Below are 288,358 nucleotides of genomic sequence, written 5' to 3' on the forward strand. Positions count from 1 at the left end.
TGGCTTTCATAACGATGGTCGAGGCAAGATGGCAGCCGCTGAGGTGGCCGCGTGAGGTGCTGAGTGCAGCGCTAATCCGGATAGTTCTGATAATGCACCTAAAACCAAACGGAACACAACGAAAAGCGTTATGAAAGCCAGCTTGGAACCATTTTCATGGCCTACTACTCGTGCAATTTGCTGTGCCAGGCCCATCACTACTTATGGTGTTTGCTCTGCTGAGCCCATCACTACTTGTGGAGTATTCTGTGCTGGGCCCATGAATAAATACTTAAAAATGAGTTAACTTCTTGGATTTGTTCCACAAATTTGAGGTGTTACACAGTGAGTGCCAGTCATTTTGGCAGGGTGGGGCAGGTGGACGACACAAACATACACTCACTCACTCACACCCATGGATTCACCTTTATTTATACATACATGCACGCACCAAACATTCATAAGATGAAATGTATTTGCCCAGCAGCTCCCGGAGAGGAAAATTTCAGAGGTCCGAGGAGGGTTGGCACTTCTGCCTTCTCTCATTGGCTGACATATGGTCAGTCAATAAGGGAGGGCAGCAGTTCCTCACTCCTCACAGAATGGAGGGGTTCAGTGAGACTTGCTGACCCTACCCACTCTGTTAAGAGATGTCATTGATTGATACTCTGCTTAAAACTGAATGCCCAAGCCTAAGTCAATCAGTGAACCTCTCCCTCATCGTGAGGGCAAGGGCCTTGAGGCATTTTTGACTGATGAGGTCTCATCCTCAGGGGTGTGAAATCCTCAGCTTGGCAAAGTTCAGCTTAGGCATTTAGGGCCAGATGTAGGTAATACAAATTTTACCACCCCTTAAATACCGTTTCACACAGACTCTGTATTACCGAGTAGGAAAATGAGATGTAGGTAAAAATGCCGGTAACAAATACCGACTCGGTATCTGTCGGTAATCGGAATCGGTATTTTCCGACTCGGAATATACCTACACGGTAAAATCCGAGACGGAAAACCCCAAACTGATCCACCGGTGCCTTGGCCCATAGGAATGAATGGCAACTCCCGACCCGGAAAATACAGAGTCGGTAAAAACCGACCCGGTATTTACCGTGTCGGTAATATCCGTCGAAGATTTTGAAACTGAAAAACATGTGTGCCTGTGAACCAATCAGGTACTCCAACCACACCCAAATCCAAAGCCACTGGGGAACTAACCAATCAGATCCAAGCACCACACCCCAGTACCTGGGACAGGCCACGCCCATGCAGGTGCAGAAACCAACAGTCAGGAGAGCAGGAGGACAGAGTGTGGAGCAGCCTTTCCTGAGACAAACAACACTGCAAGATGGAGAGCCAGGAGGCACAGAGAGATGCTGCAGAGCGCAAAAGGAAGCAGAAATTCAGCCAGGAGGACCTGCAGGTGCTAATTTCCGAGATTGTTAGACATTATGGCAAAATATTCGGAAAGCAAACTCTGCATGTTGCAGAATCAATCAAACGCAGCACCTGGTTGGACATACAAGGCAAGGTAAATGCCATTGGTGTCACCCACCGTGACCTTGAAGACCTAAAAAAACGGTGGTATGACATCCGCATTATCACCAAGAAAAAACTTGCTGCCCACCGCAAGGAAAGTGCTGCAACAGGGGGAGGAAGAAACAGAGCCCCCAGACTCACCTACATCGAGGAGATGGTGGCATCCACCCTTGAGAAGGAATGCATTCACGGCATCGGAGACGCTGACAGCTCAGCAAGAGGAGCAAAGAAACCAGGTAAGAAGCAAGAACATTATCATTTACCCATTTACCTATTCCCCTCACAGGACAAATCAGACTCCACAACAGGTTTAACTAATGTCCTGCAATGCATCCTGGGAAATGTAGTCATGTGTAGATACCTCAGAGCAGTCAGCGTGCATTGCAGCAAGGGGAGCAACAGACAACTAGCATAGGCAAATGAGAGACAGGCAGAAGTGCAATAGAAGTGTATTTAATCTCATGACACAGGTGAACAACATCACTGACACAATGTCCATGTCTGTCCACAGGAGAGTCAATGCGCAGCACAGCAGAGGTTAGAGAGAAGAGGAGGGAAGGAGCCGGACCGAGCACATCTCACGGAGGTAAGGACCAAGAGCAGGCAGCCCGATACCTGAGGAGGCAACTGCAGAAAATCCACAATCCCCTCTCCTATTTGGTAGTCAGGACACAGGAGCGGCTGAACAATCACCCACCCCCACATCACCATCCCCAGTGCTGGGAAGAGTCAGGAGCCATGATGTGCCCCCTCGCAGAATACTGCAAACATCATCGGAGGAGGAGGTGGAGGGTGACACACAGGACAGAGGCAACACCGAGCAGCAGCCCAGTCCCAGAGTCACGCGGGCCAGTGTCCGAGGGCGACGGCCACGGGAGGTAGAGGATGTGTGTCAAGTTCAGGGTGTCTTCTGCGGACTGGAGGCCACCATGGTGAAGGTGCAGCGCCTGCAGGCAAAAGCAATGATGGGGGTTCAGAGGCAGGCACGCACAACAAATACAAAACTGGAAGCAGTAGGCAAGGGCATAGGGGAAATGGCAGAAAGCATGCAATCTATGGCGTCAGGAATATCTGATATTACACAGTGCATGACTGTCCTGTGTGACAAATTGGACAGGGACCATTTAGAGAGACGCAAGGCCCGTGTGGATGTGCGACAGCAAACCAAGGCCCTGAACTGGTTTGCCACTGCTACCACTGTGCTGTGCAGACGGTCAGTGACGATGCAGGATGCTATAGTGCAGTGCTGCAACAATTTAACTGAAGGTATGGCCAGGATGACCTCTGCTATGGAGCTCGTGCTCGTGCATCAGACTGGCACTGGAGGTGACACTTGTGCTGCCGAAAGCGAGGGGTCCACCAGCAGGAGTGGTGCAAGCACTCCTGTGCATGACTTACGGAGGAGTGGCAGGCGTCGGGGAAGTGTGACAGGCCAGAGTGAGAACATTGATTCACAGCCACAGCAGCCCCGCCCTGTGGCCCGTGGCCACAAACAATGACTTTGCCCTCCACCCAAGGCTGTAGTCACGGTGGTGTTAACCGTGACAACACACTCATGGAGTGTTTGATATAGTGAGCCGAATGTGAGCTAGCAATGCTGTGGCGTAGTGAATATTAAACTACTTACACAAAGTTACATTCATGCCTGTGTCTCTTTACTCACTCAGAAATATTGTTGTGTAACCTCTTCCCGTCTCAGTCTCCCATCTGTAGCTGCTGCTGCCACTGTAGCTTGGGGCTCTGCCTCCTCTGGGTCGTCATCAATGTCCTCATGATATGTGAGCTCCACCTCAGTGCCTTGCTTGGTGGCGAGATTATGTAACATTGCACAGGTCGCTATTATTTTGCAGCAGATGATTGGGGTGTACTGCCGTGCACCTCCACTCTTGTGGAGGCAGCAAAACCTGCTCTTAAGGAGTCCAAATGTGCGCTCAACAACATTTCGTGTGGATCTGTGAGCCACGTTGTATCGCCTTTCACTCCTGGTGGATGGGTTGAGGTAGGGAGTGAGCACAAAGGACCGCAGGGCATATGCACTGTCGCCTAGGGGGAGAAAGATAGACATTAATTGCAAGTACATGAAAAGTAGATCTGATGTGAATGTCAGGGTGTGTCATTGTGATTTACCTAGCAGGTATCCATTTCCAAATTCTCCGGCAAGTAGGCGTGTGTATATTCCACTATTCTGGAATATGTAAGAATCATGGGTACTTCCGGGGAACTTGGCTACGATGTCAGTGATGAGGTTCCCTGCATTACATATGACCTGGACGTTGATGGAGTGCGTCGATTTGCGATTCCTGTATATGTGCTCTGTGGCTGCAGGTGGACAGAGTGGGACGTGGGTGCCATCGATGCAGCCTATCACGTGAGGGAAGTGTGCCAGTTGATAAAAGTCTGTCTTGGTTTTAGCTAATTCTGCCGGTGTAACAGGGAATGAAATATAATGCCCCATCCTCTGCATCATGGCGTCAAGAAACCTCCTGAAGAAGCGGGACAGGCAGCCCTGGGACACGCCACCCACTACAGCTATCACACTCTGGTAGCTCCCTGAGGCCAGCAGGTGTAAGCTACATAGCACCTGGACATGAGGTGGGATGGCATGGGCCCTGGGTGTTGGGTGGTCCAGGAGTGGGTGTAGGTCCCTGATCAATTGCTTGATGGTGTCTGGGTGTAGCCTGTACCTCTGCAGTATTTCAGGCTCTGTCAGTTGGAACAGTGTTATCCTCTGCCTGTACACTTGTTCCTCCCTTAGCCATTCTCTCTGTCCTGCTGCCTGTAGTCTCTGCCGTCTTGCTATGATGTAAAAAGCCGCCATCATGGGTCCTGAGGTGCATTTTGGGACTTTTGTTATAGCCCTCCCTTGGTTACCACCTGCTTTCAATCCATGGTAAATACCGACTAAAAAATACAGTTTTTCAGCAGATTCGGTATTTTTGGGCTTACCTACATCTCCAAGGGCAAATATTACCGTTTCTTATTTTCCGAGTCGGAAAATACGAACTCGGTATTTATGTATACGGTAGATTCCGACACGGTATTTTTACCGGGTCATTATTACCGAGTCGGTATGTTTCCGACTCGGGTTTTCAATAATCGGTAATTAATGGCCTCCTACATCTCATTTCCTGGATTCCGGTCGGTAACGGCCGATTTTACCGGTTTTCGGCCGTTACCGGAGGGTAAACGCCTACCTACATCTGGCCCTGTGTGTTTGTCTAGCTCCTGGCTGCCTGCCCTGAACAAGAAGAGTGTCTGTAGGCAGACATTTGCTCAGATTGACAGACACTCTTCCTCTCTGGAATGATTTGAGAGGGTGTTGCCCCTTTGCTCGGAGGAACAAGCCGCAGCTGGAGCTATATAAATTACAGTTGACTGCAGCATCTCTCTCTCTCCTGTTGCCCAACGGCTCATCCAGAACCTCAAGTTGTGTGGAATGGGAATGTTAAACACCGACAGACCATATTTCACCCATTAAAACCACACTGCACACCCTCTTTCCTACAATAAAGAAAACAAAGATTTCTTACCAAGAATTAAAAGAGACAGTGAAGAAAAAATAACACATTAAAAGTGATTATATTCATCAACCATATAAATGTGGAGTACATACATAAAAAAGAAAAAAGTGGATATATAAATTCACAAATTTATCTTCAGCAACAATGCGTGAGCATTGGGGCACTATTATATTTTATAAAAATAAGAGTATACCTTTTTAAGCAGCAGGAAACCACTATTTCATTTCATCCTCTTCATATGCATAATCCTCCAATCACTTAGGAGGTTTCCCACATCTTCTGTTTGAATTCTCACCCCCCTCAGAGTTCTGGTTTTTCACCTCTTCTCACCTACAAAGCTCATCCTGATCCACAACTCTTACACTGCTCTCCGGTGATCTATTCAGTGACTTCTCCGAGTGAGCGTCCAATGACACAGCATTCTCATTTCCACAAGTTCATGAACATTTTATTCTTCATCATCAATATTCATATTCTACTTCATGACAATACATCTTCGAACACATATCATATTCCAATGCGATTGAGGTTCGATACCTTCCCAGCACTCACTCACAGCATTCTGTAAGGCCTCAACAACTTCCTTGGCCTCATAAATTGACTTTTCCCCTTGTAAACTTTACTGTGTTTTTTCACACAAACACACTGTCCCAGTTGTATAGTCAGTGGTTTGACATTATTTCTGGAATCAAACTAAAGTGTATATGTATCAAATGCATCTTTTTATTTTGCTTCTCACCACCTTCATAGACCATCTCGACCCCAGATTCAAACACCTAGAATTTCTCATCCTTCTAGGATTGCGTCCTCTCATGAGCACAAAAGGAGAAAAGATGTTGGCTTTCTTTAACAACTGGATTAGTTTTTTCCATCAGCCCAGCATTTCCACTAGCAGTGAGGGCCTAGTTCCATGTTTCAAATCAGACCTTTTTGAAAATAGTTATCACTCAAAAAAGGGGCTGGAATAACTTGATTGGTACAAATGTGATCTACAAATTCTAAAATGGAGTGAGTATCAGCTCGGCCAACAACCTTTACTATCAGCCTCCAGTAAAACTATGATAATGTCTATAGGCATACACTCCCAAGATTCCGTCCCTGAAATAAAGGGGATATGAGAGTTTTTAAGGTGTGGTCTGCCGTGGGACATGCTGGATATTTGTTTGGTCCTCTCTTAACACTAAAGTCTATACCAGGCCCCAAAACAACATTTTAAACCTCATTTAGTTCCTGAAACAAAGGGGGTTTAAGAGTTGTTAAGGTTTCGTCTGCCGTGAGACACTGGATACTCTCTATTTCCTCTCTCTATGCTCAAGTTTATGCAAGGCCACCAGAACAACATTTTAGCACCTCATTTAGTTATCAGGATACCAAAATGCTCAAGCTAGTACCCTCCTTCCACAGGATTTCAGGAAAAACAACACCCTACTCTCTCGTTATCACTATATTATCCATTAACAACTGAAAAAATGAAATGAAATGAAAAAAGAACTTAGTTAAGCGCACTGTGGCCAAACGGCTTCCTGGCGCTGGGGGGTAAGGGGGAGGGGAGGGGGGGGAAAGGGAAGGGAAGGGAAAAAAAACGGGTTCGGCACTGCAGACAATGGGACTAACCAGGGAAGGCCTGAAGAAAAAGAAAGGTTTTTAGTGCTTTTCGGAAAGCCGGGTAGGTGGGAATTGATCGGATAGAGAATGGAAGGCTATTCCAATACTGAGGGGCCAGCACCGAGAAACGGGTGCCGCCAATGCGAGCTTTACGGTAGCGGGGGACTTGAAGAAGAAGTTGAGAGGACGAGCGAAGAGTGCGAGAGGGGGTGTAGGGAGTGATCAAAGAAACAATAAACAGAGGGGCAGAGTGGGTGAAGGCTAAAAAGGCTAGGCAAGCTAATTTGAAAGAAGAACAAAAGCGTACAGGAAGCCAGTGAAGGGACTTGAGGACAGGCGTGATGTGGGAAAATTTGGGAAGATGAAAGATGAGCCGGGCGGCCTGGTTCGGATGGCCTGAAGCCGGCGCATTTCGTAGCCGGGGATGCCGGAATAGAGGGCATTCCCGTAGTCTAGACGGGAGGTAATGACGGCTGAAATGATGAATTTGAGGGCGTCAGTGGAAAAGAAGCGGGATATCTTACGAATGAGGCGGAGGGATAGGAAACAGGATGAGATTACAGCACTAACTTGGGAATGAATGGAAAGGTCACTGCTGACCTTGAGGCCTAAAGTACGGACAGTGGGAACTGGAGTAGGGGGAGTGCCAAGAGAGAGGGGCCAGTAAGAAGGGGACCAGGGATTAGAGGGACCACCAGTGAGGACAAGCTCCGTCTTGTCGGGGTTTAATTTGAGGTGGTTCGTGATCATCCAGTCCGAAATAAAAGTTAAAGTGGAACTGAAAAAGGAACAAGAGTAAGCATGGGCGTAAAATCCGCTCCGCTCGCGGATTTTTCGGATTTTCGGCAAATTCGCAATCCGCGAACTCTCGCGAATTTGTCGAAAATCCGTGAATCCGCTCGCGGCGGATTTTTTGCTTGGTTGCGGCGCGCGGCGTGGTGCACGGCGTTCACTTTCCGTCATTTTAGCGTTTGCCGAGTTGTTTTTCTTTGCGAGTGACGCGCCATTTTAGATCTTGCTGCGTGTTCCCGCAGGAGTTTGTCGCCCGCGAATACGTACTCGCGGCTTGCCACCTTGCACAGCACACCTCGCGAACACGTAGTTGCGGCGGAAAGGAACAATCTCGCACTTGCGAAATAGAGATTTTGCAATTTCGCACAAGAAAATCACCAGCAAACAGGATAAACCTTCAGAAAATTATGATTTTTATCAGAATCACTCCTCAGGTTGACATTTGCATGGCCTTTTTTTTTGCAAGGAGTCCATTTTGGGGGGGGGGGAGGAAGGAAGTGCCCCACAGTCTCCAACTTCCTGTTCCTGTCCAGCAGGCTCCTCCCAGTGCTTTGTCCATCTCCTGGTCACTTTCATTTGGATCTGGAGCTGGAAGGATTACTTTTTGTGGGTGCTGCTGGATATTTGGATTTGAGGCCTTTTTGACTGTCTTTGGATCACTTTTGGATTAGAAATCAACTTTCACAAGTAAGTTTGTTTGGGGCATTACAGTTGCTGCAAGTACAATTTTTGAACTTTTTCAGAAAATTAAATAAATTATATTGTGGGTAGCCACAGTATCCAGTAGGACCAGGGTTGGTTATGGGTGCATGATACAACTGTTTTGTTGAATTTAAACACCATTGAGGCCATGGATGGGCTGGGATTGTGCAGATTTTATTGTTTTTTGTCGTTTTTTTGGGCCTGCTGGTGTGGCCCTTTGCCCAGGGGTGGTGAGTGAGTGTTGCATGGGCCTAGTCTTTCTGTGGGGTGTCTTCTTGAATTTAAACATAATTGAGGCCATGGATGGGCTGGGATTGTGCAGATTTTATTGTTTTTTGTCGTTTTTGGGGGGCTGCTGGTGTGGCCTTTTGCTTGCCCAGGGGTGGTGGTGGTGCATGGACTGAGTGTGCCTGTGGTGTGGTCTCACTCTCTTTGATGTAAACATCATGGATGGCATTGGATTGTGGTCATTTCTGGCTGTTTTTCAGTTTTTTGGGGGTGTACTGTTGATGTGGACTGGCCATGTGGGTGGTGGTGGTGGCCATCTTGAGTGCTGGCTGGTACAGGCAACATGTGCTTGGGGTGTAAGGGGGCCATTTTGAGGAGAGGCAGTGTCTGAGGCCTGCACTTATTTTGCCTACTTTTCATCCCTTATGCCCAGGGGTAGTGAGTGTTGCATGGGCCTAGTGTTTCTGAGGGGTGTCTTCTTGAATTTAAACACCATTGAGGCCATGGATGGGCTGGGATTGTGCAGATTTTATTGCTTTTTGTCGTTTTTTTGGGCCTGCTGGTGTGGCCCTTTGCCCAGGGGTGGTGAGTGTTGCATGGGCCTAGTCTTTCTGTGGGGTGTCTTCTTGAATTTAAACATAATTGAGGCCATGGATGGGCTGGGATTGTGCTTATTTTATTGTTTTTTGTCGTTTTTGGGGGGCTGCTGGTGTGGCCTTTTGCTTGCCCAGGGGTGGTGGTGGTGCATGGACTGAGTGTGCCTGTGGTGTGGTCTCACTCTCTTTGATGTAAACATCATGGATGGCATTGGATTGTGGTGATTTCTGGCTGTTTTTCTGTTTTTTGGGGGTGTACTGTTGATGTGGACTGGCCATGTGGGTGGTGGTGGTGGCCATCTTGAGTGCTGGCTGGTACAGGCAACATGTGCTTGGGGTGTAAGGGGGCCATTTTGAGGAGAGGCAGTGTCTGAGGCCTGCACTTATTTTGCCTACTTTTCATCCCTTATGCCCAGGGGTAGTGAGTGTTGCATGGGCCTAGTGTTTCTGAGGGGTGTCTTCTTGAATTTAAACACCATTGAGGCCATGGATGGGCTGGGATTGTGCAGATTTTATTGTTTTTTGTCGTTTTTTTGGGCCTGCTGGTGTGGCCCTTTGCCCAGGGGTGGTGAGTGTTGCATGGGCCTAGTCTTTCTGTGGGGTGTCTTCTTGAATTTAAACATAATTGAGGCCATGGATGGGTTGGGATTGTGCTTATTTTATTGTTTTTTGTCGTTTTTGGGGGGCTGCTGGTGTGGCCTTTTGCTTGCCCAGGGGTGGTGGTGGTGCATGGACTGAGTGTGCCTGTGGTGTGGTCTCACTCTCTTTGATGTAAACATCATGGATGGCATTGGATTGTGGTGATTTCTGGCTGTTTTTCTGTTTTTTGGGGGTGTACTGTTTATGTGGACTGGCCATGTGGGTGGTGGTGGTGGCCATCTTGAGTGCTGGCTGGTACAGGCAACATGTGCTTGGGGTGTAAGGGGGCCATTTTGAGGAGAGGCAGTGTCTGAGGCCTGCACTTATTTTGCCTACTTTTCATCCCTTATGCCCAGGGGTAGTGAGTGTTGCATGGGCCTAGTGTTTCTGAGGGGTGTCTTCTTGAATTTAAACACCATTGAGGCCATGGATGGGCTGGGATTGTGCAGATTTTATTGTTTTTTGTCGTTTTTTTGGGCCTGCTGGTGTGGCCCTTTGCCCAGGGGTGGTGAGTGTTGCATGGGCCTAGTCTTTCTGTGGGGTGTCTTCTTGAATTTAAACACCATTGAGGCCATGGATGGGCTGGGATTGTGAAGATTTTATTGTTTTTTGTCGTTTTTTTGGGCCTGCTGGTGTGGCCCTTTGCCCAGGGGTGGTGAGTGTTGCATGGGCCTAGTCTTTCTGTGGGGTGTCTTCTTGAATTTAAACATAATTGAGGCCATGGATGGGCTGGGATTGTGCTTATTTTATTGTTTTTTGTCGTTTTTGGGGGGCTGCTGGTGTGGCCTTTTGCTTGCCCAGGGGTGGTGGTGGTGCATGGACTGAGTGTGCCTGTGGTGTGGTCTCACTCTCTTTGATGTAAACATCATGGATGGCATTGGATTGTGGTGATTTCTGGCTGTTTTTCTGTTTTTTGGGGGTGTACTGTTGATGTGGACTGGCCATGTGGGTGGTGGTGGTGGCCATCTTGAGTGCTGGCTGGTACAGGCAACATGTGCTTGGGGTGTAAGGGGGCCATTTTGAGGAGAGGCAGTGTCTGAGGCCTGCACTTATTTTGCCTACTTTTCATCCCTTATGCCCAGGGGTAGTGAGTGTTGCATGGGCCTAGTGTTTCTGAGGGGTGTCTTCTTGAATTTAAACACCATTGAGGCCATGGATGGGCTGGGATTGTGCAGATTTTATTGTTTTTTGTCGTTTTTTTGGGCCTGCTGGTGTGGCCCTTTGCCCAGGGGTGGTGAGTGTTGCATGGGCCTAGTCTTTCTGTGGGGTGTCTTCTTGAATTTAAACACCATTGAGGCCATGGATGGGCTGGGATTGTGCAGATTTTATTGTTTTTTGTCGTTTTTTTGGGCCTGCTGGTGTGGCCCTTTGCCCAGGGGTGGTGAGTGTTGCATGGGCCTAGTCTTTCTGTGGGGTGTCTTCTTGAATTTAAACACCATTGAGGCCATGGATGGGCTGGGATTGTGCAGGTTTTATTGTTTTTTGTCGTTTTTTTGGGCCTGCTGGTGTGGCCCTTTGCCCAGGGGTGGTGAGTGTTGCATGGGCCTAGTCTTTCTGTGGGGTGTCTTCTTGAATTTAAACATAATTGAGGCCATGGATGGGCTGGGATTGTGCTTATTTTATTGTTTTTTGTCGTTTTGGGGGGGCTGCTGGTGTGGCCTTTTGCTTGCCCAGGGGTGGTGGTGGTGCATGGACTGAGTGTGCCTGTGGTGTGGTCTCACTCTCTTTGATGTAAACATCATGGATGGCATTGGATTGTGGTGATTTCTGGCTGTTTTTCTGTTTTTTGGGGGTGTACTGTTGATGTGGACTGGCCATGTGGGTGGTGGTGGTGGCCATCTTGAGTGCTGGCTGGTACAGGCAACATGTGCTTGGGGTGTAAGGGGGCCATTTTGAGGAGAGGCAGTGTCTGAGGCCTGCACTTATTTTGCCTACTTTTCATCCCTTATGCCCAGGGGTAGTGAGTGTTGCATACTTGCATGTCCCTAGTCTTTCTGTGGGGTGTCTTCAATGTAAACATCATGGATGGCATGGGATTGTGCTCATTTTTCTGTGTTTTGTCGATTTTTTGGGGTGTATAACTGAACTGATGTTCCTCTGTCTTCCATTGCTTTTAGGTGCACAAGAAGACTCAATAGAACCACCAGTGCCAGGAAGAAGTCCTGCAGCGGTGTGTGCAGCATAACGTCACGCGACGTCACGTCTGGACACAGAACCCTCTGCAACTCGTGCAACTGCTGCCTGCTGACCTGCTCTGAAGAAGATGGCCCCAAAAAAAGTAACCCGTAGCTCCTCTAGCAAGAAAGGTGCCAGTAAGGAGCAGAAGAAGCAAGTTACCAAGGACACTGGTGTGCCGCCCGCCCCTTTTTTTGGGAGTAAAAAAAAAAGTATGCCTGCAGCAGCTGCAGCGGGATCTGCTGGGGACCAACCTGGCAGCAGCACCCCCGCTCCATTGGGCTCAGTGCCACCACCACCACCACGCCAACTTAAGTCCAAGCCCTTGAGTGCTGCAGAGGCAGCCAGTATACTTCTTTAATCACCATCGACCAGTGATGTTGGCTCATCGCAAGAAAGCAGCAGCAATGTCCCTCAATCAACACAGGTTGTTGTAGCTCATCTGACGAGTGTTGAACAATCACAGCCGCAACAACAATCACATGTGCAAGTACAAGCCCAAGTACATGTGGAAGGAGAGGCAGCGCAAGGAGATGCGCAAGCAGAGGTGCATGGAGGGTCACAACAAGTGCCCACAATAGTTGTTCCTCCCGAAGTAGGGGCACATCAGGAAATCGACAATCAAGGCGAGGTATCATTTGAGGAAGCCACTCCTCCTGATGATCCTTCATTGTCTTCCACACCCCTAGCAAGGAAGAGATCAAGGGTGGTGTCTACATCCTCTTCAAGCACACCTCCTTCTGATGATACGGATCAAACTTGGGAACAAACAAAGGTAGTTAAGCGTAAAAGGAAGCTCGTCCAAAGTCTCAGAGTTATGGAGTGTGATGAGTCTCAACAAGAAGTGGCGGATACTGCTGCTGATGAAGACTCTGCCAACGACGACCCAGTCATCATAAAGGTCACTGCAGCCCCAGCGGGCATGCAGCAAACAGACATTTTGACCCTAGCCCGAAGAGCTGCTGAGCGTGATGATGATGTTGTCGATGAGGAGGCAGTGGAAACACCACAATCATTGGAGTTAAGTAGTACACCAACTCGTCCCGCTTCCATATTTCTTTCTGGCAAGAAGAGACCTCCGTCAACCTCGACCTTAATTAGTGGCGGTGAAAGTGCAAAACGTACAAAAGTTGGGCAATCCACATCCTCCACTTCATCTGGCATTAGCTTCATGACCACCACCACCAGTATCGCCGCCTCCTCCATGTCCCACAGACACTTCAAGTCCCCAGTTTGGGACTTCTTTACTGTTTGTCCAAAAAATCCAAAGTTTGCCATTTGTACCCTTTGTAAGCTTGCAGTTAGTCGTGGTAAGTCAGGTACCAACTATGGTACCGGCGGCCAGAGAGGTCATCTTGAGAGAAAGCACACTGTCAGATGGTTTGCGCACCTAGATGCGATCAAGAAAGGCCAAATTCAAGGAAACGTTGATGTTTCATCTGATGATGACGAGCAGGAAGAAGACGTGTCAAACACTTCCCTTACACCCAGTACCCCTGTCAGCAGCACACCCAATGTGAGGCACACTAAGAGTGTTGGAGCGAGTGAGACACCAACGCACAAAAGTTCACCAGCGAGCAAAATTGGGTCAACGAAGTCATTATCAGCCCGTAAATGCTTGGTCCAGGGCAACATTAGAACAATGCTTACTTCAGACGTGCCATATGAACGCAACCACCCACTGACGCGTCTGTATAACACTAAGCTGGCTAAAATGCTAGCTGTGGACCTTCTACCTTTTTCTTTTGTAGAAGCGGTAGGTTTTCTTGAATTAGTGGCAACGCTCTGCCCTAAATGGAAGGTTCCGAGCCGGTTCTATTTTGCCAGAGTTGCGGTTCCAGCACTACATGAAGATGTGCTGCAGGCGATTGGGGCAGCTTTGCAGAAGAGTGCTGTTCACACAATACATCTGACAACAGACATGTGGACCAGTGGCCCAGGCGATGATTACATGTGCATCACTGCACACTGGGTCTCTTTTTCAGGTGTTAAAGCAAAGCTAAACGCAGGTGTTGACCCGGACCAAGTTTTCAAAGCTGCTCGGAAACATGCAACACTAGCCATGTTTGGCTTGGAGAAAAGTCACACAGCAGAAAACCTTTTGGAAGAGTTTAACAAAAAGGTCTTGACAATGCTATACCCCCTAAAACGCAAGATTGGTTATGTTTCCACGGATAATGGCGCCAATGTAGTTAAGGCCATGTTCATTGGTGACCATGTTAGAGTGCCGTGTTTGGCGCACTGTATCAACCTGGTAGTTCAAAAATTCTTGAGTGATAAAGAGAGTCCAGCGTTCGAGGTAATGGCCACCTGCCGCAAAATGTGCAACCATTTCAGCCATTCTTTTAAGGCCCGGAAGCATCTGCGGAGACTGCTACTTCAACGTAGAATGCCAGTGAAAGCACTCATCCAGGAGGTGGCAACACGTTGGAACTCAACCTTCTACATGCTTGAGCGTCTGTATGAGCAGTATACGGTACTCGATCACTATTTCTTGACAGAGGCTACATCTCAGAAGGAGGACCTGCGGATGAGTAAGGCGCAATGGGACATAGTTAAAAGCCTGACAGACATGCTTCGTCCTTTTGAGTTCTTCACGCGTGCAGTCAGCCAGGAGGACTGTAATTTGGGAAAAGCTATCCCATTGTTGTGCATACTGGAGCACCAACTGATGGCGGTTTCTTCTGAGTTTGAAAAAGATGAAAAAAAAAAAAACATTTCATTTTGTCTGAGAAATTATTACATCGCCTACGTGGTGATGAACGTCTTCAAAACATCAACTCAGATCAGCATTACATTTGTGCTACTATTCTGGATCCACGCTACAAAAAGGCGCTGGCAGACAACGCATTCTTTCCTTTCGCTGATGCAGATGTTCAAAAGTACAAACATTGGTTAACCTGGTCAGCCAAGAGGTTTGAAAAAGAACGGCAGGTTATTGAAGGAGAAGCCAGTACATCAGCATCAGCATCAGCAGGCCATCCGCAGTCACAAGAATCCACTTCTGCACCTGTGGCTGGGGCACAAGTGACCTCTCAGCCGTTAAAGACACCGGCAACTGGATCATCTGCACCACACACAATGACAACACTAACAGTGGCTGGGGAGGAGGATTGGCTAAGTTTGATGGGGTATGGTTCTCGAAAAAATGTCACAGGCACAGCAAAAAGTAAGCAAAGTGGAGGAACAGTTGATGACCTTGAGTCGATGGTGCAGGACTATCTGAATGACTCAACAGAGGTCTTCCTTAATGATGAGCCATTGCAGTATTGGCATGGCAAAAAACAATTGTGGCCACAGCTCTTCAACCTGGCTATAAACTATTTGTCTTGCCCACTCGCAAGTGTGTCTTCTGAACGTGTTTTCAGTGCTGCTGGTGGCATTGTAACTCCCAAACGGAGCCGCCTCTCGCCCAAAAATGTGGAGCGGCTGACAATGATCAAGATGAATCAGCACCTCATACCACCAGATTACAAAGTACGAGAAAGCACGCCGCATGAAGACGAGGAGGACAGCAACGTAGATGAGGGGATTTTTTCTCTGTTCGGTGCCACTGACCTCATCCAGCCTGAATTCGCAGAGTATGATGACGAAATCTTGTTCTTATTCCCTGACACCGAGCCCTGAAAATGAGACAATCAATCAAGAACTTTCTTTTTCGTCCTTATTCACTTTTATTCCTGTGTGCTTTGTGTCTCTCTTTCTTTGTTTTGCACAGTTAATTTAATTCAAACTTTAATCACCTAATCCCAAAAACAAGACCATCATCAGAACTGTCTTCACTTGTTTGCTTATTGATTTGAAGGTGCCGCAGTCTACATTCCTCAGGTTCACAAGTTCTGAAGAACATGCTCCTCTATCCTCCTCCTCCAGACTGCGATTTCCCTCAAAGCAGAGTGCTGGATTACGCCCAATGAAGAAAGACTCAGCACTTGTGGGGGTGTTGTACTTCTTTGCGGGTGAGTTGACGGATTTGGGCCCATTGCTGTGAAGCTCTAATAATGGACAAAAGTGTTTTGGACCAAATATGAGGTGGAAATTTCTTGCCGTTTTTGCTGACTTGCTTGCCTTTGAGGTGCTCTTTGGCGGGGTTCCGGGTATTTGTGTGTAATTTTTGGTGTCTGTCGAAGCACTGCTGCGACAGTCTAATCTTGATTGCATTTGCTTTTCAGGAAATCCGTGGTGGAAAACAGGAGTTATGATGATTGATGATGATGACCTAGCTGAACAGCGCCGCATTTGGAACGAAGGCCGAGAGATATTGTAAGTATGAGATTTAGCTTTTTCGCTGTTTGGGGGTGTTGTCGGGTGGTTTTTTGCGGGTGGGTTGGCGGGTCTTGCCTGGGGCATTCCTGGGAAGGTCTAATACCGGATAGAAGTGTTTTGGACAAAATCCATAAGGAACAGCCTTTTTTTTGCCATTTCTTCAGACATCTTGCTCAATGTAGCGTTTTGGGGGGCTTCCTGCTGTTCGTGGGTGGGTTGCGGCCGGGGTCTCTGTCGAAGCACTGCTGCGACAGTCTAATCTTGATTGCATTTGCTTTTCAGGAAATCCGTGGTGGAAAACAGGAGTTATGATGATTGATGATGATGACCTAGCTGAACAGCGCCGCATTTGGAACGAAGGCCGAGGGATATTGTAAGTATGAGATTTAGCTTTTTCGCTGTTTGGGGGTGTTGTCGGGTGGTTTTTTGCGGGTGGGTTGGCGGGTCTTGCCTGGGGCATTCCTGGGAAGGTCTAATACCGGCTAGAAGTGTTTTGGACAAAATCCATAAGGAACAGCCTTTTTTTTGCCATTTCTTCAGACATCTTGCTCAATGTAGCGTTTTGGGGGGCTTCCTGCTGTTCGTGGGTGGGTTGCGGCCGGGGTCTCTGTCGAAGCACTGCTGCGACAGTCTAATCTTGATTGCATTTGCTTTTCAGGAAATCCTTGGTGGAAAACAGGAGTTATGATGATTGATGATGATGACGACCTAGCTGCACAGCGCCGCGTTTGGACCGAAGGCCGAGAGACATTGTAAGTATGAGATTTAGCTTTTTCGCTGTTTGGGGGTGTTGTGTCGGGTGTTTTTTTGCGGGTGGGTTGGCGGGTCTTGCCTGGGGCATTCCTGGGAAGGTCTAATACCGGCTAGAAGTTTGTTGGACAAAATCCATAAGGAAACACCAGTTTTGGCACTTTTTGTAAGTTAGGGTTCGTTAGGGTTAGCCCTAGCAGCAGGATTGCATGTGTTTCGGGGGGTTCTATTGCAACGCGGTTCTGTTGTTGTAGAGCACTGTTGGAGCGATGCTGGCTATGGATACTTTTGCTTGCTTGCAAGTGGTTTGAATACAATCCACGGTCTGTATTTGGGCCTACTGTTACTTTCAAAGTACGTTTTGTAACCATTTTTCTGCTAGGCATCGTTTTTGGAGATATGATTGGGGTTCTTCTACATTTTTGCGACTGGCTTTAGTAAGGGTCTTGGTGGGAACATTGCTGGGAAGGTCAAATTTTGTTCTAAAACACAGTAGTACACCTACCTTGAGGGGAAAGATCCGCTATAATATTTTGGCCATACTTATTGATCCTTAAAAAGGTGACTCAGACAGAGCACGCAATTTCAAAAATATTGTACTGTCTATTAGGGAAATCAAAGTGTCACTTTTTGAACCACACAGCGTACATACCTTTTATTTATTTATCAGTGGTATTGTAATAGCACTTCCTGTTTTCCGTTCAATAATTACAGGCCGGGTTTCAGTCAACATCCGCCAGGCAGGCAGTGGACAGGGTGTCTTCTGTCAGTGGTCACCACATTGATGGACGAAGCGTCAGCTGGAATGGAGGAGTGCCGCCAATAAGAGGAATTGTTTGCTGCATGCAACTTACTTACCAAATTCAACAGGACAACTCCAACAACATACGCAATACAGATACAGTATCCATTGTTGTCTTTTATTCTATGAGTGTGACTGCATGTGCTTACCTTTAGTTTGTAACCAAAGATTGTCTGTATCTTCAATTATTGTTTGTCCATGCTCTGCTTTTTTTTTCTTCTCTCAACAAAACCTACCCAAAAAGAAACCCCCATTCCCATCCATTTTACAAACCCTAACCCTCTTTCCCCGGGCTGTGTTGTTTTGCTTGATGTCTGACTAAAATGACATCAATAATTCCACACACTTGCTGGGGAGGATAAGGTCATAGCAGCAACAGGCTGGTGAAGGAATACGAGGATATCTTCTAGACTTACTCAGCTTCAGTACTATATCTTCTAGTAGTAGTAGCCAATGTCAAATAAATTCAACGCAAGTACTAGTTATACTTGCAAGCAAATACTTTACCATTTGTTAGGCTACATTATGGCACTGTTCTAGTGTACTGTCACCTGCTATTTTCTCGATCGTACCGTAACCGTTGTAATGCTACAGTAAGGAGGACAAACAAGGTTTCGATTTCTTTTTTTCCATAGGCATGCAACTGCCACTGTGTCACACCACTAGTACCACCGCAATGAGGAAATGTCACCCGCCCAGGATTGACAACGTTAATCCCCATTTCACCTGGAGCCAGCCCTGGGCCTAGCCCTAATTTCTAACACAAATTACAGGTAAGATAAGCGTTTGGTGGGAGGTAGTATAATGGAGTATTATTTCGGAGTAGACAAGAGATTGACGGTTGTACTACTAAAGTCCTACGACTGTTCAGGAAAACAAAGTTACTGTTACACCCCCGCCCCCCACCCACCAGACTGAAAAGCAGTAAAAAACAGGTATGGTCAGATAAAGTTGAAAAATATATTTATTTAGCCCTAACAAAATAATCTCCCTCACCCACCCTAACCCCAACGATTGTCTCTGAAACGTCCCAAAACGATCCCAACTCCCAAATCCCACCCCCCAAAAGTCTATAAAAAAAGGGCAAGGGACACTCCACTACTGGAGGGTGCTGGTGCTGGTGCATGATGCGGCATGGGCATCATACTCCTTGCGGAGGGTGGCAAGCTCGGAGCGGAGGCCCTTAACCAAGTTCTTATACCTCAGGACCTCCTGCTCCAGGTTGGACATGCGGACTTGTAGGCGGCGTTGGCGTTCCTTGCAGCTCCTGTGGGGGGCAGCTGGTATTTCGGTTGCTTGGCGGTGGCGGTCGTCTTTCTTAGCCCGGCTCGGTCCCGCTGGCTTAGTCACGGAGGAGGATGCAGTGGTCACAGTCGAGGATGTTGCCCCGCTCGACTGCGTGTCCTCCTCCTCCTCCAGGGCCACCAGCCGCCGATATTCGGCGACTGTGGCCTCCAACCTCCGTTGCCGGGCCAATCTAGCCTGCTCCCTCCTTGTTGTTGATTTGGAAGGAGCAACTATATGAAGAAAGAAAGACATAGTCTGTAACCAATGCTCCTTATTAATAACACAAAGTGATTGAGCCGAAAGTTGGGTCACAGAGTACAAGTAGCAAATTGAAAGCACAGTACATAACTATTGAGGACAGTATCTATGTAACCTCCCACTTCTGCATCCTTGCTCTAACAGTAGTGGTAGTTTAATGAACTAATTCTACGACCACTATGGACTTCCATTACAGTCGACTATGACAGTACACCAGTCTTATTCTTCTTCTTCTCTCTTGTTTAGGGAAATGGGTACGTTATCTTATGCAAGCCGGCAGAATGACATGGACACAGCACAGTGAACTTGCACCCGAGAAAAAAAGTTGCACACCATGATGAGTGAGACAGACTTGCGTTACTGTACCGGTCCAGTACATGCAGGTGGTGAAGCTATTACTTTTCTATTACGGGTGGCACTGAGAATACTCTGTTACAAGGGCTACTGCTTAATTAATTTACCTTTCACCCTACAGTGCAAATGAGTACTAGAAAAGGAAACTGAAGAAGCTAACTAATTTGATTATCTATCACTTCACATGGGACGTATTTAATGACAGATGAGATGACTTTAGGTGCTTTGCTTAATATTGAGTGAACAGTGATACACCCACACATGAATGACGTACTACAAGTAAACTAAAGTTATTAAGAGAGGTACGGAGTGTCCACCGTAATAACCAGATATATGCTGTGAATGCAAACGCAATACAAAGTACTGCTACTATTCATGGTAGTATTGGACACATTTACAATTTCTTTTCCTTGCCTTCCCTGCACTGGAACGGACGTGCGGGTGCGGTGGTACATGCTCTTCAAGGTAACACTTACTTCACCTGGCGACCATCTACTCTCTCTAGATACACATGTGCTATCTAAGAGTCAGAGAATACCATGCTCCAGGCATCCATTCAGTCAAAGTATACGCACACATACAGTTTCTGTTTCACCCACCCAGGCTGCTGTCCTTCCACCCATCCTTGCTTCATCATTGACCCAGCCATGCACCATACCATATTCTTTCCTTCCCAGCCACCTCGGGGGCCAAGCAAACACATATCGTTCTTCTTTGCCAGCCATCATACAAGTTCGCGTCCCACTTACTTACACCCTTCTTTCGCTTTTCGTTCATCCCATCCATCACGTTCGTCTAAGAACTTATTGGGATTCTTCTCACCAAAAACTTCACAGCTAAGTCGAAGTACATTTCGAGGAGGCTACTACCTGGTTGATTTGTAATTGTAATACACCCGTGCAGAAAGCACACTATGCAGTCTTCAATCTCAATAAGTAAGGAATATATAGCTTACCTGTTTCCGCCACCACCGTTTGATCCCCCACAGGAACGTCCGCCAGCTCTTCTACCGCCGCCTCCTCCCCAGAGGCCTCCGAGTCCTGGTCCAACACAGCCACCTCCGCGCTGGCCCCGTCACCAGATGTTACACCTACAAAGTACATTTAAGAATGTTAGAATACACCACTCACTACTATATAATATTTGGTCTAGGAGAAATGTTAAAAAAACAGAATACAATGTAATAATTTGTGACTGTCTACTCCATAGTAAAAATGTCCCATTTTCCAGGGAAGGCTGTTGTCTTGCTGCACTTTTATGCACAACTGATGAATGCTTGCTTTTGATTTTTAACACGCACCACTTTTTCTCCTAACAGACAGAAGCTTGACTCCTGAGTCCTAAGAACACGACCAGGATCAAGTTCAAACTAGGTGAGAGTTCGGCTCGACCACAAGAAATGTGTCCAATTAATCGTCAGCACTAACCACTTTTCCGTTTACAGTTAAATAGTTTTATGACAAAGTAGATTTTAATAAATGTGTTTACTTTTAATAAAGCTTTTAAACTTAAATAGACTCTGTGGTTTTTGTTCCTCTAGACTAGAGTGGATGAGCTAAAGGTTTTGGAATTTTTGCAAGCATGAGTGCCTCTGACACTTCTTGACTGTGCTGTGACTCCGTACTACTCTCTTGTCCTGCGTACGATAATCTAGAGATCATTGGGGATCTATAATCGGTGACTTCGGGAGCTGAATGACTCTGCCACACTATCTAGTCAGTAAGGAGACAGTGCATAGAGGTATTGCTGAATATAATGGGAGTCCAATGGAATTGCCAAATGTTCAATCTTAGTTAGCTACACAGACAGACTAATAAGAATAGTCTAGTAATACCACAGGGAGTCATATTCGAGGCAGGATAAGAATTTATATCCAGTCTACAAGAAGATCAAAGACGATTTAGAAAAAATCGAATGAGGAACGCTAGGAAAAAATAGGTACTGTTTATTAAAATGTAAACTTACTGGGGCCAGCAAAGGAGCCCTCGCCTGCCCAATCCTGGCCTGCATCCTCAGCACCCTCCTCCTGTGTCCTCTTGCCCTTGGGGGGAGCTGATGTACAACATGAAAGAAAGAAAAACCAGAAAACATGGATGAGATTTTTCAACCAAATCAAACATTTCAAAAGAACAATAACAACATATTTTGCAAAAATAGCAAATAGATAGACAACTATTCCACGGGATCTATCTCATGTGGTATACTACGTTATTCGTATTGCCTGATTTGCGGAACGTTGACTTAGAAAGTTCCTATGTAACTCAATAAACAGACTACTAAAGAGGTTTGCCTAGGCCTGGCACTGCAGGCAGCAGTGCGCCACACGTGACAGACAAAGTCCATCCTGCTTGCAGATCAGTGAATACTCAAACTATCAATCCACCCGCCACCACCGCCACTATTTCTTCTTATAGCCATGTGACTGTCTAAAGGAAGGACTGGACTTCAGTCTGTTGGGGCTGATTTAGAAGTCCCTTGCGGAAGTTGCGGCTGATTTTCCTCCATTGTTGCGTGCCTTTTCTGACGCAGCGGCAGAACAAAAGACTCGCCATGGTGTTGGTGCGGCGTATATATTAAAAAAAAACACATATGGGCATATGGGCGATGCATCACGTTGTAAAGCCCTGCGCCATCAGGGGGCGTTCCGGCGCAAGGGAGGGCGTACCTGCGCAGGAACGAATCCTAAAAGTGGCTGAGGGAAATCTACAAGATGTCAATCAGTCACTTTTAGGACAATGATGCATGACTCAAACCCTGCGCGCTTGAAGCCGACGTACGGCTTGATGCAGCATTGGGGAGATAGGGTACCCCAGAGCATTGCTGGAGCTGCGCCATCGTTGGCACGCAACTCCAGCAATGCGCTGCCTTTACGGCACAGATGCATAAGGCTTCTGTGACGTTTTGGGCCAATGGGTGGTGGTGGCATGGCACACAATTACTGCCGCATCCCTGCTACTTTGCAGGGATGCGCCGGTAATTGAAAATATGACCCTTACTGTCTAGCATTACGCAGTTCTTTTCTTTACAGTACACTCATACATAATTTCTCAGGCCAATGAAATGCTTCTGAACACAACATACAAAACAAAGAAGCATAGTAGCAAGCAAGGCTACTGAGAAGGAGAGCAGTGCACCTGAAATGCATAGAAGATTTTGAAATATAATTTACCTCAATGTAATCGGCAGCATTATTGCTCTTGGTAAAGAACAAAGATTTGCAAATAACAGAGCAGGATAAAACAGAGTAGTAAATGTACTACTACTACTACTCACCAAGCCCGGGGACCTCTACGCCGAGCGCGTCCAGCAAGTCCCGCTCCCGGTCCATGACATCGGTCCAACGGTGGGTGGCCTGGTTATATGTGCGCCGGACCCCAGAGATCTTGTACATGGCCCGGCACACCTTCTCCCACCGCTTGCGACGCTCCCGGATGCCATAGCCGGTCGCGATCTTGCCGCCTCCCAGGATCGTCTTGGGGAGGCGGCGCTGGACGTGGAAGATCAGTGCCGCCACTTCCTCCGCGCTGAAGATCTCCCTCGGGACCACGGGGTGCGGGACCCTTCCCCTTCTCAGGGTGCTTCCCGGCTCCCTTTACCATGGTCTGGGCAGAAATAAACTTAAATGATAAAGAAGAAATAGAATAGTGAAGAAGAAAAGAAAAGAGTTTAAAAAAGTAGTTTAAAAGTAACTAAAAGCTGCAGAAAACACAAAAATATAGAGGTAGAAAAATAGAGGGATAGATAATAAGTAAAATTAGATCAAAAAAACTTCAAACAAGCAAAGGATGGCAGAGATTGAGAGAGGATAGAGAAAGCATGCCCAGAACCATAGCAATGAATGAGAAACAAGATGGCCGCGCCCGTTCACGACCGCGTGGGTAAGTTCGCGCGAGATTTTCCTTGCGAGTACGCGCGAAATTGTACTAGCGAGCAGCACACTTTGCGAGATTACACATAGCGGGCGGAAACAGAATTACGTCACGCCAACAAGATGGCCGCGCCCGTGTACGACCGATAGGGTAACTTGGCAAACGTATAGCTAGAAGCGCCTCGCGAACACGCGCAAGATCACGCGAACATACACGTCGCAACAAAAACAATTTTGTATTCGCACGTATTCGCGGCTTCCGAAATCGATCTCGCACGGATTCGCGCCCCAAAAAACGTGCGAAATTGCAGAAAAAACGATTTTAGCTAAACTGAAAGCAATGAGCAGGTGCAAAAGTTCAAACTTAACATTAGTAACATTCAAGGTAGTGCTTCCTGATGGGCCCCTCCAGAGTTTGCAACTATTCTATGACCCTGCTATGACCCAAACAGCAGGCTCATAGAATAGCACCATAAAGGTCCTGTGAAAAAAAAATTTCACTGCAACAAAAAGCAAATTACAGATAAGGAAGGAAGCAGGTGCCAGCCAGACTGGAACTTTCAAAATTACTGACACATTAATGAAACACAAATTAATTGATGGCAGTTGAAGAAGGGCAGGTGTGCTTGCTTTTTTCAACCACCATAATCTACAGTGATAAATAAACCTAATAGGTGCCAGTGAGGATGTACCAGAGGGTGGCATGGGTGTCCCAGAGGGTGGCAGTGGTGAAACAGAGGGTGCTGTGAACCTGTGATGATAAACCAGACGTAGAAACAACATAGTCGCGGCCGTTGCGAGCCGAAAAGTAAGTTCGCAATTGCGAACTTGTCCCAAAATCGGCGCGAACACGCGCCAACACAAAAAACGGAAAAATCCGCAAATCCGCTAGAGTTCGTGGATCTTCGCGGATTGCGAATCCGTAAATCCGCAAGTTCGCGTACGCGAGATCCGCTAGATCCGCCCATGCTTAAACAAGAGTCGGGAGTGGAGAGATCGAAGATGAGCTGGAGGTCATCAGCGTAGTTATACACGGAGACCCCCAGCTCACGGAGAGAAAAAACAAGAGGAAAGATGTAGAGATTGAAAAGAAGAGGGGAAAGGGAGGAACCTTGGGGGACCCCACACACCAGAGGGCGGGGAGGGGCGGAAAAGCCAGCAAGCTGGACTGCCTGGGACCTACCCTGAAGGAAGGACTTCAGCCAGGATAGTGCTAACCCCCTAATGCCGGCTGCGCTGACACGGTCGAGAAGGATGGCATGATCAACCGTGTCAAACGCAGCCGACAAGTCGAGGAGCACCAGCGCCTGGGGGAAGTTGGAATCAGCCCTTCCCTTAAGTTCGTCCAGGACAGCAGTGACGACCGTCTCGGTAGAATGACCCGGGCGGAAGCCCGCCTGGTGAGAGGCCAGGAGGCCATGCCTCTCGATGTATGAGGAGAGGCAGGAGGTGACGTGGCTTTCCACAATCTTCCCCAGGTAGGGGGGGAGAGAAATAGGCCTAAAATTAGAGGGTGAAGAAGGGTCTAGACCAGGTTTTTTTATTATGGGAAAAACAGAAGCTATTTTGAAAGAGGAAGGAGCAGATCCTAGGGCCAGGGATGAATTAAGGAGTGTGAGAGGGGGTCCAGGGGAGTGAGAAAAAAGGGTTTGAAGGATCCGGGCCGGCGCAACGTCAGCTGGCGATCCCGATTTGACCTTGGCCAGCAAAGCAAAGAATTGTGCAGTAGTAATGGGGGGAAAGAGATCTAACGAAGAAGGTGAGGGGGGGAGAGGCGGGATGACCAGAGTTTGAGAGACTGCAGGAATGTTGGCTTTAATTGCAGAGATTTTGTCAATAAAGTGATTATTGAGGGAGAGACAGAATGAGAGGGAAGGGGCGACATTAGCGTTGGTACGGTCGGACGTGGCCAGTTGTTTCACGAGTGAAAAAATCTCTCGAGATTTGTTGGAAGAGCGAGCGACTTTTTCAGAGAAGTATTCCTTTTTTGTCAAGATGATAGCTTTTTTGTAGTCGTTAAGTAGTGACTTATACTTAGTGCGAAGAAGAGGACAATAGTGATGCCTCCATTGGCGTTCTGATCGCCTGAGATTGAGTTTTAACTCTTTGAGTTCACTAGTGAACCACCGGTGGGCCTCATGGGGCCGACCAGATTTGATGTTTTTAAGAGGGGCGACAAGATCACAGGAGGAGGATAACCAAGCACCAACCGCATCAGCTTGATCTTCCAGGGAAAGGTCGGTCAAGTCAGGTGTGGTGGAGGTCAGAGAAGAAGAGAGGAGGGAGAGATCTGTCTTGTTCCAGCAACGTGCTGTCAAGTTTTTGGGGTAAGGGACTTTGGGATGAGAGGAGAAAGGAATGTTAAAAGAGATTAAGAAATGATCTGACCAGAGACAGGGAAGAATGGAAAGAACAGAGAGGGGGCAACGCAGGGACCAGATTTGGTCCAAGGTATGACCCTTAGCGTGAGTGGGTGAGAAAACGTGAGGTGAGAAGTTTAAAGAGCAAAGCGTTGCAGAAAAATCTTTAGAAGTTGGGCTTTCTCGAGGATCGTCCGGCCAGTAGTTGAAGTCGCCTAATAGGACGACTGCCGAGTTGTTAACTGATAAAGTGGCTAAAATATCTTGAAAAAGGGGAACAAATTGGGGCATTGGCAAAGGGGGCCGGTAGACAAGGACAAAGGTAAGGGGGTCAGTGAGATTGGTGGACCGAGCGACCAGGAAATCCACGTTGGGAATGGGAGAGAGGTCAAGAAGCTGAAACTTCAGCGTAGACCGAATGATCATAGCCACTCCACCGCCGGTTTTGCTGGCCGGTCGGTCCACACGGAGGACGTAATATGTGTCAGGGAGGATAGTAAGAAGGTCGGGGAGATAATCAGGAGAAAACCATGTCTCCGTGAGGAAGAGGTAATCAGGGGAATCAGTGGAGAGAAGATTAAAGAGTTCAATCTGATGCTTAATAGCTGACCGGGTGTTTAACAGAAGTGCCGAGGCTACAGGGGATGACAGTGGAAAGGAAGGGGATGCTTGATAAATCGTTGGAGGGGGAGTGGAGGGTAAAAGGGAAGGGGATAAAGTTGGACAGGAAGGTGCAGAAATGCCAAGTGAAGCAATGCGCGCAGCTAACGGAAGAGGGACAGTGGAGGGAGTCGTGATTGCAGATAGTTGGGCGGAGGTGTATGACACGAATTGGGCAGGACCTGTGGCCCCTGGTCCCGGCCGGTCGCGGACGGGCGCAGACGGGCTTGCCTTAGGCGCGCCCGCTGCGCCCGTCCGCTGCGCGAACGGTGGAAGCACATGGTAAATAGGGCTGCAGAGGGGCGTGTCCAGTAAGAGTGGGCGTGGCCGGGGGAGCGGCCGCTGAAGGCGGCGAACGGGGAGTCCTGGGTCCGCTGCAGCGTCAAGCTCGGCTGCGCGGGAAGGCTGTGGCAGGGAGGGGTCCCTGGAAGCAGGTAAGGATAATTAAAAACGAAGCGCTAAGCGAGCGCTGTGCTGGCTGAATATAATTAAAAAGAGTCAGGGCGTTAGCTAGTACTCCCGCGGAAGGCAGGGGAGGAATCCGTCTGACAACTCAGCTTGCCTTCTTGGAATGGTCTTACAAGCTCATCCAAATGATAGTTTTTAAGACCAACCATCCTCCACATAGCTCAAAATGTTTTGTAAAATTGCCTCTTCCTCATGGCTGTAATTCCACTCTTCTGTACTGATGACTGGTAAACCAGTGCCATGCACAAAACCAGCCTGATATTCATTTCACTCAGTGATATGTTCACCAACTGGTTCATGTTTTCCCTGCTTCCTCTGGATAAATTCCTACCTAGTATTATCTATATAAACTTTAGGTGCGAAATAATTGTCTAACTCAATGAATGCAGACTTACAAACAGTTATGTCACCAACAACAGCTGACTTGGTCAGTTGATTGTACATTTGCAAACCCTGGGGGCCATTCAAATATAATAGAATTGTTTTCTTTTGCTCTGCAGACATCACATTCAGTTTTGCAATAAAAACAAAATGAGCAAGTCATCATCAAGGAATCTTTATTTCGGCTTTTGCTATGAAAGAATACAGGATAAAAACAGGTAGAGAGCGGTAGCACGGTTACAAAGGTGGTGGCACAATTCATTGGGATAATAACCTTAGAAATAAAATCGTTCATACTAGAGTGACATGTGATTACAGTAAAACAATCTTGCCGTGTACAAAAACTTTAACATTCAATAGCAATCAAACGCCTCCGTTTAGACCACATGGCCAGCAAGAACTGTGAAACTGCAAATATTATATGCCTGGACGTATCTATTGTTTAAATTCGAAAAGCATATTTACACCGTGCAAAACCCACATTTTTATAGAGAGGTACTTGCCAATACTTCCTGGGTTTACTGTATTCCGGACAAAAGAACAATACATGAAGTTCATCTTCTATGTCACAGCTACACCCTGGACAAGTCTTAATGGAAGTAATTGACCATTTACTTGTAAAAGCTCTTAAGGGTAGAGTACCGTATCTCCATTGTAGATAAAGTTTCCTCGATGCAATAGGATATATAACATCCCAAAAATCCTCAAAGGAGTAAAAAGGGTGCCAACATTGGGGGCGGACAGGACAGCAGTAAGTTTCTCATCCACAAAGATCTTAGTAAGCAACTTTCGCGGGACCTCCTGGCAGCTCCTTTCTGGGTCATACCACATATCAGGCAATCCCAGTCTTAAAAATTCCTGTTTTAGGAACCTAAGCCAGGGTATTTTAACTGCACTATCACTGAGTAGTATTTCCTCCAGTTCTAGCCTGTAGGTCAACAATTCTGGCGTTATCCAGAGCCTACGCCAGAACCTAAGGGGTTTAAGTGCTAGTTCAACTTCAATAGGTCTCAGACCCAAATCCAACCTTAAAGGTAGTAGCGGGGTACTTTGTGGGAGTGCCAGTAACAGTCTAATAAATAAATTTTCAGTTTTGACAATTTCAGGCCTGCATGAATGCCCCCACAACTCCCCACCATACAAAATTGCGGCCCTCGCCTGGGTCTTATAGATCTCCAACGGTGTTTTAATAGGTTTACATGTAGACGTATTGGAGAGTTTGAGAATACCCCCTGCAAGCTGGGCCAGTTTCATTTGTGATTTTACTTGTTGGGGGCCCCATGACAAATTTTCCTTAATGGTTACCCCCAAATACTCAAAGGTTGTTACCCTTTCTAATCTCACTGTGCCCAATCTAGGATTCGGACGAGTAGATGCCGGAGGGTTGAAGATCATGAATTTCGCTTTATCAGCATTTATCTCCAAACCACGGCATCTACAGAAATCCTCAAAGCCGCCCAACAAACGCTGAATCCTCATTGGAGACTTAGAAAGCAACAGGGTGTCGTCTGCGAACATAATCGCCGGCACCCTGCTCCCTGCCAACCTAGGCGCATCGTTATTGGGGACACTGTCCAGATGTGAAATTACACCGTTAACGTAGAGGCAGAACAGGGTAGGTGCCAATATGCACCCCTGCCCTACCCCCCTGCCAACAGGGAACCTTGATGACAGCGCCCAATTCCTCCCGCATCTGACCTGCGCGAAGTTCCCCTCATGCAACCTCATCAGGACTTTCAGGAGTTGTTGATGTACACCCAAATTTTGAAGCAGGGTCCACAGTTTCCCACTAAGTCGAAAGCAGAACGAAGGTCCACAAACACCAAGTAGAGGCTGCCACCCTCTATCTTCGCAGTTTTCCAGAATAGTAATATTAGGCGGGAGATTTGATGCATGGTGGAAGTGTTCCTTCTGAACCCCGCTTGGTACGGACTGAGGACAGCGTGCTCCTCCATCCAGTCCTGTATGCGATCTAGGATGATCGGCGGAAACATTTTTTGCGGGACATCGATGAGGCTGGTAGGCCTGTCATGGCCGGGAGCAGAGGAGAGCCCTTCTTAAAAATAGGCTCTATCTCTGCTCTCAGCCAAGTACAGGGAAGCTCCATGCCCCGCAGGACTGCATTGAAAACAATGCGAAGGTACGGGCCCCGATCACAAGTTGATGTCTGAACAGGTCTCCCGGCAATTTGTCAAGACCCGGTGCTTTTCCCACTGTGAGTTTGGCAATTGCATGACATACTTCCTCCAAGGTAAACTCTCGGTCGTCATGCTGGTCGTTTAGAGCCATAGGTATCGGCATCATTTCCATACCTGGCTCTGCTGAGTATAGGGCCTTGAAGTGGTCTTCCCAGACATTTGCCTCGATGTTTGGTTCAATGGCAGATTTTGGTTTTCCACAGCCTGTGCTGACTATTGACCAAAATCTGCGAGCATCCCTTTGGTCTAGGGCACAAGATAAGTTAATCCACTTATCAAGATCCCACTCTTGCTTGGCGTATTTCATTGCTTCTTTGTTTTTTTGTTTTAATTTTTTATTGGTTATTTACCCCCATTTTTCCCCCACCCCCTCTTTTGGTACAGAGCATGACACATCTTTTACATATTTGCAGACATAACAAAAAACAAAAAATAAAAAAATAAAAATATTACATAGATATCACAACTCTTTAACAATACTACTAAGATTGCAAACAATTAGGCAAAGAAATTAAAAGTACAAAGAGCACAGGGGAAAAAAAACTACTAAATAATCGGTGGATTTCATGGGTTTTGCCCAGATTCTTCTTCCCTCCATTTGGTTACGGGACCCCATATTTGCAACCCTAAGATCTTCCCCCTTCTCCCTCTCCTAGCATATATCGCTATTTCTAAATTATCTGCCGATAAAAGTCTATCTAACCAATCATGGTAAGTTGGGGGGATTTTATCAAGCCATGCAGCTGCGATTGTTAAACGTAATATTGCCATGGCGACAAAGAGAAAGTAGACATATTCCGGCTGCATGTCTGTATCCACTAATCCAGAGATAATTATTGGCGGTGTTAATTCAATTTCTATTCCTAAAGATCTTTTCAAGAATACCTCTATGCCTTCCCGCGTTGCTTGTAAATGAGTGCATGATGCAAACATATGTACTAGGTCCGCCTGATCTGAACTGCATCTGGGACAGGTGATACCCGTGCTTCCACCCCACTGCGCTATCCTTGCCGGGGTATAGTATAAAGAATATAGTGTTTTACAATGTTGCGCCTGGAGTGAAGCTGTACATAACATTTTCTGCCACAACTCTAGTGACAAATGAAAAATGTCTTTACCTATACCCAACTTAAGCATCCATTTCTGCTCAAGCTTCTCTAAGTCATCTGGTTTCCACCTCAGCAGTTCTGCGTAAAGTCTTTTAATTGTACACCCTACTCCTCCCTGAATCACCTCCAGAACTGGATTTGTGTTAAACCCCATCGGGCCCCCTTTCTTTGCCGCCATGAAGCTTCTAATTTTTAAAAATTTAAAAAAGTGCCTTTGGTCTAAATCATATTTTACCCGAATTTCAGAAAATTGTAGCATACCCTGTGTCCCCATTATATCTCCCAGTTTAATTATTCCATGTCTGCCCCATTCTGAAAAGACCACATCTGAAAATATATCACGAGGAAGTGTATCATTATAAAAGCACCCTAGTATACCTATTATATTTCCCTAATCCAAACTTTTTGGTAAAAGCCTTCCAGACATTATACGCTGCCAGCACAGTCTTAAATTTAGTTCTTATGAAATAAGTAGAATCGGTGCTTTTTAGAAAGACATTCTCTGCCTCGGTGCCCAAGACCAATGCATAAATAGCCACAGTTCCCAGAGGATCTTGACCTTCAATTTCTGCGCCTCCCATTAAACCAGACATATAAATAACGTGATAACCTTCCTTGTATGATGAGTGGTGCCTCTCCCAGGTATACAACCGTGCTGGTTAATACTTACTAAGCTCTCAATCTTTTTAGCAAACCTAAGGGCCCGCATTTTAGAAAAGATCTTTGTGTCCGCATTTATCAGAGTTATTGGCCTGTATGAACCTGGTTCATCAGCTGGTTTAGCTTTCTTTAAAATAACCACAATGTCTGCCCCGGCCCACGATGCTGGTATAGATGCCCCCGTCTGAGCCTGCTGCATTGTAATAAGTAAATCCAGCCTAAGTATACCCCAGAAAGTCTTAAAGAACTCTGCTGGAAGTTGGTCGGGTCCCGCAGCCTTGCCTGATGGGAGACTGCTATCTCAATCTCTTCCAAATCAAAGGGCAGGTCTAGGTTCTCTCTATCGTTGCTTCTTTGTAATGCAATTTCTTAGCACGAATAAGAGGTTTGTTACTGCCAAGCTTTAGGGCCTGCACCAGCTCTGACTTTGTCGTTCGACATGCAGCATTGAACCATGAAGATGCGGGGCCCTTTTTCTCCGTTTGGACACCTGTGTATTAAAAACAGCGACTAAAGTGGAGACTAGGATCGTATGCAAGACCTGCATTTTCCAAATCGGGAGGCGGTTGTTGTGAATTTAAAAGATCAACCTCCACGAACAGGGGAAGAATTGAATTATATAATTTGGATAGTTCATCTGGGGACGCCACTATCTTTTCCCACTTAACCCTACATCTATCATTTGACAATATTGCTCTATCTGTTAAATCTTCCTGGTCTGTCGATACATTGGCTCTTCGGCTGGGAAAAACCATCTCCAGGCTCAGAGCGTTATGGTCGCTATCGACCTTAGTAATAACCTCAAAATCAATAACCTTGGACCACAGCCGCGTCTCGACCATAATATAGTCCAGGCGTGACTCTTGCCCCTTTTTATTGAACGTACACCTTGATGGAGTATCAGAGTGAGTGCGACTGTTACAGGCCCTAATAGAGTGGTTTAAAGTTAGGGCCTTCATTTGGATCGCTAAAGGGGACCATGTCCTGGGAAATGGGGATTGACTTGGGAGTATGGCCCAATAGTCATCCTCCGCCATGAGAGCACCTTCATTCAACCCCGGTAGGGGCTCATAGTGGCAATTCAAATCGCCTGCTATCAGGAGATAGGTATCGCTAGCAAAAGAATACAAAAAATTCGACAGCTCTTCAATGGTGGTTGACTCGCTGGCTACGCTTAGTGGTCGCGAATAAACATTCATGATAGCAAGCTTAAAGGAATTGGGCCACTTTAGGACTACACACTGGACATCGCCCGAGTGGGTGGTCACAGTCTCGGCCATACAACCCAGGTGAAGCCCGACCCAGGTGGTAAGGCCCCCTGACAGTTGCCCTCCCACCCTCCAATGAGCGGTTAAGTGGAATGCAGCAAATCCCACTCTTATTTGTTCTTTCGCAGGTCTCTTGAAAGAGGCAGATGTCAGTTTTATCTACAAAAGAACCCCACTCAGGGCAAGACAACTTATTGGGTAGGCCTGTCACGTTCCAGGACAATATTGTCAAAGATTTTGATTTACTAGCAACCGCGCTGATGACACCGCTCCCCATTGGGGCACCTTCGTTAACGAATGCCTGATGGAGCTCCAATGAGCGGGCTAGCGAAGTACTCCCGAGTTGATCATCACCATTTCCTATGGTAATCCCCTGAATAGAGGGGAGAGGATCTGGATTACCACTAGCCGAATTACTACTGGTTAGCTCAACCACACCCCCCACACTTACTCCTTGTTTAGGTGGTGACATGAGTTTCCACCCGTGTGTGCTGAAGTCAAACGACCATTTCCGGGCTACTGTATCTATTTTGGGTAGATATTTGGCTTGATGCGAGTGGTTGCGCGTGCAAACCCCTCTCAGTCCTACCCCTACGTAGATGCTCTACTAAGGTCCATTCACCTTTTAACCTTCAGAATCTTGCAAGTAGTTTGGGGGATAGAAATATGACAATGGAAGTGGTTGAATAATAGCCCCTGGACCTATGGTATCTCCAATTGCAAATATGCTCCACAGTCGGTGGGTCCTTGAAGTTTACCAACACGCAATCACCATTTATGGTTTTTGGCCTGTGCCCCACCTATAACAGCCTGCACACCATTAGTATTTCGCTGGTAATATGGGGGGGAAGTGGTCTGTTTTTATTGAGCCAGTCAGATACTATATTTTTTAGGGACATGAACGATTCCAAAGTCGGATTAGATATTTCGGGGACCCCTGTCAGGACTACCAAATAGGGGCTTGATTCAGAGGGCAAATCGATTCTACATTCCCTAGAGGAGTCCCTAGCGGGAAAAGCCTGACCACCCTCTTTAGACTGTGCTGAAGTACCCTCCCTCAGAGCATTAGTAAGTGTGACCACCGGTGCGGACTGTTTTACAGTAGGTACTTTAGGAGTAGGGGTTATTGCTAGGGGGGTGGATTTGTCTAAAACATTCGCCCCCTGTACAGTATTCGATTGTGCAATACACAAATTTGACATATTTTCCTTCAATCTGTCCACAGTTTCCAGCGACACTTGTTCAATCTTGCAGAGCTGCTGCTCAAACGCATAAATCTCGCTTCTAGTGGTTTGAGGAAAGACCTTAATAGGACACCCGATTTTGCGAGAAGGTGATCCTCCACTGCCACTATTTCACCACTGGAAATGGCCGGGCCTTGTGAAGAAGCTCTGAAACAAGCTGCAGACACAGAAGGTGGAGCAAGTATGTCTGTAGAGTTGAGGCTTCTGACCCCTTGCGTTTGGATTTTAGGTTATTATTGCTGTTTCCTTTTGCAAGTTTAGGCTTTCTACCTCCAGCACCAGTGGCGGCACCCCGCTTCCTCTTGGGCATTGCCCCCTCACATCTTTCTCGTACCTGTCGAGTATTGGGTCTCTCAGGAGAGCTAGCCGTAGTTGACGCAATGGTAGTCTCTGTTACTTCTGATAACTGAGGCTGCTCAGATAAAGATATATGGCCCTGGTCCTGAGAGATCGGTGGACTATGAACAACCAGAGGAACATCATCAACGTTTGCTCGCCTGACAGGTTCTGGTGTACGAGCATTTGCGAAATGGCCCATGGAAGATCTTTTGGCAATGGCTAGGTCTTGAGAAACTCGGCGCTCCATTAAAGTTATCCCCTGGTCAATAACAGAGTTAGCTCTGGTTATAAAATGATCAAGTGTTCCTGTTAGTCTCCCACTCGAAATGACAGTTCTGCTCCTGCTTTCGCGCGCGGCCATGTTAGTATTGCAGCCCCTCAGCAAAATTAGTACTTACAAGTCTTCTGGACGGTTGTAGTGAGGATTACACCGGATGAAAGAGGGATGCTACGGTCTGTCTCCTCCGGGCTACAACGGGCTTAAACGGGCCCACCCATGGCCCGGGCTTCGCCCGGCGCGCGCCCGTGTGCGTACGAAGTGGGTTGCGTAGTCAAAGATATACGGCGTGTGGGAGGGGCGGGAAGAGGCACACAGCATCAGGCGGCAAAGGCTGCTGGTCCTCGCAGTCGTGCCAGGTATGCAACACTGCCTCAGAAGCTCTCATCCTCAGTAACACCACAAGCGGCGCCCGTGGAGCGGGGGCCGTGAGCAGCTATTTAAAGTCCGGCGTGAGAGGGCGGGAAGAGGCACACAGCATCAGGCGGCAAAGGCTGCTGGTCCTCGCAGTCCGTACAGGTATGCAACACTGCCCCAGAAGCTCGCGTCCTCAGTAACACCACGAGCGGCTCCCGCGGAGCGGGGGCCGCGAGCCGCTATTTAAAGTCCGGCGTGGGAGGGCGGGAAGAGGCACACAGCGTCAGGTGGCAAAGGCTGCTGCTGGCCCTCGCAGTCCCGCCAGGTATGCAACACTGCCCCAGAAGCTCTCATCCTCCGTAACACCACGAGCGGCACCTGGACTAGTACACTGATCATTCTTCATAACAAACGTGGTTATAAAAATAAAATAATTGCTGAATTAAACTTTGAATTCCCCAAATGTACACCCATATTATTGAAGGAGAGGAACTAATATTTGAAAAGTTAATCCAATTGTGTAAAAAAATAAGAGAGACAAGCACAGAATTGTTCACATCCAACACTTAAAATCATGCTGTGCAAAGCGTAACCTGTAACTCACCTCAGGTTACTCAGAGCATCTGATGAAATTCAACTCAATATAGCAAAGCAAAGCGATTTCCATCAATGCTTTGCAAATAAAATGCTGTGCATAAAAGTTGAAAGACACCGCAAGTTACTCCATGAATATTCATGAAGATGTGTTCATTTGAATTGTCATATGTCGCAGCTAGTACATTAGCCTTCTTGTATTGACCTTTCAAACCTAGCCCTAACACAGGATCATATTGAGTGACCTTGTGTAAGCCGACACTCAGAAGAGTGATGATACTTCCTGCTAGTTGCATTCCTTGCTCGTCTCTACTGACACGTGATTGTTGGTGCTCCCCTGGCTTCTTGGAGACACTGCACAGATGGCGGAGGTCCACAAAAATTAGGTAAAATCATTACCAGAATGTTTCATAGGATGGTCGATTAAATTAGATTTTAATTTATATAATTCAGTCTTCTTCCACCATCAGATGACAACAGAGGAAAAGATGTATCTCCTCTACACCCGTGGTTGTTCCTCAGGTGAAAGTCACCCATTGCCATGTTAATGTTCTGGTTCCATCAATGAGTACTGGAAGCTGAGTTGGCTTCTTAGATTCATTCTCCAAACCTGAGGAGCTACAAATGTTACAGCTGAGAGTGGCATGCGTATCTGTCTCTCTTGTTTCCCAAGGGATGCGATGGAATCTCACGATGTATGGGACTAGAATGTGCATTACCCACATTTCACATTCCACACCCCCAAGCCACTCTACCTAGCAATTAACCTTCATGCTCAGAAAGTTCCAGTTTTAATGTTTTTGGATTGTTCTTATACACAAAGAAGTGGAAGTGCTGCCTGGGACTGTAGTATTCATAGCTCTGCGGATGATGTCACTGGAGTCATTATGAGGTCATGGTCAGCAGAAGCATTTTGGGCCTCATTTATGAAAAGTGACGCATCGCTGTGAGAAAACAGTGATACGTCACTTTTCATTGCGCCCTCTTTGCGATATCAGTGATGCATCATATTTACAGTATGACACATCATGCCGCAAGGAGTTACAGCTACGTCAGCATTCTGAGGTATATGTAGGCGTAAAAATGACGCATTGCTGGAGTGTGTCACAAAAGTGACGCAACTCCAGCAAAGGGTCATTACAAATGGGCAAGTCCCATGTGAAATGTGCCTGCGTCAGTCTTACGCCTGCTATGAGGCAGGTGGAAGATATTGACGCATTTGCATCCTAGAAGTGGTGGCTTACTTGCGTTAAAATGCCCACCCTGCATACATTATACCTAGCGCCGGTATAATGTGGCGCAAAGGTTTACAAAGTGACGCATCTACCTAAATACATCATTTTGTAAATATGAAGCACCATAGCGCATTATTTACCCTGCTGCTGCGTCACAAAAAGTGATGCACCGGCGGCGCAAAAGTGACGCAATGGCTCATAAATAAGCTCCTTCATGTCTCTGTTCATGTTTTTTGTTGGACTGTTAAGAAGCCATTTTGGAAGGTGCTGTTGTGTACGTTATATTCTTTGTTATTACAGATTTCAGTAAGGAAGTCATACTTTTTGCTTCTGTGTCATTAATAGAATCTAAGGGCCAGATGTAGGAGCCAAAATACCGGTCGGTAACGGCCGATTTTGGCCGTTACCAACCGGTATTTAGGATTTGGCATGTAGGGGACATGTCATTTACAGAATCGGTAAATTTACCGATTCGGTAAATATACAGAATCGGTAAATTTACCGATTTGGTAAATATACATAATCGGTAAAATACCGAATCTGTAAATTTACCGATTCTGTAAATGAGATGTAGGTGGCACTTCAGAAAGTGCTACAGGCCCTTAAGAGTCGGTATTTTACCACCCAATCCTATTGGGTGGTAAAATACCGAATCCAGGTGTGCATGCACATCTGTGCATGCACACCTGTGCAATTTGACACACAGACATGCCCTTAGGGCATGTATGTGTGCCACATGTTAGACGTGCCTGTATTTGGGGTGCTAGAGGGTGTCAAAGTGACACCCCCTGCACCCTTGCAAAAATCGGTATTTACCGAATTGGTAAATACCGATTCGGTATTGCTCATTGATTCCTATGGGCTTCAAGGCAGAGTGCGGGGACTTCGCCACGAGTACGGAGACCCTTTGTGAACCAGGCCCTTTCTGTTTTTGTCTGTGAGTCTTACAGAGTGGGCTGCAGTGGGGCATGCTGGGAAGGGTTGTTCAGGAGAGCTTAAACAGCCACTTATCCTAACAAGTCGCATACTGGCTATGAGTAGTTCTGATATTAATCCTCACGCCGCTAGAGATGGATAACATTTATTTATGTCTCTCTGCTAAAGTTTGGATCATTTCTTTAATCAATAGGGCTCTGTATGGCTTTGATGCTCACTTGAACATACTACTGTGCTGAAGAATTTACAAAAAGGCAAAATTGCAAGTGTTGTAAAGATCTTTCATCAGCATCAAGATAAACCTTCTGATGGCGATCACACAGGAACCTTCTAGCGCAGGGGTACTCACAAAATTTCTCTTGGAGGCCGAATTGTCAGTGTGGTTTGTGGGTGAGGGCCGCACTGCTGGGGGCGGGGTCAGTGGAGGGAGGGGGAGGAGCTAGGGGAAAAAAACTGTGACCATGAGGTTGAACACAGGCCCCTGCAGCGGATGCCTTCGTCCACTGAGCCAACATATCTCTCTCTCCCTCTCTGTCTCACTCCCTCTGTCTGTCTCCCTCTCTGTCGCCCTCTCTCTGTCTCCCTCTCTCTCTGTCTTCCTCTCTCTGTCTCCCTCTATCTCCCTCCCACCTTCTAACTCCCTCTCTCTCCCTCTCTCTCTCTCTGTCTCTCTCTGTCTCTATCTGTCTCAGACTCTATATGTCTCAATCTGTCTCTATCTCTATCTCTATCTGGCTCCCACTCCCTGCTGCCCTCCCACCTCACCCGGCTCTCACTCCCTGCTGCCCTCCCACCTCACCCGGCTCTCACTCCCTGCTGCCCTCCCACCTCACCTGTCTCTCACTCCCTGCTGCCCTCCCACCTTACCGGGCTCTCACTTCCTGCTGCCCTGTGTCACCTCACCCGTCTCTCACTCCCTGCTGCCCTGTGTCACCTCACCCGGCTCTCACTCCCTGCTGCCCTCCCACCTCACCGGGCTCTCAGTCCCTGCTGTCCTCTGTCACCTCACCCGGCTCTCACTCCCTGCTACCCTCCCTCTGTCACCTCACCCGGCTCTCACTCCCTGCTACCCTCCCTCTGTCACCTCACCGGGCTCACAGTCCCTGATGTCCTCTGTCACCACCCCGTGTGTGTGTGTGTCAGCCCGGGCTGACACTGCTTCCCGGACACATACACAGCCGCACCCCAGTGCTTCACAAGTCTTTAAAAGACCATTTACATGGTAATGAGGCTTTTTTCACCTCTTCTTAGAACCCCTGCAGCTCCACTCCGACTGTAGCTGGAATCACCCGGCCCCCACAGAGCAGTACCGGCAGTGTTTACTGACACTTAAAAAAAAAGAAAAAAGAACACAGGTACGATGTCTTTAAGGTCCGCGGGCCGCCAAGGAAGGCTTACCGGGCCCCTGACGGCCCACGGGCCGTACTTTGAGTACTCTTTTTCTAGCGGCATCAGCATATATTTCACCAAGTACAATCTCAGAATCTCTGTTTGTGGTCTTGGCTTGGAAGGAGCAGAAAATCAGACAAGAATATCATATCCACGCAGGCGAGTCACACCACCTTAGGAGGGCCAAGAACTAACTGTATTTACAAGCTCAATATTAGCCAATGGGGCCCTATGTGATATAACATAACTCGTTTTGTACAAATCATTTGTTATTCTGCATTATTATAAGTTATGCAAAAACATGCATGTTGACTGGAAAGAACCTCGATAGGCCCATCTGCTAAGTCTGCTTCTGGCAAAATGAGCTAGTGAGGCAAAGAAGTCTCCTGCCTTGGGACCTCCTTGCCAGCTTCCACGTCTGCCATCAGGGTAGATAAGTCTGCACATAAAAAGATAGGACAAGCTTCTCTTTGTATGTGTATAGTTCTCTGCCTTGACTGCCTAAACTTCGCAGTTGTAAACATAGGGGTTCATGTACGGGCCCTTGCTTCACTTTTGTGCCGCCAGTGCGTTACTTTCTGTGACGCACCAGCTGCATAAAAAATGCGCCATATTTACAAAGTGCCACATCTAGGTAGATGCATCCCTTTTTTAAACTCCTGCACCACATTATACCTGCTCCAGGTATAATGTATGCAGGGGGGGCGTTCTGACACAAGAATGGGTCTCCAATAGCCTGCACTAACCCCTCCGATTAAACGCAACCGATTAAGGTGTTGTGGTCGGAGACGCCCGAATAATTTGTGTGGCGGCCATATTGGGGGAACTACAAGTCCCAGCGCTCTAGCGCTGCAGACGGGACAATAAAGGAAGATGGTTACTCCTCCGCGCAGCGGACGCGTGCAGCGGGCGCGCCGCTGTCGCGCCGAAGTCAAGCCAAAGTCCAGCCCGTCTGTGCCCGTCTGCGCCCGTCTGCGCCCTGTCCGCGCCAAGGTCGGGCCGGGGGCCAGACATACTGCCCAGGGAGTTACTAAAGATCAGCTGTCTAAATCCCTTATATTATCATTGAATAATCAACATAAATACTGTCACCAGGCCCTCAATGTAGATAAGTGGGAAGGCCCTATAAGCTGTCCTGGATGTAAACAGGTGATAGAACCTTACCAAAGACCGACTGAGAAGGGGACACGTAGGACTCTAACTGGGGGCCTCATAAATGCGCGCTCCATGTGCAAGAATGCACTTCATATACATGCTCTCATCTTAGAAAAGGACCTGGACTGTCTATTGGTTACAGAAACATGGCTCAGAGATTGGTTCAATCCTGATATAGTACAGGCTTTGCCTCCAGGCTTTCTAATCCAGAGGTTAGATAGACCCTCACAGCGAGGGGGGGGGGGGTTGGCAATTATCTATCGAGACACCCTTAAATGCACCACTACAGAACTATCAGACATTAAAGGAGCAGAATGTCTCGGTTTTAGTTTTCAGGTCCATGATTCATTCACCTTTGCGGAGGTACTGATATACCGACCCCCTGAACAACCGACTCAATTTCTAGAAAGTGTGGATGAAGTCCTGACTTAACTCTTAGATTTGCCAATTTTACTCTATTGGGAGATTTAAATCTGCACCTGGACAATACCAGTGATCCCAACGTGTTGTGTTTTAAAGAGATGCTGCATGTTTTGGGATTGATGATACAAACAGTGGAACCCACACATAAGGTAGGGCATATTTTAGATTGCATCAGCTCAAACCTGGACACGATGAAGGTAGAATCCCCTCTGACTCACACTTGGTCGGATCACAAATTCATTGCTTTCAGCATTAAGGTGAATGACAATAAGCCTATGAAGACGGCTATACCAGGGAATAGGACACCTATCCCACGCTGGGGGAAAATTATAGAGGATGTATGACGTTACAACGCATACTTTTACCACGCATACCATTACAACGCGGTTTTTACCACGCATACCATTACAACGCATAGCGCTTTGGGGTGCTGGATAGTGAATAGTTTAATTTACTATTCCAACTCCAGTCCCCGTGGACACTAGGGAAGGTTATTGGATAGTAAATTAACCTATTCCCTATCCTAGAGCGCCCCCCAGTGCAATGCGTTGTAATGGTTTGCGTTGTAATGACCGCGTTGTAATGGTAGTGAGTGGTAAAAATTTGGTTGTAAAGGTTGTATACCATTATAGAGCATCCAGATCTTAACAGATGGGTGAAGGAGAGCAAACCATCATTGCTGGGGAACGCGATTATTGACAACCAGAGTTATGAGGGGTGGATGAGGAATATCGGAGAAAATATGAAACCCCGAGGGACAAAGACTAGATCTAGACAAGGGAAAAATCTGCTCCCTGGTTTACAAGCTCTTTAAAAGAAATACTAGGAGAAGTGAGAGTATTGGAGCGAAGGTGGTGTCGACACTACAATAGAGATGATCAGGAAATCTACAAGACTGCTAGGAGGGACTATCATGCATCAATTAAACGTGCTGCAGATACTGCCCACACTCGTCAGCTGCACAGGAAAGTCTCCCCACTCCACAGGGGCTGTCCCAGATTTAAAGCGCCTCCTAGCGCGATGTGGACATGCCGGGAATTATGGGGTTTGTAGTCCCACGCGCCTCACAGCGACCGCACCGAGGATTTTGAAGGTGCGGCGGCGGGTGGCGGGAAAGCAGCGGGCGTTCAGTCCCCCCGGGCTGCAGATACTGCCCACACTCGTCAGCTGCACAGGAAAGTCATTTATCATGGTTATGGTGGATGTACATTCCTGGTGGTTGTTTGGCAGATTATTGAATGGAATCACCATGTGTCAACCGTATAGGCATTATGCAAGGATTTCAGGGAGGCAGGGTACCCGATAGAACTCATCACCGACAATGGTACACAGCTGGTTTCTGGCAAGTTAAAATACTTGTTGTTGTCATGTGTGGGGAGGCATTTATATACTGCTTTGTTCTCCCTGTGCCAATGTAATTGTGAAAAAGCTGAACCGCATGATAGAAAGACAGACAGACAGACAGACAGACACATAGATAGATAGATAGATAGATAGATAGATAGAAAGATAGATAGACAGATAGATAGATAGACAGATAGATAGATAGATAGATAGATAGATAGATAGATAGATAGATAGATAGATAGATAGATAGATAGATAGATAGATAGATAGATAGATAGATAGATAGATAGATAGATAGATAGATAGATAGACAGATAGACAGATAGACAGATAGACAGACAGACAGACAGACAGACAGACAGACAGACAGATAGACAGATAGACAGATAGACAGATAGACAGATAGACAGATAGATAGATAGATAGATAGATAGATAGATAGATAGATAGATAGATAGATAGATAGATAGATAGATAGATAGATAGATAGATAGATAGATAGATAGATAGATAGATAGATAGATAGATAGATAGATAGATAGATAGATAGATAGATAGATAGATAGATAGATAGATAGATAGATAGATAGATAGACGGATGGACGGATGGACGGACAGACAGACAGACATTTGTCTGTCTGTCTGGCAGGCAGGCAGGCAGGCAGGCAGACAGACAGACTCTATCAGAGTCTGTCTGTCTGTCTACCTGCCTGCCAGACAGACAGACAGACAGACAGACAGACGACAGACAGACAGAATGTGGAAATGATGGTTTCTGAATTGGTTTGGACTTATTGTACAACTGAGAATTCTGCTACTGGTAAGGTTCCTTTTGCATGATGAGGGGGAGGAAGCCTGTTTCCAAACATTGTCTTTCATGGATGAAAGATTTGATAGAAGGGAAAGGTGGCAGGCCAAGTGGTACCTGTTAGACCTGGCACCTTGGCGTGGGTCTCCCTTCCACTTTTTTGTTGCTGTGCCTCATCTGTTTTTGCTTGTGTTAGCTGCTCAGGGCACTGTGCCTCTGCCAACCAGTGCCACAGTGCAAGTGCTCCCTGTGTAAATTGCTATATTGATTGGATTCCATGATTGGCTTATTTGGTTCACTGTCAGACCCCAGTAGAGTGCACCCGGAGTGCCCAGGGCTTGTAAATCCAGATGCTGCTGGTGGGCTTGCAGCACTGGTTGTGCCACCCGCATAAGCAGCCTTGTAAAATGTGTATAAGGTCTGCCATGGCAGAGCCTGCATGCAGCCTCGTGCTGTCATGCTGACTGGGCAAGAGCACCCACTTGCCATTCCCTAAACCTGCCCTTTGTTTCATATGTGTCACCCCTATGGTAGGCCCAAGGGCAGGGTGCATGGTAAGTGCAAGGTAGGAAAAGCCCTGATGTGTGTGGCATGTCTAAAAAGTGAATTACAGCCATTTTCGTTTTTCACTATTGCAAGGCTACCTGTTCTCATAGGCCAGAATGGGCTGTAGAATTGTTACATTCTATAATCCTAAAAGACTCAGGGAACACAGTAGAAATTCGTGTTTAGTATGCCTGAATAATAAAATACATCTTTTAGTAAAGTTTATTTTAAGATTCTGTGTTTGCAAATACCACTTTTAGAAAGTAGGTATTTGCTTGCCTAACCATTTCAGCTTGCCTCTGCTAGGATGTGTATCTGCTGTCTGGTTTCTGTGAGTGACAGGGCTGGGGAATTCCAGAGGGCAGAGCCAGGTAGCCTGGTGGTGAATAGAGAGATATACATCCAGATGGGTGGGAAGAGTGCACCTGGACTCTGAATAGGACTGTGCCTTTCCACCACAATGCTGGCTCCACCTCATGTGGAGTGTCTGATGTCTCTAGCCTGCTCCCTGAATGAAAAGTCAGAGTCATGTCAACAAAGTGCTCAAGAACTGGTTTTGGCTGGGCACAGGCCCCTCAACCCTAGAGGAACAAATGATTTAGGAGTATAAGTATTGTGACCCTGCTCCCAAGAAATTAGATCCAGATTTGACAAGAAGGAACCTCTGCCTGAAGAGAAGGAACTGGGAAAGCTGAAGGAGGAATACTGTCCCTGACCTGGGGGATTGGCCTCCATTGGTTGCCTTGCTGCTGAAGGAGAGGAGAAAGACTGAAAGACTTTATTTTCAATTTGTGCCAAAAAATCTCCAAGGGCTTGGAAGCGAGCTTGCCCCCTTGAACGAAGTCCCAGGACTAGTGGACTTCATCCGCCTCGAAGAGAGCTTTGGGAAACGCTGTTTTCCATAGTTGCCGAGGCCGGGAGCTGTGTACGCCTCGTACGATCGACTCACATCCTGCCGAGCACCGTATCAAGCACCTTTCACCTCAATCAACGCGGCTTTTTGCTCGATAACTCGTACAAACGACGTTCACAAGCCGTAGCTCGCACCGTGACTGGCCGACCATACAACGTACAATGCTTTGCCGTATCGAATCATCCTGGTCGGAACGACACGTACACTGCTGCTGAGTACGAGTCTACCGATCGCACCCAGAGAGGGATTTGCTTCGCACGTCCGCGTCGCACCGCCTTGCACCGCATCCAAGACTGAACATCGCAGCTCCCGTAGTACGGCTCGTACGCTGCAACGTGAGCTGAACGCTCCGCATCAAGCACCGCCCGCCTCAATCAACGCGGCTCTCCGCTCAACGACTCGTACAGACGACATTAATGACCCGGAGCTCGCACCGTGACTGGAGGACAATGCATCGTGCATCGCCTTCTTTTTGCAACGCATCGTCCGTGCCGGACGCATCATGTAAAGGTACTGTGTTTGACTCGCACAACATCCTGAACGCATCGGACAGAAGCATCCACTGTACTTGTTAGACTCTTTGTGTTATTGTCATTGCAGTGAGTACCGGACAAAGAGTACGAATCGCACAGAACTCTAAAACCAAGCATTTTAACAAGAACTCTTTGTTGCTAATAGTATTGTGGATTATTTTTGTTGTTATTTGGTCTTGTGCCAAGTCTTATATAACAGCAAACTATTTTTGATATAATACCTGTGTGGTGCCTATTTGTTGTGCTGTCACTTGATTACTGTATGTGTTCACAAATGCTTTGCACACTGCCTCTGAGATAGGCCTAACTGCTTGAGCCAAGTTACCAAGGGGGTGAGCGGGGGTTATCTTGGGAGTGTACCCCCTTACCCTGACTGGAGGAGAGGGTCCCTACTCTTCACAAGTACCTACCGGTGCCAACTAGAGACCCCCAATACTAACAGTACCCAACAGGATAGCACTGGTAGTCAGAGGATCTTTTCTGGTGATTGGGTCAAAATCAAGCCTGGCAGAGGATTCAGTTGTTTCTGTCGTCCTTTTGAAGAGAAGGAGGTGAATAGGTGGCATCTGGTGCTATCTAATTATGAAAGTTGGAACTCAAGAAGAGTAGCCATTCAAAGTGGTCATAAAGATTCTAGACATAGTGAGGGTGAGGAAGGATAAAGGTTGCAGTGGCTTTATGCTCATGAATGATAAAGAAGTGTTGGATGCAAATGGAGGTGGTATGGAGCGGGGTCTTGGATCTGTGAGTGGTGACAGTGCCCAACTGGGTATTGAGGCTTGTGTTCTATAATTTTCTAAGTATTGTTGAAGGTAAAGAAGGAATCAGAAGCAGAGCTGCAATCGTGTTCTCTCTGGAGAGCACCAATCCCCGATTCACTGAGGGTTCACATCAGTGCCTGGTATTTATTATCCAGAACAAAAGGTGTTTTGTGCTGGAAAGGTGCGCCTTTTCCACAGCAAAAAACACATTGCTCTTCTTTGCTTTGTGTCAGGGGGTGTTACTGAAGCACAAACACCCACTGGTTTTTATGCAAAGCCCACTCTACTGAAATAGCTGCATTAGGAATTTTATCAACTCCCTCCTACTGAATAAGGTGTAAACAAATGGAAATGTGCTAATTTCCCCAAAAAACAATTCATTGCATGTGTTGCATCCTTCTGAGTATGACTTGGTATTTGAATTTGCAGTTCTGAAGTATGCTTCTAGTATAGAAGGCAGCACACACACACCTTTGCACAGTGTTTTGAGGCTGTGCACTATGCAAAGTATGCTTCTAGTATAAATCCGATGCTAGGCAGCACACACATACCTTTGCACTGTGTTTTGAGGCTATGCACTATGCAAATCAGCCATCTTGTGCAGCATGATGAACCAGTAGCACACCAGTCTTAGGGAATACGGTTCTGCACTCTTCTCCACAATCCAGCGCAGCACATTTTGGGCATTTATATGCAGCAGCGTACAAATGCACAACACCGCGCTTTGTTTACAGAGTGATGCATCTAAGGAGATGTGTCACTTTGTAAACATGTGCTCTACATTATACCTGCAACAGTTATAATGTACGCAGGGGGGCGTTCCAGCACGTACAAAGGCTTGTAGAAGTGTCGCTGTGAAATCTATGAGATTTAATTGTGACACTTCTAGGGTGCCACGGCGTCAAATCTTTAAGCCTGCCTCTCAGTCGGTGTATGGGGTGACGCAGGCCTTTTCACATGGGGCTTGCACAAGGACCCAGGGTCTGATACTCATGTAAAGCGCTCTGATACCTCCGGGTCTAGTCACGCTATATGAAACCTTTAAAATAAAATAAAAATAAAGCCTACAGATACATCAAGAATACTGACGTGTCTGCAAATCGATGCAACATGGACCACTGTACAGTATATATGGAGCATCCATGGTGTCGCAAGGAGGGCACACTGAAAAGTGTTGCATCGCTGTTTTCGCACAGCGACGCAACACTTTTCATAAATGAGGGCCTTGATTTCGGTGCTGAATGACAAATTAATAATTGTTGGCCTAAGCAAAACTCTGGAAGGGCTTGTGACACCACTGTCTGCTGCTCTATTCTTTGCAAACTCTGATCACATTCAGACACTCAGAGACTGCACTCGGTGAAGTATTTGCTGTGCCACTGGGAGGTTCCTCTGAGATTGTCATCAGGAGGTTTGTGGTTTTCATTTCCTTGTACACTGATGGAATGTCTTTGTGTCACTCTGTGGTTTTCATTGCATGTGAACATAATGTTCTCAACATTAGGACTAATGCAGATAAGTCTGAAACACACACAGTCTACTCCACACTGAGGGGGTGACTGAATATTTGAGTGAGTGTATAGTGTTGATTAAAGTGTGTAGTCAATAAACCATTACGCTGACATTCTTTCGTTGAGTATCGAGAACACTACCAATGTCTTTGCGTTCACTCTAAAACATTGTCCTAGACTGATTTATCAAATTATTTTCATGCAAAAGAGAATACATACAAAATCTTTAAAAAGTCATATGAAAACAAATGTTAAAAACATTATTACCTATAACCATTAAACCACTGATTTACTTTTTTTTTTAATTATCCCCCACGTAGGTCAGCCTTCAGTGCTTGTTATTTAAATTAATTGTTCTTTACATCTCTTGACTGGAGAGATACCAGTTTTTCCTTCATGCCTAATATAGTCCCAGGATTTAAAGTGCTGGAGCCTTCTGCAAATGTATTGGTGATACTTTCAATGCTTGTTGTTTATATAAACTATTCTTTAAATTTCTTATCTGGAATGTTAACATGTTTTCCTTTATTCGTAATGTGGCCCCAGGGTTTAAAGTGCAAGAACCTTGTGCAAATTAGCCAATGTTACTTTGTTCTAACATATTCTACAATTATCGTCCCCACTATTATTTCTTTATTAAAAGTGCCTCACGACAGTTGTTCCATTGCTTTAATATTTGCTTTTACAAAATGTACTCCCCGGCAATAAGGGGTACAGAGGAGCCACTAAGCCACGTGATTACCATTTGCCTACAGGATTGAGTGTTCAGATCTCAAAAAGTTCCTTTCAGCATTAGTTTCCTTTCTTTCTAGATCTTCGGGCAAACACAGAACATAAGTACCAAGGTTTCTTCCTTATATTTACACAGTATGCATTCCTACGGGCTCATTATAATGGCGGGGCGGACATCAGTCCACCCGCCATCATAGCGGTGCTGGGACCGCCTACCAAACGTGCGGCGGTCCCACCCGTTCAATAAGGATGCGCCTGCCAGTATGGCACAATGTGTATTTCCATGCACAATGTGGTAGGCACCCCGCAGTGCCTGCCATCTTGTGCATTGGAATTTAGGGGTACCCCCCAGTGTACCTACACCCTCCCCCACACTGAGGGGGCCCAACACCCGCCAGCCTTTCCATGGCAAATGCAAAAACAATAGTTGATGGACAGAATGCAGAACAATGTCAAACATCCACCCCAGTACAGAGATCTGGGCCTAAATCCATATTTTTGTTGCTCACCATGCCATTCCAGTTTGAACCGAGCCATATGCAAATCAGTCGTGACCCTCTGCCCCATGGGAACAGTCCAGCCGGCACTGCCACGCCAGGTCCTCCCTGGACTGGAAACAAGCATCTTAGGGCCAGTTTCTGGCTTTCAGCCCTCATCAGCCAGGATAGCTTGACTCCAGTGGTGTGGAGAGCACGGAACTCAAGTCTGAGCATACCCGTCCCACTCGGGGTGACAAATGCAAAATCAACAGTTAATGGACAGAATGCAGAACAATGTCATACATCCACCCCAGTACAGAGATCTGGGCCTAAATCCATTGTTGTTTTGCTCACCATGCCATTCCAGTTTGAACCCAGCCATATGCAAATCAGTCTTGACCCTGTGCCTCATTGGAACAGTCCAGCCCGAACTGCAAAGCCATGTCTTCCCTAGACCGGAAACAAGCATCTTAGGGCCAGTTTCTGGCTATCAGCCATCATCAGCCAGGATAGCTTGACTCCAGTGACGTGGAGAGAACGGGACTCATTTCTGAGCATACCCGTCCCACTCGGGGTGACAAATGCAAAAACAACAGTTGATGGACAGAATGCAGAACAATGTCATACATTCACCTCAGTACAGAGAACTGGGCCTAAATCCAACGTTTTTTTGCTCACCACACCACCCCAATTTGGACATGGCCAAATTCTAATCAGCCTTGACCCTGTGCCTCATGGGAACAGTCCAGCCCTAACTGCCGAGGCATGTCTTCCCTGGACCGGAATCAAGCACCCTAGGACCGGTTTCTGGCTATCAGCCGTCATCAGCCAGGATAGCTTGACTCCAGTGGCCTAGTGAGCACAGGACCCACGTCTGGGCATACCCTTCCCACATAGGGTGAACAGAAATACATACAATATGATGGACGGAATGTTGCACAATGGCAATACATTCACCCCCAGTCACAGATCTGGGTTTAATCCATCGTTATTTTACTCACCAAGTCACACAGTTCAGACATGGCCGTATGCCAATCAGTCTTGACCCTGTGCCTCATGGCAACAGTCCAGCCCAAACTTCCAAGCCATGTCTTCCCTGGACCGGAATCAAGCATCCTAGGACCGGTTTCTGGCTATCAGCTGTCATCAGCCAGGATAGCTTGACTCCAGTGGCATGGTGAGCACAGGACCCACGTCTGGGCATATCCTTCCCACATAGGGTGAACAGCAAAATACAAAAGATAATGGACGGAATGTTGCTCAATGGCAAAACATTCACCCCCAGTCACAGATCTGGGTTTAATCCATCGTTATTTTGCTCACCAAGCCACCCCAGTTCGGGCTGGACTGTTCCCATGGGGCACCAGGTCAAGACTGATCTGCATATGGCTGGGTTCAAACTGGAATGGCATGCTGAGCAAAAAAACTGATGGATTTAGGCCTGTCTGGAAAGGTGTCATATACATGTGCCTGTGTGGTGTGCGCTAACAGAGAAGCGTGGCACAGGGCCTGTCGCGGCTTCAAAGTACAGAGTCGTTGCAAGGCTGCCATAGCGTCTACGCATCGTCATCGCATCGCCGCATCAAGGGCGCCATCTTCTCGCATCGCCACCGGATCATTGCATCGCATCGAGGCGCCATCTTGCGCACCGCAACGGGCCCGCAGGCTGAGAATCTACGCATCACTTCCGCACTGGTAAGGATTACGACGTATCCCCTACTCTGCGCAAGCATTGAGGCAGGACGCATCATCTCCCCCGGATCACTGAACCGACGCATCTCCCCTTTTGCTTTGGACACTGTGCCACTCATATTCAGTGCCACAGTGCAAGTGCTTCCTATGTTAAATTGATGTACTAATTGGTGATTCCATGATTGGGTTATTTGATTTACCTGTCAGCCCCTAGTATAGTGCACTTGTGTGCCCAGGGCTTGTAAATCAAATGCTGCTGGTGGGCTTGCAGCACTGGTTATGCCACCCACAGAAGTAGCTTGTAAAGTGTGTCTCAGGCCTGCAATTGCAAGGCCTGTGTGCAGTCTAGTGCTGCCATGTCGACTTGGCAAGTGCACCCACTTGCCAGTCCCTAAACCTTCCCTTTGCTTCATATTAGACACCCCAATGGTAGGCCCAAGGGCATGGTGCATTGTAAGTATAAGGTAGGACATGTTCTGATGTGTGTGGCATGTCCTAATAGTGAATTACAGCCATTTTCGTTTTTCACCATTGAAGGCTAACTGTTCTCCATAGGCTAGAATGGGCATTAGAATATTACATTCTTATAATCCTAACTGACTCAGGGAACAAGTTAGAAATTCGAATTTAGTATGCCTGAATTTAGAATAATAAAATACATATTTTAGTAAAGTTGGTTTTAATATTCTGTGTTTGAAAATACCACTTTTAGAAAGTAGGTATTTTCTTGCCTAACTGTCCAGGCCTGCCTCTGCTAGGTGCCAGGACTGGTCTAGGATCCTTGGTATTAGACCCCCAACTGATGTCTGCCGCAATACAGAGTCACCAGGGTCGTTACATTAAACCCTCCGTTTGCCCCTCTAAACGATGGGTTTAAATTTTGCACCGAAGGGCTAAGTTCGCTGTTGTTGCGAACTTCTAATATGGCTGCCTAAAAGTTGCTGGTAGGTTGCCGGTCTAGTGTTTTTGACCGGCAGCTAACACAGCTGAGTTTGCGGTTCCGCATCAGCGGAACTGCGCACTTCAACTGAATTCCTGAAGGGAAACGGATGTCTTTCTCTGGCGTCGTTTCTGAGTCGTGTGGTTCGTGAGTATTCCTTGAACTCGCGCGCAGTGTTTACTCTACAACTGCGGTGAGTTACTTTTCTATACAGTGTTTGCTGAAGTAAACAAGAAAATAGAGAGATAAAGCGAGTGACAGAGGAGTTCACAGAGAGACTTACTTCAACTAAGCATGGGCGGATTTTGCGAATTGGCAATCCGCGAACTTGCGTATTTACGGATTCGCAATCCGCAAAATCTGTGAACTCTCGCGAATTTGCGGATTTTCCTTTTTTTTGTGTTCAAGGATTTCTGCTAGTTCGCGAGGGTTCTGTGCCAGTTCGCAATCGCGAACTTACTTGTCGGCTCGCAACGACCGCGACTATGTTGTTTCTACATCTGGTTCATCATCACAGGTTCACAGCACCCTCTGTTTCACCACTGCCACCCTCTGGTACACCCATGCCACCCTCTGGTACATCACTGCCACCCTCTGGTTGGTTTATCACTGTAGATTATGGGGGTGAAAAAAAGCAAGCACACCTGCCCTGCTTCAACTGACATGAATTAATTTGGGGTTGATTAATGTGTCACTGAATTTAAACTTCCAGTCTGGCATGCACCTGCTTACTTATCTGTAATTTGCTTTCTGTTGCAGTGCAATTTTTTTTCACAGGACCTTTGTGGCCTATAGTTGCAAGTAGGCAACTGAACTCTGAAGGGGCCCCTCAGGAAGCACTACAGGGAATGGTTACTAATGATAAGATTGAACTTTTGCACCTGCTGAGTGCTATCAGTTTTGTCTGTAATTGCTTTCTGTTGCAGTGTAATTTTTTTAACAGGACCTTTGTTGTATACTTGTAGCTATTCTCTGAGCCTGCTGTGAGGGTCAGAGCAGGGTAATAGAATTGTTGCAAGTAGGCAAATGAACTCTGAAGGGGCCCCTCAGGAAGCACTACAGGGAATGTTACTAATGATAAGATTGAACTTTTGCACCTGCTGAGTGCTTTCAGTGTTGCAAAAATCCAAATATCCAGCAGCATCCACAAAAAGTAATCCTTCCAGGTCAAGATCCAAATCAAAGTGACCAGCACATGAAGAAAGCACTGGGAGGAGCCTGGTGGACAGGAACAGGAAGTTGGAGACTGTGGGGCACTTCCTTCCTCCCACCCCCACCCCCAAAATGGACTCCCTGCAAAGAAAAAGTGCAGGCAAATGTCAACCTGAGGAGTTATTCTGATAAAAATCATAATTTTCAAGGTTTATGCTGCCTGCTGGTGGATTTCTTGTGCGAAATTGCAAATTTTGCAATCTCGCAATTGCGAGATTGTCGCTGCCCGCCGCATCCACGTGTTCACAAGTGTTTACTCCCGGAAAATTGTATAGTATTCTAGTTGGCAAGTGCGACCAAGCAAAAAATCTGCTTCGCACGGATTTTACGAATTTTCGGCAAGTTCGCGAGAGTTCGCGGATTGGGAATTTACCGAAAATCCGCGAGCGGAACAGATTTTACGCCCATGCTGTTAAAGGTTGGGAATTTTCCGGATAACACTGGTTATGCTTTTCTTTTGGACTCTAAATGAGAGAAGCATATGATTGACTTTGGAAGACAATATGAGGATAATATCGTACTTCCATTAAGATTATCAATATAGCCATTAAGGAGAAGTTATAGCAAGAGCTTAATACTATAAATAAAGACTTAGCAGAGACTGTTCAAATTAGTATATAAAGTATTTGGCAAGGCATTCAACCAGAGGTTCTTCAAGTAGGTGTACATTATATATATATATAAGGATACTTACCACCTTTAGAGAAGTCATTCTTCATGTCATCCTGCTGAATACCTCCAGGCTTCGTTTTCTCATGACAAGTTTCTACTATTGAGACGGACAAGAACATGTTTCACCTGGTTCATAAAGGTACAAGTTTCTGAGTTACTGAGTAAAGTAGATATATAGTGAGTAGGAGAAATATATATTTACTGTATGGTTTTCATAGTTTGTTTCACAGAAGAAGACGTGAGACTGGGACCTGTGAACAATTACAAGAGAACAGTTAGCCACCCTGTTAGAGAAGGTAAAGAAATATAGAGTTACCGTTAGAGTATAGAAGTAGAATCTAAATACAGTAGCTGCATTAATGCTCTTTTGCAGGAAGAAGATTCCAAAGTAGAAGCAATCCAAATCGACAGGAAGAAGACGTGGCGTGTTTCTCTTTATTCCAATTCCCCTTTCCCCCCTCTTGGCTGTCTAGATCTATATGACCTGGGCATCTGGGAGCGGGATTTGAGGACTAGCATCTGCTCCTGCGGAAGGTCAAGGTTCTGGACAGTCAGGTACTCGACACTAGGTTGTGTATTCCTTGTCTGGGTTTGTGAGTGACAGGGCTGGGGGATTCCAGGAGACAGGCTGGGGCAGCACAGTGGTGAATAGAGAGATCTGCATTCACCTGCAGGGAGGAGTTGTACCTGGGACCTGAATAGGGCTGGGCCTTCCCTCTACAATACTGGCTCCACCTTCTGCGGCTTTTCTGATGTCTCTGCCCTGCACTGTGAAAGGAGAGAAGGAATCTTGTCAACTAAGTGCTCAAGAGCTGTACCTCCCCTCCCCTGTGCTGGCTCCAACTCCTGTGGGGAGGCTGATGTCTCTGTCCTGCACAAGTGAAAGGAAGGAAAGACTCATGTAAACGAAGTGCTCAGGAACTGGTTTGGACTAGGCAGAGGCCTCTCTGCCTTCAGAGAACAAATGATTTGCGGGTATAAATATTGGGACCCAGTCCTAAGAACTTTAGATCACTTCTGGAACAAGAAAACTTTTGTCAAAGAGAAGAACCAAGGAAGCTGCAGGAGTTTGACTGCCTGACTGCCCCTCTGCCATAGTGCTGTTTGCCAGGTTGGCCTGCAGTGGTTGCTTCATTGCCAAGGAAAGGAGAAGGAACTTTTTAAGGACTTTCATCATCCTCAGACTATTCGCTACGGGCTTGAACTGTGCTTGCCTCCTGCTGAAGTCTCAGGGACAAAATACTTCATCTCCAGCTCCCCTCTGAATTTCCTTGATGGGAATTCTCAACTCCAGACATTTGCGTGTCGCTGGAAGATGGTAGCGCGACACATCGAGAGGAAGCATGTTGCCGCCACAGCTGAAATCGTTGCATCGCCGGAGAAGTGATCCTTTGACGCATCTCCCTGGAAGCATGTGTTCATCGAAGCTGCCTGCTGTCGCATCACCGTAGAAGTGTGACATCATCGAGAGAGTCATCATCGCAGCACCAGAGAAGCGGGTCGCGGCTACAAAGTACAGAGTCATCGCAAGGCTGCCAGGGTGTCTACGCATCATCATTGCATCGCCGCATCAAGGGCGCCATCTTCTCGCATCACAACCGGATCATGGCATCGAGGCGCCATCTCGCGCACAGCAACGAGCCCACAGGCCAAGAACCTAAGCATCACCTCCGCACCGGTAAGAATCACAACTCATCCCCTACTCTGTGCAAGCATTGAGGCAGGAAGCATCATCTCCCACAGATCACGGACCCGTCACATCTCCCCTTTTGCAAGCCTTTTGTTTACTTTGGGTTACGCATCAAGGTACTTTGTTGAGAACTTTGTCGCATTTATCATCAACTTGAACTAAGTAACTTTGATCATCTTTAAAGCAATCTTAAGTGTAGTATTGTGGATTTTTGTTGTTTGTGGTCTCGTGTTTAAGTCTATATAAAGAATACTAATTTTTGAAACAACCTGCGTTGTGTCCATCTGTAGGGTTTCCTCTGTATTACTGTATATTCACAAACGCTGAACACGCTGCCTCTGAGATAAGCCTGTCTGCTCGTGCCAAGCAACCAAGGGGGTGAGCAGGGGTTATTAAGGAGTGTAATCCCCTTATCCTGACTAAGAAGTAAGGGTCCCTATTTGGACAAAGGTGAATACCATTGCCAACTAGAGACCCCCAGATCTAACATTGGTGGTCAGCGGTGAGGATTTCGACTTTGCATTTGTGTTTCATATACAGTAATTGGTGTACACTACTAGTGAGTGCAGACCACACGTGACCACATACTTTTTTTTAGAATCTTTTTTCTTGGACTGTTAGTTTTTCCTGAAAACTCCCAATTTTTACTACCATGAGTAAACCAGCATTTGTTCCATCTATGGATCTTGAATTTGAGGACGAGAGGTTGGATACCTACACTGTGAAACAGCTCAAACATCTGTGCAGGAAATTGAAGGTTGCTACACCAAGTATGTCTAAAAAGGATGACAACCAGAAGATGCTGAGGGCCTGGGTAGAAGCAAGAAATGCCCCCTATCTTGTGGTGGAGCCAGTTGTGGTGCAGATGGGTCCATTGAGAGGCCAGTGTTTTTAGACAGGGGAGGGGGACTCTCTCCACCTGGCAGCAGTATCTCGTCCAAAGACCTGTCCCCCAGAGAGTTGGAAGACAGGGAGAAAAATAGGACACTCAAGTTGGAGTTGGCTAAGCTTAAGATGGACAGTCAAAGAGAAACAGAGAATAACAGGTTGTCTTTGGAAAGAGAGAGAATGAGAATGGAACATGAGAGGATGTTGAGGGAATTAGAGATCAAGGCAAAAGGCTTAGAAATCAATCCCTCTGGTGGCAGCGTACCATCTGTGCCTTCAGAAGGCAGGGTACATATTCCCAAGGATGTCATCAAAGATTCCCACAAAAGTGAAGATATTGGGCAGTGGTTTGCAGCCTATGAGATAGCAATGTTGGCCAACCGGGTCCCTGAGAAGGATTGGGGAGCGGGGTTGTGGGGCTGCTTTTTAACTGAAGGTAGGGATACTTTTTTAGACTTGCCCAGTGATCATAGGATGTCTTATGCCCACATGAAAGAAACACTGATGACAAGGTATGGTTTAACTCCAGAACTCTATAGACAGAGGTTCAGGAATTGTAAGAAGTTGGAGGGAACCACTTGGGTAGAATATGTGTCTTTCTTTTGCAGTGCTATGAATGGTTGGGTCAGGGGTAGTAATGTTGATAATTTTCAAGCGTTCTGTGATTTGAATGCTAGGGAGCACTTGTCTGCTAGTTGTTTTCCAGAGCTACTCCAGCAGCTTATTGATAGCAAGTTGACTTACCCTAGAAAACTTGCTGAAGAGGCGGACCTCTGGGTCAGTACCAGGGTCCACAAGAGTCTTGTGGGAGACTCAGCCAAAGGTGGGCAAGGTCCCCAGTAGAAGAGTGGGGGGACAAGGGTAAACAGAGGGAGTTCCAGAAAGGGCCCCAAAGTTATTCCCAAGGGAACGAAGGTAAGCGTTCCCAGCCTCCCCCTGAAAAGAAGTCAGGACCCCCGACAGATAAACCTTTTCATAAGGGGCCTGTTACCTGCTTTCAGTGTAAGCAGGTGGGACACCGTTGGTATGATCCCCAGTGTCCCCAAAAGGGTCAGTATGTGCCATCCCATGCACCACCCGTCAGATGGCCAGTGTAGCCCTGGGTGGGGAGGAGATGGGTGCCCAAGGTGGGTGGGGTCCCGCAGATATGTCCCTTGTCTCATTAGGAGATTTTGAGATGGTCCCTAGAACTCAGCTGCCTGGTCACACTAAGAAATACAGGCAGTGGGTGACCATCAATGGTCATAGAGTGGAAGCTCTCAGAGACACAGGAGCAAGTGTGACAGCTGTCAAGTGTCACTTGGTGTCTGAAGAGCAGGTGGTCCCCAATGCATTCCTCCCAGTTGTTGCCGCTGACAACACAGAGAGCCGTTGCAAAGTGGCTCAAGTTTCCTTTGAGTGGTGGGGTCTCTGGTACTCTTCAAGTAGCTGTGAGGCACGTCATGCCTGTTGTTTGTCTGTTTGGCAATGATCTGGAAAGCTTCCCTTGGGTTAAGGTGGAGAAGAAGGTGCATTCAGAGATGTTGGGTCTGCCTGAGTGGGTGTATGTGACCCCTCGATCTATGGCAGTTAAGGGTGTTCAAGAGACCCTGGAGCCTAAAAGTATGACCCAGGAACCTGCCTAAAAGAGAAGAGGTCGGGGCGCGGGAAACTAGCCCCCATTGTACCCACGGTCCAGGAGGAGGCAGACCTTGAGGGGGATGCCCTGTAATCTACAGGAGAGCAAGTTTCTGAACTGGAGTACCTACATGAGCTGACCCATTGCAGCAAGAAGGGGGTCCCTCCATGGAGGAATTTTGTGAAGAGCAGCAGAAGTGCCCTTCTCTTGTGAGTTTGAGGCAACAGGCCACAAACAAGGCAGCAGGCAGCAGCAGTCTGGATCACATTGGATCTACTGGGAGGATGTTCTCTTGTATAGTGAGCCTAAGGTTGCTGAGCCTAGGTCAGCCCTTGTGCTGGTGGTACCTCAGCGCTTCAGAGCCTTCCTACTGGGTTTGGCTCATGATGTTTATTTAGCTGGTTATCTGGGGCAGAACAAGACCTTTGAAAGGCTTGTCTCCCACTTTTATTGGCCCCATATGCGGGAGAATTCAGATACTCATTGTAGGACCTATCAAACTTGCCAGGCAAGTGGAAAAAGTGGAAGGAGGCACAAGGCCCCTCTCCAACCTTTCCCTGTAGTCAGTACCCCCTTTGAACAGGTGGGCATTGACATTCTGGGGCCACTGGACCCCAAGACAGCCATGGGCAACAGGTTAATCCTGTTCTTGGTAGACCATGCTACCCAGTGATGGCCCCCATAGTCGGATGTGCACTGATGGGGATATTCTCCTGTTTGGGGTTCCACAGAGAGGTGGTGTCTGACTGAGGTACAAACTTCATTTCTAATTATATGAAGTGTTTGTGGAAGGAGTGTGGTGTTACCTACAAGTTCACCACTCCTTACCACCCATAAGGTAATGGGCTGGTTGAAAGATTCAACCGGACCGTCGAAGGCATGATCATGGGTTTTGAAGAACCAATGAGGCATAAGTGGGACGTCCTCTTACCATGCCTTCTGTTTGCCTACCGTGAGGTGCCACAAAAGTCCCTAGGGTTCAGCCCCTTTGAACTTTTGTATGGTCGGCCAGTAGGAGGACCTTTGAGTGTGGTCAAGTAAGGCTGGGAGCAATCGCCCAGGAAACCTCCCCAGTATGTATATAGTTACATGCTGGCCTTCAAGAACCAGACTCTGAATTTCAGGGATCTCGCTTAGGCAAATCTGGAAGCCAGCCAGGAAGAAATGAAGGGTGGTAGGATCAAAATGCCACTCTGATTGAGCTTCAACCTGGACAGAAAGATTGGGTCATGGCCCCTGTAGAGCCTTGTGCCCTCTAGGACAGGTGGACCGGTCCATATGAAGTGGTGGATCGCAAGAGTGATGTCACCTATCTGGTGTACTTGCGGTCTCCCAGGAACCCCTTGCGAGTCCTGCATGTTAACCGCCTGAAGCCCCACTTAGAAAGGTCCAAAGTGGGCATGCTCCTAGCGACAGATGATGGAATGAAGGAGGAGACTGAGCCTCTTCCTGACCTCTTGTCTGCAACAGAGCAAGATGGGTCAGTGGATGGTGTTAGCCTCTCTGCCACAGATCGGCAACAAGATTGTTACCAACTGTTGGGGCAATTCTCTGATATATTTTCCTTGGTTCCTGGTGTCACTGAGTGGTGCGTCCATGATGTGGAAACTGGAGACAGTCCTCCTGTGAAGCACAAGGCTTACAGAGTGACTAACACGGTTATGGCTTACAATAAGGACAGGTAATCTCCAAAATGTTTGCTTTAGGGGTAATTGAGTCCTCAAAGAGTCCTTGGGCCAGCCCAGTGCTCTTGGTCCCAAAGACTGCCATGCAGGGTGCCACACCTGAACTCCGGTTCTGTGTGGACTACAGAGGGCTCAATTCAGTCTCCAGGACTGAGGCACACCTCATCCGCAGAGCTGTTGAGCTCATTGATCGGTTAGGGGCTGCACGGTACCTCAGTATGTTTGCTTTGATGTCTGGGTACTGGCAGATTGCCTTGACTGATGGGGCTAAGGAGAGGTCAGTATTCTCCACACCAGATGGGCACTACCAATTGCGGGTTATGCTCTTTGGGATCAAGGATGCCCCTGCCACTTTTCAGAGGTTGGTCAACCAGGTGTTGGCTGGACTGGAGGATTTCAGTACCGCCTACCTGGATGACATTGCAGTGTTCAGCGCCAGTTGGGAAGAACATCTGTACCACCTCTGGGAAGTGTTGATGGCACTGTGCAAGGCAGGCCTCATGATCAAGGCGAGTAAGTGCCAGATTGGCCAGGGCTCCGTGGTGTACTTGGGTCACCAGGTAGGAACCGGCCAGGTGGCGCTCCTACAACCAAAGATTGATACCATCCTGGCATGGGAACTCATAAAGACTCAGACACAGGTGAGAGCCTTTTTAGGACTCACGGGGTACTATAGGAGGTTTGTCAAGGGGTATGGCAACATTGTTTACCCTTGACCTAGTTTACTTTCAGGAAGCAGCCCAAGAAAGTGAACTGGACTGACACCTGTCAGAAGGCTTTTGAAGCCCTGAAGACTGCCATTTTAACAGCACCTATGCTTCAGGCGCCCAACTGCAATGGGATAAAGTCCTTTACAGCGTTTGCGGGTAGATGGTCAGTAAGGTGATTGGAGGGCTTCAGGGTACTGAGAATCTTGAACTATAGTTTCTTCCGTGTAAGTATCGAAGGACGATCATTTAGCCTTGTTTTTTAGATCAGGGGGTGTTTTGCTGAGGGGGATAGAGTGTAGGCTTAGATCAGTGAGGAGATCTTTCCTGATGTTATCTGTCTTTAGATTAAAGAAAGTAGAGAATTCTTCACAGGTCGGTAGTGTGCTAATTGTGTTATGTAGTCATTGAGGTTCTTCCTTGGAATGAGTTTTGATTAACTCAAACAGTTTTTTTGGAAGGTTTCTTGCTTGGTCTAGCTGGTGGCTAAAGAAATCTGCTTTTGAACGTTTGATTTTTCTAAAGTAAGCATTTCTTTTTTCTTTAGTGTTTTAAGTTGCATAGCCGAAGGGACTGATCTCCAATTGCGTTCTGCCAGTCTCATAGCTCTTCTATTTTCGTTAAGCAGCCCGTCGTGCCATGGTTTTGAGTTTTTAGAGGAAACTCTCTTGAACTGAAGGGGGCAACCTCATTGATTATCTAGGTCATCGACTTGAGGTAGTGGTCGGTGAGAACCTGAACGTCGGAGGTGCCGGTAGGGAGTAGGAGAAGATTGTAACTTTGAGAAAGTAATGAGTTAGAATTGAGTTTCTTCAGGTCTCTTTTCCAGACCTTAAGTTTGGTGGATTGCGCCGGGTTGAGTTTCACGTTTTCGTTGATGAAGAATGTGATAATGTGGTGGTCAGACCAGTCACAGGGTTGGATTGAGTCGAGTTGGATGGAGTCGCCTTTGGAGATGATTAGATCCAGGATAGAGCCTTTATCGTGAGTAGGGCTGTTGCAAATTTGAGTGAGTCTAGAGCGCTGAGGAAGTTTTTGAGACTATTGACCACAGAGTCGTTGTGATCGTTCCAGTGGAGGTTGAAACCACCAAGGAATATTTGTCTGTTTTGTCGACCAGAGTTGATTGTGATCATGTCCATGAGGTGTTCAGTGAAGGTGAGGTTGTCCCCTGGTGGGTGGTAGATAATATGCAGAGAGCATACTGGATTACCCTCGCTGTTGATGTCGAGGCAGATGTGTTCACAGGAGGAGAATATAGGGGAAATGGCTCTAATTACTAAGAGGTTGCTCTGGTGAATACATGCGATTGCACCCCCTGTCTTGCCAGTCCTATCCAATCTGATGATGTGATAATTAGGGGGTACTAGAATGTCAATGAGTGGCAAAGAAGATTCTGTTAACCAGGTTTCAGTTGAGTATGGTCAGGTCAAGTGCGATAATGTGGTCGGCTAAGTCAGATGCGTGTCTAGGGGCAGATCTACAGTTTAGGAGTATGCATTTAAGCCGGGGAGTGACAAGGGAGGAGGAGGGGTCCAGAGTGAGGGTGACTTTTTTAAGATTATTGGAAACAATACCTCTATTGTTTTGTGTGGGGGACCTGTGCGGGTTGGGGTGGATAGTAGGGATGGGAAGGTGTGTGGTGGCTATGTGGGTTGTGAGAGTGGGATTATGGAGAGGTGTGGCTCACTGGTTAGATGCGGCAGACCCGGAAGCAGAGAACGGCCCGGGACCAGGGTTCAATTCCCGACGCGGCAGGGTCGTGGACCAGGGTCAGTGGACTCGACAATTCTCGCCTCGGTGCCTACTCTAACCAGGTATCACACTCGGCAACTCTGGGCATTAAGCTTGCCTCATCTCTACAACGGCCCCCCACAGATGCCGGGGATGCCTGGTTTCTCCTTGGAGATACCCAGAAGGGACCATCTCACAGGGAAAGCCAGGACGGGTTCCCAAGCGGTCTTCAGCGCCGGGACGCTCACGGACAGCTGTGCGCTTTACCAGTCCAACACATTTACATTTACATTTACATAAGAGTGTAGGAGGGAGTGTATGTCGTACCCCGAAAGTGGATTGATGCTTCTCAGAGGGCGGGTGGCAGAATTACGGGAGGGAATTGAGGTCCAGTAAGGAGGATTATGTTTGTGTGAGAGTGGAGGATGGGTCGGGGGCTTGCTAGATGAAAGGGTACTGCGGGGGTGTGGGGTGCCAGGGTTTATTCGAAATCAACTCTTTGAAAGTATGAAGTTCCTCTTTAATTTGGAGAAAGGTGGACATAATCTTGTCCAAAGTGGTGTTTGGAACGGTAGTGGTGGGGGTGGTAGACCCTGGTATGAGTTGAGGTGATTTGGCTCGGTTCGGTGTGAAATCTGATGAAGGCGTTGTAAGAGTAAGGGTAGGTGATGAGTAGATGGTTGGGCACGTCTGTGGCATGGATGTTTGGGTAGTTGGAGTGGTTGGTGGTGGATGAAGAGGTGTGGTAGGTGTGTCCAGGGGGGTAGTATGCTCTGGTGTAAGATTTGGTGGAAACATAGGAGAGAGTGTAGCGTGTGTGAGTAGGGGAGTTGCAGCTGAAGCTAACTGGTTAGTGGGAGCGTTTGATAGGAGAGGGGTGTGGGAGGAGTAATAGGAGGTGGGGTATGTTCTAAGGGTGGGTTGGGGGGGTGGGATGTTCATAGAGTGGCCGTGGTGGGGAGACCCTATATACACCACCTGGTGAACACAGGGGTGTTGGCTGGATTGGGGGTGGTTCAGAGTTTGAGGTGACCAAGTGGAATACGGAAGGTGCAGGGGAAGGGAGAGTTAGGGTGGGAGAGCTGTTAGAAAGGGAGTGACCTCTGACTGGAACCGGTGGAGGAGCGACTTCTATAGTGGGTGCGTGAGTGAATACAATACTGGGGTGAGGAGAAAGGAAGTCTCGTTATGAGGCAGGGCGGAGGTAGGGGGAAGGATGGTGATGGACGAGGGGGGACTAGGGGTGGGAGGGGCTATGGTCGTTCGATTGGATGAAGAGAGGAGACATGTGTTGTAGGGTGGGGTTGAAAGATTGAGGGAGGCGTAAGGCTCTGAGCACCTAGAAGGCAAGGGGGTAGAGGGTGGGAGGGTGGCATAAGGGGTTGGCGTTGTGATGTCTTGGGTGCTAGAAGTGGGGGTCAATTGGGCAGAAGTAGGTGGATTGGAGACATGCTCTTTAATAATGGGGAATATGTTATCGAATAAGTTTAGACTACGGTCTGTGAACTGCGTAAGAATAGTCCAGTTGTTGTAAATGGTGATTGTTGCTGTCGCTTGGAAGAGTTGTGATGGTGCAATGGAAATCACTAGACCATGTGCGGACTTCTTCGTGGAGGAAATCGCGAGTAAGGTTAGGAAGGCTTTCCTCTATTGCGCTCTACGTTTAGTATAGAAAATGATATCGGTGGTCGTGATCCCTTTGTGTAGTGAAAAATAAGGGTCAGCAAAGGGGGTTTCTGGGTGAGACTTCAAAAAGTTGTGTTTGAAGCGTTTGGCAGATTTTTTAGTGAGTTTGGGGGGTAAATGATTTTGTAGGTGTGATTGCCAGTGTGTTCCATGTTGTGAACTGTGGTGTAGCTGAGGGGAGTGTGTTGTAGTGTAGGCTAGAGCGTCATAGCTGACTGGGGACAGTGTTGAGTCAGGGCTCATGTATTTGGGATGTGGATTGGTTGAGTCAGTCTAAAATACGGGCATTCTTAAATATAGGCAGGGATAGGTCAAGCTAAAATAGGGGGGATGCACTGAGGTGCTGATCTGATGTGTGCAGGAGGGGAAGTCAGTATCCGAAGAAACTATGATTTGGGCCACTGAGGGGGGACTAGTCTAAAATGGCCGACTCCTTAGGAGAGATAAAGAATGGCTATGTAGTCCTCTGTCTGTTTCCATGAATTGTGAGATGGGGTGTTGTCCTGTTTCGCTTTCTATCTTGGGGCTGAGGAGATAAGTCCTGTTTCCATTTAGATGATTAGGTCATGAGGATGAGGAGTCAAGTCCTATTTCGGTTTTGATGATCCCAGAACAAAGACAATGCTGTTACCCGGACTTAGTAACGGTCAGTGGATGGGGAGGCGATTTGCCAGTGATTGTTGTTTGTGAGTGTGTTGAGATGATTAATGTGGGGGCAGGCAGTGAGACTGGGTGTTTATTGTTTACCTATAACTATTAAGCTTGATTGTGTCTGTGACAAGGAAGAAGTAAAGTTCAGTCAGCAGGCTGATCGGAGTGTCATTGGGAATAATGCCAACATTGGCAGGTCTTATTGAAGACCAAGGTGAGTGTGGCAGAGTCATTCATAGGACAGTAGACGATGGTGTTCCAAGGCATGATGGTAAGCACTGATACAAGTAGAAACTATCAATTTGGCCCAAATGAATACTGCCACTGACTTCTTTGCAGAAATGTGGATTCATCCACATCTTCCTCCTCTGATTTGCCATGTGCCTCTCGTCTGCGTGATGGTGTATTGGCTGAAGCACTGTGAGGCAGGGACACATCATAGGGAAGTAGCAGCAGCATTAATCTGTTCCACATGATGAGGCATCACTGCGGTGATGATGAGCTGCAGGGCTTGCAAGACTCCAGAAACGTCTCTGTGGTATGCAGCCATGGCTGCTAAGTGTGAGGCCTGGATCTGCTCCATGTTCTCCATGATCTTTCTCATTTCCTGCATCTCCTTGGTGACATCCCTGGAGCCACTTTGACTGGACAGTTGTTCTTGTCTCTGAGTCAGTAGTCCAGCGATGTCAGCCATGGAATGCTGGAGAGCATGGAGCAGACTGTGGGTGCCTGTGATGGACTCTAGGTGCCCCTAATGGGACTGTGACACCCAAAACCCCATCTAGTTTAGCTGCCAGGCTGTCAAACCCCACCCACCCCTGACCAGCCATCCCCTGCTGGACCTCTACTGCACGACGTTGAAATGTTAGGAGTGGGTCCTCAAGGTCCTGGGAGACAGCTGTGGGGGTAGGTGCTTGCTGCTGTGTGTTTTGGGTGAGGGTGGGGCTTCCACGATGCTGCTGGTTGTCCCCGCTTCCGGAGATGGACTTGCAATGGAGTTGAGCACCTCTTAGAGGGTGTCCTGGGTGATGGTTGCGATGTCTTTATCGTTATCATTGAAGAGGGGGACAGGCTGCGGCTCAGGAGATGATGTTTCTCCCTCTGCAATAAGAAGGGGAGATGCTGTTATATGTGTGTCTCAAGTATGGTAATACACAATGCAGTACACATGGATACATCAAGGGCGCTGGGAACATTAGATTTCATATATATTTGCAAGTTAGGGATCATGTTTTTCCTTGCACACATTTCTTACTAGCCTCCTATTATCTTCACCCTTGTGAGTATAGGACAGAGTGTTTTATATGGGTGCTGCAGTGTGGACTAAACCTTCTCTTTTCTTCATATCAGTCACCCCTATGGTAGGCCCAAGGGCAGGGTGCATTGTAAGAATAAGGGAGGACAGGCCCTGATGTGTGTGGCATGTCCTAATAGTGAATTAAAACCATTTTCATTTTTCAATTTTGCAAGGCTACCTGTTCTCATAGGCCAGAATGGGCTTTTAGAATTGTTACATTCTATGATCCTAACAGACTCAGGGAACACGGTAGAAATTTGAGTATAGTATGCCTGAACTGAGAATAATAAAATACTTCTTTTAGTAAAGTTTATTTTAGGATTCTGTGTTTGCAAATATCACTTTTAAAAAGTAGGTATTTGCTTGCAACCATTTTAGCCCGCCTCTGCTAGGATGTGTATCTGCTGTCTGGGTTCTGTGAGTGACAGGGCTGGTGAATTCCAGAGGGCAGGGCTAGTTAACCTGGTGGTGAATAGAGAGATTTACATCCAGATGAGTGGGAGGAGTGCACCTGGACTCTGAATAGGACTGTGCCTCTTCACCACAATGCTGGCTCCACCTCCTGTGGAGTGTCTGATGTCTCGAGCCTGCTCCCTGAATGAAAAGTCAGAGTCATGTCAGCAAAGTGCCCAAGAACTGGTTTTGGCTGGGCACAGGCCCCTCTAACCCAGAGGAACAAAGGATTTAGGGGTAAAAGTATTGGGACCCTGCTCCCAAGAAAGTAGATCCAGATTTGACAAGAAGAAACCTCTGCCCAAAGAGAAGGAACTGGGAAAGCTGAAGGAGGAATACTGTCCCTGACCTGGGGGGTTGGCCTGCAGTGGTTGCCTTGCTGCTAAAGGAGAGGAGAAAGATTACAAAGACTTTATTTTCAAACTTGTGCAAAGATCTCCAAGGGCTTGGGAGTGAGCTTTCCCCCTGAATGAAGTCCCAGGACCAGTGGACTTCATCTGCCTTGCAAATCGCTGCTGGAAACGCTGTTTTCAGTATCTGCCGAGGCCGGGAGCTGTGTACGCCTCGTACGATCGACCTGCATCCCGCCAAGCACCGTACTACGCACCATCTGCCTCAATCAACGCGGATCTCCGCTCAACGCCTCGTCCTGACGAACTTCAATGAGCCGGAGCTCGCACTGTGACTGGCCAACAATGCATCGTACAATGCTTCGCCGCATCGAGTCATCCTGGTCGGAACGACAAGTCGCTGCCGCTGAGTTCGAGTCTACAGATCGAACCTGGAGAGGGGTTCGCTTCGCACGTTCTCGTCATACCGCCTCGCACCGCATCAAACACCGAACATCGCTGCTCCCACAGTACGACTCGTACGCCGCAACGTAAGCTGAATGCACCGCATCAAGCACAGTTCGCCTCGATCAACGTGGCTCTACGCTCAACGCCTCGTAGCGACGACTTCAACGAGTCGGATTTCACACGTGACTGGCCAACAACCGATCATGAAACGCTTTCGTTTTGCAACGCATCGTCCGTGCCAGACGCATCCAAGTAAAGGTACTGTATGACTCGAACAAACGTCCCGTACGCATCGGACTGGGGAGTCCGCTGCGCTTGTTAGACTCTTTGTGATATTTTCATTGCCGTGAGAACCAGACAAAGAGTACGAACCGTAGAGAACTCTAAAACCAAGCATTTTAACAAGAACTGTTTATTGCTAATAGTATTGTGGGTTATTTTTGTCGTTATTTGGTCTTGTGCTAAGTCTATATAAAAGCTAACTATTTTTTATATAAAACCTGTGTGGTGTCCATTTGTAGTGTTGTCACTTGATTACTGTGTGTGGTCACAACTGCTTAACTTACATCGCCTCTGAGATAATCCTTGACTGCTCGCGCCACGCAACCTACAGGGTGAGCAGGGGTTATTTTGAGAGGGTAATTCCTTTGCCCTTACTAGACGAGTGAGTCCCTGTAGAAATGGTGGATATCTGACTATGGTTACCCCCAACTTTTTGCCAAGTATTTAGCTGGTTTTTGACTTGGTTGGCCTGCGATCCTGCTATTCAGGTCCCAAGGCTATCTGATCTCCCTGTAAAATGGACTCCATGAACTTTAGGTACATACCTGATTGAGTATTGGGTCACCTCTGTGAGCCCCTGTATAGTGTACCATAGGTACCCAGGGCATAGGTGCATCCAAGGCCTACCAGGGGCTGCAGCATGTATTATGCCACCCCTGACTGGCCATCCAAACTGACACCACAGGCTGATCACTCAGCTTGGGAAAGTCAAGCCCATCTGCGCCCGTCCGCGATCGTATGCGGTCCAGGGCCAGACCCTATGTTTCTCTGGTGGGACATATACGGTGGAGCAGGCAGGAGCTGATGGCGATCCGCGGTACCATTGCCAACACATGTTTGCATAAACTGCGAGTGGAGGATAATATGGTCTGTGAACACTGCCACTTCTCCTATGATCCAGGCAGAGAGGTGGCCTCGGGAGACCGTAACCTGGCCTGTGGCCTGCTCAACGTACGTTCCCTGCGGAAGCACAAACTAGATCTCTATGACCTACTCACTGAAAAACAGTGGGATCTTGTGTTTCTCACTGAGACATGGCTGGATGAAGGCTCTACCCCTGATGCCTTAGAAGCACTACCAGAGGGCTATACTATGCTTAGGCAGGATAGACCCACAGGTAGAGGAGGGGGTATCGCTATTGTAGCCAGGCAAAGCCTACGATGTGAACTGGATTACTCCCCCATTTTGGATAGTGAGGCGGGGAACTTTACCATCAAAGTAAAAGAAGGCTATACGCTGAACGGCCTTCTGATCTATAGACCCCCAGGCCCTTTGGCCCGGTTTGGGGAGAGTCTGGTAGAAGGCATTATGGAGGCTGCGCTGCGCAGAGATAAATTCCTGGTACTGGGGGATCTTAATTTACATCTGAATAACCCCACAGACAATGTTACCAGGGACCTCTGCCAGGCGCTAAGAGCCCTCCAATTGAATCAGATTGTAGGTGGTCCCACTCACCAGCTGGGACACCTGCTAGACCCCATATTCTGCAACTGGGGGGAAATAGAAGCCATGACTCCCATTCCTATCCCCTGGTCGATCACCATCTAGTACCATTCTCCGTACGCATTCCTGGGGCAAGATTATTGGTGCCAGCACCATTGTACCATTCTAAGCGGAGATGGGCCACCTTCTCCCAGGCAAAATTTTGTGCGGCACTTATCAGAGGAGGGAGCCCTGGGGGGGATGATGCGGACACTGCTAATACCAACCTTTGCAAACGTATCATGGAGGCGCTTGACTGCACGGCCCGACTCTCCCGCGCTAAATCGGGCGGCCGCACTCAAAAAACAGCCCTGTGGTGCAGTGAGGAGCTACGGGTTGCGAAAGCAGCACTGAAGGGAGCTGAAAGGCAGTGGCGAGAGGCCTTTTCTAAGGAAACTAGGGAGATCTATCTAACCGAGAGGCGAATCTATCATGGACTAATTAGGAAGTCCAAAGCTGCACACTATGCCACCAGAATCATTGAAGCCGGCAACTCCATGAAGGAGATTTTTGTGCTTTACAAAACTCTCTCGGGTGGGAAACCAGCTATTGCCCCAGATGACTGTTCTGTGGAATCTTGTGATAGGGTCGCGAACTTTTTTGCCGAGAAGGTAGCTAAAATTTACTCTGCATTTCCCAGCCACCCCATGGCAGGAACTGAGTTCGTGGAAAGCCCGAGGGAATGGGGGGATAGACACATATTGACCAACCTTGTCACGTCGCCCCCAGAAGACCTTCTAAAGATCTGTAGATCTATCAAGTCTGGTTCCCCTCGGGACCCCACCACGCCGAAACGGTAGCTTGCCAGTATTGGAACCATTCATCAGGCACCTACTGGACATGTCATTTAGGACTAAGACAGTGCCTAGAGACTGGAAGCAGGCGGTGGTTCTACCTCTTAGGAAGAAATCTAACATCAGCTTCGAAAAGTTGGAGAACCTCCGACCTATCTCCCTTCTGCCCTATCTGGCCAAAGTGGCAGAAAAAACAGTCAACGCACAACTGATGGATTTCGTGGAGAAGGCTGCCCTCCTGCACGACACCCAGTTTGGTTTCCGTCCCCATCACTCAACTGAATCAGCGCTTTTGATGGCTGTGGAGACCCTACGTCAGGGGGTGAATGAAGGGCAGACCATGGCCCTCATCTTACTGGACCTAAGTGCAGCATTCAACACTGTAGCTCATACCACCTTGCTACAGTGTCTGAATAAAGGAGGAATATCGGGTGCTGCACTTGAATGGTTCCAGTCCTTCCTGACGGGGAGAGGCTTTCAGGTGCGCCAGGGCGAATGTTATTCTAGGGAAATTTGTCTGGGCCAGGGTGTGCCCCAGGGCTCATCCCTGAGCCCCACCCTATTTAATTTATATGTCTCCCCAGTGGCCTCAATTGTGGAGGGTCATGGTTTGCATATAGTATCCTACGCCGACGATAGACAGTTGGTTATCTCCCTTTCGCGTGCGCCCGGTGTTGCGGTGGACAGATTCAGAACCTGCATGCAGGAGTTGGCAACCTGGATGTCCACCAACTGCCTCAAATTAAATGGCAGTAAGACCGAGGTGCTCGTGGTGGGGGGAGCCCATCTGTGTGGTCGTCGGCGTGGTGGCCCTCTTGCCTAGGCGAGGCTCCTACTCCCTGTCGGGAAGTTAGGAACCTTGGAGTTTGGCTTGATGCTGATCTGTCCTTTGGACCGCAGATAGGCCGTGTGGTGGGTGTTTGCTTCAGCGTCCTAAAAAATCTGCAGAAGGTTTTAGATCTCCTTCCTACGTCTGCCCGTATGACGCTGGTGCATGCCCTCATCACATCGCGCCTGGACTACGGCAACTTGCTGTACCTGGGAGCAACCAGTAAGGTAATAAATCGCCTTCAGGTGTTGCAGAATGCGGCAGCCCGCCTCATTCTGAAGTTTCCCAAAAGATCGGCCTCTAAAGCAGCCCTTCAAACCCTTCACTGGCATCCAGTGAAGAGTAGGGTCGACTTTAAGGCCCTTTGCACCTGCCATCGAATCCTTAATGGGAAGGCACCAGCACCACTCCAGAGACTGGTTACCAGGTATGAGCCTTTGCGCGCACTGCGCTCCTCCCATGGTGGCCTATTAAAGGTCCCTAGGACAAGAAAGGCCCGTATGGGAGGGAGAGCTTTTCGCTACTTGGTGGCGAAAAGCTGGAATGCCCTACCTCTGGACCTTCGCCTAGAGCCATCTGAATCCGGTTTCAGGAAAAAGCTAAAAACACACCTCCACACACGGTAAACCGAGCTGACTCTGCGGCTTGCTTGCATGAGTTTTTCTGTCTTAGCGCGGGGACACGATTCTGAGCGTAACCAGGCGCTTTACAAAACTCCCTTATTACGGTGGTGTAATCACCCCTTACTTAGATATAGTATTCCTATATCTAACCTTATATATAGACACATATGCACCTATAAGTCATTCCTATGGCAGGCCTCGACAATCCTGGAGGCAGAGTGCTTGGTTTTATGTGAGAGGGTGCTCTAGCATGAGCTGAGCCCTTCTGCAGCTTTCGGAACCATGTCCTTATAGCTGTTCCAATAATATAGCCATACCATATACTCTTAAGTGCATTATAATACTGGGTGAGGTAACTCGAATCCTCCGGTGCTCCCATGGATGTTGATTATCCAAGTGTCCTATCGTAAAGGGGTTTTATTGTAGTCCACTCAGAAGTGCCCTTAATCTTTAACTTTGTGACTTCTTCGTTCTCCATTGTAAGTCAATGGGAACCCGCGCCTGTGTTTAGACACGGAAGGCGCCGCCCGTGGGTCTCCTACTTCCTAACTTTTGGTACTGTAGTGTAGCCCCAGCGATTCCCTAGGCCCTAGACCTATTCACTGTTTGAGCAGTGGTTCTTATACCACTTACTTAGTATATGGTTCGTGAGGCCCCTAGGGCAAAATTGTATTTGTGCAACTTAAAGTATGCTAATTGAGTAACTTGTAATGTACTTCGATCTCTGACCTCATAAAGAGTGCAGAGGGGTTGAGTTAGAAATAAATACATATATATTTGATATATACCTTGTGTGGTGTCCTTTCATTTGGTATTCAAGGGATTATATATGGTAAAACAACTGGCTTCACATGCTCTCTGAAGTTTTAGCCTAAGGCTGCTGGTCCATGCTACCACTAGGATAGCTGATCTATAAGGTTGACTTTACAACCACCATCATAAGGGTCGTTTAGACTAGTGTAAGGTGCCCACTAGAATAGTGGACGTCATATGCCAGGCTAACTTCTCACAGTCCCTGCTTGTCACAAGTACCTACCTGTGCCAACCAGAGATCCCCGATTCTAACAGTTTGTAATTGATGGTGCGCCAATATCACCACCCCAACATCACAGCAAGTTACCTTGGCATGGGGAAGGATGCTTCGAAATATGCACAGCTGATGGACACATGGATGATACATGCAAATCTGCTCAGGCTGATAGGATATATTTGTTTGTCCAAGGACGTTTGCACACATGACTGCCTATGCATTTGTTCACTGCTACTGTTGACTTTCCCAAGGACTGGTTTCCATGCATGTCAATGTCTAATGGCCATCTAACACCAGGACTGTGATTTCTGTACAATACTCTTTACTACATGACACTTGTAGATAGTGTGATGTGGATGACTGCATTGTGATGTATCATGTGAAGGTGACATATAGCAAGTTGACATGCATATGTGCAACATTGTGAATCGTGCTCTGTGTCATACTTCACTTGACATGCACCTTGAGAGGGACTGTACGGGTCAGTCGGCGTGGCACACACACAAACCTGATGTGTACAGTCTTTACACTGTACGTTGGATTGTATTTCTCTTATGCTCATAGTTGTACATCGCATCGGCCATCCAGTTTGTTGAATTTGGACAATATGGTATATGCACCTTTGAGCCACAAGGCTGCATATTTGCAATGCATGGGGGACGCATGTGGTTAAGCTACAGAGACTCAAAACATGATTTGTTCCTTTGGTAACAAAGGGCTGAATCTCATGAAGAAGCAAAGGGGCATGTTGCCTCGATAGTTTGCAGAGTGTGGAATTAGCCTCCTAGCCACAACACCACGCTCAGCCAAATTGTCAACACAGGGCTGCATATCAGTGACAACAATGAGATGCAGCCCTGTGTTGACAGTTTGGCTGAGCGTGGTGTTGTGGCTTGGAGGCCAATGCCACACTCTGCAAACTCTCCTGGCAATTCATCCCTTTGCGTGTTCATGTGGCCTTATGTCTTAGACTAAAGTAAATGATGTTGTTTCTATATTTTAAAAGGCAGATTTCCGGGTCAGTGACACCACCATTATGTGTTTTTATATGTATTCAACAACTATGGTGACACGCCTCTATCCCCCCAGGGACCAATGTGTGTGGACATCGATCTGCAGACAGTCTTGGTGCACACCGAGGGATATTTAGTTGGACATAACTGACATTAGTGACCACCCCCCACCCCCCAGTGCCTGGTTGTTACTCACCCTGTCCCTGATGTAGCTGGTCATGTGCAGCACTATCCTGTCCCTGGACTCCAACCACCGACTCCTCACAGATGGCCACGGACACCTGTTCCTCAAAAACATCCAGCTACTCCTGTGGAGCTGAACTCCCACCTCCAGTCTGCAGTGCTCCCTGGCCAGTTTCTGCTTGGTCTTGTGCTTAGCCTCATGCCACGGCTTCTTGCCATCGGTCACTGTCCTCTTGACGCCTGCTACAGCATTTACCTTGGCTACAATGGACTGCCATATTGCATTTTCCGTCCCCAATGACACCATGGAGCTGACAAACACCTGGCGTTGTTTGTCTGTCACCTCTGCAATCAGGATCTCATTTTCCTGCTTGCTGAACCTGATTTTCCTCTTCCTCGTTCCCTGGGTCTCTGGCCGGTCCTCCTGGCTCTTCGAGGGGTTCGGGGGTTTGTTCTCTCCTGCATTACTGGGTCTAGTTTCCTCCATGATTCTTCTCCTTTTTGTTTTTTTTTGGGTTTTGAGAACTTTGCGGGCGTTTTAGAGTTAATTTTGCAGCAAAACGTGAAAAAGAGGCATCACGCTAATTAGAATGCATTTTCTGATCGCTGACTGGCCGGCCGGCACTTTTTTCACATTGGCGTCAAGATTTTTATTGCCATGACGCACGTGGACTATTCCCGCCGCAATGAGAAACTATCGCCAGGGAGCAAAGTATTGCACATATGTCGGTACCGTGCCAAAAGTTATTGGCGGGATGCGGTGATAAGAAAATTGCTGCCAACTAATGTTAGCATTAGTTAGCGGCAGTTCTTGGGCAGATCCCCCTAAGTGTGCGTGGATTGCGTGCTTGAGGGAAAATGCCTGTGTGCTTTTTGTGCCTCTAAGAGAAAGTGCTGTACATCATCTCTGAGTGTCTAAACATGTGTTCTGTGAGAGAAAGTGCGTACTGCCTGCTTGCACTTGCTATTTCTGTGCAGACGTGGTTTGTTTGGGGTACGTGCTAGGCTTTCGTGTGTGTGCGGTTGTCTGAGCAGTGTGGATGCTGAGTGCAGAGGTATTGGGTTCGGGGTCAGCATGTCCCTTGTGCACCCGAAAAAGTCCAAAAGGAAGCGGTACATTCCTGGGAACTGGGACATGCAATCATGGCAAGGTCAGTGAGAAAAAAAAAACATAAACACTGCACTGGGCAAACAGCCAAATCCAAATAGCAAGCTCTACTCAAACATACATATATCGTGATTAACTTTTTCATTATTTCCAGCCTGTATAGTCTATCTTACCCTCACTTACTGTGTTACAAAATTAAGCAAGGACTATAAGTACAAAGTGTGTGTTTAAACATCGCTTGCAGGTTTTCAAAACACACAAATAAAAAGCAATATCATGTACAATGCTAATAGCTCAAACTCTCTCAAAGGTGAGACCTATTGCATTACAAATGAATGTTAAACCCCAAAACCTATCCTAGGATGTTTGTTTCCAGTCCAGGGAGGACCTGGCTTGGCAGTTTGGGCTGGACTGTTCCCATGAGGCGCAGGGTCAAGACTGATTTGCAGATGGCCAGGTCTAAACTGGGGTGGCATGGTGAGCAACAGAATGATGGATTTAACCCAGCCCTCTTGACTGGGGTGAATGTTAAGATTTCTTCTGCCTTCGTTCCATTAACTGTGTGTCTTTTGTTTCTCTTTTCCCAGCACCTTCCCATGCACGAATATCTCTTTTTTCTTTCTCTCTCTCTCTCTCTCTCTCTCTCTCTCTCTCTCTCTCTCTCTCTCTCTCTCTCTCTCTCTCTCTCTCTCTCTCTCTCTCTCTCTCTTTCTCTCTCTCTGCCTTTCTTTGTCTCTCCCTCCTACATCCCTCTTATGCATCACTGAAGACAGGTGTTGGTGATGCTGGCCTGTTATCTTGACTCTCAGCAGCTCTCCATCTCACACAAACTGCAGCAGTAACAACATTGTATCTGATCATTAGCACCTCCCTCCCTCCTCCACTGTGTGCAGCAAGTAGAGCTGCATCAGCACTGTCTTGGCCATTTCCTGTGTCTGTATGAGATAAAAACACATTTCTTCAAACTCTTCTCTTTACAGAGTCCTGTCGATTTGTTGAGGATCAAATGGCGTCAACCAGTGCTCCGAGGAGGGATCAGCCTTCACCCACAGGTAATTCCGATCAGGATTGTCAAGGCCATCCTTCTAGGAGGTATTGTGATACAGTATGATGGGGTCAGCTATCAGCTAGAGGTGGTTATCAATCCCGTCTGGCAGGGAATACTTCCTAGAGTGGTAATCATTACAAAGCTTGACACAGTCACACTGCACCTAGAGAATCATACTTTCTACAGCGGTAATACTTGTACAGTATGACACAGTAACTCTGCACCTAGAGGGTCACACTTCCAACTGCGGTAATCCGTACAGAGTATGACACAGTCATGCTGCACTTAGAGGATATTACCATACCATAATTTGGTTGCTTAGCACTTTTCACCCAAAGTGCGCTGGGTATGCCCAGACAGTGTCCCTTGCTCACAGTGCCACTGGATTCAAGCTAGCCGGGCTTACGAAGGGTAATACCCAGAAACCGGTCTCAGGATGCTTGTTTCTGGTCAAGGGAGGGCCTGGCTTGGCAGTTTGGTCTGGACTGTTCCCATGAGGCACAGGGTCAAGACAGATTTGCATATGGCTGGGTCTAAACTGGGGTGGCATGGTGAGCAAAAGAATTATGGATTTAACCCAGATCTCTTGACTGGGGGTGAATGTTTTGATTTGTTCTGCATTCCATCCATCAACTGTGTGTCATTTTTTTTCTCACCCTAAGTGCGCTGAGTATGCCCAGAAGTGGGTCCCTGGCTCACTGTGTCACTGGATTCAAGCTATCCTGCCTGATGAGGAATCAAAAGCAGGATAGATGGGACCCCCTCGAGATTAATGTCGGTCAGGGAAAAGAGGGGAATGTGGAACCGCAATAATACAGAATTTCCCCTCAATGACCACAATACTTCATCGTTGATATTATTCCAATTCTTTCAATATCAATTTCTAAAGTACAAAAGTGACAACAAAGAACGTCTCTTTATACCTTTTATTTTCTCAAAACATTTCTTTTTTTGTTTTTTTTTGTTTTTTATCTTATTTCATTCTTCATATATTTCGGAAAAATACATATCATCTTTTTATCACATTATTTCATAACATTTATATATACATATCTGATAGAAGAATCACAGTCAAGAATACATTATTGTCCAAACTAAATTCATACAAAATCAAACAAAAAAAGGATTGAAATCAAGTATATACAACAAGAACCTCCTTGGATGCAAAAGAATCTAACACCAATCATTCCATGACAACCATACTCACACTAACTGCACTCACACAGAATCTGTACACGGTAGATTTTATATATGACATAGGAATAACCTCTGCCAAAGATCAAATCTCAATACAGGGCATGAGATTCCGCACTAGGTCGACGCGCGTTTTGGTGGTATTGAAGCTGTATCCACCACCTTCTTCAGGTCTTCAGGACCATTCCAGATATAACCTCTCACTTCCCAGGGGAGGGACATGTTGTCAAAGGGTGATGTTCCTTTAACTAATTTCCTTATCTTAGGGAGACATCAGAATATCATTGAGAATGAAATCCGATTTCCAAAGAAAACTTTAGCAAATCACCAGGTATATGCCGGAAATATACTCTTCACTCATGTGGGTAGATTTCTAAAGTATTATAGGCTGACCGATATCCCAAGCATAAACTTTTTAAATGATGAGATTGTCTTCATATGGTTTGTGAATGTCTGTCTCTCTCAGAATTTGTCGCAATGGAACTCCTGGTGGCTAATTCAGAGCCTTATCGGTACTTCTCGAAACTGTTGTGTCGGCCGCCCATCAGACACTTAAAAGGAATTATCAAACCCCAAAGCCGGTCCTGGGATGCTTGTTTCCGGTCTAGGAAGGACCTGGCTTGGCAGTTTGGGTTGGACTGTTCCCATGAGACACAGGATCAATACTGACTTGCATGGCCAGGTATAAACTGGGGTGGCATGGTGAGCAAATGAATGAGGATTTAACCCAGATCTCTTGACTGGGGTGAATGTTAAGATTTCTTCTGCATTCGGTCCATGACTTTTGTTTCTCTTTTCCCAGCACCTTCTCATGCACGAATATCTATTTTCCCTCTCTCTCTCTCTCTCTCTCTCTCTCTCTCTCTCTGCCTTTCTTTGTCTCTCCCTCCTACCTCCCTCTTATGCATCACTGAAGATAGGTGTTGGTGACGCTGCCGGTTATCTTGACTCTCAGCAGCTCTCCATCTCACGCAAACTACAGTAGTAACAAAATTGTATCTGATAATTAGCACCTCCCTCCATCCTCCACTGTGTGCAGCATGTAGAACAGCATCAGCACTTTCTAGACCAATTCCTGTGTCTGTATTAGATAAAAACAGATTTCTTCACACTCTTCTCTTTACAGAGTCCAGTGGATTTGTTGAGGATGAAATGGCGTCCACCAGTGCTCCAAGGAGCCATCAACCTGCACCCACAGGTAATTCTGATCCAGTCTGTCAAGGCCGTCCTTCGAGAAGGTATTGTGATACAGTAAGATGGGGACAGCTTTCAGCTAGAGGTGGTTATCATACCGCTGGCAGGGAATACTTCCTAGAGTGGTAATCATTACAAGCCACGCTGCACCTAGAGGATCACACTTCCAACAGCGGTAATCCGTACAGAGTATGACACAGTCATGCTGCACCTAGAGGATATTACCATACCATCATTTGTTTGCGTAGCACTTTTCACCCAAAGTGCGCTGGGTATGCCCAGACATGGGTCCCTTGCTCACAGTGCCACTGGATTCAAGCTAGCCTGGCTGATGAAGGGTAATATCCAGAAACCGGTCCCAGGAAGCTTGTTTCCAGTCCAGGGAGGACCTGGCTTGGCAGGTTGGTCTGGACTGTTCCCATGAGGCACAGGCTCAAGACTGATTTGCATATGGCTGGGTCTAAACTGGGGTGGCAGGGTAAGTAAAAGAACAATGGATTTAACCCAGATCTCTAGACTGGGGGTGAATGTATGATTTATTCAGCATTCCATCCATAATTTGTTTGTGTAGCACCCAGAGGGTTACACTTCCAACAGCCGTAATCCGTACAGATTATGACACAGTCATACTGCACCTACAGGGTCACACTTGCCACAGCAGTAATCGTTACACAGTACGACACAGCCACATTGCACATAGAGGGCCACACTTCCAAGAGAGGTAATCCTTGCACAGTATGGCACAGCCAGGCTACACCTAGGGGGTCACACTTCCTACAGCGTAATTCTTGCATAGTATGGCACAGTCAGGCTGCACCTAGAGGGTCACATTTGCCACAGCGGTAATCCTTGCATAGTATGGAACAGCCACATGCACCTAGGGGGTCGCACTTCCAAAAATTGTAATCCTTACACAGTATGACACAGACACATGCACCTAGAGGGCCACTCTTCCTATGGCATCAATCCTTACAGATTATATGAGAGTCATGCTCCACCTCGGGGTAGTTATCATGATGTCTGGCTGGGCCACACCTCCAATGGTGGTAACCCTTACAGGGTATGAGAGAGTCGTGTTCCACCTCGGGGTAGTTATCATGATGTCTGGCTGGGCCACACCTCCAATGGTGGTAACCCTTACAGGGTATGAGAGAGTCGTGTTGCACCTAGGGGTAGTTATCATGATGTCTGGCTGGGCCACACCTCCAATGGTGGTAACCCTTACAGGGTATGAGAGAGTCGTGTTGCACCTAGGGGTAGTTATCATGATGTCTGGCTGGGCCACACCTCCAATGGGGGAAACCCTTACAGGGTATGAGAGAGTCGTGTTGCACCTCAGGGTAGTTATCATAATGTCTGGCTGGGTCCTTCTTTTTACATTGAAAATCCTCAAACAGGATGGGAGAATCACCCTGCACCAAGTGCTAATTATCATATCACCTGGCAGGATCACATTTGCCATGGTGGTAATCCTTACAGGGTATAAGGCCATCCCGCAGACCCTATGGGCAATTACCATACTGTCCAGCAAGGCCACAGTGGTACTCCTTGCACAGTAGGGGACAATCACACTGCACCTAGTGTTAAATATCACACCATATGGAAGGGTCATACTTCCAATGGTGGTAATCCTTATAGTGTGTGAGAGTCATGCTGCATGGAGTGGTAATTATCATACAGACTGGCACAGCCAACCTTCCTGCCAAGGTAATCCTCACACAGAACAAGAGAATTATTCTGCATCTAATGGTATTATCCCACTGCCTGGCGTGGTCACATTTGCTGTGCCGGTCATATTTCTAGAGTATGAGCGAGAGTCAGGTTGCGCCTAGGAGTAGTTATCATACAGCAATGTAGGATACGTGGTAATTCTCATGCAGTACGAGAGACACACACGCTGCACCTAGGGTTAATTATCATTTGGGGCCAGATGTAGGAGCCCATTTACCGGTCGGTAACGGCCGATTTCAGCCGTTACCGACCGGTAATTAGGAATTGGCATGTAGGGGCCCTATTTTACCGATTCGGTAAATTTACCGAATCGGTAAATGTACTGAATCGGTAAAATACCGAATCGGTATATTTACCGATTCGGTAACTTGCAGATGTAGGTGGGACTCTTCTGAGTCCCAAAGGCCTTTCAGATTCGGTATTTTTACCGATTCGGTATTTTTACCGATTCGGTAACTTCTAGATGTAGGTGGGACTCTTCTGAGTCCCAAAGGCCTTTCAGATTCGGTATTTTACCACCCAATCCAATTGGGTGGTAAAATACCGAATCCAGGTGTGCTTGCACATGTGTGCATGCACACCTATGCCATGTGACAGACAGACATGCCCTTAGGGCATGTCTGTGTGCCACATGGCACACATGCCTGAATTCGGGGTGCTAGAGGGTGTCAAAGTGACACCCCCTGCACCCTTGCAGGATTCGTTATTTACCGAATCGGTAAATACCGATTCGGTATTGCCCATTGATTCCTATGGACTTCAAGGCCCATAGGAATCAATGGGCATTACCGAATTGGTATTTACCGATTCGGTAAATACCGATTTTTCGGATTCGGTAATTCAATTACCGATTTACCTAAATCTCCCTGCTTCTATTTTACCGATTCATAAATACCGAATCAGTAAAATTCGGTATTTATGAGTTGGTAAAATAGAATTACCTACATCTAGCCCTTGGTCTGGTGGGGGCACACTTACACCGGCGGTCATCCTTACGCAGTATGAGAGAGTCACGCTGCACTTAGGGGTATTGAGCTTACTGTCTGGCAGGGTCGCAATTCTTATGGGAGCAATCCTTACACAGAATGAGAGAGTCAGGCAGCTCCAGGGGGAAATATTGGTACCAGGCGTGGCTGGTGCAGGTAAGATCAGCGGGGGGGGGGGCGAGGTGTCACTGACAATGGAATAAGGAAAATCAAATTAAATAATAAATCAAACGACTTACCTTGCGCTCGCCACATCGCCGTAGCAACGCAGGCGCCGTTGCAGGGATGATTGTTTTTGTGCAGGAAGGGACATCTTCCTGCACAAAAACAATCATGAGGGGCTTTTCCCACTTTGTATGTGTGCTGTAGAATGCAGCAACAATAGAAAAGGGAAAAACAAGCGGAAAAAAAGGTATTCTTATGGCAACTCCCTTACAGCTCCCCTGGAGAGGCCGAGGCTTTTGACGCATTTCCAGGTTCATAAAATCTCATAAATCTGGGAGTGTGTCAAATACCAAGGGTGCCACACAGGGGGGTTTTATGTGGTCTTGTAGATATGGCCCTGCAGTCTGCGCCGCCGGACCGTCACTAAACGTGATGTCCCAGCAGCACAGGGGCCTTGTAAAGAAGCCGAGAGTCTCTGCCCGTGCCCTGGGAAGCCAAAAACTTTATATAGCACATATTGAGAGTCCCTGACCAGTCTGAAAACAAACCAAGAGCCCCTGGCAGAACATGATTTATTGTATGGTTAATAAAACCATCGAAAAAATATAACAAGCATTGGTAAAGACAATAGGCCAAGCCTATTGTCCTTGCCAATGCGTATTATATTGGCAAAGACAATAGGACTGGCCTATATTGGCAAAGACAATAGGGCAGGGGGGGGGAAGATGGCAGCCGCTGCTTAGTCGTCCGACTGTCGAGATAGTGGCAGTGGCGTCCTGACTCATCACTGTACATCACTGTATGTGACCCCCGTTTGTGAGAGCCATGTAAGAGCCGTGTTGTGTTGCCGTGTTGCCATGTCATGCCGTGTTAGAGCTGGGGCGTCTGGAGCATAGCCGCATATCTGCACATCAGGAGTGCAAACAACGGCACGAAAGAACATGCTCTGTTCTATGGGTTGCAGACATGTACACGGTTACGGCAAACTCTGAGGACAAGATGAGACGAGATCCGAAAAGCCTAAAGACCTGTGCTCTCGTTGGGCCCGCGATTGTTTCGCGCTGTGTGATCTTATCCCGAAGAAAGAGGCAGAGACGCAAGCTGCCGTTTTGGCAGTCTTCGCAATACCTTTGCAGCGCCTACTAACTGCCACCCCGGTGCCCCCGAAGAAACTTCCGAACTATTCCCGAAAAATTGCTGTATAATTGTACCCTACGTTGTATCCTGTCTCCCTGCGCCCACTCTGCAGCTCTCGTCATCTTCTTTCACCTCAGCGTGCTGGAGGGAATCCGAGCAGCTTCTAAAACTGCTTCCCGAAAAAAAAACTGCTTTGCATTACCATATGCAGCGCCTCGGATTAACCATCCGTTCATCTGCTCTCCGTAGCTCCATCGCTCTGTTTCCCGCTCTGTCTCCTGCATCAGCAACTTGGCCACCAAGCTACCGGGAGAAAACCACTACTCAGTCATTTTTTCATCAGTGTGTCTTCATTCGTCGCTGCTCCCTTGCCTCTTTTGCTCTGCGCTCCGCTTCTGATGTTTCTGATGCTCGCAGGACTAAGGCAGGCACATCGTCAGAGGCAGAGGCAGAGACTGTGGAAAGCCTGCATCACTGCTGTTGTGACCCGGACACTACGTGACATAGTTCAGAAATCTTTTCAAAAGCTCTTTTCTCTATCAGTGGGATTGACCGCTGTTCCGACTAGTTGCAGTAGTAGTGTCAATCTTAGTACCAGCGGGGAAGCCCTGAAGGCCAAGATGCCACAAAAGCACTTTCAGCGGCTGCGGCAAGGGCTGCTGCGGTGGCAACGGCCCGTAAGGCCCGCGTGGAGGATGCTGCAGAAGCAGCAGAGGCAGCGGAGATGGCAGCAGGGGGGGGCGACATTTGGGACCCTGCCCCCCCCACCAAGATCACCGGGCTCGAAGAAGCTGTTCTCCCCGGATCAAGTTCTTCTGACACCAATACCTCCAAGGAAAGTGATAGCCGCGCCCCCTCTCAAGGAAAGTACAGCTGGCCCATCTGTAGTGGAACTCCTGCAGAGGGCGAGGGTACCCACTGAGACTGTTACATATACTGATTCAGGTCACGATACCGGCGCACAAAGCAAGAAAAGCGCAGACAGCAAGGAGGGCAACCCTAGCTGTTCTTGCTCCCTCTACTGCCCTCACCACTGCCACCACTACCCCCATTATCCCCACTCCAATATCTCAAGCATCTCCAGTACCTCCAGTACCTCCAACAACGCCTGGGTCAGAGTGTAGGTCTGTCGCTGTGAAAGCCGTGTATGAGGAATCTGAAAGAGCCACAGAACGGGGTACTGTGCCTCTCCTAAGAATGGGACAGTTCGGAGGTCGGTGAGGGACAGGAGAGGGGTAGTGGTAAGCTATCTCAAAGCCTCGCACTTGTTGGATCTGTGGATCAACTCCAATGCTTGGATGAGCCTGGTAAGACTAAAACTGATACGCCCCTGCAGTCCAACCCGCAGCCGGAAATACTAGATGCAGCAGTAAGCTTATCATCTAAATCATCCGTAACATCTAAATCAGGCTATCAAAAAAATAAACAAAAGAAGAAGAAGGAATGGGGGAATCAGAGCAAGAGGAGCAGGATGGGGAAAGTGGAGAAGGACCCTAGCGACTGTTTCTACTCGCTATCTGAAGGAGCGGAGTGGTCTGATCAAAGAAATAGCACTTCGCCAGGGGAGAGCAGTGCAGAATCAAATGGTCAAGACTCAGAAGATGAAAATGACGCCGAAACCCCGCAAACAGCCGTTAAATCCATACTGAGAGGGGCACAGAACAGGGGTGGACGGTCTAGTGGAAGAAGAGTGCCAGCCCAGGATAACTGCTCCATTACCCCTCTATTGAAATTGAAAGAGGTAACCCCAGCTGCAGAAAGTGGACCATCAACGCTAGATGTTATACATCAGGCCATCCTGGCTCATAGGGAAGAGACTAGACAAGATAGTCGGAAGACCCAAGCAGGGATGAGGAAAATGCAGGGCCTTGTAAGTAAGCTGTCAAAAGCCTTTTCAAATTTGGGTGGAGGAAAGGATTGTTGGAACTGAGGCAGATGCATCTAAGGCCACGTCCATGGCAGAGGAACATACTGCGCAGATCAGGGACATTCAATGGAAACTTGAGGAATCGGAAAACAGGCAGAGGCGCAACAACCTTTGTGTATTGGGAATACAAGATGGTCTTGAAGGGTCCGACCCCAGACAATATATAATCGACCTCTTCAAAGGGGCGTTTCCTGAACTATCAGAGTGGAACTGGCCAGCCAAAATTCAAAGAGCACACCGCATCCCGTTGAAACCGCGGACACCGGCCAAGGTCGGGGAAAGACCACGGGCCCTACTCGTCTTTTTTGGCAACTTCCTTTTACGAAAAGGGGAGGCCAGATGCCAAAAGATCAGTTGGGGGGGTCTCCTTCTTTGTCCGCCCTGACTTTTGCCATGTGATAGTTGAAAGACGCCGGCGGCTAAGACAGCTTATCAAACCGTTTCAGGACAAAAAAGTGCAGATGTTCTTGATCAACCCAGCGCAACTAAAAGTAATCAATAATGGCACTGTCATATATTTTTCATCACAGATAAAGGTCAAAGAATATCTGGATACAATGGGCAAATAGGAGGCGGCCCTTTTGTCGGGCAAGTGGTACAATGATTATGGAAGGCGGTTTATATCAGATAAGCACTAGAGAAGGATGGGGGCAATGGGGGCACATGGGGTTTGGAAATCGGAAATAAGGTCTAGGTCTATGTCTGTAATCCTAGTAATATGGATAGTTAGGCACCGGGGTAGGGGGCATAGCGAGTGGAAATCGCTAATTAGAAGAATCTGAGTAGTGCTAACCCCCCTCCGGGTTTGAGGCAAGACCTGTGAATCTCTGCTATTTATCTATAAGTAAGGGTCACTGTGAAAATATTGGTCCACCATAAGCTAGCCACTGCCCACTCGCGCAGTTTACATCACATGCTCAGACCTTTGTCTGAGTGCCCCAGTGGGGTGGAAGGGTATGCTAGGGCGGGGAGGGTGGGGGGGAAGGATGGTGGGGATGGGGGGAGGGCACGAGGAAGGGAGGAGGGGTCAATAAAGGGGGGAAAAAGTTAAAAAAGATTCACTATACCTGGTATAAAGTTTCGGTTAGAGGGATTCATGGAAAGTGTTTGAAAAAGAGGGAAAAGATATCAGAGCTTAAACTGCTCTTTTAATGTCGGAGGTCTGAATGACTGGGGTAAAAGACAGAGGATGGGTCAGTTGATCAAATCTAGCCAAATTGACGTACTTTGTCTTCAAGAGACCCCTCTACCGTGGGTCAAGAAACATCTGCTGAATAAAACAGGATACATGCTGTTGGATAGCTCTTTTCAAACCTCCAATATTAGAGGAGCTGCTATACTGGCTAAACCAGGTGTGGGGGGGATCAGACAATACTTGACAGATGCCTATGGTCGCTGGGTGGTGGTTGAAATGGAGGTGGGATTTACATTGTGTACCATATATGGATCGAACCAGGATGATCCCGAAAGTTTTGATGGTCTCGAATCTGAATTGTTGAATTGGCCTACCCCCCTTGTTGTATGTGGGGACTTCAATATCTCTGCGGATTTTACAGAATCAGGGATAAATAGCCCATTTCATGGATGGAAGCCCAGGGTATTCCGCGCTATAACTGCATTAATCAAAACCCATGGGCTGCTGGATGTCTGGGGCGAGAAGGTGCCCAATAATCCTGGATAAACATATTTCTCCTGTCCTGCTAAAAAGGTTTCTAATCTCGAATATTTTTTTTGTTTCTGTTGTGGAGGTTAATAGGGTAGAAATTAGGAAGGTGCCAAAAGTAATATCAGACCACAACCCATTGATCCTTCAATACAATTTTGATACCCTCATTAGACCAGCATTAAGGTGGACTTTCGAAAGAAAGTTACTAGCTAACAGTAAATTTGTTGACCACCTAAAGAATTGGGCCCAGAACTTCTTTGATACCAATCGCTATATTACATCTCGTAACATGGTTTGGGATTCATTTAAAGCGACTTTAAGAGAGGAGGTAATTAGTTTTTCTGCCAGACTCAGGAAGGAAGACAAGGCCCATAATGAGACTCTTTTGACTCAATTAGCAGACGCAGAAGAACTATTGGTTAGAGCTATAGCCAGGGAACGGGAGTGACAGAAGTACAACAGAAAGTTATGGTTATTAAAGCAGAGAGAAATCAGTTGATAGCCCAAAGAGCGGCAGATCAATATCAAACAGATAGGGGCTTACTTTATGAAACAGGCGGGTAAATTATTGGCTCTCAGAATTAAACAGAAGAGTAGCCAAAATATCATCAAAAATATTCGTGAGGGGACCCAGAATTACTCCAAGCCAGAAGAGATCCGAGAAATCTTTAAAATGTTTTATCAGGCACTGTATGAAGAGGAGACCAGGGCAGATTTCTCTAATATAGTATGGCACGATTTCGGGCCAAAACTGAACGAACTGGATAGACTTGGGTTGGAGGAAGAGATATCAAGGGAGGAAGCAATAGAGGCTATGAGGTACCAAGCAATAGGAAAAGCCATAGGTGCAGACGGCATTCCGCTGGAAGTATATAAGTCTCAACAAGATATTATAGCTCCTCTATTAGTGGATTTCTTTAATGGGATAGTTTATACTATGGATAGCCCTAATTCATGGAAGGAAACAAACATCGTGGTCTTCCATAAAAAGGCTAAACCTAAGGATGAACCCGGAGCCTATCGACCAATATCCCTCATGGATTCTGATACAAGGATCTATGCCAAGGTCCTAGCGAATAGAATGGGGGGGATCATCGCCGGTCTGGTGTCCCCTTGGTAGCATGGGTTTATCCCAGGTCGGGGAACAACGGACCATGTGAGCCGGGTAATCACTCTATTTGACGTGCATGCTGCTGAGGCAGATCGGATGGCGATGATCCTCCTCGATGCCGAGAACGCATTTGATCGCGTTACCTGGCAGTTTTTATGGGGGATATTGGTACGAAGGGGTTTTGGTCCTAAAATAATCAGGGCAATTAAAAAGAGATGTATCACAAACCCAGGGCCCGGATCCAGCAGATGGGGGGTAGCTCGGAAGAGATCTCAATATCCTGTGGAACTCGACAGGGGTGCCCATGCTCCCCAATACTCTTCGCCCTTTATATAGACCCCATGATTCGTAGAATTTTATGTTGTGAAGCAATTAATCCAGTGGTATGTAGGGGCTATAAGACGAAAATATTAGCATATGCCGATGATTTGGCTGTAATAACCACAAATCCAGAAACGGCAATAAAAGCCCTCACTGACATGACTAGGGATTTTGGCAATTACTCCGGTTACCGCCTCAATGAAAATAAGCCCTAAATAGTGTGCACTAGTTTTATGGCAAGGCAGGATGGGAGGTGGGTTGACTCAGCAGTTTATCTTGGGATCAAGATAACCCCAGCAGTTAATATAATTATAGAAGAGAATTATACTCCACTGGTGGCCTCCAATAAACAGGAGTTAAAAAGAATGGACGATATTCATCTATCTTTAATTGGGCGAGTAAATGTGTTGAAGATGACTATGCTACCAAAAATTCTCTATTTGTTTCGTTCAATCCTGCTTCTGTTTGATGAGGGGTGGATAAAAAGCATAGAAGCAGTATTCCCCAATTTTTTATGGTCTACGGTAAAATTAGAAGGTCCCTAAGATATCTATCACTCCCGCAAGAGTGGGATGGCCTGGTAGCCCCTAATATCAGATTCTACCAGTGGGCATGCTTAATGAGTCAGATGGCTATTTTATTTAAAACCTCTTCCGACCCCACTCACTCCTCAGATCTCCCATCTATCTTTGAACTACTAGTGGGTAGAGATGCTCAGGGGTTGCTGCTATGTCGGACAGAAAGGGGTTACTATAATAGAACTAGATATAAAATTATGGATGGAATTTTGAAAACTTGGAAAGATATCCAAAGGCATTACAAATCCCTAAAATAAACTACTACACACCGTTGTGGGATTCTAATATCTTTTCACAATTGAGTAGTGATAGGTTGGGGCAATATGGGAACAACGAGGAGCTAGAACAATGGGGGACATCTTTGAAAAAGGCACGGGGAAATGACTTACTTTCAGTGATATTCAAGTCAAATTTGGTATTCCTTCTACCCACGCGTTTAAGTACCTCCAGATTCATCAAACAATGTATGGGATGAGACCACGTATCAATCCAGGTGGTAAAATTAAAATAATTGAGTATTTGCTAGGAGGTGGAGACCGAATTAAAACAATTTATAAAGCCCTTATTGACTCGATACAAGACGACATGGATAAAGTCGAATCATCCCAGTGAGGCAACTGGGGCTGCGAGCTGCGCTAAATCTCTGCAATTTGTGGACAATTTATGTAAACTTGAAAACTGTGAAATAGCTCTGATCGTTTTTAACCCAATTGTTTTTTATTGTTCCTAGACTTGGGGGGCTTGGCCAAAAAGTTAAGGGGAAATATTTTATTAGGCACACTGACACCGCTGACACTTTGAAAAGATCACAGTTCGTGCCGCTTTTGCTGATTACCGGTGACGGTGGGCGCCATCTTGAGGGAGGCAGGGAGAGCGCTCTAGTCGCGCCATACTCCCGCCCCCCTGGAATATTTAAATCGCGTTTTCCTCGCGCTCGGTGCCCTACAGTAGCTCTCCCCAGTGAGGCAACTGGGGCTGCGAGCTGCGCTAAATCTCTGCAATTTGTGGACAATTTATGTAAACTTGAAAACTGTGAAATAGCTCTGATCGTTTTTAACCCAATTGTTTTTTATTGTTCCTAGACTTGGGGGGCTTGGCCAAAAAGTTAAGGGGAAATATTTTATTAGGCACACTGACACCGCTGACACTTTGAAAAGATCACAGTTCGTGCCGCTTTTGCTGATTACCGGTGACGGTGGGCGCCATCTTGAGGGAGGCAGGGAGAGCGCTCTAGTCGCGCCATACTCCCGCCCCCTTTTCTCCCTACATTATGTGTAAACCGGCCAGACGGCGCAGCGGGCTGGCGCAGCGGGCGCGCCGGATGCGCGCCGAAGCCGCGCCTAAGCCAAGCCCGTCTGCGCCCGTCCGCGACCGGACTGCGCTGGGCGCAGGGCATGCTGTCGGGCTAAAACCTGCCATCAGGTATGATAACAACTATTTACTGTCCCTACGCCCCCCACCTGCTCCCCACTGTTGCGACTGCCCCCATATCGACCCCCTCTCCAGCCCCCTGGTATGTCCTTGTTGTGAATGGACTCCCCTTCTGCTTATAAATGACGTCGCCGACACGCACATTCCTCAAAAAATCCCCCCCACCCTCTTTAAGGGAGGTCTGGTGAATGCCAGGTCCCTAGCCTGCCATTGCCAAGACGTGCACGATTTAATATTAATCCAAGATCTCGATGCCCTGTTCATCACCGAAAGTTGGCTCAATGACTCCTCCAACCCCGACCTTGCTATTGCCCTCCCCCCTGGTTTTACCATATTTAGGAGGGATAGACCTTCAGGTCGAGGTGGTGGGATAGCATTAATCATCAAGGAAACTTTTCCCTGTCATACTTTTGATTTATGCCACCTTAAGGACGTCGAGAGCTTGGGTTTCTCAATTAAAATCACTGCCTCATTTTCTCTCTCGGTTGGGCTTCTTTATCGTCCCCCGGGAAGCCCTACTTCATTTCTTAACTCTTTAGATGAGGCCCTTGGAGCACTCATGCTACAATACCCTAACTTCACGCTCCTTGGCGATATGAACCTACATATGGAATCACTCATTAACCCTCACTCCATCTCCTTCCTACAGTCCTTGAACATCTTTGGACTCTCCCAACGCATTAACACGGCCACTCACACTGCTGGGCACACCATTGATGGCATTTGCTCCAATCTCTCCACTCTCTCCACTTTCCCGCCGCTACCTCAAATTTGGACTGACCACTACTTCATCCCTTTTGACATTATGACTTCTATTCCCATCTTACCCAGCCCTAGTCGCACACAAGCCACCTTTACAGTCAACTGGAAGAAAGTGGCCGAACGAATAAAGCTGGAGTCAAAACCACTACCCTCACCCCCCACCGTAACTGGAGATGTTGATATAGACTCCCGCAATTTCCATATCTGGATGAACCAAATAGTCGCGATTAATACTGAACCCAAAAACAATCAAGGAAAGGGCCCTAAGAAGAAAAAACCAAATGCCCCCTGGTACACCCAGACCCTTGCAGACAGTCATCTTTTATGTCGGAGGCTGGAAAGACACTGGAGACAAGCATATGACACGGTCTCCAAAACACGCTATGTCCAACAGAGGAAATTATATCTCTCTGACATAAAATCAGCAAAAAAGGAATATTTCACCAATCTTATAATGGAAGCTCATCAAAATCAAAAAACTATCTTCACCATAGTTAAGTCTTTCACTCATCCAAAAGCTCTCACCATCGATATACCTCCTTCAGAGAGTTTGTGTAATCAAATTGCTGATTACTTCATTGACAAAATTGTTAACATTCAAAAAGACTTTCCCCCACCCTCGATAATTCCCTTAGAGGTAACAGTTAACTACCCTCCTCTCTCCAGTTTTAAATCAGTCTCCTTGCAACAGACTAGCAAGGCAATCTGGGCCTGTAAATCAGGAGCACCCACTGATTCCTGTCCCCCCATCATTCTTCATCATCTGATTGACACAGTCAATCCCTACATTCATGGTATTATTAATAAATCCCTTGAATCCGGAATTGTACCTGCCGAATGGAAGAAGGCCACTGTAAAACCTCTGTTGAAAAAACAGAACAAATCATCTACAGACTTGACTAACATGCGCCCCATCTCCTTACTTCCCATTCTGGGCAAAGTCACGGAGCATCTAGTGCATGAGGAGCTTAAAACTTTTACAGAAGCCCACAACATCCTGCACCCTCAGCAATCGGGTTTCCGCTCCGGTCACTCCACCGAAACAGCTTTGATCGAACTTGCTGACTCCATCAAATTCCTGCAGGATGAGGGCAAGCAAGCTGTCCTCATCCTGCTGGATCTCACAGCAGCATTCGACACTATCTCGCATGTCATCCTAATTAATCGAATGCGAGAGATCGGCGTGACAGACACTGCTCTGGCCTGGATTTCATCATTTCTATCAAATAGGTCTCAGACTGTGTCATTAGGACCTCACCTATCCAGCGAAAAACTCATTACATCCGGAGTGCCACAGGGGTCCATATTGAGCCCTTTATTTTTTAACATCTATATGGCACCCCTTTTAGCTGTGATAGAATCACATGGGATCTTGGTCACGTCTTACGCTGACGACACTCAATTGGTCGTCACCCTTGATAAACAACAGACTGACGCAGATCTCCGGTTCAAAAACTGCCTCTTAGACGTTTTTGAGTGGTTAAATACTAATCATCTTAGATGTAACAGTGCAAAGACGGAGATTATTCCATTAGGTAAGACTCTCTCTTTCTGCACGAAAGATTGGTGGCCCACAGGATCAGAGGCCCGTCCTAGTGCAGTTACATCAGCCAGAAATCTGGGCGTACAATTCGATTCTTCCCTCTCTTTTGATGACCACGTTAAGATCACCGCAGGTCGCTGTTTCGGATTAATAAAATCTCTGAAGAAATTTTTTGATTTCCTCCCAATTGCAGCCAGAAAGTCAGTCGCGGTAGCCCTTATACTCTCCCGACTCGACTACTGCAATGGCCTTATGGCCGGAGTGAAAAAATCTACTCTCAGAAAGCTGCAGAGCATCCAACATGCGGCAGCTAGACTGGTCTTACAACTTCCCAGAAGGTCATCCGGGTCTTCAGCCTTGAATTCGCTCCACTGGATGCCACTGCATAAACGAATCCTTTTCAAACTGCTCCTCACAGTCTTCAAAACCATGCAAAACACAGGACCCCGCTATTTTGTTAACCGATTTACGCGCTATAACCCCTCGCGTTGCCTGAGATCCTCTGGGACAAATTTGGTTCAAATTCCCAGATTTAAATATATGACCAAGGGCGGAAAATCCTTTAATGTTCTGGCGGCTAAAGCCTGGAACACCCTACCCGCCAATCTCAGAGCCATAGACAATGAGAACAACTTTAGAAAACTCCTCAAGACATGGGTCTACAAATTACCAGACTCCTCTGTCCTGGCGGCTATTTAGTTCTCTTTTACATTTACTCCACTCTCTCGGGTATTTCTCTGCAGCTCGCCCAGCGCCATGATGCTCCCCTGGGAGCGAACGTCAGCGCTTTACAAATGCTCATAAATATCAAATATCAAATATCATGGACGACGAAATTAGTGGATCCTGACTTTGATTTAGATAGAGCTCTCCAGCTAGCGAATAAAGTATATCGCTCTACCAATTTAAGGGCACAACAATATAAAGTCTTCTTTAATTTGTATTTTACTCCGGTCAAACTTTTTCAATGGGGCAAAAAGGAGGACGATAGGTGTCCAAGATGCTGGGAGGGACCCGCCAAATTAATCCATGTGTTCTCTCAATGTGAAAAAATGAGAGGAATCTGTGTAGAGTTGAGAAGTTTGTAGAGCTGCTAGGTATTCTTGGTAATCTATCCCCTACACGTATGATATCTGGTTTTGGTAATAATCCTGATCTTGAATGGGATAAGGAGGCCTTTGTGTTCATATGTCTAGCAGTCCTTCGGATCCTGGTGGCAGCAGGACGGAAGGATAATACTGCAGTGCACCAACTTTTCAAATGTTGCTAGTTAGGCTGCTAGACATTCATAATATTGAAGCTGCTCTCTATAAAAGAAGGGGAAGAAAGATGAGGGAATGGGGCCTTTGTGTTTGGGCTCCCCTCGCGGCATGGAGAGAAATCCCATGAAAGGGTATTAACTGTGGTGTTGTATATATATGAATATGTCCTCTAAGACCTATCTTATCTCATATCCTCATATTATGCAATCATATAATGTACTTTTTATGATCCCTCGATCTCAAATCAGTTTTACAATTGATTTTTGCAGTTGAAATGCTCTTCTATGAATTAATGTATTTAATGTACTGTACCAGGTATGAGAAAAAAAAGAAGAAAAGAAAGACAATTGGCCAGGCTTGCATTTAGAACCCCTACTTAAACATTCAAGAAAAGCCTACAATTATGGGGAAAAAACAAAAAAGCCTAATGCTGTATACAATAATCTGAGAGAGAATTTAGTGGCTCATTATGATGGTGGGTGGATATCAGTCTGCCCACCACCATAACGGTGATGGGACCGACTGCCAGACATGTGGCTGTCCCACTGGTCCAATTAGGATGCGCCCGCTATACTGGTGAGCGCATCCTGCCCTTTTACCATTGCCGACGGTGCTGCAGACATCAGCACCGTCTGCAATGGTAAAAGGACATGCACAGGATTTCCCTGCACCATATTAGTTCCCCAAATCCCCCCGGCCGGCAATTGTAATAATTGCCATCCTGCGGAAAAGCGGCGGACGGACTGTGCGTCTGCCGCAATACCCACCTCCATCGTAATATGGTGGGGTTGTTTCACGTTACGATGGCGTAACGGTCACCACCACTGGCTCAGCAGTGGCGATTGTTACACCATCTTAATAAGCCCCATAATGTGTGACAATTCAGTGCTCTATGGGATGTAAAATAGTCCCTCATGCAGGGTGCCGGAACCCTATTCCGAGGGCCACGGGGAAAGCAGGAGTTACTACGCCGCACCATGCTGGGTGTGCCCTTTTACTCCTGATGTCCCGGACCCGGAGTACTATGGGCTCCAAGTAACTGAGGTAAGTACCACTTCAACAATTGACTTTCAGCCAGGGTTGGCTCTAGAGTGGTGCGACTCGTGCCGCTGCACCGGGTTTTGACTTCAGGGGGAGCAGTGTTTGCAGGTATATTATAGTTTTAAAAGCACCTGCTGCAGCGTTCCTTGCATCCAGCAGTTTACAGACAACAATAAAAACGTCAAGATAACTCCAGTGATTAATGTTCTTCGTGGAGTCAGATTGGAGGTTTGTCTAATGGAAGTTTTGACTCATCATAATGTAGCGCAGAGGGTTAATGTGCCTGCTGCAAAGAACGTGTATCATACAGACCACAAAGTATATATAATGTAACTAGGTCAGTGCTCTTGTCAGATAGACCCTTTTGTTACTTGCAGTATATATGTTAAAATCCTAATATAGAAAAGTGAGCTAATAACTGTCATCAAAGAGCTGCATGCAGACTGCAAGGTAGAGATTTTAGCGTTATGATTTTTCCCCCAGTGTTTCATTGTTATAATGGTGCAAAAAGGGTAAATTTTGGCCCCCCAAAAAATCAATTCTTAATATTAAGTATAAACCCCAACCGTGGTGGTATGTTTTAAATTCTGAGGTGGTGCTTCTCCAGACCAAGTACTTTTAAACTATAAAATCTATCAGTATGGATGACGTGTCACTTCTACACCTTGTAGTCCTCTGGCTTATGTAACATTCCTATACACTGATTGACACACATATGATTGACTGTCTCTGTGTAATGTGTATTTGATGTAAAGTGCTCTGACACCCTACACTGGTATGAGTGGCGCTATAAACCTTGTTAAATGTATCTGAGCAGGAGAGTGGTTATGGAGACTTCAGAGGCAATGTTAAGGGTGATAGTCGGGGAATCCGTGGCATATATGGTCATTCAGGGGTGCAACAAACAGGATTGCACAAGGCGCCACCGGCCCTGCTCTCAGGGGTAGAGTGGGCCGAGCAGTCCAAGGCTTCTTGGGGGGGAGGTAAGTGGACTCAAAATTCATCAAGTAACCAGAATAAATGACTTTCTAGTCAAATACACGCTTTTATGTAAAAGGATGATTTATCAATAAACACAACGTACAATGCAACACAATTATAAATAATATACACAAGTTTCTTAAGGTAGGTGTGCTGCAGTTACCTGGGTCAGTTTCAAATTCAACTTCCCCTTCTAAGGATGGTGGTTATTCCCCATTCCTGTGTGGCCATCTCCACGCGCGGCCTCGATAGAAGTATTAAAAGTTCTACAATGGCTTCAGCAGAAATTAACATGTCCACGTGCTGGAATACGTCCTTCAGAGGGTCCAGTGGTCAGTCTTGCCCACTATAGCTGGGATGGCAGTTCAGAGTCCCCCGGTGCCCCTGTCCCGCCCAGCACGGACCCGCAGTCTGGAAGCTGCTGTTGAAGCAAGAGCAATCCACAGTGCACCTTCACTCCTGCAGTAAGTCTTTTTCTCCATATGGAGGCAGGTCTTGGGTGCTCCCAGACTCGGGCGTTCCCAGACTCGGGCGCTCCCAGACTCAGGCGCTCCCAGACTCAGGTACTCCCAGACTCGGGCTCTCCCAGACTCGGGCACTCCCAGACTCAGGTGCTCCTAGACTCGGGCGCTCCCAGACTCAGGCCCTCCCAGACTAACCTGCTCCCAGACTCAGGCGCTCCCAGACTCACCTGCTCCCAGACTCAGGCGCATACAATGCTCTTCGAACTCAGCTGTAACTGTGCAGTTACAGCTGCAGGTTGTCCTAGAGGAATGACCCTCTTCCTGGACCACACAGCACACAAGGCACACAACCGGCTCAGCACGCTGATCTTGACAGAGCAGAATGTCATGTCTCACACTCCGTTCCTGGGATCATCTGGGTAGGGCCCTCACTGGACCTGGCTTCCACCAGGCAGCCTCCTTCTCCTCACAAGCCCCACTGGTCTTAGATAGGGCAGAACCTGGTGCTCCAGACATGTGTTATTCTTTCTCAAGGTTGATGTTTCCTCCCCCATCATAGGAGACTAGAAGACTCTTAGTCCACAGTCCTGGTCGCAATAGTCAGAACTTGTGCTGATCTCCTCCAAGCTGGTGTAAAGCTTAAGGGCCAGATGTACGACCATGTTTCCATGCGCAAAAAGTTTGCAAACCCAAAAAATAGGTTTTTGCGACTCATAATTAGGAAGGGACGTTGTCTTCCTAATAGCGAGCGCAACTCTATGTAAGAATGTTTTGTGTCCACAATTGCGGGCGCAAAACACACGCAAATAACCACCCTCTTCAAGAGGGTGTTAATGCACTCTAAAAAGGGAAGGGGCTCCCAGGGGACCCCTTCTCCTTTGCAAATACAGGGAAAAGTATTTTTTAAGGGCAGGCATTTATAATACATTTCCAGGCATCAATGTGGTGTAATGGCATATTTACTAATCTTTCATGCAGTGCGGGCCAGCAAGCCTCTGTATCTACATCAACAAATAATCCACATTTGTAAAGCGCTAACAATCACCTGTAAGGGTCTCTAGGCGCTGGGGGTCATCAGGAAGATTAAGCAAGTTATTGCCCAGAGTCAAATGGTGCTGGGCTAATCTGCCGCCGGGAATCGAACCGTGATACCCAGATTCCAGCATCAATCACCCTGGCCGCTGCGCCACACCTCTCTAACAAAGATATAGAGCATTTCCTCTCTCTCCTTGCGCTGCACCCTTTGTGCTGCCTTGCGCCAATAGGGGCACCCATGCTGTTGTGCCCTTACACAGGTTGACAAAGGTAGCCAGGTGGAGTTTAGTAGACTTCTTTATTGGTTCCATAGAGATATGTACATCTGTATATATTCCAGTTGCTAGCCTTCCCTCCAGCCCCTTCAGCTCTTACACCAGCCCCACCAACTGTCACTCATCCACACAGGCACCCAGGCATTCCAGGCATCACAGCTGCTGCCCTTGCGTTGTGTTACTTTTTAGAAAATCTGAGCTAGGTGGTCTATTTTTAGACTTTGGTGGATATTACACCACAAATGGGGTGGATATTGCATCCACTCTATTACACATGGGATAAAGTATCCATTGCTGTGTATCATAAGGATATTGCAAGTCAACGAAAGATTAAATGACCATATGGAGATATGAGGCTGCATGCCAAGCCCCTTTATAAGGTTATTGAACTCTGCTGGGGCTTACCATATCCTTAACATGTACGACTGGGGGTATTTTATACCTTATAATGCATGGTCACATGTTCACCTTTCCCCCAAACCACTTAAATCCTTGGTGCTTAGCTCTTTCATATGAGAGCGAGAGCATTTTTGCAAACATTAAGGATATTATAATCAGTTCAATACGTGTTATTTTAAAAAAAACGGAGCAGTAGGTGTCTCTGAAACAATATTGTAGCAAATAATATTGTTTACAAAAATATTGTGTCAAAAATATTGTTTGTCACCATATTGCGCTCCTACACATATATTAGAAAATACATTTTACATTCTTGTATATTTTAGATGATTTTAGATGATTGTTTATGTGCAGGAAGGGGGACCCTCCTGCACACAAATAATCATAGGCAATTTAATGTTTCTATGTGTGCTGCACAAGGCAATACTCATCAAAACAGCAAAAACAAGAAGAAATACAGCATTTCTCCTTATTTTGCCGGTTTAAGGCCAGGCTTTCCCTGGTCTTAGTTTTGGCGCCGCCTCCTATTTTCGCCTCCCTTGTGATTAGGGGGCAGCATCAACATCAATGGGTATTGCACAAACACCCATTGCTCGCCCCTTTCAGGCTTTTACTACATGCCTTATTTCCTTTCAGTAGCTGAATGCTGCCTTGCAAATAACGTGAGGCCCCTATAGCCACCAGAACATCCTAAAAGTGAAGTTGTGGTGGCAATAGGGACTTGTAAATGTGCCTCCTAGTTTCCATAGATGAAGCATTTTGTGCTTTGCTAATAACTTTGACACCGTTTGACAAATCTTCACGAAATTTTCAAAACTAGTTTGCCATTCACTTCAACTGTTTTGAAAGTTTTGGGGGTGACCAGTGAAGCTTGGGGGACGGGGAGGCCTAAAGGTCTCAAAACACATTATCCCATGCAGTTTTCCATATGAAGTTTAGACATGACTACAGTCAGAACCGTTAAACGGAATAACCCCAAAATTTGGCAGAAAGCTTGATCCAGAAAGATCTCTTTTTGTAATTTGGTGTAAATCCGTTCAGTAGTGTTGGAGTTATTAAAGAAAAAATAAATATAGATATTTGAGCAAAGCCTAACACAGATCCTATGGTGAGATCTGATAGGAAGTGATTACAGCCAACTTGGGACTCAGGTCTCAGCCTGAGTCCCAAAAATTACATTAAAAAAACACAAGGGAGCATGGTGGGACTACTCTGACCGGGTTGCAGAGCTTGATGGCGGGGAAGATAGTGGCTTTCAGTTGAAGCTCCAGGAGGGAGAAAAGGCTGCGTCCCTTTTTCTTACCTCCCCATGTACTTCTCTGAAGCATGATGCTGGATTCCTCTATCAGAAGTGCTGGAGAACCTGTGACAAACAGTTCTTTCACCCAGAGACGCGCCCGTCATTGTGAACTCCGGCACCTTCCTTGCAGCCTGCTTGTGACCAGACGCACAGAGCTCCCAAAGGCCCCTGCTCAGACGCAATCCCATGTACAGATTCAAACGCCAATTATAACCAATCACTAAATGACTTAGATCATAATTCTTGTTGTGCTTTGGTTAACTAGAGTGAAGACAAGTGTATTTTACCTTCATTCAACGCTTATTAGGTCTCACTCTCACCTAAAGCCTCGCCCAATCTGAAGCAATAAAAACTGTACATTTGAAAAGTATCTCTCTTCTATCCAATCCTGGTATTTTCTCACCCCTCACACTGGTCTGAGCAATGGTTGTCTTTTTTTATCTAAGAGACATTGATCTTTTCTTTTGTTAGCTTTGTGGCATGCTTTATTATTTCATCAACCTCAAAAGGTGTGTTTAACGGTACCTCTGAATAAAGTTCTAAATAATGAAAGTAAATATATATATATATATATATATATCTTCTGGAACATTCAGGAGTTTACAGCTTGTTACTACATGCTACATCTGGGATAAATACTTTCCTAGTTTGGGTACTACTGGATATTCATACTTAAGACTCAACCTCACATTAATTGTATTTTTTTTTTTAATATCATTGAACTGTGTCTTGCACAAAACAGAGGAACATTCAACTTACTTGACCACTCATGCTTTCATATCCAAACACAAACACATCATTCATTTATCATGCAGTGAGACTTTAACGTCAACTTCAGTCGACATAGATTCCTCAACCACTATGACAGACTCCCTGAATCTTCCACCATCAGCAATGGATACTCTATTTAAGGAATTGTTAGACATTAAAAATCCAATTCTTTGGTAAATAATGGAGTTTCTGCAACTACCCTGCAGGTACAATCTTTAAGGGGAGAAGTTAACCAATTTCAATTGCACATGCAAATAATTGATGAGTGCCTCATTGAAGTTGAAAAACCTCTTGATAAAACTCTCAATCACGGTCAAGACATCTGGTATCTTCAACAAAAATAATTGATCTAGAAAACCACAGTAGAAGGGACAATGTCAGTAGTATTGGTCTTCCTGAACATTTGGAAAAAGAAGACATCATGCAATTCTTAATTTCCTTCCTTCCCACATTGACAAACATTACCTTCTCTCCTCAACTTGAATTATAACGTGCTCACCAAGTATGGTCAAGAAACTCTACTTGTACAACTCAGTTCGAAAGCTTTATTCGATTTGTAAACAAACCATACAAGCAGAACACATACGTATATAAAATACATTGCTAAAAAGGCATCAAGGGCATGACAGTTAAAAAACGGTCAAAAGAGAACCATTATATACATAGTAAGAGGGGATTCAAAGAACATGATGTCACCAGAGTTAGATTTGTACTGTTCAATAGCTGTTTGGCCAAGAAGACTAAATTCATTTATAATACATAATGCATACACTATACATATGATATATTGCCCATGAATAAATAAATAGATAAACTAATATACAGACAGGAAACCAAGGTAAAAACGGAGCACAATCCGAAATATCATGAAACTATGGTTTTCCTGGCAGCTGTACATTTAATAAAATGTACAGACAGGAGGCCATGGTAAAGACAGGACACAGTCCGAGATATCATAAGACTATGGCTTTCCTGGCAGCTGTACATTTTAATATATATGTCGCTACGAAGAAGCAAATATCCATATCCTCTAGGGAAGTAAGTAGCTGTAAAGCATTCCTCGTAGAACGAACATTATGTTTTAAAAAGACGGGTTTTAGATATGCTACCCTAAAAAAATGATAGAATTTGCAAAACAATAGGAAATGGCAGCAACTCTGGCGGGAAACATTGTCACAAGGACATGCAATATCCGATCTAAAATTCATTATGGGAAATGCAACAAGATGATGAACAATTCCTAATCGTAAGCGTGTTAGGACAAACCGGTGAGAGTTACGAGTGACACCAGAGAGATAGGGTTGGAAACCAGTAGGTAGGTTGTAGTCCCGGTAGGTCATCACGGATTGCAGTTTTCCAGACACCTTTGCGCGACCTTCTTTCTTATGACTCAAAAACCTTTGTTTAATGTCTTTTTTTGGGATTGAAACCACAGATTTAGGATCAAGAAAAATGTCAAACTGGAAGAGGAGATAAAACCAGTGATGAATGTACTTAAGCCAGAGGATACGTGAGGAGTAATCCATCCTGAGGCAATCAAGGATTATCTCCTGGGTGAATTGGTTTTCAGTCTTGGCCCAGATTGAGCACCAAAGCAGCAGGGGGCGCAGTGCTGCTAGATCCGAAATATATTCAATTCCTACTTCTTCGTGGATCAGTTCCACTGATGCTGAGGGTGGTACACATAACAGTTTTCTGAGGAACTTATTTTCGTCTCTCTGCACATTTGGGCCAACACAATGACCCCAGACCCCCGCACCATACAATGCTGAGGACACACATTTTACGTTATAAATATTCATCATATCTTTGATGCTCCTCACCCCAAGTTTAAATGAAAATCTAAAGATGCTATTAGTGGATCTCTTCGTTTTTAGGCTGATGTTTTCAAACTCGGGTTGCCATGACCCATTATTAGCAAAAGTGATTCCTAAATAACAAAAAGTTTTTACTAGTAGCATCTTGTCCTTATCAATAAAAAAGCTGGAATGGGTTTTCTTAGCTTTCATCCCACAGGACATTACAAAGGTTTTAGATTTATTTACTAGTAGCTTCCTACTTTCTATAAACATCATAAATCTGTCAATGAGGCGCTGTAAACCAATCTGTGTACGGACAATAGCACAGCGTCATCCGCATAATATAAAATTGGCACCGGTTTACCTCCAATCGATGGTGCATCGGCAGGGGTCTGGCACAGTATAGAATCGATTTGGTTAATAAAAAGGGAAAATAAAAGAGGGGCCAGAACACAACCCTGGCGGATGCCTCTTGAAACTTTGAAGAAAGAGGTACATTCGCCTAGGGATCCGTAGCGCACCTTACATGACAGTCTCTCGTATAGCCTGGCCAAAAAATGTACAATCTCCTTTGGTGCTCCTGCCTCTATCAGGACCTGCCATAATATACGGTGGTCAACCAAGTCAAACGCACTGCTCAGGTCCGCAAAACATAAAAACAGGTTCCCCTCTTTAACTTCAGTGTATTTGTTGATTAAAAGATCTAAATTTACACACTGTTCTAGTGTCCCCATACCTTTTCTAAAACCGTATTGAACCTTAGTTAAGATATCCTTTTCATTTGCCCAGATTTCCAGCCTCTGCAGCATAATTCGACTCATCACCTTTACTGAGGCATCCAATAAGGAGATGGGGCGATAATTACCCGCCTCCGATTTGCTGCCTTTCTTAAATATGGGAATGATGACCGACTGGTCCCAAAATGGTGGTGGGCATCCCTCAGCTGCAGCATTGAAGACCCTCACTAAGATGGGTGCCCACAGATTCATTTCGGCTTTGAGAAGGTCTATAGGTACTCCATCGGGGCCAGGGGCCTTTCCTCCTTTACTATCAGACAGGTCTTCATAAACCTCCTCCAAATTAATTCCCAGTGGTAAGGGCAACCAGGCTGAAACCTCTCGGGCCGGAATTTCTAGGGGCTTCCCTTCCGGGTTAAAAATATTAGAGAAATGTTCAATCCATGCGTTACATGCTACATAAGATGTTAATTCTGGAATTCCCTCGGTATTTAAAAAAGGGCTATTAATGGTCTCCCAATAAAGTTTACTATTTTGGGTTTCCGCTGCTTGATTAAGATTATCCCAGGCTTCTTCTTGCAGGACCTTTTTCCTGTTAGAGAGGGCCTCCTTGTATTTGACACGCAAAATTTTAATATTATTGTGATTGCGTGGTTTAAGACATAATGCCTTTTTAAGTTCACGTAGGGACAGGGTGCAGGGTTTATCAAACCATCCCAGTCTAACTACTCTGGTTTTATGTTGCTTCTTTGTAAATACATCTTCTATAGCTATGTTTATCCTGGTGTAACTTGACAGCAGGGTTGCCGAGTTGGTGACTTCTCCAAGACAATAGAAAATCTCATTCCCACATTTTTCCACGACCTCCTTAAGCTTTTTCGCAGGGTCAGTTCCGGCCCATTTGATCCTTGGGCCATTCGGTCTCGTGGGGACTATATCGGTAGAACAGAATTCATTATTGGATGACTTAAATCCCCAACCCAATAGGGTTAAAAAGATACTATTATGATCGCTAAGGGATTCTTCCCTGACCCTCAGATTGGTAAATTCACTGGTATTTGACAGCAAAATATGATCGATGTTAGTATTAGCATACCTGCCTGTGAATGTAGAGCAAGTATGATTGTACTTGTTTCTGTTACATCTAAGCAGGTCTAAGTCAAATTTGGCTATCATGGTATTTAAAAGACTACCATAGTTACAGTGTGGAAAGTGAAGAGAGTCCACTCTGTCTGTCACCCCATTATTGCCCAACTCTCTCCTAAAACCGCATGGGTTACCTGGTGCTAAAGGGCATGGCTGAATGTTAAAATCGCCAGCCCACAAGATGACTGCCACTCTACGGGAGGATGCCAAAACACTTTTGAGTTCGGTTTCCAGGGGAAACAAAATGTTTCCCCTAGTGGCATCATAGATGTTATTATAAAAGTTAACAAGGATTAGGTCTCTAAATGTATTGGCCTCCAACCGTAACACCTGGCTATGTGGTTCAATAAAGGAGTAACTTTTAGTTTTGAAATTAATCAACTTATTAGAGATTAACATCAATAGGCCGCCCGTAGCTCTACCTGAAGGGGAGTTAGATGCGTTGAGGCAGTAGGATGAATAGCCCTCTATGTAAATTGGTTCTTGGCACCACGTTTCTTGAAGACAAATAATGTCATGACCGGCCCCTATAAATTCCTCCCAGAAAGGGGTATTCAATTTACCTTAAATACCTGCTATGTTCTAGGTAACAAAATTAAGCCCCTCCAATATGACTGCTGTGTGAGTAACCCTGTTTCGTTGTGGGGCGGGCGATATGTCAGGGGCAAACTGCTTGTCACCTATAGGCACTTCAAATGGCTCCTGATTAGCCACTGAAATAACTACTTCAATGTCAGGGATCCTGCATGAGGTATGGGTGCTTGCTATGTTTGTAATAGAATTTGGGTCATTAGATAAATCTGGGGCTATACGGGTTACTTGAAGGATAGCTGAAGTACTGCCTGGCGTCACATCTGTACCCTGGTCCCCCTGGGTTGAGTTATCCCTAAATGGAGTGGCCAATGGTCAATCAACCATTTCCAGGCAGTCAAATCTGTTACTAACGGGGATGCCCCGCCACCCCCCCGCGGTAAGGTGGTCGCTATTGGGGCGCCACGGCCGCTGACCCCACTCTCTACTCCTATTCTTCTGTGGGTACCAAGAACCTATATTGTTCCACGTGCGCTCAGGTGGTTGCGCCCAGTTTGGAACTGTCGGATGTTGGCGCTCAGATGGTTGCACCCAGTTGGGAGCTATCGGGGGCTGACGCTCAAGGGGTTGCGCCCAGTTAGGTACTATCGGGTGCTGCAGCTCGGGTGGTTGCACTCAATTTGAGACTATCGGATGCTGGCGCTCAGGTGGTTGTGCCCAAGTTGGAACTGTCGGGGGCGGGCGCACAGGTGGTTGCACCCAGTTAGGAACTATCGGGTGCTGGCGCTCAGGAGGATGTACCCAATTAGGTGCTAACATGTTCTGGTAGCAACGTTCATAGGGATAGAAGGAGGAGAGGCAATGGGCATCAATCCCCCCCTTCTTGGCCAAAGCGGGCCAGGAACAAATGTAATCCACCATGTCTGGGTCATCACAGGTCACTATAATACAGTCTCCCTGCATATTTTTGGGTTCGTCCCCAATCCACGGGACTCTACGTACTGCTGATATACGACTATTATGGGGAGATTGGAGGGACCTGTTTGTTGTAAGCCACTGTGTGACCTTGTTCCAAAGGGACCATGATGGCTCCTCCTTATTTGTAGATAGCTCGGGGACCCCAGTAAGAATGATGGTATAGAGGGACACTTCTGGTGATAAGTGAACGGGGCGCTTAGACCTGAAACCCCTCTTTCCCTCATCGGGGCGAGTCAAAGGTGGATTCTGAGACAAAAGAGGGGTGGTGGGCCTTTTGTTTGATAGTTGAGACAGACCCTTGTTGGGGGCAGGCTGGGTGGGCTGAGTGGGAGTGGGCTGAGAAGAAGGGATGGCCGTAGTTTCGGTCATACGCACACTCCCAAGGGGGGTTGAAGAGGATGTTTCTGGCTTTTTAAGCTTAGTTAGATTGGGCTGAGTTTTTGATGACGTAGAGCACTTAACTCCGCTATCTGGGTGAGCCCCTAGGGCTCCTGATCTAGAAGGGATCGTTATACCCACCCCAGGTTTTGCTTGAGCCAAACTAAGCTGAGTCGAAGGCTTCTGGGTAAGAATAGCAAGTTGTTTTTCTATTGACATAATGCTCAGTTCTAGGGGTTTCAGGTCATGGTGTAGTAATTCCCTAATATTCGCTAAAAGCTGGGAATTGGCATCACCTAAGGAGCAGACCCCCCCTTCTTTGGCCGTAGGCACTGAAATTGATATGGGTTCCAATAGGTTAATAGTTAACGGGTTGAAATCATTCGGGGCACCCTGTGGTGGAATAATGGTTGCCCCTTTCTTATTAGTAATAGCAGATTGATGATTCATGAGATTACCTTTCTTTAGGTCTTTAACCTGTTTTGGAACCGCACCCTCCTTTGCCCCAATTAGCTGGATCTCGGGGCATTGATCTTGAGATAACAATAACTGGAGGTTTGGGGAATTCTCAAGGTTCCCTGTGGAGTCAAAATCAGAAGTGATGTTAGTAGCTGACAGGTCGACCGTTTTCGGGATGGAATGGACCTCAGCTACGACATTTGGTTGCAGTAACACCGGGATGGATGTGGTCAGCTGAAGTGGCGATTGTACTGATGCTAAGGGGCCCAGGGAGGACCTCCTAGCGATTGCCAAGTCCTGTGACACCCTCCGCTCCAATAGAGAAATGCTTAAATTAATGGCCTCATTAGTTCTAGTAATGAATTGGTCGAGAGGCCCAGTAAGCAAGACAGTTTTCATGGCCATCTTGCTTCTAGATCCCCTGGTCATGTTGGCTGAAAAAGATGTTCTTCTAATCTGATAGTGTGATGATAATAGGAAGCAACATATGTACCTTAATTAGGAAACATGTAGACCAGGTCGCAACTACCCTGCAAGTACAATCGTTAAGGGGAGAAGTTAACCAATTTCAATTGCACATGCAAATAATTGATGAGTGCCTCATTGAAGTTGAAAAACCTCTTGATAAAACTCTCAATCACGGTCAAGACATCTGGTATCTTCAACAAAAATAATTGATCTAGAAAACCACAGTAGAAGGGACAATGTCAGTAGTATTGGTCTTCCTGAACATTTGGAAAAAGAAGACATCATGCAATTCTTAATTTCCTTCCTTCCCACATTGACAAACATTACCTTCTCTCCTCAACTTGAATTATAACGTGCTCACCAAGTATGGTCAAGAAACTCTACTTCTACAACTCAACCTCATCACATCCTGGCTTGCTGTCCACGCCATCAATAAGCACAACAAATTATCACAGAAGCAAGGAAACATGGGCCATACACCTATGACAAAGTGCAAATTATAATTACTGCAGATTTTTCAGCCCTCACTAACATCAAGAACAAATACTTCTTAGCACTCCATCTTAGACTGAAGAAAAGAGACATAAACTATGGACTCCTGGATATGGACTCCTGGAACCAGCAACCACGATTATAACATAACAGGGAAAAACCAAGCAATATTTTGACCCTCACAAATTAGAATAATTTCCAAATGACCTAGATGACAATGAATCGGAAATGGAACATTAGGCTTCTTCTTTATCACCTGCATGTCACCCAAACAATACTTTTACCTCAGACTCAGATGATCGACCCCATTAACCTTATCAGTGTGCATTGCTCTCCCCACCTCACAGCTCCACCTGGTAACTCTCTGCATTCCAGGTTCAGTGTTCGAGGCCCTCCTCCGCCCACAGGATCCTGCCTGCTCCTCATACCTGGTAGCCCAGAGGGGAGCATGTCTCTTGTTTCTGTGCTGCTGTTTCTGGTATGTTGTTTTCCTTCATTGCCTTTTTCTGTATTTTTATTTGCTGTTTTTATTTTATGTTCTGTTTTCATATTAGGTTCTTTCTTATAGCTTTTTTTCTGTCCGGTATTTGGGGGCTGGTTTGATTTTTCCCCTTTCCCTACTCTGTGTGCCCCTTCCCGCCCTTGCCACTGCTTTCTCCACTTGGCCGCCCCTTCAAGCGCCTATTCCTGCCTCCCAGCTGACAGCCCTTCCCCCTCCTGAACACTCCTTAAGAGTGACCTCCCTGACCTTGTCAGTGTGCATTGCTCCCCCTGCCAAGCAGCTCCACCTGGTAGCTGTCTGCCCTCTGCATTCCAGACCAGTGTTCGAGACCTTCCTCCACCAGTTGGCTCCTGCAGGTGCCTCATCAGTGGTGCCTCAGTGGTGAGTCTGTCTCTTGTTTCTGTGCTGCTGTTTCTGTTCTGTTGTTTTCCTTCATAGCCTTGATCTGTCTTTTAATTGTCTGTTTCTATTTTATGTAATGATTTTATGTTCTGTTCAGTTTTCAATCTCTGTTCTGTCTTATAGTCATTTTTCTGTCTGTTATTTTTGCTCTGGTTTACTTTGTTTCCCCTTTCCCTTCTCCGTGTGCCCATACTCTCCCTCACCGCTGATCACTCCCTGTAGCCCTGTCCCTTTACAGCGCTGGTTCCTGCCTCCCACATCACAGCTGACCAGCCCTTCGGCCTCCCTAACACTACTTAATGGCGGCTGCTGCAGGGCCACACAGCGGGTGCACCGCCGGGGTGCCAAAGGCAAGCCCGTCTGCACCTATCTGTGCCTGGACCACACCCAGCACCACAGACCCTTGGCCTCATGCCTTTAACCGCTACAATGCCAGCACTATCCACACACTCAGCACTGGACATTCCATTGCATGCTACCTTGCGTCACCGAAGGACACCCAAGGCTCATTCTCCTGCTACAACGACACCTTCTCCTGCCTCCGCTCACTAGACCCAGCAACTGCATGGTGCACAAAATAAACAGGACCTGACCACCACAGCTGCATGCTACTTAACACGGGCTCCCTCAACAGACACACCATGGAGATTTGAGAACTGCTCCACTCCAACTCCCCCGACATCGCCTTCTTCACGGAAACTCAGCCCTGAACATCTCAACTGCCATTCCTGATGGCTACAAAATCATCTACAAGGACGCGCCAACCCGCTGGGAGGAAGCATCGCCATTGTGTACAAAAAAAACCTCCGCCTCACAACTAGCTCTACGACACTCACTCAACATGGAACACTCCCACTTCCAGATTCATTCCAACCCAAATGCCACCCTCTGTGGGTTCCTCATCTACAGACCTTCCGGACCCCACCCCCCACTTCATCTAAAGCTATAGCCGACTTCATCACTCACCACACTCTCGCCTCAACAGACTACATCTGGATGTATGTCAATACATCGCATACTAATACCACGCTTGCCATTACAACGCGGGTATAGATGTCAATGACATCGCATACCATTACATCGCATACGTTTACAACAAGTATGCCTTTACCATGCATGCCATTACAACGCAAAGGCATGCGTGGTAAAGCCGTACTCGCAGTAAAAGTTTGCAAGGTAAGTAAAATCCCTACCCCTACACCTACATAACACACTCCTCCTCTCACCCATACACTACCCCAATCCAAAAACACTACCACACTACAGCACTACCCCTACACCACACACTACTGCCACCCCTACACTACCCCTAACCCAAAAACACTATCACACTACAACCCTACCCCTAAACAAAAACCTAATTCACTACACAAACACTACTACACTACCCTAAAACCTAAATCAGTACACTACACACACACTATTACACTACAGTACCCTAAACCTTAAAACACTACTCTACCCTAAACTCTAAAATACTACACTATCTCAAACCCTAAAACACTACATTACACAAACACTACACTACACAAACACTACTACACTACCCTAAACGAAACCCTAAATCACTTCACATGCACTACCCTAAAACCTAAATCACTACACTACATAAACACTACACTACCCTAAAACCTAAAACACTATACTACATAAAGACTACTACAATCCGAAATACACGAAATCCGTGACTTTGGTTTTCTCTCCTTGCCTGCTGTTCCCTGAAGAAAGAGGGCGAAAGATTGCTTTTTGACCGTGAGTGAGGCTGTTCTAACAGGGGCCGGGGACTGCGAGACCCAGGGTTCCGCGCAGGATCACCGAAGCGCACCTGGAGTCTCTTCCCGCCCCTGCTCCTCCTACAAAGACACACCCCTGACGCTAAGCGGGATGCGTGCGGGACGCCGGACGAAGCCCGGACAAAGGGCGGACAGTCTTAGACAGTCCGAGACAGGCTGAGACTGGACTGGGCTATTTTCTTTGCTCGTGTCTGGCTCGAGACATCTTTTTTCAGGCGTAAGACTGTTATTATTTTGGCTATTTATACATATGACTATACTGTTGCAATTTGAAATAGGAGAGTTGTTGTACAACGTCACTTTGATTGTTTTCTTTTCATCTTTTTTTTTTTTTTTTTTTTTTTGGTACCTCTTGTCCATTAATTCGGGGTTTCTTATATTGTTTTATACCCTAAGGTGAGGTGCAAAGTAGCTATTGTATAAAATGCCGAAAAAACTAGCCCCAATTGCGTCAAATACGATAGATAACTATATGGTTCAAGTAGTTTCTAAAATAAATAACGAAAGACGTCAGTCCCTTGGACTTAGTCAATCGCCAATTCTTTTACCTTTAAGTCCATCCCAGCAACCAAGTGTGTTGAATGTATCCTTAGAGGCCATTGATAGCGACGTCTTTGACGCTGATCCTCATCCTAGTGGAGAACTTGACCATAGTACACCCCTAGTGGTCGAACTTGAAAATGACATAGAGGTTGATCTGGAAAGTGATGATGGTCTTGAGGCAGAGGTACATGTTCAGGGTTCGGAAGGAGATGTTTCGACCGTAGAGCAGGATACTGGGGCAGGTAGAAAATGTAAAAAGTCATTACCAAAGCGGGGTGGGTTACGCTCAGGAATGAGAAAGAAAAGGGTCTCACCTCCGTGTAAAACTAAGGCTAAGAATATGCATTCTATGGAGGTTAACCCCAAGCGAAACAACATTGACGAAGAGCTTTTTCTCAGGATAGCAGACATGATAGAGATTAAAATAAAAACTATCATAAAACCAATGGTGGCAAAAATAGACAAACTTACAGCGGAGGTGAAAAAACTCAGTGATATCCAGACTAATGTACATAGAGAGGTGGGCAATGTGGCAACTTTGGTCTCAAACATTACAGCTTTATCGGGGGTGAATGGTCTTACCACGGTAGAGGTAGAGAATAATTTGACAGCAACCATTCTACCCGGACAGGTACCAGAGAATGTAGATACCCACACACTAGTCAGAGAAGAGGCGCTGCCATCTATCGTTCAAACTGTTCCCAATCAAGAAATGGATTGTCCACAGTTTATGGTAGAAGCTTCCCCGTTGGTATTGGTGCTGGCAAATGTTCCACCCCTGACACCTGGACAGCTAGAATCTCCTACTTCCTTTTCTAGTAAGGCGCTGCATTGGTTGTCAGGTAATATGCAGTTGGCACCTGGAGGAAAAGAGCAACTGGCCAGAAGAACAGCCTGGATAGGGAATAAACAAAAAAAATTCAAAGGGGATTGTGTGGTGGTGAATTTTTCCCATTCGGCAGTCCTCCCTAATCTTTTGCCAAATATTTTGCCCCCGCAGCGTAGGAATGGCACCATTGTTCCCCTTACCTTAAAAATTTTTTACGGGGAGCGACAAAATGTAACATACCCCAAGACCCCAGGGTTAAGGTGGGATATCCCGTGGAATAGGTGGGGTGCAGGTGCCTCAAGTAATGAATGGGGGATTAGTCAAGGAAACAGGTACGGCATCTTGTCAGGCCTTAATGACTGCGACTGACTTAGGGGGGATTCCACTGGTGCTTCTATAAAATTGAATTCGGCCAAAGTAAATGAAGATTCTGCACCACTTAGTTCAACCTACACCAGTGATACTAGTGTGCCCCGGTCCATCACACAGGGCATAGATAATACTGTAGAGTTCCCCGAAGGGATTAAGGGTAAAAATCAATCTAATGACTCTATGGTACTAAATACTGCCCATATCATCAAAAACGTTTTTATACAGGAGGTACCGATTTCCAGCCTAGATGGGGGCTTAGCACTACATTGCCAAGCTGGGGGTGGAAACACTCCTAATTCTAGAACTGATGGTACTGATTTACCAGCATTCACCACATTGGTTTCATGGAATGTGGCCGGGTTGAGGAGCAAGGTTACATCTTCGGATTGGCAAGCCTTCTGGGAAAATAAAGATATAATACTTTTACAAGAAACCTGGCAGGTTAATCCGGAATATAAGCAAGGATATTTAAGCTTCTTCACCCCTGCAATTCCCAGTTTAAGGGGAAGATCAAAGGGTGGTCTGCTGACATGGGTCAAGCAGGACAGCAGATATTCTGTTACCCAGTTGAAAACAAACAGTCCGGATATTTTGTTAGTTAAACTTAAATGTTTAAATTATAAGGATCTACTTATGTTTAACGTTTACTCAAGGGGACTTCCTGGTGGTAAATCAACAGAAGCAATTGAACAGTTAGATATTCTCCTTGACCAATATGGTTCATTAGAATACAATATTATTGTTGCAGGAGATTTCAACTGCTGTTTTGAACCACTAGATAATTATGATGTGGACCTCACAGTGGAAGAGGACTTCATCTGGAATATCCCTCAGTTGGTAATACCACCTATTAAAAAATGGTCAGAGGCAGCATTACAGCTTAAAGTCCTCAATGTGGAGCATGGGTTGCGTGCCACTAACGGAAGAATGGGTTCTGATAAGCAGGGCGCATCCACCTTCAATAATGGCATATCACATAGTCAAATCGATTATATCCTGACGAATAAGGAACATTGGTCTACTATGGTTGATATGCGAATAGAAGAACAGGTGGAGAGCGACCATAATCCATTAGTCCTTGCATTTAGGTTGTTTAATCTACCGAAATCCGAGGGCATTGGTGATTGCGTGGAAATAGCCCTCTCAAACAACCAGAGACGGATTAGATGGGCAAACTGTGCTGCTAATGAAGAGGGTTTAGCTGCCATAAGGGACTTAACAGTCCAAGCCATAGCAGATTTAAGGGATAATTCCACTGTTGAGTTGATAGTACTGAACACAAGTCGGATCCATGACTCACTCTTTACTAAATTAGGATCTTTTTTTGTAAAGAGGGCGCCTAAAAAACAATGTAGACCAGCTAGGAAAGAGGATCAATGGTATGATAAATCCTGCAGAGTTGCATATAAGGCCCTATCAGATGCAGTAAAGACTAAAGAGATAGCTAAGATTAAGGATGCCCGGGTCATTTACAAAAAAGCCCAACATAAGGCGAAAAGAGACTGGGACAATGAATATTGGAAGGAGCTCCTTAGTGCCTCTAAAGAAAGATCTATGTGCTCCTTTTGGGACATGGTAAAATGGGGCAGAGGGGCTAAAAGGGGCGACCCTATTAATTATGTATCGCCAAATGCCTGGGTTACTTATTTTGCGTCTCAGTTCACTGCTCTTGATACGTCGGGGGCAGTGAGTGAGGCCCCCCTAAAAACAAAAGAGGGTATTGACCACCCATCCTTTACTAAAGTGGATACCATAAAAATCTTGGATAAAATACCCAAAGCTAGGGCACCAGGCATGGATTCCGTCCCAGCCAATCTTTTTATGTATGATAAGGATCTCTGGGCCACTTATATCTCTTTGGTAGCTAACGGTATTGCGATGGGCTTGCCAATACCTGACTCCTGGAAGGGAGCCGAGATCATTCCCATCTTTAAAAAGGGGGAATGTTCGGATCCAGGAAATTACAGGCCAATCAGTTTGATTGCGTGCATACAAAAGGTAGTTGCAAGGCTTTTACTGCAGCGTATTCAGGCCTGGATAGATGAAATGGACATCTTATCGCCTCTACAGGCAGGCTTTCGCAGCCATACAAGTACCATTGATCAAGTTTTTAGATTTGTTTTAATATATTGGCGTGTAGTGTTACTGGGGGGGGGCATGCTCTTTGCAGTTTTCGTTGATCTTAAATCAGCGTTCGACCTGGTGCCACGGACCAAGTTGTGGGCAGCCCTCCAAGAGCAGGGCATCCCACTTGAGATCTTGTCATTCTTAATTAGACTGCATGAGAATAACTATGCCCGGGTTCGCTGGAACCAACAGGGAAGCACAACTGATAATTTCCCAATTGATAGGGGGGTGTGCCAAGGGTGCGTGCTAGCACCTACCCTCTTCTCGCTATATATCAACAGGGTGATCAGCTACTTTGAGCTGCAACCAACCGATGCTCCCAAACTTAATGGTAAGCTGATCCCCCTGTTGATGTTTGCTGACGACACATTGTTGATTTCGCGAACACAGCAGGGACTACAAAAAGCTGTTAGGGTTTTTGAGGTCTTTTGCAGGGATCATGGCCTTGTCATCAACACGTCTAAGACTAAGTTTATGATCCTGCACAAGAGCAAAACCGTCAGAGGGAAGGTGGTTATGGATGGGGTCCAACTAGAACAGACCCAGGTATTTAATTATCGGGCATAACCCTATCAACTAAACTAGATTGGAAACAGCATACCAACCAGCTACTCACAAAACACGCACAATTGACAGGAGCTCTCACCAAGGAGTTTTATCTATCCAACACTAGGCCCATTACCCCGGTTCTGAAGATTTATGACGCCAAAGTAGGAGCGTCAGTACTTTACGGGGCAGAACTTTGGGGATTTAGTAATCTGAGAAAACTGGTGGGGGCGAAAAACAAATTTATCCGTAATATTACAGGCCTACCGCCTTCCACTCCATTAATCCCTCTCCATTATGATTTAGGATCTCATGGCCTCGATGATATGGCCAGATATATATCAGTCGCCTACTGGAGGAGATTATGGGTTACACCCGAACTCACCCAGTATGCGCAGGCCTTCATTGAGGTAAGAGATCTTGACAAAGCTAGGAAAATAACATGGATGAGAGAGGTTAAGGCTATTTACAAGGCCATGGGGCTATCTGCATTGTGGGATGACCCAGCAGGCAATTTCTTCCCACCAAAAAAGACTTTTCAAGGTCTGTACTGGAGTATGCTTGAAACAACGAGATTCGGCCGCTGTACCGAGCTGTCGCTTACGGCTGATTTCTTAGCTTTCAAGGATTCCCCGGTCTTGGAGGCATATTGGGATTGGATCACCATTCCAGGGGATAGGAAGAAGTACCATCAATTTAGGGTGGGGACACTGCCCTTAAATGCCTTCACCTCCAAATGGCGAGGAGGTCAGGGATTCTCCTGTCCCTTCTGCCCTGGTCATCGGGAGGGTATTGGGCATGTCCTCCTTGCCTGTCCTGAGTAAAAGGTTCCCAGGAGATCCTGGTTAAAACCCATCTGTCTTCAGTTAGGACTCAAAACAGGTACTGAAGCAGTCAGGATACTGAGTACTGATAACTCCCAAGCCGTAGTAATAGCAATAGCTAAATTTCTTCATTGGATGTGGATAATTCGGGCCCGTAAAATGAGCCTACAGTAATCGGCTTGTTTAAAACAAAAATCTGAAATTGGTAAATGCATATGTATATGATTAATGTTCCTGGTGATGAATTTCCGTTCATATTTTAATAATATTTATATATAATTAATGATTTCATCTTCATATCCTTTGTATTGTAACTATTTATTGTTCTTATTGAATTGATTTTATGATCCTTAGCTGGCCATTGTTTATTGTATAGGGATGAATTATGGATCCTACTAGTTACAAATGACGTATTTTCCCCAAATTTTCTTATTGGATTTTATAGACTTGCAAAATTGTTTGTCTTCTTTTTCCTTTTAAAAAAAAAAGTCTTATGTAATGTCTTTCATGATTGAAATATATCGAAATAAAGACTTTTTGACTTTGACTACTACACTATGTAAAAACACTACAACATTACACTATCCTAAAACCTAAATCACTACACTACATACCGCTATTACACTACCCTAAACCCTAATACACTACACTAAACAAACACTACAACACTACACTACCCTAAAACCTAAAACACTACTACACTATTCTAAACCCTAATACACCACACTAAACAAACACTACAACACCACACTACCCTAAAACCTAAATCACTACACTACATAAACACTACTACACTACCCTCCCTAATACACTACACTAAACAAACAAGGCAACACTACAACACACTAAAATGTTTTTTTTAAAGACACACACAACACAAACATTACCACACTACTTTTACACTACCCTAAACACTACAAAAATAACCCTAACCCCATGCGCAAACTCCCTTACCTCGCTCCTCTCCAGCGTCGGATCTTGCTTCCTCCTTCCTGCTTGGTTCACGTCATTGTGAGGAAACAGCCTACGTTTCCTCACAACGACTTTGATAGCTGCCCCCGCCGCGGCCGTCATTACAGCGCATGCGTTGTAATAGCGCATGTGATGTAATGGTATGCGTGGTAAAGAAAGGCGTGGTAAAATCATTGTTGTAATGGCTGTTCCCTGACTTCATCCTCCTCGCTGACCTCAATTTCCACCTGGACAATCACGGTGACCACAACACATCTTCCCTACTAGAGACCCTTGCAACCATCAGAATGAAACAACTCACTTAGCAGGACACACGTTTAAACCCATCTTCTCCACAGCCAACGACATCTCCACCAACCACCCTTCTGAACTACACTGGATAGACCACCATTGCGTCCACTTCTTCAGAAAACATACCAAACACCACTGTGCTCACCACAACCCACGTAGGAACTGGAACATGATCCCTGAAGACCAACTTGCCACCTCCCTCAGCAAAGCCCCACCGCCAACCATCATGAACATCAACACCTCAGCAGCAACCTCCCTGGTGGATCACCGACTGTACCAACTCTCTGGCTCCCCCTTAGAAATATGTGGCATCCTGGCCATTGGTGACATGTAGAACCATTTGCCAGGGTTCTACACGACTCAGATTCCATTTGAAGTCAGTTGGCCCAGGCTCTGTTAAGTGATAGTTTATTGTATTTATGCTAATAAATACACTGTACAAATTATCTTGTTTGACCCTCATTGGAATTCTACACTGGCGACGAGGATGGGATCTGAGTCATGTAGAACCCTGGCCAATGGTTCTACATGTCACCAATGGCCATAATGCCACATTTGTATAAGGGGGAGCCAGAGAGTTGGTACAGTCGGTGATCCACCAGGGAGGTTGCTGCTGGTGATCCTGTTCTTGAATGGAAACAGTAGAAAGACGGATTTCTAGCTTATTTAGAAGCTATTGGAGGGGAAGATTATACCAGTAAATGTAAACTAGCAATTCTTAAACATTCATTAGGTGCCGTCGGTAGACGAGTCCTGAGTCTTTTGCCACCAGTTGTTCTAGGAGAAGGTGAGGATGATGGAGATGTGTATGATACAGCTATATCACAATTAGACTTATTATATATAAAGAAAACCAACAAGGTAGTGGCCAGGCATACATTTTTAAGTAGGGCACAGTTACCCAATGAATCTGTTGATTCATTTTTAAATGGCTTAAGGGTTCTAGCTGCTAAATGTATGTATGGTACTTTTCAGGACCAGATGTTACGTGACCAACTAATTCATAAAATTGGAGATACTAAGTTGCAAGAACATTTTTTAGCTGCAAAAGATCTTACATTAGAGAAAGCACTTGACATTGGCCATAGATTTGAAGACATGAAAATAGGTTTGCAAGAATTGGCTGCAAAACCCACTTCTGAGGTACAAGTTGTAAAGAAAAAAATGGGTGATGTTAAGGTAGAAGATAAATCTTCTAAAGAGGTCATTAAGAGTAGAGAGAACACAAAATTTAATGTGCAGAATACCAAAATGAGTAATTATGTTTGTTTTAAATGTGGAATACCGGGTCATTTGGCAAACGACAAATCTTGTCCTGCTATGGGTCAGATGTGCAGATACTGCAGAAATAAAGGCCATTATTCCAGAATGTGCAAAAATAGGAATAGAATTTCCAATAAACCTGCCCAAATCAGAGAGGAATCTCAAGAATCAGAAACTTTAGATGAGGAACTCATGCTTTGCATTTATGAGGTCAATGATAATAAGAGATTCTCCATTGTGTGTGATCAATGTGGATGGTTTAGACATAGAAGTGATGGCCGATTCTGGTGCTCGTCACACATTAATTGGTGATAATTACTTTAAGAATTTTCCTAATATTAAATTAGTGCCTCCTGATATAAAACTGATTGGTTATGGGAACAGACCCATTGATGTTTTGGGTTATTTTGTTGCGAGAATCAATTTTAAAGACATTACTATAACTGCTAATTTGTACGTTGCCAAAGAAGGTTCTTGTCTATTAGGATGGCCACAACAAAGGGATCTGCTCATCACCTTAGATCCCAACCATCCTAAACAAGTGTTAGGTTACACTGATTGTATTGCTCAAGTCCAAGATGATGAGGTAACTGAGTGGGAAAAATTATATCCAGAAGTTTTTGCAGCTAAGCTGGGTTTACTAAAAGATTTTGTTCATAAGATTATTCTGAAGCAAAATGTTACACCCAAGGTTCATAAGGTTCGAAATGTCCCTCTAGCTATGAGCCAAGCGGTTAAAGAAGAATTGATAGATTATGCAGTTTGGACATAATTGAAGAGATCGAGTCATCCGAGTGGTTTTCTCCGGTCGTTGTCGTGCACAAACCTAATGGAAAAATCAGATAATGCATTGATTTGAGGGATTTGAACGAGTGTGTGTGTGGATTGATAGACATCCATTGCCCCATATAAATGAGATGTTTTCAGTTTTGAAAGGGGCTACTGTATTTTCAACTCTGGGCCTATCTAATGGCTATCACCAGGTTGCTTTGCATGAAGATAGTTAACCATACACGTCTTTTATTACTTCTGAGTGTGCTTTAAGGTACGAAAAGGATGCAATTTGGCCTGATTTCAGCTCAGCAGTGTTTCAAAGAGTGATGCACAAATTATTTAAAGATGTAAAAAATACATTGTATTTCCAAGATGATATTTTGATTTTGGAAACAATAAGCAAGACCATTCTGAAACATTATGTAAAGTACTGAGCATATTGCGGAATTGTGGAATGACCCTTACTAAAGAAAAATGCAAATTTGAAAGGAGCTCTGTTGAATATTAAAGTCATAACATTAGTGGCAAACAGAATTTAATTAAAGCAATTCAAGAAGCTCCTGAGCCTCATACTAAAGATCGGTACAAAAGGGGGTGGTGATGGACGGAGCATCTGAATCAATCAAACACTCACACCCAGTCAAAAGATCTGGGTTTAATCCATCACCGTTCTTTAGCCCACTCTGCCACCCCAGTTCAGACATGGCTATATGCAAATCAGTCTGACCCTGTGCCTCAATGGATTAAACCCAGATCTTTTGATTGGGTGTGAGTGTTTGATCGGTTCAGATGCTCCGTCCATCACCACCCCCTTTTGTACCTCATACTAAAGATCAGCTCAGATCCTTTTTGGGTCTGGCTGAATATTACGCCAAATTCATTCCTTTATTTTTGGATAAGACTGGTAATATGAGTTGTTTAATGAAAAAGAATCAAAAATTTGTTTGGTGTGACAATTGTGCTACAGAATTTTTAAATCTTAAAAAAGAATTATCTTCAACCTCTGCTTTAGTGACATTTGACACACGTTGTAGTTCTGTCATTATTACTGATGCCAGTAATATTGTTATTGTCTCAGTTTTGATGCAAAATCAGAAAAGGAAATTAGTAACCATTGCATTTGCATCTAGTCCTTTACGAGATGCTGAGGTCAAATATTCGACACTTGAAAAGGAAACTCTAGCATGCTGGTGGGGTATAGAGTATTTCCAAAAGTATGTATATGGCACAGTATTCAAGGTTCGGACAGATCATAGTCCATTGGTGGAGTTGTTTACCACAAAGGGTTGCGGGAAAGCTACACCAAGGATTGCCAGATGGCAGTACAAACGGCAAGATTTCCATTTTAATGTAGAGTACATTCCTGGGGTCAAGAATGTTTTAGCAGACTGTCTATCCCGTTTACCTGTCAAGGAAGATTGTGAATCATGTATTCCTGATGAGAATACTGAAAAGGTTATATCTGTTTGTATGGTATCTAATGGGTCTATCAAACAGGATGAGTGGAAGAATGCTTGTGCTATCGATGAGGAAATTCAAGAAGTTATCAAATATATTTCAACTCAATGGCCGTTAAAAAAAGATTTAGATAAAGAGTTATTGCCTTACTTATATGTGGCCAATGAATTGTCAGTTATTGATGACATGTTATTTCGAGGTGTACAATTAGTTGTGCCTAATGATTTGCGGGAACAAGTATTGTGTTTGGCACACGTAGGACATTCTGGGATGTCGAGCATGAAAAACAGATTAAGATCTGAATTTTGGTGGCCAGCCATTGACAGATTTATCGAGTCAAAAGTAAGATCGTGTACAGATTGTGCTATGAGTGATAAGTCGCAAAAAGTGATTAAGTATGAAAAGTCTCCTGTATCAAGGCCTGAGGGTGTTTGGGAAAGAGTTTCTCTTGACATAGCTGGTCCGATTTGTTTGCCCAATAGTCCGATGTATATAATTGTTCTTATTGATCAATTATCTCAGTGGCCAGAGATTAAATTAGTGAATCATATTGATTCTCATACAATCATTCAATTCTTAAATGAAGTATTTAATAAGGAAGGGTTTCCCAAGTGTTTGGTTACCGACAATGGTACTCAGTTAACATCCACTCAAATGGAAGTTTATAAGTATGGAATTTTTCATTTGAAAACATCGGTATATTATCCACAGAGTAATGGAATTGTCGAAAGGTGGATAAGAGTTCTGAAAGAGGGTGTACATTTGGCATTATCTTCTGGACAAAATTGTTCTCAGATTCTTAAAGATTTGGGGCCAGATGTAGGTGGCCGTTTCAGGCCATTTACCGACCGGTAACGGACGATTTTGGCCGTTACCGATCGGTAAATGGGTGACAGGTATGTAGGGGGCATTTTTTTACCGATTCGGTAAATTTACCGAATCTGAGGCACCCAGATGTAGGTGGGACTCTTCTGAGTCCCAGAGGCCTTACCGAATCGGTATTTTACCATCAAATCCAATTTGATGGTAAAATACCGATTCCGGTGTGCATGCACACCTATGCCATGTGACAGGCAGACCTGCCCTTAGGGCATGTATGCCTGCCACATGGCACCGAGCCTGTTTTGGGGGGGCCAGAGGGTGTCAAAGTGACACCCCCTGCTAAATACCGAATCGGTAATGCCCATTCATTCCTATGGACTTCAAAGCCCATAGGAATGAATGGGCATTACCGATTCAGTATTTACCGAATCGGTAAATACCGAATATTTCCGAATCGTTATTCCAGCACATCTGGAATACCTACATATCCACCCCTCAGATTTACCGATTCTTAATTACCGAATCGGTAAAATTCGGTAATTTTCGGTAATTAAGAATCGGTAAATCTATTCTACCTACATCTGGCCCTTGGTGTGGAGTTATAGGGTTACTCCTAGAGTGGTTGGTGATCTGTCTCCATTTGAGAAAATGAGGGGAAGAAAGGCTGTTTGTGATTTGAATCAGTCGTGGATGTTAGAGATGAAAAACAAAGTTGATCAATCTAAATTCAAATCCAAAGTTTCCAATGATAAGTGTCGTTGGCTATCTAATAAAAGGTAACTGTCATATCTTAAGCGGGGTGATACTATGTCCCAATTTCATATTGGTGATTGGGTACGAGTGAAGAAGGGGAGATTGATAAAGGCTGGAGAATCTAAGTTTTCTATACCAATGAAAGTAGTCAGAGTTGGTCATCAGGTTGTACAGCTTACTGATGGGAATGTGTGGAGTTTGAGCAAGGTTGATAAGGTGCCTACATGCTTATGGTCGAACCTTGATAAATCTGCTGGAGCAAATAACACTTCTCTACATCAACAAAACCATAATGACACCAAGTATCAAGCCACCTCAAGATTAAAGTGCAAACCAGCTTGGTGTAAAGATGTTGTCATGACATAATGTTCGCTCATGTTAATTTGATATTTTTGTTAGGATTGTATATGTTTTGCAAAGGTTTCAGCTGACGGACCTCAAGAACTACAGACCCATCTCTCTGTTCTCCTTCCTAGCCAAAGTCATCAAAAGGCCATAAACGACCAACTCAAAAAACTCATCTAAACAAACCACACCCTGGACCCCTCCCAATCTGGCTCCAAGGGCAACCACAGCACAGAGACTGCACTCCTCGCAACAACTGACGACATCCGCACACTCCTTGACCACAGCCTCCATCCTCCTGGACCTTTCTGGTGCCTTCAACACCATTTCCTACCACAGCCTCTGCACATGACTCTATGGTGCCGGCATCCACAGCAAAGAGTTAGAGTGGATACACTCCTTCCTCATCAGCTGAACTCAGAGAGTCAGACTCTCACTGTTCTTCTAAAATACCACAAAGTATTACATGGCCCCCCTTGCAGCCATTGTAATAAAGCACAGACTCATAATTGTGTCCTACGCCACCAACACACAGCTGATGCTATCCCTCACCGATGGACTTACAGTCGCTAAAGCACCTTCCACAATGGGATGAAACCGGTTGCCGCCTGGATGAAGAAAAACCGCCTCAAACTCAACTCAATATTGACATCCTCATACTGGTCTCCACCTCCTCCACTTGGGATGACTCTTGGTGGCCAGCAGCTCTCGGACCCCCCACACCCACCAACCATGCATGCAACCTTGACATCATCCTCGACTCCTCGCTGTGTGTGAACTGCCATATCAACGCTGCATCATCCTCTTGCTTCCACATGCTCTGCCTACTCAGAAATATCTTCAAATAGATCCCAATCGAGTCCAGAAGAACTGTCCCCCGGGTGCTCGCCAGCTGCAAGTTCAACTACGGCAACTAACTCTACACCGGCACAACCCAAAAACTCCAAAATAAATTGCAGCGCATTCAGAACGCCTCTTCCAGACTTATCCTGAACATTTCCAGCCAAAGCTACATATCCGGTCACCTTTGAGACCTCCACTGGCTTTGAATCAACAAAAGAATTGGTTTACTGACAAAATATCGATACTCAAAATACCCCCACGTCAAAATTTTGTGACAAAAATATTGCCACCCTATACTGTTGATATAAGTTAAAAAATATTGAAGAATAAAATACTGATGTCATTATAATAGTCTTATTAAATAACGATTTTTAAATATATATACAATAAAACAATAAATATAAAATATAATAAATAGCAACATTAATTTTAAAAAGTTCAAAATTATTTAATATATAACGTAATAAATATAACAAATAAACGTAATTTAAAGAAGTTAATCACATTTTTAATAGTATATATATTAATTAATATATTAATAGGCTAATTTACATGTAACTGCTTAAAAAAGTTATTAAACTAATAATATAAAACAGATATGTATATATATATATATATATATATATTTATCTGTTTTATATTATTTTTTGTTTTATATGATATATATACATATATATATATATATATATATATATATATATATATATATATATATATATATATATATATATATATATATATGTAACTAACATAAAATCCTTAAAAAACAAACTGTTATAATTAAATAAAAAATTAAACAACTCAAAATTCTTTAACCTCAGTAACCTTTATTAATTATTATATAAAAATATTAATTAAAGTATTATAATTTCAAATAAACTAATAATATAAATTGTTGGATAGCGGAGGAGTAACGTACTATTTCCACTCTAGTCAGTACAACAGTAGGGAAAGTGTTGGATCTATACTATTCACACTTCAGTTATTTCAACATTCAAAGAAAACAAAATATCTTCAACAAAATAAAGTAATTTTATAAACAAAGTGTTGAAAAATAAAACAAAAATATATTTATTATTAGAAATTACAAAAATAACACTTGTTACAATGTTAAATACATATTACAAATACCTACATATATTATTATAAATAAAATACAAACATAATTTTCATACAAATACTATTTTTATTTTGAAATTATTCATAAAAAAACCTTATTTATTACATAAATTTAGTTTAGTGATTTCCCACCATATAACACCAGAAAACTCACAACCTGCAGCTAAAAAAAATGTTTACAGTATTTATATACATATATATACATCATGCCAGCGCCTCTTGGACTCCTCGACACTCCGACTGCATCCTATATGGTCTACTTGTGGGTCAGTTGATGGTAGTGTTCTGTCACCTCTGATCTAGTTTTTCTGCGGATTGCACCCCATCTTTTTCTCCCACTTCTTCTTGGCTGTACCCGTTGTTCCTTGCTGGTGGTCTGTAAGGGTTGTGGGGTTCGCGTTGGCCTCTGCGCTCGGTCAGGGTGCATCCATGTTGCTATGCTCTTTGGATTGTTTCTGATGTGTTGTTTCTGTAGTTTTTATAGTCCATTTTCCTGCCAGACGCGTGGGATTTGCAGGCCTGTTGCTGGTTTTGGTGCATTTTGTGTCGCAATTGGCCTCATCAGAAAAAAATTTGCATTTGTGTTTCACATTTTTGCGGCGTGGCTTTGGTTTTAACGTCGACATTTGATGCGTTATCTGGAGACTATGTCATGGTACTGCCGTATTGATAATGCTTGGTTAGCACGGCGTAATTTTCCCACGATAGACTGCGTGGTTGGATGTTGCGTTATGTATGTATTTATTGCTTATTGAGCGCAGCTGTCACCCAAAGGGTATCCTGGCGTTAAGTTACTTTTGTGATGGTTATCAAACGTTCTTGAGAATATGCCCCTTGGTTGAATACATGGATTACTATGGATTACTCATGGACTAAATTGGATCACTTCTGGAAAATAATGTTTGAACTTCATTGGATTGTTTGATGTTCGAATATATTTGACCCATTGTGCATCATGGGTTGGGAAACCTGACGAGTCCCCTGTTGTTCAAAGGTATGCTTTCACGCACATGGACGGAGCGCATTCCAGGAGTGCACGCCCCTATCACAGCATTGAGTATAGAAACATTTGAAGGATTTGACATGTTAGTGTGCAAACTACTATTTTTGTTTTGGCATAAACCTCCGCAAACCGACATGTGGTTGTGTTTTTCTCTTGGGGGGCTCGCCAAAGTAATGTAACCCTGGGCGGGTAACTCCGCTCCGCATGCGGAGTTTGCAGACATTTGCCTGCTCCACACTCCATTAAAAATGCAGAGGTAGGCAAAACTTTGACTCCTTGCCGGAGTGGAGTTAGCCAACCCCTTCACCCTCCCAAATTATTTAAAATTTAAAAAAGAAGGCACTTACCTGCGTGACACCTGCCTTCTCTGCCTGGCTGCTCTCCTTCCTGCTCCTCGCATCCTTCTTCAATAAAAAAAACCCTACGTAGTAATTCTTACACGTGTGCATGCGCGACCTAGAATTTGGAACCCCTAGTGTAATTTTCGAACACTAGAATGCCTCCCGGTGAGATTTCTCAATGTGGGCAATTATAGCAACCATTTGTGTTGAGAATGCGGCCGCTCCAGTAGAAAATATACTCAAGCATCAGAAAGAAGCAGCACCCTCTTGCACACCGTGTAGTGCCTTTCGTACAGATTTTACATAGCGGAACAAGCTCCCAGGGCTAACAATCAGCACAAGCAGCAGCGCAACATGCAAAATCCGCCCGCTAGTGAAACTCTGGAGAATCTTGTGGAGTTTTTATGAAACTCTGTGAAATTCCGCATGGTGAAACTCCGTGAATTCCACCCACCCTTATCTGCAATACGCCAAGAGTAGGTGACCAGTATTAGTGCACACTGAGTGTCACTGGCCATAATGATACACTGGTATTTACTCTATATAGGAGGCAGGCTTTGTATATACTATACCAAATTAGGGTGTAGTGTGCACAGGGTCAAGTGGAACCACAAAGGTAGGCAGAGGAAAAAGTAGATAATACCCTACTCTCTATTTGGGGTAGTGTGGGCAAGCAGTAAGGCTTTATCAGAGGGTTGTGTTAAGCATTTATTGTACACACCTAGGTAAGAAATGATTACACACACTCAAAGTCTAACCTCAGACCAATTTTGTTTGTCTAAAAATATTTATTTTGTGGTATTTATTGCTGGAACCAAATCATAAGCAGAACCGTACTCTAAAAGGCCAGGCATCACAATTATGCATTTGACATTGAGTTGATCTTGATGCAGGTTTGTGAATTATGACAAAACAGTTGTAATTCTGTTTCAGTTACTTTTCTTACTCAACGAGGTAGCCCTAGATATCACGCTGGCACATCTCCTAGAAGAAAAGAAATAAGGTAATGCATGTTTTTTTTTTTTACAAATACAGTGTTGCAGTGTTACTCACAAAACACTCTTAGTCCTGGGAGAACAGAACTAAGGTTGCGGGTCCATAAGTAGTTTTTGGTCAGATGGGCACTAGGTTTCCACCACCAGCGGCACAGAGGTGGCCGGGTGCGGAGTGCAGGAACCGGGTATTAGCCATCGGACGAAGCAATCTCATAGGTTCAGGACTGCAGACAAGCAGGCCTCTTGCCCGATTGAACAAAAGCTCCTGGAGTTAAGGTCAACACTGAAGGGCCCATTGGCCAGCACAAGAACTACACCTCCAGCGGCACAGAGGCGGCAGGGTGCAGGATACTGTTGTCAGGGATCCAAGGTTTCTGAGTGGGGACCTTCAGTCTTGGTCGAAGCTGCAGACTCGGTCAGGGATTCCTGATAGGAGATCATCAATCTTTAGGAGTTGAAACCTTGTGATTGCAGAGAGTTGCTGAAGGAGTCGGTTGAACTGTCACAGTAATACTTCTTAGACAGTTTTGGTCATAGAGACTGTCAGGGGAGCCGCCTTCACTCGTGGTTGAGTGGAACTTTCAAGTAATAGTTACAGGCTCAGGTTAGAATCTTGTGGCTGTTCAGGGATCACCAGATCCCAAGTTAGGATCGCTGGGGAGACCTCCTTCGGCCTCAGGGCACCGGGTGCAGAGTGGTGTGGATTTGTGAAGTCGCCAAGTCTGGTGCTCACTGGAGCCAGGGTCTTTTGGGTTGCGAATGCAGGGCAGGTCCTCCAGGTTCTTGCAGGCTGCTGGCTGCAGGACACACCAGGGTTTTGCTGGAGGACACTGAGGCCGAGAAAGGCTGGGGCCAAGTCAGTTGGAGTCCTCCTCTTCTTCTCTCAGTGCGTCTGTTCGGTCCTTATTTTTGGTACTTCTTGTCGGCTCTGGACTGAGGAGGAAAGGTGCACAGCTGCCCCTATACACAAAATTTAGGGACATTTCAGATAGGTACAGGTCGGAACCAATGGGTCCCTTCCTTGGGGTGGATACACACCCCTAGTATGCCACCCGCCGGCGGGAGGGGGCATAAGCCTCACTCTGGTTGGTTGAGTCCCCCCTCTTCAAGATGGCAGGACTTAGAGTTGTGCTTCACCTCGCCTCCCCCACCTGAGGTGTGGGGTTGATCAAGGTGGGCACACCTCACTTCCTAGCTTTGTTTCCCCGCTGATTCTCCAGCCTAAGGGCGGGTGGTTCGCACCGGTGGGGACCAGTTTCTGGGTGTAACAAATGGTTTAATCAGCTTGCAAAGGTGGCAAGCCTTTGAAGTTTCCCTTTCTTAGACCCTGCCCATCCTGTGGGAGGCGGTTTGACACCTCTCCACAGGATGCCCTTTCTTTCAGGACCCCAGAAGTGGCAGCCTCTCGACCCAGGGGTCAAAAAATATGTTTGGTGGTGGGAGCTGGTGAGCGGGCACTCAGCCAGGACACTAGAGTTAGGACATTTTTCAGGAGGCACCTCTAAGCTGCCCTCTGAGTGCATTTCTCATTAAATCCCACACTGGCATCAGTGTGGGTTTAATGCACTGAGAAGTTTGATACCAAACTTCCCAGTTTTCAATAAAGCCATTATGGTGCTGTGGAGTTCGTAATGACAAACTCGTATACCATATAGTTTTTATGGCGATACTGCACTTACCATGTCTTGAGAATTGATTTAGACACAGTAGTGGTACAGGTCTCATGCACCTGTACCCTCACCACAGGTATATTATACCCAGCTAGAGTGTAGCTTATCTATGCCAGGGCAGTGGATTGCAGACATGTGATGTGTGTCATGTGGAGTCGTCACTTTGCTCTGTAACAAAATACACAGCCTCTAATGGCAGTGTGTGTGTGTAAAGGTAGAGGGCCTCTATGGGTGGCACAATAAGTGCTGCAGCCTTTAGAGGCCGTCCCTGGTCACCGTGCCCGTGGTACCTAAGGTACCTATTACATGGGGCTTACATGTGGCCAGAGAGTTGCCAATTGGGTTTTGCAACAGCAAAGTTTAGGGTAAGAACATAGGCCCTGGGCACCTGGTTGGCAGGAACCCCGGACACTCTCAGTCAAAGTGCATCAACATCAGTCAAAAAGTCGGGGGCAACCATGCAAATGGGGAACTTGCCTACACTCTACAGTCCTGGAATACACTAAAAGCCACTGGCCAGTGTTGTCTAACTGATAGTATGTGTCTCATCTTGACATACACTGAGAGCCAACAAACTAATGAAGGCTCTCACTGGCTGGTCCTGGTGCTCAAAGGGAGTCACTGGCCATGAATGATGCTCACTGATAGTTACTGACTTGCCATGGATACACTGGAACTGACCTGCTAGCGTTGTCGCACACTGTAAGTCAGTGGATCAACTTGGCATATGCTGAGTCAAAGACCATAGTACTTGTAGAGACTCAGAAGCTCCAATTGGTGGACACTAAGAGTTGCTGGATATGCCGGGTACACGCAGAGAATCAGTGCCTGGGTTTGACACAAACAGAGAGTAACCAGCCAGACTGCAAACTCTCTGAGAGGTACTGGTCAGTTGTGAGACACATTGAAAGTTGATAACTAGACCTGTCACACACAAAGAATTGCTGTCTAGGTCAGCACACACTTATAGATAGTAATAGGCTTTGGTATACACAGCAATCTGTGGTGGTCTTGGTAGAATCTGAAAGTCATTGACCAATGTTGGCACAGATGGGGTGCACGGGTTACCCTAGCACAAACTAAGATTCTCTGAACAGGTGTGGCAAATGCTAAGAATCAGTGCCTTGTCCTGGTACTCACTCACAGTCATTGACTGGGCCTGGCACACACACAGGATCATTTACTGGACCAATCAGACATTCAGAGTCACTGGCTAGTCCTGACATACACTCAAAGACACTAACTCGGGCTGGCTCACACATCTTGAGACTTTCAAGATGGCTGACTGGTGAGGAGCTCGGGCTGGAGCTTCCTGGCTAGGGATTGCCTTTTTGGCTCTAATCCCCTTGAATCTACCCCTCCCCCCTTGGACCTTTTTACACACCTGGGGTTCTTCTGGACTGTGGTCCTTCAATTCTCATAGTCCTGCTATTGAATTTGTAACTTCTAAAGAACCGTGAATAATCTACTGACCACAGAGCCCTAGCAACATCACTGATGTCCGGTGGAGCTACAGAGGAGATTGGCTGTGGTTCACCTCCACACCTACCCAGCTGGACATTGGGTACAGTTTCCTCATCTCTCTGCTGTGTCTCCTTCTTCCCTCACCTTCCGACGCATCAGCGAAGATCGGCCGATGGTGGAGCAATTTCCGCGCAGCTGTTGCCCGGTGGAGATGCCGGGATGGCTGTTGAGGGGATGGGCAGGTGATCACCACTCCAGCCGTCTCCTGCCTTCCGGGCTTGATCGCAGTTGCTTGACCTCTTGCTTTCCCTTCTGGAACAGCGTATGTGTCCTGCTTCCCCTGGCAGGGGTGAAGCAGCAGGAGTACTGTGTCACTGCGAACGGGTGCCCCGAGGTTGTTTTCATAATTTTGACTCTGAGGAGGTGCGCCCTTCTGGTCCCCGCTGCTGCCTCCCTCCTCCGGGGATGCAGTCTAGGTGCCCGAGCTGACTTCCTCTGACATTACAGCATGCTGAACGACTACACTGCTGCCCCTGTTGCCCCAAGCGTGTGCACATTGATGACCCGATTTAGATCGGTGCTCTCCAGCACTCCTCCCTCCTTGATCCTGTGGTTGCCCTCAATCCAGTCCTTCTCCATTGATTCTGCCCCCTCGTGGTTTTTTTATTGGATTTTTGTGTATCCCGCCATTTTGTGATAATGCTATCAGTGCCCGTGACCCGGGTCCTCCATCTTGGTGACTCGACTGATTCTCTTGCTGCTGGACTGCTCCCTGTGTCGTCTGCTTGTCCTTTACCTTAAGTCGACCCTCCCTTGGGTCTCCTTCATGCCTCTCATCTTGTACTGTCACTGCAACATTGGATGTGGTGATTGCTGGTCCCCAACCGGCTTGTTTTGACTTTCTCTATGACTTTTTGGTTCCCCTGAATTTCTCTCCCACTTGCTGGTCTGCCTGACCCGATCGGCATTTCAACCCCTTTTTTTTACTTCTCCCCTTCTACCTTCTATTCTCAAGGAACTCATGTTACAGGGAAACACTGCTTTTTTCCTATGTTATACTAGGCTCCAGTAACGGATGTAATTTGGAACTCACTAATCCTCATGTAAAGCGCTCTGATACCTCCGGGTCTAGCCAGAGATATATAAAACTCTGCAAATAAATAAATAAAAATAAATAAATCTTCACTGGCCCACCATTATAAATTCCCCTATGAGGTTGTACATCAAGTACTGAAGAGCAAATAGCCCTAGTAAAAAGTAATCATGTATTATTTTATTTGCAGTTGGCTCAGAGCTCCGTGGCTTGAAGAGACAAGCTATAACCCTGGGAGTGATGACAGCCGTGAGCACCTTCGTAACCATCGTTCTTTACCGTCTGGGTAAGCAGCAGTGAGCAGATCTTCACACACCTGACCACTCTATGGCCCAGCTCTGCTTCAGATATAGCTACAAACAAATATTTTTGTTGGGAGCAGGTAGCAAGGACTGGATGAAGGGACGTGGAATATGATATACTGTTCTCATTCACACACCAGGGATATGCAACTTACACACCAACTGGTTTGCGAATGGTAATGCAATTTGTGAGGCACCATATGTACAAAAGGGTTGCATGTTTAAATGTACAATCACAGGAGGTAGCAAAATGACCTGTCTGATGAATATTAATTGGGAAGGTCGCAATTTGCGACCCCAATCATTAGCTGTGAATACAGGGTTGAAGGCCTAGAAGGAGACGCAGACCGCCATGCTTGTATTTACATTTATTCATCACTAGCTGTACCCTGCCACACGTTGCTGTGGCTCAGTCTGGTTAAATGGTAGAGAAAGAGTAAGCACACGTTTCTAATATGTTTAATTTCACAATGCTTGTGGGCACATAGTATGTTTTTGTGACTATTGTCATGTTGTGTATATTGAAACACGCGCTAATGTTGCAAAGTGAACCAACTCCTCCCCGCTCCCTCCACCCACTTCCCGGTGTGCCATCCTGACACCAACTGTTCATCCTAATGTATGTAGACTATTGTCTCTATGCGTCCTTTCCTAATGTTGCAAAGTGAACTAACTCCTTCCTGCTCCCTCCACCCACTTCCCGGTCTGCCATCCTGACAACAACTGTTCATCCTAATGTATGTAGACTATTGTCTCTATGCGTCCTTTCTTAATGTTGCAAAGTGAACCAACTCCTTCCCACTCCCTCCACCCACTTCCCGGTCTGCCATCCTGACACCAACTGTCCATCCTAATATATGTAGACTATTGTCTCTATGCGTCCCTTGTAGTTTATGCACAGCAATCAAATCAATAGGGTCTGTTCGGCCTTTCAATTAAAAACACGCACGTACTCTAATCCCACATTGTATATATATAAACACGCACTTAATCGAATCCAACGTTGTGTCAAAATTTCAAATCAATTGGTGAATAACTTTCTGAGATTTAAGATTTTGAACAAACGAACAATAAAATTTGTATGTGTCTGTTCCGGCTTTCGATTAAAAACACACGCGTATTCGACACGCGTGTATTGGAATCCAACGTTGTGTATATATAAACACGCCCCTATTTGAATCCAACGTTGTGTCAAAATTTCAAAGCAATCGGTGAAGAACTTTCGGAGATTTGCGATTTTGAACAAACGAACATTTACATTTTTATTTATATATATAGATTAGCTGTGAATACAGGGGCGAAGGCCTGAAAGGCGCAGCAGACCTCCATTCTTGTATTTGCATTGTGAAACTTTTTACATTAAAGGGACTGACACTGCTTTAAAAAAATCACATTTGAGAAGATATTGTTGTGAACAAGCAGTGGTCCCCGTGAGCATTGCCTGTTACCCCTGTGATCGACTGACGTTACTTTCAAGGAGCAAGTGGTCCCCTCGGAACGCTTTCCCCTTAGCAAAGTAGTTACCACCTCCTTTAAGGTTTTGGTAACTGGTCAATGGTTTGTGACTGGAGTTACGGTGAAAAACTATTGTGCGTATGAAGGATTCAAATATTATACTAATGGACCATACTCACCAATAGCCCATATACCAATAACTTTAATAAGAATTCAGTCTGCAAGGGAGAAGGTTCAATCGTTTATTCAGCAAATACAAGCCCTGACAGGGGAGCCTCAGTCTACACGACCCTCAGAGGTGCGCAGAGGAGACTGACTTCATACAAATGAGACAAAGTATATATACGTTTCACACACCCCGCGATGGCACCTTACTTGCAGAAATACAAGTTGTCAGCAGGCCAGCAGGAAAACCCATATAAGGCACAATTGATTGCTAGTAGCTAGGCCTAAGCTATTCCGGGGGCACGTCAGTAAGGGGCTCCCTTTCTATCTGTAGCTTGGGGAGTACAGGAACGGGATCTGCTAGAATGTGCGCATCCCACAAGAAGGGCAGGTGTGACCTTGGGTTTCCCTGAGCTACAAACTAGCAAGACGAGCAGACAGCGAAACCGGCCATCGTGGTTTCGTATAGAAGGCTAAATCACGTGATTTCAGAGAAACAGTACTTGCACACAGAGAAACGAAACAAAATGGCTTCGGTCATATCAATAGGTTTAGGTGAACTAAAAGTGAATCATTTCATACTACATTAATACAACAAAATGATGCATTGCTAATCAAACAGTTATACGGTTATATTGTATATATTAGGCCAATAATATATGTTTATCGAATTTATATCCCATCAGACGGCCCTTTTGGCTTACTATAGCCAATATAACTCGATTCATTCCACGAATACTCCCTCATTGATCTGCATAAGATCTGAAACCTCCTTCTGAATCATTTGCTTTTCGACTTTGGCCTGACGAGAAAAGTTTAAAGCAGATGTTATTTTTGCTGCACAGAAAGAACAGGAAGCCGGGCCACATTGGAGACACAGGCAGCAAGTAAATATGACTCCAAAGGCTCCAGCAAGCACCATAAATATTTTCCAACCCCAGGTAGCTAAAAGACCCCAGAACCATCCACTAAGAGACCAGGTACCATTATCGACATGGGCTTCACTAGCTAACCAATGTAATTTCTGAATGGCTAGATGTATGGTCGGGCCGAATCAGGAATGAAAACACAACAAGAGCTGCCGATCTCGCGACAGGCTCCTCCCCTAGCGGCAAGGATGACATCAAGAACCATCCGGATCTGAAGCGAAACAAGCCTCGTTGCCTAAAGCTCAACAGTAAGATTAGTCAGAATCCTGGTCGTGGTCTGCACCACATTTTCCACTATTCTTGACAGGCGTCTTTTACTACGACTATTAAAAAAAAACCTTTAGCAAAATCCTCAAACTGTTGTAAGGAGGTATCAGTTTGATCAGTGCTATCAGTATCAAAGCTCCTAATACTTCGGTTGGTTTCTATCTCTCTTTTAACTAAGCGATGTGTCTTATGATAATCAGCTGGGGCAGTATAAACTGGGGGGTACAGAAATGAAAGGTAACACCGTCCTGCCCATCCTCGGGGAAGCCAAGTATATGCGTTTTCCCCACATACAAAATACACATTAGGAGGAGTGATCACGGGAGGAGTGCTATGCGTCTGAAGGGTGTAGGTATAATTACACTTACTGCTCCCTACTTTAACATGACCTCGTCCCTGGATGCAAAAGGGGGAAGTGGTGTTTATAATCGGAATTGGCAAGGCTTTGTCATTTGTGGCATTCCGTTCTTTGAAATGTTGAAAATACATGGTAGAGTTGAAGAGCTCAAAATCCTGCATTTCTTCTTGTAACCACGTAGCATTTTTATATTTGGTATATACATTCATGCAAGCATCTGGGTCCAAGGATCCCTATCCTCCATTGCCTTTGGCATCAAATCCCTGGTGCTGCTCTATGTACTTCAGAATAGCCTCATAATCTTTTTCAGTATATATCTTAAGATTAGCTACATAATGAGAATACATTAGTGACAATATTTGGAACAAGGCTTCACAGCTAGCTAAGTGTACTGGGGTGAATGTATGACAATGTTCTGCATTCTGTCCATCACCTGTCGTTTTTGCCTTCACAGCTAGCTAAGTGTGACAAGGGTAAGGAAATAAACAATTCATGCCGATGCATTACTGACGGGAGCAACCCACAAACCCAGGAATTTGTTCTATTTGTCGTACTATGGGTCTGATGGAACATTTCAATAAAAACATGTTTCGCATATGTTTCTCTATGCCTAGGCTTATGTAGAGGTAAAGAATATAAGAGGTTTTCCTCTGGATCAGGGGTAGATCCTAGCAGTTTCTGTACTGGGTGTTGGAATTCTAAATACACAAACACACCATCATAATTATTGTGATTATGACAATAAAAGCAACAAATGCCACCTTCACTCTGGTTGGCCATCCGGAAAATAATTGCATATTATCAATATGCCGCCGAGGGGCAAGTAGTCGTTCATCCTCCATTGCTAATCAAGCAAAAGGAAACATGCTCTCTAAAATTCCAAAATCTAACTCGGTCTCTCTCTAAAAGTTCAAAATCTAATCTTGTGTCCACAAAGCACGCACACCACCAGAGGGGTTCTTCTTCCCACTAAGGGATCTTCTCCCTGTGTCCGTTTAGAGCCTCACAGGTAGACTCCTATCGTTCATCAAAGAAAAACAACTTTTATTTCCAGTTGAACGACCGCGGCCCTTAACTCAGTCTTTCTTTCTGAACAGAGCTATTTAGCACCATGTTCCAAGCTCTCAACGGGTTCAGTCCAGTGCCTCGCTCAGTACCCCAGTAATTCTATCCGATGTTCCTCAACTCAAGTCTTTGTCTAGCTCCTACCATTAGAAACTGGGGTACCGTGCTGTTTTCAGGGCCGCAGGTCGTATTTACAACGACCAGGCTGCTCCTGGTCAGAAAACAATTCTGCTGCAAGAGCATCTGATGCATCCGAAACCTGTGATGCACCGGAAACAACAGCCTTCGCTGGTTGAGCCGCCGCCCTTTTACCTGTGGGCAACACTTCACTTGGCTGCCCCCTTTCCTGGGCGTCTGAAAAGCTCTCCTTCTTGGCTCGGAATTCCTCGCGTTTTTGTAAATCAAAGGGCAAAGGCCAGGCCAGGCCAGGCGTTTCAGATGGCTGATGTGGATCCAGTGCTTTCTCCCACGCACTTTCACCGCAGACCTCGTTGCCAAGATAATTTGATAGGGATCGGACCACTTCGGTTCCAAACTCGACTTCTGTTGATAGTTCTTCCCCAAGACCCACTGGCCCGGCTCCAGACGATGTCCAAGACCCTCCGGTAGTGGCTACAATGTGTCCGATACCTGTTGATGAATAGAACGCAGATCTTTAGTCAAAGCATACAAGTAGTCTGTCATTAAAGGGTAATCAATATCCCTAATGGATCGGGGTCTGGGGACCCCCCACACATTGGCGGGGCAGCCAAAGATCACTTCGTAAGGTGACAAACCAGTTCTGGTGTGAGGAGTTGTTCTTAGGGACAACAATGCTAATGGGAGTGCATCGGGCCACTTTAATCCAGTACTTACACATATCTTGGCCATTTTCAATTTCAAAGTGCCATTATGCTTTTCGACCAGACCAGCTGACTGGGGATGTCTGGCGGCATGAATCTTTTGTTTGATCTGCAAACCTTCACAGACACTTTGAACTAACAAAGCATTAAAATGTGGCCCTTTGTCGGACCACATAATCCGGGGCAAACAATATCGGGGGAAATATTCCTTAATCAGGGCTTTGGCAGTTGCAACAGCAGTGGCTTCTTTGGTGGGGTAGCCTTCAACCCATTTACTAAACAGCGCAAACCACCACCAATACATACTTCAAATTATTCACTCTTTCCATTTGAATGTAATCAATTTGTATTACTTCGAAAGGCAGAGGTGGTGGTGCAATATTTCCACTCAGGACAGATTCTCTACCCCTGGGAATGTAACGTAGACACACAGGGCAATATTTAACTATGTGTGCTGCAGTCTTGGGAATGTTTGGGCTATTACAGATTGGGTCCAACGCGGCACAAATACCTTTCGCACCTATATGGGCTGGGCCATGGGCCATAGTCACTACAGCATATACCAATGAATTAGGAAGTAACCATTGCTGCTTTTCTGATCGATCTATCCAACATTCATTTTTTTCCAATTGTCCTACTTCCTGTTCCCATCTCTGCACTTCATCTATAGTGGCCTCCTTCTGTAGTTCTCCCACACCTTCGATAGTATTATCAAACAAGGATCTTTCCGCCACCCACCGTGCCGAAGTGCTAGGAAACATGGGAGTCATTCTAGTTTGAGCCGATTCTTTAGCTACCGAATCAGCAAAAGCATTTCCCCTTCCAGTAGAATCAATGACTTTCTTATGGGCGCTGCATTTAATGATGGCTACTTTCTCTGGTAGTGTCAAAGCAAATAACAATTGATCAATTAAAGGACCATGTTGAATTTTCTGGCCATGTGTGGTAAAGAAACCCCTCTCCCTTCACAGCCTCCCAAGGCGTACTGGCTGTCTGTAAAAATGTTCACCCTCAGCCCTTCACTCAACTCGCATGCTCTTAACAAGGCAATTAGTTCAGCTGCCTGAGGTGAGTGATGAGAAATCCTTGTGGTTTCCACCACCATCTTTAATGTCGTAACAGCATATGCAGCTGTCACAGTACCATCTGGTAACTTAAAACAAGAACCATCTACCTACAGCTCTCCTTGGCGTTCTGGTAAAGGGGTATCAGTGAGATCTACACTCCCTTTGGTTTCTTCCTCAGTTCTAAATATACAATCATGGATATCGTCCTTTCCATCATTAGAAGGGAGAGGCAATAATGTAGCTGAGTTCAAAGTAGCACATCTTTTAATCGTGATATGGGGGGCAAACAAGGTTAACTCATATCCCGTTAGCTGAGCACTCGTAAGGTGCTGGGTCTTAGTTCTATTTAAAAGAATATCCAAAGCATGCGGTACCATGACTATGACGTCCGTGTTCAGGACTATTCCTTTTGATTGTCGGATAGAAACCGCTACTGCAGCAGTGGCCCTCAGACAACTCGGGGGAGCTCGTGCAACAGTATCCAAGTCTGATGAAAAGAATGCGCAGGGTCTTTGCTTTCCGCCGAAACCCTGCGTTAACACTGAAAGCGAACAGCCGTCCACCTCGTGCACATAAAGTGAAAAAGGCTTCCGGTAATCCGGAGTACCCAAGACAGGTGCAGAACAAAGAGCAGACTTTAAAGATTCAAAGGCTTCTTGACATTTATCCGTACAGGGTAGGGGTTCATGCACATCTTTGGTCGTCAAATACAACAAGGGCTTAGAGAGGAGTGAATAGTTAGGAATCCATTGGCGACAGTAAGAGGTTATGCCAAGAAAAGCACGAACATCACGTTGAGTACGAGGTACAGACATGTTAGTTATCACAGATATTCGTTCTGGAGTCAATCGTCTCCCCGCTTTCGACAGTAAGTGGCCAAGGTAGGTCCCTTCCTGTCGACAATATTGGAATTTGGAAAGGGAGACTTTATTTCCTTTGTCAGCCAAATGTTTCAACAATTTAACAGTTGCTTCTTTACAACCTTCTTCTGTATCGGAGGCCACCAAAATTTCATACACATACTGGATGATCGTATTCCCTGCTGGCAAGATTAATTCATCAAGAACTGCCTTCAAGGTCTGGCTATATATGCTAGGACCTTCTGTATATCCTTGAGGTGCGCGTGTAAATCTAAAGCTTTGGCCAGCTAATGAGAATCCGAAAATATGTCTACTATCAGGGTGAATTAGAATGCTAAAGAAAGCGTTCTTTAGATCAATTACTGAAAAATATTTAGCAGTAGGGGGAATCATTGTTAATATTGCAGTAATATCTGGTACCACTGGGTATTGTGGGACCACTATTCTGTTGACTTCCCGGAGGTCAATTACAAAACGATATGTATTCTTATAATCCGGGGCACCATCAATCGATGTCTTCTTCAAAATCTGCAAAATAGGACTGTTACAAATGTTAGCAGCTGTCTCTTCTACTACACCCCTTTGAATGAGGTCTCGAATAATGTGCAACAAGGCCTGTTCACCTTCTGGTGAAATTTTATACTGAGGAATGCGGGGCAGCTGGGCATTAGGTTTCAAGGTTATTGATACGGGGGCTATTCTTAACTGACCGACATCAGTGTCTCCTGTAGCCCACAGTGTCCGAGGGATTGTAGAGAACTTAGGGGGAAGGTTCTCATTTTTAGCAAAATATTGAGCTGTGTTTACAGGTGGCTTCTGCATGGTCAAGTAAACACCATCAGTAGAAGAATAAATCCGTGCATTTAATTTTTTCAAAATGTCCAAACCCAAAAGGTTTTCGCCACAATTAGAAGTCAAGAGAAAAGGTGTATGCACGGAAATGGGGCCTATGGTAAAAGGCAGGGGTTTCGAAACGGGGCTTACCACCGGTATTCCAGAGAATCCTACTGATACATTATTTTGGCCAGACAGAGCAGCCCCTGGGACCAGTGTATGGGCAACGAAACTATTCATTGCCCCAGTATCCACTAGAAATGTTCCCGATGTTCCCAACAGTTCTCCTTGTACATAAGGTCCTCCTGGTCAACTGGTACTGTAATATGGTCCCCGCTCTGTCCATGGCTGTCTCATGCATAGTCTTGTCCATCGTACACATCATCCCTATAAGTCTTGTTGTAATACTGTCCGTTCTGGGGAATCATCAAAATAATTCTTTCGAGAACCCTCATGTTGCATATCCTCTCTTCGCATGCTGTTTCGGTCAATATTTCCTCGACACCTTCCCCGTCCTTTATTAGGACCATTCCTCGCCAGCAACAGAGGGCAATCCGCCCTCCAATGTCCTTCCTGCTTACAATAGGAACATTGATTTATACCAATGTTCGGGGGACCTCCTCTACCTCTTCCCGCTACTGCATCCCTTTGAAACGAGCCACGCACTCCCCGTTCTGCACCTTGTCCTCTACTGACTTGCTGCAACAGTACTCTAGTCTTTAAGTCCTTAGTCTTCTTCTCTGACTTTTCTTTGCTTTCATTTTCTCGATGTTCATAATATTGGGCCATACTGAGAATTACAGATGGAGCGGCCATAGTCCATGTGCTCTTAGCCACTTGGAGGCGGGACATAACTTCTGGGAGCAAATTGTAACAAACCTGTTCTCAAAAACTGTATCCCCCCTTCTGTGGATAGGTCCTGTCCACTGAAATCTATAAAGACTTTTCAAATCTAGTAAAGAAATCTGACACACTCTCATCTTTCTTCTGTTTACAGGCTGTTAATTTGTCCCAATCAACTTTTCGAGGAGGGAGGAGAGTCTTCATATATTCAATAATTTTATCTGGTACTGCTAGTACTTCGTCTCTAGGTTTTTCTCCAGGCTTTCGCTCCTTGTCCCAATTTTTTAATTGGTCCCACGTCCCACTTAATTCGGAAACATGGTCTGTATCATGTATTTGTCGCCAGATGTCTACCAGGATCAAGAGACCAAAAAATAACTCTATATCAGGTATAGTCATGATGGCAGAATTAGCAGCCTCGGCCAATTCTTTATAGTATGCAGTAGGATTTTTACGAGGGTCGGGGAGTTGAGCTTTTAGTGTGAGGACCTCGCTTCGTTTCCAAAGGGTATAAACCCATTGTTCCTGAATCCTAGCATCCACACAAGCCCTAGTTATTGCATTATTGGCATCTCTTATTTCCGGTAGTTCGGAATAGAAGAGGGGGTGCACCTCTCTCATGGGGTGCTGTGCTCCCCAATCAGCACACTTTCGGTACATTCGCTCGTGAAAATGTAGAAGAGTTGTTACGTTGTGATATACTTCATCAGCCTGTAATTGACATTTATGAGCTCAATCCCTTATATCACGCAGTATCTGAGGAGGGAGTCCCTCCTCAAAACACTGTTCCTGTTGGACAGGCCGCATGGTCGGGCTGTCCCCCCTCCCCGCAACGGGACCCAGACCCTGGCTCTCCCTGAATCCCCAACCAGAGTCCCCGGCGACCACCCGAAGTAACCTGCAATCCCTCCACCACAAGACACCAGCTCCGGACCCAGCTGGCCCGGGTCACCATCCGCACCCCGGCCTCGGCCCAGCCGCCATTTTGGGGGACTACAGCACGAGGCCGCGTGGCCTCAACTCGACCCTAACCCTGGTCCCGGCCGGCCCCGACATCGAGGCACCAACCTCCTCCCAGGAGGCAGAGTGACCACTTGGCGAGTCAATGGGAGAAGGAATCGTCAACGGCTCTCCTCCGCCAGGTGTCGATCACCCCAGGCCGCCCTGGGCGCTGGCTCCACCCCCCTGCTGGGTGTCTGGACTCCCTCATCCCGGACCTCCCGGCCCCCAGGCGCGAGGGTCCGGACATCAAAGGGGACCAGACCTATAACTGGGGCAGGGCCAGACCAGGAAGGCAGTTGTATCCTGGAGTCGAGAGACCCGAGAAGAACTCATCCGCGACTGGCCTGCTGGCGCTGCCGCGGCCCTCTGCCTCGTGAAACCATCGTCTTGGCCTGCTGGCGCTGCCGCGGCCCTCTGCCTCGTGAAACCATCGTCTTGGCCTGCTGGCGCTGCCGCGGCCCTCTGCCTCGTGAAACCATCGTCTTGGCCTGCTGGCGCTGCCGCGGCCCTCTGCCTCGTGAAAACCATCGTCTTGGCCTGCTGGCGCTGCCGCGGCCCTCTGCCTCGTGAAACCATCGTCTTGGCCTGCTGGTGCTGCCGCGGCCCGACTTGCAGACTCGCCAGCCTCGAGGATTGTGAGCTCACCTCTTGCCACCTCCTGTACCGACCCGGTACCAAGACTGTCCCGCTACCCCCTTTTTCCCTACAGAGACTAGAAGTGAGAGGACCCTCGGGTCCGATATATCCTGTATCGCCAATATCCGTGCCCTACAAACCTTATATAAAAGTATTGAACTCAACCTGGTGTGGTGGCTGTTTGTGGGGAGGGAGGTGACATATCTGTACAATCGCCGGAGGTGGTCCTCATCGGGGACCTCTCCCTCAGTAGACGGCCGACCCTCAGGGTCCCCGTCTAACATTGGTGGCCAGCGGCGCGATCCGAACCTACGCATAATAGTACAGAGAGTCACTCTCCCCACGACACACAACCACCATGACAACAGAGAGCGGAACAACGGAAAAATTCCAGATGGAAAAATTGGAAGACTACAACCACCGGGAACTGAAGCAATATTGCATAGAACTTGGCCTTCCAACCACAGGTCTGAGCACAAAGGAAGACTTCAAACGAGCCCTAGAAGCTTGGGCAGAAACGGGTACGGCCGTACCCCGAACACGAACAACCGAAACGGGCCCCGCACCAATTGAAGAAAGAAGAGCGGGTCTCTCCCTGGAAGAGATCCAAGAAAGAGACAAAAGCAGACTCCACGAATTAGAACTGGCCCGACTTCGCTTGGATGGAGAACTCAAACTGGCGGAACAAAAAATAACTCTGGAACACTTACGGCTCCGAGAGGAGCGAGAAGAGAAGCAAAAACAGAGAGAGCTAGAGGAAAAGAAACTAGCGTACGAACATGAGCGCAATCTCAAGGAACTGGAAATCCAGAAACAGAATAAAGAACTCGGGTTCCCCGAACGACCGACCCTGCCTGCCTCTACCGAGCCCAAGGTTCACATCCCCAAAGATGTCATCCGGGAATACTACAAGAACGATGATATACAGCAGTGGTTTAAAGCCTATGAGGTGGCCATGACCTCCCACCGGATTCCCCGGAGCGACTGGGGAGCCGGGTTATGGGAGAGGTTTGTCAACGAAGGGCGGGACGCCCTGCTGCAACTCCCGGACCATCTGATGACATCCTACGACCACATGAAGGCCGCCCTCCTCACTCGATACGGGCTCACACCCGAGATGTACCGCCAGCGGTTCCGCGACTGCAAACGGATTCCGGGTACGACTTGGGTGGAGTACGTGAACTTCTTTAGTCGAGCCTTCGAAGGGTGGATCAAGGGCAACAAAGTGACCACCTACGAACAACTTTTTGACCTTATCGTATGGGAGCACCTGTCTAACAACTGCTTCGTGGAACTCCGGCAACACCTCTTGGACAGTAAACTAACCGAACCTCGACAACTCGCCGCCGAAGCCGACCGGTGGGAAAGCACCCGAGTTGGCCGGAACGGACCCAGCGAATCATCCAGACCGTACCCAGGGCCCCATCGCCCCCGGGGAGGAGGAGGAGGGGGCCAGGGTCGGGGGAGAGACCCCGGCCCCTTGTCACCCACAAGCAACCCCTCGACCCCGGCCGGCCGAGGGAGCCCGGCCATCCGGGCCGGTTTCCGGGCCAACGTTATGTGCCACAGATGCCAGCGACCCGGCCTCTACGCCAGTGATCCCAACTGCCCAAAGAATCCGAACACTACCCCCCGCCAGGTCGCAGCGGCCGCCCTAGGGGAAGAACTAATCCCGGACGACCAAGAAGAGTACGAGACCGACCCCTCTGAGTGGGCACCAGCCGCCATGGCGCTGGTCTGCTTGGGGGAGAGAGAGATGATTCCGCGGGCCCCCCTCCCCGCCAACACGCAGAAGTACAGCCAGTGGGTCAACATTAATGGCCGCCGGGCAGAAGCCCTACGCGACACCGGGGCCAGTGTAACGGCAGTCCGACGCCACCTTGTCACTCCAGACCAAATCCTGCCGAACATTCTTTGCCCTGTCCGATCAGCAGACAACTCCCAAAGTCTGTGTCGCATGGCCTGCGTCCCCTTCGAGTGGGGAGGAGTAACAGGGATGTTAAAGGTAACTGTCCGCGATGATGCCCCCGTGGATTGCCTCCTAGGAAACGACCTCGAAAGCTCTCCCTGGGCAGCCGTCGAACGGAGAGAACACCTGGGGATGCTCGGCCTCCCCGAATGGGTCTGCGTCACGACCCGGTCCATGACCGCCCGCGCGGTCCCCAGTCTAGAAGAGCCCGAGTGGCCGGAACCTCCTTCCGCGCTCATCCCAGAGGAGGCCGCCCCAGAAGCCAGTCCCTCGACCCAAACAGAAGAAGGATCCGACCAGCTTCGGGACGTCCCTGACCTGGCACAATGGCGTCAGGAGGGAGGCCCCACTCAGGAACAATTCCGGGCCGAACAGAAAACATGTCCCTCTCTCGAAGGACTCCGGCAGCAAGCCCTGGCCCAGAGCACAGGGGATACCTCGGGGGCCCACTGGATCTACTGGGACCAAGACCTGCTCTACAGCGAGCAGAAAATTGCAGAACTAGGAGCCAGTCGGGTACTGGTGGTGCCCCTTCGCTTCCGAGACTTTCTCCTGAACTTAGCCCACGATGTCCCCCTTGCCGGACACCTGGGACAGGATAAAACCTACGACCGCCTGGTGACCCATTTTTTCTGGCCCCAAATGCGAAAGGATGTCACCAACCACTGCAGGGCCTGCCCCACCTGCCAGGCCAGCGGAAAAAGTGGCCGAAAAATCAAAGCACCTTTACAACCCTTTCCTGTCGTCACCACCCCGTTCGAACGAGTGGGAATAGACATTGTGGGGCCCCTCGACCCCCGAACAGCCCAAGGACACCGGTTCATCCTGGTCCTAGTAGACCACGCCACCCGCTATCCCGAGGCCATCCCTCTTCGGACTGTGACGGCCCCCGTGGTGGGCCGAGCCCTGATGGGGATCTTCTCCCGGGTGGGGTTCCCCCGGGAGGTCGTCAGCGACAGGGGCACGAACTTTATCTCCAGATATATGAAGTCTCTCTGGCAACAATGCGGGGTCACCTACAAATTCACGACCCCCTATCACCCGCAAGGAAACGGACTGGTCGAGAGGTTCAACCGCACCCTCAAGGGAATGATTATGGGCCTAGAGGAACCCCTTCGACGCCAGTGGGACGTGCTACTTCCATGCCTCCTGTTTGCCTATCGGGAGGTCCCGCAGAAATCCCTCGGCTTCAGCCCATTTGAACTCCTGTACGGGCACCCCGTCCGGGGCCCCCTCAGCCTAGTCAAGGAAGGTTGGGAGCAGCCTCCCCAGAAAACTCCCCCAGACATCTACAGGTATCTCCTGGCCCTTCGCAACCAGACCCGGCGGTTCCGAGAAACCGCCAAAGCCAATCTCGAGGCCAGTCAGGAGGACATGAAGAGATGGTACGATCAGCACGCATCCTCCATTGAGTTCAAACCGGGACAACGGGTCTGGGTGATGTCCCCGGTTGAACCCTGTGCACTCCAAGACAAATGGTCCGGACCCTTCAAGGTGATGGAACGCAAGGGGCCCGTCACCTATTTAATCGACATGGAGACTGCCCGGAACCCTCTACGGGTCCTCCATGCCAACAGGCTCAAACCCCATTTTGTGCGATCCGAACTCAGCCTCCTGATGGCTACCGATAACGGGACGGAAGAAGACTCCGAACCCCTTCCGGACTTACTGAGGACCCTCGAGCGGGATGGCTCAGTGGAAGGGGTCCAGCTCTCCGAGGCCCTGTCCCCGGAGCAACGCCAAGACTGTCAAGCCCTCCTGAGGCGGTTCGCCTCCCTGTTCTCCCTCACACCCGGAGTCACCCCCTGGTGCCTTCACGATGTGGACACCGGGGACAGCCCTCCTATTCGACACCGGGCGTACCGCGTACCAGACCGGGTGCGCGCCTGCATCCAGACCGAGGTGTCCAAAATGCTGGCCCTAGGAGTGATCGAACCCTCAGACAGCCCCTGGGCAAGCCCAGTCGTCCTGGTTCCCAAGGCGGCCGCCCCGGGCGTTGCCCCTGAGCTCCGGTTCTGCGTGGACTATCGGGGGCTGAATGCAGTTACCAGGACCGACGCTCACCCCATCCCCCGGGCAGATGAGCTAATTGACCGGATGGGGGCCGCCCGCTACCTGAGCATCTTCGACCTAACGGCGGGCTACTGGCAGATCGCCCTCACCCCTAGGGCCCAAGAACGTTCCGCCTTCTCTACCCCGGACGGGCACTACCACTTTAAAGTAATGCCCTTCGGCATGAAAAACGCTCCGGCAACGTTCCAACGGCTGGTGAACCAGGTACTGGCGGGCCTGGAAGACTTCAGCGCCGCCTACCTGGACGACATTGCTGTGTACAGCCATCAGTGGACCGACCACCTCCGCCACCTGCCGGAGGTTCTACACGCCCTCCACCAAGCCGGGCTCACCATCAAGGCCAGCAAGTGCCAGGTTGGCCAAGGGTCCGTGACCTACCTGGGACACCAAGTGGGAAGCGGGCTGGTGGCCCCTCTCCAGCTCAAGATTGCTGCCATCCAGGCCTGGCAACCCCCTACGACCCAAACGGAGGTCCGGGCCTTCCTGGGGCTCACCGGATACTACCGGCGGTTCGTGAAGGACTATGGCAGCATCGTGGGGCCCCTCACAGAGCTCACCTCCAAGAAGAGCCCCAAAACAGTCAACTGGACCCCGGACTGCCAATCGGCCTTCGAGAAATTGAAGACCGCCATGTGCACGGCCCCCGTGCTCCAGGCTCCCGACTACAGCCGGGAATTCATTGTGCAGACGGACGCCTCCGATCATGGTGTGGGGGCCGTCCTCTCCCAACTCAACCCCGAAGGGGTCGACCAACCAGTGGCCTTCATCAGCAGACGCCTACTGCCCCGAGAACAGCGCTGGAGCACCATTGAGAGGGAGGCCTTCGCCGTAGTCTGGGCACTCAAGAAGCTCCGGCCCTACCTCTTCGGCACCCACTTCCGGGTGCAAACAGACCACCGACCCCTGCAATGGCTGATGCAAATGCGGGGGGAGAACCCGAAGCTGTTGCGCTGGTCCATCTCCCTACAGGGGATGGACTTCACGGTGGAACATCGTCCAGGCCAGGACCACGCCAACGCAGACGGCCTGTCACGCTTTTTCCGCCTCAGCGAGGAGAGTCCCCAGGAAGATGGCTGACTCTCCCCGCCTTCAGCTGGGGGGGACGCATGTTGGACAGGCCGCATGGTCGGGCTGTCCCCCCTCCCCGCAACGGGACCCGGACCCTGGCTCTCCCTGAATCCCCAACCAGAGTCCCCGGCGACCACCCGAAGTAACCTGCAATCCCTCCACCACAAGACACCAGCTCCGGACCCAGCTGGCCCGGGTCACCATCCGCACCCGGGCCTCGGCCCAGCCGCCATTTTGGGGGACTACAGCACGAGGCCGCGTGGCCTCAACTCGACCCTAACCCTGGGCCCGGCCGGCCCCGACATCGAGGCACCAACCTCCTCCCAGGAGGCAGAGTGACCACTTGGCGAGTCAATGGGAGAAGGAATCGTCAACGGCTCTCCTCCGCCAGGTGTCGATCACCCCAGGCCGCCCTGGGCGCTGGCTCCACCCCCCTGCTGGGTGTCTGGACTCCCTCATCCCGGACCTCCCGGCCCCCAGGCGCGAGGGTCCGGACATCAAAGGGGACCAGACCTATAACTGGGGCAGGGCCAGACCAGGAAGGCAGTTGTATCCTGGAGTCGAGAGACCCGAGAAGAACTCATCCGCGACTGGCCTGCTGGCGCTGCCGCGGCCCTCTGCCTCGTGAAACCATCGTCTTGGCCTGGTGGCGCTGCCGCGGCCCTCTGCCTCGTGAAACCATCGTCTTGGCCTGCTGGCGCTGCCGCGGCCCTCTGCCTCGTGAAACCATCGTCTTGGCCTGCTGGCGCTGCCGCGGCCCTCTGCCTCGTGAAAACCATCGTCTTGGCCTGCTGGCGCTGCCGCGGCCCTCTGCCTCGTGAAACCATCGTCTTGGCCTGCTGGCGCTGCCGCGGCCCGACTTGCAGACTCGCCAGCCTCGAGGATTGTGAGCTCACCTCTTGCCACCTCCTGTACCGACCCGGTACCAAGACTGTCCCGCTACCCCCTTTTTCCCTACAGAGACTAGAAGTGAGAGGACCCTCGGGTCCGATATATCCTGTATCGCCAATATCCGTGCCCTACAAACCTTATATAAAAGTATTGAACTCAACCTGGTGTGGTGGCTGTTTGTGGGGAGGGAGGTGACATATCTGTACAATCGCCGGAGGTGGTCCTCATCGGGGACCTCTCCCTCAGTAGATGGCCGACCCTCAGGGTCCCCGTCTAACAGTTCCCATAGTGAAATCAGTCGAATCACCATACTTTCTAGAGCCAGCTGTTGTGCAACTGGTTCAAAATTTTTTATAGTGCTCCAAATGTCTTCCAAGGTGTAAATAGTGTTCCGCATCCACTAGGATGCCTGAACTATTATGGCCCTCCTTTCTTCCGCACCCAACAACGACTGAGTATAGGCTCGCTGACTACTCAAGTCAGAGCTAGGTAGCTTGGGCGTGGTATCCAGGCCAGCCATACATTGTGGATCCATGGCAGTCTGAACCGGAGGGGAGAGAAATACAGGGTGCGAAGGGGAGGGAACAGCCGCGTCCGGCTGTAAGGATATTAAGGGTGAGGTAGTCTGTCGTAGAGTTGGAGGGGGAAGTAAGGTACTCCGTACTGATCCATCAGCAGGGGCCGTGGCGACCGTTCCCACTGGTGCTCCAGCGGCAGATGCTGCTTCCAGTTGGTCGGCTCGTACCAAAGGCACGGCTGGGTATAAACCCTGCGGAGCATAAGGGGGAGGTGGTCGAGCTTCCAATAAGTCTTCTATCTCATCTCCAGTATCTGGTCGCGCCACATAACTTTTATCCGTTTCTAAACGGAACTGCCTATCCATCCGTATAATGTTCTCTTCCACCTTCCCTTTATCGTAAGCTACGGCCTTCTGGGTGACTGTCTGTCCTGTTTTAATCTTTCCCAACTTCTCTTCTCTAATCCATCGTCGTTTTGCCTCCTTTAACCATAGGTTCAAGGAATCAAACATCGACTGATGGCTTTTCTTCATAAACAATTTATTTTGTATGTAATTTATCTTCTTCTCATCAAATGACCCCGTTAGAGGCCATTGTAAATCAGAATTATCTTTTGTATACTTGTGCCAAAGGGAATTAAATAAAATTGGCTGTAGAACATGTTTGACATACATATCAAAACTGGGACTGCCCTCGGGAGGGGCAGGCTGACTTTCTTCGAGCCGTGTACCTCGCCGACAGCAGCACCCAAAACATATTTTGCTAAAACAAGACATTATAATAATCACATGATTCTATTCACAAACTTCAAAACCCATTCACATTCGGACACGTCCTTCTCATCACTCACTCTCTCACTTTCTTTTAATCGTTGCAATAAAGTGCTGTAAAACAGTGCAAGGCAATAACTCCTCAGTGTTTATTCTATACAAATGACGTCTTCAAAAACGAACAGAGCCCGTCGACTCTTGTTCGGGGAATCGATAAAAAATGAATTCCGGACCAACAAAATTCAACAACAAAAAGAAACAGTCACTAGACTGTTCTGAGATCACCTGGCAGGTGAACCACGAACCCTCTTACAGGCCATCCCATAGTCCTCTTCTGGTTGGGCCGGGTGCCTTGGCACGTAGCTCCAGAACCCTAGCTTACCCAGTTGCTCCCAGGGCTTTCCCGAAGAGGATTCAGCTGAGCAAGTAACTCTGTACAACGCTAAGGCACAAGGTGTGGTCTCAAGTTTTCACCAAACAAGTCCGTGAGGTATCTACCCATACAGCCACTTCGCTGCGACATCAGACCCCCAAATTCCCCGGCCACCAACAAAAACAGTTAACCGTTACCAAAGAAAACACTTCTTCCAAGCGTTCCTTATCCAATCCAATCAAAAAGTCACTCACCTGGTGCACTCAGGTCGATTGCGAATTCTCCACTGCCGACACCTAAACAGACGGACACAGTCTGTTCTTCTCTCGGGTTAAGCCCGTAGGATTTCGGCGTAGGGTCTTCAGCAGCTGGGAGGGATACTGGGCTCGAGAGTAGAGTTGCTTGTTTTCATACCACAAACGAGTGTTTCAAATCAGGATCCTCTTTCCGTCCACCCACTCGGCCGAGACTCCTCCTTGTCCCTTCACTCCTGTTTACAGGAGGGGACGACCCTATCGCGGAGTCCCGGCGGAGTCGGCAACTGAAGGATTCAAATATTATACTAATGGACCATACTCACCAATGGCCAATATACCAATATCTTTAATAAGAATTCAGTCGGCGATGGAGAAGGTTCAATCGTTTATTCAGCCAATACAAGCCCTGACAAGGGAGCCTCAGTCTACACGATCCTCAGAGGTGCGCAGAGGAGACTGACTTCATACAAATGAGACAAAGCATATATACGTTTCACACACCCCACGATTTCACCTTACTTGGAGAAATACAAGTTGTCAGCAGGCCAGCAGGAAAACCCATATAAGGCACAATTGATTGCTAGTAGCTAGGCCTAAGCTATTCCAGGGGCAGGTCAGTAAGGTGCCTCCCTTTCTATCTGTAGCTCGGGGAGTACAGGAACGGGATCTGCTAGAATGTGCGCATCCCACAAGAAGGGCAGGTGTGACCTTGGGTTTCCCTGAGCTACAAACTAGCAAGAGGAGCAGACAGCGAAACCGGCCATCGTGGTTTCGTATAGAAGGCTAAATCACGTGATTTGAGGGAAACAGTACTTGCTCACAGAGAAACGAAACAAAATGGCTTCGGTCATATCAATAGGTTTAGGTGAACTAAAAGCGAATCATTTCATACTACATTAATACAACGAAATGATGCAATGCTAATCAAAAAGTTATACGGTTATATTGTATATATTAGGCCAATAATATATGTTTATCGAATTTATATCCCATCACGTACAATACCAAATCACAGCTAGGAAGGAATGCACATTTTACAACCTTTCCCAATCGTGATTTGATATATGGGACAAAACTTATGTTTTTCCAACAAAATTATAGTACATAGCAAGTTTTGGGTGGCAAACCCTGTGATTTTGTGAATTGTAAGAGTTTTTGATTGTAAAATGGCTTTGTAAATCTAACCCTAAATTGGGCTTCTAAACAATTGACTTGCAATAGTGCTCATCTGTTTTCATTATTTACGTCCATTACTAATTTTCTGTTTTAAAGTATTTTTAATTGGCCCTTATAGCTCTAAGGATTGTTTATGCAATATTACTATTCTGTTCCGGATGTCTATTCATATAAATGAAATATGTGACCTTGTCTAAGTTTTGTATCTATGTATGTGGTATGTATAGAGCGCTAACATAGCTAAAAGGCAACAGAGCATTTTTATAGGTTCAAAGGCAAAGATACAGTTATATTGTGATTGGAGAGTCAGCTGTTTAATAATAACAAATGCACACTGCTACTGCATTGCGACCTAAAGTTCTTTAAGGGGGTGGATAGTTAGCGCTTTTTTCATTTGAAGCAAGAGTGAGCATTACTGGTTGTTATAAGATTGTTATTCATATCCTGGAATGCATTGATGGAGAAGGCCTGTTGCCTTGTTGTTGATTGTTCCACCTCTTTGTCTTCAGTCTGATAGTGTCCTTGCTGTAGGTCCACAAGAGATGGTGGTTGCTTGCTAGACATGCACGGGGGCCGGTCGTTAAGGCTTTGTAGATGATACAGCTGGTTTTGACGATGCTAAAGGCTGTGAAGTGCAATCAGTGGAGATCCATCAGGGTGGGGGTCATTGGTCATAGTTCTTCAGGTCCATCATTAGCCGTCCTGCTGCACCACTGTATGAAGATGAATGACGGGTCTAAAGTTGCTTCCTAGGCGGCCTCACTTATTAGAAAAAGCTGCTCACAGGCCGCCTTAGTTTTTTGGCAATGTGCTCCGTGAAGAGGGTGAACTAGCTTCAGCTGAAAATGTGTGTTTACATCCATCCAGGTTCTTTGTCTTTGAGGCAGCTATGGCTAGTTGTTGGATGTTGTTCTTGGGGAACATCAGGATGTTTATTTTGGTCAGATTAATCTTCAGGTAGGTGCTATACATCCAAGTCTGGACGAGGTACAAGAAGCACGTTTAGAACTGGATGTCTCTCCCAGGTGTGACCTTCAAATACAGTTGTGAGTCATGAGTGGAGTGGAGACTTTTGATGTCATCTGTGAGTAGAGCCAGAAGGGCTCAATTTTGGGACTGAAGAGGATGCAGAACAATATGAGACTCTGAGGCTCTTCACAGGTGAGCCTCATCTTTGGGGACCTGCAGGTGCCCATGTGATTGAACTCATATCCGTTGGATAGGCAGGTGGAGAATCAGTAAAGGGCGTCTCCATGGAAACACATTCAAGATTAAACAGTGTCAATGAGGATGGGGTGGCCAATAGTGCTGAAGGCAGCTGAGAGGTTCAGTAATATCGGGAGGCAGGGGTCATCTGTTTGGAATCAGAAGGATACTGTCTGTGATATGTAGGTTAGTTGGGTCATCTGTTTTGGTGATCTGAAGGATGCGGTCTGTGATATGGAGGTTAGTTGTCTCCACGCTGCAGCTCGGTCTGACACCAGATTGATAGTCATGCTGGAGAAGGTTGGTGTTGATCTTGAAGTTGGGCGTTGTCTGCTTCTTCTGTGATCTTGTTACGATATGGGTGATATCAAGACCTGAATAGTAGAACACATTAGATGTCCTGGACCAATCAGCATTGCTTTTCATCTGTCTAGTAGTCCACATATAGATCCTGATTATCATGGTCATTCTCTTTTATTGTTACATCAATCGAGTCAGTCATTTCTAACACTTTACAAATGTTTGCATTGATGGTGGAAAGTGCCTCTTAAGTGCTCGTTGTTATTACTGGTAAACAATGTGGACCTATGTTGGTCTTGCTGAAGAGAACCTTTGCTTCATTGCTCCTCGCTCAGTCTCACAGCTGTTTATTCTTCCTGTCTGTACCCACTCTGTCTCTCCTGGTCCTTCTGTCTTGCAGTAGAGCGAGAAATATTCTACAATCCCAAAGCACGGAGCTCTGCTGATCTCCAGTCTTATGCAAAGAGCTGTGCTGGTCTACAACATGTCGTTCAAAATGATGACCAGTCATTCCAGACTTCTGTAGCCTCTCTCCTGAAAACCACTCGATGCCTCCGTCCAGCTGAAAAGAATCATATTCTATTTCAAAAAGGTATGTGATTGTAGAGTATGTGTATACTGTGTGCATAACAAGGGAGGGAAGCCGGTGTGCACCAAGGATGAGTGCATAACATGTCAGGAATGTCAGTGTGCACCAGGGATCAGTGCATAACAAGGGAGGGATGTCAGGGTGCACCAGGGATCAGTGCATAACAAGGGAGGGATGTCAGTGTGCACCAGGGATCAGTGCATAAAATGTGAGGGATGTCAGCGTGCACCAGGGATCAGTGCATAACAAGGGAGGGATGTCAGCGTGCACTACGGATCAGTGCATAGCAAGTGAGGGATGTCAGCGTGCACCATGGATCAGTGCAACCAAGGGAGGGATGTCAGTGTGCACCAGGGATCAGTGCATAACAAGGGAGGAATGTCAGCGAGCACCAGGGATAATTGCATAACAAGGGAGGGATGTCCGTGTGCACCAAGGATCAGTGCATAACAAGGGAGGGATGTCAGTGTGCACCAGGGATCAGTGCATAACAATGGGGGGATGTCAGCGTGCACCAGGGATCAGTGCAGAACAAGGGAGGGATGTCAGCATGCAACAGGGATCAGTGCAACCAAGGGAGGGATGTTAGTGAGCACCAGGGATCAGTGCATAACAAGGGAGGGATATCAGTGTGCACCAGGGATCAGTGCATAACAAGGGAGGGATGTCAGTGTGCACCAGGGATCAGTGCATAACAAGAGAAGGATGTCAGCATGCACCAGGGATCAGTGCATAACAAGGGAGGGATGTAAGCGTGCACCAGGGATCAGTGCATAACAAGGGAGAGATGTCATCGTGCACCAGGAATCAGTGCATAACAAGGGAGGGATGTCAGCGTGCACCAGGAATCAGTGCATAACATGTCAGGGGTGTCTGCGTGCGCCAGGGATCAGTGCATAAAATGTCAGGGATGTCAGTGTGCACCAGGGATCAGAGCATAACAAGGGAGGGATGTCAGTGTGCACCAGGGACCAGTGGTGTATAACAACCGAGGGATGTCAGTGTGCACCAGTGATCAGTGCATAACAAGGGAGAGATGTCAGTGTGCACCAGGGATAAGTGCATAACAAGGGAGGGATGTCAGTGTGCACCAGGGATCAGTGACTTATGAAGGTGTGAAGTGGAATCAGTAGATCCGTGGGTTCATGAAGCAGCCTGGTAAAATGTGTGTAAGGTCTGCCACTGCAGAGCCTGCGTGGAGTCTCGTACTGTAATGCTGACTGGGCAAGTGCACCCACTTGCGAGTCCCTAAACCTTCCCTTTTCTTCATATCAGCGACCCCTATGGTAGGCCCAAGGGCAGAGTGCATTGTAAGTATAAAGTAGGACATGCCCTGGTGTGTGTGGCATGTCCTAGTTGTGATTTACAGCCATTTTCGTTTTTCACCGTTGCAAGGCTACCTGTTCTCCATAGGCTAGTAGGGGCAGTTAGATTATTAAATTTTTATAATCCTAACTGACTCAGGGAAAATGGTAGAAATTCGATTTTAGTATGCCTGAACTCAGAAGGGTGCGCGGCTCTATCGAAGCAGAGCAGAAGGATACAGACGCCGAGCGAGCAGGGGCCCCGGTGGGAGCTGTGAGAGGCTTCCTTGGGTTCTCTCGGGTGTATCCAGCCTTCGCCTCCGCCCCAAGCCCAAGCCTAAGCCCCCCCCGCACCTTGAGGTTCTGCTCTCCTGCTCTCCTTCAACTGTGCTGACGGGAGGCCGAGAAGCAGAGAAGCAGAGACCTTGCAGAGACCTTGCAGAGACCTTGCACAAACGCCGGACGCTCTGGCCAGCTCAGAGCCCCCAGCTTACGGCGGACCGGCAGGACCACAGCATCCCAGCAGCCCCCTACGGTGGTTTCCTGGGGCTCCAGTATCTCCAGTATCCTGGTATCCTGGTATCCTGGGGCTCTGAGCCCGAGCCCGAGCTGGGGAAAGAAGGAACCAAGGAGCGAGGATCGAGGGGCCAGGAGAATCGGTGAGTTGGTGAGCCAGCAGGTCAGCAGGTCAGCAGGGCATCAACGGAGGCCAACGGAAGAAGCTGCGAGGGAGAGCTGCCTCTGGGTAGGGCGGAGGTAGGGGGTGAGACTGCAAGCAGGGGCTGAGGTCGAGACTGTAAACACAAACCCCGAGCCTCATGACCAGACCCCAGAGCCCAACCCCCAAGCACTGAGCCTCATGAGAGAGAGTGAGTGAGTGAGTGGGGAAGCGATTATAGAGCACGACCACAGCACACGCACCGCTGGCTTGGCCACCAGCCCACCAGCCCGCGCGCCCCTCCAGTGACGACAGGGACAGAGATAGAGACAGAGACACATGAGGAGGAAGTCTGAGGAGGAAGACTAGAGGGACTTAACAGGCACCCCGTCTCGCAGCCCCCTTCCCCTTCATCCACCGCATTCTGAGATCAAAGACTCACCCCAGACTGACACAAGTAGCGTCAAGGTCTGCCAAACCCCAGTCCGGCACTCCCTCCTGCGCAGCGGATCCAGAGGCTTGCACAGGGGGGCTGGAGGGCCGGAGCGAAAGAGAGCAGCAACAAACCCCACCTCACAGACCCTGGTCCATCATGAGATCAGGAAAAGTGAGAAAGTCCTTCACAAAACCAGCAGCTAGACCGAAAAGGGGGGTCATAAAAGACACTGGAGCTCCCCCACCACTTACAGATGACAATCCTTGCAAAATAATAAATGCAAGCGAAAAGGAAAGCTTAAACGAACCTAACACCAGCAAAGAAGCCATCGACGACAAGGGCTGCCTCTGGTTTACTGGCTCGGAGTCTTCCGAACGCACCATTACAACAAAAACAAGGGGCCCAATAAATGCAACAAAACTAAACAAAACATCCAAAGTGCTAAAAAGAGCCAGAACCGAAGATCTCATAACTATAGACAGAGACTCAACATGCAAATCTCTACACACTTATCAACCAAAAATATACACAAAATTTGCGTTCTTAAAAAACCCAGGAGCAGCAATCTTTACAAACAACGGGGACTTAGAACTACTACCCACTCCTCTGGAGCCTGGGAAGATAAAATATCCTCCCCTACAAGCACAACAATCAGAGGAAGCAGTGGGAGTCCCAAAACTGGTGGTAGCGGACGTCCAGCTAGCCTACCACCAGAAGGCACCAATCGAAAGCGGGCAAAAAACCAACAAGGATGAAAAAGAGGAAAAAGCACGCACAATAACAAATTGGCCTGCGAAGCCTAGCAGCCCACCAAACACTGCTCTAATTAGCCCCCAAAGCACGCAGATTCTGATTAAAAGGACAATAATAGAAAGCTCCCCAGCAAAGGACATCTCGCCAAGTGGGCTAAGACCAAACAAGGTACTAAACGCCTCTATGATTTCCATACCGCAAGAACAATCGGACTGGTGCAACTCACCAACTGGATCGCCGCAGCAAAAAGCCCTGGGCAAACAGGATGGAGTGGGAACGATATCGCAATTAACAAGCACACCACCATCAATGCTTATGGGCGCACGAGACGGCCTCCAAACGTCCAACACACCAATACACCTAACACACCCAAAAGCCAGAAAAAAGGGAATCACTACGCCACAGCCAACGACATGACCTTTCTATCAACACAGGAGTGGCAAGATTTAGTGGCAGCCTATAATTTAAAACCCACTAACACTTCAAGTACCAGTAGACCAGCGAACGAGAGTAAAACCTTGCACATCACGTTCTGGGCAAATCTATTAAATACAATACAACTTTCTGCAACAGCTCTTCAATACCAATCAGAGAAACTGGACATGCAGCTAACAGTACTACAAACACTAGCCGAGTTCACCGCCGGGATCGAACGGAAACTAGGTGATCTAAATGGCCTTATAAAAAGGGGACAGGAAGCAGTAGAACTTTCAGCAAAAACAGAATGTGACTGTTCCCCAATAATAAACAAATTATCAACACTACCAACCATGCTAGAAAACCTCTTGGACGACCTGAAACCAAAGATAGCATCAGCTCCAACAGGACCACATACGGAGGGACATGAGAACAATGACCAGCAACCAAATGGCAAACTGCTAAAACCAGAGAACAAGCCGCCCCAACATGGAAAGATCTGTCCTTCACAAGCAAAATGAGCACCAACAAACCCTCCGGCAACCTCTCTACCTTCTGAAACTGACAGCACAGTAGAGCCTACAAATTCACGAGCTCGTCGAAAACAAAAAAGGAAAGGTAGGAACAGGAAAACGACAGTCAACATCCAAGAACAGGAAAGGCAACCAAGGGAGCTCGATCATCAAGAAGAACAAGAAGAGCCTGTACCCCAGTACAAGGCGACAAAACAGCCCACCTTTGATAGCAACAGACTGTCCTCGGGAACAAACGGGTCCCCTGCTAGGACCTCTGGAATGTCTAACAAACCACATACAAAAGAAGCATCAGAAAAAAACACTGAACAATCTGTGCATAAGGAGGAGATAAACACACATAAGACCCAACCGTGGATAAGCCCTAAGCAAAAGATTGATGAACTTAGCACATTCAGGGGCCGCATCCCCACACCACAAAACAATAGCTTGCTGGTGACCGAGCAGGATCAGGCTCACTGCAAACCAAGAGAAACAACAGTCAAAATAGAACACAACTGTGACCAACTTTCCAACAGGATAAAGACCCCGCACAAACCGCAGCCAAAGAACCATGTGCTACTCAATCCAACAAGACAGATATACTACTATTTCACCCAGAGTACAAATCCAGATGCAGAATGGACGTCCTAAACAGAGGGAACATAATTAAATTGATCAGCTCACTTGAAGGCCTGGAGGGCATTTCCTCAACCGACCTACTCGAACTTGAATTTCAACCGGCTCTGGCACAGAATAAAGCAGAAACAACTAAGACAACATGGTCATCGAACGACCTGGTCAATCGCATATTAGGAAAACTGAACAAATTTGCACAGTGGGGAATAAAACTAGAACCAGGAAGAAGACCATTCTACCCAACACCATTTTTAATCGAAAGCGCAACAGAACAACGTCCCAAAGCTACATCAATATTGACAGGAGCACTCAGTCAGACACCGGACCACCTAGGGAGTCCTCTACACATGAAAGCGGGACTAACAAAACCACCAGCCTTGAACTCAATTACAATACTACGTACAATAACAAACAAAGGTGAGCAGTGACAAGAGCGCCTAGCAAAGCCGGGGAACTCGGAAACATGACCACCCTTAGAATATGCATCTGGAACATCAACGGACTGACTGACAAATTGGAAGATGAGGAAACATCAAAATATCTGAGGTCATTTGATATAATATTACTGCAAGAAACCTGGGAAACAGAAGAGATAGCCCTGGAAGGATATACGACGCAAACAGTCCCAGCAACCAGGTCCTCATCGTTTGGCCACAGATCAGGAGGATTGACGATCCTTGCCTCAGTACTCACAATAGGAACAATTAAGGAAACCAAAATTAAAACCATAGCCCCAAACATGATACAGGCGGCTGATATTACAATCAACCCAATGAAGCACGACCACCACCTTGTAATAATTAACTCTTATATACACCCGAAACACAAGCAGAGGGGAGCAAGAGAGCTGGTTAGGGAAACAGCAAGAATCTTGGATGAGGGGGACGCCGACGATCTAATCTTGGCAGGAGATTTTAACCTCTTTCTGCTTGGAAGCACAGAGGACGAGGAACTCGCACAAGAACTCAATAGAGCCTGGGGAATCCCACCGCAAGCACAAGTGCAGGCGATCAAACAAACAAAGTGCTCAAAGCAATTATTAAAAGATTTAGAGCAACTAAACCTGAGGGCACTGAACGGCTGGTTTAAAGAAGATACCCCTCCAGCATCGACCTATTATACTTCCACAACCTCCTCTTACCTAGACTACGCATTTGTAATCCTCTCTTTCTTCGACAGCATTAGATCATTCCAACTAGGCGCCAGTGAACAAAGCGACCATCTGCCGCAAGAAATCGTTTTAAAAACCCCTAGTGAGAACCCCAACAAACCCAGTGCAACTATAGGTAATGAGTACACAACAGACTTCAAACGTATCAGACTTAAACAAAATAACATCGAAGTTCTGTTCGCCGACGTGCAGGTGATACTACAGCAAGGCCACATGGCTGCAAATGAAATAGAGGCCTGGGAAGGGTTCACCAAGGCCCTCGGGATAAAATACGCAACCAAATCAAGGACATCAAAAGGCAAACCCCGATGAACATACTAAGAAAGACATCTACACCGGAGATAAAAAGCCTTAAAAGGGACATAAAGCACACCCTAAAACAACTACGAATAAAGCATATAAAAGAACCTCTACAACACACCCTACATGGTCTAAAAGTAAGCTTAAAAAAAGCAATTTGGGAAAACAAAAGGCAAGCGAACGACGAACTATGGGCAAAAATAAAGCACGATTCCAAACTAAAGAACAGTGCCAACTTTTGGAAAATAATTCACAGCTTGCAACACCCAGGACACCAAGGGATAAGCTCATACATAGCAGAGCCAGCCTGGGCAGACTACCTGCATAAACATTTTAACAAACCAAACGAAGATACAAACACATCCTCATCAGCAAAAAAAAAGAGACCACAGCAAAGAGAACAGAGCAGCAATAAAGGTAGAAAAAGGGCTCAGTAACGTAGCAGAAGGCAAAAGATCACTAGTCAACGAAAAAAAGGCAAGGGGAGAAAAGGATAACAGCACCCCAACACTCAACACTGATTATGACATCAAAATATCCGCGACCCGGCTAACAACTCAAATAAAGAAGGGAAAAATGGAGGGAGCCCCGGGTCCTAATGGGATTCCACCGTCAATATTTAAGCACGACACCGAGTTCTGGAGCAACACACTAGTTCCACTTTTTACTAGCATACTGGAACTAGAAGCATGCCTGTAATCCTGGAAAGGCTCCATTATAAGTCCAATTTATAAGCAAGGAGACAGGAGCAACCCAGGCAACTATCGGCTGATAGCCCTTTTGGACATAGAGGCAAAGTTCTATGCCGTCATAATACTAGAATAACTGACACAGTGGGCGGAGACAGAGCACATAATCCCACCAACCCAAACAGGATTCTGTAGAGGGCAGGGAACAACCACCAACATCATGGCTCTGTCGTTACTAACAGATGCGGCAAAACTAGGAAAAACGCAACTGTTCCTATGCTTCATTGACTATAGCTCAGCGTTTGACCATGTGGACCGGGGCAAACTATGGCAAAAACTTAAAAAATGGGGGATTCCAGAACTACTCTTGAAACAACTCATCCTACTCCACACCAACACCTGGGTCAGGATCAATCTGGGAAAAGGGACACACCTCTCAAGGCGAATCAACACCTACAATGGCCTAAAACAAGGGTGCGTCCTAGCCCCCACCTTATTCAAGCTTTACCTGGCAGACCTCCCAGAGAAATTGGATAAAACAAACTCGCACGCGCCCCGGTTGGGAGACATCACGCTGACCAATCTCCTTTATGCAGACGACCTTGTTCTAATAAGACGCACCCCAACAGGCCTTCAACATCTCATAAACACCACCAGCTCATTTTCACATCGTAACGGCCTAACCATAAACTTGAAAAAAACAAGAACCATGGCAGTGAACAACAATAAGACCAGGAAGAACAGCTGGTTCTTGGATGGCCACAAATTGGACCAAGTGACGTGCTACAAGTACCTGGGTGTTCTGGTGGACACCAGAGGGTCATTCACACCCCAACTAGAGACACTTTACCAAAAAGGAACCATGAGTTATCTTGCAATGAAACCCCTTAAGAAGATTCTGCCAGACCACACGCTCGATCCCTTCCTACAAGTACTGAGAGCTCGTCTCCAACCAACATTAACATACGGGAGCGAATCAACCCTAGGAAAGGATGCACAGACACTAGACAAAGTGATCGGCAAAACATACAGGTCACTCTTTCAGCTTCCTAATTACGTCTCACCAGCACAAATTCGTCTCGAATTTGGGATACAAAAGCAAACGGTGGAAAGAAGGGGCAGCTTTATAAAATGTTGGCACAAGATCAGAAACGGAGAGCCAGGCACCCTAAACAACCACCTCTGGACTGAACTGCAAAGACGTGAACGATCACATGCTAGAGAGTACTTGATGCAATCACTAGAAAGCCTAGAACTGACCGGCCTCTGGAACAGCTCAGTAGATCACAAAAGTTTTAAAAAGCAAGTAACAAAAACAACGAAAATAGTATCGCTACTTGAAGACAAAGAAACCCTGGCGAAAAGAGCCCATGGCTGGATAGTCTTAAACGACTATAAAACCCTCAAACCACAAGCATACTTAGACCACGGCTTCAAGCAAAGGACAAAGGAGAAATTCTTAAAATTCCGACTAGGTGTACTACCGATCCTCCCTCATCTGGCGCCATGGGAAAGGAACCTTAAAGATCAAACCTGCCGTCTCTGCGGGGCAGGACCGGAAAACCTAACTCACATAATATGTATTTGTCCCAGCTTAATGGACATAAGGAGAACACTACTATGTGTGAAATGGAACCAGGAGGGGGTTAGGTCGTGCCGACAGGCAGTTAAACTGTGCTACAACCCAAGCGAGATCCAACTAAACTGCAGAACTACTGATGCCTCTGCCCTGCAATGTGAAACAAGAGAAGGAATGATGTCAACAAAGTGCTCCAAGGCTGTGCTTTCCCTCCACAATGCTGGCTCCACCTCCTGTGGGGCATCTGATCTGTCTGCCCTGCACTGTGAAAGGAAAAAAGGAGTCCTGTAAACAGAGTGCTTCAGAACTGGTTTGTACTGGGCAAAGGCCCCTCTCCCCTCAGAGAACAAAGGATTTTGGGGTATAAATATTGGGACACTGCCAAAGAGAGAAGAAAGAACTTTGAGAGCTTTAATTTCACCTTGTGAAGGATCTCCAAGGGCTGGTAAAAGAGCTTGCCTCCTGCTGAAGTCTTAGGGACAACAGATTTCACGCCTCAGCTCCCCAGAGTTCTTTGGAAGTGCCTGCTGCTGTTTTGGGCCTTCTGAGGGACTGCGTGTCGCAAGGACCTGGAAGCGCGACTCCACGAGGAAGAAGTGCGCCGCCGCCGTATCGTGAATGTCAGCGATGTAGCTGTCGTATTGCACCGCATCAGGAGTAGCATCTCGCACCGAAGAGAAAGCGTGTCACCATCGCTGCTGCTGCATCGCAACTCCAAGGGAGGGTGTCTCCATTGTAGCTGTCATATTGTACCGCATCAGGAGAAGAGTCTCGCAACGAGGGAGAAGCGTGTCGCTGTTGATGCCATCGCATCGTGGATGTCGGCGCTGTAGCTGTCGTATTGCACCGCATCGAGAAAAGCACCTCGCATCCCTGGAGAAGCGCGCTGCCGTCAGAGCTGCTGCCGTCGCATCTTGAATGCCGGCGCTGCAGTTGTCCCATTGTGTGGAAGCTTCTCGCAACGTCGGAGAAGAATGCCATAGCCAAGGCTGTTGCCGTCGCATCGCTGAATAAGGGTGTCGCCACTGAAGAAAGACGCTTCGAACCGAGACTCCTTGCATCCTCAGAGAAGCGTGCTGCATATGGAAGATCTTCACATCTTTATTTCTTTGCACCGGAACTTTGCCCCATTTCCATCGCTGCAACATTACTTGTGGAAGTGCAACTCATCATAAGGTACATTGACGCAAAGTGTTGCAACTTAAGAACTGAACTGAACTAAGCTAAAACTACAATTTTTAAGTATAGTATTGTGGATTTCTGTCGTCTAATGGTCTTGTGTTAAGTCTATATAAAGAATACTTATTTATTATATAAACCTTGTGTGGTGTTCATTTGTAGTGTTGTCACTGGGTTACTGTACTTGGTCACAAATGCCTTACACACTGCCTCTGAGATAAGACTGTCTGCTTGTGCCATGCTACCAAAGGGGTTGAGCAGGGGTTATTCCAGGAGTGTACCCCCTTACCCTGACTGGAGGCAAGGGTCCCTATTTGTCAGAAGTACCTACCTGTGCCAACTAGAGACCCCCAAATCTAACACACTATAAAAGGAGCAATAGCGTTCAATACTACCTCAGATAAAGCAGGATGGAATTTGGGTACCTGATATATGAAATTTGTCAGCAATCTTCATTGAGTAGACCAATCCGTTGATAAGTTGCAAGCCTTCAAGTTTATTTTACAGAGCATTGCATCTCTGAAGGATGAATTATTGCAATCTCCCCCAAGCCATGTTCCCTTCCAGATGTAGAATAGTGTATCCCTCAGCAATGACTGAGCTCTTATTAACCAGGTTTCAGTAGAAAATGTGCCAAATGTTGTCATTTAAGAGGTTCCATATTTCCAACTTTATATTTTAGTAATGATCTGACATTTATTAAATATACATTTATCTTCCTTCCTTCTCTCTGATTATCGAGATCACCCACTAACCTGACATCCGCTGTGGAATCCAGCTTGATTCTTAAAGCTTCAACATGTAAATCACTTTGCCCAGCCCTTGTTGTTTTTAAATATTAATTGCTGCAATGTTTGGTGCCAATTGACGGATTCACTGCCATTAGTTCCTGATAGACCTGGCACCTTGGCGTGAGTCTCCCTTCCACTTTTTGCTGATGTGCCTCAGATGTTTTGCTGTTGTTCGCTGCTCAGGGCACTGCGCCATGGCCAATCCGTACCGCAGTGCAAGTGCTCCCAATGTAAAGTGTACCTGTAATTGATTTCCATGATTGGCTCATTTGATTTACTGTCAGTCCCCAGTAAAGTGCACCAGGAGTGCCAGGGCTTTGTCAAGAACCCTTCAGTCTTTGCAGAAGCAGATCAGCCGCAGATCACCAGTACCGCCGCTATACTAAGCAACGTCACCAGCAGGGGGGAAAGGGAAATTGGATTAAAGAAGAGACACTCCGTCAACAGCTGCCACCCTCACAGTGTTGTGGGATACTTCTGTACGTGTTCCTCACCTTGCCATGGGTACCTAATGCACAGTGGGAGAAATCATGTACATACAACTACTTTACGGGTTTCCTACAAATGTACTTAAATGAGAATCTCTTCCTACCAGCTGTCTACAAAGTATTTGCCTCTCTTCAGTGGTTTGTGATGTTTATTATGTGCAGAGGAGTTTGTGAGATCTGCAAAATAAATAACAAGGTGTCACGGGGTTGCATTCTCCATTTCCGCCCCGTGCACAGGACTCGTGCGGTCCCTTTAACGTTGCCTGGGCGTTCCCGGAGGAGGAAACCCCTGGCATGACATCATCAGCTTTTCACCAATCAGGATCCGAGGCGTCGCTCAAAGACTGCCTCCAGGAAATCGTTGGCGCGAGAGCCGGACGGAGAACGAGTGAGGAGACGCCGGAACCAAGCAGCTACAGCAAGGAGAAGGTACGCCATCGAGAGAAGGAAGAGGATGGACAGCTCAGCGGAATGGAGATGCCAGGAGGCCAACGTTATTACGAGCCGCCCGCCACCCTTCTGCAGAAGTGTGGCTGGACAAGGTACGTGGCCGTTTAAAAGGGCTGTTTGCTTCATGGGCGGGGACGGGTTAGGGGTGGTTTGAGGGTAGTCACGGGACCGTGTCTGTGTACGTTTCTGGTCTTTCGTTTCCCCGAGCACACACACAGTCCTACTGGTATTGCCTACACAACTGGTGACAGTCCCTGGTGAATACCTCACTCCCCGTTCCCCCCTCTAGCAAGCCCAAGACCCTGGAACCAACAGTAACCTCTGGGTTTTTCTTTTTTTCTTTTTTATATGGTCTAACTGCGGAATACCTGCTGGTCGCTGGCCCAATCCTTGAAAGCACAACGCAAGACCCGAGAAGGACTTTGGACCTTGACTATTGTTTGATTACTTTTGCAACACCCCACTGAAAGAGACTGTTTATCTTCGAATGGGGATCTCCCCTCCAGTAACGAGGGTTGTTTTCATTTGACTGGCTACTAATAAAAGCACCACCAGTCAACACGCTTGAGTTCTTCTTGGGTTACTTACCTCAGAACCCCCCCTCCTACATACCTGACAAGTGGCGAGCCAGATAGGAGCCCAGGGCTGAAGAACCGCAAACTGATACAGGATGGAGAAACTTATTCAACAGATGAAAGAGGGCCAGGAAAAGCTAAAGTGGGCCATCGGGCAAACGTCCACAGAAGCCGAAGCTGATCGCGCCACATTCTCCACGGCCATACAGAATCAAGCTGACAACCTACTGAAATTGGCAGAAGGACAAACCCATCTCATGGCAGTTCTTGGGCAGGGAAAGACCACAGCACCCCCTCCAGGAACCGTTGTGCCGCTCCAAAAATATGTTCCCGGTGCTGATCCATTGGCCTTCTTTCTGAACTTTGAGAGGGCTGCCAGAGCCAGCGCTTGGCCTGGGGATAGATGGCCATTCTACCTTGCCCCTCTGTTAACAGGGGAGGCGCAAGCGGCATATCAAATGGTAAACAAAGACCGCACCGTTGTCTACGCCCTGGTAAAGCAGTACATCCTAGACCGGCAGGGTGTTGAAGAGGAAACTCATAGGCTTAAGTTCCGACAAGAACGGGGGACCCCCGGAAATCTCCCCAAATGCTCTTTTATAGGTTAAAAGCAGCAGCTGATATGTGGCTCAAACCACAAGACTCGAGTATGGAAGAGGTCATGAACAAGATATACCTCGAACAGTTCCTGGAAGCCCTGCCGTATGGAACCCAGCGTTGGCTAAAACAACACGCTGGATTGACGCTTGAACACGCTATAGAGATGGCCACATGTTATGCACGTGCCCAAGGACGACCCCCCATAAAGGAACCAGAGAGACCCAACCGAAACATCCCGGGAAAACAAGACAAGAAAGTAATAAAAGCTCCAGTAGACGCCCCACATCCTCGTTTCCCTCGACCTGAGTTTCCACCGACTTCATGACCCCAGTGCTACGATTGTGGGGAGTGAGGGCATATAGCGCGGTATTGTCGGAAGAAAAAGGATGAAGAAGAACCCATGGACGTGAGCTGTGCTCCCCGCTCTCTCCTCTATGCCCAGGAAACAGGACCGGTCTTTTTACAATGATATTAATCCACTCGAGAAGCGTGTAAAAACGTACAAGGAAGGAGAAGAAAGGAAGGAAAGTTAAAGGGATAAGCGCAAGAGGGAGATATCACAGTTGCTGAGTTCGGGAAGGTATTGGGTAACGGTTCCAAAATATCTTACAGTAATGAGGTTCAAGCGCTGCTCTCTTTCTGACTCTCAAACTTGGAAGATGTTCGATGAAAGAAGAAACTCCAGCGACTACTCTTAAAGACCCGCTTCAGGATTCCTCTCGACAGCGTGGGGTTACTCTGTCCTCCAATGTCAAAAGGTTAACGAAACTTTCTATGCAGGAAACTCTCGCCTCCTAAACAGATATTCACGCTGAAAAGGAGTGAATGAACTAAGATACTAAGCGGAAGGTAATTCCGCAACTACTCTGAACTTTAAACCACCTCCGGACTACATTTTAGTCAGAGGTAGCGGAAAACGAAGCTCTCTGATGAAAATCTCAGTTGAAGTGCGCAGTTTGGAAAGCGCGCTTTCCACACAATAACTAGGCTGTGCTTGCCGCTGTAAAGATAAATAGACGACGGCCACAGCGGCGGCCATTTTAGGGTGTGTACTACCTATCCTACAGTATACCAATGGTTGATCAGTCTAGGTTTGACGATCACTCGCCTCCTTTTCCTTAATGTAAATGTCCCAATGTGTACTATGGAGGCGAAGGTGTGATTCCTCACAGGCTTGTAAATACAAATACTGCGAGTGGGCCTGCAGCGCTGGTTGCGCCACCCACAGAAGCAGCCTTTTAAAATGTGTCTAAGGTCTGCCATTGCAGAACCTGCATGCAGTCTGGTACTGTCATGTTGGCTGGGCAAGTGCACACACTTGCCAGCCTCTAAACCTTCCCTTTACTTCATGTGAGTCACACCTATGGTAGGCTCTAGGGCAGGGTGCATTGTAAGCATAAGGTAGGACAAGCCCTGATGTGTGTGGCATGTCCTAATAGTGAATTAAAGCCATTTTCGTTTTTCACTATTGTAAGGCTACCTGTTCTCATAGGCCAGAGTGGGCTGCTGGAATTATTCCAATCTATAATCCCAGCAGGCTCAGGGAACACGGTAGAAAGTCAAGTTTAGTATGCATGAACTCAGAATAATAAAATACTTCTTTTAGTAAAGTTTATTTTAATATCCTGTGTTTGCAAATGCTACTTTTAGAAAGTTAGCATTTGCTTGCCTGACCATTTCAGCCCGCCTCTGCTAGGATGTGTATCTGCTGTCTGGTTTGTGTGAGTGACAGGGCTGGGGATTTCCAGGGGACAGTCTGGGCTTCCAGGTGGTGAATGGAGGGATTACCCCCAGGCTAGGTGGGAGGAGTGCCCCTTGACTCTGAATAGGGCTGTGCTCTGCCACCACAATGCTGGCTCCACCTCTTGCGGAGCGTCTGATGTCCCTGCCCTGCACCCTGAAAGAAGAAGGCAGCTTCCTGTAAATAGAGTGTTCCAAAACTGGGCTGAACCAGGCTCAGGCCCCCGGGCCTGCAAAGACAAAAGAAACTGAGTATAAATACAAGAGCCCTGCTCCTAAGAAAGTAGATCTTGTTTTACCACGAAGAACCTCTGCCCGACTCGAAGGACCAGAAAGAAGCTGAAGGAGGAGAGACTGTCCCTGACCTGAAGGACTGGCCTGCAGTTGGTGCCTTGCTGAGGAAGGAGAGGAAAACACAAGAAAAGACTTTGCTTCATTTGTGCTTGAAACTATCTCCAAGGGCTTGATCTGAACTTGCCCCCTGAACTGGGCCCCAGGACCAATGGGCTCATGGTGCCTTCGCTCGTCTTCAACCGAGCCGTGTGCTTCCTTGCCACCAGAGCTGAGTCCTGTGCACCTTCGTCCCCTCCTAGGGCCGTGACACACAGGAGCCTGGCCGCCCTTGCCCGCTGAGAGACCCGCTCTTGCAGAGTCGCTTTCTACCCGTCGGGCCAGGCCGCCTGCTCCCCTGTCACCCCACCTGCTATTTGGAGCGCGTTGTGTGCTCTCTCGCCCCTCCCGCTGAAATTCTACTTGGAGCGTGATCTATGCCCCGGACGGCCGCCCGTACGTTACAACGTACCCAGCCGCACCGCTTTGCCCTCCAGCTCTTGAAGAAGGCCGTGCCGCCCTCTGTAGCGACCCCCAGTACGGTTCATATTGGAGGCCCTGGGCCGCACTTACCTGCAGGAAGCCGCCAGCCGTTGAAGATCCGAGGGTACGCTTGCCCGTCGGCACGTACAAGGAGAGTACGACTCGTCCCCGCCTGAGACGCCGGTTGGACTTGAGTGCCGTACTTGCAACATCCAAAACAAGGTAGTCTTACTCTCAAAACTCGACAGAGAGTCTACAACGGACTCGGGGTCCACACCGTTCTGTTTTCCCCCACAGCGCTGTACGCCTCGTACGCGTGGCGCGTAGAAATTGAAAGTCGTGTACGTTAGCAAGGTACGCCTCGCACAGGAGTGCGACGCCGCGCCCCCAGTATGAATCCTTAGCGCCGTACGCCTCATACCAAGTGCCGCGCCTCGGACTAACGTGTCCGCGAGGCGCGTGAGGGTTGGCGAGGCTGTACCGGGAGCGCCGCACACAGCTTACAGAAGCGCTACGAAGCGCCCGGCAGTGAGAAACACTGCCAGAACAGAACAGAGCTTGTGCCCTGCAGTTTGTGGAAGCAGCTTACCCTATCCTTAAGAACTTTAAAAGAATAATTGCCCCTTTGAGATCTTGTGGCCTCATTTTCAATCGTTATATATGGTCTTGTGATAACTCTGCATAACTAAGTATTTTTATATAAAGCCTACGTATTTATTATTCAAATCTTACGCCTGGTGTCCATTTGTGGTGGGTCATTGTGTTTACTGTATGTGGTCATAAATGCTTAACTAACTTAGCGCCCTGAATATTAGCCTTGTCTGCTTGCGCCACGCAACCTAGAGGATGAGCAGGGGTTATTCTGAGGAGTGGGTCCCTTGCCCTGACTAGAGGAAAGGGTCCCTGTTTGTCACAAGTGTACACCTGTGCCAACCAGAGACGGATGTATGATGTTACAACGCATACTTTTACAACGCACACCTTTACAATGCATTTTTTACAACGCAACATCCATTACAACGCATTCCATTACAACGCATGCCATTACAACGAATTTTTAAAAACTACCTTTACAACGCATTCCATTACAACGCATAATACCTTTACAACGCATACCATTACAACGCATAACATTATATTGCATGTATGGTAAGTATTGGATAGTGTAGGGGTAAAATGTACTATTCTAACTCCAGGGGGTGCAACAGTAGGGTAAGTGTTGGATAGTGTAGGGGTAAAATTTACTATTCTAACTCCAGGGGGTGCAACATGGATAGTGTAAGGGTAAAAATTACTACTCTAACTCCAGGGGGTGCAACAGTAGGGTAAGTGTTGGATGGTAATTGTATGCGTTGTAATGGTATGCGTTGTAATGACTGCATTGTAATGGTTGCGTTGTAATGACATGCTATGTAATGGATGTTGCGTTGTAAAAGTTTTGTTGTGATGGTAGTGCGTTGTAAAAGTTGCGTTGTAAAGGTTGTTTCCCACCAGGGACCCCCAATTCTAACAGTTCCTCCTTAGTGTACCTCAGTCTAGTCTTCTCCTCTCAGTCAGTCAATCAAACATGACCCAAAAGGGTATCCAGGTGCTGAGGTTCTTGCTGCGGAGGCTGAGTCAAACAGCCAGGTTGCAATTCCTTTCCTGAATTCCAGCGGGGAGGGTTGGAGGAAGGTTATTCCAGGAACTAGCCGCAAGATAGGAGAAGTAACAAAACACACTGTGGCTTTGACGTATGCAATGGGTGTGTGCAAAGTGTGGGGAGGCAGAGCGAAGATATCTAGAGGGTTGGCAGAGGTTCAGGCAAAGGTTGAGGCATGCTGGTCATTAATGATGCAGGGCTCTGTATGTGTGGATCAGTATCTTGAGGTGACATCTCTTGTGAATGGGAAACCAGTGGAGCTTCCTGAGGTGGGGGTGACATGGATATGCTTGGTGATTTTGAGGATGAGTCTGGCCGCAGAGTTCTGTATGGCCTGTAGTCTTTCCAGGAGGTGCAAGGTGATTCCTGTGTAGGGTGCACTGCTGTAGTCCAGCAGGCTGGTGATTAGGGCTTGGGTGACAGTTCGTCTTGTGTTGACTGGAGCCATTTGAAGATCTTGCGGAGCATGCGGAGAGTTAGGAAGCAAGCGGAGGAGACTCAGTTGATCAGGTCTTTCATGGTGAGCTTGTGTCCAGAATGATGCCAATGTTACAGGCATGGTCTGTTGATCTGGGTGAGCATCCTAGTTCAGGAGACCACCAGCAGACGTTCCATGGGAAGGTGTTTTCCCGAAGATCAGCACTTCTGTTTTTTCTGGTATTGAGTTTTAGGCAGTTGTTTTTCATTTAATTTGCGATGCTGGTCATACACCTGTGGAAGTTGACTCTTGTCGTGGAGGGTTCTTCTGATAGCGAGAGGATGAGCTGAATGTTGTTGGCATAGGAAATTATCTTTGGTCCATTGGTTCTGGCGATGTCGGCCATGTGAGCCATCTAAATGTTGAATTGGGTGGGGCTGAGGAATAATTCTTGAGGGAAGCCACAAATTATGCTTCTGTGTTCAGAGGTTTAGGGAGGGAGGTGGATTCTCTGGGTTTTTCTGGTGAGGAAGGAGGCACTCCATCTATGGGTGTGTCCTTAAACACCAATGTGGTGGAGTTTCTTGATAAGGGTATGGTGTGAAACAGTGTTGAATGCTGCTTAAATGTTGAATAGGATCAACGCCGCTATTCCTCCATGGCGAGGAGGGCTCTGATGTTCTCACTGGCAGAGATAAGACTGGTTTTGGTGCTGTGGTTGGTACAGAATCCAGACTGGGAAATGCCCAGACGGTTGTTGTTCTCCAGGTGTTCTGTGAGTTGGTGGTTGATGGCATTTTTGGGGATTTTGGCTGGAAAATGGAGCAGATAGATGAGGCAGACGTTTTTGAGTTTGCTGGAGTTGGCCGATGGTTTCTTGAGAAGGGTTTTGACTTCAGCATGTTTCCATTCATCTGAGAAGGTGGCTGTATTAAGTCCTTTCAAATGAACAGATGTCCAGGCAGTGATGGATGCGTTGAGGATGGTGGTGCGTAAGTTGCTGGTAGACTTGTTCACAAGGTTGAAGATGTGGTAGTGGTGTTTTGAGTGACGAGCTTGTCCGAGGTAGTTAGCAAGTGGTCAGGGTTAGCCCCAGTGTGTACAATGAGGCTGAGGAGGTCAGTGGTGGCAAGTTGGGGCTGAAAGCTTTTGTAGATGTCAGAGATCCTGTCATGGAAGAAGAACACTAGTGTGTCGCAGAGTTCCTGCCATCAGGTGAAAATGTTTTCGGAGGCTGCGGGTTGAAGTATTCCCTGATGATGTTGAATAGTTCAAGCTTCTGGAGGAGGAGCAGTTTGGGTTTCGGCCGGCTGACGGTACCGACACGGCCCAGGTGACCATGATGGACAAGCTGGATGTATGTCTTTACAACGCATGCTTTTACCACGCATGCCTTTACAACACAGGTTTTACAACGCAAGTCGTTACAACGACTTGCGTTGGGGGGCACTGGATAGTGGAATAGTTTAATTTACTATTTCAACTCCAGTCCCCGTGAATAGTAGGAAAGGTTTTGGATAGTTCCGCCTTCGATACGGTTAACCCCGAAATCCTACTGAGATGGCTGAGAGAGGTGGGAGTGACGGGTTGCGCCCTTAGGTGGTTCCACTCTTTTTTATCAGGTGGGCAGCAGGCAGTGTCTCTTACCCCCTATCAATCCGCCCATACTTGTGTCTCACATGGCGTGCCACAGGGCTCGGCTATTAGCCCTATTCTTTTTAATATTTATTTGAGACCCCTGATGGCGGTCATCAAGCGTTATAACATCAAGATAGTTAATTAAGCGGATGACACGCAATTAATTCTCTCCTTCGAGGGAGCGCAGTCAACTACTTCTAGAGGGATTTCATAGCTGCCTCCGAGACATGTCACAGTGGTTGAGGGAAAATTTGCTATAATTTAATGTAGCTAAAACAGAGGTGCTTTACTGCACCATGGGAAGGATCCCCTCTGTGCTGCCCAGTAACTTCTGGCCTCCAGAGTCCCCCAACCTTGGCCAGCCTGTTAAGACAGTTCGCAACCTGGGTGTGACATTTGATTGCAATCTTACCCTAGAGGCGCATGTCACGAAAGTGGTGGGCTGTTGCTTTGCCATCATTCGCTCTCTTAGGAAGATCTTTCCTTGCTACCTCCCCCCCCCCCCATGCTCCTTGATAGCAGGGAGTACCGTACCTAGTCAAGTAGACTACTGTAATGCTCTGCTCCTTAAATCTCCAAAATACTTACTGGACAGGATGCAGAGGCTGCAATCAACCGCAGCTAAGTTGGTACTAGGCTGGTCGAGACGGTCCTCCGCTTCTGTGGCCCTGGCGGAGTTGCATTGGCTTCCTGTGAAACAAAGAACCAAGTTCAAATCACTCTGCCTAGTCTTTAGGGCCTTGCATGGAAGGGGTCCTACCTCCCTTCAGCGCAAATGTGAGTGGTACGACCCTGTTCGAACTTTGCGCTCATCTGGGGCTAAACTGATAAAAATCCCCCGATTTAAAAAAGTCAGAGCAGGGGTAGATCATTTGGGATCGCTGCTGCGAAGCTCTGGAACACCTTACCTCTTGAGCTGAGACAAATCAGTGATCTCCTGGCATTTAGAAAGAATCTTAAAACATGGTTATTTCGTAAGACTTAGGGGTTAGCTACAGTAAGGTCCTGCGGAGGTTGTCAGACTGAGTTATGAGCGCCAAGATGCCTGTCAGGTGATAGTGCGCTTTAGAAATGCAATAAATAAATAAATAAATAAATACTTTGGTTGACACTTTCATCAATGCAGCTAGCAACGGCGCTCCTTTTTGTTCTTTTCAGTAGTTGGTGGTAGTATTGATTGAGCAATGTTTTGTAGTATGTTCTGCCTGTGGCATTCTTGCTGATACACCACCTTCTTTCAAGTTGCTTGCAGTTGCATTTTGCAGTCCTGAGTTATGTGGTATACCAGCTAACCTATTTTCAGGGCCTCTTAGATTTTGTGAGCTTGATGTGGTGAATATGTTGGCGCAATTGGTGTTCCAGGTGGAAAAGTTCTTGACAGCCTGCTATATATAGGTTGGTTGAGGTGTCTGTGATAGCAGTTGAGAGCATTGGTCCATTGGTTCTATGATACTTTGTCCCAGTTGCAATGAGAAGTTCCAGGCAGTTTGGTGGGGGTGAAGGATGGCCCTGTGATGGTGAGTTTGGTGATGTGGCTGTACTTGACTCTGCTATTGGCCGCATAAATGGTGTTGAGTGTGTGTCCTGTGTTGTGCATGGGGTTAGTGACTAGTTGAGTGAGTTTGAGGGTGTTCATGCTCTCAAGGAGGTTAACGGTGTTTGTGTTGTCAGGATCATCAAGGTGGAAATCAAGGTCTCTGTGGAAGATGCAGTGCTTGCAGTCGATTGTGTGCAGGGTGATGAAAATGGGATGGCGTAGCAGAAGCTGATGTTAGGTCCTGGAGATCTGTAGGCGAGTGAGCCTCTGATGGTGGTTTTGGGTTGGTGTGGAGTTGAAAGTCGAGATGCTCCATGATTGGGGTGGTGTCGCCTGTGGTGGTTGTACAGTGGATAGTTTTCTTGTGGATGAAGGTGATTTCACCTCCGTGCTTGTTGATGCTTTCTTGGTGTGTTATCTTGTAGCCGTCAGACAGTGTAGGGAGCCAATGCGAGGTTGAGCCAGGTCTCGGTGAGGAATATGTCTAGAGTGAGAGAGGAGATGGTCTTCCAGAACTCAGTGGTGTATTTGCAGGGGGATCTTGGATTGAGCAGGAGGCAGTGGAGATGTTCTGGAGTGGTGGTGGTCTTGGGGTAGTGGTTGCCATATGAGTGGGTGCTCCGGTGTTTCAAGTGAAGAAGCATTGTCAACAGGTTGAAAGTCCTACATTAGATTGAAGCGAGGCATGTCAGAAGTTGTTGTTGTGGGGTACGGAGCACGTGATGGTGTAGCTTTGGGTGGTGGGAGAGCCAGGGTTCCTAGCTCTAGATGCTGTCCAGGCCAGATGGGAGCAAAGGGCTTGCCTTTGGCACACCTTCGGCATGCCGTCTGCGTACATGTCGAGTGGACGCACTTTAGCTTCCATTAAGAAGGTCCGGGGAGGAAGGAGGAGTGCAGGGGTGGAGAAGAAGAGGGAGGGAAAGGAGCGGTGAAAAATGGCGGGAAGCCTAGCAGAAGGTGGGGGGAGTGGGAAAAGAGTATCAAAATAGCAGAAATAACAGAATCCCAAAAAACAAGCGCAACGGAAAAGGGGGTCTGATAATACAAAAATAAACAGGTTTAACAAAGATTACAGTAGGGGCTAATGAAATAACAGTGTTACTGGCTATACAACTGGAATTATAGAGTGCGGGCTGGATACAATATTAATGGCTCATAGGATACAATGTAGCAGCTAAGGCTATGCGGGCAGTCGATTACGGGTTGCGGTAACACAGTGAAAATGCAAAAATAACAGGCAGCTGAGGTGATGCACAGGGGGAGCTGGTACGTGGATCTGAATGGGCAGGGTAGCTGGCGCTGCTCATATTCTGGTTGCAGAAGGGCTTGCCATTGGCGCGCCAGTGCGTCCGTGCCAAGGAGTTCATTTTAGGGATATAGAAGACCCAGTAACCCCGCCCAAACATCAACAACCAGAGCGTGTATTGCTCAAATATATCCCTAAGGCATGGTCTGTATGTACTGATAAAGGTGATGCTGGTACCTTAAGCTCTTAAGCTGAAAGTAGCGGCTCTGCAAACAAACTTTAGAAATGTTAAGTTTTTTTCTCTATTTCTTTTGTTTTCTGGACTTTAGTACATATTCTTATTTACTTAATTTGTATTTAATTATCAGTATTTAACAAAAATATTTTATAATTAAGCAGCAATTATATACTATTCTCTATATGTTACTATTAATTTATGTTTCATTATATTTTTAGCTATTTTAAATAATTTAATTTAATATTTTTTCCTATAGGATGTTTTTTCCCTTCCTCTATTATTTTCTATGGAACAGTGTTGCAATACCAGGCGTTGGCCATTGGTAGTGCTAGACATACTAAAAAGATGTGAGTTACTACAAAAGTGTAAGGGGCAGATTAACAAGCCGCTTGCGCTGCCAGTACGTCACTTTTTGTGACGCACTGGCAGAGCATTTGTTTGCCCTATATTTACAAGGACAGGATAAGCCACCCTGTATGGCTTTTCCTGTCCTCTTCACACACAGCACTTTGTGTGAAAGGGGCGTTCCATGGATGTTGCTGTGGGTGTTCTCACGCAACACCAATGGAACCAAACACATTTCCATATTTACGAGAAATTGCAACCCTGGATATGCGTCAGTGGGGAGTGTTACCTGCTATTTGGAACCACCACTTGCTGTCCGCGTGAAGGGGCATCAGCTCCTTTCAGTCACGCCGTGAGGGAAACGGCTTTGGGCAGACCGGGAGCTCCGAGAGTCTCCCGAAAGACTGCATCTCCCAGCAGCACCTGGGCGGCGCCTCCTACACACGCCATCAGCGCGACCAGCAGCGCTAGAAAGGGGAGAGCGCCCGGGAGCCCCCTGGGGGAGTGTTACCTGCTATCTGGAACCACCACTTGCTGTCCGCGAGAAGGGGCATCGGCTCCTTTCAGTCACGCCTTGAGGGAAACGGCTTTGGGCAGACCGGGAGCGCCGAGAGTCTCCCGAAAGACTGCATCTCCCAGCAGCACCGGGGCGGCGCCTCCTACACACGCCACCAGCGTGACCAGCAGCGCTAGAAAGGGGAGAGCGCCCAGGAGCCCCCTGGGGGAGTGTTACCTGCTATCTGGAACCACCACTTGCTGTCCGCGTGAAGGGGTATCAGCTCCTTTCAGTCACGCCGTGAGGGAAACGGCTTTGGGCAGACCGGGAGCTCCGAGAGTCTCCCGAAAGACTGCATCTCCCAGCAGCACCTGGGCGGCGCCTCCTACACACGCCATCAGCGCGACCAGCAGCGCTAGAAAGGGGAGAGCGCCCAGGAGCCCCCTGGGGGAGTGTTACCTGCTATCTGGAACCACCACTTGCTGTCCGCGAGAAGGGGCATCGGCTCCTTTCAGTCACGCCGTGAGGGAAACGGCTTTGGGCAGACCGGGAGCGCCGAGAGTCTCTCGAAAGACGGCATCTCCCAGCAGCCCCAGGGCGGCGCCTCCTACACACGCCACCAGCGCGACCAGCAGCGCTAGAAAGGGGAGAACGCCCAGGAGCCCCCTGGGGGAGTGTTACCTGCTATCTGGAACCACCACTTGCTGTCCGCGTGAAGGGGCATTGGCTCCTTTCAGTGACGCCGTGAGGGAAACGGCTTTGGGCAGACCGGGTGCGCGGAGAGTCTCCCGAAAGACTGCATCTCCCAGCAGCACCGGGGCGGCGCCTCCTACACACGCCATCAGTGCGACCAGCAGTGCTAGAAAGGGGAGAGCGCCCAGGAGCCCCCTGGGGGAGTGTTACCTGCTATCTGGAACCACCACTTGCTGTCCGCAGGAAGGGGCATCGGCTCTCAGTCACGCCGTGAGGTAAACGGCTTTGGGCAGACCGGGAGCGCCCTATCGCCCCGCGAGTCGCGCGCGGGAGTAGCCGAGGAGAAGCCCGGGACAAGGGCGGGACAGTCTATGACAGTCATAGACAGGAAGAGACAGGGCAGGGCCATATACCCTGTCTAAATTGTGTGGGTTCCTCTGGAGATACAGAACAGTGACATTCTGGTAAAGTGTTCACACGGTAGTGTGTTTGGTAATCTAAACATTTTGCCTGGGTTTTCATCACTGTACAGCTCTGGACACATACACTGCTTTATTTCCCCCAAGCAGATCCAATCCGGGAAATAGGAAAAACGATGCCAAGTGCCATAAATGAGAAATTTACATCGGGGGTAGGCCCTATTGATAATTACCTGGTGAAGATGGTAAATAAAATCAATATTGATAGGCGGGCCTCCCTAGGTAGAGGAAGCCCATCTGACCTTGCTCAAGATTCTCTGACCTCTTAGGAGGATCCCCCAGAGGTTGCCACTCCTGAAATGGGTCCCGCTGTGGTTACCACGGCGGTAGCCCAGGTTCACTCTGAGCCTCATTCAGAAGTCTTAAATATAGCAAGTGTTGACAATGGGGTGGCTCTGCCTATCACTAGACCAGTTAGAACCTGCTGGAAACAACAAAGCAAAAGGGGGGGAAGCACACAAAAAGAAGGGTAGATACCTCGCCGTCAACAAAATACACCACTGCTGAGTCTACTATAGTACTGGAAGAAATTAATGTGGCTAACATTAAAATAAGCCCAGACCATTTTGCCCAATTACTTCGCTCCTTGGAATCCAAGTTTGAAGCAAAATTAGAAGAGTATGTCCTACCCCTAGTGCGTAAACTCGACAGTGTTACTGCCGAAGTAAAGATGCTAGGAGGGCTGATAGCCAAACAATTAGCCACGGTGGATACTGTAAAAACGACTGGGAAGGGAATAGGTGGGGTAGAGCAGGAAGCTAGGGCTGATAATCAGCAGCAATCCCCTCAGCATATAACTAGGACTGATCCAGTTATTCCAGCCTCTACTACAGTAGTGAGTGTAGGTACACGACCACCAACAGGGCTTGATGGTACATCTAGTAACAATTCTGTTTCGAGAAGTAAATCTATAAACCTTCCCCCGGATTGTACCCCTTATGTAGTGGTTTTAACAAATGTCCCGCCCCATGATCTGCATTTAGCCCAGTCACCCGAGGAATCGCATGATTCCCTTAAAAATAAAACTGTGTCGTGGTTGAATAGGAGGTGTGGTTTTCCTATTAAATTTGCCTCTGAAATTATAACAACTAGAAGGGCTAATTGGATCGGCCCTTCTAGAAAGACGTGCAATGGGGACTGCATAATTGTAAATTTTAGACACCCACAACACGTGGCTACAGTTTTGCTAAGGGCAGCCTCTATGACGCACGATGACAATAGTATTTGTGTGCGCCCCCTTGGGTTCTTCTATAATAATCTAACTAGAGCCCCCCCCATATAGTGCGAGACTGAGACCATATACACCAGTCATGGCTCAGACGCCAGGCTCATTGCAGGGATCTGGTGGAGACAACTATTTTAAATATGGGCCTAATATTGTAACACATAACAGATTTGATGCTCTCTCTGGTTTAGAGTTGTGCGACTGACAAGAGGCCTGTGAGGGACCGAGAGATGAGACCCCCCTAGATTTGGTTCCCTTGGTACCTGAACACACTGCATTGACTTCTCACAATACATACTGTAACCCTGTAAATGTGTGCAACGCCGTGGGGGAAAAGATAAAAGATGATAGTAATTGGCTAAATTTTGTTAAACAATATGACATCGTTGCTCTCCAAGAGACATGGGACAAGGACTGTGACTTTTGGGTGGATGGTTTGACTTCGCATTTTGTTCCTGCATTGAGATCGCCAGCAGGGAGAGATAGAAGGGGCCTTGTGCTATTGGTCTCTGTGAACATAAGGGGGAGAGTTAAAAGGGTAGATTGTGCCTCCCATAATTTTCTTATTCTGGAATTATGTCTGATTAATAATAACAAATTAATTTTAGTGAACTGCTATAATTCGCAGCAAGGGGATTTCCCTAATGAACATTTAGTTTGGTTGACAGATTTTTTAAATACCTATAAGGTAAAGCAAACCACTTTTTGCCAATATGTTTTGTTGGGTGATTTTAATGTGCATCTATGCAGTCAGAACTGTCTATTAATTGATAATGATGGACCAGATTTCACATCCCCGCAGCATTTCGAGCATAATCACAAGGGGGAAGCACTGGAGAAACTCCTGTCTAATAATGACTTGTTTGAAGCAGGGTTTTTCGATAAAAGTACCCGTGTTGCCACGTATATAGGTAGGGATTGTGAAACAATAATTGACTACATATTTCTCTCCTCCGGACTTTTAAAATATGTAATTTTGTATAATGCTATACTTTCTTCTTTTAGTGACCACAATCCTGTGGTGATTGAGTTAGTAAATGTTTTTCTTCTCTTAAATAAAACTGTTCCGCCACAGGCTGTAGTTGAAGTTAAAGCGAAAGATCAGGGGAGGAGGTTAAACTGGTATAAGGTTGTGCCAGAGGATTTTTTCCATAACATTACTACTAAAGCTGCCCGGGAATTAAACATCTGTGGAGATCCTCTCGCTAATGGGGAGGATGTAATAACCTCATATGAAGTTATCTGCTCCCAAGTGGCTAAAGAACTCACGACCAATTGTCGAGCAGCAAAAAATAAACCGTTAATGGGTTGGTTCGACCACAAATGTATTAAAACCCATAACCTTCTTAAAAAGGCTCTTCAAGATCAACCTAGGAACAAAGTTCTGGTTGCCCAGCTTAGGAAAGAGTATTCAAGAGTAGTTCAGGCAAGGAAAAATGAAATTAAACACGATGCATGGGTGGAACTGATGGATAAAACAACCCTAAAAGATAGTGCCACGTTTTGGTCTATTATTAACACCCCCTTGTACTCAAAATACTGCCTTAGAACTTAATATTGCAGAGAAGGACTGGTTGAGCCACTTTGAAAACATTTCTGGAAGTCATCTTGAGCTGGAAATCTTTGTGGCTCCAGCCTCTGAACCTCCTGTTTTGCCAGTAAGGTTTAATTTAGCCGAAGTTGCTAAAGCAATTGAGGGCACAGCAGGACGAAAGGCACCAGGCCCGGACGGGGTTCCTTCAGACATGTACAAGGCAAACCCCATGTACTGGGCAAATATCCTGACTAATGTCTTTAATACCTCACCGAGTGTAGGATTCCCTAAGTCATGGTCTCGCTCGATAATAATTCCTGTGTTCAAAAAGGGTCAAAGGGGTGACCCCAGATGCTATAGGCCTATATCTTTGCTAGATTCCTCCATTAAAATCTTGGGGAGGTCATTCTAGCAAAGATAACAGTTTGGGCTTCGGATAACAACATACTGTCCGATGCCCAGTATGGCTTCAGAGCGGGGAGGAGCACGGAGGACCATGTCTGAACTTACACCTAATCATAGCTAAATACACGAAGGCGGCCAGGGGCTCTATTTTCCTGGCCTTTATGGACCGGTCCAAGGCCTTTGATCTAGTTAATAGGTCAAGGCTGTGGACGATGCTCCTGGAGATGGGCCTTGATCGGTCCCTTGTGTATTTCTTGGCAGAGTTGCATAAAGACTTAAATGCCTCAATCAGGATGACGAATGAGGGGAAATGCACGTCAAGTTTTAAGTCAGGTAGAGGGGTGCGTCAGGGATGCATCTTGGCCCCCATGCTGTTTACGTTGTGTATAAATTCGTTGGAGGTAAATTTGTTAACAGCCACTCTTGACATCCCGCGCATGGGAGGAACACCGATCCCGGTGCTCCTCTATGCCGACGACACTGTCTTTTTAGCAAGGACTCTGCTGGGCCTACAAAGATTGTTGGATTCTTTTGGGGATTTTATGAAAAGCCTGTATCTGGTGGTAAATAATGGCAAATCCCATGGCATGTCGTTAGGTGCCTCAAAAAATCAAGTTACGACCTTTTACTGTGGCAGTGAAGAAATCACCAGAGTAAAAGTATTTACCTATTTGGGAGTAGTTTTTGATGATAGGGGAACATGGTCCCCACCGCTTTCAGTAAAGGTAAACGCAGTGATAAGTTCTTCTGCTGCAGTTTTAGGATTCGCTAAAAGATTGGGGGGAACCTTATGAGGCGATCCTGGCAATTTATAAAGCCAAGACCATATCAATCGCAAGGTATGGGGCAGCAATATGGGGTTCTATTAAACCAGACCCCATTCAAACAGAAGAAAACAAATTTTTACGGTCCCTTCTAGGCCTTCCACAACCCACAGCTACCCACTCTGTTCATCTTGAGTTGGGAATAGGATATATAACAGATATAATTAAAATAGCCCCTATCCTGCTATGGATCAAAATTTGGTTGAATTCGAACCTTTCCCTAAACCACAAGATTCTAAAGGACTGTATCAATCTAGATAACATGAAGGAAATCCAGTGGTTGTCCTATATAAAAACGTTAGCTGTTTATATGGGGCGCCCTGAGATTTTTGTCGATCCAGAATCTTTATGTAAGGCTGACTTAGTGTGGGTAAAAACTAATTTTATCAAACTAAGTGAGGCATTGCGGGAAGCTGTAGAATTGGATAAACCTTCAGTCAGGGGCCATGTACTGGTTACCTTGTCATTAGCGATGTCCCCATATTTGTCTATTGTAACTAATTCTTATCATAGATGGCTATTGACAAAATTTCGGTTCAACCAAATACATATGGTATTATGGGATTTGCAGGGCTGGAGTAGGCTCGAGGACGTTGCTCCGTGCAAATGTGATGATTTTTCTCCTCAAGATACCTTGCATTTTATGATTTTTTGTCCGTTCTTCTATGAGGCTAGGAAAAGGTTTATTCTTCCATTACTGAAAAAGATGAATTTTATTCAGTGTAAACCTACTTTACTGTTTTTACAACTGTTGGGATCCCCTGAAATCATGTTTTGTGTCACCAGCTTTCTTGCTGCATCTGTTAGAAGCAGGAGGGTCAGACAGGAAGCTGCACAAGAAATGTAATCCTCTTAATATAATGTCTATGTATACTGATCACTGGCTTTAATCATGGAATTGATTGTTAACGATTTTTAAATGCCTATTGCACTGTGTTTTTTATCTTGTATAATATATTTTTAGAAATATTTTTAACGTTTTGTACATGTATAGCATACTTTTATGATTTTAACTAATCGAATAAAGTGGTTTGACTTGACTTACTACGCCACCCTAGTGGTGGCGTAGCCAGGTATAGAGAGGAGAAATGTTTTCGTTCCGGCTCGTGTTTTCCTCTTTCTATGGTGCTGCATTCTACAGCATCCATTGAAATAGGAAAATGCCTGCAGTGATTGCTTTTGTGGAGGGAAGGGCCCCTTCCAGCACAAAAACAATCTCCTCATGGTGCAGGCATCCTTGCACCATGGTGCAAGGGTGTCTGCACCGGCGCATGGCAGCTGTTTGTGCGCCAGCGCAGGGAAGAGCACAGGAATGCGACATATATTTTTAGATATCCCGCATCCCTGTGCTCGGAAGTGCCACAGTGCGGCGCAGCCAAAGGGCTCGCGGTGCCGCGCTGCGGCACTTTCTTGTAGATCTGCCCCTAAGTTATCACAAAATTGTAGTTTGTGAATACCATAAAGTAGTTAACTTACTCCAGAGTGTAAATGTACTCAAAAGTGTGAGTAAACTTTGCGAATCAAGCCCGCTTTGAAAGAGAGAAATTCTGCCCAGACGAAGAGAGTTATTGCAGCGGAAGAAGTGGCTTATGGCAAAGATGCACGACAAGCAGGCATCTCTCCTCTCAATGTATTACTAGGGTTCATAACTCCAGAATATCAACTTATACATAAGCAAACACTGGAATATAATTCTGTCTGCTTCGCTGTCGCTGTGAGGTGTGAACATCACATCTCGTCCCCTCGTCGCCGGTGAGTTTTATAGAATCGTAGCCGCATTGCTGGCCTCGAATGATGACCCAGCCTCTTTCCCTCTCTCTTTCTCTCTCTCGCTTTCTGAATTCCTCCATCGCGTTCATTTTCCTTCCTCCTTCTCTCTATCTCTCTCTGTCTGATGCTCTCTTTCTCTATATCTTCCACTCTTGCTATCTTCCTTTGTTCTCTCTTCTGTCTCTGGCTCTACTCCCTTCTCTTGTTCTCTCTCTGCAGTTTCTTCTTCTCTCTCCTTTTTTTCAGTTTCTCTCTTTCCCTCCAAACCATATAGCCAGGATTCAAGGCTGATTTACAAAAGTATTTATGAGTAATGGGATTTATAATGGAATAATACTACAAGAGTAATATTTCACATACTTTCTTTTTCCTTCACTCTTTTTCACTCTTACTCAAACTCTCTTGCACTTCCCTCGCCATCTCTGCATTTCTTGATTTTTTTTCCACTTGTACCCTTCTTTCCCTTGCTTCCCCTTTCTATTTCCATGTTTTTTCTCTCTAGCTGCATTTCACTCGTCTTTATCTTGCTCTGTGTCTTTCATGCTCTCCTAGTCCTTCTCTCAACTCTTTGTCTTTTTCTTGGACTCTGTCTCTTGCTCCCACTCTTCTTTTACTGTCTTACCTTTCCCCTTCCTCTCTGTCTGCAGCTCTCTTTCTTCTGAGTTCTCTTAGTTCATCTCTCTCTCTCTCTCTCTCTCTCCCCCCCCTCTCTCTCTCTCTCTCTCTCCTTCTCTCTCTCTCTCTCTCTCCTTCTCTCTCTCTCTCTCTCTCCCTATCTCTCTCTCTCTCTCTCTTTCCCTCTCTCTCTCTCTCTCTCTCTCTCTCTCCTTCTCTCTCTCTCTCTCTCTCCTTCTCTCTCTCTCTCTCTCTCCCTATCTCTCTCTCTCTCTCTCTTTCCCTCTCTCTCTCTCTCTCTCTCTCTCTCCTTCTCTCTCTCTCTCTCTCTCCCTCTCTCTCTCTCTCTCTCTCTCTCTTTCCCTCTCTCTCTCTCTCTTTCCCTCTCTCTCTCTCTCTCTCTCTCTCCTTCTCTCTCTCTCTCTCTTTCTCTCTCTCTCTCTCTTTCCCTCTCTCTCTCTCTTTCCCTCTCTCTCTCTCTCTCTCTCTCCTTCTCTCTCTCTCGCTCCCTCTCTTTCTCTCTCTCTCTCTCGCTCCCTCTCTCTCTCTCTCTCTCCTTCTCTCTCTCTCTCTTTAAATCAGTCCCTCTTCTTTTCTCCCCCACAGCAGTGACCCAGTGTTACCAGCGTAACAAGCAAGGAGGAGCCAGTGGACAGGACTTCACCTGTGCAAGACACAAGCCTGGAACTGAGGATGCCTCTCCCTGGATGGGTTTAATTCCCTACCTGAGAGAGACATTATGTCTCCCCACAGGTAGATAAACTTTATTTCAACATTTAAAGTTTGTTTGTTGGTTTAAAAAATATGGTACCAGAAATTTAACTTTAAACACTTTAACAGGAGTATTGTTAGGGTACAATATCTTTTCTTGCCAGGTCTCTGGCCTTTTATTGATCTGAAAACCCATTGAAATGCAAGAAACGTCTAGAACAAAAGATCTCAGAGAAATCTGAGCTAGGTGGAAAAGAAAAAAATTAAAAAGGAAATTGAAATAATCCACCCCAACAGAAAACAGATAACATGGCATAACAGAAACAGTGAATATCTAATGGTGGAAAAAGGAAAACCCCTGCCTCAGAGGTGTACAACATGGGTCCAAGAGGGCGCATACCATGAGATAACTAGATACCTTTACATACACTCAAACCCTTATATCATAGAATAACTTTATGAAATGCATTTACATTCGGGGTAGCCAAAATATTTTGTTCCGCTCTCAGAACTGGCAGAATTTTGGCCACTCCCGAGTTAGGGGCATATTAGCAACAAATAGCAATATTTATCACTAACTGCCAGATATTATTGCAGAGATAACGTGCTATTAGCAACGTTTATCTCTAATGCGATAAAATATCCGGCGATAGAGGCTCAATGCGTGAATATCGCTGAAAATCCAGCAATATTCAGGCATTAACGCTAATGGGAACTTAACTTGAATATCCACCTCCCATTGGATATACAGGTTAAGTCATGGTCTGAACAGGCGTTAGGTTCTGGTGATAATCTCGCTTAGCGCGACGTTTTTAATTACACAGCCTGCCTTGCTAATAGGCGATAGCTGTGTTAATGACTGCTTTCAGTCGCTAACAGGTTGGGTACGCCCACTTTGCATGTCATTAGCGATAAATATCGCTGACATGCAAAGCGGGCCCCAAAACGCTCGCTATCACCTAAAAGTTGTCGCTAACTGCTGTTAGCGACAGTTTGCTAATAGGGCGATAAAATTATCGCCGCTTTAGTGGGAAAAGTCCTGCAAAAGCGGCGATAGTGCCCTTGCTAATATGCCCCTTTGTTTTTAACACGGAGGTCCGTCCAAATTAATGGCAGACGTATACTCCTTCGAGGCTCCAGAATATGCAACCTGGCGAGCATGAACGAGATTTAGCGTCCCCTAGCGATATTTTCCAACGTGGGCGATTGCCAGCGTTTGTGAGCGGTTGTGGCCAGAGGGCTATCATTTGAGTGGATAAGATTTTCTGCAGCTTGAGTACATTTTCTACTGAGTGTCAGCAAAATCACCTCGAATGGCGAGCGCTCCTGCTCAACGCGTTGTGCCGTTTGTGCTGATTTCCGGCGCTGCTCACGCTACCAGCGGCAAATTACAGTGCGAGCTGGACATTTTTCACCCATTAGTAAAATTCTGCATAATGTTGTGGAGTTTTTCTGTAACCCCACGGAATTTAGTTAAGGGAATCTGTGAGTTCCGCCCACCCCTAATTGACAGGCGCTGAAACAAAGAGCTAGTGGGGATCTAACTGGGATCCGAGTTATTGGATTTTACACATTTGCAATAAACATTTTTACATCACACACATTTATGATCGGAGGAACAGGGAATTGATTCAGCCAGAATCACAAAGCGTTTGTGCTACAACTTGGATAGGATCATATGTTTCCAAGTTTTAATGTCATAAAGCTAGCCACAAGATCACATCTCCTCTCCTTAGACGCTTTAGAATCACCGTCCCTTACACTGGGAGCCTTTCATAAGTACTGTCACCAGGGCACCTGTCAAGCTATGACGAGGTGCCCTGCAGATGTCAGCAGAGATCTGTGAAAAGTGGGGTAAAACATACAATGACAGGGAAAACCAGCATTTACGGTTACAGGTTGTATTGCATTCAAGGTTTAAAGTAACCAGCACTCTAATTCTGCAGCATATTATAACACACAGGATTAGACATTTATATCTGTGATAAGCCACACCGTATACCCAGACTAGTAATCTAGAGTTGATTTTATCTTGCCGTCTGTATAGTTTTTAAACATTTCTTTAAACTTCAAAAAAGATACTTTTACTCCACTATGAACGTTCTGTGACTGTATCAGTACACTTTTGTTCCCAGTTCTGGTTTAGCTGATGACGATGAGAACTGGAAGTTTGAAGAATTTCTAACATTGTTGTCTGATAACATCACCAAGGACAATTTCAACATGAATTATCTTGAAGACCATAAATGAAAGAGCTTTAAACACTGCTGAACTCATTTCTGCAGTGAGAGGTTCAAATAATCCACATTTGTAAAGCGCACAATCACCCGTAAGGGTCTCTAGGCGCTGGGGGCCGTCGGGAAGATTAAGCGAGCTATTGCCCAGAGTCACATGGTGCTGGGCTAACCTGCCGCCGGTGCCGGAGATCGAACCGTGATCCCCAGATTCCGGAGTCAGTCACCCTGGCCGCTGCGCCACACCTCTCCAATCCACCCAGATACTACTACTCAAGCCCCTCAGAGCCCCACACATCCTGCTTGAGTCCTCAGTTCGCACTATATTATGGATGAAAGCTACTCCGACGCTTCAATAGGTTCAATCACAACTATTTTGCCTCACTGGACAATTTTAACATTCAGTTATTTGATATAAAAGGTCCATTCTAGACTCAAGTACTCATGTATCCTGCCCCCCTTTTCGAGAGAAAGAGAATTGCTGATATGGATGTGTGGCTCACTGGTTAGAGGCGGCAGACCCGGGAGCAGAAGTCGGCCCGGGACCAGGGTTCAATTCCCGACGCGGCAGGTTCGTGGACTTGAGTCAGCGGACTCGATAATTCTCGCTTCGGTGCTTACTCTAACCAGGGATCACACTCGGCAACTCTGGGCATTAGCTTGCCTTATCTCCACAACGGCCCCATCCATTCTGGAGATGCCTGCCACCACCTTGGGGACTCCCAGCAGGGACCATCCCACAGGGAAAGCCAGGACGGGTTCCCCAGAGTTATACAGCGCCAGGAAACTTACGGACGGGTAGCAGTGCGCTTTACAAGCTCAAATACATTTACATGTACATATCTTTCCATCTTTTATTTAATCTCAACAAGGTTATTGTAATACACTAGATTTACAGACAGTACAACCATCTTTTCCACATTACAATATGTATAAAAGACGCCCATAACATTCTATTTTTAGAAGAGCAATAGTCTGCCCTTGGATCACATAAACTCACACAATGTCAGGTGAATCCCGCTGGAGGAGGAGGGGAAACACAGTCACGCGACTTTCTCATTTTAGTGCATCACAACGACAGATCTTATCTAATATCCGCCTCCTTCTTCTACATACTTTTCAAAAACGTATCAACTTTATACACAATGTTTCTGTCCATCAAGTAACACCTTCCTCACCTCATGTAGAAATCTTAGCTGTAGTGAAATGCACACAGCAGCTATTTCACAATCTGTTGCCACATATGTGACGTGTCTTTCTTTACTAAATTATTCTTGTCATCCAATATAAGTGATGTACGGAGTGCCCTGCTTCTATTCATGTCATGCACAGTTGTGAGAAAGTCATCTTTTTTTGCCCTGATCACCTCCCCCTTTTTGGACGGCTCCTGGTGGCGCTGACTCTGACTGCGCCCCCGGCGCTGCTAACCAGGCCCAGGGCCAGTGCTCTGATTAAAAGGTGTATGGTAATTAGGTATAATTACAATTGACACTGGTAACCTACCTGTAAATCCCTAGTATATGGTATGGCAGGTAGGTTTAGAGGCCCAACACATTCCATGCATTACGTGTGCACAGCTGTGTTGACTGCTTTTATTTTAAGAGTCAGCCCTGCTTTGCAAATTTAAAATTACATGCAAATTCCACTTTGGATGTAAAGGTACTTCAAAGCACTAAACGACCATATTTTTACCTATAAGTCACCCCTAAAGTCTACCCTTGGTGCCCCGAGGGGAAGGTGTCTTGTAAAAATAGGCAGGGACATTTTAAAAGCTGGTAACTGGTGATGGAAAAACTATCATTAATTGCTGGTTTGGGACCGCCAACAGGAGGTCAGTCAGTCCCAGTTCCAGATCGATGTTGGTCCATCCAACATCGTAATCAGGCCCTCAGTGTTTCCTCATGTCTGACATTGTAATCAGGCCCTCAGTGATTCCTCTCTCTGACATTGTAATCAGACCCTCAGTGTTTCTTCATGTCTGACATTGTAATCAGGCCCTCAGTGTTTCCTCATGTCTGACATTGTAATCAGACCCTCAGTGTTTCCTCAAGTCTGACATCGTAATCAGTCCCTCAGTGTTTCCTCAGGTCTGACATTGTAATCAGGCCCTCAGTGTTTCCTCAGGTCTGACATTGTAATCCGGCCCTCAGTGTTTCCTCAGGTCTGACATTGTAATCCGGCCCTCAGTGTTTCCTCAGGTCTGACATTGTAATCAGGCCCTCAGTGTTTCCTCATGTCTGACATTGTAATCAGGCCCTCAGTGATTCCTCTCTCTGATATTGTAATCAGACCCTCAGTGTTTCCTCATGTCTGACATTGTAATCAGGCCCTCAGTGTTTCCTCATGTCTGACATTGTAATCAGACCCTCAGTGTTTCCTCAAGTCTGACATTGTAATCAGTCCCTCAGTGTTTCCTCATGTCTGACATTGTAATCAGGCCCTCAGTTTTTCCTCATGTCTGACATTGTAATCAGGCCCTCAGTGATTCCTCTCTCTGACATTGTAATCAGACCCTCAGTGTTTCTTCATGTCTGACATTGTAATCAGGCCCTCAGTGTTTCCTCATGTCTGACATTGTAATCAGACCCTCAGTGTTTCCTCAAGTCTGACATCGTAATCAGTCCCTCAGTGTTTCCTCAGGTCTGACATTGTAATCAGGCCCTCAGTGTTTCCTCAGGTCTGACATTGTAATCCGGCCCTCAGTGTTTCCTCAGGTCTGACATTGTAATCCGGCCCTCAGTGTTTCCTCAGGTCTGACATTGTAATCAGGCCCTCAGTGTTTCCTCATGTCTGACATTGTAATCAGGCCCTCAGTGATTCCTCTCTCTGATATTGTAATCAGACCCTCAGTGTTTCCTCATGTCTGACATTGTAATCAGGCCCTCAGTGTTTCCTCATGTCTGACATTGTAATCAGACCCTCAGTGTTTCCTCAAGTCTGACATTGTAATCAGTCCCTCAGTGTTTCCTCATGTCTGACATTGTAATCAGGCCCTCAGTGTTTCCTCATGTCTGACATTGTAATCAGGCCCTCAGTGTTTCCTCATGTCTGACATTGTAATCAGTCCCTCAGTGTTTCCTCAGGTCGCCTGACATTGTAATCAGGCCCTCAGTGTTTCCTCAAGTCTGACATTGTAATCAGGCCCTCAGTGTTTCCTCATGTCTGACATTGTAATCAGTCCCTCAGTGTTTCCTCATGTCTGACATTGTAATCAGGCCCTCAGTGATTCCTCTCTCTGACATTGTAATCAGACCCTCAGTGTTTCCTCATGTATGACATTGTAATCAGTCCCTCAGTGTTTCCTCAGGTCGCCTGACATTGTAATCAGGCCCTCAGTGTTTCCTCAAGTCTGACATTGTAATCAGGCCCTCAGTGTTTCCTCATGTCTGACATTGTAATCAGGCCCTCAGTGTTTCCTCAGGTCTGACATTGTAATCAGGCCCTCAGTGTTTCCTCATGTCTGACATTGTAATCAGTCCCTCAGTGTTTCCTCATGTCTGACATTGTAATCAGACCCTCAGTGTTTCCTCATGTCTGACATTGTAATCAGTCCCTCCGTGTTTCCTCAGGTCGCCTGACATTGTAATCAGGCCCTCAGTGTTTCCTCAAGTCTGACATTGTATTCCGGCCCTCAGTGTTTCCTCAGGTCTGACATTGTAATCAGACCCTCAGTGTTTCCTCAGGTCTGACATTGTAATCAGATCCTCAGTGTTACCTCATGTCTGACATTGTAATCAGGCCCTCAGTGTTTCCTCATGTCTGACATTGTAATCAGGCCCTCAGTGTTTCCTCAAGTCTGACATCGTAATCGGGCCCTCAGTGATTCCTCAGGTCTGACATTGTAATCAGGCCCTCAGTGTTTCCTCATGTCTGACATTGTAATCCGGCCCTCAGTGTTTCCTCATGTCTGACATTGTAATCAGGCCCTCAGTGTTTCCTCATGTCTGACATTGTAATCAGGCCCTCAGTGTTTCCTCAGGTCTGACATTGTAATCAGGCCCTCAGTGTTTCCTCATGTCTGACATTGTAATCAGACCCTCAGTGTTTCCTCAAGTCTGACATTCTAATCAGGCCCTCAGTGTTTCCTCATTTCTGACATTGTAATCAGGCCCTCAGTGTTTCCTCAGGTCTGACATTGTAATCAAACCCTCAGTGTTTCCTCATGTCTGACATTGTAATCAGTCCCTCAGTGTTTCCTCATGTCTGACATCGTAATCAGGCCCTTAGTGTTTCCTCAGGTCCGCCTGACATTGTAATCAGGCCCTCAGTGTTTCCTCATGTCTGACATCGTAATCAGGCCCTCAGTGTTTCCTCATGTCTGACATCGTAATCAGGCCTTCAGTGTTTCCTCAGGTGTCTCTGACATCGTAATCAGGCCCTTAGTGTTTCCTCAGGTCCACCTGACATTGTAATCAGGCCCTCAGTGTTTCCTCAGGTCTGACATTGTAATCAGTCCCTCAGTGATTCCTCTCTCTGACATTGTAATCAGACCCTCAGTGTTTCTTCATGTCTGACATTGTAATCAGGCCCTCAGTGTTTCCTCATGTCTGACATTGTAATCAGACCCTCAGTGTTTCCTCAAGTCTGACATCGTAATCAGTCCCTCAGTGTTTCCTCAGGTCTGACATTGTAATCAGGCCCTCAGTGTTTCCTCAGGTCTGACATTGTAATCCGGCCCTCAGTGTTTCCTCAGGTCTGACATTGTAATCCGGCCCTCAGTGTTTCCTCAGGTCTGACATTGTAATCAGGCCCTCAGTGTTTCCTCATGTCTGACATTGTAATCAGGCCCTCAGTGATTCCTCTCTCTGATATTGTAATCAGACCCTCAGTGTTTCCTCATGTCTGACATTGTAATCAGGCCCTCAGTGTTTCCTCATGTCTGACATTGTAATCAGACCCTCAGTGTTTCCTCAAGTCTGACATTGTAATCAGTCCCTCAGTGTTTCCTCATGTCTGACATTGTAATCAGGCCCTCAGTGTTTCCTCATGTCTGACATTGTAATCAGGCCCTCAGTGTTTCCTCATGTCTGACATTGTAATCAGTCCCTCAGTGTTTCCTCAGGTCGCCTGACATTGTAATCAGGCCCTCAGTGTTTCCTCAAGTCTGACATTGTAATCAGGCCCTCAGTGTTTCCTCATGTCTGACATTGTAATCAGTCCCTCAGTGTTTCCTCATGTCTGACATTGTAATCAGGCCCTCAGTGATTCCTCTCTCTGACATTGTAATCAGACCCTCAGTGTTTCCTCATGTATGACATTGTAATCAGTCCCTCAGTGTTTCCTCAGGTCGCCTGACATTGTAATCAGGCCCTCAGTGTTTCCTCAAGTCTGACATTGTAATCAGGCCCTCAGTGTTTCCTCATGTCTGACATTGTAATCAGGCCCTCAGTGTTTCCTCAGGTCTGACATTGTAATCAGGCCCTCAGTGTTTCCTCATGTCTGACATTGTAATCAGTCCCTCAGTGTTTCCTCATGTCTGACATTGTAATCAGACCCTCAGTGTTTCCTCATGTCTGACATTGTAATCAGTCCCTCCGTGTTTCCTCAGGTCGCCTGACATTGTAATCAGGCCCTCAGTGTTTCCTCAAGTCTGACATTGTATTCCGGCCCTCAGTGTTTCCTCAGGTCTGACATTGTAATCAGACCCTCAGTGTTTCCTCAGGTCTGACATTGTAATCAGATCCTCAGTGTTACCTCATGTCTGACATTGTAATCAGGCCCTCAGTGTTTCCTCATGTCTGACATTGTAATCAGGCCCTCAGTGTTTCCTCAAGTCTGACATCGTAATCGGGCCCTCAGTGATTCCTCAGGTCTGACATTGTAATCAGGCCCTCAGTGTTTCCTCATGTCTAACATTGTAATCCGGCCCTCAGTGTTTCCTCATGTCTGACATTGTAATCAGGCCCTCAGTGTTTCCTCATGTCTGACATTGTAATCAGGCCCTCAGTGTTTCCTCAGGTCTGACATTGTAATCAGGCCCTCAGTGTTTCCTCATGTCTGACATTGTAATCAGACCCTCAGTGTTTCCTCAAGTCTGACATTCTAATCAGGCCCTCAGTGTTTCCTCATGTCTGACATTGTAATCAGGCCCTCAGTGTTTCCTCAGGTCTGACATTGTAATCAAACCCTCAGTGTTTCCTCATGTCTGACATTGTAATCAGTCCCTCAGTGTTTCCTCATGTCTGACATCGTAATCAGGCCCTTAGTGTTTCCTCAGGTCCGCCTGACATTGTAATCAGGCCCTCAGTGTTTCCTCATGTCTGACATCGTAATCAGGCCCTCAGTGTTTCCTCATGTCTGACATCGTAATCAGGCCTTCAGTGTTTCCTCAGGTGTCTCTGACATCGTAATCAGGCCCTTAGTGTTTCCTCAGGTCCACCTGACATTGTAATCAGGCCCTCAGTGTTTCCTCAGGTCTGACATTGTAATCAGTCCCTCAGTGTTTCCTCATGTCTGACATTGTAATCAGGCCCTCAGTGTTTCCTCATGTCTGACATCGTAATCAGGCCTTCAGTGTTTCCTCATGTCTGACATTGTAATCCGGCCCTCAGTGTTTCCTCAGGTCTGACATTGTAATCAGGCCCTCAGTGTTTCCTCATGTCTGACATTGTAATCAAACCTTCAGTGTTTCCTCAGGTCGCCTGACATTGTAATCAGGCCCTCAGTGTTTCCTCATGTCTGACATTGTAATCAGGCCCTCAGTGTTTCCTCATGTCTGACATTGTAATCAGGCCCTTAGTGTTTCCTCAGGTCCGCCTGACATTGTAATCAGACCCTCAGTGTTTCCTCATGTCTGACATTGTAATCAGACCCTCAGTGTTTCCTCATGTCTGACATTGTAATCAGGCCCTTAGTGTTTCCTCAGGTCCGCCTGACATTGTAATCAGGCCCTCAGTGTTTCCTCAGGTCCGCCTGACATTGTAATCAGGCCCTCAGTCTGCTTAAGTAGAACAATTGTAAAGTTATTTGTAAATCTTCAATGTTTAAATGCAACAGGCTACAAACGCTAGTATCATACAGTGCCCAAAGGATTCCACATGAAAACATCCTTTCTGGATTTAAAATGTAGAAACTGACGTTCTCAAATTGTCTGTGTATCTGTACGAGCGTAATATGTATGCTGGCGTGTGTTTGGTAACAGCGCAGTATGGAGACTGACGTGTGTTTGGTAACAGCGCAGTGTGGAGGCTGATGTGTGTTTGGTAACAGCGCAGTGTGGAGGCTGATGTGTATATGGTAACCGTGCAGTATGGATCCTGGCGTTTATTTGGTGACAGCACAGTATGGATGCTAGCGTGTGTTTGGTAACAGTGAGGTATGGATGCTGGTATGTATACGGTAACAGCGCAGTACGGATGCTGGAGTGTGTTTGGTAACAGCGGAGTGTGGATTCTGACGTGAATTTAGTAACAGCGCAGTGTGGATGCAGGTGTGTATTTGGTGACAGCGCAGTGTGGATGCTGGTGTGTATTTGGTAACAGCGCAGTACGGATGCTGGTGTGTATTTGGTAACAGCGCAGTACGGATGCTGGAGTGCATTTGGTAACAGTGCAGTGTGGGTGCTGGAGTGTATTTGGTAACAGCGCAGTACGGATGCTGGTGTGTATTTGGTAACAGCGCAGTGCAGATGCTGGTGTGTATTTGGTAACAGTGCAGTGGGGATGCTGGTGTGTATTTGGTAACAGCGCAGTGCGGATGCTGGTGTGTATTTGGTAACAGTTCAGCATGGATGCTGGTATGTATATGGTAACAGTGCAGTATGGTGGAAGCTGACGTGTATATGGTGACAGTGCAGTATGGATACTGGAGTGTATTTGGTAACAGCGCAGCATGGTTGCTGGTGTGTATGTGGAAAAAGCACAGTATGGATGCTGGTATAATATGGTAACAGCGCAGTATTGACGCTGGAGTGTATATGGTAACAGCGCAGTATGGATCCCTGCGTGTATCTGATAACATTGCAGTATGGATACTGGCGTGTGTATGGTAACAGCGCAGTATGGATCTTTGCGTGTATTTAGTAACATTGCAGTATGGATGCTGGAGTGTATATGGTAACAGTGCAGTATGGATCTTGGTGCGTATTTGATAACAGTGCAGTATCAATGCTGGTGTGTATTTGGTAACAGGGCAGTATGGATCTTTGTGTGTATTTGGTGACAGCACAGTATGGATGCTAGCGTGTGTTTGGTAACTGTGAGGTATGGATGCTGGTATGTATACGGTAACAGCGCAGTACGGATGCTGGAGTGTGTTTGGTAACAGCGGAGTGTGGATTCTGACGTGAATTTGGTAACAGCGCAGTGTGGATGCTGGTGTGTATTTGGTAACAGCGCAGTACGGATGCTGGTGTGTATTTGGTGACAGCGCAGTGTGGATGCTGGTGTTTATTTGGTAACAGCGCAGTACGGATGCTGGTGTGTATTTGGTAACAGCGCGGTACGGATGCTGGAGTGCATTTGGTAACAGCGCAGTAAGGATGCTGGTGTGTATTTGGTAACAGCGCAGTATGGATGCTAGAGTATATTTGGTAACAGTGCAGTGTGGATGCTGGAGTGTATATGGTAACAGCGCAGTATGGATGCTACAGTGTATTTGGTAACAGCGCAGTAAGGATGCTGGTGTGTATTTGGTAACAGCGCAGTAAGGATGCCGGTGTGTATTTTGTAACAGTACAGAATGGATTCCAGAGTGTATATGGTAACAGCGCAGTATCGATCTTTGCGTGTATTTTTTAACCGTGCTGTATGGATGTTAGTGTGTATTTGATGATAGGGCAGTATGCATGCTGGAGTGTATTTGGTAACAGTGGAGTATTGATGCTGGTGTGTATTTGGTAACAGCGCAGTAAGGATGCTGGTGTGTATTTGGTGGGAAAAACAGAACAGGGTGGCTGGACAGGATTATTCGTGAAACAATTCACCAGACACACAGTCAATCTGTACCGTGTGACCACTGGATTTAATTTTCCAAACAAGTTTATTTTTCTTTTTTACATTTATCAGCAATTTTTTGAAACACAAGCACAAACAAAACCACTGTCAATTCAAAAGGTTCATATATACAGTATCTACAAATGCACACATTTACAAATTTACAACAAAGAATCAAACAAGAGATTGGTTAGACACACCAAAAGACAATCACAAATGTATAATAATTCAAATAAATTGCAATTATATACAGTGCAGAGATTAATCCATAAGCGAACAAACGGGAACCAGTCCTAGAGATTGAAAAAACCAAGTGACAGGCGGGGTTGAGATCAAAAACAAGCCTGCCTGTCAACGAAAGCCTGTGGTGTAATGTTAAATAGGGTTGCAAGGCTAGGATACAGAGTGGTGGTATGATTTACATCCTAGCGGCACCCTTTGTTGTAGCCACAGGGTGGTATTGTCGACGCGTTTCGAACCTAAGTATTCAAGGTTCTCTTCAGGACAGTGACTGGGAAACAGATTCTGCAATTTATTTGAAATATTATGTAAAAAAGAAAAATAAACTTGTTTGGAAAATTAAATCCAGTGGTCACACGGTACAGATTGACTGTGTGTCTGGTGAATTGTTTCACGAATAATCCTGTCCAGCCACCCTGTTCGGTTTTTCTTATTGTTGAGTTGAGATCCAGGTTGGTCAGATGTAGGATCCAATACCTTTACTGTTTCACAGGTGTGTATTTGGTAACAGCGCAGTAAGGATGCTGGTGTGTATTTGGTAACAGCGCAGTAAGGATGCTGGTGTGTATTTGGTAACAGCGCAGTAAGGATGCTGGTGTGTATTTGGTAACAGCGCAGTAAGGATGCTAGAGTGTATTTGGTAACAGCGCAGTAAGGATGCTAGAGTGTGTTTGGTAACAGCTCAGTATGGATGCTGGTGTGTATTTGGTAACAGCGCAGTAAGGATGCTGGTGCGTGTTTATTCTACTGAAGCGCAGAGGGCGTGTGGTGACTGGTCTCATGGGACGGTATTTGTGAGGCAGAATCCTGACCCCCCCCCAGCCTCGTCCCTGTCTCCCTCGCCATATTTTGTCATCTCACATCTAACACGTCTCTGTTTTTCTTTTAACAGAATGCTCTGGTCAGACGGACATAAAGGCAGACATCGTGTTTTTAATCTATTTTAATTTCGATGGATTTTATAATGAATCTAGCGACCTGTGGTCCTTCATGGGAGCGGTGGTGAGGAGCTTCCATGAGTCACCGGACTCCGTGCGCTTCGCCCTGGTCGCGTACACTGATGATGGCGAAGCCAGGCTGGGCTTCAGGGTCACCGACATCGTCGACTCCCTGACCCGCGAACTGCGCCTGCAAGACTTTGACCTGTTAGATCCTTACACTACCACGGGGGAAGCCTTCACCTGGGTCAGACAGAGGGTGCTGGCCGAGAGATGGGGGGGCAGAGCCCACGTGGCCAGGGTCATCATCCTCATCACAGGTAGGGGGCCACATGGCGATCCTGGAGGTCCGGTCCAGGAGCTCCACCAAGCCGGGGTGGAGGTCTTTGTTGTTGGTGTGTTGGATGCGATACACAGCAGGGATCAGCTGGAAGCCATCGCCAGCCCCCCGGCCGCGGCCCACGTGTTCATAGGGAACAGGTTTAAAGACCTTCACCTCATCCTGCCAGAGCTGACAGCATCCATCTGCCTCAGGGTCCAGTACACAATGAAAACCATCAAACACAGCCTGATGGTACCCAAGGGGGAGGAGGCTGAGGCAGGAGCCAAGGGGGAGGAGGCTGAGGCAGGAGCCAAGGGGGAGGAGGCTGAGGCAGGAGCCAAGGGGGAGGAGGCTGAGGCAGGAGCCAAGGGGGAGGAGGCTGAGGCAGGAGCCAAGGGGGAGGAGGCTGAGGCAGGAGCCAAGGAGGAGGAGGCTGAGGCAGGAGCCAAGGAGGAGGAGGCTGAGGCAGGAGCCAAGGAGGAGGAGGCTGAGGCAGGAGAACCTTAAACCACAGAGGCCTCCCTCGGCCCTGCCTGTCACTCCCACCACAGCTGGAAATCCACCCTCGGACTTCCGGCAGTGAGGAAAGGAGACAGATGGGGGCCAGAAGAAATAATGGAAGGCAGTTGCCTCTCACCGCCCTGCATTTAGGGAACAATGTGTGCATGTGTTTTAAAGGGGGTTTTAGAGTCTATTTAACATTTCAGGGTGATTGGAGAACTTTAAAGTGTTTAGGATGAGAATTTAGGACAGAAATCTGTCTAGGACTAAACTTATCTTCTAGAACAGAGACTTGTCACTCCCTTCATCTCATTTCTCATTGCGGCTGAATCATGAGATGTGACCAAATATTCGGTACAATATCAAATGCTGAGGGTAGGAAGAACCTGTCCTCTAGGCTGAGCGCAAAATAAACTGCGAATCACAGAGGTTTCTTTTCAAAGTTCCATGAATTTTAATTCCACGATGTGAAAGTTTCAATTGTTGAGTAGAACATAATGAATCAACAAAAACTTCTTTGCGTGCATAATGACATTCTTATGTTGCAGTATTAACAGTTGAAAATCAATTTCAATCCACCCAATGCATTTCGGGTCATAAGACAGTGACCCTTCGTCAGGGGTCTGCAGTAAGGGATAAACAGGACCATATTAGTCACTCCATATGCTTATAGAAAAGTTATAGAAAATCGGACGTGCTGATAAACCCCCCATGTTGCCGCAATCAATACCAAGGTGATGAAGGAATGAATGGAAAGTGCTATAAATGAGATAAAGAAACGAAGCGCCGATGTTCTTAAAGAACCCGAGCGCCAATTTTAGATACACCAAGTGCTGAGCCATGCGTGCAAAATATACAGTCAAAATGGATTGAACCTATAGAATCTAAATGAGTATTCATTAACCAAAAAGAAAGAAAAAACCCCAAAACTCAGATACCAAAGGCGATTAAGGGAAACAGTGATCGTGCACTTACGAGAAAACGGACGGCGCCGCGTCTCCATGAAATCTTTCGAGTGTGCGCGGTACAACAAAGCAACGTGTAATAGGCTATAAACCGGTCATGTGATCGGAACTCTTAACCAATAGTTGAAAGGGTGCAAACAACGGCCCCCACCACATGATATGAGTATCGGCGCTTCATCATCAGGAAGTGCAACGCATGCAAATGTGATGAACTTAAAGTAAAAAAATCAATGTGTTCAGGGATGAAACCCAGTTAAAAAGACAACAGTGTGTAAACTTTCCGAATGAAAAAACATTTTCATAATTAGGGTAGCAGGTGAAGTTTTTAGATCTCATTTGACCCTTCCTGGTCTCTTGGTAAAATATCGGGGCATATTACTAAGGGTGGCGATAGTCAATTATCGCCAGTGTAGTGGCTGTTTTCGGCTGCTAAGCGGCGATAATTCTATCGCTCTATTAGCAAACTGTCGCTAACTGATGTTAGCGACAGCTTTTAGGCGATAGCGAGCGGTTTGGGGCCCGCTTTGCATGTTAGCGATATTTTTTGCTAATGACATGCAAAGTGGGCGTACCCAACCTGTTAGCGACTGAAAGCAGTCGCTAACGTCGCTATCGCCTATTAGCAAGGCAGGCGTAGCGATGGAAATATTCCCGCTATCGCCAAAAACCAACGCCTGCTCAGACCAGTTCTTAGCCATGTTATACAAAGGGAGGTGGATAACATGGCTAAGAGCATTTCGTCGCTAATGCTTGAATATCACTGTATTCTCAGAGATATTCACGCATTTCGCCGCTATCGCTTGATATTTTAGCACAATGGAGAAAAACTTTGCTAATAGCATGTTTTCTCCGCTAACATATCCAGCGATAGACAGCGATAAAAAAATACCGCTAAGCCTATTTTGCGATAATTATCGCTACTTGTTGGTAATATGCCCCATCATTTTAGGGAAGAGAATGAGGTTGCAGAGTTTCACTACCTTCTTTTACATGACCAGTCAGTGGTAAACACAAAGATGGGGTTCTGCACACAGAAGAGTAAGTGGAGTTCAGTCACCCTGCCTCAGTCTGGCCCCTATGAGTGCCTGTCCAATCTGAACCAGAATCTTCTAAATTCTTTCTCCTCATTGTTTGCAGCAGATGCTGCCTCTCTCCTCGTAGCAAACTCCCTGAGAAATTTGAATATGATGAAATGACCCAACTCAGGATTTTAAGTGTGTTTGAAAAAAGGGCTGATCTGAGGGCGCAACGCTTTTACCGTGCTGTTATGTAATCTATCCAGGATTGGTGGCACATTCCACTTTGTATTTTATCCGAGATTGTTTTGCTGCCATTTTGGTAGGGCTTCTGTCATTTCATATTGTGTTATAATCCACCTATTATTTTTGTTCTTGGTGTGTTTCATTGTTTATGTCTAAACACGCCTGAGGCAATGATCTTCTAGCTGAAGTGTATTTAATAAAGAATTAAGCAAAATAGTGAAGTGTCCATGTTTATTGTAAATTAGGGATACATGTGGTTATTTAAATGTATTGAAAGTTATTACACCTAAAGTGCTTGCTCTTTATATTGTTTCCCCCCACAGGTAACTAAGTGGAAAAGTCCTTCTTTTCTCTGGTGACAGCTCTGTCAGTCATTGTGGACCTTGGCTGTGTCCCTACATAAGAACCCCTCAGGGGAAAATAGTAGCGTACAATGGGGTCCAGCAGGTCCCCCTAAAGCAGAGGCTTAAGAATAGAAAACGCAGTATTGGCTAGTCTTGGGTTCGGACCTCTGTCTTGATGGTCGCTGTACAACATATTTTGGAATCTATTGTGAATCTGCTGAAATGTTTAATTTTATTTTATGCAGATTTGTGGAGTGCACTAAGTATCCAGGCACTTGAGCCGGTGTGTAGGTGCCTGGTCCCCTGCCTGGTCCCCTTGGACCACATTATTCGAACAGCCAGGGCTTCAGCCTCTTGCAGAACTCAAGAAGTGAGGAGATGCCCTGATGTGTTGAGGGAGGTCTCAAGAAGTGAGGAACGGCCCTGATGTGTTGAGTGAGGTCTCAAGAAGTGAGGAGATACCATGATGTGTTGAGGGAGGTCTCAAGAAGTGAGGAGAGGGCCTGATGTGTTGAGGGAGGTCTCAAGAAGTGAGGAGAGGGCCTGATGTGTTGAGGGAGGTCTCAAGAAGTGAGGAGAGGGCCTGATGAGTTGAAGGAGGTCTCAAGACGTGAGGAGCAGGCCCTGATGTGTTGAGGGAGGTCTCAAGAAGTGAGGAGAGGCCCTGATGTGTTGAGGTAGGTCTCAAGAAGTGAGGAGAGGCCCTGATGTGTTGAGGGAGGTCTCAAGAAGTGAGGAGAGGCCCTGATGTGTTGAGGGAGGTCTCAAGAAGTGAGGAGATACCATGATGTGTTGAGGGAGGTTTCAAGAAATGAGGAGTGGCCCTGCTGTGTTGAGGGAGGTCTCAAGACGTGAGGAGCGACCCTGATGTGTTGAGGTAGGTCTCAAGAAGTGAGGAGAGGCCCTGATGTGTTGAGGGAGGTATCAAGAAGTGAGGAGAGGCCCTGATGTGTTGAGGGAGGTCTCAAGAAGTGAGGAGAGGCCCTGATGTGTTGAGTGAGGTCTCAAGACGTGAGGAGCAGGCCCTGATGTGTTGAGGGAGGTCTCAAGAAGTGAGAAGCAGGCCTTCCTGTGTTGAGGTATGCATCAGGAAGAGAGGAGCAGGCCCTGATGTGCTGAGGGAGGTCTCAGGAAGTGAGGAGCAGGCCCTGATGTGCTGAGGGAGGTCTCAGGAAGTGAGGAGCAGGCCCTGATGTGCTGAGGGAGGTCTCAGGAAGTGGGGAGCAGGCCCTGATGTGCTGAGGGAGGTCTCAGGAAGTGAGGAGCAGGCCTTTATGTGTTGAGGGAGGTCGTTCTATGTGTTGGGTGCAATGTAGGAGAACAAGCGACCTCCTGATCTCTGCGAGTGATAGTGAGGGAGAGCATGAGTGATTCACAGGGTAGTGAAAGTGTGTGCGGTTGTTTAGGTATGCTGGTCCTATGTTGGGTAAGGCCTTGTATGTGTGTGTGAGGAGTTTGAATTGGCTGCACTTGTGAATGGGGAGTCACTAGAGTTCCATGAGGGCACGTGCAATGTGGGTACAGCGCTAGTGGTCCAGTATGAGTCTTTCAATGGCGTTCTGGATGGTCTGAAGTCTTTGTAGGAGTTGCTTGGAGATTCCGTCACAAAGTGCATTTCCGTAATCGAGCCTGCTGGTGATGAATGCTTGCATGATGGTCCTCCTGGTGTTCCGCTGCAGCCACTAAAAGATCGAATGTAGTGTGTGTATCATATGGAGGTGCTTACGGGTTGACTTGTGCCGTCATCTAGGATCATCCCCACATTTCGTTAGGAGTTGGTGTTTGTTGGTATTGGTCCTCGCACCGATGGCCACCAGGTGGAGTCCCATGGGGGGGTCTTGTTACCAAAGAAACATGAAGTTAAATACTCTGGGGCAGATTTATGAGGCCCTTGTGCCACGTTTACGCCGCTGTTGCGTCACGCAAGGCGGCGTAAACGTGGCGCATCCCTACGAATGATTTACAACATGACGCATCTAGGCAGATGCGTCACGTTGTAAAGCCCTGCGCCGCTTGTGGGCGTTCCGGTGCAGGGTGGGCGTTCCGGGGCAGGTGCACCTCGCAAAAGTGGCTGAGTGAAATCTATAAGATTTCACTCAGTCACTTTCAGGCCAATGCTGCGTCAAAAGCTTGTGCCTGCTTGAAGCAGGCGTAGGTCTTGATACAGCATTGGTCAGATAGGGCACCCCCGAGCCTTGCTGGAGCTGCGCCGCGCTTGCGACGCAACTCCAGCAATGCGCCGCCTTTACAGCCCAGATGCGTCACGCATCTGTGCCGTTTTTGCCCCATGGTGCGCCGCATTAAAAATGTGGCGCACCATGGGTGGCGGATCTGTGGCGCACTGTGGCGCTCATTAACTGGCGCATCCCTGGGGATGCGCCAGTTAACATAAATCTGCCCCTCTGACAATAAAGTCTTCAGCAATATTAAAACATCCTTTAGAACTTAGCTGAGGGCTTTTTAAAGGCGATAAAGCTAAACTGACCAACCCCTCTGAATCTGACAAAGGATCATACACTCTTGAAAGCCCTTCTAATTTTTTAAAATCTAAAAAATATATAATATTTCAGATAAAGGGCACAGGCAGTTTGGATAGCAAAAAAAATGTAGCAGGTTCATCTGCTCAAATCGATAAAGTTATGGATAATCAAGAAATTGTAAATAAAAGTGTTGACAATATTGACCCCTCAACTTATACGAAACAGGAAAGTGTCCATAGTACAAAGACATCTGAGGAATTAATATAATTTGAGGAAAATAAAAAAGTTTACTTGATTTTCCAAGGGAAAATACAACGGAAGGGTGGGCTTAAATCTAAAATAGGGAAAATGAAGAGTAGAAAGAGTGTGAAATAAAGGTCTCTGGTTGTTGTGCTGGGATAATATTCCTGCAAGTTATACAGAAGAGTCGGATCTCATACTAAATTTAAGCCACCCAGTAAATGCTTCTCCACCTGAAAGACATAAGGTGGGTATAAATAAGTGAAGTGAAAATAAAATATATTTTAATAAAACTGGGCAGTGAGATCATTCCACAATGGATACTTTAGCCGAAGAGGTTAAAATGATGACCCATGAAGTGATATAGGTACTGACTGGCTACATACTACAAGGAACCCACATATGTTTTATTATTACTGAAGAATTGCAAACTAATTTGATACAGAAAAGAAACAATAGTAAATGTGCTCACCATACTGATATCGAATATTCCTGAAAGCGGAAATCTAGAGCCGACTGGTATAACTGACAACTAACTGACCTTACAAATAGTCAACATATTTGCAGACTGGTCACCAAATACTTTTCAAAATATATATTTTTTTTAATTGATCCAAAGTGCATGCCAACGCCATTAAAAATATCATCAAGTGAAATTGTTCTTCTTACTCTTCCCAATAAATTAGTGCAAAGGACCAAATGGCCAAATACCACGTCGCACTCCTACTCCAACATTGTGGTGGGCAAGGATCGAAAATCAAAAGACAAACTAAGGTGCTTGGGATTTGACATTTACAAGAAACAAGAGAATGAGTTGAATCAACAACATCATGTAGAATGTCTTGGAGAAGAAAGGAATGTGAGATGTACTAGTGACATGAACATAAAAAAACTGGCAACTGCATGAAGAGTAACTTATACATGTTTATTATTAACACCCGCTTTTGAGAGGGGGATATTCACAGGGCCACCACAGAAAAGGATGGCTGAGCCAAACTGTAGCAAAGTGCCTCTTTTTGCATAGTTGGCCCCCACTTTTTACCTGATGCCTGATGTGATTTCGAACTGTGAGTTGCCTGGGTCCCTGCTCACCAGGTTGCCAGTGCCAAATCTCTTTCACAAAACGGTACCATGATTGGCACAACTTCAGCCACCTCTGTAAGTCTCTAGTAAATGGTACCCCTGGCACCTACGGCATGGGTACCGAAAGGGGTCGACTGGGGCTGTAGCACAATTTGTGCCACCTCAGAGAACCCTCACGAAGACCATGCACAATGCCATTGCAGTCTGCGTGCCTTGGTGCAGACAAAACAGGGTGCTCTATATTCCATGTAAGGACGGCCCTACAATCAAACAAAAACGCGGCTGATCACTCGGTAGGGTATCCAGGCGTTTGCAGGGCCCAGAGGCTTCATTGAATAGCAAGGTTTTGAGGGTAATTTGTAATTCTGGAAGTGAGGTGCTGGTGCAGAGGTGTGTGGGGAGACTGTTCCAGGTCTTTGCTTCTATGCTGGAGAAGGATCGTCCTCCACTTCTACTTCGGTAGATACAGAGAGTGTGGGCAAGTGAAAGAGAGGCAGAGCATAGTCCTCTAGACTGTTGGTGGAAGTTCAGGTGGTGGCTAATGTAGGCTGGTGCTTGGGTATGTAGCGCCTTGTGTGAGTGGGTCAGCTTCTTGAATTGGCATCACTTCTGTATGGGGAGCCAGTGGAGTTACCTGAGGTGAGGTGCGATGTGGGTTTGTCTGGGAAGACCGAGGATGAGTCTTTGCTGTGGCGGTCTGTATGGTCAGAAGTCTCTGTAGGAGGTGTGTGGCGGTTCCTACATAGAGGGCATTGCTGTAGTCCAGTCAGCTGGTGATGAGGGCCTGAGTCACGGTGCATATCATGTGTAGGGATAGCCACTTGTAGGTCTTACGTAGTATGTGGAGAGTGAGGATGCAGGTGGAGGAGACAGCATTGATCTGTGATTTTATGGTGAGCTTGTCAATAATGATTCCTAGGTTTATGGCATGTTCGTAGGTGGTGGGTGTGGGTCATAAGTCTTATGTTGCAAAGATCAATACAGAAAAGGGGGTGGTGATGAACAGAGTGTCTGAATTAAGCAGACCACTCTTACCCAGTCCCAAGATCAGGGCTTGATCCATCACCATTTTTTATCTCACTGCCCCATCCCAGCTCAGAACCTGGCTATATGCAAATTAGTCTGTCCCTGGCCTAGTGCATCATGGGAACAGGGCAGACCAAACTACCAAGCCAATTCTTCACCAGAAAGGAGACAAGCTACCGGGGACCGGTTTCTGGCATTTCAGCCTCTTCGGCCCGGCTTGCTTGAATCCTGATGGAGCAGTGAGAAAGGGACTCATGTCTGAGTATACCCTGCCACACCTATAGTGGCCAAAAACGATACAGAAAAGGGGGTGGTGATGAACAGAGTGTCTGAATTAAGCAGACCACTCTTACCCAGTCCAAAGATCAGGGCTTGATCCATCACCGTTATTTATCTCACTGCCCCATCCCAGCTCAGAACCTGGCTATATGCAAATTAGTCTGTCCCTGGCCCAGTGCATCATGGGAACAGGGCAGACCAAACTACCAAGCCAATTCTTCACCAGAAAGGAGACAAGCTACCGGGGACCGGTTTCTGGCATTTCAGCCTCTTCGGCCCGGCTTGCTTGAATCCTGATGGAGCAGTGAGAAAGGGACTCATGTCTGAGTATACCCTGCCACACCTATAGTGGCCAAAAAACGATACAGAAAAGGGGGTGGTGATGAACAGAGTGTCTGAATTAAGCAGACCACTCTTACCCAGTCCAAAGATCAGGGCTTGATCCATCACCGTTATTTATCTCACTGCCCCATCCAAGCTCAGAACCTGGCTATATGCAAATTAGTCTGTCCCTGGCCCAGTGCATCATGGGAACAGGGCAGACCAAACTACAAAGCCAATTCTTCACCAGAAGGGAGACAAGCTACCGGGGACCGGTTTCTGGCATTTCAGCCTCTTCGGCCCGGCCTGCTTGAATCCTGATGGAGCAGTGAGAAAGGGACTCATGTCTGAGTATACCCTGCCACACCTATAGTGGCCCAAAACGATACAGAAAAGGGGGTGGTGATGAACAGAGTGTCTGAATTAAGCAGACCACTCTTACCCAGTCCAAAGATCAGGGCTTGATCCATCACCGTTATTTATCTCACTGCCCCATCCCAGCTCAGAACCTGGCTATATGCAAATTAGTCTGTCCCTGGCCCAGTGCATCATGGGAACAGGTCAGACCAAACTACAAAGCCAATTCTTCAGCAGAAAGGAGACAAGCTACCGGGGACCGGTTTCTGGCATTTCAGCCTCTTCGGCCCGGCTTGCTTGAATCCTGATGGAGCAGTGAGAAAGGGACTCATGTCTGAGTATACCCTGCCACACCTATAGTGGCCAAAAACGATACAGAAAAGGGGGTGGTGATGAACAGAGTGTCTGAATTAAGCAGACCACTCTTACCCAGTCCAAAGATCAGGGCTTGATCCATCACCGTTATTTATCTCACTGCCCCATCCAAGCTCAGAACCTGGCTATATGCAAATTAGTCTGTCCCTGGCCCAGTGCATCATGGGAACAGGGCAGACCAAACTACCAAGCCAATTCTTCACCAGAAAGGAGACAAGCTACCGGGGACCGGTTTCTGGCATTTCAGCCTCTTCGGCCCGGCCTGCTTGAATCCTGATGGAGCAGTGAGAAAGGGACTCATGTCTGAGTATACCCTGCCACACCTATAGTGGCCAAAAACGATACAGAAAAGGGGGTGGTGATGAACAGAGTGTCTGAATTAAGCAGACCACTCTTACCCAGTCCAAAGATCAGGGCTTGATCCATCACCGTTATGTATCTCACTGCCCCATCCCAGCTCAGAACCTGGCTATATGCAAATTAGTCTGTCCCTGGCCCAGTGCATCATGGGAACAGGGCAGACCAAACTACCAAGCCAATTCTTCACCAGAAAGGAGACAAGCTACCGGGGACCGGTTTCTGGCATTTCAGCCTCTTCGGCCCGGCTTGCTTGAATCCTGATGGAGCAGTGAGAAAGGGACTCATGTCTGAGTATACCCTGCCACACCTATAGTGGCCAAAAACGATACAGAAAAGGGGGTGGTGATGAACAGAGTGTCTGAATTAAGCAGACCACTCTTACCCAGTCCAAAGATCAGGGCTTGATCCATCACCGTTATTTATCTCACTGCCCCATCCCAGCTCAGAACCTGGCTATATGCAAATTAGTCTGTCCCTGGCCCAGTGCATCATGGGAACAGGGCAGACCAAACTACCAAGCCAATTCTTCACCAGAAAGGAGACAAGCTACCGGGGACCGGTTTCTGGCATTTCAGCCTCTTCGGCCCGGCTTGCTTGAATCCTGATGGAGCAGTGAGAAAGGGACTCATGTCTGAGTATACCCTGCCACACCTATAGTGGCCAAAAACGATAGAGAAAAGGGGGTGGTGATGAACAGAGTGTCTGAATTAAGCAGACCACTCTTACCCAGTCCAAAGATCAGGGCTTGATCCATCACCGTTATTTATCTCACTGCCCCATCTCAGCTCAGAACCTGGCTATATGCAAATTAGTCTGTCCCTGGCCCAGTGCATCATGGGAACAGGGCAGACCAAACTACCAAGCCAATTCTTCACCAGGAAGGAGACAAGCTACCGGGGACCGGTTTCTGGCATTTCAGCCTCTTCGGCCCGGCTTGCTTGAATCCTGATGGAGCAGTGAGAAAGGGACTCATGTCTGAGTATACCCTGCCACACCTATAGTGGCCAAAAACGATACAGAAAAGGGGGTGGTTAAGAACAGAGTGTCTGAATTAAGCAGACCACTCTTACCCAGTCCAAAGATCAGGGCTTGATCCATCACCGTTATTTATCTCACTGCCCCATCCCAGCTCAGAACCTGGCTATATGCAAATTAGTCTGTCCCTGGCCCAGTGCATCATGGGAACAGGGCAGACCAAACTACCAAGCCAATTCTTCACCAGAAAGGAGACAAGCTACCGGGGACCGGTTTCTGGCATTTCAGCCTCTTTGGCCCGGCTTGCTTGAATCCTGATGGAGCAGTGAGAAAGGGACTCATGTCTGAGTATACCCTGCCACACCTATAGTGGCCAAAAACGATACAGAAAAGGGGGTGGTGATGAACAGAGTGTCTGAATTAAGCAGACCACACTTACCCAGTCCCAAGATCAGGGCTTGATCCATCACCGTTATTTATCTCACTGCCCCATCCCAGCTCAGAACCTGGCTATGTGCAAATTAGTCTGTCCCTGGCCCAGTGCATCATGGGAACAGGGCAGACCAAACTACCAAGCCAATTCTTCACCAGAAAGGAGACAAGCTACCGGGGACCGGTTTCTGGCATTTCAGCCTCTTCGGCCCGGCTTGCTTGAATCCTGATGGAGCAGTGAGAAAGGGACTCATGTCTGAGTATACCCAGCCACACCTATAGTGGCCAAAACCGATACAGAAAAGGGGGTGGTGATGAACAGAGTGTCTGAATTAAGCAGACCACACTTACCCAGTCCAAAGATCAGGGCTTGATCCATCACCATTTTTTATCTCACTGCCCCATCCCAGCTCAGAACCTGGCTATATGCAAATTAGTCTGTCCCTGGCCCAGTGCATCATGGGAACAGGGCAGACCAAACTACCAAGCCAATTCTTCACCAGAAAGGAGACAAGCTACCGGGGACCGGTTTCTGGCATTTCAGCCTCTTCGGCCCGGCTTGCTTGAATCCTGATGGAGCAGTGAGAAAGGGACTCATGTCTGAGTATACCCTGCCACACCTATAGTGGCCAAAAACGATACAGAAAAGGGGGTGGTGATGAACAGAGTGTCTGAATTAAGCAGACCACTCTTACCCAGTCCAAAGATCAGGGCTTGATCCATCACCGTTATTTATCTCACTGCCCCATCCCAGCTCAGAACCTGGCTATATGCAAATTAGTCTGTCCCTGGCCCAGTGCATCATGGGAACAGGGCAGACCAAACTACCAAGCCAATTCTTCACCAGAAAGGAGACAAGCAACCGGGGACCGGTTTCTGGCATTTCAGCCTCTTCGGCCCGGCTTGCTTGAATCCTGATGGAGCAGTGAGAAAGGGACTCATGTCTGAGTATACCCTGCCACACCTATAGTGGCCAAAAACGATACAGAAAAGGGGGTGGTGATGAACAGAGTGTCTGAATTAAGCAGACCACTCTTACCCAATCCAAAGATCAGGGCTTGATCCATCACCGTTATTTATCTCACTGCCCCATCCCAGCTCAGAACCTGGCTATATGCAAATTAGTCTGTCCCTGGCCCAGTGCATCATGGGAACAGGGCAGAACAAACTACCAAGCCAATTCTTCACCAGAAAGGAGACAAGCTACCGGGGACCGGTTTCTGGCATTTCAGCCTCTTCGGCCCGGCTTGCTTGAATCCTGATGGAGCAGTGAGAAAGGGACTCATGTCTGAGTATACCCAGCCACACCTATAGTGGCCAAAACCGATACAGAAAAGGGGGTGGTGATGAACAGAGTGTCTGATTTAAGCAGACCACACTTACCCAGTCCAAAGATCAGGGCTTGATCCATCACCATTTTTTATCTCACTGCCCCATCCCAGCTCAGAACCTGGCTATATGCAAATTAGTCTGTCCCTGGCCCAGTGCATCATGGGAACAGGGCAGACCAAACTACCAAGCCAATTCTTCACCAGAAAGGAGACAAGCTACCGGGGACCGGTTTCTGGCATTTCAGCCTCTTCGGCCCGGCTTGCTTGAATTCTGATGGAGCAGTGAGAAAGGGACTCATGTCTGAGTATACCCTGCCACACCTATAGTGGCCAAAAACGATACAGAAAAGGGGGTGGTGATGAACAGAGTGTCTGAATTAAGCAGACCACTCTTACCCAGTCCAAAGATCAGGGCTTGATCCATCACCGTTATTTATCTCACTGCCCCATCCCAGCTCAGAACCTGGCTATATGCAAATTAGTCTGTCCCTGGCCCAGTGCATCATGGGAACAGGGCAGACCAAACTACCAAGCCAATTCTTCACCAGAAAGGAGACAAGCTACCGGGGACCGGTTTCTGGCATTTCAGCCTCTTCGGCCCGGCTTGCTTGAATCCTGATGGAGCAGTGAGAAAGGGACTCATGTCTGAGTATACCCTGCCACACCTATAGTGGCCAAAAACGATACAGAAAAGGGGGTGGTGATGAAGAGAGTGTCTGAATTAAGCAGACCACTCTTACCCAATCCAAAGATCAGGGCTTGATCCATCACCGTTATTTATCTCACTGCCCCATCCCAGCTCAGAACCTGGCTATATGCAAATTAGTCTGTCCCTGGCCCAGTGCATCATGGGAACAGGGCAGAACAAACTACCAAGCCAATTCTTCACCAGAAAGGAGACAAGCTACCGGGGACCGGTTTCTGGCATTTCAGCCTCTTCGGCCCGGCTTGCTTGAATCCTGATGGAGCAGTGAGAAAGGGACTCATGTCTGAGTATACCCTGCCACACCTATAGTGGCCAAAAACGATACAGAAAAGGGGGTGGTGATGAACAGAGTGTCTGAATTAAGCAGACCACTCTTACCCAGTCCAAAGATCAGGGCTTGATCCATCACCGTTATTTATCTCACTGCCCCATCCCAGCTCAGAACCTAGCTATATGCAAATTAGTCTGTCCCTGGCCAAGTGGAATCGGGGAAACAGGGCAGACCAAACTACCAAGCCAATTCTTCACCAGAAAGGAGACAAGCTACCGGGGACCGGTTTCTGGCATTTCAGCCTCTTCGGCCCGGCTTGCTTGAATCCTGATGGAGCAGTGAGAAAGGGACTCATGTCTGAGTATACCCTGCCACACCTATAGTGGCCAAAAACGATAGAGAAAAGGGGGTGGTGATGAACAGAGTGTCTGAATTAAGCATACCACTCTTACCCAGTCCAAAGATCAGGGCTTGATCCATCACCGTTATTTATCTCACTGCCCCATCCCAGCTCAGAACCTGGCTATATGCAAATTAGTCTGTCCCTGGCCCAGTGCATCATGGGAACAGGGCAGACCAAACTACCAAGCCAATTCTTCACCAGAAAGGAGACAAACTACCGGGGACCGGTTTCTGGCATTTCAGCCTCTTCGGCCCGGCTTGCTTGAATCCTGATGGAGCAGTGAGAAAGGGACTCATGTCTGAGTATACCCTGCCACACCTATAGTGGCCAAAAACGATACAGAAAAGGGGGTGGTGATGAACAGAGTGTCTGAATTAAGCAGACCACTCTTACCCAGTCCAAAGATCAGGGCTTGATCCATCACCGTTATTTATCTCACTGCCCCATCCCAGCTCAGAACCTGGCTATATGCAAATTAGTCTGTCCCTGTGTAAGAATTGGCTTTTGTAGTCTGGTCTGCCCTGTTCCCATGATGCACTGGGCCAGGGACAGACTAATTTGCATACAGCCAGGTTCTGAAACTGGGATGGTGCAATGAGCTAAAAAACGGTGTTGGATCTAGCCCTGATCTCTTGACTGGGTGAGAGTACTCTGCTTAATTCAGAGACTCTGTCCATCACCACCCCTTGTTGTAAATACTGTTGCAAAGATCAGCACGTTTGACTTGTCTGTGTTCAGCTGCAGGCAGTGTTGTTCATCCAGTCAATGATGTTTGTTATGCATCTGTGGAAGCGGGTTCTAATGGTGGTGTAGTCGGCAGTGAGTGAATGGATGAATTGTGTGTTGTCTGCAAGGAAATTATATTGAGACCATGGGATCTGACGATGTTGGCCAGCATTGAAGAGTGTGGCTGCTGAGGGATGAGCCATCGACAGTGGCCGCTGGTGACATTTGAAATCGGTAGAGCCTAAGATTTGTGTGTGAGTACACCGCGTGTAGCGAGTGCAGCGAGCAAGCCTGAACAACCTAAGGGGAATTTGAGGCGGTTTTCTCCCCTAGAAAATAAAAAAAAATGTGGGCATATGGTGCATTTTCACGCAAATTTGAGAAAGCAAGAAGGTTAATAATCTAATTGTGAAAGTGCAGTTATTACATTAATAAAGAGATGTCATATAACAACATAGGTATCATCTTATTCAGTGTAAGCACCATGCTTCATAAGAGACTTCGAGATACAATGCTGAGTACCCCACAGATTTTTTAAATTTAACGAACAATTAAACAAACAACTAAACAGGTCACAAACACGCAGCCTTCAATTTTTTTTTTAGAATCAACGTATTATTCACTTTTTGTAGACAATATCAGCATGTCTGTCTTTAAAAGCAGCGAACTTCTGAATAACTTGAACATTAAAGTCTGGGATTCTTTTGACGAGGTTTCTCTCTATAGAGAGCATTGCTAATGCATTCAGGGGCTTATTTACAAGCCACTTGCGCCACTTTTGCGTCATTTTTAACACGTGAAAAGTGATGTACGGGTGGCGCAAGGGGCTTGTAAATAAGCCCCTCAGTCTTTACTTAATCATGGTTTTCCTCAGGAATGTCTTAATTCTGCTTAAAGTGGAAAAACATCGTTCCGACTCTGCTGTTGTCATAGGAGTGGTAATGACTATTTTTAGTAAAGCCACTGTCTCTGTAAGTGACTTTTCCATATTAAGTTTCTGAATTAAAGCTATCAAAGAAATGCCACCAGTGGCCTGCCGATATACACTCCTTCCGTACAGTACAGTCAACTCAGTTTTCAGGTCCTCTTTGTTGAGCATAGGATTAGCTTCCACAGCCTCATTCAGAGCTTGCTCAGGGAAGAACTGATCATATTTTGCAAACTGATCACTTTGCAGTAATGAGGCACTCACCAAATGTTTTGTAAAAGAAAAATGTTCCTGTGCGTGCACAATTATAATGTCACATACCTCCTTTGCAATTCAGACCTTCTGCGGTTTGAGAGAGTAGAATCCTTTGGCAGCCTGCTGTCTCAATTGTCATCCCCTTCTCTCACTTTACTCATGCTGTTGACACACAGACTGGTAGCTCTTTGCACAAAGACTGTATCAATGTCTCGTTTTTGTAACCGGATGTATAATATGTTGACACAAGGTATTATTTCATGAAATAAAAATAGAAAGAACTGAAACTCTCTTTCTAGTAGAGTTCTAGAAAAGCCACAGGTTTCATCCCGACTTTTGAATTCAAAGTCAACATTGGCTTCTATGGCATCAAAACATTTATCAAAATGATCCCTATGTTGGAATATTAGGTTGATTGTACGTATGTGAAAGTTCCAACGAGTTGTGGGTCCCCTTGGATGCGTTTTTGACACAATTTCCTGAAGTACTTCTTTTCTTTTGGGGGAACGTGAGAAGAATGCTACCATGCCTCATACATCCAAAAAGAAAATTTGTGCCTCGGAGATCTTTGATACTGCCTGTTGCATAATAAGATCAAGTTGGTGGGCGTTATAGTGCACATAATGGGCATAAGGGTACACATCTCTAATTCTTTTCTGTACTCCACCAAGGCTTCCACTCATTACTGATGCACCTTAATAGCTTTATGCAGTACGTTTTAGTTTTCGAGGATGCTCTAGAAAAATCAAGTTCAGCTCACGAAGTATAGCTGAACTAATGGTTACTGCACTAGAGACTCTTAAATGTGTGAAACCATAGAACCTCTCCACAACTTTACTGTCACTGTCAAGGTACCAAAAGACTATTACGGACTGTGTTTTTTTAGCCACATCAGTGGTATCATCAGCCTGAATAGTCACAAAGTCTGTCTTTTGCACGTGTTGGACAATATGGCTTCTCATAATTTCTAGCATACACTCAAGGAGTTCATTTTGTATCAGTTTAGAGGTGCCCTTAAAGATTGCAGCACATTGAGTTTGAGTTTAAATTTTATTGTTCAGTTAATTAAAACCATAACAAAAATTTTCATTATCGGTCACAAGCATGAGTTAAAAATATGATCATTGAGTAGGAACAGCCACAACAACATTTCCATTATCATCTCAACCTTAAATAAAAATTTTGATCATTAAGAGTAGTCATCTATTTAAAACCTAGTCGTTATAGTTGGACAAGTAACTGAAAGTAATAAAAAAAAAATAAAAAAAAACCTAAATATTTACATTACGTTCACCATTTTTTCGAAAGTCAGCAAGAACTTTACAATCTTGCAGTTTGTTTGTGGTGACGTTGCGTCCAGGCATCCAAATACTGCAGTCCTACAAGTGCGTAGTTTCCTTACCAGGAATATGTTCCTTAGAAAGAGCCTTCGCTCCGTTGTCAGCTGTTTGCAGAGACATATTATGTGAATAAGATCTTCTTTTGCATACCCACAGAGGCGGCAAGAGACGGATTCTGTGTGTTTCCAGGCTGGCTCGTCGGCCAAGGTTGGGAATTTACCGAACCTCAGTGCCATCAGCTTTCTTTTAATGAAGTCAGAGTATATTGCGTCCAGGTAAGCCGCTGGGGTTAGAGATCTGTAACTATTAATCAAGGCCCAGGAATGTGAGCGGTGCGAGAAAATGTCTTTGTCCATGATCAGAGAATGACATTTTGCGGCCTTGTTTAGTACCAGTTTGAATGATGAAAATGGCAAATTTTTATCCCAAAGATTAGCGGTGCATGTAATCTACATCGCACTAGTCAGATATTTATTTGCTTCTGATTTTTTTTAGTTTCTAGTTCCTGCCATAGGTATTTGTTCAAATTGTTATCCGCGGCTTTCTTTTTGATCCGATACCACTCCTTTAGGCATGAGTAAAGCCGTCCCAAGCTTTCATTCTTTAGTCCAAACTCTAGACGAATTTGCGCTGGTGAGGCAGAGTTCGGCAAATGTAGTACTTGTTTATATGTTTTGGTGATTAAGCTGTTTAGGAGAACGGAATCCTTGCCATTCATTGCCACGCTTGCATAGGCTCAGGTTGGAAGAGCTTTGTTGGCAATCACCGTAAGTAAAGGTTTAAAAGAAGGACCTTTCAGCTTTTTCGATAGAGTGCTAAGTGTAAATGTTAGTGCTCTTGATCTGTGAGTTAAATACGTTTTCTGGGCCTTTAAGGTGAGCTTGTCATCAATGTAGTATCCCAAGTATTTATAACTAGTCACCCTTTCCAGCTGTTGTCCTTCTAGCCAGACTTTGTGTGATGTTATGTGCCGATTGGTAATTAACATTGTTTTAGATTTTGAGAAGTTAAGAACCAAATTGTTTTCAGACAAAAAAGCTGATAGAACCGATAGCAATCTTGACAGGCCAACCTTTGTCTGACTCATGAGGACGATATCGTCAGCATATGCCAGGTGTGTCAATTTTAAGACGCCTAGTTTTGGCGGGTGGGCGTTAGATCCGTTTAAATTTCCTGAGAGATCCGAAATGAATATATTAAATTAAACAGATGAGAAGCCAGGACGCATCCCTGTTTTAAGCCAGATGTTGTACGCACTTTTCTCGATAATCGCGACCCGTCCCCTAGCTTTACTTGCGTCCAGGTATCAGAGTAAAATAGCAGCAGACCGCTTAATATGCTCTCTGGAATCATCCAAGTTCTCAATTTAACCCATAATAGGTTCCTATCCACGATGTCAAATGCATCTTGGAGGTCAATGAAGCACAAGTTCAAGTCTTGTTTAATGCACTTACATTTTTCCGCAATCATTGAGATGGATAAAATATTTGATATAGTTCCGATCCCTTCTCTGAACCCTGTTTGGTTAAGTGGGATCAAATCCCTCTCTCCTGACCACTTTACCAGATCAATTAATAATAGCGATGCAAAGTATTTGGCTTCGACATCCTGCAGGGCAATTAATCTGGAGTTAGAAGGCTTGGATCTCTCACCGCCCTTGTATATGGCGTTGTGATGGAACCGTACCAGCTTTCCGGCACTAGGTTGTGAGTTTGGATGTCATCAAAGAGTTTCTCAAGCAGTGGGCTCCAATATTCCGGTGCATGTTTGAAAGCAGCTTGCGAGATGTCGTTTGGCCCAGGGGCACCGTTAATTTTGCCCTTTTTGACCATTATCATTATCTCCTCGTCGGATTTTTTTCCGTGTGATGCAACAGGAATTGGATATTTGGACTGGCTGGTAATTGGTATCTGGCTGCTGCAGTATTCTTCCATTGTCCTTATTTGTTGATGCGATGAAAGCTGTGTGTTCCCGGTAGCTAATGCTCGGTGTACTTTAAATTTAGAGGATAGAAAGGCGACCCATTCAGATTCCTGCATGTTTGAGGTCAATACATTGCGAGGTCTTGTTAGTTCGTTTACAATTTTCCAGAATTCATTTGAGTTCGGAAGCTTTGAGCTAAACAGCAATTTGGTCCAAAAATTCTCATTAGTCCTCCTTTTATGTTCCCAGACCATCTTTTTATATAAACGTCTTTGCGCATAAAAAGTGGCCCATTGCTGCACATCTTTTTCATGCGTCTTTAGCTTCTTTTGAATTCTTCGCAATTTCCTCTTTAATTCTAGGAGTGATTTCGGTAGTTTGCTGTTGGGCCTAAATGTTTTAGCCTGTTTTCCCGGTAATTTCATTTTTGACATCAATTTCTCCAGAAAAAGATTCCATGCCTGGATATTATTTGTTGACTCGTCACCCACACCATTCAGCATGGCCTCTATTATTGAAAACCAGACCGTTTTATTTGCATCAGACCAGGTAATGCGCTTTTGATTGATTGTACTTAGGTGACCCTCCAGTATATGTGATGGTTGGAATCTTTCCGTACGGAGGATACATTTAATGTGTTGCATCGCATGGTCACTCAAGGGCGTGTATTCAATGTAGAAGGCATCTACTAAAAGAATTAATGGTAGGCATACAATTGTGAAATCCAGCGTTGATTGGGAATGCGGTCCGTAGTAAGTTTTTTACGGAGGACGATCTTCGTCGGTCCAGCCATTCAGGACACGCATGCCTAGATACTCTAGTTCTGTCACAAGGAGTAAGCCTAGCGGATCCTTACGAGTACTCGTCACACTGCATGTCTGCTGTGGGACGCTCCAGTACATGTTGTCTGCAATTAATATTTCGTCCTCCTCAAGGGAGTGTATAAAATTGGAATTAAAATCACCAGTTAGTATTATGTTCCATGAAGGCTCAGTGGAGCGAAGTCCCGTTATTGCGTTGCACAGCACAGCGGTTTTTTTCTTTTTGACTTCTGAGTTCGGTTGTGTGTAATAATTAATCAGGATTGTTGTCTTGCTGTTGGTTGCCTTTTGTCCTGATAATTTAATTAATTGAAGGCTTGGGTCTGAGGAGTTGAGTTGCTCAGAATTAATGTTTAGGGTGGTTGACACATAAACTGCTAGGCCTCCGATGGCTCGTCCGTGGGTTTTGGATTTTAGCAGCTACGGTTTAATGAGTGAAACCGGCCTTTACGATTTCTTCTTGCAACCAGGTTTCTTGCAAAGCGATGATGTCGCAATTTGCCCATTCGTCTAATGCTTGTCCTTCCTCCAACAGTCTTTTTGCTCCGGCGATGTTCCATGATATTACGTGTATTCCCCCGTATGCATCTTGATTCGGCTTGTCTTTATTTGGTCAATACCTATGCTTGTCATTTAGCATACTGGGAAGCCACTTCCAGTGATCCATTGAGTGTTGGAATTCCTCGATTTTTTCCTCTTCCTTTACTCCCTGAGTAAGAGTTAAGTTGCTTCTGCCTTTGGTGTTGTGTAGGATTGAGTAGACTGGTTTCTGGAGAGCGAGGTCAGTAAATTTCCTGGTAGACCGTGTTCCATTTTGTTTTTTTAATGGCAACAGATAACGCGGGGCAGTGGGCTGTGATAATTGTATGCCCCATGATTGAAACCGGTCTGAGCACCCTATTATTAATTGGACAATCCCTGGGGTTTTCCAAGTGGTCAATGTTTGCTCATTGCTTATATACTTTGACTCTCTCTGAAATTGTACCAGTTCCAGGTCTATGGATTTTATGTCGCTTAGATCTTTAATTTCGGCCATGAGTTTTAAAATATTACTCCTGTTTAGTGCATCATGGCTGCCCTGTGTCTTATATTCAGGAGTAAAAATTAGTTGACGGTGAACTTCAACAGGCTCGTTTAGGTCTTTCCTTATGTCCTTACTCGTTTCTCCTTTTGGTTGTTTAATGTCCTTGTTCGTTATACTTATGCTTAGTTTGCCTTGGTTTAAGGCAACCGGGGTTTCGAGTATCAATCTTTGAGAATCATGGCAAACTTTAACTGCTAAGTTATGAGTTCCGGTTTCTGACATTGCTTGAAAAGTAGGAGCTAAAAAACTCTTTTCCTCTGGTTCTGTTCGGGCAACTGTTTGTACTCGATTGGTAGCATTGTTTACTGCCCCATTGTCTCCAGCTGGGAGGTTTACGTCATGCTGGTGTGGAAGATTGAAGTTTCCTTTTGATCCTGGAGCTTGTAGATGATCCTACTTGTTATTTGCCCCAACTGAGGTGGTGACTTGCGATGTAATGGTATCTTTGTTGGTTTCTTGGTGTGGGTTCTGTTCTAAGTGGGATTCATTGTCTTTTCCACAGTGAGATGATTTTTCAAAAAAAAATTTCAGTTCCTGTGGTTGGCCCGTTGTTTTGTATTGATGAGTGTGTCAGCATTGTCGCTTGCATCTATGCGGGATTCCATGATGCTGCCCTCTGTTAGTGCCTTTGTAATAGAGTTTGCAAAAATAGGATATATTCTGAGTCTTGACTGTGAGCCAACTTCACTTTTTTTGTTCCTTGCTTTCCGTTCTTTTTTCCTTTGTCGCTTTATTATTGTTGGCTTTATAGGAACTATGGGGCATATTATCAAGGGGGTTTATCTCCGCTTTTTTGGCTTTAAAAGCCAAGAAAGCGGAGATAAAATGATCTCCCTATTACCAAGCTGTCGCTAACACCAGTTAGTGACAGCTAATAGGAGATAGCGACCATCTTGGGCCCCGCTTTGCATGTCAGTGATATTTATCACTAATGACATGCAAAGTGGGCGTGGCAAGATGTTAGCGACTGGAAACAGTCGCTAACATCGCTATCTCCTATTACCAACTTTTGGAGATATTCGCGCTAAGCGCGAATATCTCCAAAAGCTAACATCTGCCCTGAGCAGTTCTTAGCCATGTTATCCAATGGGAGGTGGATAACATGGCTAAGAGCATTTTGCTCGATAATGCATGAATATCGCTGACTTTTCAGCGATATTTATGCATTGCGGCCGTTTTTTATCGCATTTGTGATAAACCTTGCTAATAGCAAGGTTTATCTGCGATAAAAATCGCCGATGTGCGGCGATAATTTTTGTCTCTAAACAAGTTAGAGACAAAAATTATCGCTAGTTGTTGGTAATATGCCCCTTTGTTGGTTGCATCAGTTATAATTGCTTTGTGGATTTCTTCAGTAATTGGAATTTTTCCAGACTTGGGGGGTTCTTCTCTACTAACGTTCTCAAAGGAGGAGTTGTCCTCGTTAAGTTCGTAGCTCTATTTATTAACTTTGCCGGACTGGTCTGGCTCTATGGCTGGATGAATGAAGCGTTTGTTTAATGTGAGAATCTGGTCTAAGACTGTAGGTAATGTACTTAGCTTATCAAGTACTTGGCCACAGGTGCATGACGATTCGGGTTGGAAGCTTGTGCTCTAATAATTAGATTATTTAAGTTATACAATTTTGTATTGATACCAGCTATGTAAGAAGCTATTACGTTCATTAGGTCTATTTGAATGTCCAGCTTATCGGATTGCATTATTAATGTAGTTGTGGATGTTTGAAGTGCTTGTAATAAAGGCGCAGCGAAGGCCAAAGGTCCGTTGTCTTTGTTAAGCTGTTAATTGGTATCTGTATTTGCTGATTTAAGATTTCTCTCATTTGATGTTGACACATGGTTTTCGCTGTGTCCCAGTTGCCTCGGTTGATTCTCTATGCTACATAAACTGGGAAATTGCAAGTCCGGTTCGCTGCTTTTGATTTCAGCTGGGGTGTCTCCCTCCACCTGGGTACGCTTTATATTGCCCGACCGATCATTCTCTTTGCCATTGAAACCTGTCTGGCTAAGTTCAGGCCATAGGTGAGAGAGCTCGTCGAGGCTCGAATGCATAACTTGCATGTGATCCTGGCTTGCTCTTGGATCCATTGCTTTTATGAATGGTGTTGGTGGTGTAGTAATGATGTTGAGATCCCCGGTGGCTGAATGAACCATTGTCTGATGTAGTAACTATTCTATTGGCATCAGGTGAGTTTTTTTATAGTCTGTATTGACTTGTTGATCCGGGCCATTTATGGAGACTGATGTGTCGCAATGATGGAGGTGTAATTTCCCTGCAAAGGGTGCGTCTCTAGCGTCTACCTCTTTCTGGTCTTTCGCTGCTAATATTCTAACAGGGGCTAAGGGGGACGCTAGTCCTTCGACGTCCCTTGTTGATGAGAACAGGGCTGTTCCTGGATCCTTCAGAAATTGAAATCGCAAACTCATTGCTGTGTCTTTTCTTAAGGCAGATTTTTCAAATAAGGAAGCAATTGGCGAGATTAGTGGATTTTTCGGGGGGTTGTTTGCCTTATTATCGTTAGTTTTATCAATCCTCCTTCGCTTTGCAGGCCCCTTTGGGGCATTGGTCTTGGTCTTTTCTCCTGGGGCCCTTCTCACTTTGCTGGATCGCATAATAGCTTTTAGATGCAGCTCGGTTTAGGCTTGGTTTAAGCTATGGTATCTAGCGCCGAGCCTGCCCCCGCCGTTGGTCTGCCACCCCCGCTGCACCGTGTTCGGCGTTTGTGCTCTCTGTGCTCTCTGCGCTCTGTCCCTGCTTCTTCCCAACTCAATGCTCATTGGGGTATTGCAACTCGTCCATGGATTACAAAGGATTACAAAGGATAGGAACAACAGCGTTGGGACAGGGAGGACTATGACAGGGAGGACTATGACAGATGGAACTCCACTGAACAGTCTAGCGTGGCTCTCGAGGGCTCCTGTCCCAGTATTTTTCGTAGGTCGTCAGGGGTGGAGCTGGTGGGGGGGCCTGGTGCCGTGATGCAAAACTACGGTGGTGTTGTTATCGCAGCGCTTAGCTCAGCGCTCACACTCACCTGCAATTACTGCTCCTCTCATGTGTGGCGTATGGCCAATTGGCTGTGCTACTGCAGAGGCGGATTCAGATCTGGTGGGTCTGGTAGATCTGGTGGAGAGAGACCAAGCGAGGCGAAGCTCCGGCAAGGCTCCGGCAAGGCTCCGGCTCTGACTACGGCGGTGTAGTTATTTCCGCACTTAGTTCAGCGCTCGCACCCGTGGCTGCTCCTGGCATGCGTGGTCAGTCAGCTGCAGTCGCCGCCACGTGAGGGGACCCAGCGGCCTCTACAACAGCCCCGTCAGCGCAGGCAGGAAGCCGATATCTAAGCTGACAAGCAGCAGATGAAAACCAGGGACCGGGCAGCCGGCAATCCGCAGTCCGCTTACTTTTTCGCAGCGGCGGCGGTGGCAGCGGTGAGGACTGCGTCCGCCTCGAGGCAATGGCGTTCTGGTGTTCTGTCAGTTCACTGTTCTCGAGCTCCCTCAGTGGGAAACCCATATAACTCATCTGCTAACGGACCTGCAGCACTGTGCTACCATTTCATGGTCTATGCATGCTATTAAATCCATAAGGCCTCTGAATATACTAGGATTTGAGGAACTTTCAGATTCATCATGCCCTCGTAATGCCAGTTAGAAAGCACCACAGAAACGAATGCAATCAATTATTTTTGACAGTATGTGTCTATTCCTATCAACTGGTTAATTCTGTTTCTGTATTGATTTTGGTATGCGTCACTTATGAGGGCTTCAGTCGGTGTGTCTCCCAACATTCCCCGTCTCATCCAGTTTACCATATGGGTTCTTGTGCTTCAAGTCTGTTACTCCTTTTTTTGTCCAAGGAACGTCACCATCAAGCAGCAAGCAGGGGACGCAGAACAGAGAAGTTGTTGACGTACACACTGTAAGACAATCAACTTTTGTGTACCAGGTGTTTCAGAATGGCCATCTGTAGGTCTTCCGTCTGTTTTGGGAAATTTGTTGTAGCTTTAGGTCGGATCGGTCAAGTCATAATTGTTTTACAATTAGTTTTCTCTTCACGTCTCAGTCGGAGGAATGGCATCGACGGTAGCCTCTCTGCTGTATTCATGGTGTCTTACCAATATTAAAGTTACCTGTCAATCATCAGAGTACAGTGTATAAGGTTTGGTGAAAAAATATCAAATTTCTGTATAAATACATATCTTGTTCATTATCTCAATATATCTCCCTTTGCAGAACATGACCATTAAAAATACAACCTTACAGCCGACTGCCTCTGTGTGCCGAGCTGAGCTCGTCATCAGCCTGGAAGGGGTTAAGCCAATTAATTCTCTTCAATGGAGCTCCCAGCATTCAAATCTATCTTTTGATATTGATTACACAGTTCCATGCCTCAAATTGATATCAATGTGCACCCACCCCACCCACCAAGTAGACCACATACATAGCCCTTAACTACAATGTTAACAAATATAGCATCAGTTTCCTTCCTTTAAACACTGGGGTTTGCCAGGTTGTATGGGTGAAAGAACAATAAAGGAGGTTGTGACCTCTTGTTTCTTGCCAAAACATTAGGTAATGCTCGTCAGGCTTTACCAGGTGCTGAAAAAAAAAATATAACAATTTAGTCTACCCAACACAAAATGATACGCCAAAGTCACGCGATGCCTCATCATGTCTGTGAAAATCATTTTAGGTGAGAACCGAGAAGGGGTTCCTTTGAATATCAAGTTTCAAGTCTTAGTGTTGGTAATTCAGTGGTAGTATTGGCATAAGTGTTGGTTACTATTACTCAGTATGATTTAAAAAATGAGAGGGCTTTTCGATTTTGTAATGTGATCACATGCTTGCTGATTAATGGTGTGAAACTGTGTTGTTTAAAAGGAGAATGAGAACAGTGTGACAGCCTATCCACTAGGCCTCTTCAGTCACACATGCAGACTGTCATCCCTTCCAATCTACACTCTGGAATTCCACATTGCTTGTCCATGTTTTTCTATGTTCTCACACGTCATATGCTTTTGCTTTTCACAGGGCAAACATGTCAAGAATATCTTAGCTCCACACCGGTTCCATAAGTGACAACTGTCTTCCTCGTGTTTCCCTGTCCAGCCTAGAGAGTATGATGCAACATGTATTGTGGAGTTTGTCATTGATTGAAATGTGGGCCGATGGGAGGTGAGGGAAAGAAAGAGAAAACCATAGCGCTCCCGGTGAGGCTTGACTTCTAGCTTCATGTGAACTGTGGGCCTTATTTATGAGAAGCGACGCATCGTGGCGTGAAAGCAGAGATGCGTCACTTCTCATTGCGCCCTCCTTGCGACATGATTGATTTTTTAAAAATAATTTTTATTATTTTCTGAACAAACAGTTACAAAGTACCATGGCATCCGCTTTCAATCATTTCCCTCCCACCTCCCTTAACGCCCTTTCATGATCTTAACCCCTTCTCCTACTCCTCTTACATAGCATCGCTCCATAGACTATCCTGTAACCTCCTACTTATTATACTTGGAACCCCTCCCGCTTCCACCCCCTCCCCACCGCCCCGGTGTGTCGCGCTATGATCATCCAATTCAAACTGCATTTGGCTTCTGTGTACCCGCGTAGTCCTTCCTAACGTGTACCTTCTTGGGTTCTGCTAGTTCTAGTAGCCTTATCCTAGTCTGACTCCTGGCGAATATCAGCTAGTGCTTGCACCATCATTTCCCAGGCCCGTGCTGTGTCTAAGCCCTTTTCTTTATTTGAACGTTTTGCCTGCTTGAATCTGAGATTACTATCACTGCTGGCCCACTTTTGCATCTCTTCCTTCCATCTCCCGCTACAAGGTCCCTCTTTCGCTTTCCAGCGCCTCGTTATTTCCCTTTTTGCTAGCAGCATTCCCAGATCCACAAATTTACTAGTCAGCCTTATTTTGGGTGTGTGTGGAAACCAGTATAATATGCAAGTCGCCATATCATAGGTTAAATTCCTGTCTGTGACCTTATTCAATATGATGCCCACTCTCTTCCAATAATCCCCTATCTTCGGGCACTCCCAAAGCATTCGTTCCAGCTCCACTTCCTCCATGCTACATCTGGGACACACTGCTTCCTCTACATTGAAATATTTCTTAATTTTTCCAGGCGTCAGGTACGCTCTGTGCAATATGAAAAAATGCACTAATTGGAACCGTGCATTCTTCGTGCCCTTCCAAGCTCTACGCACTATGTGCTCCCATGTCGTTTCTGGGATCGGTTTCCCAACTCCTACTTTCTGGAGTACAACACGTTACCGCCTTAAAGTTCCCGCCGCCATTACTACATATTGGCATGCCTTCATTGTTTTGGGTTCTCTTGGTCCTTCTCGCCATTGCTGTCGTATTGCATGCGCCACCGCCGCATGCAGCAAGAAGCTTCCCCTAGGAAGGTCATATCTATCCTGTAAGGTCCCGTATGACAATAGTTCCCCGTCTTCATACAAGTCCCCAACCATCTGTATCCGAGCTTGCTCCCAATCCATCAAAGGCGTCCAGTCACTCCCATGTGGCAACGCTGTAAGCATCCCCAATGGTATTTCTGGCGCATAAGGATGTAGTACTCCCGCTTTGCGCTGGCTGTGATTCCAACACAATCGTAGTGTTTTCTCTTCCTGGGTAAGATCGACGGGGTCTAATTTCTGCTGTAAGATTATATAAGACAAAACATGTCGCGGTATCCATTTCGCGGTACATGATCGGGCCCCTAAACTCCCTCGCTATCTCCAGTGTTAGCACCTGGAGTTGTGCTGCTAAGTAATATTATTTACAACAAGGGGTGGTGATGGACAGAGTCTCTGAATTAAGCAGAGTACTCTCACCCAGTCAAGAGATCAGGGCTAGATCCAACACCGTTTTTTAGCTCATTGCACCATCCCAGTTTCAGAACCTGGCTGTATGTAAATTAGTCTGTCCCTGGCCCAGTGCATCATGGGAACAGGTCTGAATCGTTTTTGGCCACTATAGGTGTGGCAGGGTATACTCAGACATGAGTCCCTTTCTCACTGCTCCATCAGGATTCAAGCAAGCCGGGCCGAAGAGGCTGAAATGCCAGAAACCAGTCCCCGGTAGCTTGTCTCCTTTCTGGTGAAGAATTGGCTTGGTAGTTTGGTCTGCCCTGTTCCCATGATGCACTGGGCCAGGGACAGACTAATTTGCATATAGCCAGGTTCTGAGCTGGGATGGGGCAGTGAGATAAATAACGGTGATGGATCAAGCCCTGATCTTTGGACTGGGTAAGAGTGGTCTGTTTAATTCAGACACTCTGTTCATCACCACCCCCTTTTCTGAATCGTTTTTGGCCACTATAGGTGTGGCAGGGTATACTCAGACATGAGTCCCTTTCTCACTGCTCCATCAGGATTCAAGCAAGCCGGGCCGAAGAGGCTGAAATGCCAGAAACCGGTCCCCGGTAGCTTGTCTCCTTTCTGGTGAAGAATTGGCTTGGTAGTTTGGTCTGCCCTGTTCCCATGATGCACTGGGCCAGGGACAGACTAATTTGCATATAGCCAGGTTCTGAGCTGGGATGGGGCAGTGAGATAAATAACGGTGATGGATCAAGCCCTGATCTTTGGACTGGGTAAGAGTGGTCTGTTTAATTCAGACACTCTGTCCATCACCACCCCCTTTTCTGAATCGTTTTTGGCCACTATAGGTGTGGCAGGGTATACTCAGACATGAGTCCCTTTCTCACTGCTCCATCAGGATTCAAGCAAGCCGGGCCGAAGAGGCTGAAATGCCAGAAACCGGTCCCTGGTAGCTTGTCTCCTTTCTGGTGAAGAATTGGCTTGGTAGTTTGGTCTGCCCTGTTCCCATGATGCACTGGGCCAGGGACAGACTAATTTGCATATAGCCAGGTTCTGAGCTGGGATGGGGCAGTGAGATAAATAACGGTGATGGATCAAGCCCTGATCTTTGGACTGGGTAAGAGTGGTCTGTTTAATTCAGACACTCTGTTCATCACCACCCCCTTTTCTGAATCGTTTTTGGCCACTATAGGTGTGGCAGGGTATACTCAGACATGAGTCCCTTTCTCACTGCTCCATCAGGATTCAAGCAAGCCGGGCCGAAGAGGCTGAAATGCCAGAAACCGGTCCCTGGTAGCTTGTCTCCTTTCTGGTGAAGAATTGGCTTGGTAGTTTGGTCTGCCCTGTTCCCATGATGCACTGGGCCAGGGACAGACTAATTTGCATATAGCCAGGTTCTGAGCTGGGATGGGGCAGTGAGATAAATAACGGTGATAGATCAAGCCCTGATCTTTGGACTGGGTAAGAGTGGTCTGTTTAATTCAGACACTCTGTTCATCACCACCCCCTTTTCTGAATCGTTTTTGGCCACTATAGGTGTGGCAGGGTATACTCAGACATGAGTCCCTTTCTCACTGCTCCATCAGGATTCAAGCAAGCCGGGCCGAAGAGGCTGAAATGCCAGAAACCGGTCCCCGGTAGCTTGTCTCCTTTCTGGTGAAGAATTGGCTTGGTAGTTTGGTCTGCCCTGTTCCCATGATGCACTGGGCCAGGGACAGACTAATTTGCATATAGCCAGGTTCTGAGCTTGGATGGGGCAGTGAGATAAATAACGGTGATGGATCAAGCCCTGATCTTTGGACTGGGTAAGAGTGGTCTGTTTAATTCAGACACTCTGTTCATCACCACCCCCTTTTCTGAATCGCTAAGTAATATAGCTCAAAATCCGGAGCTGCTAGGCCCCCTTCAGCTTTCGGACGTATCAGTGTGGCCAGTGCTACCCTTCTCCTCCCTGCCCCCCATAAAAAGCCTGTTATCAGGGAGCGCAAAGACTTAAAGACCAAGTTCGGTATCCAAACAGGCAGGGTCCTAAAATAGTACAGCAGTCGCGGTAGCGATGCGACCCATCACTGACAAAGGTAGCGTGGACCAGAAGGACACGCTACCCTTAAGGCTCTCACACAGCGTCCTATATTGCCCTCCAAAATGTCCGCCATCTCATGGTATACATTCATACCGAGGTATACCATACACGTCGGCTCCCAACGCGCCGCGCTCGGTCTCTCCGGTGGGCGCCCACCGAGCCTTATCCGGAACAGGCATGTCTTGGCACAATTTACTCGGAGTCCCGAAATGTCCCCGAACCCCAATAACAGGGTCGCTGCTCCAACCAGTGCTGCATTCGCGTCACCTAAAAACATCAGCAGATCATCCGCGTATAGCGAAATATACTGTTGGTCTCCTCTGAAGGTTAGACCCTCATAGTGGCTGCCCAGTCTCGCTCTCGCTGCCAGGGGCTCTATTGCTAGTGCAAACAGCAATGGGGAGAGCGAACATCCCTGTCTCGTACCACGTGCAACTCCATATTGATGTAATATCAGCCCCCCCACTTTCAATCTGACCACCTCATCACTATATAGCACCCTTGTCCAGTTCACAAAGCCTTCTCCTAGTCCAAAATGCCCCAGTGTTGTATGCAAGTACCTCCATTCCAGACTGTCAAAGGCTTTTTCTATATCCACCGACAGCACCACCGGGTTCATATCGTCTGGGTGTACCTGTCCAATAATCCATATCAGCTTCCGTATATTGTTTGCTGTATTCCTTTGCGGAATAAATCCTGCTTGGTCATCATGGACCAGACCTGTCATGTGTTGCAGCAGGCAGGTCGCCAGTATCCTGCTCAAAAATGTATAATCTGTGGTCAACATGGACAGTGGCCTATAAGCCGCAATATCTGTGCTATCCTTCCCAGGCTTTAGTAACGGGATAACAAGCACTTCTCTCATGGTACTTGGGAGACAACCCAACTCCCTTGCTTCATTATAAACCACCAGGAGTCGGGGAGCCAAGAGGTGAATAAACTGCAGATAATATTCTATCGACAGCCCAGCCACACCCAGCGTCTTATTACGGGCCATGTGTTTAATGGCGCATCGAACCTCTTCCAAAGTGATCTCCTGACCTAAACATTCCGCTTGTTCCTCCTCCATCTGCGGTAGGGGTACACCCTCTAAGAAGGTATCTATATCTGACTCCGTGGCTACCAGTGCGCTTTCATACAGCTTCTCATAATAGGCTAAGAACCTGTGCAGAATCTCGCGTTGCGTAAACACTGTGTCACCTCCTCGATCCGTTAAAGCCAGAATCGGTGAACCCCGTGACACTGGATTGTCTAGCCATGCCAGCAGTGATCCTACCTTATCACCTTCCTCATACGCACGTGTAAGGTAGGCCTTGAAGTCATAGATCCTCAGTCTTTCCACCTTCCCCGCCACAGCCTCCCTAGCTTCCAGCACCTCCTCCTGCTTATCAGGATTACCCGGTCGAGCTAATTCAGCTGTCTTCAACTTACTCTCGGCTTTCTCTACTGCCTGTAGCAAGCTCTTCCTCACCCCCATGTGTTTACTGATGCAAAGCCCCCTCATCACTACTTTAAATGCATCCCACTCTATCACCCTCGTGGTTGCTGTGTTCGTGTTCTCGATAAAATAATGTGTTATTCCCTCTCTTATGGCACTTTGGAACAACGGGTCTTCCAAAGTTTCAGGCCGAAGCCTCGATGTTGGAATGTCCGATCGCGCTGTCATCCAATGAATGTCAACTAACAGTGGATTATGGTCTGATAACGTCTGTGTGAGATACTCCGTGTGCGCCATTGAGGTAGCCATCTGCGAGGAGCACAAAACTGCATCCAATCTAACATGCAATTCATGCACTGCTGAAAAGTAGGAGTATTCTCTGGCCTGTGGATGTTGTGTGCGCCATACATCTACCAAGCCCCATTTAGTCTGCCAATCCAGGCGTCTCTTTGCTAATCTATGGACAGGAGAGTCAAGTAAAGGTGGGTGTGATCTATCCATGGACACATCAACAATAGAGTTAAAATCTCCCCCCATTATCACCGGCCCTGCAATATAGTGTGCTAGTGAACCAGACATTCACTCAAAAAAGCCTGTTTGGTCAGTGTTTGGAGCATAAACACTACACAGTGCAACTTCCTTCCCTCCCAGCTTCCCATTCTAACTCTTTCAATGATCTATGGTAGCCGTCTGGTTCATCATGTGACACCTCAGCTCTTCCTACACATACACCCAGTAGTGTGACCCCACAGACACAACCTCCATATCCTGAAGAAAGTATGGACAGGACACCAACACCAAAGTAGAACAGTTAGGATCCCAGCTGCTGCTAAAGCATAACAGGAAAGCAGACAGGACATTGGGAAATGTGTAGCATCGATGATGGTGTCAGAGGTCGATAGTGCACGGATTGTGCCACCGTGTTCCATGCTATATAAAGGGATGCCCACTTATACTATTCAGAATGATTAAACAGTATCTCTAATCCTAATCAATTACCTCTAACCACAAATGGAAGCGTTACCTCTGCTATTTCATATACCCTCCTTTGTCCAAATACCACAAATATTATCATATATTTTATTTTTATTTTTGTTCAACTATTGATGATAATGTATGCTAAAACATGTTATATATTAGGGATGCAATACATTGTAAGAAATAGTTCTGACTCACCATATACAGTTTATTATTGTCTGGAAATATCCATATCACTAAAGAAGTATTACAGCAAAAACTAATTGAATTAATATAATGAATGAATTCATTAACATATACTCTGCTCTTAAGCACTTGCATTGCAAATAAACTGTGATGTTTTACAACAATCAGTCACGTGTGAACATATGACTGCATCCCAGGACACAGAACCATATTACAGGATGAATAATCCTTCCCAGATTGTCTTCTCTGCAGTGAACCACATACAGACGCTGCTCTTTGCACATAAATCCTTGTGGAGTTACTTGATGCAATAAAAGGGTGAAGCTGCATTTACAAACCCACTGCCTCAAAAGCAACTCCTTGAAATACCCAGGACACCTCACACAGGCTACTCAAGAAACAAAATGTGTATATTTATCGACTGCAAGACTGGTGTTTCCAGAGGGAGAAACTACACCTAGACTTAAACAACAATTAACAAATGGAATCACAGATTGAACTGCTCAGGTACATTCCAGTCTTCAATTCTCATTCAACCAACTGAAAATACCTACTCTTTGAGCTGCATCAGCAGGGACTCACAACCATCCCCATTGGCTGCCCTAAAAAACTCATTTTATTATGACATTTTTTAAAGATTTCCTGCAGAGAGCCCAATGGCTGTCTAAAAGGATGGTACACTTGTTTGACTCAATGGTCTGCCCCCAACCCTCTCCTAGAAAATGCAACATTTTAATTTTTAATTATGAGTGAGTTTCAAACTTCCGGTGTGAAACTAATAATGGCCACATAAAGTTAAATGTTCTCTGGTGTTAATGTTTGGCCTAAATAGAATGATGTAACATTTGGGAATAAATATGCAGCCCAGCAGTCCAGCGCTAGAAGTCAAGATGGCGAAGACCTCCACGGCCACCATGTACCTGCCCTTCGTGCCGACGTAAACCGGGAATGAAGGAGACCCAGACGCTGCAGAACACCAGCATGCTGAATGTGATGAACTTGGCTTTGTTGAATTTATCTGGGAGGTTCCTGGCTAGGAACGCCACAGTGAAGCTGGCAAAGGCCAAGAGGGCCATGTAACCAATCAAAGTGTAGAAGGCAATGACAGAGCCCATGTCACACAGCAGGATCTTCTTGCCAGTCTCGGAGTGCATGTCAGAGCCAGGGTGAGGTGGAGAGGTGAGCAGCCAAGAGACACAGATTGCCACCTCTCCCAGTGTGCACAAGAGGACAACAGAGCCAGACATCCGGGGTCCCAGCCATCGACTCAACTTGCTGCCAGGCCTGGTGGCATTAAAGGCAATCACTACAGTGATGAGTTTCGCTAAAACACGAGACACAGCAACAGTAAAGATAATCCCAAATGCAGCCTGTTGGATCAGGCAAGTGAAGGTTTCAGGCTGCCCAATAAATAGGAGAGAGCAGAGAAAGGCCAAAATGAGCGAGACAAGGAGTGTGTAGCTGAGATCCCGGTTATTGGCCTTCACTATTGGGGTGTCCCGATGTCCCGGTGTGTTCAGCAGTGACCACGGAGAAGATAATGGCCACAGTGGCTAACATCACACCAAGGATATCACTGTATGAGAGGAAGTCAATGACTTTTTGGAGGCATCCATCCTTCCTCTATGTGCGTCCTTAGATCAGGAGCCACTTTAGTCACATGTACCAGCTCCTCTTCCAGTTGGCAAATAAAAATGGAAAAGAATAAACCAGGAGAATGCTAGTGCAAAACTAGATTTAGAGATAGAAATAAGACCTTTTAAACTTGAAAAACCTATAAAATACAAATATAGGTTAGGTGGCTAAGTCTTCACACCATAGGCGTCCCTTGAAACAGGTCAAAGGGAATTGTCGACAAACACAAGCACTATTTAGGGGTCTCATGAATAAGTACCTGATCAAACATTGATGGTGCCATGTTACAGGGATTCGGCACAAACACAGAACTATGCCCAGGAATATGGGACCTTGGTGTATAGGGACTGAGTCTACTTACCACCTTAGTACCCACGTGCTCAGGACTGACTAGCTATAGTATCTCACTCGCTCTCCTAGAGAAAAAAATGATTAGACACCCCAGAACAAGACACATTTTAACTAACGTACCCTAACATGCAGTATACGCACTGCAACAAGCAGGAAAAATGCATAGTACAAATTTAGTCATCATGGCAGCTAATCCATAAATCATTAATGGAGAAGTCCTCATGGAAAGACAATAGAGCCTCACCTCCCTGCTCTCGCTACGGAGCAGGTTTAATATATGTTAGAAGATCTCTGGGCTTTGTCAGCAAACCCCATACCTTAGCCCACAGATGGTAGATCTACATCATAGATGCTGTCTCATACGTCTCCCTGGAAAGGTCCCTCTCCAGATGTGCTACATATTTGTGTACCCCACTAAAAACGAAAAGTAAGTTCTCCAAACAACAGCTGCATCGGTATGTTTTGTCTAAGCGCTAAGATCTGGCCTGAACAAAATAGCATGAGGCATTGTTGTTCGACCTCGCACGTAATGTTCAGTCAAAATCCCAGGAACATGCAGAGAGTGAACACAGTGAGGAGTTCTCATGTGAACGCATCCAAAGAAAATATAGCAAAAAAGAAACATGTGTAGTTACATGTGCAATGCAGCAGGCAGGCTGCAACGTGCTCATGCTAACATAGTGAAGACAACAATGTCCTTAGTGGTCACATGACAATTGTTTTTTTAAACAAACAATCACATTTGCATATGAATGGTTTATATTGCCTTTTCAGTCGGGAAGATTAAGCAAGCTATTGCCCAGAGTCACATGGTGCTGGGGTAATCTGCCGCCGGCGCTGGGGATCGAACCATGATCCCCAGATTCCAACGTCAGTCGCCCTGGCCCCAGCACCACACCCAGACACATATAAACCTATAAGTTACTCCTATGGCAGGCCTTAACAATCCTATAGGCAGAGTGCTTGGTTTTGTGTGAGAGGGTGCCCACGCATGAGCTGACACCCTCTGTGATACAGCCATACCATATACTCTTAACTGCATTATAACCTTGCGGTAAATGCTAACTTTGGAAAGGCTGCATGAAAACATGTTGTGTTTTTTGTCAAACACTTTGAAATCCTACCCCCCTGCCAGTCCTGGCAGAATTCCACCCTTCTAGAGGGAGAAGACATGTACACACTTACCTGACCGGTAATAATTTAAGAGAGCCCCTGCATCACAAAATGGATGCTGCTGCCACAGACACGAGTCTAACCACCTGCTGATGGACGAAACTCCAGCAAGGGAGGCCTGAACAATAGGTTTCCTGTCCAAGGAGATGTAACCACCTCCACAGACAGGCTTTAGTGTATTGGGGCAGGGTGGGTGCATTCAGTGAATGCTTTTCAGATAGTGCTTGGGGCACACAAGGTGTCCCTGTGCATACCCCGGTCAAACCGGTTGCAGGGGTGCTCAGCCCCTGCTCTGGCGTGAAACTGGACAAAGGGGAAGGGGTGAAACCCCCCCCTTTCCCAGGTCCTCCCTTAGGTGGGACCTTAGAGTTAGTCCAACCCCTAATCTTAGCATAAGTATAGGAACCCAGTCCATAGGACTTTAGATTATCCTGGATGAAATTCTGCAACATATATCCTGGAACATTCCATTTCGACTAGGAGATGGAAGGATCTCCCTTAGAATCAAGGAGTGACTCCCCTGTTCAAACGGGCACCAACAAGCATCTTGTTGGTCTGCATTTTTGAGGCTCCCGCTGGATCCCGAAGAATCTAAAACACAGGACATGGACTTCCAGACATCTCTGAAGCCAATACGAGATCTCATTCAAGCGGAGACCTGTAGCCATCACAAGAGATTTGGGACTGGAAAACCTGGACACCGTGCATATTTGCTAGTGCATCTACTACCCGAGCTCTCCTGAAGTTGTGCATTGGGCTACTCGTAGTCCAAGCCCTGAGCACCATCTGCACCAAAGATTGTGGGCCTACACTCCACGAGTGTTCAGTGGGCCCGCTTCTAGCATTTCTGCTTGGGTCCCCTTTGTGATCCCTGGTCCGTTGACTGGTAGGTCCCCACAAAGGTAACTCTTTTGTTTCTTGGGCTTTCCTGGTTGCTCCAGACCTCCCCTGATTCCCCTCCTAAGGGTGACTCCCTTGCTGGTCTGCTCCAAAGCCAATCTTTGTATTCTGCATGGATTGCTGTTGCCAAGTCTTGTTGGATCCAATCTGGATACTGCAGCACTCGACATCCGACATGTCACAGCTCGATTCCAGCTCCTGGTTGTTGTCGAAGCCTCCTGGTCCACGTGGCTGAAGATTCACCTTCTGCACCTGAAATCGCCCGACATCGGGGGGCATTTTCTTGTTGCCTCCCTGGTCACTGGCTAGTGACCCAGACTTTGTCCCCTCTGCTTTCAGGTTCTTCAGATCTTCGATCCACCCTTGGTTCCATCTGGACACTTTTCATCTGGTTGCCTGCAGTACTTCTTCGGAGCTCTCAATAGTAAACGACGATGAAACCCGACACAAAAAAACACCTATGCACCCGGCGTCCATGGGTGAGGTAACACAAGTACTTTGGTGCTCCCGTGGGGCTTGACTCTCGAACTGTCCAGCACTGAAGGGGTTTGTTCCTACTTCACTCCTAAGTGTCCTTAATCCTTAAAAATCGAATCGCATCAAAGTCAATGGTAATTCGTGGCTCTGTTTAGACACTGCACTTGTCCCCCGTGGGGCTCCTGCATCCCTACCTTGGGTGGTTCCTGGTTGCCCCAGCGGTCCTATGCCTTGTCTCTATGTTCACAGCAGTACTTATACCACTTCTTAATATATGGTTTGTGAGGCCCCTAGGGCAAAACATATACTGTGCTAATTTACTGTGTGTTAAATAAGTTTACTTTGTGTACTTTTGCCTCTAGTTTCATTAAGAGACTAGAGTGATGTGTTTAGAATAAATGTATATATATTTTATATACACCTGGTGTGGATCTCCTTCATTTGGTAACTCATGAGATTATAGACTGGTAAAACAAGCTGTTTTACATTCCTTCAGGACTTAGCCTGAAGGATGCTCTCCACGGCTACCACTAGGATAGATTTCTATATCGTTTGTCTATAAACCTACCATCATTAAGGGTCATTTGGACTGGCGCAAGGCACCCACTAGAATAGTGGACAGCATATGCCAGGCCAACTTCTCACAAGGTCTAACAATCAGCAATTAGGAAAGCTGTTCCTCATCCTGTCCGTTTAGGTCCCTTATCAGTCGATGGGGCCACTTGGCCCTTTTTGGCAGGTTTTACACCACAACCAAATCATCTTCGTGTTACACTCGCAGAGCTACGTCAGTTATAAAAATCAGTGCAGCAACAACAGAAGCCTGGTTCACATGCTGTCTCACTACCACTTGATGCTTCTGAACGTAGATATGATTTGCGCAACTGCTCTAAAAGTAAGATGCCCAAGATCTTCCAGATTTCTGATCCTCGTTTTCCTCGTTCCTTTCAGGAATCATCAAATAAACAATTTGGTGGAGGGGGACATCAGAATCACAGAGAAGGCGAGTCTGCACTAGCAAAATGTGACCAACTTCGCCAGTTTGATGTAAACATCAAGCAAGGGGAACCACCTTGATATTGTGTCCCATTTCAGAAGAAGTTGCCACATTGACTGCAAAGTATGCCTCACACAGTGAAAACCCTCCTCCTCGACAAGTTGGGCTGTAACGCTACTCGACAGCGCGGCGGAGGTTAACATAGTGTGGCAGACACTCCACCAGCGTCTGGAGGCGAAAGCAACTGACACTTTCATTACAGTAGAGACACCTGATACTCTAATTGCTCCTCCAAATAGACTTTACAAAGTAATCCTCTGAAATTGAAGGTGATATTAAACAAACTACTAAAGCAGTGTTTTGGGAACACCTCACTTCTTATGATATTTTGTTCGTGAAGGTTGATTGTCCTCCCCCTTTTGTCCTAGCTTCCCCTCAAGGGAAATTTGTTATTCTTATTAGTTTTTAGCAATAAGTTCCTGATGTTAACAAAATGGCGTTTGCCTCAACATGGGCTATGTCCTTAGCCCCGGAGTTATATAACAATCAGGCAGGTTGGGACGAGGGTTCCCCGGTTCATGTGATTGCTTTGCAGTCTACACACCTGTGCCCCAACCATCAGTATCCAATCAAACAAGACGCTAAAGCGTCTCTAAGTGAAATCTTGACCCAATTAGAATATCAGGGTGTGATTGAACCTGTGTTTCATCAATTAATAACCCTCTTTTTCGGATATAGAAACCGGACGGTTCATATTGCATAGTCTTAGATTACAGACATTTAAACAGTCAAGTTCAAACCTTTGCGGTTCAGAATACACACAGCTCTGCGTTAGTGAATAACATTGTTCGCAAAAAAATCAAAACCACCGTAGATATGTCCAATGGATTTTTCAGTAACTCTTTGGCTCCTGAGAGCTGTGATTTGACCGCATTCAGTTAACTGGGCAATCAGCACCTATAGCTAGATAGCCTTTGGGATATGCTAGATTACCTTTGGGATATGAGAATAGCCCTGGTGTGTTTGTGGCAGGCATTGTGTCCCATTTGCATGAGATCAACCCTGATGCCTTCTTGTACGTCAATGACATATACTTGACAGACAATGAATTGCACCCGCATCTCTTGCGTGTGGACTGCATTATCACACATTTTCTAAACTTTGGTTACAAATTCAATTTTGTCTCACATCACCTTTTCGGTGGTACTTTTTCTTGGTTACAAACTCAATAATGAAGGTAAAGGGTTGGCCCCCACTTTCTGGAAAATGTGCTCAATTGCAACCTCCATCTACACTTGAAGTGGTCCAGATGGAGATTCTTATGGAATGCTCTTTGGTTCAGGGTAAACACATTTTATCGTCTCCCCGTAATCTGCTTCAGAAGCAGTTTCAAAGGCTGATGTTCCAAATTCCAAACCTTTGCATCCATGTTGGATACATTGGGCAAGTTCTTTAACATCGGCTGATGTTAACTTTATCTTTGATCATTCTTTCCAAACACAGGAGTTTTTACAATATGAAAAGGTTCATACTCCGCCTTTATCTTTACTCCTGCGTGCTCAGTACAAATGAATTATTTACACTAATGATACTGTGAAGCCAACCATTGTTTCCAAACATGCTTATTCAGCAGCCTGCGCGATTGTGGCAGGTACGGTTGTTAATGGGGATATTATATTCTCCTTAGTGCACACATAATCTCTTAGATATTGCACAGCTCAATTGGCCAAGTTATGTGCTTTGATTTTGTCTCTTTCATTTTCCGATGCAGATGTTCCTACACTAATAGTGTGCGATTCCTTCTTACTGTGAACAATCCTTCAATGACAACTTGTTCTTTTGCACACAAAATGATTTTCGTGATTCCAAAGGTAGCGCAATTAAGCATAAAACATTTTGGGTTTGAGTGGCCGCTCTTAAGGAACATTTGAGCCTTACAAATGTTATTCATACTTTGGGCCATCAACGTGTGGGACACAAGCTGTTGGTAATTCATTGGCAGATGAGGCAGCCAAATCTGCAGTAGCCACGTGTTCAGTAGCAGCAATCACTAGGTCTGAGACTAAAATTGATGATGATATTTTTGCAGCAATAGCTGCGACAAAAGAAGGAGCAGAGTTTCCCCAATGTGTCCCTTCATGTTACACATACCACTTGCCTCCTGATCAAGTTCCATATGTAACTATTCCTTCCATTGGGGATCGGCGGATTCCCAATAAGGACCGTAGACTTGTTTTGATCATTGCTGGCTTCTGCTCATGCCGGAGTAACTGCGCCAGTTTCTCTTTTACAGCAACTTTTTTGGTGGTGTGGTTTATATCAACAGGCACGTAAATATGTTCTTTCTTGTGACATTTGTCAACATATTAAGCCTTCTACTGTTGCACGTCCACCACATACTCAACTTTACATTTCAAATCAACCCTTTTGGTTGTATGTGTCGTGATCACTGTGGTCCTTTGACACCTGACACTGCTTTTAAACATATCTTGGTTGCAGTGGATTTATGCACTAGATCCCTTTGGGTTTCACTGCAACATAGTGCTGACGCTATTACTGTCATAAAAGATTTGCATGTCTTTGTCAGGACGTTTTCCCGGGACATCTTCCATTCTGACCAATGCCCGGCATTTGCCTCTAAGGCTTATTGGGATGCGATGAAGTCTCTGGGGGTGCAGGTGCAGGTGCAATATGCATCTCCATATCAGCCTGGCGGCGATTCTTTTGTGGAGCGGATGAACCGTGACTTAAAGCAATCTTGGACGGATAGAGTCTTAGCTACTGGCAGGGGTTGGCTGACCCATCTCTATGGAGTCCAACGTGCACTAACTAATCTCCCTACAAGATCTCTGGTTGGGCGGACCACATACAAAATGCTCTTTGACATTGAAATGTTGGGCCAGACCTTGATGGTCTAGATGTTGTGGTGGCTTCCTCAACATTTGACGTAGATATCCACTATGCGATGCTGCAGGCTCTACAAAAGGCTTGTGATTCACACGCAAAGGCCCGTTTTCCCTCTTCCAGAGATGTAGCGATGCTGATTCCAGTTTTTTGCTGGCTTCCTCAAGCTGGAGATTTCGTCCTAGAGAAGGTGGAGAACAAGAAGGAATTTGGTCCATCATACCATGCACCAGCCAGAGTCCTTGTTTTGAAAGGCACCCATACTGTGATTATGCCTCTGCTAACTGGTCGTAAGGAGAATCGTCACATTTCAATCAAAAATGTCTAGCTAAACTATATGGCTGATACTGAATAGTATGCCTCCAAAAATTCCACGCCAAGACCATTTGCTTAAATAATCAAGCTTCTGTTTCTTCGACTATTCCCTACTTAATGAAGGGCAGATGGAAACTTCAAGTGATTTATTGGCTGTTTTACCTTCCACATCCACTACTGCGGATATTGAGTATGCTTCTCCTCCAGTTGAGTTTAATACAGTTATCGAGAAATGCCGTGCACACCAAATTTTATGCTTATCACTCCATCTGATCCGATATTACCAATTGCGTGCTCACTGGAACAACAGGGCGGGCAGGGCAAAGTTCGAATCATCCGGTGAATTGTGAACAGTACAGACACATAATGAACTGGTTGGACGTGACGGGGTCTGAACTTGGTTGGTTTGGGTAAATCAAGACGAGGTGCATTATGGGGATTGAAGGCAGGAGTCATCCAATTAGCATTCATCGAATGCGAAACAACAGGTGTAGTCAAAGGGGTGGGGCAACTTTCGAGCAGTTAAATGAGTTGGTAATGATGGCGCGCATTTTAATGCAGCCATCGAGAAAAAATGGTGGAGTTAAGTTCGAGCACCGGAGGGAGTTGCGAAGGTATGAACTAGTGAGGTGGATTATTGGGGTGATTTCAGCATGAAAGCGAGGAGGAGGGATGAGGTCAACCGGGGAGTTTAGTCTGTACGTTAAGTTAGGTGAAGGGAGGTTCAAGCATATGGAACAACAAGGGTGATTCAAGGATCGTTTGTGTTAAACCATGGTAGCATTGTAGCACCAGGTTTAGAGGGTAAGCACTATATAATGGTGCATTTGACATCTGGCACAATGTTGGCCATGTGTAATGCAGTGAGTTGTGGCTAAATTGTAACAGCAACGTTTTTTTATTTTGTAGTGAACCCCTGACGAAGGGCTAATTTGAGCCCGAAATGCATTGGGTAACATAACAACTAGCAACTAAGGATGTTTTACGTTTTTTGGTGTGCCTGGAACAAGGCATGGATTTGCATATCCATGGCATGAGAAAATTGAAAAACGCAAATGCAAATCATGTGTGGTAAAAACAAAATAAAAGAGAATGAAATTCAAAGATTTGGAGTACATGGATTAATTTTGAATAATGCGCATAGCAGAAGTCATGAAATTTGTGACATGCAACATTGCCCCTGGTTTTGGAGTGTAGTTTTCGCTCCTTCTTCAACGTTGTATCCTCCGGTTGAGGTCATAATGGACATTCCTGAGCGTACCGTTCCAGATCCATCAAATGCAGCAAAACCCCGGTTGTATCAGTCGGGGTCCAGTGGTTATTATATAGCCAGTAATAGCTTTTCTTCTGAAACATCTTCCTTGTCATTTCTCTGGCAGAGCTCCCTACATATACCAGTCTTTTCATCTCCTTGTTCAAAAAGACTTATCTGGTCCCACCTGGACAAAGTTCTGGATGGTGCTTATGATGACACTCTTCATGTGGATTGGGTTTTTGACTGTGTTTTTCCTACTCATTAATGGGCACTCTTTACCCGAACACTCTGCTGTGAACTTTGTTGACGTAGTTTTGGTCCCTCACACATCATCCCATTTAATGAAAAGAGATCAGCCCTTGTCAACATTTCAGTATTCCCTGCGGCTGATAGCATTGTTTGGGATAAAGTATCATACAATATTCATAGCCCACCTAAACTTTTAAACATTCCATAAGTTTTCCAAGTTTGATTAGGAGATGTGGTTTTGCCTGGCATACAGTCTGATGACTGGAATGCTCATGCCGTTCATTCGATGTTCTCTGATTTGAAATATTATGCTGCTTTTGACACTGAAGAGTTGTATTTAAATGAGGAAAATTACAGAGATTTATTCTTTTATCAACATTATGGACATCATTTTTTAGACAAGACCAACAATCAGAGACCATTTTTTAATCATAACCAGTGGGAGCATCACCTAACACCTTTACGGGGAAGTTCAAAGACCCAACAGATTACATTTATGTATTTTTATGGTTACAATCTTTCTGACACAAAAATCTAAATACTCTCACTATTCTATTATTGGCTCCTTATGACACACGGTAAACACATACCAACTACACAATTGAGGACTTAACTGTTATCTTTCAGAATGGCACACTCAACTCTTCCACTATTGATCCCTTGGGATGGTTGATGTGACAAACAAGCTCCAATGCCTGCAAAATCAGTTTTTTAAATACCACAAAAGGGTTTACACACAGTAGACCTGATCCATGTTTCGTACATTTCCACAGTTACCACATACTCAGTGGATAAATTCTGTCAGCAATGGTTGGAACATTCCACGATGTCGTCTGTAAAGTAACACCTTTCTGTTTTGTCAGGTGACATTGATCCGGCTGATTTCTTTTTAGGTCCTGTATCCCCTCAACAAAACATATTATTTATTTGGCATATAAAGATCTTTGGAAACTGTTGCAAATGAAAGCCGCAGTTCTTCTGCGCCAAATTGACAAATTCAATTTAGAAAACGTTCTTGCAGTAGTCAATGACAGCATTAATACACTGTCTCCCCATAGATATACTTCGGATATCATCCATCATTGACATTTTTCAACATGAAGTGTCTGTTTTGTATCATGGTCAAAATCAGTTACGTTCAGTAATGCCGTTTGCTTGGACCTTGTAAACACTCAAAAGTTGAAAAGTGCCATGCTATTATCGGAATGCGTCTGCACTGTTTTTGCCATTTAATTTGACTGATGAACAGAAATTAATGTCAATAAAAGACTCAACGTACACGTTGTTACAAATTGAACAATTAGAACAGTTACCGTTCATTTAAATAACTTTATTCTATTCATTAGAATCATAAAAGTTTACACAATAAAATATATATAAACAATTTAAAAATTCTCACATATTCCCTTCCTTAGATCTTAATAAACCAGCAAAATGAATCAATTTTAAAATCATCATAACTATCCCAGCCTCATTTGAACAATTTTCTAAAAAGAAAATTCTTAAGAAAATGAATAAAATAAGATTCATTTTCACACTTCATAACGTTTCCTGATTATAAATGCAGTTCTAATAAAACTAAGTACTGCACTAGAAATTACAGCCGTAGATGGTGCCCTTAAATAGGCATATGTTAATGTTAATGTTAATGTTAATGTTAAAATCGGATTTATATAGCGCTCAGCTACTCCGAGGAGTGTCCCGGCGCTTTAACAAACCCGATGCAGAGGTCAGGGGCAGATGAACAGATGAAAAAGTTATTGAGCAAACAGCCAGGACTTCACCTCCTTCCTGAAGGCTAGTAGTTTGCCATTTTTCCTCAAGGAGACATGCAGGGAATTCCAGAGTAGAGGTGCCAGGTGACGGAAGGAGCGACCGCCAATTCTCTCCCGTCTAATGGATGGAACAGATGCCATGGCCAAGGAGGCCGATCTCAATGTCCTAGTAGGCAAATAGAAAGCCAGACGTTTCCTAATGTATTTCTCTGTATGTATGGAGCGCTTTGAAAGCAAGTGTGAGCTCCTTATAAGCAATACGTTTTCTAATAGGTAACCAGTGCAGTCTTTTAAGTAGCTCCGACGCACTGGTTCTCCGATGGAGACCGTAAATAGCTCTCGCAGCAGAGTTCTGGACTATCTGAAGGCGCAAAAAAAGATACTCTGGCAGGCCCAGGTAGAGTACGTTTGCGTAGTCCAAACGGGAACCTATCAGGGCCTGCACAGTGGTCTTCGTATGCTCAATGGAGAGGATCGGCAGGAATTTTCTCAGCATTTTCAGGATGCCGAAACACTTCCCTACGAGTCCAAGAATCTGGGGCTTCGGAGTAAGGCCATCGTCAATCTGTACTCCAAGATTCTTGGCCTTGGAGGACGCAGCCGCCGGGGGATACATATCTGGGGGCCACCAAGACTGCCATCTGGGATCGGGTGGGCATCCGAAAAAAAGCAACTCCGATTTATCAGAGTTACATTTGAGGCTATGGTGTTTAAACCATTCGAAGACCGCACCCAGACAGCCTCTGATCTGCAGGCCATCAAAATTGTAACCCTTCTTACAAGTAAAAAGGAGCTGGGTGTCATCAGCATAGGACACGATCTGGGCACCAAACGACTCCGCCAGTGCCGCCAAAGGGGCCATATAGATATTAAAGAGGGTGCGGCTTAAGATGGAGCCCTGAGGCACCCCCACCTCCAGTGGCGGCATATCAGCAGAGAACGGTGGGGCCCAGACCGTTTGAAGGCGGTCAGCCAGAAATGACTCAAACCAGCTGAACACCGCTCCCCGTAGCCCGATCTCTCTGAGTATTAAAAGGAGACCGCCGTGGGGAACGTTGTCGAAGGCCGCCGACAAGTCCAACATTACAAGCATGGCCTTACCTCCCGCGTCTAATACCTCTCTGATGGCATCGGTGACTTCTAACAGCGCGGTCTCCGTGCTCATATTGGCACGGAAATCTGACTGGGTGTCATGTAAGATGTTATTATGTTCTAGGTAGTTGGAGAGAGAGACGTGGACGTGCTTCTCCACCACCTACTAATTTTAGTAGCAAAATAGTTTGCAAGTTGACATACCCACGGTTCAGTATGAGAATGCATGGGCTGGACAGGGGAGGGTGAGATGAATTCTTTTACTATGCGGAAAATTTCTTTACTGGTATTTGCCGCATCCTCAATTCTCCTAGCAAAGTAGGCCTTTTTCTCTGATATGATGCTACTATGATAAAGTCTAATAGATTCTCTGTATTCAATTTTTTCGGTAAGATCATAATGGGGACGCCAGGCCCTTTCGGCTTTCTTGCATCTTCGCCGCATTTCAGCTAGGGAAGCCGTAAACCACGGGGCGGAAGCCCGCTTGCTTACTTTACGGGAGACCATCTCTGGAGCTAACTCTTCGAATCTATCGACCAGCCAAAGATGCAGGAGGTCCAGATCCGCCTCTAAGCTCCCTGACAGCTGGCAAGGATGGGATATTTTGATATTTATTTGATATTTATGTGTACTTATAAAGCGCTGACCTTCGCTCCCAAGGGAGCATCATGGCGCTAAGCAAGCTGCGGAAGATAACTGAAAAGTGGGATGTGATGAGAGATAATAACTAGATGATAACTAGATGGCAGCCAATACAGAGGTGTCTGATTGTTGGTAGACCCATGTCTTAAGGAGTTTTCTGAAACTGTTCTCATTTCCGATAAGTCTAAGGTTGACTGGCAGGTTGTTCCAGGCCTTGGCTGCCAGGACAGTAAAAGATTTCCCACCTTTAGTCTTGTATTTAAATCTGGGGATCATGACAAGATTTGTCCCAGAGGATCTCAAGCAACGCGGGGGGTTGTAACGCTTAAAGCGATTTGCAAAGTAGTGGGGCCCTGTGTTTTGCATGGATTTGAAAACTGTAAGGAGCAGTTTAAAAAGAATTATTTTATGCAACGGTAACCAGTGCAGAGATTTTAATGCTGCTGAAGCTGATGACCTTCTAGGGAGTTGTAAAACCAGTCTGGCCGCTGCATGTTGTATACTCTGCAGCTTTCTGAGGGCAGATTTTTTCACTCCGGCCATTAATCCATTGCAGTAATCGAGTCGGGAAAGAATTAAGGCTACCGCGACTGACTTTCTAGCTGCAATGGGAAGGAAATCAAAGAATTTCTTAAGGGATTTAATTAGGCCAAAACAGCGACCAGCAGTGATCCTTACGTGGTCATCGAAGGAGAGGGATGAATCGAATTGCACGCCTAGGTTCCGAGCTGAAGATACTGCACTGGGAGGGGCCTCTGATCCTAAGGGCCACCAGTCTTTTGGACAAAAAGACAGATTTTTACCCAGTGGAATGATTTCTGTCTTGGCACTATTGCATCTTAGATGGTTTGTATTTAGCCATTTGAATACATCGGAGAGACAGTTTTTGAACCGTAGGTCTGCGTCCGTCCACTGTTTGTCAATAGTGACGACCATTGAGTGTCGTCAGCATATGACGTGACAAGAATCCCATGTAATTCTATCACAGCGAGGAGGGGTGCCATGTAGATGTTGAAAAAAAGAGGGCTTAATATAGAACCCTGGGGCACTCCAGATGTGATGGATTTTTCGCAGGATAGATAGGGACCGAGGGACACAGTCTGGGACCTATTAGATAGGAAAGATGAAATCCAAGCCAAGGCTGTGTCTGTCACGCCAATCTCACGCATTCTGTTGATCAGGATGGCATGCGAGATAGTGTCGAACGCTGCTGTCAGGTCTAGCAGGATGAGGACAGCTAGCCTACCCTCATCCTGCAGGAACTTCATGGAATCAGCAAGTTCGATCAGGGCTGTTTCGGTGGAGTGACCGGAGCGAAAACCCGATTGTTGAGGGTGCAGGATGTTATGGGCCTCTACAAATGTTTTAAGCTCCTCATGGACTAACTGCTCCGTGATTTTACTAAGGACAGGAAGTAAAGAGATGGGGCGCATGTTGGTGAGGTCCGTTGGCGATTTGTTCCGCTTCTTCAACAAGGGTTTTACAGTGGCCTTCTTCGAATCGTCCGGTACTAGACCGGATTTGAAGGATTCATTAATTATAGCATTTATGCAGGGGTTGACTGCCTCAATCAGGTGATGTAAAATGATGGGAGGACAGGAATCAGTGGGTGCTCCTGATTTACAGGCTCGAATTGCCTTGCTAGTTTGTTGCAGGGAGACAGGTTTAAAGCTGGAGAGAGGGGGATAGTTATCTGTTACCTCTAAGGGGTCAGTCGGAGAAGGGGGAAAATTTTTCTGGATGTTGACAATTTTATCAACAAAAAAGTCTGCGATTTGGTTGCATAAGCTCTCTGAAGGAGGTATTTCAGTCATGAGGGCTTTCGGAAGAGTGAAAGACTTAACTATTGTAAAAATAGTTTCTTGATTTTGATGGGCTTCAGTTATGACTTTAGTGAAATATTCCTTTTTGGCTGTTTTGATGTCGGCAAGGTATAATTTCCTCTGTTGTACATAACGTGTTCTAGAGGCCTTGTCATATGTTTGTCTCCATTATCTTTCTAATCTCCGACAGAAAAGATGGCTCTTGGATAAAATCTGAGTGAACCAAGGAGCATTGGGTTTTTTCTTAGGGCCTTTTACCTGATGGTTTTTAGATTCGGAATTGGCCGAAACAATTTGGTTCATCCAGGTATGAAAATTGCGAGAGTCAATTTCAACATCTCCAGTTACTTTAGGGGATAGAGGTAACGGTTTTGACTCCTGCTTTATGCGTTCAGTCACCTTCTTCCAGTTAACTGTGAAGGAGGCCGCAGGACGCCTAATGCTGGGTAGGGTAGGAAGGGGTATAACAATATCAAACGGGATAAAACAATGATCAGTCCAGATTTGCGGTAAAGGAAAAGACGTGGAGAGGGTTGAAAGATTAGAACAGGTGCCGTCCAGGGTGTGTCCAGCACTATGAGTGGCAGCAGTGATGTGTTGGGAAAGTCCAAAGATGTTTAAGGAGTGTAAAAAGGAAATGTTGTGGGGGTCAGTAAGCGATTCCAAATGTAGGTTCATGTCACCTAATAGTGTAAAGTTGGGGTACTGTAGCACAAGCGCTCCAAGGACCTCATCCAAAGAATTGAGGAAAGGAGTGGCGTTTCCAGGAGGGCGGTATAAGAGCCCCCCCGAGAAGGAAGAAGAGGCGTTAATTTTAATGGAAAAGCCTAGGCCTTCAGTATCCTTGAGGTGGCCTAGATCAAAAGTGTGACAGGGAAAAGTTTCCTTAATGATGAGTGCGACCCCGCCACCACGACCCGAAGGTCTGTCCCGCCTGAAGATAATGAAATCAGAAGGGAGGGCAATAGCCAGATCAGGGTTGGAAGAATCATTTAGCCAGCTTTCGGTAATGGACAGAGCATCCAGTTCATGGCTTAATATTAGGTCATGTATGTCCTGGCAGTGACTGACTAGGGACCTGGCATTAACAAGACCTCCCTTGAAGTGGGTGGGACAATTTTTTAAGGGGGAGGGCAAGTCAATAACGTCATATGTTGTCGCAGGGGGTGTCCACTTGCAGCGGGGACATAAAAGGGGGCTGATAAGGGGGTCAATAGGGGGGCAGTCAGAACAGTGGAGGTTAGGAAGAGGACGTAGGGAGAGTAGGTAAGTGCTATCATACCTGATAGTATGTGGCGACAGGGCAGCCTGCCCTGCGCCCGGCGCAGTCCGGTCGCGGACGGGCGCAGACGGGCTTGGCTTAGGCGCGGCTTCGGCGCGCGTCCGGGGCGCCCGCTGCGCCAGCCCGCTGCGCCGTCTGACCGGCCTACACATAATGTAGGAAGAAAAGGGGGCGGGAGTATGGCGCGACTAGAGCGCTCTCCCCGCCTCACTCAAGATGGCGCCCACCGTCGCCGAGATTCGGCAAAAGCGGCAGTGCCGAATGTGGGCGTTAGAAAAATGTCAAGAGTGTCAGTGTGCCTCAAAATTATTTCCCCTTAATTCTATAAAGCCCCCCAAGAATAAGGACATCAATTAAAACAATTCTGTTTAAAACGCTGAGATGCTAGCAAATGGTAAAATCACGCTGTTTCAAAGGTACACCACGTTTGCAGGAACACACGCAGCTCGCAGCCCCAGTTGCCTCACCGGGGAGAGCTTCTGTAGGGCACCGAGCGCGAGGGAAAAGCAGATTAAATATTCTAAGGGGGCGGGAGTATGGCGCGACTTGAGCGCTCTCCCCGCCTCACTCAAGATGGCGCCCACCGTCGCCGAGATTCGGCAAAAGCGGCAGTGCCGAATGTGGGCGTTAGAAAAATGTCAAGAGTGTCAGTGTGCCTCAAAATTATTTCCCCTTAATTCTATAAAGCCCCCCAAGAATAAGGACATCAATTAAAACAATTCTGTTTAAAACGCTGAGATGCTAGCAAATGGTAAAATCACGCTGTTTCAAAGGTACACCACGTTTGCAGGAACACACGCAGCTCGCAGCCCCAGTTGCCTCACCGGGGAGAGCTTCTGTAGGGCCTGAGAGTGCATGTGCCAACATGTCTGGAGACACTCGATGAAAAGCTCGAGCAGTCTGCCGGGAATGTTCAAAAGGTCTGGAAATGGTTTTATTCATCGAGTGGATCTGAAAATGGATCAAATGATGGTCAGACCATAATACCGGTACCAGGGCGGGACATACCAACCGACATGATCGAGAACACTTGGTCTAGGATATGGCCCTTATTATGTGTGGGGGCAGTGACATAAGGTGACAGCCCTAAACAAGCTGTAATATCAAGAATCTTAGTGACATCAGCGTCACTTCATGAATCCATGTGAATATTAAAATCCCCTAGCAGCAGACAATGTTCCGATTTTAGACAAAGTGCTGAGACCGCAACCTGAAGCTCCTCCAAGAAAGTGCCTACGGGTCCCGGTGGTCTATAAATTAGTAACCCTAGACATGCTTGTTAAGGGGACAGAGACAGGGTAAACCCCAAGGACTCACAACCCAGAATGTTGTCGGTGGGAATGATGGCACAGGAAAAGCGCTTGTCCACCACCAAGGCTACACCTCCGCCCCTTCCCGTAGGCCTATCTTTCCTAAAGAAGACATAGTTGGAAGGAATGGCTGTCGCCATGTCTGGGCCGGAGCTTTCTCCCAGCCAGGTCTCCGTGAGAAAGAGACACAGAGGATTAACCTCTGTCAGGAGGTTACAAATGTCCAGTAGGTGCCTGCTTACGGAACTGGTGTTAAGGAGTAAGCATGGATTATAGGTGGGCAGATTACAAGAAAGTGCTATAGTGGAACTAGCCATACGCCAGCCACAACCAGGGCAGCCCTTTTTGAAGGCCTGTCTACCTGTGAAAATACTACTGCAGTTGCCCACATCACCCGTTAAAGAGATGAGCTCCGCGGTGGTGTAAGTACGCATACTGACTAAAATCGAAGGAAAGGGTAAAAAAGTAATGGTCCCGCCCGCACCCGTCCGCCTCCGGGACGCTGACGGGCACAGACGGGCTTACCTTAGGCGCTCCTTTGGCGCGGGGAGGTGCGTCCGCTGCGCGGAGCAGAGGGCCTCTAAACTTATAGGCTAGCAGGCGAGACACCGCACCACTGGACCGCCGACCAGCGTGCCTGCTTCCCCAAAGATGGCCGCATATCCCTCTTGATAAGAGCAGGGCCTAATACCATACAATATAGGTTTATTAAAACGTTCCCTAGGGTATTTATACAGGGAACAGAACAACATAAAATGCATTGTACTCTGTTTGGTCAGGGTATTACAAGGACAGGGGGCTAGTCTCTCCCACCAGTCCGCCTCTTTTGGTTAGGCCACTAAAAAATGCAGTGTTCCCAGTCGAAATCTGGTCAACAGAAAACGCAATTGTGCATGCGAAGTAAAAGACATGTAAAATTGCTGGGGACCTAATGCCCTCTCAACTAACGTTCCCCTGCCCTGGTTAGACATCCTTAGTTCAGTATGATATGCTTTTTTTATAATCATTTTCATGTCTGACTCAATAGTATCTGGATTATTGTAACATTCCTTTAGGCCAATCTTATAAAAAGTATCCCTAACATAACGCAACCAAGGGAGCAACATTGCATTATCCAGGTTCATACTATCTTTAAGGATACTCCTAGTGAATGTCAAAGTCTCTGAAGACCAGATTTGTGCCCATAAGATAAGGGGTGCAATGTTTATCCTATCTTTCACGTATTCCAGGCCCACCTCTGAGTGACAAAAAGAGGTTGAAGTGCTACTCGGAATCATTAATAGCCTTTTTAAAAATGTATTCTCTAAAACCTGAATTTGATAACTCTTATGATAGCCCCATATTCCGGCCCCGAAAGTAGCTACAGTTAAACATTTGGATTTATACAAAATTATCATTTCTGTGACCGGTTTGTGTCCCAATTTACATGTTAAACAAAACAGCCCCTCTGTTATTCTGCTGGTCTGTTGGGCCCTTGTCATAATTAGTTAATCCCAACTCAATTTGTGGTTCAAACATTACCTAAATAGGTAAAATTGGGGACCTTGTCAATGAGTTTTCCATTCACAATGAACTTCCTAGTCTTAGTTTTATCCGGACCACAAACCATAATAAAAGATTTGCCATCATTTACTTTGAGGTCCAGTCCTAACATAAAATCAGTGAAGGCGGTGAGGCCTTTTGTAAACTATTGGCCGTCAGGGTCATCAATACTGTATCATCGGCATAGGCCAACAGAGGGACTGGTCTACCTCCTACTCTTGTGAAATCCAGTTGCTGTTTAGTCAAGAATGACTCTAGACCTTTAATATATACGTGGAATAGGAAGGGGGCCAGGATGCAGCCCTGGCGCACTCCTTCCGTGGAGGCAATTGACCTGGTCTTCTCACCTCCTGGACCAAAGCGCACAGCCACAGTGGTGGATTTGTGTAGCCTGCGTAATAGGGTAATAAGGGGCTCTTCAAAGCCCATTTCCCCCATCATCATCCATAGATTACCCCTACATACAGTGTCAAATGCGCTGGACAGGTCCTTGAAGGCCAGGTGAATCGAGGCCCCCCATAATCACGGACAGATTAAGACACTGTTCATTTGTGCCCATCCCATTTCTAAAACCATATTGGGTATCCGCTATTAATCCGGAAGCATTAGCCTATGACTCCAAACGTGCTAGAATCACCCTCCCCATCACCTTACATGTGGCATCTATTAGGGAAATTGGCCGGAAACATGTGGGGACATTCCTATTTCCTTTTTTGAAAATGGGTACCACAACTGCTTCCTTCCATGGAATTTGACTGAGTATTGCCGCCTTAAAGACATTCAAAAGCAAGGGTGCCCACAGGTTAATATTACTTTTGATCAAATCTAAGGGTACCCCGTCTGGACATGGCGCTTTCAGAGATATACCCTTATATATGGCATGTTCCACATCCCTCACGGAAATACTTTGGCTTAATTCATGAGCAGTTTTACAATTAATAACTGTCTCATTCCTTTGCTCTTGTATTGTTATTCCCTGTGGATTAAATATTTTTAGGAAATGGGCTTCCCAAAACTCGCTTCTTATGTTCGAATCAATGGCCTTTGCATTGTTAGTAAAAAGCGGGTGGTTTATAATCTCCCAGAAGCTCTTTGAGTCCTTGAGGGAGCTAGCTTTCTGTAAGTCCTCCCAGGCTGTACTTCTTAATTCATTTTTCCTACTGTTAATGGCTTGTTTATAAGACTGTCTCGCTATTTTGATCTCAGCCTTATTTCGGGGGACTATTTGCAGAGCTTTCCTAAGATTTTTTTGTGCCCTGGAACACTCTGCATTAAACCACCTAATAACGGGGATATCCCGTTTCCTAATTGACTTATTTAATTTTTTTGCCACATCGGCACAGATAAGTTCAAAGGACTGTATTACTATGTCAGGGGAGGAGTCGACAGTTAGGCAAGTCATACATTTCCCTAGATTTTCTTTACCAATGGCTCCCTCAAATTGCTTTGAGTCCACTAGATTCCATTTAAGCCGAACTCCTTGCTCATGATTATATTTTATCGGGCACACATCCCCCATAGCTTTCGTGCTGTAACATTCATAGAGAGAATCAGAGGATTATGGTCACTTACAGGGTTTGGTTCAACTTCAATCTATCAACCAACCATGTGAATTTACTAGTAATTAATATAAAATCAATTATACTCACACTAGTTCCCCCCTGATAAGTTGGAAACTGTACTGAGGGGTTATTATCAGGGTATTCGCCATACAGAAATCATTCACCACTAAAATAGAATTCAGGGCATCACCCTGAGGTGTATGCTTAAAATGCGGTACAGATTGATTTTCTGTATTACCCACCCCACATACTCTGTGTGAGCTATATGGGCAGATGGTACAATTAAAATCTCCTGCCCATATTATACACAAAGGTTGGAATTTCACAGCAACATTATCAATCTCCTGTTTAAGTTTATTAATAACCTCAGTATTTTTTGGGTGGAAGATGTTGTAGTACCAATTAATTAGTAAGATTGGGGTATCAGTTACAAATTGAACAATTAGAACAGTTACCATTTTCAGTAGCAGAGACTGATTCCGTTGTGTGGCTCATCCATGGGGTTTTTTCATTACTTATCTCACTCTTTCAGTTTACCGCTTGTATGAAACACTATCCAGTTGAGCCCCTCAGCAGTAGTTATATTCATGAATTTTGGTTGTTACCTTTCACCTACAGATGTCAATATATGAGGTTTTCCTTTCAGGGGAGGATTGCAACTCCACAGTAGGAGACTCCCTAGTCTGTAAACAAGTTAAACTACACAGAGCCGGCACTGTCTCGGATTTTAATCTGGCTTGTTTTTTAAAGGTATCCCTGTCCGTGCTATTATTCCTGCACTAACTTTGCTTTCTAACAGTAGTTAGCTTATTTAAAGAACTACTATTGTTCCAGCTTACGGGAAGGCATCCCGTATATAGTAATGGTTTGACAACGTGTTACTTGTTGCAACAATGTCCTTTTTCCACCCCTTCATGGGATTGTAGATAGTTCGCTTTGGTCTTACATTCAAACTTTGAAAACAGATTACAATAAGCTAGGCTGGCTTAAACCACTATTGTTTCACTACATTTTGGTGAATTAATACACCAAATATTTAATGTGTCTAATACAGAGGGCGTTGCCCACTTTTATAAACTCATGGTATTTGGACTTGTTTCCTCCTTTCAAACTATTTTTGGAGTAACCCCAGCCTTTATCCATTATATTTTGCCAGCACCTTTGGAAGGTCTCCTATGGTGTGCCTGTTGATTTGTGGCATGCTTTTTCTCCTACTTTTGCTTTGCAATGGATGCTTGATCTGTGGAGCTGCCAAACCCGGTCCATTTGCAACTGTACAGTGATCAAATGCTGCAGCTGTTTGGTTCTATCCCAGCAAAATGTTTTGCCATCGACTATTGGCTGACCTTCCGTTATGCCTACTTCACCTGAGTGCAACCTGTGTTACACTGCCTCTGGTGACCTTTTTAATGGGCCCTGGACTTCTGCCTCTCCAATACCACTCAGCTGCCCAGGATTATGATCTGTTATTGGGTCTGTTGATGGCCCATGACCAGGAATGTTCTATGGGTAGGCGCCTAGTGGGCAATCCTCTCCTTGGACCAACAACAAACGTGAGTACCTGTGCCCGTGAGCAGCACCTCATAGATCAGAGTTTCATCGCAGTTAACGCAGGTTGCCCTGAGATGCTCTTAACAGGCTCTGGATATGAGGAGCATGTGTGCCTGTTCGATCTACTAAACTTGATAGCATACCTTTATACAATGGAAGGAACAGACAACAATCTGGAGTTTATGGCATTCCGCTTTTCCAGCAACTTTTCTGTTTCCGGAGATAAATAAGAATGGATGTGTGTTTGAGTACCTGATTGCAAAATGTTTGGAAAAATATAACCTTGCAATAAGATTTTTTTTGCTTTTTGTTCAATTCATATTGTAATTGCAATACTACTGAGACACTCTGCCTCTGCTTACCTCTGATTTCTGTCATAGCATATGGCCAAGGGGAGGGTGTCATGTGGCCCATAAGGACATTGTCGTCTTCACTAAGTTAGCATGAGCACATTGCAGCCTGCCTGCTGCTTTGCGCACGTTACTACATGTCTTTATTGTTTGCAATATTTTATATGGATGTGTTCACTCTCTGCATGTTCCTGGGATTTTGACTGAACATTATGTGTAAGATTGAACAACAATGTCTCTTGGGGAGGCTTCCTCAGGGTGGGTCGAAATGATTTCACTGTACAGCAAACATGAAAGATATAACCATAAGTGGGTGGGGAGCAAAATAGGGGAAAAGAAACAAAAAAATAACCTCAAACTTGGTAAACAAAGGTTTTCGATGGGAACAAGATGGTCCTTTTTTCTCTTTAATTTTTTAACCAAATTTTCTTTTTTTACTAAAAACGGAATGGCTAAAGAAAAGACGATAAAAATACTCTCATGGAATGTTAACGGTTTGAGGACTCCCAAGAGAAGAAGAAGAATCTTGGAGTATTTGAAAGAGGTAGAAAGTGAGATAATTATCCTTCAAGAAACTCATTTAATAAAATCAGAGTGGTCTCAAATTGTGAAAAATTTACATTGGATTGGCTCAAGCATTCATACATCACAAGACTGTAATATAAAAGGAGTGGCAATTATCATAAAAAAATCACTGAATGCTAAGCTGGAATCAGAAGAGGTTGATAAAAAGGGAAGATGGGCAATGGCCAAAATTAGAATATTAGGCTCCATATTTATAATAGTAGGATATTATGGCCCAAATATTGATGACCCGGCGACACTCAAAAAATTATATTCAGAATTAATAACATCCACTGTCCCAGTAATCTTAGGAGGAGACTATAATCTAATACTAGACCCGACCATAGATAGGCAACCTCCGTCTAAACAAAGGAATTCACCAAAGATGAGGGAATGGTTGGGGATACTCAAAAGAGATCTAAACATGGACGATATGTGGAAACAAAAAGGGGAAAAAACATACCCGTTTACTTTTCACAATAAAAAATTAGGACATAAATCTAGGATAGATTTTTTTCTAATAAGTAACTCACTTCGAGAAAAGGTTAAATGCATTGAACATCATCCAGCTCACTTATCGGATCACTCGGCTGTCCAATTAAAACTCTCATTAACACAAAGTTTAACTCCGACTAGATGGACCCTGGATCGATCAATCCTAACATCGGATGAAAATGTGAATCAACTGCTAAGAATGACAACTAATTACTTTATAGATAATGGTGAAGAATCCTCCGAAAGAATAAAATGGGACACGTATAAAGCAGTGATGAGAGGTCACTTACTTAGTTTGGGTGCACATAAAAATAAGGGAAGGAAAACCGACATAAATAAATTGGAGTCAGAAATTAAGGAAACAGAATCCCAACTGGGAGCCAGCTCAACATCGATCTCCAAAGAAAAATTAACGGAGAGGATATGTAAGTTAAAAGAGACCTTAACAGATTACTTGGAGAACATAGTACAAGAGAAATGGGAGAACAGTAAATTAGCTAAACACGAATATGGGGAAGGCTGCGGGAAAATGTTAGCGTGGAAGCTGAAAACAGACCAGACAAGGAATACTATATTATCTGTGTATACCAAAGATCAATTAGCCATATGTGAAGACGACTCCGAAATAAGACAAGAATTTGCAGATTTTTTTTCATCAATATATAAAGAGGATATAAATCCAACAACGGAGACAATTAAGGGATATCTAGAAGGAATAGCAATGCCAAAACTAACAGAAGAGGAAGTCGTTTCCTTAAATAGCGATATAACATCTGAAGAAGTTAGATCTGTAATCGGAAGCCTAAAGAAGGGTAAAGCGGCAGGTCCTGACGCCCTACCCAACGAATTTTACATAGCTTTAAAAGAGCCTTTAACCGAGCACCTAACAAAAGTCATGAATAAGATATATATGGAACATGAAAAAATCCCTGATTTATGGAACGACGCCACAATAAGTCTTATATTAAAACCGGGGAAAAATCCAAAAATTTGTGAGTCTTACAGACCAATATCCTTACCTAATTGTGACTATAAACTATTTATGAACATAATAGCGAAAAGACTATCAAAGCTAATGCCGAACCTGATCGATCGGGATCAGAAGGGTTTCATAAAGGGCAGACAAATTCAAGAAATAACACATGAATTAATAGCAACAATAGACATAGCTATATCAGAACAGCTACCCCTCACGATCATTACCTATGATGCTGCAAAAGCCTTTGATCGCGTAAACTGGCAATTCTTAAACAACATCATAGAAAAAAATAATTTGGGAAGTAATTTTAGTCACATGGTGAAGGAAATTTACACAAACCCCAGAGCAAATATAATAGTGAACGGGAGTTTGACAAGTAACATCACTATTCAGAGGGGTACGAGGCAAGGCTGTCCCTTGTCGCCATTACTTTTTAATTTATATATTGAACCTTTAGCCTGCTCAATTAGAAATCATAATCAGATAACACCTTTTAAATACAAAAATTGGGAAAAGAAAGTGGCCTTATATGCAGATGACCTCATGGTTGTCACAGATAATTACAACAATTCAGAATTGCCAATTAAGGAAATAATGAATGACTTTGGCAGGGTCTCAGGCTACTCGATAAATATTAATAAAACAGAGGCAATGAGTTGGAATTGTACGACAAAACCTGCTTTTTCAAAGGAAAAAATAAGATACTTAGGTATCATGCTAACTGAAGATCTGAATAAAATTCCACAATTAAATTTATAATTAGTAGTAAAATAAATGAGAAGTCTTCTTAAAACATGGTCTGGTTTATCACTAAATTTTTTGGGTAAATCAAACGCAGTCAAAATGACTATCATCCCCAATTCACATATCTTTTTAATACAATTCCGTTGGAGTTTAATAAAGCTGCCCTAAAGAAAATACAAGGAGAATTATCCAGTTTTATTTGGTCGAAAAAAAGCACAAGAATTGCTTGGAACAAACTCAGGAGAAGGAAAAACCAAGGGGGCATTGCAAGTTCAGACATTATCGAATATTGCAGGGCCTTTCAGTTTAAAAACTTCAGAACGCTGCTAATGAAGCACGGTAATTTCCCAAGTTTCCTTCAACATATCACAAATGGAGAAGACTATTTCCTTTTCAAATTTGGCCATCCAACATTTTTTAAGAAAGTAAAATTGAAGTTATTAGTTAATGCGGTTAAACTATGGACGCAATTTAGAAGTATTTTGAGGATCCCATATTATAGCAATAAGGCCCCAATTTGGGACTCACCTGGAACACCTGAATGTCTCAAAGATGCATTATCCAGTGTAATTAGACAATTAGGTTTCGAAAAATGGGGACAACTCCTATGTGAAAATGAATTAATATCATGGGAACATCTACACACAATAACGGAAGGAAAAGTGTCGAAGTTTAAATACTACCAACTGAAGAGTTGGGCTAACACCATTCCGAGAGAAACAACAGATCCAGGAAACCTTGAAAAGGAAATGACAAAGGAAGCCATAATAACAAAAGAAATATCAAAATGGTATTGGGCGTTAATTGAAGCTGGAGAAGAAGATCAATCAATATCGGAAAAAATATGGAGAAGAGAGTTTATCAACGATGAAATTGATTTAAATATGGTGTGGAAAAAATCCTCGGAACTATGCTGGGAGTGTGTAAAACCCGCTGCCTTAAAAAGAAATCATCTGTTCTCAATGCATAGAGCGTATTGGACTCCAAAGAGATTATCCAGGTTCAAAGGCGCATCAATAAAAGCCTGCAGTAAATGTGGCGAAGAAAAGGCTGATGACATTCATATGTTCCAACATTGCCCGGGACTTGCGCATTTCTGGCAAGAGATTGGTAAGACACTCTCGGCTCTAATGAGAACCCCAATAACTGTAAGTACTTCTTTAATTATTTTTGGGATCGTTTCAAATAATATAAGATTAAGTAAACTTCAGGAAAAGCTAATGTTTACACTGATATTATTGGCACGTAGAGAGATCTGTATAAACTGGATAAAACCGACACCTCCACTATATGAGGACTGGTTAAACTATGTAATTAGGGTATGCAGGCTGGATAGGAAAGGGAATAGCACAAAAAGAATGCAATATTGGGAGATATGGGTAAATTTCTTTACTCCTGAGTGATAATTAAGACCGTTTTTCTTGTGCCTCGGTCAGTTCTACTTTTCTTTTCCTTTTTCCTTCTTTTTTTCTTTTTTTTTTTTTTCTTTTTTCTTTTTTGTTTACCAATGATTAAAGCGGAGACAATAATTTCCTGGCAGGACCGGATTTCTGCCGAGTAGGTCGAGGGCTAGCTCATCACAGATCGTTGGAATTATTGTGTTGGATAAAGGTAAAGTGGAGATTTTGACAGGTCTTGGGAAAAAGCTGGGAAACTCCCCTTGGGATACTTAGCAGAGTTCCGGGGCAGTGAAGGTATACAACCCGAACAGACCATCAATTTTCCCCCGATCACCTTATTATTCACAATCATGCCGCAATATGAGGTAAAAAAAAAAAACTAAAAAAAACAATGTCTCTTGGTATTTAGGATTGAGTTGTGGGGAGACGCATCGTTCCTGCCACCAGTTGTTGCTTGGGGAGAGTGGGGGACGCAGCGGGGCTACCTGTCCCAGGAGGCTGCGAGCAGAGGACCGGCAGCCCCACCCCATGGCCACCGGGAAATCCCTGAAATACTTCTCGCGCCTCCCGCTTCACGGGAGACGCATCGTTCCTGCCACCAGTTGTTGCTTGGGGAGAGCGGGGGACTCAGCGGGACTACCTGTCCCAGGAGGCTGTGAGCAGAGGACCGGCAGACCCACCCCCTGGACACCAGGAAATCCCTGAAATACTTCTCGCGCCTCCCGCTTCAAGGGAGACGCATAGTTCCTGCCACCAGTTATTGCTTGGGGAGAGCGGGGGACGCAGCGGGACTACCTGTCCCAGGAGGCTGTGAGCAGAGGACCGGCAGCCCCACCCCCTGGCCACCGGGAAATCCCTGACATACTTCTCGCGCCTCCCGCTTCACGGGAGACGCATCGTTCCTGCCACCAGTTGTTGCTTGGGGAGAGCGGGGGACGCAGCGTGACTATCTGTCCCAGGAGGCTGTGAGCAGAGGACCGGCAGCCCCACCCCCTGGACACAGGGAAATCCCTGAAATACTTCTCGCGCCTCCCGCTTCGCGGGAGACGCATCGTTCCTGCCACCAGTTGTTGCTTGGGGAGAGCGGGGGACGCAGCGGGACTACCTGTCCCAGGAGGCTGCGAGCAGAGGACCGGCAGCCCCACCCCCTGGCCACCGGGAAATCCCTGACATACTTCTCGCGCCTCCCGCTTCGCGGGAAACGCATCATTCCTGCCACCAGTTGTTGCTTGGGGAGAGCGGGGATGCAGCGGGACTACCTATCCCAGGAGGCTGCGAGCAGAGGACCGGCAGCCCCACCCCTGGACACCAGGAAATCCCTGAAATACTTCTTGTGCCTCCCGCTTCACGGGAGATGCATCGTTCCTGCCACCAGTTGTTGCTTGGGGAGAGCGGGGGACGCAGCGGGACTATCTGTCCCAGGAGGCTGCGAGCAGAGGACCGGCCCCCCACCCCCTGGACACTGGGAAATCCCTGAAATACTTCTCGCGCCTCCCGCTTCACGGGAGACGCATCGTTGCTGCCACCAGTTGTTGCTTGGGGAGAGCGGGGGACGCAGCGGGACTACCTGTCCCAGGAGGCTGCGAGCAGAGGACCGGCAGCCCCACCCCCTGGACACCGGGAAATCCCTGAAATACTTCTCGCGCCTCCCGCTTCGCGGGAGACGCATCGTTCCTGCCACCAGTTGTTGCTTGGGGAGAGCGGGGGACGCAGCAGGACTATCTGTCCCAGGAGGCTGCAAGCAGAGGACCGGAAGCCCCACCCCCTGGACACCGGGAAATCCCTGAAATACTTCTCGCAACTCCTGCTTCGCGGGAGACGCATTGTTCCTGCCACCAGTTGTTGCTTGGGGAGAGCGGGGGACGCAGCGGGACTACCTGTCCCAGGAGGCTGCAAGCAGAGGACCGGCAGCCCCACCCCCTGGACACCGGGAAATCCCTGAAATACTTCTCGCGCCTCCCGCTTCGCGGGAGACGCATCGTTCCTGCCACCAGTTGTTGCTTGGGGAGAGCGGGGGACGCAGCGGGACTATCTGTCCCAGGAGGCTGCCAGCAGAGGACCGGCAGCCCCACCCCCTGGGCACCGGGAAATCCCTGAAATACTTCTCGCGCCTTCCGCTTCGCGGGAGACGCATCGTTCCTGCCATCAGTTGTTGTTTTGGAGGAGCGGGGGACGCAGTGGGACTACCTGTCCCAGGAGGCTGCGAGCAGAGGACCGGCAGCCCCACCCCCTGGACACGTGGGAGGATATATTCGACGCCTCATTTCCGGCCTGCGGGATGCGCGCAGGCGGTGCCGGGCTAAGCCCGGGACAAGGGCGGGGCCATCAGCGGCCATCCAAGGCCAGAGGAGGCCGGGCCGGGCCGGGACACCCCCCTTGGCATAGGAAGGTAAAGACAATCTAGCGTTCTGTGCCTTACAGGTCCCTCCGAAGTGCAACTACATCGTGACATTTGACCAAATTTCTGGTGGTTGACGCCCCTTTTAAATCCACACAAAACAGTTAAGTCATGACTTGCAAGGGGGTCACTAAAAACTTTTCCACCCAGAGTGACCTGTGCCAGGGAACTATGGACAACTACTTAAAGAGGGTGACATCCCCCATTACCAGCGACCCTGAGAGTATAGAACGATCCATGGACATGGGTAGTTCTTTGAACACATGCTTTTCTTCCCAGACAGAAAAAGCAGCTCTAGATTCATTACTCCTAGAGGAGCTAAACAAACTTTGTAAATCCAAGTACGCTCCCGTTGAAGTAGGAAGTATGCAAACTAGTGCTTCGACCTGTCCCACAGTAACCACTAGTCCCCAGCGCACTAGATCATTCCAACCAACTGAAAGTTTCCAGGATACTCCCCTTTTAGTATGAACAAAAGTAAATTCCCAATCTACACTGTCTCCTCAGAGCCTTTCTGCTAAAGGGAAGAGAGATGGGGCCAAACAATGGGGAAAACATGTAAAGACACAAAAACCAAATCCAAGTTCCCCACTTCCCAACACTGCCACCCTCAAAGTACCTATCCAGGCTACTTTACTGGCCCAGATCGAAATCATGATCAAATTAATAATATCCCCTCTGATGGAAAAAATTAACACCTTAGGGGAAAGGCTCACGGGTGTTGAGGAAGCAATTAAGGCCAACTCGGCATATATAAAAAGTTTGGCAGGTCCCTTTCAACCACAGTCACCACAGTTACCAGCCCCCACAGAAGTGCCTAAAAATACCGCACTAAGTAAAATCCCCCACAAACATTCAGTATCCGCTCATATAACATCTTTAATTACCCCGAAAGCAGTCGCAGTAGCATGGAGTGCCTACCCCAAAGCAGGGACAAACAAAGATTCTATATCACACAAGCGGACAGCTGCCAATAATGACAATAACGCACCTAAAACCAATCATTTAGATTTGCCACCGGAGGCTGCTCCCTTTGTCTGTGTCCTCTCGGGAGTACCGGAACTTACCAAGGGGAAAAGCGAAAGACAACAGGACCTTAGGAATAGGGTTGCCTTTTGGTTAACTAAAAATAGACCTCTCCCTACCAGCATAGATGGAAGTATACAAAGTGTTAGAAGGGTGGGCTGGTTAGGACCTCTGTCAAAGGATATAGCTGGTAATTTGGTACTGGTAAGATTTAGAAATAAACACGTTGTCCCACATCTCCAATCAAGGCAGCCACAAATAGGGGATGGCCCTATATCTATTTGGGGCCTAATTGATTTCTACCCTAGAACGTCATACGTTCCATTACCAAGTCAAAGACCTGAGAACAATTGTTTGACGAGCAGAAGTGCCCTCGTCTCGAGTGGTTACAACATCCCCACTTCTAATCATTTTCACTTACTCTCTTAAATTGTATAGACACTGACATTATTAATATGTAGATCCCAACCTGTTACGAACTTTATTTATTCTTTTTGTTTTTATACTGTGTCAATCCATTAGCCTGAATGTTTTGCAGAGTTTGTGATAGGGGAATTGGGCTTTTGTATTTGAAATATATGAAAGCATTGTAATTCATTTTTATGTAAATGTAATATTATGTTTTAAGCTTTTATGGTTATATTTCTAACCGAATAAAGTATTACTGACTGGTATTTAGTTCTGGCCAGACCTTAGCTCTTAGACAAAACATACTGATGCAGCTGTTGTTTGACAATGTACTTTAGTTTTTAGTGGGATACACACATAGGTAACACCTTTCGAGGAAGACAACATCTATGATGTAGATCTACCATCTGTAGGCTAAGGTATGGGGTCTGCTGACAAAGCTCAGAGATCTTCTAACATATAACATTACTGCTCCATAGCAAGGGGAAGGAGGGGAGTCTCTATTGTCTTTCCATGATGACATCTCCCTTCATGACTTATGGAGTACCTGTTATACTCACTATATTTGTACTAAGCATTTCCCTGCTTTTGTGGCACATATACTGCATGTTAGGGCACGTTAGTTAAAATAAATATTTTAAACTGTTTTGTGTCTCTGTCAGATCTTATTGTGGACAAGTACAAGAGTGTGAGCAAAAGGGTGTGTCTTGTTTCTGTGATTCCTGAGAGATCTGGAAGTGTTGTGTTCTGGGTATCTAATCATTTGTTTCTCTGTGAGTGAGTGGGAGATCAAGTGAGACACTATAGCTAGTTGGTCCTTGGTTCGTGGATACTCAGGTGGTAGGAAGACCCAATCCCTATACACCAAGGTCCTATAATCCTGCGCATAGTTCTGTGTTTATGCAGAATCCCTGCAACACAATCAAATTAAAACATTACAATAGAAAATGTGCTACTAACACACTTTACTCTCTCTCATAATAGCATTTAAAATCATCACATTTTGATTTTACTCGCTCTCAGAATGATATCTAAAAAAAGCAAAAATCTCTTCTAATTCCAAGCCATAAAAAACATCAGATTTTAACCCCCCTGCCAGAGGAATATTTTGTTAACATTATCTTTGTACAGAACAGAATCCATTAAGGTGCTCACTAAGGCAATGGCATTATAGCTGCGATTATTTATTGGAGAAACATTTCACCATGTACAAAGAAAAATATCTTATATTAAAAAATAATCAATGATAATTCAAGAAAAAGTATAACTCCAGAATCATTCCTAGGCTGCGCAAACTTAATCGCAGCAGACATTAAGCTTGTCTATGCCAAAGATGCTCAATTATTAATGTGCACAAATTATATTTCCTGTGTGCAAAATAAAGCAGCAAAAGTGCAAACAACATATAATGTTATATCGAATACTATAAAAACAAGCAGTGGCATAGCCAATAGGTCTCGCTTTTGGGACCTTGTAATTAGTTATGCAGCACAATATCATTGGTGCAACAACATCGACTGTTGCATGGTTAAACACTACGAGGTCCCAAAAGCAAGACCTATTGGCAATGACAATACTTGTTATTCATTTAGCCTCTTCATAGAGTGCTGCAACACCAAGCACTGGCTTGCAGATAACTTTACAGAAAGTAGCACACGAAATAACAGAACAAGCCAAAAGAAAAAAAGGCCTAAGAACAATAGTTTGGGCCAAGAAATGCATTGCTATCTTAGTAGTGGAGGATTTTGCATAAACATGCTAATGCAGCGCGTGTGAGGTGTTTACGTGTTCTGCCCGCTCCGACACACAGCTGGGCTTGCTGAACAAAGGTGCACAGCTGGGTTACAACGGTGGCAGCATCTGCTCAGCTCAGAAGTGGTGGCTCCGCGGGTGGAGGGCAGGTGGGCAGTGCCAGGCGGTCAGGCTCATACTAGAATGCAGGCCTGAGTAGAATGAGGCAGAGGTGGGCAGTGCTAGGAGGCCAAGATGCTGAGCTGCATCTCTCGATAGAATGAGGCAGAGGTGGGCAATAGCAGGTAGTCAGAGTCACACTAGACTGCAGACCTTGTAGAATGAAGCAGAGGTGGGTAGTGCCAGGCGGCCAGCATGCTTGACTGCAGACCTGGTAGAATGAGGCAAAGGTGGGCAGTGCCAGGCAGCCAGACTCATGCTAGACTGCAGACCTGAGTAGATCAATGGGACAGACCTGGGCAGGCGAGCAGTGCCAGACAATAAGGCTGATGCTATACTGCACCCCTGGTAGAATGAGGCAGATCTGGACAGTGGAAGGCAATAACTCTCACACCAGACTGCATCTTTGGCACCCCCACTAGTACTTAGGTCCACGCTCATGCGCACACTCAGCGGGCGTGCCGGCGGTGCACCCAAGGCGTTCCAAAGGCAAGCCCGTCTGTGCCCGTCCGCGCCTGGAACTAAGTTATTCAGGTATGGAACTTTTAAAATTACCCCCAGCAACCAACAATGTTTGCTCCCGCATAGTTTTAGATGTCTCTCCCAGTGTACCCTTCAAAGCCTGTCTCCATTGTAATTTTAAACCTTCTATTCAACCAAACTTGAATGCCTCCATATATTAACAGTGAAAATATCACCGCAGCACTCATAAATGCGCAAAAAGTAGACCTGCTAATAGATCACTATCTTGACATCCTTTTTGTAACTGAAACCTGGACAGATCCTGCATCATGACCTGATCTTATTGTTGCCACCCTGAGGGCTATACAGCCTTAACACAAGATAGATCGGACAAAAAAGGCAGTGGACTGGCGATAATTTATTGCAGCAATTTCACTACTAAAAAAATCATATACCCTTCCTGACTTGTGAAGCTATGTATTTCTCTATTCAGCTCACCGCCTTCCAAACCTTTAAGGACATTTTACTCTACCGTCCACCAGGATCTCAGACAGAGTTTCTCCCTACACTAAGCATTCTGGTAGAACCTATGGCAGCAAACCATACTTTCACGATTTTAGGTGATTTTAACTTTCACTTCGAAAATCATCTTGACAAGGACACCAACACACTACTTTCAGACCTGGAAGCAGTGGGTCTATCACAGCAAATTCCAAATGCCACGCATATAGCTGGTCACACTTTAGACTGCCTCTTCTCCAATTCCTAAGCAATTCTCCTAATGAGTATTCTCCCTTTAGTTTGGACTGACCATAATGCGATTATATTTAACATTCATATTGACAACAAGTCCTCTCTGAGCACCCCAATAAATACGCCTGTTGTATTTAAAGCCTGGAAGAGTATAGACCATCAGCTTCTTAAGATACATCTATCTTTAACCCAACCAGATGTCTTCACAGGGCAGAACCTTGCTTCAGAAAACTATGCCAACTGGCTGCACAATGTACTCAGTTTGCTGGTGCCAAACAAAACTTTCTCAAAAAAACAGCAGTCTCCTTCAGCCCCTTGGTTCTCTGAAACTCTTAGAGAACAAAAGAAACTGTGTAGAAACTGTGAAAGACAATGGCGTAAATCTTACAATAGTCAGGAGAAACTCCTTTATAAAGAAGCCCTCACTAATTAATAAACTACTAGCTTACCCGTCGCGCGTTGCTGCGATCTCCGAAGAAAGGAAATTAAAGGAAACTCGTTATTATAACATTCAATTTACATTGTGTCATTTTTATTGAAACTTATTCATTTTAATATGGAAAACATTTCAAAATGTCATTTTAATTCTATTTATTTATTCGAGTGCTTGTGGATACACACTTTTCAGTTTTTCCGTCTGGTGTGTACATCGGTATTCAAAAGATTATAAGGGCCCTGGGGGGCCGATATTTTAAAAAATGTGCTGCCAGAAACCTTTGCGGGAGTGTACTCAACAACTTCCCAAAGTTTCCTGGTGATCGGATGAATGCTGTTTTAATTCTATTTATTTAATCGAGTGCTTATGGATACACGATTTTTTGTTTTTCCGTCTTGTGCGTACATCAGTATTTGAAAGATTATGAGGGCCCTGGGGGGCCGATATTAAAAAAAAATTTATGCCATAAACCTTCGCGGGAGTGTACTCAACAACTTCCCAAATTTTACTGGCGATCGGAAGAATGGTGTTTTAATTCTATTTATTTATTCGAGTGCTTGTGGATACACGATTTTTTGTTTTTCCGTCTTGTACGTACATCAGTATTCAAAAGATTATGAGGGCCCTGGGGGGCAAATATTTAAAAAAATTTTATGCCAGAAACCTTCGCTGGAGTGTACTCAACAACTTCCCAAACTTTCATTAACGATTGGATGAATGGTGTTTTAATTCTATTTATTTATTCGAGTGCTTGTGGATACACGATTTGTTGTTGTACATCAGTTTTCGAAAGACTATGAGGGACCTGGGGGGGCGATATTTTTTATATATTTATGCCAGTAACCTTTGCGGGAGTATCCTGAACAACTTCCCAAACTTTCATGGCAATCGGATGAATGGTGTATTAATACATAAAGGACAAACAGACAGACAGACAGACATACATTCGTTTATATATATATAGATTGATTGCGCAGGAAACAAAGTAAATATTATATTGCACAGATTGAATCCCCGCAAGATTCTAATAAGCAGCTCTAGCAAGTAGTCTTCAAACTATCAGGTCAAACAGCCTCCTGCATTCTAGCCCCTTCACAGTCACTGTGTGACTCTCTAGCGAACTACATTTTGAAAAAGTAATTGACATCTATTCTAAATTTTCATCCCAGACCAACATTGCCGACCAGTCTTCCTTAAGTGGTACCACTGACTACTCCTTATTACAATTTGAAAAAACCACACCTGACCAGATTGCTAATCTAATTTCTTCTGTTAAATCAGGCTCCGCTATCGACCCTTGTTCGCCGGCTGTACTAATACCAGTCACTGAACAGGTGGCACCTGCTGTATCAAGCATCTGTAATGCTATGTTTGCTTCAGGCATATACCCCACAACCTGGAAGAACACTATCATAAAACCACTGCTAAAAAAAGGCAAACCTGGACCCGACTGACACTACAAATTACAGGCCAATAGCCAGCTTGCCTTTCCCAGCCAAAGTCTTTGAAAAGGTATTGAACACTCAACTCTCCAAGTATATTGAAGACCATCATCTGCTACATGAAACTCAATTTCGCTTCCGTGTAGGCCACGGAAGAGAGTCTGCGCTTATTAAGGCCTGGGAGGACGGTATCAGAATCAATCTGGATCAGGGAGGGATGGCTGTTCTTATATTGCTGGATCTCAAAGTAGCTTTTGACACGGTCAATCATACCATCTTGATCGACCGTGTCACTAAAATGGGCGTCCAACATAAAGCAGGAGCCCTGCTGACATCTTTTCTCACCAACCACACACAGTCGGTACATTTTGGGAATTTTCACTCTGCTCAACTGGCCCTCCCATGGGGTATCCCGCAAGGTTCATCCCTAAGTCTGACACTTTTTAACATATATGTGTCGGACTTAGCTATAGTCATGAAGGCACAGGGGATGGGCTTTACATTGTATGCCGACAATTCACAATTGGTGCTGACTATACACAATGATGGTAAAAAGGTAGGTGGCAACTTTCAAAAGGGCATGCTGGCTATCAGCAGTTAGATGGCCAGCAAATGCCTTAAGCTGAGCTCTGTCAAAACAGAGGTTATGACATTCGGCAAGCTATCCCCCAACTGGTCCTCCTCTTGGCAGCCTTCCTCATTGGGCCCCCCCGGATTCCAGTCACCAAGGTTAGGAATCTGGGCATCATATATGATGACCTCCGACCCTGCTACAGGGCCGGGTCGCTCATCTGCCGCCTCAGCACCACCTGTGCATACTCTCCCCTGTTGCTGCCACCCTGACTGGTGTTCGAGCCTCTGGTGCCCAGATCAGACTGCGGTTTGTTTTTTTCTTAACTGTTGTTGTTGTGACTGCTTCACTTTGTATTGTTAGTATTGTATTCCCCTCGACCTATGTTTCTCCCTCGTTGCACCCCTACACCCCCCACCCCCACTCTCCTGCCTTCTGTGCCCGCTGTTCCCGCCGCTTCCCCCATGGCCACGCCCCCTCGCCACCCCACTCCCGCCTCCCAGGTGATCCTCCCTCCCTCCTCGCCACATAAGGCGGCTGCTGACTCACGGACAGGGTGACCTCCGACCCTGCTCCAGGGCCGGGTCGCTCCACTGCCGCCTCAGCAGCACCTGTGCGTGCTCTCCCCCGCAGCTGCTGCCCTGACTGGGGTTCGAGCCTCCGGTGCCCAGATCAGCCTCCGATTTTTTTTTTTCTTAACTGTTGTTGTGACTGCTGCACTTTGTATTGTTAGTATTGTATTCCCCTCGACCTCTGTTTCTCCCTCGTTGCTCCTTCTCCTTCTTCGCGGCCAAAGCATGGAACGCCCTTCCGCTCCACCTCAGACAGACAACATCGCTCACCATCTTTGCAAGAAACCTCAAAACCTGGCTCTTCGACAGACCCCCTCCTTGATGGAATGGAACCTGCAACCCCCCCCCACCCCTAGCACCTTGAGACCCTTACGGGTGAGTAGTCGCGCTTTAACAAACCACTGATTGATTGATTGATCCCTACTCCCCCTCAACCCCCCTCTCCTGCCTTCTGTGCCCGCAGTTCCCGCCACTCGCCGACCCGCTCCCACCTCCTAGCTGTTCCTCCCTCCCTCCTCGCCTCATATGGCAACTACCTCCCGGACGCGCAGCGGACGCGCGCAGCGGGGTGTGAGCGCACCAAAGGCGCAGCGGGGAAGCACACCAAAGGCAAGCCCGTCTGCGCCCGTCCACGCCTGAACAGCGCCCAGCGCCAGGACCCCTTGACCTCGCGCACTCCACAACACCAGACCCGATACGACGGCAACACCCTTCATGCTCTCAACACCATCCGAGACCACCGCTGCTTCCTGGCCGCCCCGAAAGGCACCCACGGGCCCTTCTCCTGCCACTCCAGCAACTTCACCTGCGACAGATCAACCAAGCCTCCAAGGACCGGACCCAACCACTTTCAATACATACTCCTAAATACCCGCTCCGCACACAAACACGCCATCGAGCTCTGGGACTTGCTTGACACCTCTGCCCCAGACATCGCCTTCCTGACGGAGACCTGGTGGAACAACTCTTCGGCACCTGACATCGCCATAGCCATCCCAGACGGCTACAAGATCTCCCACAGAGACCGCGCCAACAGATTCGGAGGAGGAATAACCATCGTCCACAAGTCCACACTCCAAGTCCACACCGTTGAGGACGACTCCCTCAACTCAGCCAAAACACCTCCACTTCCAGATCCACACCAACAGCGGTAGTACGAGGGTGGTGGCAACTCCTCGTTCTCCACTCGTGTGTTAGGACAGACTGCAAGTTATTCTGTGGTACTGATTACTCTTCTGCTCACATCCCCTAACTGCTATCTGCTTTTTTCTTCGTTTACACTTTTTAAACCTTTTAATATTGTGAGCTTTCTGGCAACAATTATTTCCTCTTTGCCACTTACCTCTGCATGTAGTGTGCTCCCCCTACCCCGGTCCACCGCGCTCTTTGTGCCGTTTGTTGTGGAGGGCAGGGCGCCATCTTGTGTGAGTCCCGGACCCCAACGGGACCGTAGGCAGCGGTCTAGCTGGGAGAGGGGCTTGTGCATAAATCGACTGACAGTGTGGGGCTCGATGCGGTAGTACGAGGGTGGTGGCAGCTCCTCGTTCTCCGCTCGTGTGTTGGGACAGACTGCAAGTTATTCTGTGGTACTGATTACTCTTCTGCTCACATCCCCTACCTGCTATCTGCTTTTTACTTCGTTTACACTTTTTAAACCTTTTAATATTGTGCGCTTTCCGGCAACAATTATTTCCTCTTTCACACTTACCTCTGCATGTAGTGTGCTCCCCCTGCCCCGGTCCACCTCGGCTCTTTGTGCTGTTTGTTGTGGAGGGCCGGGCGCCATCTTGTGTGAGTCCCGGAGCCCGGTGAGACCGTAGGCAGAGGCCTAGCTGGGGGAGGAGCTTGCGCATAAATTGCATATGTCAGCCCAGACGCGCAGCGGGCGCGCCGCCTGCGCGCCAAAGGCAAGCCCGTCTATGCCCGTCCGTGCCTGTATGTCACCTCTTGCCAGGAATTCTGGCTGGAAACAGCTTGGACCACTTTCCCTTTGGTAGGGAAGAACTCCTGTCAAGTAGCCCTGGGTCTGCCATATGCAATGCTTTTGCACCTTATTTAGGGGTAAAACAATGGGAATGTCCTGTTTGTAGCAGTTTCTCTATCCCTACCCCGGTCCCCCCACTATGTGTACAGATCAGTAAACCTCAGGCTCGATTAAAAATATTCCAACTTAATGTAAGATCTTTAGTAAAACACTACTCGTAAATATATGACTTGATTACTGAGGTAGCCCCTGATTTATTTTTAATGTGTGGAACATGGCTAAAAGATGACATGGTAGCAGAACCCAATCTTGCTCTACCTCCAGGGTACTCTATCTGTACGATAAATAGGGACTCCAGGGGGGGCGGCCTAGCTGTTGCTTTTAAATCTTGTTACTCCTGTCAATGTAATAAAGAAACTATTGCAGGCTGTGAATCGGCTCGCTTCAGGGTCTCTGTAAGCTCTCAGTGTACTTTCACAGGTCTCCTGGTATATCGTCCTCCGGGACCGGCTGCCAAGTCCAAGGAGGCTCTTTTGGATGTGGCCAGCGTGCTCGTTGCAGGCTCAGCTAACTTTAGTATCTGTGGAGACTTAAATCTCCACCTTGACCACACCCAGAACAGTGCCACTTGTAGCTTACTTGCAGATCTGGCGGCGCTACAGCTGGACTAATTGGTAGCTGGCCCTAAGCATCAAGCTGGGCACCTGCTAGACCCCTTATTCTCTAATTTGCAATCCCTAAGAGTGGAGACACCTAAACCTATGGGCTGGACCGATCACTTGCTGGTTGAGTGGTCTGTTCCGCTTGCACAGCCTCTTAACTCAGAGACCTCAAATTGAAGCTGGAAGATTTCCATACTTTCCTCGATGCCAACCCACTGAGACCTTCGCATGACACCGACCTAGACTATGGTCTGTTTTGCGACTGGATTAAGATGGGCTTAGATACCCTTATTCCCGCTAAATGGGTTAAGGGATGGACTTCCACCTCTATCCCCTGGTATGACGACTCCTTGATTACTTTAAGAAAAGAATGCAAACAAGCTGAACGGGACTGGAGAAAAGACTATGAGTCGGGGAAAAAGCTATGTTATCTGGCTAAAATTAAACACTATCACAGAGCTATCTGTAAAGCTCGTGCTGCCTACTATGCGAATGAAATCAGGTCAAGTCCTAATCCAGCTAAATGCATCTTTAAGATTCTCAAAGATCTCAGGACTAGGAAAGCTGCGGCATGTGTTATATCATCTGCGCGCCAATGCGACGAGCTAGCATCCTTTTTCGTGGAAAAGGTTCGCACCATCTATCAATCTTTTCCACAAATTCCCACCCTTTCCACCTCACTGTTGTCTGTCAGTGGGTCCGGTGCAACCCTGTCAATAATCCCGACCCTGTCGGTGGAAGAGTTCATTAGGTGAAGCAGGAAAATTAAAACTGGCTCCCCCTCTGACCCTTTGAGGCCAATGCAATTCAAGGAATCTCTTTCCATCTTTCGGGCCCCGCTTTGCAAAATTATCAACTCCTCATTTTCAACTGGAACTGTTCCGGCCTTATGGAAACAGGCATGGGTTTCGCCCATTCTAAAAAAATCTACACTGGACCCAACCAAACCTGAGAATTTCAGACCCATATCCCTTCTTCCTTGGGTGGCCAAAATCGCAGAAGCACAGGGTCCGGTGCAACCCTGTCAATAATCCCGACCCTGTCGGAGGAAGAGTTCATTAGGTGAAGCAGGAAAATTAAAACTGGCTCCCCCTCTGACCCTTTGAGGCCAATGCAATTCAAGGAATCTCTTTCCATCTTTCGGGCCCCGCTTTGCAAAATTATCAACTCCTCATTTTCAACTGGAACTGTTCCGGCCTTATGGAAACAGGCATGGGTTTCGCCCATTCTAAAAAAATCTACACTGGACCCAACCAAACCTGAGAATTTCGGACCCATATCCCTTCTTCCTTGGGTGGCCAAAATCGCAGAAGCACATGTTAACAACGTGCTAACTCAGTTTGTGAACTCTAATAACATCTTGGACTCACAGAAAGGGTTCCGTCCGGGTCATAGTACGGAAACAGCCCTTTTGGCCACGACTGAGTGCCTGCGGTCTATCATGGATGCTGGTCAAAGTGCGGCTCTGTTTTTGCTAGATTTCAGTGCCGCCTTTGACACGGTTTCTCATGGCATCCTACTTCGAAGGCTAGAAGAGGTGGGGGTAACGAGCTCTGCTCTAGAATCGTTTCGTTCTTTTTTGACTAAAAGATCTTTCCGTGTGTCTGCCCCCCCATTCCTTTCTAAGATCCATTCCATCGATCAGGGGGTCCCCCAGGGTTCGGCACTGAGCCCATCGCTCTTTAATCTTTACGTTCAGCCTTTGGCTGTGGTCCCTAAGCAATGGGACCTTACTATGGTCTCCTACGTAAGCATGGGCGTAAAATCCGTTCCGCTCGCGGATTTTGCGGATTTTCGGTAAATTCGCAATCCGCGAACCCTCGCGAACTTACCGAAAATTCGTAAATCCGTGCGAAGCGGATTTTTTTGCTTGCTCGCACTTGCCAACTAGAATACTATACAATTTCGCGGGAGTAAACACTTGCGAAAACGTAGATGCGGCGGGCTGCGACAATCTCGCAATTGCGAGATTGCAAAATTTACAATTTCGCACAAGAAATCCACCAGCAGGCAGCATAAACCTTGAAAATCATGATTTTTATCAGAATAACTCCTCAGGTTGACATTTGCCTGCACTTTTTTTTTGCAAGGAGTCCATTTTGGGGGGGGGTGGGAGGAAGTGCCCCACAGTCTCCAACTTTCTGTTCCTGTCCAGCAGGCTCCTCTCAGTGCTTTCTTCATGTGCTGGTCACTTTGATTTGGATCTTGACCTGGAAGGATTACTTTTTGTGGATGCTGCTGGATATTTGGATTTTTCCAAAACTGAAAGCACTCAGCAGGTGCAAAAGTTCAATCTTATCATTAGTAACCATTCCCTGTAGTGCTTCCTGAGGGGCCCCTTCAGAGTTCAGTTGCCTACTTGCAACTATTCTATGACCCTGCTCTGACCCTCACAGCAGGCTCAGAGAAAGCAATTACAGATAAGGAAGCAGGTTCCAGCCAGGAAGTTCAAATTCAGTAACACATTAATCAGCCCCTAATTCATTTATGTCAGTTGAGGCAGGGCAGGTGTGCTTTTCCACCCATAATCTACAGTGATGAACTAGAGGGTGGCATGGGTGAGCCAGAGGGTGGCATGGGTGAGCCAGAGGGTGGCAGTGGTGAAACAGAGGGTGGCAGTGGTGAAACAGAGGGTGCTGTGATGAACCAGATGTAGAAACAACATGTTCGCGACTGTTGCTACCCGAAAAGTAAGTTCGCGTTTGCGAACTGGTACAAAATCCTCGCGAACTGGCAGAAATCCTTGCGAACACACACAAAAAAAAAATCCGCAAATTCGCGAGAGTTCGCGGATTTTGCGGATTGCGAATCCGTAAATACGCAATTTCACGGATTGCCAATTCGCAAAATCCGCCCATGCTTACTCCTACGCTGATGAAACGCAGCTTGTTATCACCTTGGCTGAAGGATCTTCTCCGACTGCCTCTAGATTTAGAGATGGGATGACTGTGGTAGCAGAATGGATGGCCGCCAATTGCCTGCAACTAAATGCTAGCAAAACTGAGATTCTGTTGGTTGGAAAAAATGCCAGTCAGTGGAACGAGTAATGGTGGCCTACTGCCTTGGGTGTAATCCCTACGCTCAAGAGAGTGGTTAAAAACCTTGGGGTCCTGATGGATTCATCCCTTTCTTTTCAAGACCACACAAGGCAAGTTGCTGCCACCTGATTTGGCCTTCTGTGGGGCCTCCGGCCCGTTATGAAGTTCTTTGATCCACCTATACGACAACTGATTTTTCAGGCAACTATTCTATCCCGCCTGGATTACGCTAGCTCCCTCCTCTTGGGGGCGAATAAGACAAAAATACTCAGGATGCAGCGTGTGCAAAATGCTGCTGCCAGAGCCCTGTTGGGTCTTCCACGCTTTTGCTCTGCCACCAGTACTATCCATAGGTTGCACTGGCTCCCAGTGGAAAAGCGGATTCATTTAAAGACTCCGTGTCTTTCCTTTAAGATACTGAAATCTGCTAGTCCTGATCTTCTGCGCAATTTGCTCACCTTCTATGTCCCCTCCCGCCGGCTTCGCTCGGCGGGGCAACATCTGGCGGCTGTGCCTAGAGTTAGGCTCTCCCGTGCTGGCGGACGCTCCTTCCGCCACCTCTCCCCCAAGTTGTGGAACTCATTGCCTGAGCAAATTCGTGGCATAGACTGCTTGCTTGCTTTTAGGAAAGTTATTAAAACTTTTCTCTTTCCTCTAGTGTAGTCCTGTAGACTGTTATGTTGTCTGTGCCCCCACGCGGCCAGCGGGGACGCCCATTTGCTGGGGCAGCTGTGCGCTTTATAAAACCCATTAACATAACATAACATAACACCGACCCCAACACCACCCTCAGAGGAACACTCCTCTACAGACCTCCTGGTCCCTGGGCCCTCTTCAGCGACTCCATCGCCGACCTCACCAGCACCCACGCACTCGCCTCCATGGACTACATCCTTCTCGGGGACCTAAACTTCGACCTCGAGAACGACAAAGACGCCAACTCCGCCACCCTGATAGACAACCTCGCCAACCTCTGCCTCAGACAGCTCGTTACCGAACCCACTCACGTCGCCGGCCACACGCTCGACCCCATCTTTTCCTCAAGCACCCACGTCGCCTTCAACAACACCACCAATCTCCACTGCACCGACCACCGCTGCATCCACTTCACCTTCAAAAAAACAGCCAAATACCACCACATCCAACAGCTGCCCTGTCGCTGTTGGAGCAAAGTCACCGAAGACCAACTGGCCTCCACCCTCTGCCAGAACCCACCCACTGACCCCACCGACTTCGATGCCGCCTCCCGTAACCTCAGACAGTGGATCAACGACTGCGCCAACATCTTCGCCCCGCTCAAGAAACCCTCCATCAACCACCTCAGCAAGAAAGCCGCCTGGTTCACCGAAGATCTCCAGACCTCCAAACTGACATGCCAGAAGCTGGAGAAGAAATGGCTCCATGACCGCACACCAGACAACCACGCAGCCCACAAGGATGCCATCCGCAGACATCACCACCTCATCAGAACAGCCAAGAGATCCTCCTTCAAAACCCGCCTGCATACCAACGCAAACAACAGCAAAGAGCTCTTCAACAAAGTAAAGGAACTCACCAACCCCAGCGCCAACACAAACGACATCCCGCCCTCGCAAGACCTGTGCAAATCACTGGCCACCTTCTTCCATCGCAAGATCGCTGATATCCGCGACAGTTTCAACACCCCGTCCGCTCAGACCACCACAGCCACCACCCCAAACACCACCTGCACCAACCAGCTGACCTCCTGGGCCCACACCAACGACGACGAGACACGCAAGGTCGTGAACTCCATCCACTCAGGATCTCTGTCTTACCCCTGCCCGCACCTTGGCTTCAACAAAGCAGACGCAACCATCGACCCCCAACTACGGAAGGTCATCAACATCTCCTTCGACTCAGCAACATTCCCGGAAAGCTGGAAGCACGCCAAAATCAACGCCCTCCTCAAGAAGCCCAAAGCGGACCCCAAGGACCTCAAGAACTTCCGGCCCATCTCCCTGCTCCCCTTCCCGGCGAAGGTCATCAAGAAAATCGCCAACATACAGCTGACCCGCCACCTCGAAGACAACATCTTAGACCCATCCCAGTCCGGATTCAGACGAAACCACAGCACCGAGACAGCCCTCATCGCCGTCACAGACGATATCAGACGCCAACTTGACAATGGCGAAACTTCAGCCGTCATCCTCCTGTACCTGTCAGCTGCCTTCGACACGGTCTGCCTCCGGACACTAAGAACACGCCTCCAAGAAGCCGGAATCCAGGAAAAGCCCTGGACGGGACCACGTCCTTCCTCTCCAGCAGAATACAGAAAGTCTGTCTCCCACCATTCCAATCCGAAGCCACTGACATCATCTGCGGCGTACCCCAGGGCTCGTCCCTCAGCCCGACCCTGTTCAACGTCTACATGCCCCCCCTCGCACAAGTGGCCTGCCAGCACGACCTGAACATTATCTCCCACGCCGACGACACCCAGTTCATCCTCTCCCTCACCAAGGACCCGCACACCGCCAAAACCAACCTCCACAAGGGAATGAAGGCCGTCGCCAAGTGGATGAGGAGCAGCTGCCTAAAACTGAACTTGGACACGACGGAAGTCCTCATCCTCGGCCCCACCCCGTCCGCCTGGGACAACTCCTGGTGGCCGACCACACTGGGAACAGCACCGACAGATGTGTGATGTTACAACACATACTTTCACAACGCATACTATTACAACCAAACTTTTACAATGCAGGATCCATTACAACGCATGCCTTTACAACAAATGCCATTACAACGTAGCTTGCCGGCGCCATCGTAAAATAGTTACACCATGCCCTTTGGTGTGCTTTCTTCCCAAATCTACCGTCGAAAATCAGCTGTGATGCTGGATAGAGGCCTTTGCATCCTTGACTTTCACGAGCGCAATCCCTTTGCTGTTCCTGTGACCAAGAGGGTCTGTCTCGTCATCTACTACTCTGATCGGTCTCAGACCTTTTATACACACAAGAGGCATTGTGCACTCGCATGCAAGCCCCGCCCACACACTCGCGGTGTGCACCGTCTTCCCGCCATTGACCCACTATGATGTACAGCTCAGCTCACCCAAGGGACCCCTGCGCCCTTCGGGGCGAATGCATAGTAACACACACATGGTCGCTGGAACTAGTTGAAGCTCGAATTCAGTGACTCATTCATCAGCCCAAAAACAATCGTGCGCGTCATCGAGGCTGGGCAGGTGTGCCTTCTTCCCAAATCTACCGTTGAAAATCAGCTGTGATGCTGGATAGAGGCCTTTGCATCCTTGACTTTCACAAGCGCAATCCCTTTGCTGTTCCTGTGACCAGGAGGGTCTGTCTCTTCATCTACTGCTCTGATCGGTCTCAGACCTTTTACACACAAGAGGCATTGTGCACTCTCATGGAAGTCCCGCCCACACACTCGCGGTGTGCACCGTCTTCCAGCCATTGACCCACTATGATGGACAGCTCACCCAAGGGACCCCTGCGCCCCTCGGGGCGATTGCATAGTACACACACATGGTCGCTGGAACTAGTTGAAGCTCAAAATCAGTGACTCATGCATCAGGGCAAATCCGCAGATCCGCAAACCTGCAAAATCCGCAGATTTGAGGATCCGCAAAATCCGCTCATGCCTAGTGCCCACCCCTCATTTAGTTGCCAAAGAAAATCGCTGCCGCGACCGGGCCGGAAATTACTGGAAGTCAGGCGCCTTTGCCCGGGACGTGGGCGGGGCCTGCGTTCCGGCAGGAAGTCCAGCGCACGCCCAGCAGCCTCGGGGGATTGCGTGAAGCTGCCGGTGAGAGACGGATGGCGCTTGCCTGTTCGGGGCTCCCAGGACTGAGGTATAGCCCTGCAGGCCCCAGCAGTGGATGACAGAAGGCGGAGGGGGCGCGAGGCACATTGCCGGTGCCTGCCCCCGCTGCGAGTGAAGAGGAGCCCCCCCTAACAGCCGGTGAGTGTTCAAAGGCGGAAGGGGGGAACTCCTTGCGTGCGTTGGTGCCTGTGTAAGGCACAGAGTCAGGGGTGCATTTAGGGCGGCCCCGGATGGCAGCTGGCCGCCCAACGTTTTTGATGATTTCCCCGAGCCTCAGATGGCTACAACGATTGGGGCCAGGGCAGGGTCAAGCCCCCAGTTCTAGGGGGCACGTGTATCCCCAGAGCCCCGTGTGATTTTAGCCATCAGCATTTGTTCTAGAGCCCACGAGGCTCCAACGTTGTTCTTGGGGGCACAGTTGTTTCAGAGCCAGAGGGCTCCAAAATGCGCAATATATATATATATATCCAGAGCAGGAGGGCTCCAACCTTTTGCGCAGTCTTTGCTCCAGAGGGCCAGTGAGGGCCCATGTCGCAGTTTTGAGTTCCCAGCTGCCCAGCAAGTAGTGGGAAGCTGCATTGTTTAGGTTTTGCTTTCTAGGGACATGTACTTTCGACTCAGGAGTGAGTCGCACTCCTTCATCCCTACTTTGGCCGTCCCCAGCTGCGCAGCACTTAATGCCATCTGCAGCGTTTAAGCCCTGTTCTGTCCCCAGCTGCCCAGCAAGTAGTGGGCAGCTGCTACGTTTAGGTTTTGGCGCAGTGGCGCAACCTGGACCTTGATGTGAGTTCTGTGCTAATTGTGATGTATGTGCTTCTTAGGGTGCTAGGAAATGTACTGTGTGTAGATGGTTTTGCGAACCCTGTTCAGATACCTCTAGACATATGTTTATGCTTAGGAGGTTGTTTTATGTAGTATGGGTTATACTAGTGTGTTCATGGTTCCCTGCATGATATTTGCCTAAAGTGTTTAGGATTACATAGGTGGTACTTGGTTACTGGTTGTGTGCTACATTTGTTATTTGGTGCTACAGTTATGCTATGTGCTAAGCGTTATCCCTACAAAGTGCTAATTCTACCAAGTGCTAGTTCTAAAAGTGCTTATCCCTGAAAATGGTCCATGTGGCCCTATCCCATGTATATAATTCCCTGTAAATTCTTCCCGTGCCTATGGCACAATTTACATCCTGTGATTATGATTCTAATGTGTTTGCTATAATACAAAGGCTATTTTTATATATAACCTTGTGTGGAGTTGCTTTTGTGGGGGGCCTGGGATGTTGTCGTTGGTGGGTGCGTGCGCAAATACTTAACTTACCTTGCCTCCGGGATAAGCCTTACTGCTCGTGTCACATTACCTAGAGGGTGAGCAGGGGTTATCTTTGGAGTGTAACTCCCTTGCCCTGACTAGAGTGGTGGTTTCTGCCTGGTTTTGGCGCCAGCCTTAGCCAACCGGAAATCCCATTTCTAACAGCACTCTATGCAGAAATCTTGACCAAACACCTACAACGGCTGCAGTGCATCCAGAACGTCTCCGCCTGCCGATCCTCAACATCCCCCAACGCAGCGGCATCACCTCCCACCTAGGAGACACTGGCTCCCAGTCAACAAGAGGATCACCTTCAAGCTCCTCACCCACGCACACAAAGCACTTCACAACACCGGACCAGCCTACTTGAACAACAGACTCAACTTCTACAACCCCGCCCGCCAACTCCGCTCCGCCAGCCTTGCCTTCGCCGCAGTCCCGCGCATCCAACGAACTACCTCCGGCGGTAGATCCTTCTCCTTCTTAGCCGCCAAGACCTGGAACACCCTCCCCACCCAACTGCGGCAGATCCAGGACCTGCTCACTTTCAGGAAGCTCCTCAAGACCTGGCCATTTGAACAGTAGCAGCACCCCCTCCCCCCAGCACCTTGAGACCCTCATGGGTAAGTAATGCGCTTTACAAATTTACTGATTGATTGATTAATTGATTGATTGATATTGACAGACTGACCTTTGTTCCTCAGTCCAACTAGATTGTATCAGCTTCATTTCATAAATTGCGAATGATACAAAATTCTACCATTTCTTCCCTTGACTGTGGGAAAACTTTGGTCAGCACACTAGTCATGTCTACTATTGACTAATGTAATGGGCTTCTTGTGAACACCCAAAACAAGGTCATTCCGAAACTACAATCAGTCCAGAACGTGGCAGCCAGAATGCTATCAGTAACCCCCAAATACAAGCCTATCTCTCATGTCATTCAGAAGTATCATTGGCTCCCTGTGAAAAAACGCATAAAGTTCAAGGCCTTGTGCATTACCAACAAGGCTTCACGAAATTCTGGACCTCAGTTTCTAATCAAGGAGCTAGCAACTTGTATACTGAATCGGGCCCTTTGCTCATCTACTGCACTACTGCTTAGGATTCCAAGTACTAAAACCGCCTCTTGGGGCGACAAGCGTTTCATTGTCGCCACTGCAAAACTCTGGAACTCTCTTCCATTGACACATTTCAGCGCGGCGCGAATTTTCGCGCTGTGCTGAAGGTTCTAAAAAACTGGTGGGGCCATGACAGAACGGTCCCGTCATAAGCAGAGCCCAACCGGCGCTCAACCGTTCCGTCATAAGCATCGAAGGGGTTAAATAACAGATCCTGTGAGTCTTTACTAACATTCAGGAAAATGACAAAAACCTGGTTGTTTAATCAATAAATCCTTCTGCTTTTTGGTATAAGCCCAATGTCCTTAGCGCAGAGACACCCATGGGTATTTGCGTGCTTTATAAATCTCATAAACATAAACTTAAACATCTTTGGGCAGAGTTATGTAGGTGGGCAGTATCAGGCAATCAGAAGAGTGGCGCAGAGCTGGGCTGATGGGCAGTGGCCGGCAAGGAGGTTACAGTAGATTGCAGCCCAAGGTACAAGAATGGGGCACAGGCGGACAGTGGAAGGCAACAGGCTCTGGGTAGAATGGGGCAGAGTTGGGCAGGTGTGCAGTGACAGGCACTATATACCTTCATACGAAGGTTACCCAAGGCAGAGTATTAATGCTTCTGCTTAATCTTCACCAGAGTGATGTTCACACTTGTGTTATCAGGTGCCCCTCAGCCAGCTCACTAGTGAAGGCACTAGTGCCCAGCTCAATAATACATTCCGGTCCTTCGCTATTTAGAAACTGCTTTGCTGTTTGAAGTCTACCTTCTGCCACAAACTAGCGACAGCAATGTGCACACATGGACTACTGGGACGAGTCACCGCAAGTCAGAGCGCGAAGATATAGTCCTGCTTCCACCACTGACCCGCGGTGTGAACATGGGCAACTGGTGCCTGCACACTTATCGTAGCCAGGATTAAGTGCGGGGATCCCAACGAAACAGTAATTAGCTTTGCTACCGACCCACACCTAAGGCCGATAATGTTGTATAGAGTAGGCATCCAGGTGCATAAAAGACCACTGCATCCTCTAGCTGCAAGGCTCCAGGGGGCCCTCAACCCTTCACGAGGGGCTCCACTCAGCCTAATGTTAATGAATAACAGATATGGGAGAATTTGGGAGGAGTGGTTGGACTCACCACAGTCTGCTGAGGGGCTACATCATTTTTGTGTCACACCACTGCAGTAGAAATAAGCCTTTGCATTGGAAACTTTCCAATGGCCTCTCCAAAATAGGCATCATCGCCTATCCCACCCCCAAAAAAAATCCCTCAAATAAATAAACATTGCCACAACTTCCCCTGATGAGACTCAACAGTGTCCCACATGCCTTGGGTTCCATCCATGACAATGCAAACATATGTTCTTTCTAGCACCTAACTCGCCCTTTCCCCCTCTTGTGCACTGAAAAGGGAACACCCGAGGTCAAAGTTCCATCACAAAGGACACACCAACCCCCACAACAGCTTACCCTCCATGCTGCTGTGCGTGCTGCAAGGTACGTACACCATCATGTGAGGCATGTACCTTAAAAACAGCACTGTATCACCTTTGTGCCCGGCCAAGCAGAGATATAGCTGTCCCGGTCCAGGACCTGCTGGTTCAATAACTAAAGGATACACGGTAAGTAGTATATGCAGATACCATTCATCACCATTCGTGTCCCCAAAAGTGACAGGTTCCCCCACCAGTCCCCAGCCCCTTCGCTTGGTCCTTAAAAGTGGCAGGTCTGGCTGCAAAAGCGACATGTCTGGGTGTCCTTAAAAGTGGCAGGTCCCAAACCCACAGGCTGTATGTAGGTGGCCATCTGGCCCAAGGCGCGGGCATAGGGTGGGACTGCTTTTGGAGACAGCAGCGAAACAGAGCCGTATGGTGCCTGTACATCCTTGTTGTGGTGTAGAGGGGCACGCCCCCTTTTTAGGATCTGTTTAGGATACATATAAGGCATCCTCAAGAGCCTTGTATAGCAACCAGACGCCTGAATACAAAAAAGTTCCCATAGCAAAATGAAGAGATACAGCCCGTTTGTGAAAAGACCCTGGTTGGGTGGCTCCCAGCCCACTTACAATAGATAATACCGCAGCTTAACATCCCTGGTAATAGACGAGAATGGTCAACAAGAAACCCCTAAGGATATGGGCTGCAACGTTACTGGTTATGGTAATAGCCTTTGTCGGGGTGCAAAAACTCAATGTCAAGGAGTGCATATGCGTGCTGTGATGCGAGCAGCGAAAGTGAAGGCACGTGTAGTGGCAGCGTATTTGCTGGCCTCAGTTATGTGGACATGGAGGAAGATAAAGAAGCTGTAGCACCTCCTAACACATCCGTCTATGAAGATATGGATCTTCAGGAGCATACAGCACCTGAGAAGGTTGTTGAATAACAGCTGGGTACAAGCGTTGAAGATGATGGGGCATCGCAGGACATTAACAACTCTCAAGATTTCAGAGATGCTGCAGAGGGAGGTGAAAATGCGAGGTTAGTAAGAAATGTTATGCACAGTCAGTTACAAAAGGATGTATTTTATTTCTTCAACTAATGGCATGTCAGTCTTTCTTATTTTTTACCCCTAGAGTGCAGGCACAGCTGGATGCACCCACTTCATAATGAGCTGTGGAAAAGAGGCTGTAGCACCTCCTAACACACCCGTCTATGAAGACATGGACCTTCAGGAGGGTACGGCTGCTGAGAAGGTCGTTCTGCAACAGCCGGGTACAAGCGTCAAAGATGATGAGGCATCGCAGGACATTAGCGGCTCTCAAGATTTCAGAACCGCTGCAGAGGGCGGTGAAAATGGGGAGGTTTGTAGGAAAATGTTATGCGCAGTCAGCTAAATAATTATGTATTTTATTTACAAATATAAAACGCCAAGTACGCTCTGGAAAGAATAGCTCAGAAGGTATTCAGGGGAATATTATCAAGCATGGTGATAGGCAATGTTTTCGGATGCTAAGCGGCGATAATTCTATCGCCCTATTAAATGACTGATGTTAGCGACAGCTTTTAGGCGATAGCGAGCAGTTTGGGGCCCGCTTTGCATGTCAGCGATGTTTATCGCTAATGACATGCAAAGTGGGCGTACCCGACTTGTTACTGTCTGAAAGCAGTCGCTAACGTCGCTATCGCCTATTAGCAAGGCAGGCGTAGCGATGGAAATATTTGCGCTAGGCGCGAATATCTCCAAATACTAACACCTGCCCAGACCAGTTCTTAGCCATGTTATCCAATGGGAGGTGGATAACATGGCTAAGAGCATTTTGTCGCTAATGCATGAATATCGCTGTATTCGCCGCTATCGCTGGATATTTTAGCACAATGGAGAAAAACGTTGCTAATATCATGTTTTCTCCGCTAACAAATCCAGCGATAGGCAGCGATAAATAAAAAGGCTCTAAGCGCATTTTGCGATAAATATCGCTATTCCTTGGTAATATGCCCCTCAGTATCCCTGCAGGTACCCGCTTAACACAGCAGCAGAATTAATTTCTGGGGCAACTACCCAAACTCAACATAGTCAGTTTTGAGGACAATACAGCTTTTAGCGGCACCTGTGCCTCAAACCCCTTCAATTTTGAGCACCACAGCATCAACTACGCTGCGCTGGTCCACGAGGGCAATGTGATTCCTTCAAAATCCTACACACCCAGTTTTATAACCTTCAACTACATCAGGGAATATCAGGGGTTGGTTTGATTACCGGGAGGCATCTAAGGGACTGCGATGTAGCCGTGTCAAGAGAAGGCTATGGGGATGTATTCACGCTGCTCGCATTCGACCAGACACCCGACATGGAAGACGGCGGTCACTACAACCTGGCCAAAAAAGTGAATCTAAAAGCTGAAATAAGGTTCAGTGATCCGCTGTGTGCGAATGTGAACATTTTGGTATTCTCGGTATTTAACAACATCATTCAGATCAACCACGCCAGACAGATTTTGTTTGACTATCTTTAAAACATCCGTGAAATGGGCACTGTGCAGATACGTGACTTCTTAAGCAGGCATAAATACGCTAGGAAATACTTTTTAGGTGTTTTCCCTAGCGATGGATTACAGGCTGAAATAGGGGAATAAAGACCACGCACCCTTGTCCTTAACAATGATCCGCATTACAAGGGTGTAACACACTGGGCGGCCGTGTTTATAAAGAATGACAAGATTACAGTGCTTGCCATTACAGCAGAGTTCCCTCAACAAAGTATATATACACAGCCCATATACAAGTTTGTGAAAAAAGTTGCAGAGCGAGTGGTGTATAATAAGGTGAGGGTACAGGATACGGTAGCCATGACATGCGGGAAACACAGTATTTATTTTGTCAGTAAAATATCGGACGGTGTTTCGTTTAGAAATTTCTTAAATCTATATTCGAGGGACCTTGTTAACAACGACAGTCTAGTTGTAAAATATGTAAAAGAAAACACAAGGGCCTCAGTCAGACCTGTGAAAACAAAATATGTAGCTTGTCAAAATTTTAAGGGCTTGTGTGTGTTTAATGATGAACGTCTAAAATAAAGACATTGTTTTTTAAAAAACATGCATTCAGACTCTGTATTTCATTGCTTATACATGCAGCATAATTAAAAAAATGTTTTAAAAGACGGCAGAGAAGGGTTGAGCAGTATTACAAACTGTTACGTAGGGTGTTCATTTACATTGACAAACTTTGCTGAAGAAATATGTGAAAAAAAAACAGACAAGTTTATACACGTAATAGGCACAGTTATTAAAAAAAAGTATGTAGAAACATTAGGGTGTAATCCATGTGTGGGTTTTGTACAATGTCTTTTTTTGCTGTACACCCACCACTCCAGGGGTAGTCCAAGAGGGGGATAGCTGTGGAGCATCAGAGTTTGCAGGCAATGGGGGTAGAGGGACCTTCATATTTTCAACAGGCATCGGTGATCGTTATTACCCATGAGCGTGGAAGGGATGTTGAGTTCAGCAGCGGCTTGCAGAAACTGGTCCCAACCGCGTGGTGCATTTTGAGGCGTTAGGATTTTGGGGTGCGTGAGACCTTTGACTAGATCATACATGTGCGACACGGCTAGCCCTTGTAGAGAAATTCGCCTTGTTCATTCCAAAATGTTAAGTCTTTAGAAGCTGATAGTTTACGCATCAGCATTTGCGTAGCCCCTCTGTGCCTCTGACTTATATTTTTTAAGAGGTCGTCAACAGAGATATCTAAGGGTGTTGCAGGGGTCGATTGAGGCTGCTGGGGTTGCGGAGCAGTCGGTGGTTCGAGTTGTTGTTCAGTCTCTGGGGTATACAGAGTCAGCTTTTCCATCCCACTGCTTGTAATTGCTTAGAAAATTTTTAAGGGTGTTGATGTAAAGGTTAGCTTTGTCGTAAGGATTTAAATCTGTCCGGTTCAAAATGTCTTTAATTTTAGCATCCAGTCAGAAAGTATCATTTCGCCATAGATCTCGGGCGTTGTCCGTAGAAGAGACCAAATGTTCCAGCTGCTGTCTAGGAACCAAATACATCTTTGAGGTATGCTCCATCACCGGCCCGTGAGGAGGCTTGTAATTAGGGGTATAGCTATGCCCAGCAATGAACCTATAAAACCCCCAGACAGTTTCACCAGTTTCTTCTTGGTAATGAGTGAGGCCCTTTTATTACTGAGCTTCTTGATAAGATGACGCTTCTTCTTCAAAAGCAGTAACTGACTCCTTGATATTGGGACATTGCCTTTTAGTGTGTTCAGGGCTATTTCTGAAATAGCAGCCACTAAGTCGTCAGAAGCCGCACACAGGATGGCCTTTCTGTGTTGGGGACTGGCTGTAACAAGCATTTTTAGGAGAGCTGAATTGCGACGGAGACGTTCAGACATGTTTAAAACCTTGTATTATAAGGGCCTGGCTGTAAATGTCTCTAAAAGGCATCAAAGCTTTACAGGGCCGGACTTATTCTTTGGGGTGTAAGCCACTGGGAGCTCAGGTGGAAAAATATCAGCCCTCAGTCTAATCTTCTAGAGTTTCACTTTTAAGTCGACCAGCAGGTAGCCATGGGGTTTTGCTGTAGCGTCGTTAAAGGCCTCCATGAAGCGAGAAGTGTGGCTCAATGGTTAGAGCGGCAGAGTGGAGAAGTGTGGCTCAATGGTTAGAGCGGCAGACCCTGATGCAGAGGTCTAGCCCGGGACCAGGGTTCAATTCCCCGCCTCGGCGGGTCTTGGGCTCAAAATTCCACGGATCTGATAATTCTCGCCTCGGTGCCTATTCCAATCATGGAGTCCCACTCTGCAACTCTGGGCAATAGCTTGCTTAATCTCCACAACGTCCCCCACAACGCTAAGGATGCCTGGCCTCCACCTTGGGGGTGCCCAGGAGTAGACACCTCACAGGGAAAGCCAGGATGGGTTCCACAGCGGTATTCGTACAAGCGCCTTGAGACCCTTGCGGGTGAGTAGTGCGCTATACAAGTATCAATTTACATTTACATTTACATGAAGAAGTGTGTGTTTCCAGGGTACATCTGTTTCGCTATGACGGATATTAGCTGTTTGTCACAGGGATTTTGTAAATAATAGAAGGTATGAAGCGTTGAGAGCTGTAGACCACTGTTCTTACCCTTTTAAAGTAAGTTCTGCACAATGTAGCATATGCTTAGATTTCGCAGATGTGAATATTGAGTGAAAGATCTCTCTAAAGCTGGATGATCCCCCCCTTCACGCATAAGGTCATCAACAATTATGTTTACAAGGGACGGTGGGACTAACTTATCATCGTTGAGATCATCTGGTATACCTTCTATAAATATGATATGGGGAAAACTACAGGCCACGGCTGTATAAAGAGGTTGCCAGCACAAATAAAGCCACACAATATTATTAGGGTTTGGGATAAAACACTGGCTGAATTTTTTAAGAGCTTTTTTTTATAAAGTATCTCTTACCACAGTTTGAGGGTCCTGCTAGCATGCAGGAGATGGATGCTCTACGCTGGTGACCATGCTGTGGGGGTTATCTCTCTAATGGGTCTAATAACCACAAGGAATTGTTCTATAGTCAGCAGTCAGGAACCTTTTATAAAAAAACAACTCTCACGGTTTTATGTAAGGTCTGGGTTGTAATATCCCACTTCTCTTTGGATCTGACTATGCAGGGCTGGTTCACAACTATGGTTTTAGCATTCTCACAACTGTCTGATGCAGCTTATTCGTGCACCAGATTCTTCAGACTGTCAAAACAGATTTTTAGGGTGTTGCTGACATTTAAGGTTATACCTTTGACCTTAATACACACTTTGTTCTTGTTTGTGCGGTAGATGTATGTCTTAGGTCCGGATGCGGCGTATTCTATTATATATTCATTTTTATTGAGTTTACTGGTCAGATTACCCAGATAATCCCCAAGAGGAGGGTCTTCATCCCCTGGTTTGCTCATAAAATTTACAGAGTCGGTATCATTATACAAGCAGTGTTCCTGGAGTTTTTCCATAGCCCTGTAAAGCTCTGGACGAGCGTGGGCTGTCGTGAAGCACGCTATGAAGATGTTTGTTCTTACACGTTGTGGGGTACACAATTGTGTATTTCCAACACACAGCTGCAGTATAGTCATTGATAAACTCACAGCTGGACATCTCGTAACAAGGGGCAAATAGGTACTTAAACAATACGTAAGGATCTTTTAGTAAGGTCGTATTTGACAGGTTTGTACGCTGTGAGAATTTTACCCAAAAGGAGTTGAGGCAGAGTTTGGCTAACTGTCGAGGGGTACGGTTGACCTCTATCAATTGGGGGGATAAATAGATAGCCTTGTAAGCATAGTAGTCATCGATGTATTTCTGCTTTGCATCCTGACTAGTACACCATTCGGGATAACCTGAGGCCCCATGTTTGTCTCTGAGAAACAGATTAATGTATGGGGCAAACAGGCGTTTCATGGTCCTCTTAAAATGCCACACATCTTGCACCCTTTCTCTAAGGCAGCTTCTACCTTGATGCTACACCAGGTCCCTGTGAGCATCCTTTGTTATTTAGTGTGTCTACAACCGCCAATCTCTTTAAACACAGCAGATGTTCGGCAGAGGGGAAACATCAGTTTACCATCGACTTTGTATGGTAACACTGAAAAGTAAAGCTGCCTTGGAGGATAGATTTCACATTTAACTAGCCCAAAGTTTTCGAATATGGGCCTAATTAAATATTAAAATCTATATATGATGGTGGGGTGTCCTTTGGGGTATAACTTCATTTTGTTCACAATTGTGTACAGACTTGTGAAATCCTAGTAGTGTATTTTCTCACCATCACCTGCGGCCCTGTACTGCTGTATGGCATTTGTACGACCACCGAATAAGGAGTAGAGGAGTTCCAGGGGTTCTGGTAAATTACGACTCTGAAGGAAAGAGCAGAGTTCATCGTCGGTTGTCAACATCTCTAACCACTCGTGCTCCCAAAGAACCAGCATAGCAAAGCCACATTTTTCAACATACTGGGCCTTCAACAGAGTACGTCTGTGTAAGTGTTCAAATTAGGCTCCCAACAGTCTGTTAAACATGTGGGCTTGTAACATTGAGGGCAGCCATGGTAAAAGCAGACGCTGTATACAAAGGCCGTTGGTACGCCCTTAATTACAGCGTAACCGTCCAGGTAATAGGGATTCAGATGGTATTCACCACCCTGTAAGGCGTGTTGTATATGTATGTCTTCCTTCTCAGAGACATACATGAGCCAGTGGAAAGTTGGGGATGAATAACACTTCTGTTTGTTGTTATAGAGGTCTGGCGGCACTAGAGCGATACTTTTTGGTCTTAAAAACATGTGTTTGTAGATGGACATACACATGGGTGCCAAAGTGATGTTTTCAGAAGGGTCTAAATACTCAACCTCCTTTGTTATTTGAGGTATCTTAGGTTTCAAGACCCTGACTTTTTTAGTCATAGACACCACCACATCTCTGAAGAGGTTGCACGTTTGTCGCAGGATCATTAGATCCGCCTGACAATAAGCTTTCAGCTTTGTTTAGAAATGAAACTATTTTTCACGGTTTTCAGAGAACCATTGTAGAAAGCTCTCTTTCTCGGCGGGCATCATATATTCAACTCCGTAACTGTCAGGCGGTGGCATGGGGCCCACATAATTCTGGTAGGCCTAGATGTTAGAAAAGTGTGGAAAATAACCTTTACACCCTCAGAAAACAAAGGCTTTTGGCAGCTTGCTCAATTTCATGGTTAGGAAATTCAGGGTGTCTATAAATCTTATTTGTAACTGGTATGCTGTTCACAACATCAGCTTGGAACCCTGAGTGATGAGTTCTACTTGTACTTTTTCACAAATCATATTTTGCAAAATAAAGAATGAGTCGCAGGATTTGGAGTTGCAGACAACATGCTATACCCTTTGAATTTGGTTTGAATGAAAGTGTTAAAGATATCACCAACGCACGTTTTTCCTTCAAACTCCCCGGTGTCGTCAGAAGTTAGATGGTGTTCTCAAAAAGACCTATGTCGTCAAAGCCGACCATGCGGACTGGAGGTATTTCAAGAACAAGTAAATCAAAAGGGGGGAGTGAAGAGGTGATGCCGGTGGGCCCCGAGGTGGGCACGTCCTCCTCTTATCAGGGATTCAAGTTAATCAAAAAGGGCCACCTCACAATGGGTGGGTGTATATCCGGATGTCATTGGAATACACCTTCTTTGTTAAAATACCCCTCACACACCAAAAGGGCCCTTGGTGTCATGCTTCATCATTGGGGTCTTCCCGTCCCGCTGCGGGGCGGGGCAGTGCTGCGACAAGCGGATACGCTGGAGCACCTTTAGGTGGAGGTGCTATGTGTTAGGAGTGAGTGTCAGTGGGGTCAGGAGTGATATAAGATTGAGTCGTTAAAAAATACCTGGCCTAGTGGAAAAAAGAAATTTTATTAAACACTGGCTGGTATTATTAAAAGAAAAGTGAAGCGGAGAGATGGAGCAAATTAATGGGCTCTCTCTCCTATGTGGGTCAACATGTTTCGAGGCGCGGGGCCTCTTCGTCAGGACCTAGGGGAAGATCCCCCTGTCACTCACTAGTGTTTCTCCACAGAGGTAGAAAAAGTGTATATACAGAAAAAGTGAAAAAAAAGGGTAAACTATGTGTGTAACTACAATTAATAATTACGACACATTTATGCTTCCACACTAATAATGTAGTATGCCTGCAAGATAAGAAAAACTAATTATAATTGCGCCGATCCCAATGTGCGCTTAACTCTAAGTCACCTGTAAGGGAAAAAAGAGACACACAAACATATATACCAGTTTGGAATGTTGGCATCATGCGTAAGCAGTGAAGGATATCGAAGCACATCCTGAGAAAGACACATAGTCACACACAGAAAAGTTACACAAAGGGGATGTTAATAGCCAAGGGTGGAGGTATTCAAATTCATACTTATCAATGGAGGAGTCAATGCCTCATGAGCCAGCTTAAGACAGAAGGGTAAGGTGGGGTCCCAACTGCAGAGGGGAAGAAGAAGAGGGACTGCATTGTAATTCTATCCCATCAGATGTTCACCAAATATCACCATATAGAGGGCTGGCTGGGATACAAGGTTCATCCTATTGAGACGGCTATGCCGTACTTACTGAGCCCCTCGCACGCTCGTGCTTCCTCCTTCGTCTGCGGCTTCCGTGGATCTGTCGGAGGCTGCGGGTGGCGAGTATTTATGGGGTATGTTAATTGTTTAATTGATCAATTAGGCGAGGAAAAGCCCGCCGAGATCACACATGCCAAAAAGGTGAGAAATGCGGGCGGCCATATTAGAGTGGTAGGAGGACCCACCTCCTGTTGCTTTAAATGCAGTATCGGTCGTGAGTCAGTAGCCCCGGTACTCGGAATCTACCAGGCTTAGACTTATCTTTTAAGGACGTTCTGGCTCTTTTGTTCGGCCGATGCAGGTACGGAATGCCTCAGCCCGCAACCGCGCTGAGAGGCACAGTGTGTACTGCTAACGCACCGCGCATGCGCCGGATTACCTGCTCAACGCGCATGTGTGCAGGCCTGACGCTGTAACCGGTGCGCATGCGCACATCTTCCCCGGTATTTCAAGAACATCATGGGCTTCAGCTGCTCTAGACATGATGGCATCGTCGGTGGTGTTGCGGCCCATCAGCAACCCTACGATGCTGGCCGCCAGACAGGTGTTGGTCGTGTCGTTGTTAAAGTCAAGCAGCCAATGCTGTTTTTTGCCTATTAACTTGCTGTATAGCACGTTCTTTATAGGTCTGGAAACACCCCCTCACGGCCCGGTACAATGAGGGCTATGACTCAGAAAGTGCCATAGGCGACTATTTCAGCGTTGCTCTGTAAAATCCTCAGGTGGTTTTCTAAAAATTCCATGGCGTCAAACACATCTCAGGACTGCCGTTTGGTGAACAAACGACTGTCAAAACCCTACCCATGGAAGCGCAGTATGAAAAAATCATTAAGACCCACATCGCTAACAACCTTTCTATGAGCGTTTGCACTGCCTGGTGTATAGCTAAAACACCCTCATCGGAGGACCTTATCTGTGAAGGTTAGCAAAACTAAACTCTTCGTAGTGCTATGTGGCATTAAATCTCTCTACATCACGCCTGTAGCTTCTAATGCTCTCTAAAAAGACAGCCTCTGAATACTCATCTTGAGGTATTTGACTTGAGGGGGAGTACGCTGGTATATCATTTTTAGCGATTCTGGTTTAGTAGGGGCCTTGGGGGTCTTTTAAGTATCTGTGTAGCGCATATTCTGGCTTTCTTATGTTTACTTATTAAAACCCAGTGCTGCTTAGCGCTATTAGCCCACTTTTGTTTTTTACGGTACCATGCTTTTCTAGTTAACTGTTCCCAGCCTATCTGAACAGTATGGGTTGTGCCTATGTATGACATACTCATGGAGGCCTCTGCTACAGACCCCTCCCTCGTCACCTCTCTGTGTTCCGGGCGTGTTGGTGCTCTACCACCAACACCCTTCAAATGCACGCCCCTCGGGGTGTTCTCTCCTGAACTTGTGTATTGGTGGGTGGCTGGCACTGCAGTATGTGGTTCAGGCGTAGCTTGTGAAACGGTATGACGCTGTTTGAGGGGCTCTATGTACTTTCTACACCTGCTTAAGCGTAAGAAGTGCGGGGACTTTGTCAGTACTGTTTGGACCTTAATGCTATATTTTGATGTTTGAGCTCTTTTATTTGCACCATGGGCATAGTGTTTCTTTAGGGGCTGGCGCTGTCCTAGTCGCGTCTGTATACACGATCTGTCTGATACCGCTTCCTGACATGTTTGAAGGATCACCCTTTTACACAAGTCAACCCTTTGCAGTATCTTCTGCTGTACCTCCACCATAGCCCTGTCACCGCTACTCCCAGGCCCAATTTTAAGAGTGCTGTGTTCGCTTGGTATTTTAGCTTTCTGACCGCCAATTGTATATCCTTTACATGAGCATCCAGTACCGATTTTGGTTTTACAAATTCATATTGTGTAGGGGTGGGATGAATACCTGGCTTGGTTGTATAACAACCTTTAAGACCGCAGGGGCCTCTCGCGGTTCTGCACCCCCAACACATTTTTGTAACTGAAGGCCATAGGGGGATCACAGAAACAGGATTCCAGTGCGAACACTGCGGGCGGTTAGGGAAGTGGCCTCACCAAATGCCAGATTCGTACTGTGAATTGACCAGTCGTCCCAGCCCGTACTGTCATTGGTGTATATTAACAGGGGTGATACGGTGTTTACACAGGACGCAGGGCTGTTTGGGTCATATGCTTCCGAAGGGGTGATGGGGACATAAGGCATGGGAGTGTAAATGGCTGTCGAAATAATTGGTGGTCCCCGCGGCTACGGCATTGTCAGGGCAGTGGGTGGGTGAATGTGTAACAGCCATCTGTAAAATGCTATTGTATGTGCTAGAAGGCCCCTCGGGCGCTACTTCTGAGGGGCTATCAAGTCTGTCTACCATACTTTCCAGCGTATTGAGACAGCCTTTGCTGTTGATATACAACCCTCCTAAGGGTTGCCATTTTTCATACACGTTGCCCCTAAACCCATCAGGAACGACTACAGAAGGTTTTAAGGGTTGGTCTATGGGGCATTCCACTACTGCTGTTGCAAATGTTTCTACTTGTAAGGCCTGTACACCCTGCTTATTCCTAAGATATTTTCTTGAAAGACGGTTGACTTTAGGTACTTGGTGTTGTAACAGAACTTCCGCAACCGGTATCACAGGTGGTGGGCCCTTAGAGAGGGCAGGGGTAGAGGGTTCGTTCTCCCGCTTAGCAACATTTTTAATAGGAGATCTATAGGCATAGTTAGGGGAGCAGGGACCATCGGTTTCTTGCTGAGGTCTAAAAGGGATGCTTGGGACGCCGTGGCCAACAACTTCTTCTTGAGGTTTAAAGGACTTGTTTGGGGTTCTGAGTTCAGCTGCTTCTTCTTAAGGGATGGTTTGTTTGATATGAGAGTCTGTTTTGAGGCCTGGAGAGGGTTCAGATATGCAGCGTCACTTTTACACAGAACAGGGCTGTTAGATTTGGGGGTCTCTAGTTGGTACAGGTAGGTACTTGTGACAAATAGGGACCCTTGCCTCTAGTCAGGATAAGGGGATTACACTCCTAAAATAACCCCTTTACCCCCTTGGTAGCTTGGCACGAGCAGACAGGCTTATCTCAGAGGCGGTGTGCTAAGCATTTGTTACCACATACAGTAACCCAGTGACAACACTATAGATGGGCACCATACAAGGTTTTATATAAAAAATAAGTATACTTTATATAGAGTTACCACAAGACCATAAACAACAAAAATACACAATACTACTACTTTAAGATGGTAGATTTAGCTAAGTTAAGTTAAGTTCTTGAGATGCGACATGACAAGCAATGTCACAGTGAGGCAAATGCGGCAAAGTTC

At 46.5% G+C, this 288,358-nt stretch overlaps 1 protein-coding gene across 1 annotated transcript; it reads left to right on the plus strand.

Moving 5' to 3' along the window:
* Positions 1-76,474: 76,474 nt before the first annotated feature.
* LOC144824368 (uncharacterized) lies at positions 76,475-194,807 on the plus strand. Its single transcript, XM_078683480.1, has 5 exons — positions 76,475-76,544; positions 127,749-127,844; positions 149,185-149,376; positions 180,179-180,325; positions 192,583-194,807. The coding sequence occupies exons 1-5, from the start codon at positions 76,499-76,501 to the stop codon at positions 193,455-193,457; spliced, it is 1,356 nt and encodes a 451-aa protein (XP_078539606.1). The 5' UTR covers positions 76,475-76,498; the 3' UTR covers positions 193,458-194,807.
* Positions 194,808-288,358: the final 93,551 nt, after the last annotated feature.

The sequence above is a fragment of the Lissotriton helveticus genome, chromosome 3_1 (genome assembly GCF_964261635.1).
Source record: "Lissotriton helveticus chromosome 3_1, aLisHel1.1, whole genome shotgun sequence".
NCBI classification, from domain to species: Eukaryota; Metazoa; Chordata; class Amphibia; order Caudata; family Salamandridae; genus Lissotriton; species Lissotriton helveticus.

Bases quoted from the DNA above. Each gene is read 5' to 3' on its own strand.
- LOC144824368 (XM_078683480.1), top strand. From the start codon at position 76,499: ATGGCGTCCACCAGTGCTCCAAGGAGCCATCAACCTGCACCCACAG. The intron at 127,845-149,184 runs GTAAGCAGCAGT...TCTGTCTTGCAG, and splicing joins CATCGTTCTTTACCGTCTGG to TAGAGCGAGAAATATTCTAC. The intron at 180,326-192,582 runs GTAGATAAACTT...TTCTTTTAACAG, and splicing joins GACATTATGTCTCCCCACAG to AATGCTCTGGTCAGACGGAC.